The sequence below is a fragment of the Rousettus aegyptiacus genome, unplaced genomic scaffold, assembly GCF_014176215.1.
Source record: "Rousettus aegyptiacus isolate mRouAeg1 unplaced genomic scaffold, mRouAeg1.p scaffold_m13_p_16, whole genome shotgun sequence".
Taxonomy (NCBI): Eukaryota; Metazoa; Chordata; class Mammalia; order Chiroptera; family Pteropodidae; genus Rousettus; species Rousettus aegyptiacus.
Genome location: NW_023416291.1, coordinates 52,925,226 through 53,166,734, shown reverse-complemented (window position 1 = coordinate 53,166,734; position 241,509 = coordinate 52,925,226). Strand labels below are relative to the sequence as shown.

General features: G+C 62.5%; 12 protein-coding genes, 3 long non-coding RNA genes and 2 pseudogenes across 36 annotated transcripts; 7 read left to right on the top strand and 10 right to left on the bottom strand.

The window, feature by feature from the left end:
• The first annotated feature begins 34,892 nt into the window (after positions 1–34,892).
• Positions 34,893–91,216, top strand: NFIC (nuclear factor I C). 5 transcript variants are annotated; one of them, XM_016163489.2, is made up of 11 exons: positions 34,893–35,025; positions 49,524–50,055; positions 73,198–73,269; positions 76,681–76,755; positions 77,543–77,666; positions 78,286–78,410; positions 83,117–83,242; positions 84,639–84,823; positions 85,209–85,356; positions 87,377–87,462; positions 91,006–91,167. In XM_016163489.2, exons 1-11 carry the CDS (start codon positions 35,023–35,025, stop codon positions 91,021–91,023), a joined length of 1,494 nt encoding a protein of 497 aa, XP_016018975.1. In that variant the 5' UTR covers positions 34,893–35,022; the 3' UTR covers positions 91,024–91,167. The 5 variants fall into 5 exon arrangements, with proteins under 5 accessions (XP_016018975.1, XP_016018974.1, XP_036090010.1 ...); XM_016163488.2 differs by lacking the exon at positions 34,893–35,025 and adding an exon at positions 40,943–41,046; XM_036234117.1 differs by lacking the exons at positions 34,893–35,025; positions 87,377–87,462 and adding an exon at positions 40,943–41,046 and having other exon boundaries at positions 91,006–91,216.
• A 5,608-nt stretch (positions 91,217–96,824) lies between these two features.
• LOC107520078 lies at positions 96,825–100,551 on the bottom strand. The gene is given in 2 exon segments (XM_016163449.2): positions 96,825–98,991; positions 99,818–100,551. Coding segments are annotated over 2 exon segments (642 nt in total). The 5' UTR covers positions 100,336–100,551; the 3' UTR covers positions 96,825–98,867.
• A 728-nt stretch (positions 100,552–101,279) lies between these two features.
• On the bottom strand, positions 101,280–104,120 carry SMIM24 (small integral membrane protein 24). The gene is made up of 4 exons (XM_036234119.1): positions 103,709–104,120; positions 103,148–103,258; positions 102,899–102,949; positions 101,280–101,817 (listed from the first exon to the last, which is right to left on the bottom strand). The coding sequence occupies exons 1-4, from the start codon at positions 104,070–104,072 to the stop codon at positions 101,660–101,662; spliced, it is 684 nt and encodes a 227-aa protein (XP_036090012.1). The 5' UTR covers positions 104,073–104,120; the 3' UTR covers positions 101,280–101,659.
• A 4,727-nt stretch (positions 104,121–108,847) lies between these two features.
• Positions 108,848–113,781, bottom strand: DOHH (deoxyhypusine hydroxylase). 6 transcript variants are annotated; one of them, XM_036234112.1, is made up of 6 exons: positions 113,631–113,781; positions 110,961–111,278; positions 110,424–110,500; positions 110,167–110,202; positions 109,723–109,975; positions 108,848–109,419 (listed from the first exon to the last, which is right to left on the bottom strand). In XM_036234112.1, exons 2-6 carry the CDS (start codon positions 111,232–111,234, stop codon positions 109,076–109,078), a joined length of 984 nt encoding a protein of 327 aa, XP_036090005.1. In that variant the 5' UTR covers positions 111,235–111,278; positions 113,631–113,781; the 3' UTR covers positions 108,848–109,075. The 6 variants fall into 6 exon arrangements, with proteins under 6 accessions (XP_036090005.1, XP_036090008.1, XP_036090006.1 ...); XM_036234115.1 differs by having other exon boundaries at positions 109,738–109,975; XM_036234113.1 differs by lacking the exon at positions 113,631–113,781 and adding an exon at positions 113,514–113,615.
• Positions 113,782–121,370: 7,589 nt separating this feature from the next.
• On the top strand, positions 121,371–139,180 carry FZR1 (fizzy and cell division cycle 20 related 1). The gene is made up of 14 exons (XM_016163509.2): positions 121,371–121,558; positions 131,678–131,813; positions 132,899–133,024; positions 133,129–133,192; positions 133,285–133,412; positions 133,825–133,907; positions 134,314–134,497; positions 135,249–135,314; positions 135,915–136,017; positions 136,119–136,303; positions 136,472–136,705; positions 137,033–137,137; positions 137,648–137,740; positions 138,044–139,180. The coding sequence occupies exons 2-14, from the start codon at positions 131,745–131,747 to the stop codon at positions 138,083–138,085; spliced, it is 1,482 nt and encodes a 493-aa protein (XP_016018995.1). The 5' UTR covers positions 121,371–121,558; positions 131,678–131,744; the 3' UTR covers positions 138,086–139,180.
• A 1,496-nt stretch (positions 139,181–140,676) lies between these two features.
• Positions 140,677–153,442, bottom strand: MFSD12 (major facilitator superfamily domain containing 12). Of its 2 annotated transcripts, XM_016163510.2 has the most exons (10): positions 153,013–153,440; positions 149,223–149,433; positions 147,408–147,546; positions 147,141–147,323; positions 146,846–146,938; positions 146,666–146,758; positions 146,020–146,190; positions 145,842–145,936; positions 144,782–144,912; positions 140,677–144,676 (listed from the first exon to the last, which is right to left on the bottom strand). In XM_016163510.2, the coding sequence occupies exons 1-10, from the start codon at positions 153,308–153,310 to the stop codon at positions 144,654–144,656; spliced, it is 1,437 nt and encodes a 478-aa protein (XP_016018996.2). In that variant the 5' UTR covers positions 153,311–153,440; the 3' UTR covers positions 140,677–144,653. The 2 variants fall into 2 exon arrangements, with proteins under 2 accessions (XP_016018996.2, XP_036090004.1); XM_036234111.1 differs by lacking the exon at positions 144,782–144,912 and having other exon boundaries at positions 153,013–153,442.
• CUNH19orf71 (chromosome unknown C19orf71 homolog) lies at positions 141,155–144,187 on the top strand. The gene is made up of 4 exons (XM_016163513.2): positions 141,155–141,486; positions 143,435–143,673; positions 143,761–143,886; positions 143,973–144,187. The coding sequence occupies exons 1-4, from the start codon at positions 141,182–141,184 to the stop codon at positions 144,149–144,151; spliced, it is 849 nt and encodes a 282-aa protein (XP_016018999.2). The 5' UTR covers positions 141,155–141,181; the 3' UTR covers positions 144,152–144,187.
• Positions 150,411–150,536, bottom strand: LOC118612738 (annotated as a pseudogene).
• A 150-nt stretch (positions 153,443–153,592) lies between the features above and the next one.
• On the top strand, positions 153,593–158,221 carry LOC107520113. Its single transcript, XR_004954991.1, has 2 exons — positions 153,593–153,881; positions 155,714–158,221. It is a non-coding gene; the product is annotated as an uncharacterized LOC107520113 (long non-coding RNA).
• Positions 158,222–158,728: 507 nt separating this feature from the next.
• LOC118612478 lies at positions 158,729–160,488 on the bottom strand. The gene is made up of 2 exons (XR_004954990.1): positions 160,348–160,488; positions 158,729–159,824 (listed from the first exon to the last, which is right to left on the bottom strand). It is a non-coding gene; the product is annotated as an uncharacterized LOC118612478 (long non-coding RNA).
• Positions 160,414–165,772, top strand: HMG20B (high mobility group 20B). The gene is made up of 10 exons (XM_016163558.2): positions 160,414–160,481; positions 160,765–160,820; positions 161,131–161,239; positions 161,738–161,941; positions 162,527–162,647; positions 162,854–162,900; positions 163,141–163,213; positions 163,492–163,707; positions 164,491–164,623; positions 165,124–165,772. The coding sequence occupies exons 2-10, from the start codon at positions 160,783–160,785 to the stop codon at positions 165,134–165,136; spliced, it is 954 nt and encodes a 317-aa protein (XP_016019044.2). The 5' UTR covers positions 160,414–160,481; positions 160,765–160,782; the 3' UTR covers positions 165,137–165,772.
• Positions 165,773–166,952: 1,180 nt separating this feature from the next.
• On the bottom strand, positions 166,953–167,071 carry LOC118612637 (annotated as a pseudogene).
• Positions 167,072–168,427: 1,356 nt separating this feature from the next.
• GIPC3 (GIPC PDZ domain containing family member 3) lies at positions 168,428–174,151 on the top strand. Of its 5 annotated transcripts, none has more exons than XM_016163547.2 (6): positions 168,428–168,668; positions 169,449–169,634; positions 169,761–169,941; positions 170,746–170,858; positions 171,117–171,198; positions 171,324–171,590. In XM_016163547.2, exons 1-6 carry the CDS (start codon positions 168,444–168,446, stop codon positions 171,473–171,475), a joined length of 939 nt encoding a protein of 312 aa, XP_016019033.1. In that variant the 5' UTR covers positions 168,428–168,443; the 3' UTR covers positions 171,476–171,590. The 5 variants fall into 5 exon arrangements, with proteins under 5 accessions (XP_016019033.1, XP_016019032.2, XP_016019031.2 ...); XM_016163546.2 differs by having other exon boundaries at positions 168,531–168,668; positions 171,117–171,211; positions 171,324–174,148; XM_016163545.2 differs by having other exon boundaries at positions 168,531–168,668; positions 169,449–169,941; positions 171,117–171,211; positions 171,324–174,150.
• Positions 174,152–174,236: 85 nt separating this feature from the next.
• On the bottom strand, positions 174,237–181,499 carry TBXA2R (thromboxane A2 receptor). The gene is made up of 3 exons (XM_036234110.1): positions 181,150–181,499; positions 176,431–177,303; positions 174,237–175,397 (listed from the first exon to the last, which is right to left on the bottom strand). Exons 2-3 carry the CDS (start codon positions 177,217–177,219, stop codon positions 175,152–175,154), a joined length of 1,035 nt encoding a protein of 344 aa, XP_036090003.1. The 5' UTR covers positions 177,220–177,303; positions 181,150–181,499; the 3' UTR covers positions 174,237–175,151.
• On the top strand, positions 179,453–180,261 carry LOC118612477. Its single transcript, XR_004954989.1, has 2 exons — positions 179,453–179,566; positions 179,954–180,261. It is a non-coding gene; the product is annotated as an uncharacterized LOC118612477 (long non-coding RNA).
• Positions 181,500–184,967: 3,468 nt separating the features above from the next.
• CACTIN (cactin, spliceosome C complex subunit) lies at positions 184,968–198,641 on the bottom strand. Its single transcript, XM_016163535.2, has 10 exons — positions 198,421–198,641; positions 195,826–196,303; positions 193,144–193,239; positions 192,556–192,701; positions 191,713–191,875; positions 191,504–191,618; positions 188,290–188,482; positions 187,462–187,584; positions 187,067–187,356; positions 184,968–186,512 (listed from the first exon to the last, which is right to left on the bottom strand). Exons 1-10 carry the CDS (start codon positions 198,591–198,593, stop codon positions 186,022–186,024), a joined length of 2,268 nt encoding a protein of 755 aa, XP_016019021.2. The 5' UTR covers positions 198,594–198,641; the 3' UTR covers positions 184,968–186,021.
• A 1,282-nt stretch (positions 198,642–199,923) lies between these two features.
• Positions 199,924–237,887, bottom strand: PIP5K1C (phosphatidylinositol-4-phosphate 5-kinase type 1 gamma). Of its 8 annotated transcripts, none has more exons than XM_036234105.1 (19): positions 237,702–237,887; positions 222,432–222,463; positions 220,958–221,050; positions 219,139–219,269; positions 218,179–218,296; positions 217,642–217,794; positions 216,436–216,735; positions 215,523–215,728; positions 213,780–213,863; positions 213,208–213,256; positions 211,706–211,790; positions 210,115–210,276; positions 209,288–209,426; positions 209,155–209,187; positions 208,083–208,187; positions 206,612–206,735; positions 205,172–205,249; positions 203,083–203,166; positions 199,924–202,812 (listed from the first exon to the last, which is right to left on the bottom strand). In XM_036234105.1, the coding sequence occupies exons 1-19, from the start codon at positions 237,793–237,795 to the stop codon at positions 202,810–202,812; spliced, it is 2,073 nt and encodes a 690-aa protein (XP_036089998.1). In that variant the 5' UTR covers positions 237,796–237,887; the 3' UTR covers positions 199,924–202,809. The 8 variants fall into 8 exon arrangements, with proteins under 8 accessions (XP_036089998.1, XP_036089996.1, XP_036090000.1 ...); XM_036234103.1 differs by lacking the exon at positions 237,702–237,887 and adding an exon at positions 222,563–227,520; XM_036234107.1 differs by lacking the exon at positions 205,172–205,249.
• Between the last annotated feature and the right edge of the window lie 3,622 nt (positions 237,888–241,509).

Here is a 241,509-nt window from a genome sequence, read left to right as displayed (position 1 = left end):
ACTAAGTCTGGCCCACAGTCACACACGGGCTTGAATGCCAGGAGGCGGGACGTTTGGGGCCACCTGCGAGGCGCCCGCCGCAGGGAGCATTCCCGCTGCGGAGCACCACGTGGCTGTTAGAGGATAAAATCGTGTCCTGGTCACATTGTCAGATGTAAGTGAAAGATGCAGGAAAGCGGCAGGAAATATCCCAGTGTGTGTGTGTGTGTAGGGGGGGGGTTCTTTCCGGGTCACGTGTATGATTGTGAGAATGAGAAGGAAGGACCGGAAGTGTGCTCTCCGGCGTGAAGAAGGGAGAGGCTTTGGCGGCAGGGCACGGGAGGGCAGGGTCAAGCAGAGTCGAGCCTTAGCTGCAATCTTTACAGGGCGAATATATCCAGGTATTACTTAGGAAATTAAGGATTCATTTAAAATACATTTTTAAAAGATGAATGGAAAAAGCCGGCCAACAGCCAGCCAGGACCCAAGCCTTGCCAGTGACCACGCGAGCTTGGAAGCAGCCGTTCGCCAGTCGGGCCTTCAGATGACACTCCAGCCCGGCTGACGCCTCGGTCGCAGCCTGTGGGAAACCCTGAAGTAGAGACACCAGCTGGGCACTCCCAGATTCCCGACCCACAGGCGCCGGGAGATAGCAAATGTTTTAAGCCACTAAGCTGAAAGGTAGTGCATTATGCAGCAAAGATGACTCGCACATCAGCAAAACCACATCAACTGCAGTGACAAAACACCGGGAACAAACCTCAGGAAAACCTGGAGAAAACATGGTAATATTTTCCTGACAGACATAAAAGACGAAGCCGGGCAAATGGCGAGCTGGGTGGCCGTGGTGCCCAGGGCAACTCGCGGCTCCACGAGTTCTCTCCCACTTGAACCTTGAGTTTCTGCACAGTTCAGATCCCCACAGTCGTTTCCGTGGAACTGGACAGACTGATCCTCAGATTCACGTGGATAATTGGATCGTAGGGGAAGCCAGAGGAATGGCTGTTTCCTGAGCACCTCGTATGTGCCGGACGCAGTTCCCAGGGCTTTATTAGTATTATCTCGTTTAACCACCACCGCAGCCCTAGGAGATAGGATTTGGTGTAGATGAGGACGTGTGACAGGTCGGCCGGCTGGCGGCGGGGCCTGCCCACCGGGCCTCTGCGCCATGCCACCGCGGGAAACACTGGGGCGCGTTACGAGGCCGTAGTAACCGGAGCGGCGCGTGGTCACTGCCCGCTGTTTTATTTCCTCTTCTGCTCCCCAGCGCCGGGCACGTAGCAGCTGCTTCTGTGAACTGTCTGCGGCTCGGTTCCCCTCCCTATGGAAGGGTAAGCCACGGGGCACTCGCCTGAGGCTGCTCGTGGGAATGAACGAGTTAATATTTATAAGGCCCCGGGTCAGCGCTGCAGAAGTGTCAGAATAACCCCTCGAAAAGCAAAATATATATATATATACTTTCCGGAGGCGTGCCCCTGGCCACCGGCTGGGGGCAGCAGAGACCCACACCTTCCTCCAGCGCGGGCGCCCTGCTTTGAACCGCCCCACGCACTCACCCCGCGTCGGATGCGTGCCGCACGCCGCGCGGCGGGCGAGGTGCTGAGGGGACCCCCTTGCCCCCGCCCCCGGGCTGTCTCCTGGGACACGAAAGCTACCCTGTGCAAACGTCTCAGTTCGTCCTTTAGACCCTGCCCCGCCTCTCTCCTCCTCCCTCCAGGGCTGACGTAGTCGAAACACTCCCGCGCCACCCCCCACCGCACCCCGAATTCCGAGATGCTAAATGGGGATGGAGGCACACGCGATCGTCCAGGCACAGGCATCAGCGCTGGCCGGGGCGGAGAGGCAGGAATTCCCTGGGTCCCCGTGAGAGAACAGGGGGCCTTCCGCCCGGCCGGCCTCAGGGCTGCGCGGAGCCGGGGTCAGGGCTGGGGGGCGAACCGAAGCTGAGGTGCGACCTGAGGCACAGGAAGACAGGCCGCACGCGGGCCTCTGCTTTCTCAAGATTTGCCGAGCGGGTGCAGGTTCGCATGCCCTTGAGCAACCCCGTTCTGTCTCCAAGCCTCAGTTTCCTCGTCTGTAAAATGGGATTCGTGAGAGCGTGCCCTGTCCGAGTTTGTCAAAACGACCAGGGAGATTAATTAATGCACACGGACGACAGCCTGGTCGTTATTCTATAATATTATGATAAGACAAAGCAGGACCTCCTCCTAAATCAGAATTGGGACCTCTCGGACTCGCTCCCACTGGATTCGAGCAGCAGCGAGCATTTATTGAGCGCCTGCGTGTGCCAGGCGCTGTTGTGCGCCGGAGCCTGCAGGGAACAAAATGCCAAGTTCCCTCGCCCCGCCCCTTGCCCCGCCCCGCCTCCTCCTTCCCGAGCCTACAGCGGCGAAGCGAAGGTGATGGCGATCCTCACATTCATGAGACCAGCACCCGATCCACCCCCTGAAGTTGGACCGTCATCAGAGCTTGGGTCCTTGCGATGTCAGGAGTGACGCAGTCGGCGATCCTTAAAGGTGCAATAACCTTCGTTCTACAGAGAAGGGAGTTAGAGCAACATATACCTGCCTCTCTTTGGGGGGTCTGTTCAATCAAGGTCGGCACCGAAATGGCTGTGCCATCCTGGGTGAAGTCCAGAGATACGTTTTGAGCGCTCGCCCCCCACCGGCTGGGGCGCCGGGTTGCTGCGTAGAGCTGGAGGTTCAGCACCCGGGGTCGCGGACAGCTCCAGGATCTGGCCGTAGGGCCGCTGGGTGGGCGGGTGATTCCGGGGACAGGATCCAGGAGGAGCCCCAGGCCCCCAGCCCGTGCACAGCGACAAGAGCCTAACCTTTCTCCGCTGGTCCGCCGCGCATGAAAGCCTGCAGTGAGCCCACCGGACATCGAGCAGCCACTCCTCAAGCCGGAGCTGCGCCTGGTCCCCACTCCGCCCCTCCACAGCGGCTGCCTCTCAGCAGATGGCAGTCGCATCCTTTTCCGGGTTGCGCCAAGCACTTCGATGTTGTCCCTGCCACTACCCTTTCTTCCTCAACATCCAATCCATAAGCAAGTCCTCTGCCCGCAAAACTTGTCCTGAATCTGTCCCCTTTTCCCACCCCTCTGCCTCCACCCGGTGCGGCCGCGGCGTCTGCCACCTGGACCTGTGCCGTCCTCCCTGGTCCCCAGCCTCCCGCCCTCGCACCCTTGGTCTGTCCTCCTGGCAGCAGCCCCAAGAGGGCGCTTGGGAGCAACCTCCAGGGCTCCCACCTCCCTTGGGCAAGTCCTGCCCTTGGCCCTGGAGGCCTTGCACGGCCTGCCTGTCCGCTCCCTGCCCTCCCCTCCTCCCTCTCTCCCCGGCTCTCTGCTCCAGCCACCCGGGCCTCCCAGCTGTTCCTCCGCCAGGGCCTTGGCACGGGCTGCACCCTTTACCTGGAACCTTCTTCCCCCAGATACTCACCTGCAAACTTGTTCTCACCTCCTTCTCACCCACAAGAGCATCGTGGGGTGGGGAGAAGTTAGCGGAGGACTAACTATGCAGGTATCACAGGCCCCAGAGACCCCGTAGGGTTGGTCTCTATCCTAAGGGCCGTAGGGAGCCATTCTCACGGGGTGTTTCATATGAGGAGAGGTGAGGCAGTCACTTCTGCATTTTTAAGTCACTTCCTGGCTGCCCTGTGGACAGCAAGCTGTGGAGAAGACTAGGAAGGAAGAAGAGCCTGGCTCTACTTCCAGGCAAGCAAGGGTGTGGCCCAGATGAAGCCGGGGCCCCACGGAAGTCCCCCAGAATCCGTCACCTGTGTCGTTCACACATGAACGTGTGTGATTACCTAACGTTCCTCTCCCCCGGCATGGCGTGGGCTCCCCCAGGGCAGGACTGAGGTCGTCTTTGGTCCTGCTGTGCTCCCCAGAGCTCAGCATAGGACCTGGCATACAGCAGGTGCTCAGTAAAAGTCTGATGGATGAATGAAGGAGTGAATGAATGTCTCATGCTTAGAGACATCTGACATCACATTGGGACCCACACCAAAGCTACAAAGAGGGTGTCACTGGACCCATCGTACAGATGGGAAAGTTGAGACTCAAAGAGGGGAAGGGATTTGCCTGAGCAAACTCAGGCTGTCAGGAGAGAGTTCTCTGGTGGCTGTGGAAGGTTTTCAGGGGCATGCGGCATTTGGGTGGGGGTTGGACAGGTGGGGATGAAGGTCAAGGGTCAGAAGAGGTCAGCCCTCACTACAGGAAAGGCATAAGGTTGTATAATTCCAGTCGAGGATGAAACCCAGCTGGAAACCCTTTGGGCAAAATGCGTGGGGCCTGAGGGGCAGGGGCAGGGCCCTGAGCGGAGGTCTGTCTGGTGCGGAGAGGGGCGCGGCGTCCGCCCGCGCTGCCCTTGGCCCAGCCCCTCCCCACAAGGGTGGGCGGGACCTGCGACTTGCGCTAACTAATGGAATTTGGCAAAGGTGAGGATGTCACCCCTGTGGTTAGTTTACTCCGCCCGCCCCCCGCACCTTGTGTTGTTTCAATTGTGATAAAATACACGAAACTTAAATTTACCATTTTAGCCGTTTTCAGGCTTACAGATCAATGGCGTTAAAGTACATTCACGTAATTTATAATGAAAGTATGTATATTATATACCATATAAATAATATTGAATGCTAACTGTGCATTTCTATGGTATATAATATGAACAATATCACAGGCTATAATTTTTCTCCTAAGCTCTGTTTTGGCCGCATCTCACAAAGTTCAATATGTTGCATTTTCATTTTAATCGTATTAAAAGTCTTTCCCTAGGTTTCTTAAAGCTTTCCTCTTTGATCCAGGTTATTAAGAAGGATGTTGTTTAATTTCCAAATATTTGGAGAGATTTTTTCACGTACCTTTTTGTGACCGATACCTCATTTAACTTCGTTCGGGTCAGAGACCCTTAACTTGGATGGTTTGATTTTCTTAAATTTACCAGGGTTCGTTTTATGGCCTACCTCAGGGGGTATGATTAAAGAACACAGTGTGTCTTGGTACTGGTCCATGTTAACTTGAAAAGGGTGTGCACTCTACCGATGCGGGGCGGAGTCTTCTAGAAATGTCATCCCGAGTGGGTCGACGGTGCCATTCAGGCCCGTACCCTGTCTACTTCTGTCTATTTTTCCCGTCAGGCACTGAGAGAACAGGGTCAGAGTCTCCAGGTGGAACTGTAGGGTTGCCAGTTCCTCCTTTTACCCCTCTCAGGGTTGGCTCTGTGTGTTTTGATTTCGTGTTGCTGGACTGCGTGTGGATGGACGCACACTCATTCGGGGTTGGCGGCTTGACCTCTTTATCACTGTACGTCCCTTGCCGTGACGTCTGCTTTGCCTGGTTTTCATGTGTGCACTCCAGCATTTTTTAAATGAGTGTTTTCCTGGAACATTCCGCTCCCTTCCCATTAAAAAAAAAAATTATCTGTCTTTATATTTAAAGGGGGTATCTCGCCGATCATGCATTTTTCTCAGCTTTCATTTGCTGAGAAAGCCTTTGTTTCTCCACCATTTTCAGGTGACATTTGCACTAGGAGTGAAATTCCAGGTTCAGAGACTTTTCTCACCAGCACGTGGAAGACGTCGCCCCATCGTCTCCGCGCTCCCACGGTGTCAGGGAGCGGTCTGCCGTCATTCTTGTCCCCGCTCCTCTCTGTGCGATGTCTCCGCCCCCCGCCCCGCCCCCCGCCCTTGGCTGCTTTCAGGAATGTTCTCCTTCTCTTTCATTTTCTGCATGTTGAATATGATATGTCTGGCCATGTGTCTGGGGGGATATTTGCTCTGTTTGGTATTTTCTGGGCTTCTTGGATCTGCGATTTGATGTCTTTAATTTGGGAAATTTATCGGTCTTTCTGTCTTGAAACATTTCTCCGCCCTCTGCTCTTTCTCCTCCTTCCGGGATTCCACGTACACATGTGTTAGAGCGTCTGATCTTGTCCCACAGCCTCTGAGGGCTCCTAACCTGTCTGCGACACCTCTCCAATTCGTAGTACCTTTTAAACGGAGCGGGTTTCAGGCTCGATCTCTGGGTAATTTGGGATCAGATGGGGGAGGTTCTTACTGCATTCATCTTTGCATTCATCATTCAACTTGTGGCAGCCGCAGCAGTGGGCAGCATTTTTCTCTTTAAATACATCTGTCTTTTTCTACAAATGGTTCGATTGAAAGAACAATGTTCAGTAACACCTAGACATGGACGCAGTATGGAAGGTGGTCTGTGAGTGACGGAGGGTGAGAGAGGCTTTCCAATCCAGCCTCCTCACTTGGAAGCTGGGGAAACTGAGGAACAGGGTGGCCCTGAGCCCTCTGCCCTTGGCATTGGGGGATGGGAAGTGGGGAAGGAGCTGGGGGCCTCTCATGGAGAGCCAAACCCTGGTCCAGCTCAGCTGCTGCTGTGGGTTTGGGCACTGGGCTGGCCCCGAGGGGTCTCAGTTTTCTCGAGTGGAAAATGTGGCTGATAAATCAGGCTTCTTGGTTGCAGTATGACCCAGAAGCCCCACAGCCTGCCCCGTGGGACGGGTCTCTTGGCCTTGCTGGTTCTGTCTCTCTGTGTGTCTGTCCCAACGTGTCCCTCTGTCCCTCCGCGTGTGTCTTTACCGCCGTGTGCATGTCTCTGCCTCTCTCTCTGCGTATGGCCCCCCTCTTTCTCCCTCCTTCCCCCTCTCTCCCATTCTCCCTCTCTTTCTCTCTGTTTTGCTCTGTTTCTCCTTGTCTTTCTCTCTGTTTCTCTGTTTCTCTCTGTATCTCTATGCCCCTCGCTCCCTCCTCTCTCCGTTCCCCCTCCCTCCCGCTCTCTCTGTTTCTATTTCTTTCTCTCCTTGTCTCTGTCTCTCTCTGTACAGTCTCATCTCTCTCCCTCCCTTCCTTCCATCTCTCTCTCCCCTTTCCCCTCCCTCCTGCCCTCCCCCTCCCCTTCTCCCTCTCCCTCCCTTCTTTTCCATTTGAAGGCTGCCTCCCACATCTGCCTTCCGCCAAGGCCCGGGCTCTGACCCGCCATCTGAATGCCTTGCTCCAACCGCACATCTGTGGGGTAATTGTCTTCTAGACCACAAGGTACTGAGGCAAATTATAGTTACGGGGCGGGGGCCTCCATGTGGGCGAACCGCGTCCGCTGGGCTGGGCTCCGCTGGGCGAGATGGCCAGGGAGTGGCCCGCTCCGGCCATGGGAGCCATGCCCAGCCCCCCCCCGCCCCCCCACCCCTCCCCCACCAGACCAGCATCTTTTGTGCCAAGATGTAAATGCCTTTTGGGAAAGTCAGCAGGAAATGCCAGTGTTTGCAAAACCCTGGACTCATTATTCATTCATTTGTTCATTCATTCAACAGCGGCATTACTGAGCGCCTCCTCTGGGCCAGGTGCTGTTCCCAGCACTGAGGCCAAAGTGGCCAATAAGACGGACAAAGGCTGACACTTTACAGGAGGCACAGGCCGGAAATAAACAATGGCAATGAAGGAAAATAAAGCTGGAGGGGGCAAAAGGGCCAGGGAGGGGAGCGATTTTAAACAGGGGGTCAGGGTGGGCTTCCACCGGAGGAGGTGGCGTCTGAGCTGAACCTGTAGGGGATGAGGGACGGAGGGAGCTGGGGGATTTCGGCTCCCGGCATCGCAGGGGTGGGTTTACGTGCCGTGTGTCCCCAGACGGCTGACTAAACATTTCTGAGCCTCAGTTTCCCTCTGTAAAAGAGGGACAGTTGTACTGAGCTCACGCGGCTCCCGGGAGGGTTAGGTGTGATTGTGTGTCGGGCTCATAGTTGGTGGACGACCAGCAGTTGCTGCTAATAACAAGATTCAAATAACCAGGCGAATCCACGTGCTTGCCCCTGTCAGCGACCTTGGAGCCTGTCGTGTCCTGGGCGGCTGGTGGGGAGTCCCAGCAAGGGCTCAGACCCACGGCCTGTCCTGTGGGCGCACCTGTGTGCTCAGGGCTGGGGCCGGGGGCCGGGAGGGTGGGGGTCGCTGGGCATCTTTCTATCAAGGAAAATGTAGCTCTAAGCCAGGCCTCCGGGGCGGGAGCTGTGAGTGTGTGACCAGACCATGACGGGGTGTGGCCGGGCTGTCCCCCACTCTCTCTGTCCCTGTCTCTTTCTTTGTCTCTGCCTCTCTGTTTCCCTTTGTCGCTCTCTCTCTCGCCCTGGGGGTGGGTGGGGAGTGTCGGTCTGGTTTTGAGGGATGCATAAGACTCCCCAGGCAGAGGGGACGAGGGGGGAGCCGGTCCCGATCCCAGCGGGGGCCTCGACCTGGGGACACTGGGGACCGTGATGGGGACCAAGCAGGAAGGGGCCAGTCAGAGACTCATTTAGGGAGACACCCCCAGGTTGTTGGGGGACGGAGGCAGCATGCTCCCCTGTCCTCGCTCCCGGTCCCTCGGGGATCAGCCTCAGTCCAGCACCCACTGCTCGGCATCTCCCACCCTCTCTGCCCCCTCCTAACCCACAGCCCGCAGGCCACATGCTCTCCAGCCGGAGCCCGGCGTGGCCATGACGGAGCCCTCCTGCTGCCGTGTGGGGCCGGGACATCTGACCCGCCCCCAGCCGTGCCCAGCCCTCTAGCCTGGCACACACTGCACTCGGCACTGCGCACATGCAAGGTCACGATTAGATCATGACAGCGAAAGCTCCCCTCCCCCGCCCCGCCGGCTCGCCCTGGCTCAGCGGTTGGGAGAAGGAGGGGAAACTGCGAAATCGTGACCGTCGTGGACCTGCCTCTGCGGGCTTCTGCATTCCGTCTCACGGCCCCACTGTTCTCCGCGATTATCTGCCATTTTTAAGATAGAGAGTGAAGCCCAGAGAGGCGCTTTGACTTGTCCAAGGTCACGGAGCCACAGCCAACACCCAACACCCGTCTCTTTCCGAGTCCACGGCCCTTGCTCCCTACCCCGTTAGCACACTGAGAACACCTCTCTCATCTCCCAGCCCCTGTCCCACGGCTTCGGGGCCACGCCTGGAGGTAATGAGGCCTCAGGCATGTTCCCAGGCCCCTCCCTAGCCAGCATCCAGGGCAGCAGGATGGCCGCCCCGGACGCCCCCCACACACACCCACCTCCCTCAGTCCCCGAGCTTTCTTCCCCGATGGAGTTGGTGACCGGGAGGTAATGGCTAAGCCACACTCTATCCAGGGCTGGGGCGGGGTATTCCCAATCAGAGTCTCATTCACACATCCATGGCTTGGTATGCTCGTTCTGACTGCTGCCACACACGCGAGCACGCGCAAGCGCGCGCACGCGCACACACACACACACACACACAGCGCACTCGGCCTGCACAGCCTCCCTGGGCTGTGGGTGGCCACTTGCATGAGACTGGTGGCCTGCTGTGTCTCAGATTAACGTATCTCCATCCCTCCCCTCTGCCTGCCTCTCTCTCTCTCTCTCTCTCTCTCTCTCTCTCTCTCTCTCTCTCTCTCTCTCTCGTCTATGATCTCCAGCTCTGCCTGTCCCAGGCACCCTCTCCCAACTCCCCAAAGAAAGTCCCCTTGCCCGGGGCCATGGAAGCTGGAACCCTGCACCCCAGGCGGCAGGCCCAGCCCACACTCCTGTCCGAATAAGGTGGCGCGGGGCCGCCCTCGCCCTCTGTCTGAGCATGGAGGTGCCCGGGCCCCCAGTGTCCAGCAAGCCGGGAGAGACCTCAGTCAAATGGCAGCTCTGCTACGACATGACGGCCAAAATGTGGTGGATGGTGAGTGCGGAGGTGCCCACTGGCGCCCGGGTGGGGGCTCGTGCGGTCATCCAGGGGCAGGGGGACGGTGGGCAGCGAGTGGGCCGCCCAGGTGCATGGACCCTGGAGCATCGGTGCTGGGGTGTCCAGCATGGTTGGCAGCAGTGGCAACCCCAGCCTGGGCATTCGCGAAAGAGAAAAGGTGGCCAGAAGTGGGGAAACCGAGAGCCGGCAGTGGACAGGAAAGCCACTCCTGAGTCTGGTGGCGGGACGTGTGTCCGAGGCGCCCCAGGCCGAGTGTGTGAGCGTTTGGGCCGGTGCCGGGGGTGGGAGGGCGTGCGGGCGGCCGCTCTCTGGGAAGGTCGGCCGTGAGTTAGCTGGACCCGGCGGCCTTGCAATGGCGCAGCCGCGATTTGCTGTGGCCCCAGGGCCTGCGAAGCGGAGCGGTGAGTGCGTGAGGTCTCGGGGGCCGGAGGGGTGCTGGGGGGTGCCCAGGGTCCCGGGCCAGGAAGCAGGAAGCTCAGGGCCTGAGCTGCTGCAGGACCCTGGGCGTTTCTGTGCTCCCTGAGCCCCAGGAGGGAGGGGGAGCCCTGCGGCCGCCACCCCTGAGCCGAGCACCCTCCTGGAACCTGGAAGCTTCCAGGCCCCAGCCAACGGGGTGAGCAGCCAGTGCAGGGCCAGCCATGGCGCCTGGGGCTGCAAGTCCCCTGTCCGACCCTCTCGGGCTAGCACGAGGTCGCTAGGCCACCGCACTGTTGTCTGCCCCCCACCCCGTCCATCCATCCATCCAGGTCTGACCTGTCGCCCGAAGTGGAACTCCGACCCTGTCGACACGGGTCTGGACCACGCACACCTGGGCTCGAGCCTGAGTGTGCTGTGTGATCTCAGGCCGGTGGCTCACCGTCTCTGGCCCCGGACTCCCCCTCAGGGAAATGGTGTGGGGCCTGGATGTCTTGAGGCGGGTGGGGCCTCAAGAGGAGAGACAGGGCTTTACCAGCTGACCCACCGGGACCCCTCGGGCTTGGGCGTGGCAGTGGAGGTGGAGCTGTCCCCACCCCACACACACCCGGCCAGCTCAGAGGTCAGAGGACCAGCGTCCTTGAGGACAGAGATTCCCCCCTCACTTCCCGCACCGGGTTCGTTGTCCCTTCTTCATTCAGCTGCCATTTACTGGCCACCTGCTGTGTCTCCCGTTTTTCATGCTGGGGACATGGCAGCGACCTAGACACAGATCCGTGTCCTCCTGGGGCTGACGTTCCCGTGGGGGAGACGGAAAATAAAAATAGCAGCGCGCAGAGGAGGAGCTGGTGATAATCGTGTAAGGGGTTACGAGCAGGGGGGGGCTGTGAGACTAGGTGATCTCGGAGGGCTTCTCTGAGGAGGTGACATCTGATCTGAAACCTGGCAGATGACAGGATTCATTAGAAGAAAAGGGTGAAGAGGGTTGGTGCAAAGGCCCTGGGGCAGGACCGGGGCTGGCGTGTCAGAGGGACATCCAGGAGGCCCCTGTGGCCAGAGCAGAGGGAGCGAGGGGCAGAGAGGAAGGAGGGGAGGGCGGGGCGGGGCTGGGACAGGTGTGCAGGGCCCTGTGGGCCTCGGGGACTTGGGCTTCTACCCCAGGAGAGCAGCGAGCAGAGGAGGGCTGGGTTTGTTTTACAGTTTGTAGCGCTGCCTTGGGCTTTTGCAGGGAGAAGGGGTAGTCTGAGGCTGACATGGCAGCCAGAGGTGGGGGGCTGGAGATGCTAGGGGGGGACACAGACCTGCAGTGCTGGGGGCCTGGAGGTGGGCGGAAGTGGGTGGGTTTCAGATGAAGGATGGTGCGGGCTTGGCGATTCACCTGGAAACTGACAGCAGAGTGACTTGCTCAAAGCCACAGCAAGGGAAGGGCAGAGCTGACCGTGGGAGAAGAGGCCTGGGGCCAGAGGTTGGAGGTGAGGGGAGCAAATTCCCATCTCCCGTCTCCAGGGTCCTGGGAGAGTCAAGTGGAACTGGCAGTTTGAGAAAAGGCAAATGTTTCTGTGCATTCTTAGGGTCTCATCAATAGAGGTAGAAGCCCCAGTGCAGGGAAGGTTATGCACCCACGAACCAGCCAAGGGCAGATGTCAAATTGGGGTGCATTTGCAGGAGAGAAGAGGTTGGAGCTCAGCAGCCTGCAGGGAAAGACTGAGGGGCCCCCGGCCTCAGCGGAGAAGAAGATGCCTGGGAGCACACGGTTCAGCTCACCGCACCCCTCCCCCCCTTCCTCTGAACTCAGTTAGGTCCTTGGGTTTCCCCAGGGAGGGTCAGCTCCAGCCCTCCCACCCCCACAGTGAGCCCCCAGTCACAAGAGCTGGAGCAGCCAGATTCCAGATAGGTCTCAGACCTCCCCAGCAGGGCTTCCCTTGGCGCCGGAAGTTGATGAGAGTGGGGGTTGGCAGGGGGCGAGGGGGGCGGGGTTTCTCTACAACCCCAGAAATCAGAGCTCTGCCTGTGCAAGGTCAGTTCAGTTTTTGTAAGGACTTCCTCCTCCTTACTGGCTAAAGGTAGTGAGGCATCCGTTACAGGAGGCATCCAAGCCCCAATTGGTGAGAATGCCATCCTTTTAAGCAGAGTGGGCCGAGTGATTAGGAAAGGGTCCATTGATGCTCAGAGCATGGAGGATCCCCAGGGCAGTGAGGGGTCCAGCCGACGCCAGGGGGCTGGATGGGGGGCGGACAGCAGGTAAGGGTCAGAGGTTCCAGCCTCAGCCCTCCAGTCCCAGATGGACTTGACGTCTTCTGCAGCCCCGAGTTCTCCAGATTCTCGGGGCCCTCGGAAATATTTGAATTTCTTTTACAATCAGAGGAAAGCAGTGAATATGACATAATGAGCGCACAGCAGTGAATGCGGCCGAGCCCGTTCGCCCGTGTACCGCCGCGGCCCCAACAGACCATGCTCAGGAATCTTATTTTCACAGAGGGAGGCAGCTAGGTGCATTCGGTCTCTGTCATTTGCGCGCAGAGCAGGTGGTCTCACCCCTGCGCTCTGCCTCGCATTCCCCATCTGTGCAATGGGAGAGCATGAATTACGGACCCGCGCCCCCCCACACACACAGGGTCCTCGTGGGAAATCCAGTGAGTGGATGACTGTGGAGGCGTCTTGCAGGTTGAGAAGGGCCGAGCGGGGTCAGGCGCGGTGACGCCCCCGCACCTAAAGCGGGGGCGCGGGACCAGACAGCGGAACTTCCGCGGTCGCCCCATCCGTTCGGAGAGCGCCCGCTCCTTGTCTGCGGCCAGCCAGGCCGACCCAGCCCTGCCCGTCCTGGGCCCACAGCCCGGACAGCGAGAGAGAAAGTGAGTAAATGCACGATGTGCTCTCCCGTCGGGAAGAGGGGCCGCCGGGTCGCTAGCGGAGGGCGATGGGGCCGGGAGGGCGGGGAAGGCTTCTCCGAGGAGGTGCCGTTGCGGCCTAAGCGACCTCAGTGGACCGAGGGTCTAGGGGCAGAGAGAGCAGCACGTGCAAAGGCCCCGGGGCAGGAGCGAGCCCGGCGTGTCGGGGGAACCGCCAGGAGGCCCGTGTGGCCGGCGCAGAGTAAGCGCGCGGGACGGAGGGAGGGGCGCAGGGAGGGGCCGGGGCCGCCGCGCAGGGCCTTGTGGGCCTCGGGAGGACTTGGGTTTTATTCACGGAGCACTAGGGAGCCCGGGAGGACCATAAGCAGGGGCGGGCCTCCCCCATCTGCCCATGTTGGTCCCCCTGCCCGTCTGTGAATGCCACCCGCTGCCTCCCCGGCTGGGTGCCCGGCGCTGGAGTGGGGGGTCGCGGGGTGCGCAGTCTCCCTGGTCCCCGGCCTGCGCCCGCCGGGCCGCCGCCCACTCTGCCCACATCTGAGGCACCAAGGAGCCGGGCAGTCTGCTGCAAACCACGGAATGTTTCCCCGAGCGCCTGGGCCGGGAATGTCGGCGGGGAGGGGGGAAGGGCGGGGAGCCCCGAGAAAAGGGTCGGGGAGACGCAGAAAGCTGGGCCAGGGCGTGGGGCGGGCGGGCGGCACCACGCGCCCACGTGATGCCCTCCACTTTACAGATGGGGAAACCGAGGCACGGAGTGGCAGATGGATTTGTCCCCAGAGCTAGGAGGGGCAGTCCTGGGATTCAAACCCAGGCCACCCGGCTGCAGCGTTGAAGGCTTAACCGCTAACCCACGGTAAAGGCGTTAGCGCAGCTTTTTTGGTGAATAAATGAGTGGACGAATGAATGAACAGAGGGCGTAAGTGGGTGAACGAAGGCAGCCAGCACCGGCTAGCTCGGCCCCCATTTCAGCCTGACGCAAACCAGACGCCTGATGGCACCCGGCAGGCCGCCGTCCTCCAGTTCCCGCCCGTCCGCCTTCCAGAGTCTGTCCCGGTCTCCGCCTCTCCTCCATCCCTGTTTCTCCAGGGCAGATAGACATGGGGTGTTCAGACCCTCCCCTGAGGGCTTCTGAGGCTGTCCCTCCAGGAGAAGGGCAGAACCGAGCTGCTGCTCATCCTGGAAGTCGTTGGAGAAGGAAAAGCCAGGGCTCAGAGAAGGACAGCGCCTTTTCCAAGGTCACGCGGCACGGGGCTGTAACCTCACAGCCCTGAGCCGAGATCTCAGGCGGTAGCCAATAGGTTCGCAGCCCGCCGAGCCTCCCCTGTCAGATTTCGTTCCATCCTCCCAAACAAGCCTGCGGAGAGGGAACCGTTATTCTCGCCATCTTATGGATGGGGAATCTGAGGCCCAGAGAGGGGCTGTCATTACCCGAGGCCACAGGGTGACATGTGACGGCTCACAGCTCACCTGCCACATCAAAGTGAGACGAGGTACCAGCATCTGGCGTTGCCACCTGGGAATGGGTGATATTCTGGGAGGTCGCATCACCCAGGAGGTGCGTGTCGCACCCTAGTTTCACAATAAGCGCTCGTGAGCTTCATGACACGGAGCTCGCGTCCAACTTTCCACCTGGTGGCTTTGCACACCTCTGAGAGCCTGAGGGGCAGAGCCAACGGCGAGGGGGAGGCACCCGATCCTTAGAGAGGAAGTCACGAGCAGGGAGCAGGGCCTGGCCGGGGCCTTAGTGGAGACTATGGCATTTAAGCCGGGCCCGGAAGGATGCTCACCAAGGCTTTCGACCACGGAGATGGTGGGGAGAGCATTCCTGGCAGAAGGAACTGCTCAGAGTGCAGGCGGGACGGTGCTGGGTGTGGCGGCTGCGACGGAGGGAGGTGAGAGAGATGTGCCGAGTCAGACATGACACTCCTGGAATGCCAGGGGGACGGGAGGCACGGGAGGGTCGCGGGCAGACCCAAGACAGGTGCAGGGGTCAGGAGGGTATGGAAGGCGGCATCCAGATGGAAGGAAGGGAGACGTGCGCCGAGACCGGGTGGGTCGGGGAGAGGCCCGGGAGGAGAGTGGGCAGAACATGGGGGCCGACGGGCGGACGGGAATAAGGGGGAGGGAGGAGACGAAGATGACACTTGGACCCGTGCCTCAGGGGTGGGGAGCAGCTGTGGGGTGACCCTGAGATAGGGACACAGGGGAGGAAGAAGGTTCTGAATCCAGGGCCCCTGGGGGATGTTCTGTGGGTGTGCTGAGTAGGTGCGGAGAAGCCCACTGGGCTTAAAACAGTACCTGGTACCTCCTTTGGGATCAAGAACTGTCTGTCAATGGAATGGAGGGAGTAACGGGTGGACAGGTAGAGGGATGGAGGTAGGGGTGGCTGGCTAGGTGGGTGGGTGGACAGATGGATGGACAGGTGAATGAAAGGACAAATGGATGGATGGATGATGGATGGGTGGGTGGGTGGATGGGTGGGTGGATGGGTGGTGGGTGGATAGACAAATGGACAGGTGGTTGAATGGACAAATGGATGGGTGAACGGGCGGACAGATGGATGGATGATGGATGGACGGGTGGACGGATGGATGCAGGGATGAACAACTGGCCGGTTGAATGGATGGATGGGTGGGTGGAGGCTGAAGACAGAAGTACTTGCTCTGAGCATGAGGGGCAAAGGGCCCAGCACAGCCCCAGGAAGCCCCCACGCCAGGGCCAGGCAGGTCCAAGAGGTCTGAGGACCCCAGAAACCGCACCAGTTTCCCCATAGCTGTCTCTCAGTAAGGCATCCCCACCCGAGCCCTTTCCTCTGCCCTCTCTCCCCATAAACGGTGCCGGGACTCAACGTTCCTGTCCACACACACACATGGCTCAGCTCCGGGGGGCCCACCGCAGACAAATCAGTGGAAAATTAAAATAGTGCCTGTGTGCTGGTGATCGGCGGCCTCAGCTGGGCGCTTAATGACCCCTTCTGGGGATTGTTACCAGCTGGAGGTGGCTGGGGGAGGGGGCAGCACTGAGCCACCCAATTTGCAAGAGGGTGGGGGTCTGGAAACAGGGCTGCTGGGGAGAGAGAGCCATGTGGTGGTCACAGTCAGGAGGGCCACGGAAAACGGTGACCCTGGGCTCTGGGAGTGGATCCTCCTGGACCCCCGCATCCCTGAAGGTCCTCGCTCCTGCGGGGGCGTTCTTTCTCCCCCAGTTTGCCTGGGTAGGCCATCTTTTAGGTCTCATCTCCAATACCACCTCCTCCAGGAAGCTCGCCCAGTGGAGGTCAACTCCTCCAATCATTTACTCCCGGAGGCATCTGCCCCGCCCACCCAGGTCTACAGTCTTAACCTCCTGGATACGCAGAGACTGAGGGCGAGAATCCCACTGCGCCACTCGCCAGTCATGAGTCCTTGGGCAAGTCACTTCCCTCTGTGCCTCACTGTTCTCTGGCGAAAGGGAGATTAATGACCCCTGCCTCATAGGGCTGGTGGGGGGATTAAGTGAGCTGTCCGGGGCAAACCGATGTTTACTGAGCACTCAGCGTGCCAGGCATAGGACTGTCTGGTCACCAAACCGTTTAGAAATGGGGCCACCGAAGCCCCCCAAAGGTAAAGAAATTGACCTGATAGCACCGCGTGCCTGGACCAGTAAGTACAATTCCATCAGCCCTGTCCTCCGCTCCCACCCTGGTACCCGCAGTCGGTCCTCACCGCAGCAGCCAGGGGGCGCCTGTGAGCACCCGGGTCAGGTCCCGCCCCTCCTCTGCCCACAGCCCTCCAAGCGCCCCCCCTTCCTCGTCCTCTCCGCGCCCGTAAAGTCCCGCACGACCTGCCCCACTCATGAGGGCCCCACAGGAGTCAGGTTCAGAGACAAGAAGTAGCTGGTGGGAGCCGGGGGCTGGGGCGGCGCAGGGAAGTTGGTGTTTAACGCGAACGGAGCTTCAGATTGGGAGATGCGAAGACTATGCGGATGGATGGTGAGGATGGCTGCGCAACAGTGTGGATGAACGCACGCTCCGTGTGCACTTAAAATGATTGACTTTAGGTTACACATATTTAATCACAATTTAAAAATAAATAAGCCCTCCGTGCGTGCATGCAGTGGACCACTGCGGCCAGTAACAGACTTGAGTTTTAGCTGTCCGATGAGGCAAAACCACCTGTAAGATAAACCAAGCGATAAAGGCTGCAGTGCTCCCGGGTGCCGCTGGGGGGCAGCACGGGACCGGGAAACCCGCCCTCCTGCTTTGCTCTCCCGTTCGCCCGTTACTGAAGGTTTTTTTCCTCCGGCCGCTCCTTTTTGTTTTATTTACCTAAGTGTTTCTATCCTTTGTCTCTCATTACCTTTCTTCCACAGACAAATATTTCAGTGATCGATGCGCGTCGTTTTTGTAAATTCTGTCCTCAAAAAATGTTGTTTTGTTGTTGTACGTCGCTCATATTGCAACATGCCGGGAAAGGCGGGCCATGGATGGATGGATGCGGCCGTGTGCCGGTAAAACTTTATAAAATCAGGCGGTGCGCTGTGTACGGGTCGGGGTTCTCCAGAGAAGCAGGACCAACAGGGACGTGTGTGTGTGCGCGCGCGCGCGCGCGCATATAAGTTTGGCGTATGTGTGGATGGATAGATAGGCATCTAGAGAGATGGAAATATATATATAAATAGAGAAAGATGTTTGTTTTAAGGAATTCCCCATGTGATCGGGGGCGGGGCCGGCAAGTCCAAAATTCGTAGGACAGGCCAGCGCGCTGCCACCCCGCGGGAAGCAACGCGGTGGTCTTGCGAGTGAGATCCGTAGGTGGGCGGGCGGGTGCGCAGGAGACCGCGGTGGGATTCCCTCTTCACCAGGAAACCCCAGGTGTGGCTCCCAGGTCCTTTGACTGATTGGGTGCGGCCCATGCACAGCGCGGAGGGCCGCCTCCTTCACTTAAAGTCCTCGATGTGACTCCTACCTGTAAGACACCTGCGCAGCGACACCCAGATGGTGTCTGACCAAACAGCTGGGCCCCACGGCCCCGCCAGGTGGACACATAGAATCTAACCATCCCGAGCTGGATGCAGTCCAGGGGCCACAGTTTGTCGACCCCGGTGTGTCCGTTTCCTGGAGCTGCCATAGCAAAGACCACAAACCGGCAGAAACTGACTCACCGCTCTGGAGGCTGGAAGCCCAAGGTCAAGGTGTCTCTCCTCGGAGAGCGGCCGGCCATCTCCACGTTTTGGGGGTGCACCCCCGTGACCTCATTTCAGCTCGATCACCTCTGTAAAGACCCCGTCTCCAAATGCAGTCACATCCTGAGGCCCCAGGGACTCGTGACTCCCTGTTATACGTGTGGACGGTTCTTTGTCACGGCCGTATGACATTCCGTGGACTCTTCTCTTCTGTTCCGGTATGGGTGGGCGTTGAGGGTGTTTCTCGTGTGAGGGTCCCACCAGCGACGCTGCCGCACACCTTCCCTTGCCTGCCTTCTGGTGGACAGACGCGGCCTCTCCGTCGGCTGTGTACCTAGCCACGCCAACTAGTGGCCACGGACTGCGCCCCGCGGGGAACGCCACGGCCCAGACGCGCGCGCACGCACACAGGCTCCCAGGTCCACACCTGCTCACAACTCTGGGCCTCGTCTGTCTTTCTCATTTTTGCACCTCGGTCAGGTGTTACGTGACACCTCACTGCCACGTGGGGGGCAGAAATGCGGGGGGGCCCAGCGTCTCTTCCCGGGCCTGGCAGTCTTCCGGCTTCCGCCCTCTGGGTCACCTGCTCATGCACGTTGTCCACTTTGCTCCAGGGGTGCCGTCTTTTTGCAGTAGTTTTGAGGAGCAGGCTACCATACTGCACATCTCCAGGGCTAAAGTTCCCATTGGGGCTTCTTGGAACTCAACTAGACCAGAGTGAGAGCGACCCTCTCCTGTGATATGCCATATAGAGTGAGAGCGACCTACTCCAGCCGCCAGTCCCGCCGTTTCTCCTCCTATCTGGTCATCTCTCTACTCACTCTGTTCATAGTGTCCTTCATTAGACAGAAATCTGAAATGTTAAGGTCGCCAGATTCACACGTCTTTCGCCCTCTGGCCTGTGCTTGGACATTTCGCTGCAGGAGCCCTTTATGGCCCCCGGGGCCGCGAGCTCTCCTCCCACATCGTCTTCTATCATGTTCCCATTTGATCTTTCACACTTAGGTCCGGAATCCAGGCGGCATCCACCTCTCCGGGCGCTGTCGGTGGGGGGACCAGTTTGTGTTTTCTCTAGAAGGGAGCCAGTTTCCCCCAACGCCCTTGACTGAACCCCCAGCTCGTGCCGTCACCTCTAGAGACGGTCGAGGATGCCTCTCCGGGCTCGGATCTCTCCGACTGGTCTGCTCAATGGTTGTCAAGATATCGCCACGGTGGGTGCTGTTTGTGAGGTTGCCATTCTTATAACCGCCACGTGACAGGTGAGGAAACTGAGGCTCAGGGAAGCGAAGAGCACTCCCAAGTCACTGCGGGGGAGGCCGACCTACGTCGGCCGGCACACAGGAGGACGACCCGCACACAGTAGGCCCACAGAGCTGCTGACGAGCGGAGCTGCTTTCGTTCTCCGTGGGTCCGAGCCACCTCGGGGGCAAGGGGTCCCCAGAAGGTGCTACCATGTGGATTCAGCTACCGTCAGAGGGTGTGGGTTCTCGAGGCTGGGGACAGATGGCTGAGATGGGGCCAAGTGGATTGGGGGGTGGACCACACAGGTCGCCCCATGGGACGGTCTGGGGTGTCTCTGGGGCCAGGGAGCCTCTGCTGCCTGTTTCCTGCCCCCGGGGATACCGGGCACCTGCAGCGGGCAGCAGGCAGCAGGGCCGGGGCCTGGGGGCGTGGGGATTCCGGCCACTCCCATGTCCAGTCTCGCTGCCGCTGCTGGCAGAGGCCATGACCTTTCTCCCAGATCCGGAGCTGAGTAATCGTTACCAGAAAAATAACTCAGCCGGCCGGGCGGCTGCAGCGCCGCCGCCTGTGGTGGGGAGGGTCGGGCTTGGTCCCCGGCCTGGCCCTGGAGACGGGGGTGCTGCGGCCCCCGACGTGTGGCAGGGCCCAGGTTCCTCCCAGGCTCCCCTGCGCTTCCTGGCACGTTGGTCCCAGGGGGAGGAGGTGACAGCTTGGTCGGGGGCCTCGACATCAAGGAGAGCTGGGACCAGGTGTCAGCTCTGCCGCTTTCTTGCAGGGTGACCCCGAGAAGGTGACTCGCCCCCTCTCTGAGCCTCAGTGCCCTCCTCTGGACAATGGGGGTGATGCGCACCCCCTTGCTGGGCATGCGAGGCTCGCAGGCGATGCGGCCGCTCGGAGCACACAGCGTGTGCTGCAGCTCCCGCGGACAGCAGGGCGGCCCGGCGCCCGGAACCCGCAGGGCGCCCGCAGGCGCCAGGTCCTGCCCGAGGCGCTGCGGACGGACGGGCGCCCGTCCCTGCCGGGGCGGCCTTCCAGGGCGGGGGCACCCAGCGAGGGAGAAGCAGCACGCACGCGGCCAGCGGTGCCGGGCGCGCGGAAAACGGAAGCGATCGTCACACTTTATGGCCCTCGTGACGGCTGCCGCGCACGCCACCCGCGGTCCGGAGAGCCCCCACGCCCGCTCCCGACCCCTCTAGGCCTGCGGCTGCTGAGCGCTGACTGTGTACCGCGCTCTGCGTGCACGGCCCTGCCGGCCCGTTGCTCAGAGGAGAAAGCGAGGCATCGAGTTCGTCCAAGGTCGCCCGCCTTTTCAGCAGGCAGGGCCCGGGAGCCGATCTGCCAGGTGGCACTCTGCCGAGCCCCGCCCCCATCCCTGGGCAGAGCTGGCACCCTCCCAGCTGCACCCACCACCCCCCTCACTGCGACCTTCCCCAAGCAGAGGCTGGAGGGGTGAGCTGGGCCTCAGGAGGGAAGTGGCCTGGGGCATGGCAGAGAGGAAGTGGGGTGCCCGCCCCCCAGGGCTGTCTGGGGGACACCAGCGCCTAATCCTGGCTTGGGAGGACACGTTGTCCTGGAGATTATATAAACCGACCTCTCCCTGTTTGTTTGATTCGTGCGGGCTTCCCCTCATCTGTCACTCGTTAACAGGGCTGGGGGTAGGGCGCTTGGAGCCGGGCCTGCTCGAGGAGGGGGTTCTGCAGCCCGGCCCTCCCTCCGCCTGTGCCCCGGCCACCCCCTTCTCTCTCTGAGGTCCAGTGGGGCCTCTGCCCACCCTCCAGACCAGGTCCAGCTGGTGGCAGAGGCGAGTGTCTGAGAGATGGCAGCGTAAGTCCCAGGTCGGGCTCCGGCCGGCTCTGGCCCTGGGCACGACACCTTTCCGCTCTGCACCTTGGTTACCTCCTCCGGAAAATGGGGGCTGCGAAGGCCCCGCCCTCCAGGTTGTTGAGAAGGCCAGGCGAGGGATGGGCAGGGCACAGGGTGCGGGCTCAGTAGATGCAGACTGTGTGCTGTTAAGATGAACCCCGAGAGGATGTGGCGACCCTGTACGCACGGGGCACCCCGTGGGGCGCAGATCAGCCCCAGGACTGGCCTGAGACACCGCGACCCTGGTGGCCGTCACCAAGACTCGGGAGGACAACGTGCACCGTGCCCTCCGTCTAAGCCTCAGGGCGGCTCCCCACCCTGACGCCTGGGTTCATATCCCGGCTCCTCTGCCCGCCGTGCCTCAGTTTCCCGGACCGTAAGCTGCGGATCATACTAGCGCCCCTCCTCCCGGGTTCCTGAGAAGGGTCGACGCGTTCATCCCCAGAAAGCGTTTTAGACGGGTGCTGGCCCGGTGTCTGCTAAATAGGAGAAAGTCAGAACTAACAAGGGACAAGGGGCAGATGGAGGCTGGGGTCCTGTGCCCAGTCAGGGGCAGGGCGGGGAGCTGAGGAACCAAGCCGCGGCCGCCCAGCCCTCCGCCCCCGAGGCGCCCAGTGCGGGCGGGGCCTCCATCCCGATGGGCCCGGATTCAAGTCCCCGCCTGGCTGTGTCAGGCCAGCGGCCACCCTGCTCCGAAGCCTCGTTTCCCTCCTCCGCCAGACGGACCACGGCAGGTGGTAGCATCGGGGTGCCCGCCCTCCTCTCCCCGCCGCTCTGCCCCTTTGCATAACCCAGCAGCACAGCCGGAAATCACAGTGCCAACGACTCTCTCCCTCTGTAACCGACTTCCTGCCGTTACCTACCCACTTTGGGTGCCAGCCTCGGGCTCCCTGCCCCCCACCCTGGGCCCACAGGGACAGATCTCTTACCCCGAGGCTCCCACCCCAAGGAAGGCACCCCCCCCCCCATGGCGCAGCCTCCCGCATGGGTCCGTGGGCTGCCGGTGGCCTTTGCCAGCCTCCCTTCTGCCCCTTGGCTGGGAGATTGCTTCTGCCTGCCCTCTGCTTGCAGTTGGAGATGAGAAGGCAAAGGGCAAAGGGCAAAGGCCAAGAAACCCCCCTTCAGATGGAGAGACGCTGGAGAGGGGAGCAAGCCTCCTGCTCGGCAGGGCTTTGGGAGCAGCCGGCAGGGACAGAGACTGCTGAGGAACACCCCCCCCCCCCGCCCCCGACCATGGCCAGGAGGAAATGGGGGGACGTGCAGGGACATCTCTGAGGACAGTCCTCAGCCAGCAGCGCAGTCAGCAATAATCACAGCCACAGTCCTCGGGGGACTGTGCCCGTGCTGTAGGTGGGGAAGCTGAGGCGCGGATCCAGGGTGCCACCTGTCCGAGGCCACGTGGTCTGTAAGCCGCAGAGCTGGGGTCAGAGCCTGCAGAGGGCCGACTGCTCGCTCTCCCCTCATCGCCTCGGGGGCAGGGCAGGGGCCCCTGGGCCCTGTGGGCGGGAATCGCAATGCATAGAATTAGGCGTGTTTGTCCTGCAGCGACCCCTGCCGGCCACGTCGGCGGGTTCGTTTGGGACAGATGGGGAAACTGAGGCCCCGGGGACAGAAGCGGCCTGTCTGATCTGCCACACACAGTGGGGGACGCACATGTGGGAAGCACCTGAGGTGGGCGATGATGGGGTGCATGTAGGCGGTGTCCCCACCCCGTGTCTTTCGGCACCCCCTGCCTGTGAAACCCTGGCACCCTTGGGCCTCAGTTTCCCCATCTGAAGGGAGAAACTCCAGAGAGACAGGAGCAGGCCTCGGGAGGCTGGGCCTGGGCCCTGCGTGTGTAGACAGGCTCCCGAGTTCCAGGAAGGGCCGAGCCCACGCCCAGGTGCCCACGCCAGGCCCGCCGGCGAGGGGCTGGGCGGAGGCCTCCCCGTCACCCCCACAGTCTGGGCTTGACTCTGGTCACCACATGCCATGGCCTTGCTGTCCCCAGAGGTGCCAAGTTACATCCCACCTCCGGACCTCTGCCCAAAGTCACACAGCAAGTGGCAAAACCAGGATTCCATCTCAGCTCAAGACCAGCCCCGGAGTCACGGCATCTGCAGAATTCCAGAGAATTCCGAAGAGTTCCAGGGCTCCAGGCTGCCAGCCAGCCTGGAGGCCTGCTGCCCACGGGCCGGTGGCCGTAGCTTCCCAGGCTAACCCTGTCCCCACCCAAAGGGTCATCGCTCACCCGCCCTTGGCTTGCCTCCACTTCTAAGGGTGTGAAACGTGTCCACAGGGGGAGAAAAATGGGCCACATCTGTCGCACAGATATCTGAACCCGGGGAGTGCCACCAAGTGCCACCAAGTGCCACCAAGTGCCACCAAGTGCCTCGCCCCCGTCCCTCTTGCTGCTCTGCTTCTCCTCCCTGGGGGGGCCCAGCAGGGAGCGCGGAGAAGCCCTGAGCATGTCGACAGCGGTGTGTCCTCCCTTCCAGGAAGGTTGGGGTGAGGGGTGGGGGGGTCCAACGTGGCAGAAACGAGGGCGGCAGCCTCTGCGCGTGGGGCTGGGTGCCCCAAGGTGTCCGGTGCGAGTCTGAGGTGACCTGGGAACCGGTGGTTTGCATGAGGCCAGGGAGCCGTGGGGTCGATGCTCACCTCTCCAGCTTTGGCTCCCCATCTGTGAAATGGGCTCTGAGGACCCCTGCGTCGAGTGCGCACAGGGTTTAGCACAAGGTCTGGCGCCCGGCAGGCTCTCATCTATACTGGCTGTTAGCATTCGCAGCAGTAAACTAGTGAGCCTGTCTACACTGCATGCAGGGTGCCCCCCAAAGCACTTAACAACCACCAGAGCGCAGGCTGAGTGTGAGGAGAGACGCTGGGTGTGGACGCTGGGAACGGCCTCTGGATGGGTGGCCAGGCCACTCTCCGTCGTCGCAGGCGAGCACTGGGGGGCTGGGCTGCAGGAGCACCTACTGTGTGCTTTTGTCAAACCAGGGCAGCCTGTGGAGTTGGGTACAGTGGTCCCTGGGCCTAGGACGGAGAGCCTGGGGCCCGGCCGAGCCTTCGGATGGAGGCAGCCTGAGGTGGCTTTGGGCTCCACGTGTGCCCGGGGCAGGAGCCTCAGTTTGCACGTCTGTGACATGGACCAAGAAGAGATGGCGGCATTGGGGGCGGGCAAGCTGCGAGATGGACTCACGCAGCAGAGGCACCGGCAGTGCCTGACACAAAGTAGGTGCTGTCGTGTTCCCACCTCCCAGAGCCGTCAGAGAACTGCTTGCGGGGTGAATAATCATAAGCAGGCAGCCCCTCTGTAGGGCGATGTTCTCCAGTTTCCAAAACGGCTAGAGCCCTCTCCCTCGCGGCACTGCTGACATCCGGGCCTCTTCGTTCTCTTTCGGGGGCTTCCTGGACACTGCGGGGTGTCGAGCAGCATCCCTGGCGCCACCCACACCCGATGCCAGGCGCTCCTCCAGTGTGAAAACCACAGATGTCCCCAGAAGTCACCCAGTGTCCCCTGGGGGGAAGAACTGCTCCCCCAGAACCGCTGCTTTATGGCCTCCTCAGCAGAGGGGAGAATCGAGGCCCAGAGAGGAGCGTGGCAGTGCCTGGGACACACAGCGCCCCGGGCTCCCCGCTGCGCATGACCGGGCCCACGTGGGGAGGGGTGGGCAGTCGACACCCCCAGCCATGCCAGCCAGGGTTCCAGGAACTGGCAGAGGAGCCCAGGGCATTCCAGGGTTGCAACATGCGAGGGCGGCAGGCTGGCATGCCCGGGCAGTGCCACCGCCTCGGCCCCGCGGGCACCGCCAGGAAAGAGAAAGCAACTCAGAACTGGGCACCAGGACAAACCGTGGAACCCCACGCCTCGGGGTGGCCCCCGGAGAAGACGGGGCCCGGGTTGGATACCGCGCTTCGCTGCGTGGCCTACCAGGACTTGGCTGGGTATGTTCTGGCCAATGAGAGAGCCCCAGCCAGTCAGGCCACGCCCCTAGGTGAAGCCCATTGGCCCGATGAAAGGGTTGGAGGTGGGTCCCTTAGATCCCCCCCCCCCACCCCATCACGCTTGCCCTAAAGTAGGGGCTCTAAGCATTGGTTTGAGAGAGCTCCCTGCACTGATATGCGCCCCTAGGCTGTCGTTGCCCTGTCAGAGAAGAATTACGCTTAAAGGCTCTGTCAGTCATTCAGGAAACATTTATTGAGGATGTGAAGATGAACAAGGCAGATCTGAGGAAAAGCCGCATTGGAGGGAGAGCGGTCCAGGCAACGGGCACAGCCTGTGCAAAGGACCTGGGGCAGGACCGAGCCTGGTTCTTTAGAGGAGCCGGGAGGAGGCCCGCATGGCTGGAGCAGAGTGAGCGAGGAGGAGAGGGAGGAGGGGAGAGCGGGGAGGGGCTGGGGCCAGCCGTGCAGGCTTGTGGGCAGCCCGGAGCCGCGGATTTTATCCAGGGCAATGGGGAACCCTGGAGGGCTTTAGACAGTTGGAGAGGTGACGTGCCACCTAAGTACTGTGCGGTTTGGGGCAAGGCCCTTTCCCTCTCTGGGCCATAATCTGCTCATCCGTCCAATGGGAGCGTTATGATGCCTGCGTGGGAAGCTGATGCGAAGGTAAAGAAAGGGTCCAGCGACGTGGGCGCACAGGCTTCGTCTGATCCCGCCCCTGCCATCACCCACCTGCACCTACACAACCCCGGTCGCCGGCTCACACCCTCGCCCCACAGTCCATCCTCTCCGCAGTGGCTGGGGGACCTGCGAGCACCCGCGACGGGTCCCTCTCTTCCCTCCCTGCCCACCGCCCTCCGGGGCTCCCACCTCCCTCCCTCGGGGTTAAACGCCCAAGTTTCCCCAGTCCTCCTGAGACCCACAAGGCCCTGCGCAGCCTGCCCCGCCCGCCCCGCCCCCTCCGCCTCTGCCTGGCCGGGCCTGGTCCTGCCCCAGGGCCTTTGCACATGCTGCGCCCTCTGGCACACTGTCCCCCAACATGGCTCCTCTCTCGCCTCCTTCGGATCTCTGCTCCTTAAAACCGCAGCCCCAAGCCTGACCCGCGCTTCTGCTCCGTGCTCTCCCCAGCTTTGTCCTTCTCAGCCATACACCCAGCGGCCCTGGGCCGGCTTGTCATGCGGGGAGCCACCTACGTGTCCACATGATTTTCTTTCTGAATTAGAAGGCGCGTAAACGAGGCGGTGGCTGTGTTTGTGTTTGTGGGGAGGTTTCGGGGCCTGGCCAGGCCTTGCTGTGCGGTTGGCTGGGCCTCAGTCCTGACTAGCACTGGACTGCGTCGGACCCAGTTCCGGGGGGAAGGGGGGATTGAGGAGACAGGTCTGTGTACAGATGTGTGTGGGGGTCTCGACCCTCAGGGGCGCTGAGGCCCAGGCCGGCCCTCTTCCCTGCATTTCAGGCCCAGAGGCCCAGAGTCTCGCTGCCAACTGCAGCCCCAGCGCCGGGTTTTCCATGGTGAACAAACAGATGGTCTCAGGCCCGGGCAGGGGAGGGGTGCAGAGCTGAGCCCTGGAAGGGACGGTGAGGGGGTGGGTCCTGGAGCAGCCCCCTGGTCTCCCAGAGGGGAAACCGAGGCAGGGAGTGCCTCCATGCCTCCGTGCCCGGGGCAGGGAGTGCCACCCTCACAGGGTCCCCGGTTGGGCCACGTTGCGCTTGGCAGAGGACAGCGTGGGGGAGGGCGGAGGCCTGGGCCCGCTGCCATGTCAAATTCCTCCCGGCAGCAGCAGGCAGCGGTGGAGGCAGAGGGAGAGGTTTTCTGTTGTTTTTTTTTTTTCTTTTTTTTTTTTTTTCCTCCAACAGAATCAAAAGGAGAGAGAGAGAGAGAGAGCGAGAGAGAGGAACTGTTGGCAGGAAGAAGGTATTGGAGCCAAGCCTAGGCGGGCTCACTCCTGGCCCGGAGCTCGGCAGCTGGGGGTGGGGTGGGGTGGGAGAACGAGAGGCTCATCTCGCACCCGCATCCCCTCGTTTTGCAGCAAAGGGGCAGCCTCCACGAAGGGCAGCAGACGCAGCCTCCGAGGCCGCCCCGCGGTGGCCGCAGCCCCGTCTCCCGCCGGCCGCTCTGCAGGCTTCACTGCCCCAGACCTTTGCTGAGGCCGTTCCCTCCATCCTTCTCCAGGCCCCACCCCCAGGCCACCGGGCCTTCCGTCCCGGCTGGACCGACAGAGTGAACAGGAGCCAGGGTGGAACCTGAGGCCAAAAAAAAAAAAAAAAAATTAGTAGTTCTGACTTTGTCTCTATTTCAACACGATACTCCGTTTATCCTGGAATTTCTGCATTCATTTATATTCTTAAAAAGATGAGTTACGGGGGGGGGTAAAGTACAGCACAGGGAATATCGTCAATAATATTGTAACAACCACGCATGTTGCTAGGTGGGTACTAGACTTACGGGGGGGCTCACTTTGTAAAGTATACAAATGTCTGAGGACTATGCTGTGCCCCTGGAACTCACAGAAAACAACATTGAATGTCAACTGTAAACGAAAAAAAAGAAACAAGATACGTTAAAAGATTAGTTATTTTGATGAGTCAGATTTTGGTGCCCCCCCCCCTTGAAAACGTTGCACCCCCTACAATGTGTGCCTCGCTCGCCTCACCCTCGCTTTGGCCCTGGGGGTCTAGTTCGTGCCAGGGCCAATCCAGAGCCCAGGAGAGGGGACAGATACTAGGCAAGGAACAGGAAGAGGGGTCTGCCCGCCACCCCTGGAGACAGGCCCTTGGGGACGTGACCTCATAGACCTGGTCACACTGACATATCTGCTGTGTGATCCTGGGCGAGTTATTGCTCTGGGCTCAAGCCAATTACTCGTCTACCAAACAAGCGAATAAGCGTCCCTCTGGCTGCCTCCCGTGCTGTGTGCCCATCAAGTGGGGTAACAGCCCCAAATGACTGTGAGCTGTCATCAGGGCTGCGGGGCCACCCTTGGGCCTCCATTTCCTGGTCTATAAAACGGGCATAATGATGCCTGCTGCTGCTAACCACCCGGGGCTCGGGAGAAGGCGAGGGGTCACGGTGACGCTTCGCAGAGGAGACCGCATCTGAAAGCAGGGACGGCAGCTTCTGTTGGGAAGTCTGGATCCCCCTCCCCCCGCCCCAATTATAATAACACTCCCTGCAGAAACTTCGAAAAGGGGTAAAAATTGGCCAACACCTTTGTTGCAATTCTGACCTCTTTCCTCCCGGTCCATCCCTCCCCGCGCTCCTTTCATTTTCCCGCCCTTTTTCACAGCTAAGAACTGGGAGGCCCGTGATTAGGAAGCTGGGCCAGGCTGCCCGGGTTCCGGTCCCAGCTTACCACGCACTGGCTGCGTGACCTTGGGCCACTCCCTCAACCTCTCTGTGCCTCGGCTTCTTCATCCACAAACGGGAATCCGTGATGGTACTTTCCACGTGGAGCAGGGGCAAAGAGTTAACTCAGGCATCAGCAAACCAGCGGCCGGGCATTTCCATTCAGCACATGAGCTAAGAATTGTTTTTACGATTTTCAGTGATTGGAAGAAATCACCATTAATCCTTACCCTGCCCTCTTACCCACCCTCCCCCCGCCCCGCCATGGAGACTAACATTTGCGACATGTGAAAATTATGTGAAATTCACATTTTGGTGTTTGTAAATAAAGTTTTATTGGCACAGGGCCCACTCATTGACATGCCGTCCCTGGTGGCTTTTGGCTTTCCAGCTACACGGGCAGAGCTGAGTAGGTGTGACAGAGACCATCTGGCTGGCAGAGCTGCAAGTATTTACTCTCTGGCTCTCGACAGAAAAAGTATGTGACCCCAGAGTTACTTCGAACAGCACTGGGCACGGAATGAGCTTGGGCCAGGCGCGCTCGCTGTTGTTAAATGTGTGGCTCATGCAAAAGTCACATGCTAATTTCTTCCCCTGTCAACGTCACATTTCTCCCACAGCGCTGACAATTCCCCCCACTCCCGCCCCACCCCCATCCCCATCTTCACAGTCCCCGACCGTCGCTTGTCCTCGTGACTAAGGCAGAGCTGTGGCGAGCAGCCTGGCTTCTGGGTCTGCTTTCTATATAATGAACCCTTCTCCGCCACTCACTGTTCTAGGCACTTTGCAAATATCTTCCATAATCCTCACTACGGCTCTCGTGATGCCCCCATTTTAGGTGGGCAAACTGAGGCTCAGAGAATTCAGGCGGCTTGCCCAGGGTCACACGGCTGGCATTTGAACCCAGGCCCGGTGGCTCCTGTCTGTGCCTTAGGTCACTGTCCTCATTGCTTGAGGTAGAGACCTGCAAGCCGAGCCCTGATATCAGCTGGGGACAAAGAGTCAAGGACTCTAACCGCCACCACTGGACATGCGTGGAGTTCGCTCAGGGTCAACCTGGGCCTTGTGTCTATCCCCTGTTCCTCTCAGCCACCAGATGTGGGGCAGCTGGAAGCCCCAGGCTCTGCCGGCGGGCGTGTCCAACCCGGCAAGCACTTCGGAAAACAGTCCAGCAGGTTCTTAGGACCTTCGACACACACTTGTCAACACGGGGTCCAGCCTTTTAGACCTAGCTCTTCACTTGAGAGGAATGAAAGTCCACAGCCATGCGAAGCCTTTCACACGCGTGTGCCTAGCACGTGACCCATCCCGCCCGGGGGTTGCTGCTGCAAAGGCTGGTGCGAGGAGGCCGGGCCGCCTGGACGACCCGACCCGCCGCGCACACCGCGCAGGGGTCCAGCGGCAGGTGCATGACAGCCGAACCGCCACGCCCCCGGACGGTGGCGGACTAGCCGCCACACAAAGGCATGAGCTATTGGTCCACGTGACAACGCGTTCGAACAGCCAAGTAGTTCTGCCCAGTGGAAGAAGCCAGACAGGCAAGAATGTGGTTGACACGCAGCCACGCCCATCCCTTTACTCGCTGTCCACGCCTGCGTTTGTGCCGCGAAGGCCGCGTGGAGCAGGAAGTTGCTCTGGGCCTCAGTTCCTCCTGCTGCGAAATGGGGCGAGCGATCCGCCGCTTTGTGCCGCGCGGCGGTTTGAGTTCCTCCCGCGCCCGTGGCGGAGGCACGTCTCTACCATTCGGTGCTTGGGGGTTTCCTTTTTCTCCCCCTCCATAACACAGCGCCTTGGAGATTAGCTGGTATTAGTGCTGCGTTTGAAGCCTAGTATGTGTGTGCATGTGCGTATGTGTGATTTTTTAAAATATGTACGTTTAAATGTTTAATATACACATTTAATGTATACACATATATTATATAGCATATAACGTTATATAATATAAAATAATTTTATGTATATAATGTATAATACATATTGCATATCTAATATCTATACATATATACACAATACATATTTAGTAATATACATTTCACATATGTACATATAATATGCATCATTCTTAATACAGATACATTTTATCAAATACATTTTATGTATGTATATATAACATATAATACACAACATATATATTTAATACTTATATGTATACATATATGAGATTCTTTTTTACATGGGATTTATAAGGCCTCTGGTCCCTTGGAGACTTCCATTTATTTTACAAATATTAGTTGAGCACCTAGTATGTACCAGGCACTGTTTTCGGAGTCAGGGAGGCAGCCATGAACAAGACAGACTCTCCCTTGCACCCCCCAACGTGGAGCTGACAGTATTTATTTTCAGCACGTTCTAATTTTGAGTTAGTGATTTAGGTATTTAGGGGGATTTTAGATCTAGAACGAGTTTAATCCCACTCTGACTTGTGACTTGCTCTCACTGTTGTTGCATTTATTAGTAAACATCAGTTTGAGAATAAATATCCCAAAAGTCAGGGTCACCGGGATAAGCAGATCTTTAGCAATAACCTGTACCCCGAAATACTCCACCATCTTGCTCTCTGGAGTTATCTCCCTCCAAAGTTAACTATACTCCTGAATCTGGAATTTATCCTTTCCTTGCTTGAAAATAATTGTACCTCAAATATGGATCCCCCCAAAATGATGTTTCGCTTAGTCGCTGTAACTTCATAAAGAGGGCATCATGCTGTGTATCCTATTTGGAAGCTTCTTGTTCCACTCGATGTTAGTTGTTTGCTAAATCCATCCATGCTGTTTGCATGTGACTGGAACAGCACTGTGGCTGCTGGTTAATAGGCTCTTAGGTGAATTTCTCCGTTCTCTCGATGGTGGGCACTCAGGTTGTTTCTGGGTTTTCGCCTTCTTCACAGTTCAGCGATGAACATTCCTGGGGCAACAAGCAAGGTTTTCTTGTGGCTCTGTATCTGGGAGAGGGAAGACTATGTTACGCGGCACATGAACGTTCGGTGTTGGGATGAACGCTAGTTTGTTTTCCAAAGCGGTTGTAATAGGGAAGAGCCCTGTGAGTCCGCAGCTCCCCTGATGTTTGGCATTGTTGGACATTTTAAATTTGGGACAATGACATAGGGTGAGATGGGGTCTCGTCGCAGCTTAGTCATTGCATTTCCTCGATCCCAGGATAGATTGGACATCTTTCCATGCGTGTGTTGACCACCTATGCTTTATTGTTCACAATCTGCCTGTTCATGCTTTTTGCACATTTTCCTCTTAAATAGTTGTCTTTTTCTTACTGCAATTTCATTCTTGTTAAAGGACTATGTTACATTCCATTAGAAGGCTATATTGTTATTTGGAGCATGCATTCTCAACTGAGGCAAAAATCAATTCTTGGGGATGAAAAAAATGTTACCCTTTTAATGTACAAAACACAGATATACATATAGTACATAAACAAATGTGCAGTATATCTGTGATATTAAATTTTCATGAGGGGTGATCTGGAAAAAAAAAGTCTAAAACAGCTCTGGGAGAGCAATAATGAGAAAAGGCTGAGAAATACTGATATATAGCAATTTTTCACAAATAGGGGCATCAAACATCTTTAAGGGCGTATATATGCTTTCCGAAGTTTGGGTTAGACTCCTTTTAAATCGAACTGTATGGTTTGAAGTTGTCTGAGACCCCTGCCAGACTTACCAAACTGTTTTCCCAATTCGTACACACAGTTATGAAAGTAATTTATGAAAATGCCCGTTTCACTATATCCTCACCAGCACTGGGTTTTATCAATTTAAAAACCTTTACCCACTTTGGTGAGTGCCAGAGTTCGGTATGTTCTTAATTTTTTTGTTATCCTTTATTTGGTCTCTGTAAAGCCAGACATTTTTCATATGTTTGCTAATCAGTCTGTCTTGGGGGGATGTTCTAGAATCGAAGAGCTGCAGTCCGACACATCTGGAGGAAAGAGGCTCCTCCTTTAGAGAGGGGCAGAAACTTAGCTGAGTTGTGTCCTACGGCTAAATAGAAAGCAGAACTTGTAAGTAAGCGATGAACTTGGATATTCAGCAGAGGGGGATTTCCTGGTTTATTCTTGCTGCTCATAGTAAAATGTGAGGGGAAAGAGGAAGATATAGGGAAGAACTGTTGGGCAAAAAGAGCAGAATTTGATGGTTTGAGAGATTCTCAATCTGATCAGATCGCAAAAGAAGCTATAATTTGGAGATTGCTATCAGGAAAATGTTCTGTGGACCATCCTCACTCACCAGCTGGGTGACCTGGGGCAAGTGTCTAAACCTTTCTGAGCCTTAGTTTCCTCATCTGTGAAATGCAGATGGAGGTACAGACCCGCCTCACAGGGGTGTGAGGGGTACATGAGCAGGCGGGGGTAAAGCAGTGAACAGCACCCCTGCAGGCCCAAGGGTGGCCTCCTAGGGGAAATGATGAGTGAGGGAGCCGTGTCTGTGCTCCCGCTTAGTGCCCTTTGGACCCCAATCCCTCCTCCTCACTTGGCAGCTACCAGCCCACCCTTCCCTTCCCTTCCTTTCCTTTCAGGTACCTAATTCCCTGAGGCCTAGAAGGGACTGAGGATTCCAGCTGGGGATTAACAGAGGCAGATTAGAGATGCACTGAGCGGGGAGGAGGTCTCTATCCCCTTAACCCTTTCCTGGCCAGAGCCAGCGTTCTCAGCCTGCTTCCTTTGGCCTCAGGTTTGGGAGAGGGGGGAGGGGAGGCCTCTCCACTCCCGCCAGCGGAGGATCCTAAAGAAGGAGTTGTAATCAGGTTCCCTGGGCTTTTGACATGTTGGTTGATCCCCGGAAGACGGGTTTCCCTCCCTGGGCCTCACTTTTCTCTTCTGAAAAATGGGGAGAAAAATGTACGATGAAACAGAAACCCTCCGCGCGACCCAGAGTGAACGCTCCTGAGATGGTCGAGAATGGCTGGTTACACGGGCCGGTCCTTACTGAGCATCTACTGTGCAGGCAGGGCCATTGTTCCCACCATTTGCCTGAGATGTCCCAGACCCCGGGGCGCGGGGGTGGGGGGACTGGGTCAAGATTCGAGCACGGAACCTCAGAATCAACTTCTGGAAGCCCCCAAAGTCAGCCATGGCTCCAAAAGGGCGGTCCGGGGCCTGGATGTCTCCTCGTGGGGTGCTGCCTGCCCCCGCCCGCGACTCTGGCGTCCTCCGTGGGGGAGCGGGGAACCACTTCTCCAAAGGGGTCCCTGAGTTCCTGGAGGGAACTGGGGTCGCAGACTTAGGAAAATCCAGACAGAATGAAGATAATGTAACCTTCACCCCACCGGGCCGGGAAAGAACCCCTCCCATCGCCCCCCAGCTGCGCCAGACGCAGTGCCTGGGAGGGGGGAAGGGGGAGGCGCCTCCTCTGCGGCTGCGGGAGGAGCGGGGACTGCGGGAGAGCGCTTGGGGGTGGGGGTGGGGGGCGCTGCGGCACCGCGTCCCAGCCCGCAGCGGCCTGGCCGGCAGGGGTGGGGGGCGCTGACCCTCCTTGGTCTGGTCCCTCTCCCGCTGCGGGGACGTCGCCATTAATCCTTACCCGGGGAGGGGGCGCCCGCTTTCTCCGCCATCTATGGACCCGAGGAGCACCCTCCCCGTCCCCCGCCCTGCCTGAAGCCCCTGCGGGACCCCCAGGGGATGCCCGCCCCCCAGGTCTGTCGCCCTCGCCGTCCGAGTCTCTGTCTGTGTCCCCATTTGCCCCATCTCCCCGCTGTGCGTGTTTGTGACTGTGCGTATCCGGGCCACCTGCGCTCACGGCCGTGGTGGCCGGCGTGAGGGCCTGGGGCGCAGTCCTGGAAGTCGGTGTGTGGGTCAGTCCCAGGTCTCAAGTGTCTTTCTATGATTGTCGCCAGCGTGTCTGGGTGACACCCGCAGGCTGCGAGCATGTGGGTCCCCCTGTGTCTGGGTGACACCCGCAGGCTGTCAGCGTGAGTCTATGTTGGTGGCATCTTGCAGGAGGTGTGCGTCCGAGACACCCTATCGGCTGTGCTCGTGGGTCTCGCTGCGTCTGGGTGACACCCGCAGGCTGTGTGTATCCGTAGCACGCTGCAGGCGCCCAGTGTGCGGGTCTGCGCGCGTCGGTGTGCGCGGAGACCGTGTCGGAGCTGAGGAAGCCCGGGCCGCGAGTGTCCCCCGGCTGTCTGCGCGTGTGTGTGTGTGTGTGTGTGTGTGTGTGAAAGAGCGAGTGTGTGAGCGCGCGCGCGCCGCGGCGAAGGTGGATCCGCTCCGTCCTCCGCGAGCCTGACCCGGGACCCACGAGCCGCCGCCGCGGCCGCTCGCCTGGCCTCCCCTCGCGCGGGCCGGGCTGGGGATGGAGCCGCCGCAGCCGCGGCCCCGGCGCCCAGAGGCCTGAGGCACGGGCGGCGCGCGGGGCCGGGGGAGGCGGGCCGAGGGGAGGGTCCTGCGGGCCGGGGGGGCGGGCGCGGCGCGCCCCCTCCCTCGCGCGCTCGCGCCCTCCCCCGCGCGCCCTCCCTCGCCGCCTCCTCCCGCCGCCTCCGGCCCCCCCTCGCCGGGGACCGAGCGCGCTCGCTCCGGCGCCGGCCTCGCCTCCTCGCAGCAGCGCCATGGTACGTCGCCGCCCCCACTTTCGTTTTCGCCCGGGGAGTTTTTGGGGTGGTGCGTAGGCTCCCGGCGAAAGTTGCCAGGTCTGGGGGTGCTGCCCGGGGGAAGGGCTTGATGTGGGGACCCCCCTCCTGCCAGTCGCCGCTGGACCCCCGCCCGCAGATGCCTCGCTCCCCGCGGCTGGGGGCGGAGCTGGCGCGCGGGGCGCAGAGGGGGACCCCAAGTGGGGAGCCCCTCGCGGGCGCCGCGGAGTTGGCGGGGAGGGCGGGGCTCCCGGGAGAGGGTCCCCCCAACCAGGCCGGGCCCCCGCCCCCTCTTCGCCGCGCCGGAGGCGGTGGGCGCGGCTCCGGGCGCACGACCCCCGAGCGCGCAGCCCGCGGGGGAGCAGGGCCGGGGTGGGGACGCCGGGCGGGGCGGCGCGGGGGTCGCGGCGGCCCCCGGGGATACCCCGGCCCGAGCGAGCGCGGCGCGCCAGCTAGCGGAAAATGGCCGCTGCGGAGAGGGGCGGAGAGCGCGCCGCGGCCGCCGCCGGGAGCCTTGAACTTGGAGCCCGGCGGGCGGCCGCGCTCGGCGCCGCGCAGGGCCGGCCCTGGGGCCTGCGCTCCAGCCGCCCGAACCCCGCCCCCTGGCCGACCCCGGCCCCGCCGTCGCGCCCTCCGGGTCTCAGCCGGGAGGCGTCACCAGATCTCGGCCCCGCGCGCCCCAGGCCCGCGAGCGTCGGTGGCTGCACTTGAGGGTTCCGGTGTCCGGTCCGCGCGCGTCGGCGGCGTCCGCGTTCGAGGGGTGCGTTTGGGGACTCCAGGCCCCCCAAACCGGTCAGCACGGGAATCCGACCATGCGTTCGCGGGGCTATGCGTCTGGGCGGTCCCGTCCCTGTCTGTGGGCCCGTGGGTCCCGAGGCGTCGGGTCCTCTCCTTTATGTGTCTGTGTGTGTCTGCGCATCCACGTGGCTGGGTGTGTTGTGGAACGTGTGTGTTAGAGCATTGTGAGGCTCTGGGACAGTGTGTGTGTGTCTTTGGGTCACTGGGCGACCGTGCCGTGCGTCCCTGTGCTGTGAATGGCACTGCGAAGCTGTGGCTGCCTGCGTGTCCTCGGAGGCTCGATGTCCCTGGGTGACCGTATGGGGTGTCCCCGGGAGTGTGTGGCGCGGTTAGGGGGGTGCCAGTTAGTGGGGGATGGTGTCGTGTGATGTTTCCCAGGGGACACTGGGTGTCTCTGTGTGACTGGCTCTGAGTGACTGTCTTGAGGATGGGTCTACATTCCCCCCCCCCCCAGTTCCTTTATTTCTTGCAACAAACGGGTCTACTGGGTTGGGGGCGGGTGCTTCCTCTACCTCGCCGAAACTCTGACCCCCTCATCTCACCCGCCACAGGGTCCCCTAACTTCTCCCTGCGTCGGGTCCCTAATGGGCCTGACCCAGGGTGGTCCTGGCTTGAGGTTCAGGCGTGAGGTTGCGCCGCGACACGATCTCTCTGTGACTGCGAAGTCTGCCGGGGGCTGCGCGTGCGCAGGGACCTGCCCGGAGGGGGCGGGGTGGCGGGGTCCCCACACCTCTGCTGCGGAGAAGGACCTGAGGGAGGGGTGGTGACAGAAGCTCAGGGGCTAGGTCTGGCCCAGGAGGGCGCCGAGGAGACCCCCTCAGTCCCAAGACTGGGAGCTGCCCTCCAGTGCTGCCTCCCAGCACTTGTGAGGGACCAGGCCACAGGAGGGCGGGGAGGGGGAGCACAACGCGCTGTTTTCTGCCCTCCAGGGGAACCCCTGCCGCGCCCCACCCCCCACCCCCCACCCTAGGCCCTTATAGAATTTTCTATATGTGAAAGCCCAAGGCCAGTCCAAATCTCTGCTTTTTTTCTTTAAACCTGCGTCCCATCCTGGGCGGCTGTTTGGGAAGAGGAGAAGGGGTTCCACATTGTTCACAGGGTACATAGGCCGCGCTCAGGGCCACATGCTCCCATCAGCTCCCGCACCCTTAGGCCCCTCCACTTTGTCCTCACCCTGCCCTCCCTACCCTGGCCGCAGGTACGCACACACGGCCCCCTCGGCCCCCTCGGCACACTCACCTCCAACCCCGCTGGTTGCCAGGTGCCCAAGGGGACACATTCGTGTTTGCACCTCCATAAGCATACACCCAGGACACACCCCCATGGGGCAGCCGGTCACAGCCACATATGCACACACACAGGTGCACACGCAAGCACACACGGACCCACACAGACATGCACACAGACAAAAATGCACACTCAGACAGGCACCTGCATCCGTGGGAAGTGGAGGAGCCCCGGGGGGAGGGTGGATGGGGACTGCCAGGAGGGAGGGGCGGGGATGTGGCGTGCCATGTGTCATCGTGTGTGCACGCAGCATGTACACGTGCACCTGCGTGACTCCTGGGAGGGGTTCTGTTGTGGTCTGCGTGCTCGTGAGCCTGCGCTGTGTTTGGGCGTGAGTGTGTGGTTGTGGATGAGTGTGCGTGTGTTGTATGTGGGGTCACGCGTGCACTTGTGTGTGTCTGCGTGTGGGTCTGTGTGGGGGGGCTGTCTTCACGTGAATCTCTATGTCACTGTATGCCTGCCCATGTGTGACTGTGTGCGTCTGTACGCGGCATGTTGGAGCTGCGTGTCTGTATCTGGTCCGGCATGTGAAAATCTGTGTAGCTCGTTGTGTGAGTTTATGTGTCTCTGTGGTGTGTCTGTGTCTGTGACAGTTCAGGTGTCATGTCCCACCTTTGGTTCTCATGGCCTAGGACCAGAACACCCCCTTCCAGAGCCTCAGTTTCCAAAAAGTGGGGTTACGTAGGATCCCCCAGAGGGCCGAGGGGTGTGGCAGCTGTTACTTGCCCACGAGGGCTCCTGTCATCCTTGCCTGAGCTGCTCTGTGAATTCCAGTCACTTTTTCAAAGTTTGCATCTTAATTACACAAGCCATTCATGAGCATCTAAAGAGGGCAAAAATAAGAAACCACCTTTCTCATAGCCCTTGGGACCTCAGTGCAGGGAGGCCCCGTTGTCATCCAGACACATTCTTGTAAAGGATAGCTGAAGATTTTTAAAAGGATCCTGTACATTCTTTTAAAGGATACATGCATATTCTTATAATGGATATAAGGATATATTGTATAAGAATATATAATACATACAAGTATATAATATATCATATATTCTCCAGTGTATATTTTTCGTAAGGATACATGTATGTTCTCCTAAAGGATGCCTGCATGTTCTTATTATGGACACATGTATATTCTTTTTTAAAATCCCAGGCGAGATCTTCAGTCTTCTGGCTGAGTCTATAGCAGGTGTTCTCAACTGGGGGACACTGGGCAATGTCTGGGGACATTTATGGTTGTCATGACTGTGGTGCCCCTGGCATCGAGTGGGAGGTGGAATGTGGTCCAGACCTCACTCTCCCCATCTCCGTGGGGGAGCCCCTTGCTCTTTTATGGAGCTGCGTAGTGTTCCAGGCTGTGCCCACGCCGGCGATGGCTCGCACAGATGGACGTGGCGGCTGGCTCCGAGTTGTTGGCATTAGTGGTGTAGGGTGGCAGTCAACACTTCCGTGCATCTGTACCTGGGATGGTGACAGGGAAGCCTGGGAGTGATTTCCAGGGCTAATGTGCTTTGATTTTTTGACAAGGGAGCTACACTGGGCTCCAAAGTGCAGGGAGCTCGCCATGCGCCCCTCCTGGCCCTCGCACACAGGTCCAGACCTGCCGGCTGCTTCGCTGAGAAACCGCTGTGTCCAGGCCACAGCCCGGGGGTGGGGTAGGAACTACCACTGCCCTGCTTCGCAGAGGGGGAAGCCGAGGCACAGGGAGACTCAGCTATGGCTGGAGGAGATGAGACCCATGCTGCAACCCTATACCGCAGCTGGCTGGCCGTGGACCTACTGTGTGCACCAGAGAGGCCTCTCCAGCCTGGAAATGTTATAAATACACCCATGTATATTGCTTCTGGGGAACTCGCAGAAAGTTCCACTGTTCGCTTCAACCGATAACAGTGACCCGGCCCTCTCTCCCGTGATCTCAAGGACTCCGACCTCCCCAACCTTCCGAGACGTGTCCCGCTGTTGCCATTAAACAGATGTGGAGCCGAGGGTCCAAGGGGGGCAGGCTGTGGTCCCCACACTTTACCTAGGGAAGGAACCTGGACCGCCATGTGGAGGTGGCAGATGGGGTGCACGTGGGGGGCAGTCTGAGGGGGATGCTCGGAAATCCGCTTTAACTTTCAAATGTCTGTGAATTGGGGATTCTGCCCTCAGTGTGTTCACAGCATTTTTAAATAATAAAAGACTACTTTACGTTATGCTGGAATTCGGGTTCCTAGACACACCGGCCTCCCCCATTCTCCCTGGGGTTTGAAATGCCCACCACAGCTGCACAATGGGAGTTTTAGAAAACATTTATGAAGGGCTCACAATGTGCTAAGCACTGTTTGAATAACCGTCAGCCACAAGCAGCGAGGAGCACACGGGACCTGGGAGTATGCGCTGGATACGGATTCTGCCCCGTCCTGGTCCGGCCCTGGGACCCTGCGCGAGAAGCCTCTTCTCTGGGCCTCACTGTCCTCCCCTGTAACCCGGGGGGGGGGTATCGGGGTTGCTGGCATCTCCCATGCCCCTGCCTTAAGATGTTAAGAGGACTAGTCGGGCTTCCTAAGAAGGTCTCCGTGCACAGTTGACAGAGATTCCAAGCTCTGCTAAGTGACATTATCCTTATGCTGGCTGACTCCACGTGTGGGCATTTTACAGAGCAGGGCACCAAGAGCTGGAAGGAAGGGTCCAGGTCACCCTAGCCTTTGAGGTGGGAAGGAGGCAGTCACCCGGCCAGGTGCCCTAGGGGCTCGCGCTGGGTGCGGGCAGGTCTGTGCTTAGTTATTCCGGAGAGGGAATGAGGGAGATTGAGGGACGTGCGCCCTGGGGACAAATGGCCTGGTTCCAAGCCATTCCATGTGCCTCAGTTTCCGGGTTCTTGAAATGGGCACACGGCTGAGGTTGCTGGGAAGGACATGCCACCTGGGAGGAAGCTGGGAGGTTTTATCTGGCCAGCCTGGGGTGACGTCCGGACATAACCTGGGGTGCTGGGGAGACAAGTGGGGGATCCCAAAGCCATCCTGAGCTCCACTTTGGCAAGGAGGAAAGCAATCTTGGAGGCTCCTGGGTTAGCAGGGTTCCTCTGGCCAATGGGGGCGCAGTTGTAACCAATCCTCTCTGCCTGGGCACTGCAGCCCCTGTCTGGAGCTCAGGGGGGCCCAGGGGCAGAGGGTGCGGGACCCCCCCCTGCACCCCGGGATGTACATCTTTAAGGCGAAAGCCGCGCGCGCTCGCGCCGGGCCTCTGCACACGTCACTGATTCATTCTTTCCCTGCCCCCCCCCCACCCCTTGGCTCTTTTCTCCAACTTCCCGGCCAGCTTGGGGCGGTTGCGGGGGAGTCTTAAAAATCCACCTCCAGCCCCTAACTGTCCAGCAACAGTCCGCGCCCCCGCCCCACGCCTCCCCTGACTGGAGCGGATGGTCCTGGGGGACCCTCTGCGGTCGGGGTGCGCCAGGCCGCGGGCACTTATCCTTTGCGCTGGAGCGGCTCGGAATTCGTGCAAGCAATAATGGGGTTCGTGAGGCATGGGGGACAGCGGCTCTCCTTCCCAGCTCGCGCTCTTTTTTTCCCCCTCGTTTCTTTGAAAGTTGGATGTTGAGAAGTGGGAGGTTCGGGTGGGAGGGGAGGAGAGAGGGAGGAGAGACAGAGACCCAGAGACGGCGGAGGGGAGCGGGAGCGAGAAGGGGGGCGCAGGAAAAGAAGAGAGAGAGAAAGAGGGAGAGAGGAGAGAGACGGAGGGAGGCGCAGGAGAGAGGGAGGGAGCGAGGGGAGGGAGGGAGACCGAGGGAGGAGGCGGCGAGGAGCGCGCGCCGGCCGCGGCTGCGGGGGGGGGGGGGGGGGGTTGGAAAAATGACTCAGTAAGTTCAGCGCGCCCGCTCCGGCCGGCCCTGCGCCTCCCGCCGCGCCAGGGATGTATTCGTCCCCGCTCTGCCTGACCCAGGTACGCCCCCCGCCCGCGCCCCCCGGCCTCGCGGCCCCCACATCCCGGCCCCAGAGTTTGGAAGGCCGAGGAGGCGGGACGAAAAAGGCGCGCGTCCCTCCCGCCGCCCCGGCCGGGATGCCCCGACACTGGCCAAGGGCCGGTGGGTGGGGGATGGGCTGGGCCGGGGTCCCCCCCAACCTATACCCCGGGTCTTCACCCGGGACTCCCGCTCCACGGACCCCTGCGGACGCGCAGGCCCTCTGCTCCTCCCCGACTTGGGGCTCTGGCTGCAGGTTCGCTCCCCCCATGCAGGACGCGCTACCCAACCCACCCGCAAGGTCTGGGGGGGCGCCCTCAAAGACAGGGCTCTGTGCGAACCCTGCGCCCGGACCCGGGCCTGCCTCCAGGAGTAATTGAGGAGGTCACAGCTGGCCCCTGGGCTCCCCACCACTCTTGAGGAGAGGTCCGCTCTGATGTGTTTGCCGGACGCCCCCCCACCAAGGTTGCGCCCCGCCATGCCAGCCCCAGCCGCCTCCCCCCCCATTATTGGCCCACGTGTGCGTGGAGGGGGAGGGGGCGCGCGAACTTGGAGGCGCCGGCGGTGGGGGGAGGGGTGCTCGACGTCCCGTTCGGCCTCCTGCTGCCCCCCAGCCCCGCGCGCCCGCAACCCTCCCGATGTTTTCGCTGCATCGATTAGGGGATTATTGAGTCTCCGCCGCCGCCGCCGCCGGGAGGAGCCGGGAGCTGGCGCGCTGCGATCTGGCGGGCACTGCGGCGCGGCGCGCGCCCTCGCCCGGCACCTGCCCCCTCGCGTAGCCTCTCACCCCTGGCCGCGCGCCCGGGCTGCCCCGGCCAGCCCCGGCGCGGTGACCCGAGGGGGGAGCGGGAGCCCATCCCCAGGCCGCGCGGCGGGGCCGCCCCGCTCCCTCCCCGACCCCCGCAGGTTCTGCCCCTCAGCCCCACCGCAGCGTCTCCTGTCCTTGAGTCTGGCGGCCAGCGGCGTTCCAGCCTCAGTCTCCCCTGAGGTGACAAGGGGCTAAGGCAGGGTCTGGAGAGGGGCGCAGCATGGCTTACAAAGTGCCCCCCAGATGTCCTGGGGAGCACCGTATGGGTAGGACCGCAGACGGGTAGTATCTGCCATGGGTCCCCCCATTCATGATCCTGGGGTCGCCCTCATGCAGGGTAGGGTCCTTGTCACCGGCCCCCTCAGCTGCCGCTGGGGGTTTCCTGGCTCCTGGCAGAGGCAGCGAGGGCTGGTGCTGAGGGGGTGGGGGGTCTCAGGCTTGTCCTACCCAAGATCTCCTGGGTGACCTTGGGCAAGACCCTGCCCCTCTCCAGGCCTTTGTTTCCCCTTCTGAGCAACTTTTGGGGGTCCCTCAAAGCATGATCGTTGGCCCACCTCAGTTTCCCTGTCAGACTGTAGCCCCCAAACGTCCTGGGTTCTACACCAGCTGTCATGTGACCTTGGGCCTCCCAGTCTCTGGGCGTCAGAGGTGGGTGGCCTGGGTGCCCCGGGGCGCCCCGCTCCCTCTGCCCCTCCCTAGCTCCCTGGCTCCCAGAGCCACGCGGGGGCTGGGCAGAGGGAGGCAATCCCAGCGTGGAGGCTGGACTGCAGCCCTCGGCCACTGCGCCTTGGAAATCCCCCGGCGGGACATTTCGGGAGACGGCCTCTGTCCACGTTGCCGAGAGGCGGTGGCGGGGAGAACCGGAACCCTGGCGTTCCCTGGGAGCTTGGCCGCTCTTGGGTGGAAACGTAAAATCACAGAAGTCAGAGGCCGCTGGTGTGAGGGACGCAGAGACAGGGCCTGGGGGCGGCGGGCAGAGGGCCCGAGCGCTCCCGCTGGGGCGGGCAGGGGGCTGCCAACGCAGGGCGCACCCCGTGCCCCGTCCCCCCGCCCCCCGTCGCTCTCCCAGGCTCCCCTACCCTGGAGGGGAGCCCTGAAGCCCCTCTTGGGCTCTCCTACTTGCTGGCCTCAGCATAATCCCGAAGGCCTGGCAGGCCCAACGTGGTCCTGGGGGACCCAAGAGGAGCTGACTGCCCCCGCGGGACCCTCGCCCTGGCTGCTGGGCGCAGCCCCTGGACCCAGCGCCCCCTCCCCTCTCTGACCTCATCTCCTCTCTATCCCTGCCCCTCCCCGTCGTCTGTCACCCCTGTCACTCCACCTGTCTCCCCGCCTCTGCTTCTCGCCCTCTCTTTCCCTCTCCTAGTCTCTGCGTCTCTCTCTCTCCTTAACCCAGTTGTCTGTCCCTGCGTCTCTCTGTCTCTGGGTCTCTGTCTCCCCCGTTGACACGACTGTTTTTATGACCTGAGTCCAGCCTAAAATAGCTCCCTTTTAGCTGATCAGACCCCGAGTTTTTTAGGAGCCGAGACTTAGTGCATGTGGCTCCGGTGCCAGCCCACCCAGCGCCCCCAGCCCTGCCTGCTGGTTGGGGGGGGGGGCGGCAGTGGCCTGGCCCTGGAGGATGCTGGGAGCCCGGTCCCAGTTTCAATGGTGGTGACTCAAGCGCTTTTTCACTTTTACTCTTAAGAGGAACTGTGTGGAGCAGCCGTTACTTCCATAAATCCTGGCGGCGGGAAGGCCGGCCTCCCTGCTCGCCCGCTCTGGGCCTCCCTCCCCGCCTCCCGCCTGCCGCCTCGCCACGTTATAGTTATCCCGGGTTTGGGGCCAAATCCCTCTTGGCTGCAGTGCCCAGGATTCCCCGGGGCCCCCTCCCTCATTCATTCATTCTTTCCTTCATTCCTTCGCCTCCTCGGGAAGGCGTTCATTTTGCCGCCATTTCTCCAGCAGGGACACAGGCTGGGAGAGGGCCCGACTTTGGTTTGATTTACTAGGTCTTCACGAAGCTCCTTCCGTGGGCCGTGTGTGTGTGTGTGTGTGTGTGTGTGGTCGAAGGCAGAGAAGTTGGCCTGGTGTGGGCTCTGTGGGGTCAGGTCTCCCCGGCACCTCTGGGCTGGGAGAGGGGTCCAGGCCAGAGAGGGCCAGGGCCTGCCCAGGGCGGCACGGCGTGGCCGGGGGGCCGCTTTCCACCTGGCTGGTGGGCCAGCCCTAGGCAGGCGGGCTCGCCCCGCAGGCCCCTCACCGGGGTCCGACGGCCCCTATTGGGTCTCGTAAAAGACACCGCCTGGATCCACGTCCCTCTCCGAGCCCGAGCCCGAGTCTCTCTGTGTCTCCCCACTCCTCGAGTGGCGGGGGTGCCTCAGCACCACGCCGGCGCCTTGTAAATCACGAAGCTGGGATCCGGCCGAGTCAGCGTTCTCCTGCCTCTCCGCCCCTCCGCCTCCCCCCCTCCCTTCCTCCCTCTCTCCCTCTCTCTCTCTCTCCCTCTCTCTCTCTGTCTCTCTCTCTGTCTCTGTCTGTCTGTCTCTGTCTGTCTGTCTCTGCCTGAGCCCCCCTCCCTCCCTGTCTCACCCCAAGCGGATGGGAGATGCCTGCAGACCGCCAGGCCGGCCGGGGGCCCCCTGCCCGGTCCACGCTCCTGTGCCTGCGGACGGCAGCCTGCAGTGCGGGGCGCCCACGGGCTGAGCCACGCACCGCCACACACTCACGCACCGCCCCCACGACATGGCACCTATGAGGACACAGTCCCGCCCCGCGGCTGTGCCCCAGGGTGGGGGTCCGTGGAACCCTGGGGGTGGCCTCGGGCCTGCATGCAGACCTCGCCCAGGTGGCTCAGGATGGCCCCTCTCTCCAGCGTTGTGACTCTGGGCGGTGACCTGCCCCCTCCTCCCACCCTGTCCTCCCGTGAGATGACATAAGTGGGAACTCTGAAGTCCCCTGCTGCCCGAAGATTCCGGGAGGCTGGGCATCTCAGGTGCTGGGCATGGGGCAGGGCCTGGCACACAGTCGGCGCTCACACTTGTTTGCTGTGAGTGACTGGTGGGGGGCCCTGCCAGCCGAGGGAAGATGCCCGAGCCTCTGAACCTCAGGCTCTCCCCGCCGTGCCCCAGAGGGGGACGCCACCACGCCTTGCCTCGACACTCCACCCTCAGCACGTGCCTGGTATACAATGGGCACCAAATAACTGTGGCTGGCAGCGACCCCACAAAAACTGGAGCTTTGACGCCCGAGGGTTTTCTCGTTGGCCTTTCCTCCCCACCAGACCCGAGTGGGTACAAGCTGCCTTTGTCAGCCGGGGCGAGCAAATGGGGGTGACAGGCAGGGGCGAGTGCTCCTTCACTGTGCTGGGTTCTGGGGGTGCAGATCGAATCTGTCCCCCTGATGGGGCACAGTCTAGGCGAGGGGACGAGCAGGAAACGTGGCAGGCAGGACCAGGCCTCTGCTTTGGCTGGAGCAGGAGGGCGTGGTGCGTGGCCCGGGACGGAGCGGGGACAGGAGCACGTGGAATTCGGGGAGCAGACAGGGTGCGAGTGGGCACCGCTGTGGGGCCCCACGGCCGGGGCCAGATCGTGTGGTCCAGGGGCCCGGCAGAGGGGCTGAGGGGCTGGGGGTGCAGTCACGGGGAGCCGGCTCAGGTCCCGGCTTCGCTCCTCCTTGGTCGCGTGACTTTGGGACGGTGGCTTCGGTGCCCCGGTCTCTCCCTCGGAACAGTGGGCGCGAGAAATGCTCGGCCTCCCAAAGGCACTTGTGTCCCTTGAATGCAGTGGCTCAGCCCCCATCCTCCTCCTGAGACACCAAGCCACAGGGAGGGGAGTCGGGGGGCCCAGGACTGAGACCCACTGGTCAGTGTGGCAGGGGCGACACTCTCTGGTCTCGGTTTACCCAACTCCTCCCTGGGGTCCACGAGGCCCCGCGCCAGCGGCCCAGCCCCGCCTGCCCTCCAGACGGCCCCCTCCCTCTCGCCCCCCTGCGGACAACGCTGGGCACAGTCCTGCCCTGGCTCTTTGCGTGTGACGTTTGCCTGCGACGCTCCCGGGTCTCGTTCTCATGTCCTTTCCTGCGGGAGACCCTCCATGACCACCCAGCTAAAAACCAACCTCCGAGGGATTGCCCGTCCCTCCTCAAGCTCCTTGAAAAGCCCTTCGAACCTCGTTTGTTCAGCCCAACAGTGTGTTACGTATCCGTGGGCTTGTGGCATGTCCCTCCCGCCCCAGATCAGGGCCCAGGCGGGGCCGAGCCCAGGTCCCCGTGGGGTCCCCCGCGCCGTGCAGGGAGCTGGCGTGCAGCATGCATCCAGTGCGGGGCTGCGGACTCCTCTCCCTCCCTGGGCACGAGCTGAGGCGCTGAGCTGAGAGGGGGCAGCGGCCCGTGCTGCAACCCCCAGCTCTGGGGCCCGACGGGTCTGCGTCTGCGTGTGAGCTCCGCCGTCCCTCACTTTACCCTGGAGGATGGGACCTTGGACGCAGGGCTTTGAAGGGTGCATAGGAGTTTGGGATGAGCGTTTAGGTAGAGTCACAGTAATGTTTGTTGAGTGGCTCAGTGGATGAAGGAGAGAGAGTCCTTCCCAGAGCACGTTTGGGGTGGGAACTGGCGTTTTGCGTCCTGGTTTGCTGCCCGGGACGGTCAGGGTGGGAGAGCCGCAGGGCGGCCCAGGGCGCAGCTGTCACACCCACAGGGCCCCGCCAGGGCTTGGAGCCGGCGCTCACGTCCCAGCTGCTGGTGCCCTCCCTGGCCAGGAAGTCCCCGTGGGTCGAGTGGGGCTTCTGGGAAAGGCCTGTCCTTGCTCCCCCTCTCTAGAGCTTGCATCTCTGGTTACCAGGGCAAGAGACAAGCTCCCCAAGCCCCAGCAGGTGGCAGTGACCCTTTCTGCCCACTGTACCGAATGGGAAACCGAGGCCCAAAGTGGAGCAGTGATTTGTTCGTGGGTCCTACAGAAGGTGAAGACAGAAGCCGATGTCGCCCAGCCTCACTCCCTCGCAGGGTCCGCCTGGCAGTGGACGCCTCGGCCCCGGGCCTCAGGGCTGGGGGAGGGAGCAAGAGCTGCCCTCAGAGCCCCCAGCTTGTGCAGCCCAGGCTCGGCCTCGAGGAGCCCTGAGGGGGGCGGGGAAGGCTGCCTGAGGGACCACTGCAGCTAGGGCTTTGAGGGACGTGTAGGAGTTCAGGAGGGTTCTCGGCATCTAGCTTGCCTTGGCCCGCTCCTCTGCCCCGTCAGCCGGCGAGGGCGTTGGGAGGTGCCTGGCGACGAGGCCTTGGTTGTTGCAGGTCTTGTGGGACAAAGAAAGTGACGGGCCTGCCTCTCACCTGGCCTAACCTCCCCGAGAGGACGAAGGGAGACGGGGCAGCTAGTCCATGACCCAGTTACAGACTGTTTGCCTCCCTTCCTCCAGGACCAGCTGGAGTCACCGGTGACGTGGGCTCCCGCCCCTGCCCGCCTCCCTGGCTCCCTTCCCCGGAGAGGGGGGCTCAGAGAGGGGAGGAGCCGGGAGGGGACAGGGGCTCAGAGAGAAGCCGGGACCCAGGAGAGGAACTGAGGGAGAGGGGCTCAGAAGCGGAGGTGGGGAGGAGGGGGACGGTCGCCTGCCCTGCTGGCTGGCTCGGCGGCTGTCCCTTCCCAGCTCCCGCTTATCAGGGCCGGAGTGATCGCCAGCACTTGGGTGGCAGCCGCGAGCCAACGTCCCTGCCATCGCCCTGGCCCCCTGCTGTCCTGGTATCCCCTCCGTGGGGGGCAGAGGCCTGTGCCTGTCGGTTCCGCCCCCGGCCAGACAGCCCGGGCTCTGGCCCCAGCTCTGGCCCTGGCAGTGCGGCCCCGGCAGTGTGGCCCCGGGCGAGTGGCTCCGCATCTCTGGGGCTGGCGTGTCAAGTGGCATTCCGGCACAGGACTAGCAAGTCCGGGGTTGGACAGAAACTGGCAGGGGACGGGCCCCTCCGTCCTTCTTCTGCCTCAGCAGGTTAACAAGGAGCGGGGGGAAGCGGAACAGGGCCCCGAGGTCCAGCGCCTGCTGCAGCTGTTCCGGTGACTCACGCTTCGGGGGACATTGGAGTGGGGAGCCGGGCACTCAGGCCGAGCCCCGTCCTGCCCCACCCAGGCGAGGGCGGGAGGCTATTTTCAGAGCCTCAGTAATAGGTGAAATCTGAGGTCATCCCCCTCCTCCCCAGCACCCCATGGCCAGAGATGGCCCAAGGGGAGACGGAGCAGAGCAGGGAGCTTGCACCAGGCCGGGGTGTGCCCAGCCACATCCATCTCGAAGGCAAACCGAGAGCCCAGAGCAGCGGCTCCTCCTTTGTTCCCGAGACCCCAGCCCACTGGAGAGCAGGGGGCCGATGGCCTTCGTGGCGGGGCAGGTCCCTGGTTCTTATCCTTACACAGGCCCGAGACCCCGTGGGGCCTACGCCAGGTGTCTGCCCCTCTCTGAGCCTCTTTCCCCATCATAAAATGGGGAGCAGAGCCTTGGGCCTTTCCCGGCCCCCCGGAAGATTGCAAGCAATCAAAATAATCGCAACGACATCAGTAGTAATAGTAACAGCGCCAGCAGGCTTGGGGAGCTGGGCGAATAATGGGGTTCACAATCCAGGAAGAGATGTCACCCCATTCAAGAAGCCCAGGCAAGAGGGGACACCGATGTTTTTCTTCTGTCTTCCTTTCTCCGTGAGCGTCTCGCTCCGTGAGGCTGAGAAGCCGTGAGGCGGGTTCTCAGCAGACGGAGTCCCTTGCCGGAAGACGGAGAGCCTGGCACAGCCTCCCTCCCGCGTGGACAGGGCAGGGGCCTCCCGTGTGGCTCTCCGCAGGGCTGCGGCTCTCGTAGGGGAAGTCAGACGGTGTGAGGTCCGGGCCCAGCCCCTCATGACTGGGTCCCCTCTTGGGGCCTCAGTTTCCTTGTCTGTGCAATGGAATATGGGCCCAGCAATGCCGATGAGGCGTGTGTGGCGGGGGGGGGGGGCGTGTTGAAGTCACAGCTCTAGCCAGGGCTCAGCCTCCCCAGGCCTCAGTTTTTCCATCTATGGAATGAATAGGTCTGTGGGGGACAGGGCAGGGTGAGCTGGCCCCCAGGGGCCCTCTCTCCAGCTCTGAACCCCCACGGTGGAGCTCCTCTGTCTCAAGAGCATTCTGACCTCTGTTTCCTCGGGCCTCGGCCCCTGCAACGGGTCTATGCCGGGAACCCCCTTTCCATCAGCCCCTGCCGCCCGGGCGTCCCTGGTCTCCGGCCGCGGGCCTCAGCCAGTCCTGTCTGCATGTGCCATGCTTAGGGATGGCTTCTTGCGCCATGGGCCAGTAGAGGCAGCCCTGGACGCCCCTGGCTTCTCCTGCCATCGCCGAGCACCCGCTGGTGCTCACACTACGGTCCAGGGGCCCAGTGCCCGCCCTCCGTTTTTGTCAATAAAGTTTTATTGGAATACCCAGCACCACCCTTCACATCTCAGCCATGGCGAATGTTGGCCCCACGCATCCCACCTAGTCCAGGCCTCGGTTTCCCCATCTGGGCAATGGCTTCGTGCCCGGCCCCCGTCGAACTTCTGCTGGGTGCCCTCCGTTTTCCCCGCGAGGCGGGGGTGGGGGGTCTGCCTGGCCCTTCCTGCTGAGCAGGAGGCCTCGGCCTGCGGGCGCGGCGCTGGGCGCCCGGCCCCAGCTTCCCCTGACCTCTGGCCTCTGCCCTGCAGGATGAGTTCCACCCGTTCATCGAGGCGCTGCTGCCCCACGTGCGCGCCTTCGCCTACACCTGGTTCAACCTGCAGGCGCGGAAGCGCAAGTACTTCAAGAAGCACGAGAAGCGGATGTCCAAGGACGAGGAGCGCGCGGTGAAGGACGAGCTGCTGGGCGAGAAGGCCGAGGTGAAGCAGAAGTGGGCGTCGCGGCTGCTGGCCAAGCTGCGCAAGGACATCCGGCCCGAGTGCCGCGAGGACTTCGTGCTGGCCATCACCGGCAAGAAGGCGCCGGGCTGCGTGCTGTCCAACCCCGACCAGAAGGGCAAGATGCGCCGCATCGACTGCTTGCGCCAGGCCGACAAGGTGTGGCGGCTGGACCTGGTCATGGTCATCCTCTTCAAGGGCATCCCGCTGGAGAGCACCGACGGCGAGCGCCTGGTCAAGGCGGCGCAGTGCGGCCACCCCGTGCTCTGCGTGCAGCCGCACCACATCGGCGTGGCCGTCAAGGAGCTCGACCTCTACCTGGCCTACTTCGTGCGCGAGCGAGGTGAGCGGGGCGCGCGCAGGTGGCGGAGCGGGGTCTGGGGGAGACGGGGTGCACCGGCCGCAGACAAGCGCCGAGGGAGGGAGGACGCAGACCCACGGGGGTCGGGGGGCGTGGGCGGGAGGCCCCACCGGCGCCGCGGAGGGAGGAGGCAGCTCACGCGCTGTAGGCGGGAGCCGGCGCTACGCTACGGAGGGTCTAAGGGGGACAGTGGGCATGCGCTGGGGTCCCAGGGGCGGGCTCATGCGTTGCCAAGGTCTAAGCCAGGTGGTGGCCCACCTTTGTGGCACCAGGGACGGGTGCGGTGCTCCCGTGAGACTGTTAACGCCGGATTATCTGAGGCGGAGATGCTGGTGCTGGGGAGGGGGTGGGGGGGCGGCCGCGCACGCACGTGAACTTCACCTCCTGCTTTTCCGTCTGGCTCCTAACAGGCCACGGACTAGTACAGGTCTGTGGCTCAGGGCTTGGGGTCCCCTGGTCTAAGGGAAAGAGAGAGGCTTCAAGGAGAGGGGGCGGGGGAGGAGTCTGAAGGTAGAGGCAGGCCTTGACCTTGACCTTGACCTTGACGCCTGGTGGGGCTGTGAACACTGGTTGGTTGATTCTCCGACCTCCAGCAGAGGCCCGACGGGCCGCACACGTGTGCCGTGAGGCGCTGTGTGACTGTGGCTAGGTCGCCGCCCTCTCTGGTCCCCCGCCCTGGCCCTTCCAGGCGGGGGTTGCATGGTTCTGTGGTCAGGTGCCTGGGGTTAGGGCGAGCAGGGTTTGTGAGGGTGGGGAGATCCATGACAGTTCCCTGGGGCAGGAACTGCGGCTGAGCCCGTCTGCAGGATTGCTGGCCGGTGACGGGGCGGGCTGTCCCCGGAGGTAAGCAGCCTCGGTGGCGATGTGGAGGCCGGCTGCGTGGTCCAGTCTCTCGAGGTCACGGGTGCTGGTGGCGAGGGCAGGGCCACTGCTTCCTGTCTGTGTGTCTGTGTCTTGGACGTAGCCCTAGTGTGACTTTGGACATAGTGTTCTGTGCCTCAGTGTCCCCCTCCGCACAGCGGGGATAAGGACCCTGCAGACTCCCAGCGATGGCCTAAGGATTAGGTGAGATCAGGGAGCTCCGGTGGTGTGTGGTGGGAGGGAGAGTCAGCCAGAGTTTCTCAGTCTTGACCTTGATTCCTCGACCTTGACCTGATCTGCCCCCTCCCCCAGCCCCGCCAATTAGCAACAGGCCCCCTGGGGCCTGCAGCGAAGCGCTGGGGGGAGCGGAGTCAGAGGGTGGGCGAGGTGACTGTTTGCAGGGAGGCCAGGGGCAGGGGCGGCCTGAGCTCATTGCCATGCAGGTCTCCAGCTCCAGCCCAGCCCCCACCTCCTCCACGCTGAGCTGATAAAATTTTGAAGCGAGTTTTCTGCTGGCATCAGCACAATCTCCGGGCGCCTCCCCTCCCCCAGCCAGCCCTCTCCCCGCTGGGCTCAGCAGGCAGGCCAGGCCTCCAGGCCTCCCCAGACACCTTCGAGCTGTGCCTTTGCGGGCCAGTCTGGTCGGCCTCCTCAGATGAGGGCCAGGGAAGGTCAAGGCCGCACCCTCCCCTACTTCCAGCCGGCTCCATCATCCTCAGGGGATTTCTGCGCTTCTGCTCGCAGTGGCCCCAGCTGACCCAGCCCCAGCAGGCCAGGAGCGAGGGTCAGGCACGAGGGCTGGGCCTGAGCTCAGCCACCGCCTGCCGCTGCATGATCTGGGCGGGTCCCTTCACCTGTCCGCCCTGCGGCCTTGTCTGTAAAGTGGGAAGCTCAGAAACAGGCACCTGCTGGGAGGTCGGATGCTCACGGTCAGCGGTCCACAGCCCTGGCAGGGCTGGAGACGGGTGGCAGGCCCAGGGCCGGGGCCCCTGAGCTGGGCGTTGCACATCTGTATCATGCCTACGATCTTCCACCGCTGGGCCTTTGCCTTTGCTGTTCCCTCTGCCCGGAACGCCTTTCCTGTGTGGAAAGCTCTGGCTTCTGCCTCGGAGTCCCAGCTCTCAGCTCCACGTTCTCTCTGACGGGCATGTTCTTTCTGAGGTCTTAGCGATTCTGTGCCATTCCCGCGAGGCAGGAATTGGAGCCATTTCACGGATGAGAAAACAGAGGCCCAAAGAGGGGACCTGTCCTGGCCGAGGTCCCACAGTCGAGAGAGCAGAGGTGGGACTTGGGCACACGCAGGTTCTGTCACTGACCGCCTCCCCGGCCACTCCCGATGGCAGAGGGCTATGGAGGGGCATCGCGCTTTGCAGTGTGGAAAGCCAGTCGGCACGGCTCGGCCACCTCCAGGCCAGGTCTGTGTCTTAGGCTTCTACCAGCCAAAGGGTCCTCAGTCTCGAGGCCATCCCCCAGGACCGCTGCTGAGCCCTGGCTCCCCGACATTTATCCCAGGACCCCCGTCCTGATTCTGTGTTCTCAGCCAGGCAGATGTCAGTCCGATGGCAGAGAGAACTGGCCACCACCTCCCACCTCCCAGCCTGCGGGTCGCAGGGCTGGATGGGGTCCCCGCCTAGGCCAGAGCACAGCATCCACTTTACTCAGCCCTGCTGGGAGGCCGTGGAGTGGACGGGGGCTGGTGGCGGGCCTCAGTGGGCCTCTGGAGGGGTGCAGGGTGGAAGTCAGGGGGCACCTGCCGTAGAGCTTAAAGGAAGTACCACCTCCAACGTCAGGAGTGAGGCCTCGGAGCCAGCAGGGCACACACACTGAGATGCAGACAGGAGCACGGAGAGACAGAGAGATGCAGAGAGCCTCGCGGAAACCCACAGGCCTGCCCTCTGCCCCCCACCCCGTCCTGGGACGAGGCCGGCCCCGCCCCCCAAGCCTCCTGCCTTCCCACAGTGTCAGGTGGACCTGTGGGGCCGTGCCCCAGAGGGGAATCCCAGGCCTCCGTCCGTGGTTTATTCTGGGGAACGTTTGGGTGGGGACCAGCCATGAGACGGTCCCTTCGGCCTTGGGCTGCTGGAGCCCAGGCCACCTCCTGGGCTGAATTTGGCCGCCCCAGCCGCCCATCTGGCGTCCCCGAGGCCAGAGGAGCCTGGTTCCAGGGACTGGACGCAGTTCGTGCCCCAGGGCCAGGCCAGGGGGTGCCGCTGGGGGTACTGTGATGGGGGGGGTGACATGAGCTGCCTACTAAGTGCGTGCGCTTGGGGTGGCGAGGTGCCGTGTGCCCCTGAGCAGGGGACGGGGAAGCTGACAGTCCACAGTTAAATGAATAAGAACATGCTGGGAGGTAAATAAAGCGGGAAGGGTGCGGGGGGCGCGGGGCACAGGGGTGCGGGGGGGTGCGGGGCGCAGGGGTGCGGGGGGCGCAGGGCGCTCCAAACAGGGGGGGACTCTCGGAGGAGGTGACTTTTGAAGCTGGCGAGCGAGGCCCAGGCCCGGGGCCCGGGGCAGTGAGAGGGGACCAGGCAGGGGTGCAGCCAGTGCAGCCAGTGTGAGCACTCTGGGGCCTCGGTGGCCGAGAGCCCGCTGGAGAGGGCGGCGGGCGGGCCAGGGATGGGAGAGCCCCGCGCTCCTCAGCCTGCAGGGCACTTGGGAAGGAGCCTGGAGGAGAAACGGCCCAGAGAGGGAAGCCGCCCGCCCAGCCCTGAAGCCCAGCCAGGCTCCCCGCCCCCTCCGCTGGCCCGGGAAACCTGAGGCTGGCAGGCTCCGTGCCACGGCGGGGGGAGGGGCTGCCGGGCCCGCTCTCCGGGCAGCTGCCGGCCCGCCCCAGCGCCAGCCCAGCTGGTGCCCATGTGCTGACGCCGCCGCGGGCCGGCCTCCTGTGCCCGCCTTGTGCGGTGCCAACCTCCCAGCATGGCGCTGCGGGCAGGGGCCGGCTTGGGAGGCTCACAGCAGAGAGGGGCGGCCCAGGGAGGGGGGCAGGAGAAATGCGGTGTGGGAGGGTGTCCCCCAACTCCTCCTGGACGGAACGGAAAGCCATAATGACAGAGGTAATCGCCACCGTGAGCACTTACCGAGCACCCACTGTAGGCCCGGTCCTGAGCCCATCCCTCATCTGGACTGCTTGAATTCTGTCCACCGCCCCGGGAGAGAGGGACTTCTCCCATGCGTCCCGTAAGGAAACAGGCCCGGAGACAATCAGGCACTTGCCCAAGGTCACACAGCTCCCAAGAGGCCGTGTGGAATTAGAACCCACGGATTCTGAGTCCTTGAAACCCCTAAGAGGAAAAAAAAAACTAAAAAACACTCCCGTTGGTATCAAGGTGGGACGTGAGTCCCTTCCAGTGTGCGGATGATAGCAATGGGGCGCCCTGAGCGCAGAGCGGATGTACGGCTGCAGAGGGGTGAACCGTGTGAAAGGGCCTGCCATGCCCGGGCCCGGGGCCTGGGGGTCTCCACGCAGGGCACCCGGGGCTCGGGTGGCAGGAGCTCGTGCCCCAGCCTGCAGGGGGCTTGGCGCGGCCACAGTGCTGCCCCTGGCCTGCTGTGCGACTTAGGGCAAAGTCCTATCTTTGCTGGTCCGGGGTGGGGGCAGGAAGGCCGGGCCTCGTGGGCCACGGAGGAGGGCAGGCCGGCCCCGCCTGAGGGTTTCCGTCCATCTGGTGCCCCTCGTCCCGCACTGGACACTGCGCTGGGAGGCAGGGTGGACCGTGGGGTGCACGAGGGCGCCTGTTTCTTTGTACGGCAACATGGTTCACGTCCATGCTTGCGTGAGCTGTGTCCCCATCCGAGCCTCAGTTTCCCCCTCTGTAAACGGGGTGCATCTAAGCTGCGTCCGCTGCATTGAGGGGTCCTGGAGAAGCATGCAGGAGGCACTGAGTAAACGCTCTGTCCTGGCCGCAGGGGGCAGCGGGCAGACCTCGGTTCTGCTCCGAGACCCCGAGAGTCTTTCTGCCCACCCAGGGAACCCACAGGGACACCCATGACCCGGACGGGCTCCCGCTGGGGGCCAGGCCGCGTCGCCCTCCGGGTGTCCAGGTGGCGGAAGGGCGAGGGGCTCCCGGCAGCCTGATTTTCCTCGGGCTGGGCGGCCAGGTGTGCCAGCTGTCCGGCGGTGCCGCACGGGTGTGAGGCCCGGATGCCAGCTGACGCGGTATTTATAGCGATGGCGGGAAGCCTCCGTTAGCGGGCGGGAGGGACCAACAGGTGAGGGTCCTGCTTACACAGCGGGCGCAGAGCCCACCGGGGGGCTGCAAAGCAACTCGCAGTCAGGAGTGTATGAGTCGACTTAAAAACGGTTAAAACAGTAAATTTTATGGTGGTGCTTTCGTACCGCGATTTAGAGAGCTATTTTTTGTTAATAACGATGGATAAGTAGCGATGCCTCTTCCGCGTATAACATGGGGATGAGTAGTTCATGGGGCGGAATGTCAGTGATGGCCGTAGAATGGTGATCACGCTCATGGCCACTGCCACCAGCATCCCTGTGGACCCCGGCCCCGCTCCGACCCGGCCCCGCTCGGTCCTGGACCCGCTCCGACCCCGGCCCCGCTCCGACCCGTCTCTGGGCTTCTGTTTTTGTATCTGCGAGATCAGCACCCGGAGTATCCGCAGTGGGGACTCAGGCGGCATCTGTGAGAAGGGGCGGCATCTCCGCATGGCGGCGCTCAGACATGGCAGAGCCGGGTAGGTGCCCCCCACCCCGGCAGACGCCTCTGCGCCTGCGTCCGGGTTGCACGTCCGCACACAGGGCCGGGGTGCTGAGGCGGCCACGAGGGTCCCCTTGTCCCACGAGCAGGCCCGGCCCGCCGAGGAGCCAGCAGAAGCGGAAGGCAGCACACCGCACCCCGGAGTGACGGGGCTGCAGTTGGCACCCTGGCCCCGTGCCCGGGGAGCTGGGGGGTGGCCGAGGGCAGCTAGGGACATCTCCGGGCCCCCCTTCCCAGCCAGCTGCCAGGCCAGCCCCTCTCGCTCCAGCTGGGTGTGGGCAGGAAGTCACAGATGGTCGCAGTCGGTGAGGGATGAGGGAGGGGGCACTCGGCGACGGATGTCATGTCCGCGTGGGGAAACCGAGGCCCAGGGAGGGCGGCGGCACTGCCAAGGCTGCTCTTCGTCGACCCGTCTTCCATTCCAGGCCAACTTGTGGGGCACCAGCGCGGGGAAAAGGGGGCCCGCAGATCTCAGAATGAATGACTTGCAGTTTGGGAAGGGGTTCCAGGGCTGGGGCCAGGGGGTCTCTGGGGTGCCAGAGCTGAGGCGGCTGCAAATCCTCCCCGAGGGACGCGTTCTCGGATTCCCAGAGCCGGGGTCCTTGGCCGCAGGCGATTCTGGAATTCTCCGCGCTGCATCCCAGCACCGCCCGGCCCAGGACGGCGCAGTGCGAGCCGCGTGTGCAACGTTTTCCTGTATTCACACCTGCACGTGTGAACCGGCAGGGGAAATTCATTCCAGTGGCCTATTCTACTTACCCAGGACGTCCGAAACGGTGCCGTGTTGACACATCGTAACCACTAAAAGGTCGCTGAGATATTTTGCGTCCTGTTTCGTCCCAGGTCTGTGAAAGTCGGCACGTCCGGACGCTCGTGCCTCCACTCCGACCTGCCACGTTCGAGGCGCCAGCGCCACGTGTGGGCAGTGCGCGCCGCGTCAGGCGGCTCGGCTCCAGGACATCCGCGTTCTGGAGCATTCCGAGGCGGACCTCCGGCCTGCCACGTTGGGCCGTGCGAAGGCGGGGAGTGGCGTTTAGACGGTGTCACCTGGGGCTTTTGAGGGGAAGATGAGGTGTCCCCATCCGGGCGGGCCACTCCCTAGGGGGTCGTCCCGGGCTCTGTGGGGTGTGAAGCAGCATCCCTGGTCCCTCCCCTCCCCCTGCCGATTGTGACAACAAAAAATATCTCCAGACGTCACCCAGCGTCCCCGGGGAGAATCATCACCCCGCAAGAACCACTGAACTAACGTGAAGCCTTAGACCCCTTTGAACTGGGCTATTTCGGCCCCCGGGAAGCGGACCCAGAGTCCTCTGGATGGTCCTTGCTCCAGAACTCCTCAAGTGAATTCTTAACCATCGGGGAGCAGGATCCCCAGTTTCCCGAGCGGGATTTCCGGGCGTCTGGAAGCAAGGTCCAGCACTCTTTTTGTCGAGTGTTTGCTCACCCGAGGACAGGCTCCAGACGTCTGTGAGTTGGGTTCTAGAACAGCCCGGGGCGGGTTCTAGAACCCTCAGAGGCAAGGACCCAGAAAGATGGAGCCAGTGTCCGGAACCTCCGTCAGACACCAGTGACCCGGCAGCTCATCCGGCCCAGACGCCGCAGAGAGAGGAGGACGTGCGTTTCAGTTTCTCCGAGGCTCCGTCCATCTGGGGTTGGATGGCCCCCCGCCCTGTGCAGGGAGCAGTCGGCGGGGCGTACGTGGCCCTGAGACCCTGGCAGCAGGCGGGCCGGGAATAGGCATTGAGACTATTTAATCCCTGGAAAATGTCCGTGGTTTACTGGGTGTGGGATGTGGGACCCGGTTGTTTCCAGAGGCCGTTGCGGGGCTGGGGGCGCTTAGCAGGGCCTCGGTCGAAGGCGACGGCTCTCACGGGCGATGGTGACGTCTGGCAGGAGGCGAGGGGTGTCTGCCTGTGTGTCGGGGAGCCAGCAGGAGCTGCAGGCGTGTCGAGGGCTTACCGGGCTGCAGTCGGCATGGGCCACGAAGCGTTGGTAGCATTGCATGTCACCTGACTCCCACGGGGGTAGGGACGATCATTAACTGCGTTTAACAGACGGGGAACTCGAGGCCCAGAGAGGCAAAGCCACGGGCCGAGGTCGCACAGATAAGGGGCGGAGTTGGGATTCGAAGCCAGGTCCCGTGGCTCAGGGGGCCCAAGAGGGTGCCCGGGAAGGGGCCATTAGGGGTGTGTCAGTGGCCTCCCCAGAATGTCCCAGGAGCCCCACTTGGGGCCCAGAGGACGTCGGTGCTGGCGTGCGACGCCAGGTTCAGCTGGATCGAGGAGCAGCTTTGGGGGCTGCAGCCTGGTGGGGGCGGGCGGGCCGCACGCCTCAGCGCGACCGGCCGCCTCCCTTTCGGTGTCTCTGTGTCTCTGTCTCTCTCCCTGTCCCGATCTCTGCTCGGCCCACCCCTGGCCTCCCTGCCTTTGCCGGTCTGCTCCCCGCCTCTCACCCCAGGCCGGCCTGTGGGCTGCCCGGAGGTGGCAGCTGAATGGGCTCCTTGTTCCCGACCACGCCCGCCCCTCAGGGTCACCCGGGGACAAGCCCTGGCAGCCCGCTGCCTTAAAGGGCCAGCACCCAGAGGGAGGGGAGGGAGAGCCGGCCTGTGTGCCCAAGCCCCGCCCCTCGCCAAGATGGTGCATGGTGGGGGGGGAGGGCGCCATACCCAGACGCCCCAGCCCCACGTGGTCAGGGGGCAGGCCGGGGCTGGGGAGGCCGCCTGGGGGAGGGGAGAGTGCACTCATGTCGCATGTCGGGCTTGGGTTTGACCTTGGGTGTACCCCTCCCTTTCTCCGGGCCTCAGTTTCCCCATCTGTGTTCGGGGCTCCTCGTGCTCACCCCCAGGGGTTTGGGGGCAGATGGTGCAGTCTCTGGGCCGAGCCGCGGTGCCCGCCCGCCTACTCCGGGCCTCTCGCGAGCAGGCGCCCACATGCCGTGCGGACAGGGTGACCGCCCCTGCGTTTCTCCGTGCCTCGGTCTCCCCGCGGGCGGAACGAGTGAGCCAGCTCCTAGCATCGGGAGGATTTAGAGCGAGGCCCAGCGCCACGTTTCAGGCTGCGTCTCTTGAGGGCTGGCTGCACACCGGGCCTTGCTGGGAAGGGTCCTGTTTGCAGCCCTGTCTCTGGAGAGACGGAGGCTCTCGCTGGGCGGCACGGCCCGGACGTCACCCTAGCTCTGCAGCTCCAGGCTGCTCGGTGCCCTCTCTGGGCCTCAGTTTCACCTTCAGAGCAATGGGAACGCCCCCCCCCCCCCGTCCCCCGGTAGGCCAGAGGCCTTTCACTTTCTTTAGCCCAGAGGGTGCTGCTCCGGGAGTGGAGGTGTCCCCTGGGCCCGAGCTGCACCTCGTGGCCACTCGGGGCCACCGTGGAGCCCAGGCGCCCCGGGCCGGCCCCACAGACAGCCTGGGACAGGTTGCTGCCGGATGGACAGGCCTGTTCCCTACTTTCTTATGTAACCAGGTTATACAAGGGCAGCTGGCCTGCTTACATAAGGGGAGGCGGGCCAGGCCCCAGCTAGGGAGGGGGAGGCTCTTAAAGGGGCCCGCGCACCCCGAGGCTCCCCCTCGGGGCCCCTCGCCGAGCCTGCCCAGGGTCGCGCATGTCGATGCCGCTGGCGCCACCACCACCGTCGCTGACATTGTTCACTGTCACGTGGCCCTTCCCAGGGCCAGCGGGCGAGTCGAGCAGGGCCAAGCCCTGGCCTGGCCGCCCCCCCACCCCCGCCCCGGCTTCTGGTGCTCGGTCCTTCCCTCCTCTCCCTGGGCCGTTTCCCCATCTGGGCATTGGGGGGGGGGCGGGGTGTCAGTGCAGGAAGGCGGCGGCGCTCACTGCGTGACCTCAGGCAAGTGGCGTCCCTCTCTGGGCCTCGGTTTCCGTGGCCTCACGAGGCTGCTGCGCACGCAGGCTCGGCATTCGGCCGACGGGACCACGCTGCCGCCGGGGAATGTTCGTTCAGCACCTGCTGTGTGCCAGGCACTTGTCTAGGTCCTAGGGACATCACGCTGAACGAGGCGGACCAAAACCCAGCCTCGTGGGGCTCACGGTCTGTCGGGGGAACAGACAGAGAGCAAGAAATTAACGTCGGCTCGCGATGAGGGCTATTGAGAAAAAGACAGGGGGGCCAGGGGACACAGCGCGGTGGGCTGCCCGCGGGAGGTCCTCGCGAGGACTTCCCACGGAGCCGAGACCCGAGGGGCGAGGGGGAGGGACCAGGGTGGGACTGCATGAGGGAAGGGCACGCCCGGCAGAGGGCACAGCCCGGGCAAAGGCCCTGGGGCAGGACCAGGCCTGGCCTGTTGGAGGAGCAGCAGGAGGCCCGTGTGGCCTGAGCAGCGTGCGTAGGGGCAGAGAGGGAGTGGGGAGGGCGGGGAGGGGCCGGACCACAGGCCTGGGCTCTTACTCAGAGGGAGGTGAGAGCCCAGGAGGGCCGAGGGCACAGGAGGAACGCCTCACAGGTGCCCTGTGGTCGCAGCGGGGAGGACGGACTGCGGGGTGGGGGCGTGGATGGCAGTGGAGAGACCCAGGCGGAGGCCCCCGCACTGGTTCAGGTGAGCGATGATGGGGCCCTGCCAGGCAGAGGCAGAGGCGGATTCCGGAGGTGTGAGAACTTAGTGGCGATTGTCAGCCTGGGCCGCGTCGGACGGTGCAAGTCGGTCCCCCAGATCACGTGGCCACCTTCTGAGTCTGGCACTGGCCCTGCCGCGCCGCCCCCGCCCCCCACCTCCTGCCTGTAGCAGCACCTGCCTGGGAATATGCGAGGACGGGAGGGGCAAGGCGAGGGCACCAGTCTCAGACACACCCAGCGACACTCCTGGGATCGCGACGTTGTTAGCGGGCAAGTCGGGATGTGGCTCAGGTGCCCGGGCGGCCCACAGGGCTCAGGGCGGGCCGGGCGGGCACCTGCCAACCGCCCCGGCCCCGGCTGGCCTTCCCACTTTTACTCCGGATCTCGGGCCGGGACCTGCCCCGCCCCTGAGCCTCGGTGTCCTCACCGGTGAAATGAGTCTCCGGCTAGCGTCATGACTGACCGACAGTCTCTCACTGTCCAGCGGGGACGGTGAGGACCCAGCACACGGTGGGTGCCGATGCGGCGGCCAGCAGGAGGCGGGGGCTGGGGGAGCCCCCGGCACAGGAGGCCCGCAGCGGGGAACCCACAGTACTTAATGAGACGGGTGCCACTGGGTGACACACTGACTTTTCCAGAGCCCCCGATTCGTTCCTGTAAAATGGGGACAACTGCCACAAAACCCCCGTGGCACCCGGCCAGACTCCCTGCTCAGAAAGTTTGCAGCCTCAGCCCCGTGTGACAGCTGGGGAAATGGACCCAGAGAGAGCCCGGGACTGGCCAGGACCCACCCTGCCAAGCAGGGGCAGAGGGGGGCTGGAGCAGCCTTGCCACGTGGTCCTGACACCCCAGAACCAAGGAGCCCCTGGAACAAATGGTCTGGCTCCGGGCCATTCGCTGTGCCTCAGCTTCCAAACCCATGAAACAGGCCCATGGCCGGGGTTGGTAGGGATTTCCGGACACTGGGAAGAGGCGGCAAGGGTTTAAGCAGATTCCTGGGGGTCCCACGGGGAAGCTTGTCATAGCCAAGCCCCTCAGTGCAGGAATGGTGACCCCGGTCTAGCTCTGGGGGAGCAGGCCTGGCTCACCTGCTCTGTCGAAGGACTGAAACGGGCCAGTGTCCCGCCTCGGACCTTCGCTGCACACCCACTGTGCGCTGCCCCCACTGTGTGCTGCCCCCACTGTGTGCTGTCCCACTGTGTGCTGCCCCCCACTGTGCGCTGTCCCCCCACTGTGCACTCCTCCCCCTACTGCGCGCTGCCCAGCCCCTGCCAGAACCAGACACATTTAGCCAGGCAGCAGGCAGTGCAGCCATTGCTCTGTGTGGTTCGAATCCCGGCTGCGAGCGCTGAGACCAATGGCCGAACCGCACCCAGGCCCCCAGCGCACCTCTGCTAGTCTGTAGGGAGCTCCTGGGGCTGTGTCAAGCTCAGTGGAAGCTGCTGTGATTCTCACCTTTTCATACACTGTCGTCTGTCCCCACAAACCCATTCTGCGCCTGGCAAACTCCCACTCATAGACATCCATGCTCCAGCTCAAATGTCCCCTCCTCCAGGAAGCCCTCATGGCCCCCCAGGCCAGGTTCCTTCCTGTCCCTGCCTTGTCCTTTTGCCGCAGGTTCTTCCCAGAACCTGGAGCAGTTGGGAAGGGCAGCTTCTCAAATTAGATTTATGCTGATCCTCAAAGGACCACGGGGACCGAGATGGACGTTGTTTCGGTGACATTTCACACCCTGCCTGGGCTATTGTCAGAAATCCTTTGGGTTGGCACTGGTTGGCGTCTTCATCCCCTTAAACCTGTCCTTTCCTTCTGAATACCCCCTAATCTTCCCGATGTTCCTCAGATTCCTTTGTCTGACAAGCATTTATTTTGCACTTGTTGTATGCCTGGCCCTATCAGGATAATCCCACTTACTTGTTCAGTAAGCATGTACAGTGTGCCTACTGTATGCCAGGCTCTGCTGGAATAATCATTCACTTGTCTGAAAGCATCTATTGAGTGCCAACTATGTGCGAGCATTTATTGAGCACCAACTATGGGCCCGACTCCAGGAAGAGAGGCCGCACTGCCCCTGCTGGGGCCCTCTGGTTTCCAGTCTCCTCCTGCACGGAGCTAGTGGGTTAAAAATGTGGGCATCCGAACCGCAGCAGCTGGGCCAGGGACCGCCCATGAGACCTAGGGCAAGCCCGTCATCCCTGGTCCCCGATTTCCGCGCCTGTGAAATGAAGCACCCTACGATCTGCCCTGCGCACAGCGCAACACCCATTTTCTGCAGAAAGTGAAACTAAAGCATGGAGAGGGGCCACAGCGCGTCTGTTCCCTGCCCACCCTGCCCCAGGCGAAACGGGGATGGGAGCCGGTCTGCCGGCCCCGCTCCAAGGCTCGGGCGCGCTCCGCCGAGGCCCAGAGAGGGGCAGGGCTTGCCTGAAGCCACACAGTCGAGGGCTGACTCTGCCCTGCTCCTGGGGCCTCCCGTGGCCAGGCCGCCAGGCTCCGGCCTCCTGAGCCCCCTCCCGGGGCTGCTGGGTCGGTGACTCGGCCCCAGAAACATGGGAAGGAAGGGGAGCGGGAGGGGCGGCCCCCTGCGCTGCGCCCATCCTTGGCACAGAGAGTGCTGCGGCCGTCCCCGCCCCCCTCCCGGGCTCTGTCCACCATGTGGCCACAGATGGCTTCCGGGGCTGGCCCGTCGCCTGCCTGCGGCTCCGCACATGTGCGTTGGGCCCGCGGGCACATGTGGCTCCCGGGGTCCCCCCCTGGCTGGCCCGGCCTCCCCTCCACACCCCGCGGCCGAACCAGGCAGGCCTGCCAGGGAGGCGGGAGGAGGCCTTGGCTTGGCTGCTGGAGAAGCCAAGAATTTGCTCCAAATGTAAACAGCGAGTTATTTTAAGTCGCCCCCCCCTCCCCGGGGGTGTTGACACATTTGACATTGGAGGGGCCCAAGGGGGGGTCGAGGGTGCGCATGTGGGTATTTTTAACCTTGTTTTTCACGTCCTTGGTGCCACCGGAGCTCGGTAGCGCCCAGTGGCAGTGGAGGGGGCCGCGGCGGCTGGAGCCCGGAGCTGGGGTGCCGGGGTGCGGGGTGCCGGGGTGCGGGGCGCGGGCTGCAGGGTTCCGGGCCGAGCCCCCCCCCGCACGCACCGCCCTGCGGGCACCTGCGCCCTGGGCCCCGGGGCTGCGGCGGCCGCGCGTGCGCACACGCGGCGCGGGCGCCCCACGCACCCCACCCCGGGCGCCCCGGCTCGGGCCAGGCCCGCGCACAAAATGGCCGCCCAGCCGGGAGAAGCGTCTGGAAGCCGAGCGGCCGGGAAAATGGCCGCCGGGCGGTGATGTCATGCGGTGGGGTGGCCGCCAAGGGCGAGTCCCTGCCTGCGGGCCCCGCAGCGGGCCTGCGGCCTGCGGGGCCCCCGAGACGGCCGCCGGCGCCCCTCGCAGCGCCCCGCGCGCCCCGCACGGCCCGGGGCGGCCGCGGCCCGAGGCGTCCACGAGCGGCCGGGGCCGGGGCTGGGGACGGGGCCGGGGACGGGACGGGGCCGGGGCCGGGGACGGGACGGGGCCGGGGCCGGGGACGGGACCGGGCCGGGGACAGGGACAGGGACAGGAACGGGGACGGGGACGGGGCCTGGCCGGCCTGTGCAGGCGGCAGGCGGGGGTGAGGGCGCTGGGTGGGAGGAAAAAGAAACTTTTCTTTGAAAGTGATTCCGAAGCAGGTTGGCTGCGGCCCAGGCGGCCGCGGGGGAGAGGGAGATGGAAAGTGTGGCCCAGACTCGCGGCCCGCCACGGGCCGGAAGGACAGGCGGGAGCCCCGGCGGGAGCCCCTGGCCCGAGCGCAGCCCCCGCCCCTGCGCCCCGCTTCCTGTCCAGGAGGCGCAGCCCAGGCCCTGGGGGCCCCGTGGCGCCCCGGTCGCCTGGCATCTGGCCTTTCCCCTGTGACTTGGCTGGACAGCGCCCGCAGAAGGGCTGCGTGGTGTTTCCGAGCCTCTGTGTGCAGATGTCCAGGCCCAGAGAGGGACAGGGCTCTCTGTGCGGTCACACAGCACAGCGGGGACCCACAGCCACTGCTCACTGCCACTGGCCTTGGGGGCCCACGGAGTTCCTCTGTCCACAGGTCCAGGAGCGGGTATCTCCAGGGAATGCCTTGAAGCCCAGGGCAACTTGGGTTCTGGTCCCTCTGCCACACCACAGGGGAAGTCCAAGTTCAGTCTGGCCTAAGGCCTCCCTGGTGTGGCTCCAGCTCTGGCCGTCCTCAGGATGGCTGGGTGGCAACCCATGACCGGGAACCTCATGGGCAGGACTTCCCGTCTGTTCGTTTAATTCTTTGCTGCATCCCGGGAGCCTAGTACAGGGCCTGGTGCACAGTAGGCACTCGATACGTGTGACAAAAGAAAGAATCGCAGTTTCCCTCATGCGGCTTTGCACAGACACTAGTATGGGATGGGGGTGGGGGCTCAGGGACCCCAAACGGGTCGTAACAGAACTGGACGTACACGGAATCTGCCGTCACACGTCTTGGGAGGGACACGAGGAGGCGAGTTCTCAAGCTTCCCCAACGTCGAGCCCAGATCCAGCGCCTGGTCTCGTGGACACATAAACCGCATTTGAGCAGAGCCCTGAATAAGCGAGGGAGTGAGCCAGGCAGGCGTTTGCAGGAAAGACATTCCACGGACGGCGGACGGCTCGTGCAAAGGCCCGGGGGCAGGCCAGGGCCTGGCATGTTGAGCAGTGAGGAGGCCCGTGCGGCTGGAGCAGCGTGAGCGAGGGGGAGGGGCAGGAGGGGAGGGCGAGGTGGGGCGGGGACGGGGCAGGTCACGCAGGGCCGTGTGGGCCACAGGGAAGGGTTTGGCCTGTAACATATTTACAGACCCAGGCTCAGTCCACTGTCATGGGGGCTAGGACAAAGGTTCGGACGGAGGGCTAGGGGATGGTGTTCATCTGGGCTGGGAAAGATGGCGAGCGTTTGCCTGAGCAGGAGACGGGCAGGGACGGTGCCTGGCAGGAGCGTGGTGGGGACGGAGGCCGGGGTCGTGTGTGCGCGGCAGGGCCTTCCAGGGCGAGGAGAGTAGACCCTTAGCCGCTGGTGTTTAAAGACGGCTGGCAACACCAGCAGCTGGGGATTCCAGGGCCTGGCTTTGGCTCTCTCTCCAGCCGGCTGGTGCTGGGAGGCGGCCGGGGCAGGGCGGCAGGGCAGCCGGCAAAGCCGGCCAGGCGCTGAGGCTGGAAAATGAACCCGGCGAGCTCGCCGTGGTCGCTGACGCTGGTCCAGCGGACGAGCCGCTGTGCCCAGTGGGAACGGCCGGCTCTCCCGTACCCCGCCAGGTTTTAAGCACGTGTCATTATGGTTTCGGCAAGTCCTGTCCTTTCTACATCCCGAAGATGAATTGAGTATGACCCCTCTGTCCATCCCGAGGCCATCCCCCTGGGCCAGGCTGGTAGGCCTGCCGGGATGCCGGCCCATGCCTCCTCCCCCGTCCCCGCAGCCGAGTCCAGAATCCACTCAGCAGCCAGGGACTGGACGTGTGTGTGTGTGTGTGTGTGTGTGTGTGTGTGTGTGTGTGTTGTGGTAAAATAGAACTTACAGTTTGCCACCTTAACCACTGTTAAGTGCACAGTTCAGCGGCATTAAGCACAGGCACATTGCTGAGCCACTACGGTCCAGTCTCCAGGACTTTCTCAGCATCCGGAACGGATACTTTGTCCCCATTACACGCTCACTTCCCTCCCCTCCCCCAACCCCTGGCTCCACAAACTGCTTCCTGTCTCTGGATTGGACTCCTCTGGGGACCTCCTGTGAGTAGACTATACACTATTTGTCCTTCTGTGACTGGCTCGCTTCCCTGAGCACAGTGCCCGCCAGGTCCATCCGCGTAGCAGGTGTCAGAACGCCCTTCCTTTTTAAAGGCTGAATAATATTCTGTTGTCTGGGTGGACCACGTTGTGCTTGTCCGTGTCCATCCGTCCGTTGCGGACACTTGGGCGTTTCCACCCGTTGGCCGTCGCGAACGATGCCGCTGTCGGTGCGTGAAGATCTGTTTGCACCTGTGCTCTTAGTTCTTCGGGGTCCGTACCTCGGAGTGGAATCTCCGGCTCATTGGGAGAGCCTGTGTTTGACCTTGGAGCAACCCCCAAGCTGTTCTCCATGGTGGCCGCACCGTTTTACCTTCCCACCGGCGCTGCGGGAGGGCTCCGATCTCTCCACGGCCTCATTACCAGACATTTGAAAACCTAACGCAGATCGAGTCATCTCTCTCCTCGTCGTGCCTGAGGAGAACACCCAAGCTTCTCGCCGCAGCCCGCGGGGCCCCGGGTGGGCCAGCTGCCGCCCCCTTCGATCCCCTCTGCTCACCGCGTCTGACCCCCGAGGTCCGTCCCCATTCCGCACGCGGCCCTCGCTTATTCCTGCCCCAGGCCCTTTGCTCTTGCTGCGCCATCTGCCCCAGCTCTCCCCAGGGCTGCCAGCTCCTTTCCCCTCCTGAGTCCTCGTCACTAAAGTCACCTCCTCAGAGAGGTTCTGCCTGACTTCTGTGCTGAAAGTCGCCTCACTCGGTCTCATTGCCTCGGCGAAACCTGGAACCGTGTGAGATTATCTCAGGCCTCTTGTGTTTGCTTGTCTCCTGCCCGTCCCCCCGGGCTCTCTGACATCTCCCCGATGCCTGGCGAGCAGTAGGCGGTCAGCAAACGGCCGGGACACGAATGCCGGGTGGCACGGTCATCTGTCTCCTGGTTATGGGCCGCGGAAGCTCCAGCCACCTTCATCCTGGTGAAGGGAGTTGGCGGGAGCCCTTGGGGGGGTGGGTGCTCCGGGGCGGGAAGGGCGGCGCCGGAGGCCACCACGGCGCCTTTGTCATGTGCTGGGACAGGCCAAATTTGGGCTCGTGGCCACGGACAGGAAAGAACAGTCTGTACACCGCGTCAGCGAGACCCCGGTTGCGCTTCTGTTGTCGCCGTGATCACGTGTTTGTGTGAGCAGAAGGCCACAGGGGTGGCGACGTTCCAGCTCCACACGAACACCCCACGGACCTGGGAAGTCAAGAGCGCTGGTCCCCAGCCAAACCGGGGTGTCACTTCAAATACATCTGCTGTCGAGGGCCAGCGTCTCGCTTGTGGTAGCGTGCGCGCGGTTAGTCATGCTTCCTGCCCGTGTGTCTCGCTGAGATCTTTGAGGAAGAAGGTCCTGGGATAGGGGAGATGCTGAGGGAACAGTGTTCCAGGCAGAGGGCCCAGCCCGTGCGAAGGCCCTGGGGCGGGACCGTGCCCGGCATGTTAGAGGAGCAGCAAGGGGGCCGGTCGGCTGGACCGGAGCGAGTGAGGGGGGGAGAGGGAGGAGGGGAGGGCTGCGGGGAGGACTTCGGCTGTGACCAGAGGGAGGCGGGCAGAGGAGGGGCACAGAGCTCATTTCACTAATGAGTTTGGCAAAATGCTGTCCCCCGAACAGCAGACCCTCCGAGTCAGGCTACGGCTGCGGGTGTCCACTGGGCAGATGGGGAAAACCGAGGCTCGGAGGGCGGAGAGAAACGAGGAGCCCAGGGCCACACGCCGGGCCGTGCCAGGGCTGGGACTCAGACCCAGGTCCGGGGGCACGGCCGTAGCTTCCGGGACACGCCCCAAGCGCGGGCGAGTCTGGGACCTGCCACCTCTCCGCCTCTCCTCCGAGCCCTCAGTGCAGCTGCAGGCTCTGAAAGCCCCCCACGTGCCCCGAGACCCCCACGGCGACGCCGTGCTCAGGAAAGCGTGTTCGTCCTGCGAGGCCCAGCCACAGGACGCCCCCCGATCGGCCGTCGGCCTCCGGGGTCCTGCTCCCTTGTTCAGTGTGTCCGTCCGCAATTTCCTCACGCAGCGAGAACACTTTCCGAGCAGCACCAGGGACAAAGCGCGTGCCTGGCCTGGGCCGGGCTGCAGACGGGCCACGAGATCAGGAGGAAACGGGAAATGAGCCGGCCTGGTCGTCGTTACGCAAAATTCAAGGAGATGCTCATTGATGTGTTTTTAAGAGGCGGCAGACAGAGCCGGGTCGGCTTGCCCGTCCTCTCTGCTGCGTGGCCTTGGGTGATTCATCCGCCCCGTTCGGGTAACCCAGGGCCGCCGGCCTCACTGCAGGGATGTCCCCTGCGCCGGTTTCCCCTCCTGGAACGTGGGGACGATAGTTGCTCGTCTCTCCTGGGGCGGTTTCTAAGCTTAAATGAGTCAGTAGAAGTGAAACCTGCAGCCCCACATCGGCAGAGGGACGGCTCACTGGGTGTTCACTGTCGGATGTAGGGTCCTGGGCGGCGACTTCGTGCGCCAGCCCGGGGCTCCAGGCCCAGCCCGCCACAGGTCAGGGGCCGCCGCTGGCCCCTCCGGGGTGTGCGCCCCCCCACCGCCCTTGGCGTGGCCTGAAGCCGTCCCCCGGGTTTCCTTGACCGTTTGCTCGCCGCCCGTTGCTCCCCACATTCGGACGTCAGGGCCGGGGCAGGGAGTGTGTCTCGGCCACTGCTGCGTCCCCCAGTCCCTCAAGCGTTTGGCGCTCAGGAGGCACTGAGGGACCCGAGGAGGTCGGTGGCGGTACAGCTCGGCTCCGACCTGCGGGTGAGATGGGGCTCGGTGACGCGGAGGGCGTGCCCAGGGACACGCAGCGAAGGGCCTGGCGGGGCGCGGGCGGCGCCCGTCACGCGCTCCGTTCTGTTTTTAGAGTCCTTTAGAAATGTACAAGACCCTTTTTATTTTTTTGTTATCGCTTCCCCCTAAAGAACCTTTTACCCCTAATCGCTCTGCCCCCGAAGAAATTTTAACGTCAGAGGTACGTTACACACCTGTTGGTGTATGGTATCTATGTCACGCTTCATACATAGAGAGAGCGAGATCCTATAGCCTCCTCCGTCCCTCCAAGAACCATTGTCACCCCCACCCAGAACAGAGCTAGACCAGGGTCTGTCCCCCTCGGCACTGCGGACATCGGGGCCGGGTCATCCCTGAGGGCGTCCTGGGCACTGCGGGGTGCTGAGCAGCCCCCCAGCCCCACCCACACAAGGCCGGAAGCCCCCCCACCCCACCCCAGCGCGACAGCCACAGGTGCCGGCCCAGTGCCCTGCAGGGCAGAGCTGCTGTGCGAGACACACAGCGAGTTTACGTCAGCTTTGGGAAATGGAGGCTGCGAGCCGGGCCTCAGTTTACCGGCCTCGTCATCCGAGCTGGGCGGATTCGGTCAGGTGATGTCACAAAGCTCTGAAGAGCTCAGCAACCCGAGGCTGCTGCTTGGGGGCTGGCGCGCCTTGGGGTGCTGGGGATTGGCCGGCCTTTAGACATTCTCTCCTGCGGATCCACTTGTCCAGGCTGAAGGGGGGTCCGTTTTAGGGCTGGGTGCCTATGTACGTGGCTGGGGGCGGGGGGAGTTTTCTGCGCCCTTTTTTTTCCTGAGTTTTTATGGGACGTTCAGAGCAGCTTGACCCAGCAGAACTTTTGGTGACGACGGCCATGTTTGGTCACCAGGAGCCACCTGTGGCCATTGCGTTTTGAGAGGTGACCAGTGCAACTGAAGTCCTGCATATTTAATTTCAATTTAGCTCATTTAAATGCAAAATCACATGCGGCTAGTGGCTCCCATGCCACGCAGCTCTAGAAGCCGGGGAGTTTTCAGGTCAGCAGGTGGAGGAGAAATATTTTGAGGTTTTAGAGATGATTTAAAAGAAGATGGTACAGGCCGTAACATGGACAGAGCTGAGGATGTTGTGCTCAGCGAAACGAGCCAGACACAGAAGGACAAACACCGTGTGATTCCTCGCACGCGAGGTCCCCGGAGGAGCCGCGTCCACAGAGACCGAGAGGAGCCGGTGGAGCCCCGGCCGGGGGAGGGCGTGATGCAGACAGAGGTGAGGAAGTTCTGGAGACCTGGAGACGGGCGGCAGCGAATAGATTCATGCCACCGACCTGCGCGCCGAGAAATGGTTTAGCCACAATCTTACAATTCAGTTAAAATTTTTTTTTAATGAGACGGCACCTGAATACGGCATCAGATTATTTAGAAACTATATTTATTTAAATTAGAAAAAAAAAATTTTTTTTTTTCCTTGGGACTGTGGAAAACGGCGAGAACGTCTTCAGCCCAACAAAGAGATCCATAGAAACACAGCTAACATCATCCTTAGTGGGAGAGGCCAAAGGACCTCCCCGAAGATCAGAGGCAAGAGGAGGCCGCCGGCCAGGCCCCGGCCAGCGCAACAAGGCGAGGACAGGAAATCGGAACTGTACGGATTGGAAAGGAAGAACCGAAACTCCCCGTTTGCAAGCGACGGGATGCTCTACGCAGAGACCCCCAAGGAGTCTGCGAAATAGGCTCTTAGAGCTACGCGCCTCCGCGAGGCTGCGGAATCCAAGACCGGCACACAGAAGCCAGCCGCACTTCCGGTGATCGCCGCGAACCACTAGAAACAGTATCGTCTAGGACCTCTCCTCAGTCGACCGTGTACTGATGGTCCATTTGGCGGCGGCCCTTTCACGCATTTTTCTTAGCGGACTTGGTGGCTCTGGAAGGTGGGGTTTATGATCTCGGCCGTCTTACAGATGGGGAAACTGAGGCTCAGAGAGGTGGTGTGGCCGTCCTGAGGCCACAGAGTGAAAGGACAATGGGACGAGGGCTCCAGCGCGAGCCAGCCACAGCCCGGACCATCCCTTTCCGTGGATACAAAGTAACCGAGGCACAAGCAGCAACAAAGACGGCGCCCACAGTCACAGGGCCCCCTGCCGCGGTGGCTGCGGGCTGTCCTACGTACTGGCCGCAGTTTGGGGCACTTCACTGGGTGCGTGACCACCCGTCCCCCGACGGGCAGCCACCGAGGGAGGTGCCGTGGCCGTGCCCGCTTCACAGATGACGAGAGGGAGGCCCAGGGCCCTGTCTGCCGGGTTCCACAGCACCAGACCAGAGGCGGCACTCCCGAATCACCCCCCTTGGGGGAGTGTCCGAGTGGCAGCCAGGCACCGCTGCCTGCTGAGGCCGTGTGGGCACCGGCTCCCAAAGAGGGTCCCGTGCCCAAGGCTCAGAGCCCAACGGACGGCTGCCCGGGCTGGGCGCTTCCCAGCGAGGTGGCTACCTGTGCCCAGCCCAGGGCTGTCCAAGCGGGACTGGCCGACTTGGAGGGGCCGCTGGCTGCCCAGCCTGGGAACGGCCACAGGGCTCGGGGCCCAGCCGGGCACAGTCCCCCTGGCCACTGCCCAGCCCTGCCCAGCCTGGCTACCCACAGCTGGGGCTGCAAAACCAAGTCAAGCGGGGGGGGGGGGGGGCGGCCCCCACCCGCTCCCGGACGTGAAGTGGAGGCACGGGGCCTTGCACGCGCCTCTCAACCTTGGCAGCCAGAAGGTGCGCGACACACAGTGTGTGCGAAGCCACCAGCACCGCGCCAGGCAGACAGCGAGGGCTCATGACTGTTTTAGGAAGTGTCATCCTTATTATCCCCATGACAACCCCGAGGGAACCGAGGCCCCCAGAGAGGAAGTGACCTCCCCATGACCACACGTCCTCCGAGGCTCCCCTCCGGCTGGAAGCTCGGGCGTCGATCCCAGAAGCCCGACGGCTCCGCACGTGCCGAGGCTGGAGGTGCAGCTGCCCGCACGGAACACAGCCCCCACACCCGCCCCCCCCCAACGTGGGTCTGGACTTTGCGGGTCCGCCTACATGTGGATTTTTTTTTTTTTTCAGTAAACATCGGAACTATATTTTCTCTTGTGATTTTCTGATCAACCTTTTTCTTCTCTAGCTTACCGTATTGCAAGGATGCAGGACACACTCCAGATAATGGACAGAATACGGATTAATTAGCTGTCCGTGTTGATCAGTAAGGCCTCCGGTCAGCAGCCGTCGGTTAAGTTGTGGGGAGTCAGATCGTTGAAGGACTTTTGATGGCACGGGGCGTCGGCCCTACTAAGCCCCTGGCGTGGGGTGGCACCTTTCGTCAGTCTGACCCTCGGTCTCCCTCGCCTATAAAATCGGGTCAGTGACGATGCCAGCCTCGTGGCTGTCCGAAGGATGTAAGGGGACCCCTGAAAGGGCACAGGAAAGCGCCCCATTTGCAGCCATCTCAGAAGTTTGAAAATGACGCTAACGGGATCCGGGGACAGACGTGCCACGTGCGCCCGATGCGGTTCGCAGGCATCACGCCCCCCCCCCCGCCCCCGCCCCGGGCCTGGCCGATGCGCCGCCCCCTTGAGAGGGGAGGAAGCTGCAGCTCAGCACAGCGAAGTGCCCTGCGCGATGCCGCCCAGCCATGCCCCCGGCGTGGGGGTGCAGCCGGGGGGGGCCTGGTCTCTCTCTCTGGCGTTTGACGGTGATCGATCGCCACCACCTTCCTCTTTGACCCGAGAGACAGATGGCTGGGTCCGGGGGTGCTGCCAGGCTGGGCTCAGCCCTGTGCGCCCCTCAGCCCCCCGTCGGAGTGTCTGTGGGCACTGCAGAGAGCTGGCGCGATGGCCCCCCGGCCAGGCCGCCAGAGCCGGTAACGCTGAGCTCAGCGTCTGTCTGCTGTGTCCGTCTGCCAAGGAGCCTGATTATTTTTAGATAAGATGCAGGGGCGGGCGCCGGGGCGAGAGGGAGCCCCCAAGTCAGGCAGGGGGACACCCATCAGCATCGGCCCCCTCTTTGGGTGCCCTTCGTGGCAGCCTGAGACCAAAGGCTGAACCCTCGGACTTCGAGGCAGAGCCCTAGGGGAGCGGCCCAAGGGCTCAAGGACTCGTCTCCAGCCCTCAGTGTCCCCGTCTGTGAGGTGGGCGCGGTGGCACCGCCTCCGAGAGTGGAGGCAGGATTAAATAAGCTGCGCTGTTTCGCAGATAAGGAAACTGAGGCTCAGCGGGGAGGGGGAAGAGCTCGGCCCCACGGCCGAGGCAGCCCCTGCGTGTCCATGACCTTCTGGGGCAGCACCCAAGGGAGGGGGCCAAGCAGAGACCCGGGGCCCGGCACGTTCGGGAGCCGTCCTCTCCCCCGGGCAGGGGTGCCTGTGGAGTTACCACCTCCTCCTCTCTGTCTTTGCAGACACGGAGCAGAGCGGCAGTCCCCGGGCGGGGATGGGCTCCGACCAGGAGGACAGCAAGCCCATCACGCTGGGTGAGTCTGGGCACGGTGTGGGGTGGAGGCCACGGCCCTGTCCCCCGTTTCCGTGCACCCCCCTTGTGGCCCGTGTGGCCCTCTGTGCACACTTCACACACACGAGCAGTTCATCCCTCACAGCCGTGCTAGGGGGTAGGTGCTGGGTGGTTCCATTTCGCAGATGGGGACACTGAGGCTCAGAGAGGTTAAGGGGTCTGCCCAGGGCGTCCAGGGAGCTGGGGCTGGAACCCACAACTGAGCTCCCAGTGGCTGGGCTCCTAGGGACTCGGCCCACAGGCGAGGCCCCGGAGGGCCCCACAGTCTCATGCGACATTCAAGGAGCAGGATAAGTCAGCTCTGTGAGTGTGTGGCAGGGGCGGGGGGGGGGGGCGGGCGTAGAAAGCGCGAGAGTTTGCCTGAAGCAGGGCTGGGAGCGGAGCCCCAGAACACAGAAAGAATTGGGAAGCTGGTTCTGCCCCGATCCCCCCTGGATCCCAACCCCCCAACATCTGTCCTCCTGAAGTGGCCAGAGAGCTCCCGTGAGCAGCCGAGTCGGGTCTGGCCCTTCCTCTGCCCACCGCCCTCCAGGGCGCCCGCCTCCCTCGGGGCAAAAGCCCAAGTCCTCCCCAGGACCCACGACCTACTACGAGGCCCTGGGTGACCTGCTCCGCCCCCTCCCTGCCCACCCCCCTCTCCCCCCCCCCCGCCACTCCGCTCCAGCCACACGGGGCTCCTGTTCCTCCGACAGGCCAGGCTCGGTCCCGCCCCAGGGCCTTTGCACAGGCCCTGCCCTCTGCCTGGACGGCCCCCTGCCCTCCCTCTCTGGATCTCCCAGGTCTTAGCTCAGACGCCCCCCTCTCGGAGTTTCCCAGAGCCCCCGGGCTGGAGCCGCCGCGGCCACTCTCCATTGATCACCGGCCTGTTTATTTCCCTGCAGTTCCTGCTCTCATGCCTGTTTGCTTATCTCTCCCGATGGAATGTCACCTCAAGGGCAGAGGCTTTTCTAACTGCCTCCATCCCTGTGTCCTCAGTGCCTAGAGTAGGACCTGGTACACACAGTCAGTGCTCAGTAAAGATTTGTAGAGATAAAGGAGGGAGGAATGAAGCAGAAAAAGAGGAACCGGAGAGATGATAGGCGAGGGGGAGGAAGGAGGAGAGATGGGAGGGGAGGAAGGAAGGACGGCGGGTGTGTGAGGGCATCCGTTGGATGGGCCGGCGCAGCCGTGCCCGGGGAGGCCAGCTGGTTCCGGAAGGTTCACAGGCCCCCAGACCGCGCGTCACTAGCCGCCTGTGACCCCGCGTGTTCCTCCGTGGTCTCCTGAGATCCCCGGACGCCTCCGTCCAAGCCAGATGTTGAGGGCTGGTGGGGGGGCATTGCTGGCCTGGCCCCGCGGGGAGCTCCAGCGTCTGCTGCAGGAAATCACTTCCTCCCCGCCCGCCAGGGAGTCCCCTGGAGATGGAGCTGGGCTAGCGCCGCACAAACAGGAAACCCCGGTGGGGGCAGGGCGGGGGGCGTGCTGACACCAGCTGGCCAGCTGGGTCGGCAGGAAGCGGCCACGGCCACTTCCCCTGGACACTGGGGGGGCCACCGCCCTGTCCTCCCGGGATGTTGTGGCCCTGAGCCTCCTAGCATAAGCCCGGGCAGATAGCACGTGCTCAGTAAATGGTGGGCACGAAGCCCGTACCCAGGGAGGCTAGGGTTCTGGGACTGTCCAGGGTCTCAGACAGCTGGCCGCCTGAGCGAGGCCTTGAGCGCCCTGTGGCCCGTGCTGCCCCCTGGGGGCCGAGAGAAGGAGTGCTCCCAGCACGCACCGTCCCCAAAGCCCAGAGATGCCTGCCTGCCTGTCCCCCCACCTCTCACCACTGTCCCTGGCTCCTTCCGCCCCAGCCCTGTGGGCCTCCAACCCGCCAAGTGTGTTCCCCAGCCTCGGCCTCTGCACAGGCCACTTGCCGCTGGGAGCTTCGCGGCTCCCCGGGAGGTGGCAAACGTCACGCGTAAGATCGTCCTGACCAGAGCAGCCCAAGCGGCGCCACGCTGGCACGTGCCACATTTTAACGCACATATTCCCAGTGGCCCCTGGTTCCCTGAGGTCTCAGTAAAGTGTTCCCCTCAGCGAAGGCTTCTCTGTGTAAGAGAGGCCCCCTGCCCCCCAGGCTCCCCACACTCTGCTTGCCTCACCCCTGCCTGACACACCTCACATTAGCCTTAAGAATATTTAAAGGTTTTCGTATGATAAAATACACATAAGGTAAAATTTATCATTTTAACCATATTAAAATGTAAAATTCAGTGACATTTAAGTACACGCATGGTGTTGTGCAACCATCACCACTAATTCCAGAACATTCCGTCACCCCCACAGAAACTCCATGCAACGCAGCAGTCATTCCCCAGCCCATTCCCCATTCCCCTCCCCAGCCCCTGGCAACCACAAACCCACTCTCCGTCTCTGTGGACGTCCCTGTTCTGGACATGTCACCTAAGTGGGATCGCAGCCGTGTGGCCTCTCGTGTCTGGCTTCGCTCGCCGAGCATCATGCATCCAGGGTCTGTTCACACTGTAATGAGGGTCAGGGATTCACTCCTTTTCACGGCTGACTAGTCAGCCTGTGGATGGACCACGTTGTGTGAATCTGTTCACCCACTGATGGACACACGCGCTGTTTGTGAATCGTGCCGCTGTGAACATTCGTGTACAAACCACCCCAGGCTAAAAGGGAGGGTCCCTCTCTCTCTGACATTAGGTAGGAGTGGCTCTGAGGGCACAAGACTTTGACTTCTGCCTGCAGAGCCTCCATCCCGCCCGTGGTTCTGAGCCTGTGGCCAGGCCCTGGTCTAGGCGCAGGGACACGGCTGAGCCTAGGCAGAGACATCCCTGCCTCCACGGAGCGGCCAGGCCGGAGGGAGCCCGATACAAAACGCCTGCATTGCCTGGGGTGATGAGTACTGCGCAGGAAGCAAGCCCGCCCCTCCCAGGGAGTTTGCTTCATGTCACAAACTGCCCAGGCGACAGGGCATATGATCCCCATTTTAGAGATTAGGGACCATCGAGGCTCAAGGAAGGGAAGGGATTTGCCCAAGATCACAGCCGAGTGGTCAGTCAAGCCAAGATTTGAAACCAGGTCCAGCCCGATTGCAGCCTGCTGCAGCATGGGAATGCCTGGGTGAAGGCGAGGCTAGATATGGGGCCCACCTAGCCCCAGAGAAGGGAGACTGGGTGAGGATGCTAAGGACTCCGCTCCTGCTGTGTGAGGGTGTAGGGACTCCCTCAGTGGACCAGAGGGCGTAGTGGCCAGTCCCCTGCTGCAGGGCTGCAGGGTGTAGACAGGGTCACTGCCCAGGCTGGGTCCAACCCCCCGGGTCTGGGCAGCTCCAGGGTGTCGAGGAGGGACGACAGATCCGCTGACCCCCATTCTCTCCTCGTTCCAGACACGACTGACTTCCAGGAGAGCTTTGTCACCTCTGGTGTGTTCAGCGTCACCGAGCTCATCCAAGTGTCCCGGAGTAAGTGTCCCCACCTGCCCTGGGCCGGGACCCAGAGTGGGGCGGGGCTCATACAGGCGAAAGGCCACTGGAGAGGAGAGAGGCTTCAGGATAGAGGTTCCAAGAAGGAGGTGCCCCAGAGAGAGGAGAGGGACTGGGGGAGGAGGGAGGAACTCATCACCCCCTCCCGCCGGTCCCCTCCAGCCACCTCCCGTCACCAAACCAAGGTTCCTAGAAAGGGAAGTATCCTAGGAGCAGCACAAGGTCAGGGTGACATGCTCCTCCCTAGGAAACAGACTCCAGATGCTGGGTGGAGGGGCTGAAGCACCTCTGCTCAGCACCCCTCCTTCCTGGGGCTTCCCCCACCCTGTTCCAGGAGGGGACCCCAGAGGGCCCTACTTACCCTGCCCACTTTGCTTCTTGTCCACTTGCCTTCCCTTTGAACCTACTGGGGACCCACCCCACTCCCTCAGACACCGCCCCCACCACGTATACCCCGCCCCAGGGAGTTCTGCTTAACCCTGACCATCGCCTTCCCATCAGAACCTGGCCTCGGGAGTACTGGGAAGCTCGGCCTCCAGCTCTGGCCCCGCCTCTGCCTCATAGCGTGACCTCGGCCTATCCTGATGGCCTTGGTCTTCTGATCCACAGAATAAAGCTAGTTTTAGCCAAATTAGGAAGCAGGCCAATTCGGGAAGGGGTTCTCCGTACAACCACCTGCCCCCAGACAGCTCCCCCCCCCTTCGGGGCAAACGGCCACCCTGAACCTTGCCCTCTCCTTCATTCTCCTCTCTGTCACCCTCTACAGCACCCGTGGTGACAGGAACAGGACCTAACTTCTCCCTGGGGGAGCTGCAGGGGCATCTGGCATATGACCTGAATCCAGCCAGCACCGGCATGCGAAGAACGCTACCCAGTACTTCCTCCAGTGGGTACGTGGCCGGGCCCCACCTCTGGGCCTTTCGTGACCCCTCGCCCACCTCCTTCTGGCCCCAGCTGATTCATTCCTCTTCCTGGAATGCCAGTTTTCACAGTCCATTTAGGAAACCTCTACTCATCCTTCAAAACCCAGCCCCAAGTGCCTCTTTCCCCTGCCCTGACACCCACTCTGGGCTCGAGTCCCACAGGCCCAGCCCTGGAGACTCCATGGGAATGAAGACACTGGTTCTTGCTGGTGTGCACTGTGTGACCTTCAGCTGGTCACGTTGTGTTTGCCTCGGTTCTCTCGCCAGTGAAATGGGGTCGTAATCCTACCGGGGTGCTCTGAGGATTACAGTAGCCAAGTGACCAGCCAGGCCTTCGGGGCTTTAGTCTGCACCCTGTGTGACCTGGGCTGCGCCCCGCCCCGCCTCTGGTCCCAGGAGTCCCATCCTAGCAATGGCCAGGTTGAAACAGGTGTCAACAGAACTGGCTGAAAGAACGGGGCTTCCTGACGTCTCGCGAGAGCACCCTCCTCGCCCCGCCCCCCGGGACCGGAAGTCAGCACAGCCCGCCGCCACGGCCTGCGTCTCCGTGGTAACTGGCCTGCGCTTTTCTCCCCTCGCCCCTTAGGAGCAAGCGGCACAAATCGGGCTCGATGGAGGAAGACGTGGACACGAGCCCCGGCGGCGATTACTACACCTCCCCCAGCTCTCCCACGAGTAGCAACCGAAACTGGACGGAGGACATGGAAGGAGGTAGGGCTGGCGGCGGGGGCGGAGCCGGCCTTCCGGTCGGGGTCGCGGCAGCGGGGACTACGATTTCCGGCAGGCACTGCGCGGGCGCTGGGGCGCGGGATGCGGGGCTGGAGCCGCGAGGCTCCCTGGGAGTTGTGGTCTCGCGGGATGCGCGCGGTTGGAAGTCAAGTCCGGGCTCGCGTTCCCGGAGCTATTTGGTTCCGCTCCGGCCGGGGAGGGCGGGCTCTCTGCCCGGCCCGACTTCCCCGCCTCCTCCTATTAGGGGCCCGTCTCGGTGGGTGGGGTGGGATGGGGGGGATCCCGATCTATAGAATCCCTGCTTACTGTGGTCCTCCTTAGAGTTCATTATTTTCCGTGGGATCTTAACCTCGTGCGGCTCCAGTTCCGTGGGAGCCCCGTGTCTTTCTCACAGGGCCCTGACCGGGAGGATTTTGGTTTGTTGCTTTTGGTTCACAGGGGGTTCTCTCGGGATTCTGTAATGTCAGCATTTCCGTAGGGTCTGTGTCTTGTTGAGCGCTACCTCCTAGGGATTCTTCGTCTTCCCAGAGGCTTTCTCCAAAGGTTTCTCCTCTTAGGGGTCTTCATCTCCACCTTGGTTCTGGTCTCTAGCAGGCTGGCATCTGTGACTCTACGGAAATGGTGTGTGGCCCAAAGGCTTAAGTTACACTGGGGAGGGTGTTCCCGTTCTTCCCCAGATTCTCGGTAGGGACTGTGCCCCCGGATTTTAGGAGCATCGTTTTATCTAATCCCTTATCCCTTGTTAAGGGTTCACCCCACAGAATAACCTCCTGGTTACAAATGCGGACTCGAGTCCACCAGCCCTTAGAGCTTCCTGGTGACTCTCCCTCTCTGAGCCTGTTTTCTCATCTGTGAAATGGGGATGTTAATATCCGCAGTTCGCACCTCAGGAGTTGTTGTGGGGATTAAGTTAATTAATACACCGGATGTCCCTAAAGCAGGTCTGGTGCGTAATGAGCACCCAGTACACCTTAGGATTTGTTTCCTCCTCCCCTTCTCTCTCTCTCCTTCCTATGCCTGTAAGAGCCTGCTTTCTTTTAAAGATCTGTCTGCACAAAGTGCCATGCCTGCAGGGTTCTAGAAAAGCGACTAAACGTTACAATGAGGAGGGCAGGTTCAAGCATCAGAGAGACCTGGGTTTGAATGCCAGCTCTGCCCTTGGCTCACTGTGTGGGCTGTGTAATCTTTGGCAGCTGACGTAACTTCTCTGACCCTTGGTTTTCTCATCTCTAAAATGGGAGTGATGAGATAACTCTTCCTTCAGAAAGTCAGAAGGAGGAAATGATAGAACGTGCAGAAAGCAACAGTCTGGATCACGTAAGTGCCCCAGGAAACGGGAGAGTTTATCGTTGCTCACGTCTATAAAATTCCCATCTCTGAATCGGTGTCTAGCACATCTGGTGTGACAGTTGATGTCCCCAGGGTCCTCCCTCTTGTGTGGTGTGGCTTCCAGAACAGGTACCTAACTCTGGGAGGACCTGTCTCTGTATTTATTAGGCTCTAATTTATGGGTCAGGGTGTCTCTGTGGCTCTGTCTTTGTGGGCTCCTCATCTCTGTCAGGTTTGTCTCTATCAAGACCCTGTATTCAGTAAAGTTTAAGTTTGATTGTGAGAAAAAGACAACCCAAAAGGACAGTACATTTCTCTCACCAGTAAACGGCCAGCCTCAGCAGCCCTGGGCAGGTGTGTGATGCGAGGGACTTAGGCTCCCGCCTTGTGCTCCACCGAATGTGGTTTTCATTCCCACCTAATGGTCCAACCATCACGTCTGCGTTCCAGCCAGCAAGAAAGAAAGGTCAAATCTGGGCATGTCCTCTCCCTTTAAGAATAATTTTCAGAAGACGCACTTACCTGTTCTGCTTATCTCTGTGTCCCTGAGTTAGTAATGTGGCCATACTGTGTGCTGCACACTGGGAACTGTAGTTTTACTTGGGGCAGGTATGTGTACCTCTCAAATTTACGGGTTTTGCTGCTAAAGAATAGAGTGGATGTTGGGAGACATCTGCTCTCTCATTTACTGATTGGGAACTCAGAAGCACATCCTGCTGACTATGACTGAGGAGGCTGCCTGCATGTAAAGTGTATACCACTTAGAGCCGAAAGGCAGCCTCCGAGATGTAGCCGCAGCGTCCCTGAGCGGGACAATTATAGCCCTAAGTCTATCGATTAGGAAAAAAGTTGGAAATAAAAAACCAAGCTTTCAATTCAGGAAGCCCAAAAAAGAAAAACAAATTTTTACAAGGAAGAAGAGGTTAGAGCGAGCCGCTGGGGTGGCGGGGACTTGGTATGACCTGCCCGCCCTGAACGGCGGTGATGAGTGGACAAGGAGGAAGCCGCTCAGAGCCGGAAGGCAGTGTCACAGGGAGTGTGTCGCCCGCTGTCTGGTATCGGTCGCCTCCACCGATGACAAACTCACCCTCCTCTGGGAGCCTCAGTAAACCGCAGTGAAGGCTGCCCCTGCCCCACAGGTGCGAGGAGCGAGGAGCGTAGGGGAGATGGATTCTTGTCTCCTCCTCCCCACCCCCAACTGCTCCCGGCCTCCCCCAGCTTCCTGTCTAGACAGCCCCCAATTAGCTGCTCATTAAGGGGGTTAAGCTGATTAGAGCACTCTCTCCCTTCCTCTGTACTGGCTCCTGTGGGCAGCGCTTAGTTACCCCCCACCCCACCACCACACTGCCAGCCCCGCCGGGCCAGACCCCCGCAGCCACCCCTCTCAGGCCCCTGAGCCAGCTTCCAGGCCTTCGCCCGCTCCGCACCCTTTTTCCTCCTGCCCACCTCCTCTGGAGGCCTTCCCAGATTGCCCATCCAAGCAGGGCAGAAGGGGGGCACCATCTGTTTAGCTCCCGGGGTGCTTTGCTCCTGCGGCTCTCCTGCCAGGGATGTGCGCCCCACGCGTAGACAGGGGTCACCTGGGTGAAGCAGGCATCCCCGTCTCCCTTCTCTGCCCCCCGGGGCTCCCCCTTCTCTGAACTTGCAGGCCGGACAGGGCGGCAGACCATGGGCTGCAGAGTCAGAGCCGGGTCTGAATCCCCGCCCACCGCTTGTTGGCTGTGGCCTCCGGCAGGTGACTTCCTTCATCTGGCCTCAGTCTCCACATCTGTGAAACGCGGTGGCTCCCGTAAGCCCTGCATCGGGTGGGCGGGTGTGAGGATGTGTGGGAGCAGGCTCCGAGCGCTCTGCCCACAACCTTGAAGGGGTCTTCAGTGGGGACCATGGGGCCATGTCTGGGAACATCGCTGGTTGTCATGATGGGGGGCTCCTGGCATCGAGGGGCGGGGCAGGAATGCTGCCCCACGGGAGTGACCAAGCCCGGTGTCCACAACGCGGAGGGGAGGCCCTACCGCAGAGTGGGTGCCGGTCTCAGTAGGACCAAACCCCCGCCCGTTCACCACACAGTCACCTTGACCCCGCGCTCTGGGGCCCCGGAGACCCGGCGGTCAGCGAGAGCCGACCGCAGCCCCATGGAGCCGGCATGCCAGTGGGCGACGGCCTTGTTCGTGTGGTGGTCGCTCAGATGGGAGGTACACAGGCGGGCCGGGTCATTGAAGAGCGTGTGCTCCGTCCGGCGGGGGCCGACAGGCATGGTGTTTGTGACAGGCACACTGCCTGTCAGTCACGAGCACTGTGCCTCAGAGGACGGCAGGGTTTGTAACTGGGGCGACTCCGCCCGGAAGGGACACGGCCACATCTGGGGACGTCTGTGGGTGTCAGGGGGTCTCCTGGCATCGAGTAGGTGGGAGCCAAGGGTGCCACTCAGCCCCGCACGATGCCCAGGGCGGCCGTGCTGGAGGAGCCCCCAGAGCAAGGGACCGCGTGCTGGGCTGCAGGAAACTCAGACCCCTCGCCATGGTCTCAGTGGGTGCGCTTCACCCTAAAACAAATTTAAAAATAGTTTCTAAGCACGTCCCCCTCTGGCTCAACCTCCCTGAGGTTCCCGCTCCAGCCGTGGGGCTGGGCCCCGGGCTCCGCATTTTTGGGGCCCCGCCACCATCCGCAGCTCTCCATCCAGACGGCGCCAGAAGTGGGGGTGCAGGCGGAGGGCGGGGGGCGCCCGGCACCGGCGTGGTCCGTCCTCGTGTCGCGACGGTCGTTCCTGAGCCGGCGTCTGCTCTGCGCCGGGCTCTCTGCAGATTCCGTGGGCGCTCGCTTTTCACCCCTCACCCTCTCGTTCATCGAGAGAAAGGGGCGAGGGGCTGAGCCGGGAGGGCTCCCCTCGGCCCGGGGAGTGACAGTTAGCAAGCGGTTCCAGTGGGCGGCCGTGCGCCAGGCCCTGGGCTGCTGGCTCCGCGCCTCGCAGCTCACGTAGGCCTTGCGCGGGTCCCGGTGGGCGGGCCCCTCCCCGGCGGGGACCAGGGACGCTCTCGCCCCAGCTCAGGGGCCGTGGCGTCCTCTCAGCTCGCCAGGGCCCGGCGCTCCCCCTGCTCGCCCTTCTGCCTTCTCCGGGGCTCTGCCGTGTCCCCAGGGAGGCTTCTCTGGGAGGAGAGAAGGTGAGGGGCTGGGTTGGGACACCAGGGCCGCGGCCCCGAGCAGCCCCCCTCACTGCGCTGAGCCTCAGTTTGCTCCGTCTGGAAAGTGGGCCCCCAGCCCCTCGCCCACGGGCCCCTGGAGGGAAGAGGGGCGAGGAGGCGGGGGTCCTGGGAGCGGAGCTGCCGTGCCGAGCCCTGCAGCCGCCCGCACTTCCCACGCAGGCATCTCGTCCCCGGTGAAGAAGACGGAGATGGACAAGTCGCCTTTCAACAGCCCGTCGCCCCAGGACTCGCCGCGCCTCTCCAGCTTCACCCAGCACCACCGGCCGGTCATCGCCGTGCACAGTGGTGAGCGCCGGGCGGGGGGCGGGCGGCCGGGGCGGCCCGCGCCTGCCTCTGTCTCTCTGGGCCTCAGTTTCCCCTTGGCATGAGAAGGAGGCGCAGCCTGTGGCTTTCATGCCACACTCGAGCAGCCCTCAGTCGACGGTGTCAGGCAGTCACAGAAGGAGGCGGCCATGCCCGGCGCGTGGCCAGACGCACACAGGCCACGCGGGTGACGCGAGGGTGCTCCCGGCCACACGGCCAGGCGGTGTCACGCTCACTGCGCAGGGAGACAGACTCCGGCCACCACGCATGTGAGCCCCGCTGGTCACTCCGTGCCTGGCCCTCCCTTTGCTCGTCCGTCAGTGGGGGCTCTGCCCCCGCCACCAGGGCTGACCGTAAGACTGAACGAGTTAAGTCCTGGCAAGCTCTGGAGTATCGCCTGCTCCCCCACTGTCGTGACGATGACGACTTAGTTCCATGCAAGGGCAGGCGCAGACCGGGCGACGGGCAGAAACCACCGCGTGGTCTAGACCAGCGGGCGGCAACCCGGGGCCCCCAGCGCCTGACCCACTGCCACGCCTTCATCTGCGTGTCATCGGTGGCCTTGATCAGGCCAGGGTGGCAGAGTCCAGTAGCTGCCACAGAGACCACAGGGCCCCCCAAAACCCAAAACGTTTCCTCTCTGGCCAGGGGCTGGAGGGAGAGAGGGAGGGGCCCCCGGTGGCACAAGGCTTCTTTTCAAGGTGATAAAAGTGTTCTGGAATTAGAGAGCGGATATGATAAAAGTCACCGAATCGTTTAGAAAAAGAAGAAAAAGCAAATACGATGAAGCATCGCCGGCCGTGGAAGGGAACGAGGCGCAGCAGTGCGGACGGGCCGCGCACACACGGCTCCCCGGGGCAGCCGGACGCTCCAGGGTGTCCAGAGCAGGCGCGTCCACGGGGGCGCAGTGGCTCCGCGGGTGCCAGGGGCTGGGGAAGGGGTCGGGAGTCACGGCCGATGGGGACGGGGATTCTCTTCCAGAAGAGATCGTAGGGCTGGTTGCACAGTCTGTGAATGTGCTGAACACCATCGAATTACACACTCTAAATAGGTGAATTTTGTAGTATGCAAATTATATCTCAATTTAAAAAACACATTGGCTACCCTGTCCTTTACAGAAGGGGCTAGCCGAGCCCACGGTTAGGCGGGGCCAGGTGAAGGTGACGGGGGCTGGGCCCCTGCCGCGTGGCCTGGGGCAGAGGCATGACCTCCGAGAACCACCACGTCGTTCTGTCAAAAGGTTTTCAAAAGCGGCGATGACGCAGGAGCCTGGAGGGTCTTCCCTGACAGCCCCCAGTTGGGCGTGCGAAAGGCGAGGCCTGGCCCAGCGGCGCGAGCTGGCCGGCGCCCACGGTGACCGCCCGCCCCCTCTCCACAGGGATCGCCCGGAGCCCCCACCCGTCCTCCGCCCTGCACTTCCCCACGACCTCCATCCTGCCGCAGACGGCCTCCACCTACTTCCCACACACGGCCATCCGCTACCCGCCGCACCTCAACCCGCAGGACCCGCTCAAAGATCTCGTGTCGCTGGCCTGCGACCCAGCCAGCCAGCAGCCCGGACCGGTGAGTGCGGGCGGGCGCCCCGGCCCTGCTCGGGCGCGAGCGCGGTCGCGTGCGCTCCGCACGGTCCCGTGCGGTCAGGCGCGGCCGCGCCAGGCCGGCGCTGGCCCGGCGTCGCACCGAGCGTCCAGTGGCCAGAGCCCCTCCGGTTTGGGAGCCGTGAGCGTGGCGGCGATGGTAGGTCCTGGTGATGAGTGAGGAGCTGCACGCGGCCGCGAGGCAGCTTGAGGAGAGGGAGGGCGCGCGGGCCCCGGACGCCGAGGCCTGCGGACCCACCAAACTCGTCCGGCCACGCCAGCCTTGTCCCCCGCCCGGCAGGGCCGAGGACGGCAGCCCGAGGCGGAGGGGGTGCCGCCGCCTTAACCACCTGTCTCTCTGTTCCCCCCAGTTAAATGGAAGTGGTCAGCTCAAAATGTCCAGTCACTGCCTTTCTGCTCAGATGCTGGCACCCCCGCCCCCCGGGCTGCCGAGGCTGGCGCTCCCCCCTGTCACCAAACCCACCTCCGAGGGAGGAAGCACGTCGCCGACCTCGCCCTGTAAGCACTCGGGGAAGCGGTGCCCGTGGCAGGGCGGGCGTCCCCGAGGGCCCCCCACTCCCCTCCCCGGCTGCTGGGACCTGGCGGATGCCGGCGAGTTTGGTGTGTCCGCAGACAGGCCCGGCGGTGCCCAGGGCCAGGCCCGCACGGGGTCAGGGCAGCCTTAGGGAGCAGCAGGGGCAAGTCTGCGATCTGCCCCCTCGGCCAAGTGGCGCGGAGTCGCCGTGTGCCCGCTCTGGGCCCCGAGCCCTCCTCCCTCCCGGGAGCGGCGGGCACAGCAGGCGAAGGTCTCCACCGGGGCCCAAAGGCCAGACCCCCGGGTGCCCTGTGTGGAAGGCAAGAGTCTGTTGTTGCCGTGTTGAAATCGAGACGTTTCACCCGAAAATTCCAGAGTTCTCAGTTCTTGGGCAGAAGCTGCCACAACAGGTCCTGTTCTTGCCAGTGACCTGGCCCTGTCGATGGGTCAGTCCTCATCTGCCTGACTCCAGAAGGCCTGGGTTGTCTCCTTGCCTCCCAGAACCTCCCAGGCTCTGGATGTAGCTCCAAAATACAGCTCGCTGCCCCCCGCACACCCCTGCCCGGGGCTGCTCCCGGGCCCCCATCCTGGGGTCTCCCCCATCAGCACGGGCTCTGCGCCCAGCCTCTCCCTGGACCCCGGAGCAGGCTTTGCGGGCTGCTCGGCCCTCACCAGGCCGCGTCCCTCAAGGGCCACAGAGCCTGCCGTCCTCCCCGCACCCCGCACCCAGCGCCTGGCGCGCCCCCCCCTCACCGCCTCCTCCCAGGCTGGGCCGCCCCAGCGGGGGGCCCTGGGCAGACTCTCAGGGTGCTCCCCGCCACCTTGTTCCGCCCCGACTGCCTTTTTGAGTGTCTCTCCTTTGCTTCCCAAATGAGGTCCCTGACCCGCCCCCCCGAGCGGGAGTGGCCAGCAGTTCCACCCGGGCCATGGGCCTTCTTCCCTGCACGGGCACCCCCACCCCCCGACATTGCCTCCCTCAAGCCTCGGGCATCCCTGCCGAGACCCAGGGCTGCTCCAGGTACCGGCGGACGGGTTCCATCCTAACGCAGACGAGTGCGGGGTGCCGAGTGTGGATCCGGCCTCTGCAGCTCGCTGCCTGTGTGACCTTGGGCAAATGTCCTCCCCTCTCTGAGCCTGTTCTCTGAGCCAGAAAAATGGGACAGTCACAGCGCCAGACGCATAGAGCGGCAACGTAGGTTGGGGATCGCGTTTGGGGAGGCGTCGGGCGCAGTGCTGGGGGCCGCAGACCACCTGCCTTCCCCGCGAGATGGGGGAGGAGTTAGCCGGCTTGGCTGAGGCCACCAGGGGCTGAGCGGGATGATGCCCGCGCGCGTTCTCAGGAGATGCGGAATCAACGCGGCTCCCTCCCTCCGCGCGCCCGGTTGTTAACTGCACGTCCAGCCTGCGCCCCCGACCCCAGAGCCCCCAAGTCTTCACTGCCTCTCACTTCTCCTCGCCCTGGGTGAGACCCGTGGGCACCCTCCCACCAGCCCAGGCCCAGCCTGTCTGCGGCCCCCGACCCCCGGCGTCACGGCCCAGCTGTAAGTTAGTCACTCACCAACGAAACGTAATCGGTGAAGTTAAAATATAAGTTTACGTGTGCGTGTGGCCGCAGACGCCCAGCCTTCCACGCGCCTCTCTGGGAGGAGAGTTAACCAATGACACGGCCTCAGTGATTGGTGGTACCCTTCCTTTGGGGTGCAGGCTGTGCGGGGTGCGGGCCGAGCGGGGCGCAGGCCGCAGGCGCAGGGCGGGCCAGGTGGGGCACCGCCCTGGACAGTGCACAGGCGGTTTCTGAGTCACGAGCCTCGCGCCCTGTGGCGTCCTTGCTCCGGCAGACGCCCCTTCCACACGACCCCGGCCCGTGGCTAGGCTTTTCTGGGGGCCCGGGTCGGCCGGGGGAGGGCTCTGGGCACTCTGTGGCCCTGGGCAGCGGCCACCCTCTCTGGGTGCTCCCGCGCGGCCCCCCTGCTAACGGGCTCTCGGTCTCTCTCCTCCCCGCAGCCTACTCTACGCCCGGCACGTCCCCTGCAAACCGTTCCTTTGTGGGATTAGGACCAAGGGATCCAGCGGGCATTTATCAGGCACAGGTAGGGGCCGAGAGGCCGGCTGGCGCGGGGGAGGGAGGGCCAGGCACAGGCGCCCGCCCGGGCGCACAGGGAGAGGCCGGCCTGCTGGGTCCCCCACCGCCGTACCCCCAACCAGCCCCCCACACCCTTCTAGGGCCCAAAGCTGCCTGCAGCTTCCCACGGGGGACCCTTGGGGCCGTTGCCACCCTGGGCCCATTTGTCCAGCTGGGGAGACTGAGGCTTGCAGAGGCGAGGGATTTGCCCAGGATCACACAGGAGCCGCCCGAGCTTGTAAGCCCCTGGTCTCCACGCCTTCCATGCCGCCAGCAGAGGGACCGCGGGCAAGGAGGGTGGGCGCTGGCGGAGGGGGCTCCAGGAGGCCAGGGCAGGGGTGAAACTGAGGCAGCCTGTGGCAGGGGCTGGGGCCTCGTAGCAGGGCACGTGCCCCCACCACCGCGGGCTCCAGCCTGCCAGGTGGGAAGGGGCCGGCCGAGGACAAGACCAGGGGACTCCGAGCAGGGGAGCGAGTTGTCCGAGGCCGCAGAGCCGTGAGGACAGAGCCCGATGGGTCCAGAACTGAGACTCTGGCTCCTGGCTTCTGGAGGAGTGGCGGGGAGGGGGCGTCTGCCACCGACCTCAGGTCAGGGGTCGTGCTGTGCTGGCTACAGGCCTGTGGCTGGTGGCAGACGGTGTCCGGGGCGGCGGCTGGACCCCAGAGCCCCCTCTGCCCTGTGGTGTTGGGAGGTGGTTGCTGAGGGCAAAGTGGCCCAAGGACAGCACCAGCCCCACAGGCCCCCGAGGCCCAGGCCCACAAGGCCCAGGCCCACAGACGCTCTAGCGTGCGAGCCGCTCCGGTCACCAGAACCACAGAGCGTGCGTGAGGCTTCGCGGGGCCCTAGGGGCTGTGTGGCCACTTCAGCCGCTGTGGGTGGGCCCTCCGCAGGGCCGCCACACCTCCCACCTCGGCTGAGACCAGAGGCCGCCGCTAGCCACAGCCTAGCCTCTCGGGGACCCTCCAGGGCTGCCTGGTCACAGCTCGAGAGGCTCTGACCATCTCCCTCCATCCCCAACCCGCCCTTGAGCCCCAGCCAGGGTCAGGGTCGCCCAGGAGCTGGGGCGGCCGCAGGGCTTTCTGCTTTGGGCTTTGGGGCCCCCGCAGCCAGCCCTGAGTCCCAGCTGTGTGGACGTCCCCCCACTTAGTGCTCAGAGAGCCGGTTGTTTACTCTCCCCCCCACGCCACATCTCACCCCGGGGTGGCTGGGGGCGCCCTGCCCCCTCAGCCCTTCCTCAGGCCCCTCCACCTCGCCTCTGCGGGGCGTTGGGGGGTTGGGGGGGAGGGCGCCCCAGGCGGTAGCTGGAGGGAGGGGGGCGCCTTCGCTTCTGTGCTTCTCGTCGCCCCCTCCTGCCCAGGGGGTGGCCGGGGACCAGAGGGGGTGGGCCTGCAGGCTGCTGCCTGCGTGGGGAGCGGGCGGACCCAGTGGCCAAGGCAGAGAAGGACGAGAGTGTCCCGGCAGGGGCTCGGCGGTGACGCAGGGTGACGCCGGCTGGAGGCGATGGAGAGAACCTCACGCTCGGGCTTTGGCGGGGGCCACGGGGGGCCACGGAAGGGCTCGAGCGGGTTGGGGGCTCAGCGAGGTCTGAGAGTCAGAAAGAACTTTCTGGGGCTGGTATTGGGGGGGCATGGAAGGGAGGGGACAGGCTGAGGAGGGACTCACGAGGTCGCCTAGGCTATGGGGGAGGCGAGGCCTTCAGTGTGGGTGAGCTGGGAGGGCGGGTCTGCTGGGGACCTGCGTGGGCCGGACCCGGGTCACCCTAGTCCCTCTCTGCAGAAGGGAAGGAAGGGGGAGCAGGAACCCCTGGGACCCTGCTCCCCATTGGGGATCCTGCTCCTCATTGGAGCCCCTGCCCCTGCCCAAAGGCCTCAGGGCATAGAAGCCTCTTCTCTGGCCCAGACATGGCTTTTGGGGGTGGCCAGCGTGGGGTGTGCTTTCCTCTTGCCCCCCGCCCCTGCCCAGCCCGCAGCAGCTTTTCCCCCTCACCACAAGCTCCTCCGCCTGCCGACCCCGCCTGCGACCCCACTCGGTGCCTCCCTGGTCGGCGTCCCCCTGATCAGTCACCACGCCCCCCCTTCATCTTTCACCATCAGCCCCTCGGTCCTGACACAGCTGTCCCTCTGGCCTCCAGAGGGGGTTCCGGGGGCTCTGACACCCCGCCCCTCCCCCACGCGATGGGGTCCCCCCGGCCGAGCAGGTCACACCACTCTTTCTGCTCAGGCCCGTCCAGCCTGCACTCAGCAGACGAGTGAACGAGGGTGCGGAGGGGTTAGGCCACCACGCGCCCAGGGTCACACGCGGCCAGAGCCTGGACCTCCCTGGCCCGGCCCTGCCTCAGTCTCCCCCTCAGACGAGGGAGAGGGCGTTGAGTTGAGGGTGCCCCCCCATCACTGGGGCCAGAGCCTGGCAGCCGGGCCTGGGGACAGAGGAAGGAGGGAGGAAGGGCCGAGGGGGGGCCGCCGCCACTGGGCAGGGCCACGCCCAGCGTCTGTCTGGTTGCCAGAGGAAACCAGACATGAGGTAATGGCCAGGACGAACTTGAACTTGGCTGGAGGTGGGGGCTGGGAGCCGTGGCGCCAGTCCGGTGGGGCAGCCCGCAGCTGCAGGCAGCCTGGCTGGACGCCTGGGTGGTGGGGTACGGCCTGTTCGCAGCACCGCCGAGCTCGGTGAAGGGGGTGGTCCTAGGGCGCACCCCGGGCCGGCAGGCCACGTGCGTTTCCAGGGGCAGGTTCTGTACTGCAGCTTCCCCGTGGACAGAGGCCGAAGCTGGCCCTGCCTTTCCCTCGGGAGTGTAGGGGCCGTGACTCCCTGGAGGGCCAGGCCAGGGGTCAGCCTGGGAGGGGGCGGAGCCAAGACTGGAACCTCCCAGCCCCTTGTCAGCGGGCTCTGCCCCTCCCACGAGGGTGGCCTCAGGAAATGACTTCCCTGAGCCCAGTTTTCTCCACCGTGAAACAGAGAGTCCCTCCTTCACTGGGGTTCTGGGGGGTCATTAAATGTTTCTTTTAAAGAAAAGAAGCAACTGACTGTGGTCCCAGTGGCTGGACAGGGTGGGGCCATAGGGTGCCCTTGGAGGCACAGTGAAGCCACATCCCCTCCCCCCATTTACCCTCTGAGCCGTGAGGCTCACGGTTCCCCTCGCCAGATTCAGCAAACAACAGAACACTCAGGTGGATTCGAATTCCAGAAAAGGGAGGATTAACCTCTCCTCCCAAAAAAATTATTATTTTTTTGGTATGAGTATATCCCAAAACTTGCAAGGGGGATACTCAGACCACAAGGTGTGTAGGGAGTTCGAATTTCACCAAGCATCCCATGGTTTACCTGGCAGCCCATTCAGGGGTAAAGCCACTTGCCCAGGGTCACTCAGCGGGTGATGATAGCTCTGGGATGGGGGAGACAGTGGCCCCGGGTCACAGGGAGGCGGGTGGGCTGAGCCGGGCGTGGGCAGCGCTGAGCCTGACCGCGCGCTCTCTCTCTCTCCCTGCCCCCGCTCTGCGTCGCCGTGGGCCAGTCCTGGTACCTGGGGTAAGAAGGATTTCTCCCCACGCCCTGCTCCTTCGTCCCGGGGGGCGCCGCGCAGCCGACCCCTGGCCCGCGTTTTCGGTGGAAAGTTAAGAGCAAGCAAGAACACCCCGCCGACCCCCAGCCCGGCCGAAAAGACAAAACACAGACACATCTACGCAAGAGGAAAAAAGGAAAAAAAGGCAAAAAAAAAAAAGAAACGGGAAAAAAGAATCATAAAAATAAACCCACCCACGCAAGAAGACAAAAGGTAAAGACGGCGAAGCTTCAGACTCTCGGGCGCTGCGGCCGGACCTGCCACCCCTCGGGAGAGGGCGCGGCGCCGTGAGGACAGGCCGACAGCTGCGACGGGGTCTCCCTAAGTTATTCATCTCTCGCTGCCGCTCTGAAAGGTGAGCGCAGCCTGGCGCCCGAGCCCAGGCCCCGCGGGGCAGGACACCCAGCAAGGCCACCTCTCCCCGCCCCCACCGGCGCCGCCTCCTTGGGGCCGGGGTGTGCAGGGCCGGGGCCAAGGCAGAAGAGGGTGTGGGGGACGCCGGCGTCACCGGGGACGAGGACACATGGCAGATGCCTGCCCAGGAGTGTCCTGCGGGCGGGCGGTCGTCGGGCAGGCGTTGGGTGGGCGTCGGGCGGGCGTCGGGCGCGGGATCTCCGCCTGCCCCAGAGCGTGTGCTGCCCTGGCTCGGGACTCGGTCTTTCCGCCCCACACCTGCCTGCTTGGGAGGAGAAGTCTATGCAATTGCCCCCCAGCCCCACCCCGCGGCACAGGAGGCTCCCCGACCGCCCCCCGCCCCCGCCCGCCAGCTCCACACCCCTGGGAGGGATCCACGTTGCACACACTGTAAGAAATGCACTTTCCGAGGGAGGGGCGGGAGGGGTGGAGTGGAGAGACCCAGAGCCCCCCAAGAAAGGGTACGGCCTGGAGTCTCCGTCCACCCAGCCCTGGGAGGGGCGCACCCGCCACCAGCTTAGCCGGGGAGGTGGGAGGTGGGAGGTGAGAGCGAGTGGATTAAAGTGCCTGACTCCCGCCCCGCCCCCGCCCGGCTGAGCCGCCGGGCCGCCACCCACGCCCCTCCCCCACAACCTGGCCACCTCCAGTCGCCTCCAGTCGCCGACCCCTCATTGCTATGCTCCCCTCAGAGCTAGAGAGATGTGACCCCTCCCCGTGGGCCCAAGGGGCAGAGCGGGGCGTCCCCTGAGCGGCCCGCCGTGCTGGGGCGTGGGCGTGGTGTCTGGGGAAGCCCGTGTGCCCCCCACGCCGCCTCTGCCAGTGCCTTACATCCTGGAGCGACAGCCCCTCCCTGGTGCCTCTCAGCCCAAAGGGGGACCACGGTTTGCACTTTTATCTCCCCCCAGAGTGGGGCACAGCCCGGGGGGCGCGTCGCAGCTGGGCCCCCAGAAGGAGTGCAGTCCTTGCAGCCCGGGACAGGTGGGGGTCCTGGCGGGAGGTGGCCACGTGGGGACCTCCTGTCTGCGAAGCGTTTCCGTTGAGCCGCTCCAAAACACTAAGCTGGGGACACCGGGTGCACCCCAACCCGGCGCCCTGGCCCCACCCCCGCCCCACCCCGGACAGCCATCTTGGGTGGGTGGACTGGAGGGGGGTATTCTAGGGTCACTAGACCCAGACACGGAGCCCCACCCCAGCCCGTCTACCCGAGCCCCCACCGGCCACCTCCATGCCTGGCGCTGGGGACCGTCTCCCCCACCACGACCCCACCCCGGCCTCGGCCAAAGCCATGGCCCTGGGCAGGGCCTCCACCTGCCTCATCTGCTCCCAGCCCACCCCCGCACCCACCGTACCCCCAGGCCTGGCCAGCCTCCCCCCACCTCCAGAAACCAGACTCTCCTCCCAGACCAGCCCAAGGGGCTTGGTGAACCCACTTGATCATAAAGAGAAAGACCCAAGACCCTTCCCCACTGCCCCCCTCCTGTTGTCCAGAGGGGTTCAAGGACCCTCGGTTCTCCTGTCTGTCCCCAGGGCCCCTCCACCAGGTGGCCGTTGGGGACCGAAGCATGGGCCGCTCTTTGGGAGGGCAGGAGGGGTGGGTTTTGCAGCTGGGGTGTGCAGAAGCTTCCCAGCCGGGAACCGCAGGGTGCGGGCAGGCGGGGAGGGAGGGGGCGCCCGCAGCCCCCGGCGACCTAACTTTGCATGGTGCTTCGTCGAGGCCCCCTGTGACCTGGCTCCTGCCGGCAGCTCGTGGCGCCCGACACTGCATGGCAAACGATTCCTGGCTCCGCCCCCGCCCCCAGACCCCGGCCCCGCCACGCCCCCTCCTCTTTGAAAAAAGGATACAAAAAACCTTAAAAAAAGTCCATGTTTCCTAATTTGCACGAAATTTTCTACCACATGATGTGCCTTGCCTTCCGAAAATAAGTATTACCTTTAACAATATCAGCGCAAAGGTAGCTAGCTGCATGCCCTGCTCGTGTAGTTAAAAAGAAAAAGAAACAGTGACATGAAATAAAACGTAAAAACGGAAAAGGGATTATTTCTATTTGTAAAAAAAAAATAAGAATTTTTAAGAAAAGGAAACTCACACGCTAAAAAGGCAGCCCCCAGAGCAGTTGCCCCCCGTCCCGCCTGCGTCCGCTGCCCTGGGCTCTGTCGCCCCAGCGCATGCTGCATTGGGGGTGCTCCCTGGTGCTCCGCCACCCCAGCCCCACCCCCGGGCTCCTCGGGGTCATTTCCGAAGCCCCCGCCCGCAGCAGCCGACAGACCTCAGGGGTGCGCCCCGGCCCCTGGGCCACAGGCCAGCCCCCCGACCCCCGACGCCACGCATGCGCGCGAGACCCCAGGCAGCCCCCCCGCCCCGTGGGGTGGCCACCCTGCCGACAGCCAGACACCCCCGTTCCACCTCACGCAGGCTGGCGTCCCTCTGGCTCAGGGTCAGTTGCTCTGCCACCCTCTCTTCTGTGCACCCCCCTTCTTGCCAAAGCACCCACTTGTCCCCCGACCCTGGAGACCGGCCCCGGGCGGCAGCTCCTCCCGCCCCCTCCTCGCCCCCGGCACCCAGTTCTATGTCTTCCAGCTGTGACTGTGGTGGTATCTGGTGTGAAACCAACAAACCAAACTCGATATATGCAATACCTGTCTGTCTGTAGGTCCAGCCCAGCCATCGGAGGCCCAGTGAGGGAGGCCCGTGGGGCGGGGGCGGTCAGCGGTCACCCCGTCCCGCGCCTCTGTCCTGGCGGCTGGCCATGCCGTTGTCTTTTCCTTGTTTTTTTCTTTTCTCTTTCTTTTTTCTCTCTTTAAAAGTCTAATTTCCTCTGCCTTTAACTCAACCAAAGGTGAGACGGCAGCAGACGGGGAGCGGGGTGCCCCTGTGGGGAGGACCGAGGCGCCCTCAGCCCGCGGCCCCCGCCCCGGGCCGCAGGCATCTCCTGTGGGGGCACAGGAGGTCCCCTCAGACTTCAGCACGGTCCCCGGAGCAGGCGGGACCCTGCAGGGAGGCTCCGGCTCACGTGGCCATTGTACACGCTCATCCATGTTTGCTTCCCGAGAGACACTCCGGCAGGCCCCAGGGGACAGGGAGAGTCCAGACCCGGGTTTCATCCGGCCGTGACACGGCCCTCAGGAGCTGCCCCTTGGCCGGAGCCTGAGGCCCCGTGTGTCTGTTCCTGGGCCCCCTCCAGGGGCGTGGGAGCAGCTGGTGGTGGGGGGCTTCCCTACCAGGACCCCTCCCAGGGGCTTTGCTGGGACCATCGTAACCCTCCATGACCCGCACCCACCACCGCCCTTCCTGGCCCCCGGCTGCGTGCCCGCACCCTTGGCACCCCGCTGAGAGCTGGGGGCAGGTCCTTCCCAGCCAGCATGGCGTCCTGCGGTCGCCCCCTTTTCTTGGAAAAGCTGCTGGACGCCCACTGGGCAGAGTTCCCAGGCCCCTGCTGCAGGCAGAATAAGGCAGGAACACCAGGAGCCAGACCCCGCCAAGCCGGCCGCGCTCCTGCCCGCCGTGGGGGCGAGAGGCCGTTGGGTGTTTCGGGGTTTTTTTGTTCCCGTGGGGTTTTTTTACATGTAGGAAAGTGACATCTCACACCCCTCCCCCTCCCAAGCCTGCCGTCACCCCCCACTCGTCATCCATCCGCACCCACGTGAAGCCCCCCCAGCTTGACCCTGGGGTCCAGCTCATGCTGTGGAAAGAATAGGGAGGCCCCCAAATCTGTGCAGATTGCCCGCTCCTCTCCTGGACGAGGGCACTGGACACGGACCAGGGCGGAGAGGCGGGTGGGAGGAGACTCGGCCGCACCTGAATGGGGAGCCGCACCCCCACGTGTGGAACCCAGGCTCTGGCCGAGTCTGATCCCCACCCTGAGCTAGACAATCAGACCAGAAAAGAACCCCAAAGGAGACTCACGGGGCTGCTGCTGCTCCCCGAGCAGCAGATGATTCCAGCCTCAGCCGCATGAACCCTGCTCCCTGCTTCTGTGTGCCCCCCGGAGACAGCAGTGTTCCAGGGCCGGGCAGACTTGCCGGCGGCCAGTTAGGACCCTGGGGCCAGGAGCAGCTGTCCAGCACCCCATGAGAGACGGCACACAGACACCCCGCTCCGGCTTCTCCAATGGTACTCTGACCTGCAGTGTAGGGCTATACTATACATATACATATATATATATAATTTTGGATTTTTTTTCTTGTAACAGATTATACAGTGGCTGCTCTTTATTTTGGCCTGGATTCTCTCTCTGAGACCCCCCAACTTGTACTGTCTTTGTGGAAGGTGTTGGGGTTCCAGACCCATCCTCCCTTCTTTCCCCATTTCTGCACCTGGAGAGCCCCACCTCCACACTGACACAGCCTGCCCCCACCCATCCATCCTTCAGCGTCTCAGAGTGCGTGGGGGCCGAGCTGGCCCGGAGGCCCACCCCCCACCCCAGCGAGGCAGGGAGACAGAGGGACCCAAAGCCACACCAGCAGGACTTGTCGCCAGCGATACCAAAACATACTTTTCCCAAGCAGTGCCTCACATGTCTGCTGGTGTGGCTTTGGGGTGCTCCCCAACCCCGCTCCCCAGGGCCCCCCCCTAAGGCCTCAGGAAAGAGGAGGTGAGATCCAACAGGAATAAGGGCTCTGGGAGGGTAAGGAAGTGACATACCCCCAAAGCTATTGCCCTCCCCGCCGCAGCCCTCCATCCACACCTCCTGGCTGGAAGGGGACCCCTGGGAAAGGGACAGGAACTTCCCCTGCTCCCCTCCAGGTGGGACTCCCCGAAGCCCACTCCCAAGATGCATCGACACGTCTAGCTGTTGACCTTCCCATCCTGGGTCCCAGTTAGGCCCCCTGAAACCAAAGCCCCATCCAAGTCCAGGGGCCCTGGCCCCTGCCCCAGCTCCCTGCCCCCCCACCCCCCAGGACCCCATGTGGGAGGAGGACAAGCAGAGCGCTGGAGGGGCAGAGCGCACAGCACGGGGGCGGGGGGGGGGGGGGGGGGGGGGGGCAGGGAGGGGAGAGGCCCGTTTTCCTCTGAATCCCCTCCCTCCCTCCCTCCCTCCCAGGTTTTGGTGGTGTTGCTGTTCATTTTCTTCCGAGATATTTTTTTTTTTGAGGTTTTTTTTTTTTCCCTCTCATTTTGTATTTTACTGATATTACCAGGATAGTTTACTGTTTCTCGCTTTCCGCTTGCCTCACACACCGGGTAACAAAGACACACACATACACCCCACGCTCCTGAACCCGAGTTCAGAGAAGGTTCGGGCTGGGTCCACCGCCCACCCAGTCCTCCTGCCCCTTCCCAGTGCGGGGACGCGATGGGGACCAGGGGACACCTGGGCAGGCCGGGGCCCGGCCACCCCCTCTCCCAGCTCGCTCGCCCTGCCCCTGCACATCATAACCTGTATATTACGCAATCATTTCGGTTTTTGCAGACGCATCTAAGTACCATTTACAGAAAGTGACTCTGGCTGTTATTATTTTGTTTGTTTGTTTCCCTATGCAAAAAAAGAAAAAAAAAAGGAAAAAAGGGGGGGTTCCATAAAAGATTCAATAAAAGGCAAAAAAAAAAAAGAAAAAATGTATAAAAATTAAACAAGCTATGCTTCGACTCCTCCTGGCTGTCTGGGTCCTTTCTGTGCCCGCGGCGGGCTGTTCCGCGTTCCGTGCCAAGGTGAAGGGAAGAGGCTGGCGTGGGGGACAGGCGGGGCATGCGGCTGCAGGGCCGGGGACCCCAACACTCTGCGCGAGCCGGCAGGTTTCCTAAGGCCTGTAGATCAGATGTCCCCAGGGGACATTCACCAACGTCTGGGGACATCTGTAGTGGTTATAACTGGGGGAAGAAGCTACTGGCGTGGCGTGGGGGGTGATGCCGCTCGACGCCCCAGTGCCCAGACGGCCCCGCACAGAGCACAGCCCCCCAGGTTAGCACCTGCTCTGGGTGGTGCCCGAGGCCGCTGGGTCCCGGGGTCCGCGGCAGCGCCCCCGCTGGCCGCAACCCTCTCCCCACCCCTCTGCGGGCCTTTGCTCCTGCGCTGAGCAGCGAGGTCCTGGCGCCCCGCGGTGGGCGGGCTCAGGACCTGGACCCAGAAATGAGGCTCCGGGCGGAGGGATCCGCAGGCAGCCGCAGTCCCCTCTGCCCCTTACTCACGGTCCCGCCCCTCCCGGCAGCGGGGAAGGGGGGCACTGGCAGGACACTGAGCGTGGGGACCCAGCTTGGGCCGCGGCTCGACCGGCGTGGGGGACTCAATCTGGCCTTTGATCTCAAGGAAAGCCTCAATGTTTTTCAGCTTTTAATCTCTAGGCTGAAGCAATTCTTTGCCTTTGGGGTGCTGTTACAGTGTCGCAGGCTGTTTGCCATCCCTGGGTCCCCACTAAATGCCTTAAAAGGGGGCAGGCTGTGACAACGCCAAAAATCGTGTCCCCTAAAATTTCCAGACGCCCCCGAGTAAGGAAGTCCCGCCCCCTGCGGAAAATGAGAACAGACCACCCGACCCCTCCCTTCCTTCCCTCCGCGCCCCAGCCCCAGGGAGCGCAGACGGACGGCACAGAAGAGGCTGGTGGCAGAGAACTCCTGCGCGTCTGAAGACGCACTCTGTGCCCCTCGGATCCCCCTCAGTCCGGAGACGCCTCCTGCGGCCCCGTCACCATGCCAGCGTGACACCCCGCACGCCAGCTCCTGCGTGTGGCAGCTCCCGGGACAGGGCCCCGGAACCCAGCACACAGAGCAATGGGCCCTCGTTCCCCAGGAGACAGCCACGTGCAGAGCATGTTCCAAGTTCGGTCAGGAAGAATGCAGGAGGTGGGCTGGCCATGCCCTGGGTCCCGCAAGGACCAGCAGGCCCATCTGCACGGTTTCTCCCCATCTTCCCTTTTGCCTGTGAAAAGAGGGGGCTTGAGCAGGATGTGCTGGGGGTTCCCCCAAGCTCCCACGTGGCAGAGACGAAAATGGAGGCCAGGCGAGGGGCCGGGAGCCACGTGCTTCCTGTGCACTGGGGCAGGCCAGTGAAAGACCTTGAGACAGGAGGGGGACCTGGATTTACAGGGCAAATTGAAAAGCAGCAGAAATGAGGTGGAGGGAAAAAAATCAGGCAGTAGGTGAAAAATATGCCTGCGATGCAGATGAGGCAGAGACACGAAATGGGAACGGGGCCGGCGCCTTGGTCCAGGGGTGCCCTCGAGCCAGAGAAAGACCAGGCCGAAACCAAGCTTGGGAACGGTGTGCGCAATGCCCAGGCAATGTACTGAAACCCTCCCGGGGGGGGGGGGGCGGGGTATGGGGCAGGTCCTGGGCCCTCTCCGGCAGGGACATTCCCCTAGCAGAGTCATTTTGCTGGCCCCAGAACCAGGCCTTTGCTTAGAGGGTGCGGAGCAGGCCCTAGAGCACCCCTGGGGGCTGCCTGGAGGAGGTGAGCGGGAAGCCTTCATGGGGAGGCACTCGCCACTTGCGCGTGGTTTGAAGGCTCCTCTTTCTCCTCCAGCTCCAGGCCCCAGTCGCTCTCTCCTTCCTCCTCCTTTCTTACAGTCTCCTCCGCCGTCCTGTTACTGCTGTGGAGACAAGTAGGACCCAGATACCCCAGTTTTACGAAGGCTTCCCCGTGTTGCAGCCCTCTTACGGTTCTCCCGAGAACCCGAGTCCTCTGCTCTTGTCGTTCCCATGGGACGCTGAGACTCAGGCAGGTGAGGACACAGGAAGAAGGTGCTGGAGCCCAGGCTTGAGCTGCACGAGCCCAAACGATGCTCTTAATGTCCGGCCCTCTGGCTCCCCAAACTGTTGGCAGCTGGATAGGCAGGAGCGGTGGGGCGGGGCGGACCAGCTGGTGGGAGCGTGGGCGAATAAGGGGAGGCGTGGACAGATGAGCAGGTGCACGTGTGGATGGGAGGTGGGAAGGTGGATGGATGGGCGGGTGGATGGATGGGTGGGTGGGTGGATGGATGATGGAGGTTGGGAAGAGGGAAGGAGGAAGAGAGGGATGATGGCTGGCTGGAAAGAGAGAGGGTTGGATGGGTAGTTGGGTAAATGGATGGACGGATAAGTGGATGCGAATAGGTGGGTGGATAGACGGACGGGGGTAAGGGGAGAGGTGACTAGGACTTTCCAGAACCCATGGGAAGCACTGTAGGGACGAGGTCCTCTGAGAGGAAACCACCTCCTTTGGCAGGTCGACAGTCAGTAGCGAAGTCATCGAGATTCTGTGAGCACCCCCCCCCATCAATTCTGAACCAAAAAATTGCCCCAGAGCCCAGGCTCCTCAGAGGAGAGGGGACTAGATTAGAGATGGGCGGGGCCAGTGGAGAGAGGGGCTCCGGAAGGGGCGGAGCTTAGAGAGGGCGGGGCACAGAGGGGAGAGGCTCTGAGAGGGTTCGGGCCCACCTGTCGCGAGACTCGCTGCACCCGAGGGCATAGACCACCGTGAGGGCAAAGACGAGGAAGAGCAGGGCCAGCACGGCCCCCAGCGCCACCAGCCACGGCTTCCTCCGGGCCACTGAGGGCGGGAGCAGCGCAGGGTCAGCGGCCTGGCCGCCGGGCTGGGGCTCTCCTCCACTTCCCCCGCTCCCTGCCCCCCAAGGCCTTGCGGGGTTGGGCCCGAACCGGCTGCGAGACCAGAACCGCCAGAAGGGAGAGTTGGCTGGGGGTTGTCCAGAATCTGTCCATCCTGCTCCGTCTGTCCTCGCCCCTGCCCAGCAGGTTCTGGGGTGCAGCCCCCACCGGAGGAGGAAGTGGGCTGGCTGCCCAGGGCACCCCAGGGCAGGGTGTGGCCGGGGCCCGCAGGAAGCGGGAGGGTGGGGCTCCCTTCCCTGGGTTCCGGGCTCCCTGGGGTGGGGGGCATAGTCTAAAGCATCCTAGCACCCTGTCTCCCTGAAGGTCACGCTGATCCCCTCACGCTCCATAGCCAGAGCCGGGGGAGAGGGACGCCCCGGAAAGGTGGGGAGCTCATTTCCTGAGCACCGAGTATGTGCCAGGCCTGGCTGTGGCCCTTCAGCCCGGAGCCGCCTCCCTGGGGCCACACAGCACTGCGGAGGAGCAGAGTTCTCCCAGGTGAAGAAGGGATACCCTCCACCCCATCATCCTGCCCCATCCTGCCCCATCCTCCTACAGCCTTCACATCTGACCTTCGCCACAGCCTGCAAACGCTCCCCGTTTGGAGGCAGCCGGGACGTCCCCCCCCCCCCCCCGGCTCTGCCAGCAACAGCCAGGGAGGCCTGCCCAGTGGCTGCCCTCTTTCTAAGGCTCAGTATCTCCAGCTGGGAAATTGGACTAATTAGGTACTGGCTAAGACAGGATAACGATGCCAAGCCTTCAGCGGGAGCCTCTGTCAGGGCTTTTATTGCGTTCGTTCTGTTTAATGGGTTTCCGCCCCCTGGTGGACGATCCTGGAAGTGTTCCGGGACAGAAGCCCAGCTGCGGGTCCCCAGAACGGAATCCCAAATGCCATACTTCGTCGAAGTCCTCATTAAGGGAATTTAACTTGTTAAGAAATAGTCCACATCCAGGGCAGAGCCCAGGGCCCGGAGAAAGTGAGGAGAAGGGGGAAACAGGAGAAAGTGCTTGTTTCTTCCTAAGAAAATGCAGGGCCCTGGGGCCCTCCATTCTCCAATACCAGGTTCTCCAAAACGGTGTCACGTGACCCAAAACCCCAGGGAGGAGGGAACAAGGATGTCCCTGGAGACTGCGGGGGCTCCGAGTCTAGGGTTCCTTAGCAAAATCAGGCTCTGGGGGTGGGGGGTGGGGAGGTGGTTACTTTGTCCTGGGCATCTGTGCAGCTGGGTCTTCCGCGGCACCCCCCAAACCAAGAGCTGCCTCTCGCGGGGGCAACGGTCCCGAGACACGACAGGAGCCCTGGTGAAGGACTCTGATCACTTTAATGCAGGACCCCAGGCGGCAGACCCCTGCCTCTTATTAGTCCTGAGGCTTTGACCAGGAGATGTCAGGCAGAGGGAAAAGAGACCGGGAAGGGGGGGGGGGCGGCGGCAGTTGGGAGCCATGAGGTCGCCGGGGCTTGGGGGGGCGTCTCTCCTTAACCAAGTGCAAGAGTCACCAGGCGGGGCAAATCGGGAAGAAAGGCCCGTGGATCCCCGGAGGGGGCGGAGCAGACCCCAGGCCTCTTCACTGGGGCACTGTGTTTCGGTGGCTCCAGGGCGAGGTCATGGGTGGTAGGGTGTGGAAGGGACATCTGGGGGGCGGGGTCTGCCCGGAGGGGTCGGCAGTCAGTCTTCACATGTCTGTGGTCTTGGTTTTCTCCTGGTCTGCCGGCTTCTCGTCCTCCAGTTCCACACCCAAGTTGCTCTCTCCTTCCTCGGCCTTTTTCTCCTCTTTTTCCTCCTTCTCTTTTTCCTCCTTCTCTTTCTTCTTCTCTTTCTTCTCCTTCTCTTTTTTCTGCTTCTTGCCTTCTTTGCTGTAGGGACACAAAGGCCCCAGACCACAATAAGAAACAGAATCGCTCCCATTTAGTGGGCACATACTGTGCAAGGCCTTGTGACTGACGAGCGTTTTATGGGAAGTATCTTCATCGACTCCTAACGAGGCAGCCTTGTTTCCACTTCGCAAAGGCAGAAACTAAGGCTCGGCCATCCCGCGCACAGCAGGTGGGTGACTGTGAGTGGCCAGAGGGCTGGGTCTACGGGTAGCTAAATGGACGGAAGATGGCATGGAGGAATTAATAGATAAACGAATGGGTAGATTGATCAGAGGAAAGAGAGAATAATGGGTCAGCGAATGGACAGATAGAAATGTAGATGGGTAAATGGGTGGACAGATCGGCGGGCTGATGGGTGGGTGAGTAGGTGGGTGCAGGTGAGAATGGGTGGCTGGGGGGTTGGACGGATGGAGAGTTAGGTGATAGATGAGTAGTTAGGTGAGTAGTCGGGTGAGCGGATAGCTGCATGGAAGGATGAATAAATGAATGGACGGAAGGAAGAAGTGATAGATCCATGGATGGGAGTGTACATGGGGGGATGGGTGAGGAGGGCGAAGGCGGGGAGGAAACCGTGTGGGTCCGGGGGAGACCGGGCCCCTCCACACATCCCGGGAGCAGGACGCTCATCTCACTGAGCCTGAGCTGCTCACAGACACAGCAAGTGGTCGCGGCCACACCTCTCGGGCACATCCTGGGCTCAGCTGAGAAGCTGGGCTGGTCTCCTCCCAGCCCCTGCTCTCCTGTCCCCAAGCCCAGTCTGGACATAGTGTCAGGAAGGCTGGAGGCCCAGGTGGGCTTCTGTGAGGAGGGGACATCCGAGCGGGGCCCGAGGGGAAAGAGCTGGCAAAGGAGTCCAATCGCCTCGGACCATGGACCATAATTGTGAAGGCCCTGGGGCAGGAATGTGCTTGTGGCATTCAAGGACTGAAAGAGGTCACCCGTGCACACCCGTCCCCCCTCCGAGGGGCTTCCCGCAGGGCCCCTGAGCCCCCGCACACGCCACAGCAGCCGCTCACACAGGCAGTACCTCAGGTCCGGGTCCTGCTGCGGGTCGCTCTCCATTCTGATCATGGATTCGTCGTCATTAGCTCTGCAAGAGAGACAGGGACAGGGTGGTGAGGGCGGGCGAAGGGCAGGAAGTGGGGGTGCCTCACCCCAGTCTCTCCCGGCAGGGGTCACGAACTCCAGGAAGCAAGGCAGGGCGGGCCGTGAGATGGGGGTCTGAGGCCCGCCAGGGCCATAGGGAGGTGGGAGGGGCCGGAGAGGGTCAGGAAGTCAGGGGGCACCCCACCTCTTTCGGGAGCACCAGATGCGATGGGCCAGCATGAGGACAAAGACAACGAACAGAAACACCACGACGACCGTCAGGCCCACCAGCCATGGCTTCAGGCGACGTCCTGTGGGTGCGGGAAGGTGCGGTTCAGAGGTGGGGGACGGGAGGGCCTCCCGAAGGTGACGGGGAGAAGGGGTCTGGGGCTGCTCCGACAGGGGGGGCCTGGGGAAGGCTGGCCGTCAGGTGGGTTTTAGAGAAGGGATCAGGGCTCAGCCTGGGGACGGGGCTCGGCCTCATGTTGGGTCTCGGCCTGTGGACAGGACTTAGCCTAGGGTTGGAATTCAGCCTGGGATAGGGGCTCGGCCTTATGTTGGGGTTCATCCTGTGGATGGAGCTCAGCCTGGGGTCGGGGCTCAGCCTGGGGTTGGGGTCCAACCTGGGAACGGTCACAGGAGCGAAGTGACCCCCTTTCCTCCTCCCCCTGCCCCTTCTCAGTGGCCTCAGGTTCTCATGGAAAATGGGGAGGTGGAGAGCCCGTCCCTCCACCCCACCGCCCCAGAGGGGGGTGCCCTACCGTTCTGGGCCTCGGCGGGCAGGAGGAGCAGGGCGCTGAGCACGAGAGCGGTCTCCAGGGCCCTCATGGCGGGAGCAGCGAGCAGCAGAGTGTGCGGTCCGGGTGGATGCAGCGCTGTCTGGGTGAGGCCCTGTCCAGCTGATAAGCCGTGGGCAGGTCTGGGGCAGGGCAGGCCCCCTCCCCTCCTCCGGTGGGCGCCCCTCCCCACAGGAGGGCAGACTCTGGACCCGGCGTAAAGATTAAACCGGGAGCTGGGCCCGTGCGCAGGCTCAGTGCCCTGGTGGCACGGCGTCTCCGTCCCAGAGCAGCCCACGCATTGCCGCCTCCGGTGTGACGCGTGAGGAGCGTGGAGCCCCAAGGCCATGCAGAAAGAGCCAGGGCTGGAATCGGACCCTGGTCTCCCGCACCGCCAGCTCATGTGACCTCGTCCTGGTTCCCAGGCCCCTGGGGACCCACGGCCAAGGAGGGGAGGAGCATGGGGGCTGGACGGGCAGGGCCACACGCCTGCCTGCCACCTCCAGACCCGGCCGCTCCCGCGCAGCCGGAGAATGTTGCACCCCGGGCCGCTGATGACTCAGGTTCCATGCCCTCCTGCTGGCCAACCTTGGTCCCCACTTGATTAGATAGGGAGCCCTGCCTGTGCAAAGGGGAACCCCACCCCAGCTGCCACAGGACGGGCACGTGGCAGGAAAGCCAGGGTGCGGGGGCCTGTGCGACCCCCGCAGGGCCCTTGGGGGCTGAGGGTGGCCAGCATCACTGCGTACGTGTTTGTGGGGTGCCACCCGGACGCCGGGGCCTCCTTCTCTCCTGTCTGGTTATGACCACTGCCCAGATGGGCCACTCACGTGCTGGAGCTCAGGCGGCACGGCCCGAGGACAGGCCCACTGCGCCCTGCCAGGCAGGCGTGCGCGCAGCTCCTGCTCTCTGCCCTGGCCCGAGCAAAGCTCGGAAGGGAGGGACGCCCCGCGCTCTGCCCCCCGCCAGCACGCGAGTCAGGGCGCAAGGAGTCCAGGGCGGAGGGCAAGAGGACGACGTGGGGGCGGGAGGGCCCCGCGGAGGGGGCGGCGGCCGAGCCCCGACCAGGTCGCCTCCCGCCTGTGTGCCTCCGTTTCCCCGTTTGGGCTGGGTGAGGCGGCCCGTGGGGAGGGCTTACCCAGCACCATGGCAGGCACTTTGCAAATCTCAGGTTTTTGGTTTACAGATTGGCCAGTTGCTCGGCGGAGGCCGGGTGGGGTTAGGCTCCGGGCGTTTGGGGGAGCAAAAGTGTGGAAACAGGCGGCGTCCGGCCACCTGAGCCTGCCGGCCAGAGCGAGACCACCTCTGCCACGACAGGGCACGTCGGCGGAGCAAGGGCGGCGGGCGCGGTGCCCGGCTCAGTCCAGCCTCCGGGAGGAGCTTCCGCCCGGCACGTCCTGGAAGGAGATGGAGGGGCGGCGGGGCGCCGGGGCAGGGGCTCCCGCGGGGGTGCCCTCGCCACCCCCGCCAGCGTCCTCGTCACCCCGCCAGGCCAGGGCCAGCTGCAGGTCCAGCTCCTCTAGATCCTCGCCCTCCACGCTTGGGCACAGCTCCCGGGGGGCATCCCCCTGGTCTGGCTTTGGGCCGAAGGCCCAGTCTGCGGGGTGGGGGGTATGCAGACTGGTGAGGGCCCTCCCCGGGCCCTCTGTCTGCCCTCTGCGCATGCACTGGCCTCCACAGGCGCCCCGCCCACCCCTACCCTCCCTGACCGGATAGGGGGGCGCGGCTCGGAATCCCCCACAAGGCCCCCGCACGTGCCCAGGGCACGCTCGCGATTGGGGTTGGGGCTCACCCGCCAGGTCATGGGCAAGGTCCTTGATGAGGTGCCCGACGATGGCATAGGCCACGACCACCACCAGGAATGCAGCCAGCAGCAGGTACAGCACGTATCTGGGCAGGCGGATGGCGTCCAGTGGCGGCGGCCGGTACTCCTCGTACAGCGGCGGGGCCTGGCTCCAGCCCTCGGCCCCCTCCTCGTCCGCCAGCCCCGGCATGGTGGCCGCCGAGACCAGGAGAGGCCCGGAGGTGACCCGTGCAGCGGAAGTATTAAAGGGCTTTAAGTAAGAAGATTGGGCCTCCCCCACGGCTACCATCTGCCTGGATGAATCACTTCGCAAATCACTCTGCCCGCTGGCCCCATCCCTCACTCAGCTCCGGCCACAGCAGCTGCTACTCCGCACGTCCGCCCCACCTCAGGGCCTTTGCACGGGCTGTTCCCGCTCCTGGGAAAACCCTGCCCTCGTGGAGCCGCCATTCAGGATGCAGACGTGGGCTGAGAAAAACGCAACCTTAGAGGAAATGACGTGTTGGGTCAGAAAGTGAAGAGTATCGGGGAGGGGCAGAGACTGTGGTCGAAGGCAAGGGTCCCCAACTTAACCGCCACCCCACCCCGTGGGCCACGGACTGTGCCTGGTCCGTGGCCTGTTAGCAACTGGGCAGCACCGCAGGGGGTGAGCGGCGGGTGGGCCAGCGAAGCTCCGTCTGCATCCGCAGCCGCTCCCAGCGCCGGCGTCACCGCCTCAGCTCCGCCTCGGGTCCTCAGGCGTTAGATTCTCATGGGAGTGCCAGTCCCTGGTGCCACAAAAGTTGGGGACCACTGGTCTAAAGGGCTGGCACTGCGAGAAGAGAAGTTAAAGTTTTAAAAAAGGTTCCAAGGCCATACTTTGGTGACATTTTAGCCAGACCTAGAGAAAGAAGGGAAACAGGCAGGGGAGTACCTCAGGTGACAGAGGGCACCGCCTGTGAAAGCCCTGAGGCCAGGCACGTCTGAGGAACAGCAAAGAAGCCCTGGGTGGTGGAGCAGGGTGCTTAGGGGGAGAGATGGAGGGGGCGAGCAGGGAGGGGGGCGGGTCCCCAGGGCCCGTGTGCATGGGGAGGACATGGGCTTTGAGCAAGAGGAAGGTGTGAGCCCTGGAGGGCTGTGGGCCGAGGAGGGGCCGGACCTGACTGGACGCCCTCTGGTGGCTGCTGCAGGAAGGACAGATCAGGGCGGAGGGGGCTGAGCTGGTACGCTGGGCAACGGCGGGCCCCCCGCCAGGAGGCAGAGGGGAGAAGTGGGTGTATCTGGGATAGAGTTTAAGCTGGTCACACCTGGATGTTGTTAGGCTGCACCTGGATGACGGCGTTCCCATTTCCTGTGGGAGGAGCAACTTCGGAGGTCGCATGAGGAATTAAGGACGTGCTGGGTTTGGGGTGCCTCATCAGTATCAAAGTGGAGATGTCGAGAGGCAGCTGGGCCCCCGAGTCTGGAGCTCGGGCGAGCCCTGGGATGGAGCCCTGGGATGGGGACAGGACTGTGAGTGTCGTCAGCGCATAGACGGGTTGGAGCCCCTCGAGTGGAACGGCCGCCTGGAGGGGGGCGGGGCGGGAGGAGACCCTGGGACCCAGCCGCGGGCAGCGAGGGGCACTGAGGAGTCCGGGAGAGGTGGGAGGGTCAGTTCCTGGGAGGATGGGGGACCGGGCAGGTCGGACGCGGCTGAGGGCGGGGGGGGGGGGGCGGTGGTGGAAGGGAGGACAGAGACTGAGATGGGACCGCCAGATCTGGGCGCTAGGAGGTCACCTGCCGGCAAGGACGGCCCTGGGGACGGGAAGGGCAGGGCCTGGCTGGGGCAGGTGTATGAGAGGACGAGCATGGGAGCCGCTGAGGGTTCGATCACGCTTCCTCGGGCGACGGTGGGGGCAGAAGGGGTGGTGGGTTTTTCCCCTCGTTTCTAAGAAATTACCTCCTGTCTATGCAAATGGATAAAGAGGGAAAGCGGATGAGGGAAGGGGAACAGGCCGCAGTGGCCGGGTTGGCGACGGGCTGGGCTCCGGTGCATCCATGGAGGAAGGATCGGGGAGCGGCCGAAGGGCGCCACGGAGAATAAGAAGCGCATCTGCGGTCTTCGCCCCGGTTCCTGGAACCGAGCTTCTAAAACCCCGTCGTCTCCTGGGCGTTGAGGGCCCCTTCGTGCTCCCAAATTCACCCCCCCACCGCACCCGAGCGTATGCTAATGAAGGTGGTCTGGGGGCGGGAACTTTCGGCCCGACCCCGCCCCGGGAGGGCAGGGCAGGGCTGGGCTTATCGCTCACCCGCCCCCCAACAATGACTTAATCAACAAGCCTGCGTGATGGGCCCGCCATAAAGAAGGGACTTGGGGAGATTCCGCGTGCCAAGGAGGCCACGCGCCCCAGCGCCACGTGGACAGGAGCTCCTGCACGCGGGCCCCTCGGGACCTCGCCCCGTGTGCCTTTTCCTCTGTGTCCTTTACAGCAAACAGGTAGGTAAAATGCCTTCTTCAGTCCCCTGATACCTTCTAGCAAAGCCTCAAACGTGAGGTGGGGTGGCGGGGACCCCAGGCGGTCGGAAGCACAAGCACGGGAGGCGCAGGGCCAGACGGGCTCTGACACGGGGGCGGTCCTGGGGGCCGCGCTAAGCCCGGATCCCTAGCGTCAGGACTGAACTGAATTGTGGGGCACCAGGCTGGCGTCCGCATGGAAATAGAATTGCTGCGTGTGGAAAACCCACCCACTGGGTGTCAGAGGGCTGAGAGCAGAAGAGACGGTGGTGGCAGAGGCAGGTCGCGGACCCGCCTCCTGGCACCTGCGCCTCAGGGAGCCCCCTCCGCCTGCATCAGGGACACTGTCGACCCACAGGAAGGAAAGATCCAGTTAGGTCGTCATTAGGCTGGCCTTGTACAGGGGTAAGTGGGCTGCTGCCCCTGGAGGAGGGGGGCTGGGCTGGGTCCCATAGCCCGGGCTCTTAGCCACACCACCAAACCCCTTCCCCTGTGCTCCCAAAAGGGTCTGGGAAAGACCAGGCTGGAGGGCTTGTTTCCCAGACCCCCTTGAAGCTGCCCACAACTTTCCCCTGGGGACAGTGAGGGAGCTGGATGGGCTTGTCTGGCACAGGGCAGGCGAGGAGCTAACACCCCGCCCCCCATCCACCCAAGGGACGCTCGCTGAGAACAGCCAGCCCACCCCTGCAGCCACCCAACACACTCAGTCACCATTTGGCAAAAATAATTTATTCCACTTAAGCAGTGCCCTGGGGCCTGCTTTTCCCTCCCCAGCATGAGCCCCTAGCCCAGTCCACGCCTTGCCCTGCGGCCCCTCATTCCCCAACCTCCCCCCCCCCCCCCCCCCGCGCACAGTCCCCCCCCTGCACCCCCTCAGACCCTCACCCCATGCTGACATCTGGCCTGAGGCCTGCAGCCCTGTGCTAGGCCCCTCAGTGGGGGGATTGCAGAGACGTCAGCCAGACCCCCCCGGGGGGGGGGCTCGAGATGAAAAGGCGCTGGGGTCCCAAGTGGACGGGCAGGAAGCAAGCCCAGATTCGCTGGAGCGAGCGCGATCCGGAGGGGAGCAGAGGGGTCAGGGATCGGCAGGGGAGAGGCTCTGGCCTGGGGGCAGGCGCAGCCGCTCCAGCCCGTCAGCATACTGGAAGGCCGGCCCCGCCTCGTACTCGTACATGTCCAGGGCCACCTCGCAGCTCTCCCGCACCACGCGCTCGGGGTCAGCCGCGTGGGCGCGCAGGGCGGCCAGGCAGGCGGGCCGGGCGATGGCGCCCAGGGCCTCGGCACACTCGTGCCGCACCATGGGGTTCTCGGCGCCCCGGGCCAGGGCCGCCACCAGCTGGGGCACGGCGGCCTCGTGCTGCAGCTGTCCTAGGACGTAGCCGATCTCATGGCGGAAGAGGGCGCTCCCACAGCGCAGGCCTGTGGGGGGGAGGGGGCGGGGTCACTGCTGGGCAGTGCCGTCCGGGGGCGCCCTACGGGCTGAGACAATAATAACAGGGTGCTGGAGCTAGGCTGTCCAGGGTCCACCTCCAGGGCTGCAGCTGACAGGCTGTGTGACCTCAGGCAAGTCCCCCTGCCTGGGGGGCCTGTTTACCCCACCATGGGGATGAGGGACAATAAGAGCACTCGCCACCGCCCGGAGGAGGAGTTAACTCCTGTAAAGGCCGCGGGAAAGTGCGGGAGGCGGGGCCGGGGCACCTCCCCCGCAGACACGCTGCTCACCAGGGCCCTCCTCACCCTCGGCCAGGGCCAGGGCGGCCTCCTTGCCGCCAGCATCACGCAGGGCAAACATGGCTCGGTAGCGGTCGAAGAGCGGCAGCGCCTCGTCCAGCAGCGCAGCCCGCAGCCGGCCCAGGTCACGCTCCTCGGCGGGCGGGGCCGGGTCCACGGACAAGTAGGGCCCAGCGGCCGGCTCCCCGCTGTGCTGCTGCAGCCACTCCAGCCGCCTGACGGCCAGCTGGCAGGTTTCGGCCACCTACAGAGAGAGGGGTGACCGGTGGCCACTGGGGATGTGGGGGTGGGCCTGACGGGACCCCTTCCGCATCTGCCGGGAGTGACGGGGGAGACAGGGCCAGGGAGGGGCTCCACGTGGAGGTGAGTGAAAACCCAGTGCAAGGGCCGGGAGGCGGGGCCTGCCAGACCCACCGGTGCTCAGAAGAGACTTACAGACTGCAGGTCACAGTGGGGACATGGGATTTGATCCTAGAGGTGATGAGAAGCCATGGGATGGATGGATGGAGAGATGAGAGCTCAGGGCCCAGGACAGACTGGCCAAGCAGGGCGGGTTTTGGTGGGGAGAAGGGTTCGGTTGTGCCCTGCAGGGCAGTGGGCTGCACCCACCCAGACCGCCACCCCTCCCCAGAATCTCTGGCCAAGCAGTTGCCCTGGCAAACAGACCCAGGGGCGGGGCTCAGCTGCCTTACCTCTGGCACAGGGTCGGTGGAGTGCTGCTTCAGGATCCCCATAACTTCTGGGTCCCCAATGGCCCCCAGGGCCTCCCCTAAGAGCCAGGCAGAGAGCTCAGGTCACTCGGCAGGTGGGGACAGGCCCTGGGACCCTCAGAGAACACTCGGGATGTGCTCAAAACAATGACTGACCAATGACCGACGAATGAAATGAATGGATGAAACAGGCATCAGGGGCTGGCAGCTACAGCCCAAACCTGTTTTATGTGCGAAAAATGTTTCTAATGGTTCAAAAAAATATATTTTAATCAAAGGGATACTTTTCCACAATAGGTGAAAATTATGTGAAATATAAATTGCAGAGTCCATAAATATTTACTGGCACATGACCCTGCCTATCTGTTGACTGGCTCATGGTGGCTTTTTGCTGCGATGGCAGCGTGGAGTTGTGGTGACAGGCCCTGTGGAGCAGGCTGCGGAGCCCAGGTTCGGGTCACGGGAGTGCATGTACGCCAGAGGCAGAGGGGCACCCACGCCCACAGCCCCGCCACTCACCTGCCTCGTGACGCACCATGGGCTCCTGGCAGGTGTCGCGCAGCACGTCCACCAGCACGGGGATGGCCCGGCGGTCCTGCATCTGGCCCAGGCAGTAGGCCAGCTCGTGCTTGAGCAGCGCAGAGTCATCAGTGAAGGCCCGGCTGATCCAGGCGATGGCGCCCGGGCCGCCGAGTCCTCTGAGTGTGAAGAGCGCCCGGAAGCGGGCCTGCAAGGGCTGCTGGGGGTCCACCAGCGTCTGCCCAATGGCCTCGACCTCCTGCTCCGTCACCATGGCAGCCACCTTTTCCTTCTGTGACTCTCCTCAGGCACAAGAACCTATGATGGAAAACCGAAAGGCCAGGTTACAGGTGTCCTTCTCCGGCTCAGTGACTTGTTTGTTTATGTTGGGACCTGGCGGTGGCTTCCTGCTGCTGTCCGGCCTGACATCTAGGGTGAAAGTCTGGCTCTGGCCACGCCTATTTGCTGTGTGGGTTCCATCATTTACTTCCCTCTCTGGGCCATCAGCAGTGACTTCGCTGGTCTGTTCTCCACACCATAGCCAGAGGGACTGGTAGCTGGTCCTCAAGGTGGCCCCCCGTAACACCCCCATCCTAGTATCCATGCCCGGTGTGGCCCCCTCTCAAAATGAATAGGAGTGACCTGTGTGAACAATGGAATGTGGAAGAAATGGCAGTGTGACTTGAGGACGGTTTGTAAGAAACACTGGATAATTTGTTACCCAGCATAGGTAACGGATACAGGAATCCTTTCAGCATATAAACCGGGCCATGTGACTCCCCTGCAAAATACCATGGTGCCTCATTACTCCAAACTCCTTGACAGTCTCAGAGGCCCCATGTGACCTGACCCTGTCCCCTCCCCGCTCTCATTTCCTTTCTCTCGTCCCTTGTTCACTGCACTTCAGCAGACCGGCCTCCTCACTGAACCCCAACACGCCAGGCACAGTCCTGCCCCAGGGCCTTTGCATGGGCTGTTCTTGTCCTAAGGTACGCTCTTCCCAAAATGCCCCCCACGCTCGCTCACTCGCTTCCTTGAGTCTCTGATGTCACCTCTTCAGGAAAGTCTTCCCTGATCACTTCTTCAGTGTTCCTCCTCCATCTCTTTTCCCTTGTTCTTTCTTTGGAGCGCGTACCACCGTGAGACACCATACTGGGTATTTATTGGTTTAGCCTCTTGTGGTCAGTCTGGTCCCTCGCTAGACTCTGAAGGCAGGGACCGCATCTCTCAGTCCCTGCTGCACACTCAGCACACAGAAGGGCCTCGGGAGGAACAATAACCCTCACGGTAACAGCGGCTGACACTTACAGAGCACGTGCTATGCGCCAGGCGCCTCTCCTGGGCCCTTTACAGTCACGAGCTCGTTAATCTTCACCACGACCCGATGAGACAGGCACTAGGACTGTCGTCATTTTACAGGAGAGGAAACAGAAGCGCTGGCAGGGTAATGACTTGCTTAGAAACAGTGCGAAGTTATGAATCCAGGCGGCTGGGCTCTGGAGGGCAGCTCTGAACCAATGATGCTGTGTTGACTGGATGAAATAAGATGAAACAACACAGCTGAGACTGGGAGGAGGGCTCCCCCTCTGTCCTCTGGGCCAATGAGGACCTGGTGGCCGCTTTGGAAATATAACAAGCAGGTCGCAGCATGTGGCCATCCCTCTGGCTCCCAGCGGCATCAGCAGGGCCACTTGGTTTGAGGAGGGAGGTGCAGCTGCAGGAGCACAGGTGACCATCAAAGAAGGTGACACCGCAAAAAGGGATCATCAGAATCCACTGAAGCCAGGAGTGAGCCCACGCAGCAAATCAAGGGCAGACGAGACCCAGGCCTCCTGACGGGCCTTCCGTAAATATCTGATGAATGAACTGAACACCTACTGCCCGGCAGGCACGCTCCTGGTCACTTTATACACAGTATAAAATCAGGATCATCCAGAAAGGGGATCGGGGGCCTCACAGAGTTATCGTGAATGAAGTTACCCTTGAGTACAACCGCTGGCACCCACGACACACCTACCTAATAAAGCTGAACCACTGTTAAGGATTTCTGCAGGGAGCCCCACACCTGCCTCTGTGCTCCTGAGGACAAGGGACACTACACCTACCACCTGGAAGCTGGCAGCTCACACTTGAGGCCTATTTTTCACTGGGATGGGGGACCAGGGCGTGGGCGTGGGGTTGAGGAGATGAGCCCCCGACCAAAGCAGAATCTGCTCACACCTGGGAACGTCTTAGACACGCAAGATGAATTAAGGGAGGAAGAGACCTAGATCCAGGAAACCTTCCCCCTCCTAAAAACCTCTCTAAACCAAGAATCCTCAAAAAGGTCTCCAGTAGCTGGATAGGCGCCCCGAGAAGGGTCGCCCCACACGGGACCCCTCAGGGCTGCTCGCAAGACCCCTTTCCTTGGGATGGACTCCTAAGAACCGGTCGCCTCAGGATCTGTCTACACTGACCCTCGACTACTCGTCCTCCCAGAACCCCGAGAAAGAAATCGCACGGCATGGAACTCCCACACACGCTGGGACCCCAGAACCTGGGGGAAGAGCTCACCGGCACTGGAGACTCCTCGTGAGGAGGCCCCTCCAACCGCCAGCCAATGAATCCCAGAGCCGGAAACCCCACTGAGGTGTCCACCCCGTGCCCGCCCGCCAGGTCTGCGCCCCGCACCGTGCTCCCCGCCGCCGGAACGCCCGAGCGAACGCCCGAGACGCAGGACCGCCGGGCTGGTCCGCTGCCGCCGCTTCACCAACTGCGACGCTCACAGCGCGCTCTGGAGGCCGCCATCTTGGCGCCCACGTGACGTAGCCGGACGGCACCAAAGCAGCGTGCCGGGGGGGAGATGCAGTCAAAGGCTGCGCTGCGGGAGGAGACCCGGATGCGCGCGTCGGCACTGCTCCCATAGTTAACACTCCCACACCAGACGGCGTCTAAGGAAATCCCTCAGGGAAGGGAGGGCAACGTCCCGCCTTCCCCTGGAAGAGATTCTCTGAGGCCGCACCACCGGTACGACTTGTGGAAATGGTTTATGCCGATTAGGCCCGTCGTGGGGGGGTGGATAGCGACGGAGCATGCGCAGCGTCCCTGGGCGTGGCCAATGAACGTGGCTAGACCAGAGAGAAGACGGGATTAAAAAGACATGATTGAATCATTCATTCATTTATTCACTTGCCGAATTGTTCATGGGCGCTGAGGACGGGACAGCCTGCAGGTTTACCCTTTAGAAGCCACTGGAGGTGTTAAGGGGAGCATTTAGGCTGGTACGTAGAGCAAACAGGATTCGCGAATGGATTGGGTATAGAATTTGGGAGAAAGAGTTGGGTCTTTTTTATGGTGACATTGATTAACGAAATCCGATAATACGTTTCAGTACATCTTAACAGTAAGGCATATATATTTTTATATTGTGTGTTCACCCCTCATAGTTAGATTTCTTTCCGTCACCACATATTTGACCCCTTTTACCCCTTCTACCTTCCACCCTCCCCCGAGAGTCTTTATCTGTTAAGATAGGTACAGGAGTAACTGGAGGTGGGGAGGCATTAACCATCAGCCTTCTCCTCACGTCCAGCCTTGGTCTTGTGGACTCTACCTCTGTAAGAGTCTGAATCACCTTTACTGTCCCCATGAGAGTCCAGGCCACCACTGGCTGTCACCAGGATGCTGTTTGCACAAGAAAAAGAGTTTTTAAGGGACTGTATCAAAGCAGAATGATGGTTCCCCAAACAGCTTCACATAGAACTACCCTAGGTACACACCCAAGAGAAATGAAAGCAGGGGCTCAGGCAATTGTACACTCATGTTCATGGCGACATTATTCACAGTGGCCACAGGCCTGTTAACATGTTATATTTTTTCTGTCTCTATGAAGTCAGTTCCTCTAGGGGACTCATAAAGTGGAATCACACAGTATGTGTCCTTTTGTGTCTGGCTTATTTCACTGAGCATAATGTCCTCAGGGTTCATCCCCCTTGTTACGTGTATCTGAATTTCCTTCCTTTTCAAGGAGGAATAAATATTCTATTGCATTTGGATGGACCACATTTTATCTTTTCATCTGTTGATAGACACGTATCGTTCCCGCCTTTTGGCTGTTGCAAATCATGCTGCTGTGAACGTGGGTGTGCAGGTTGTATTTGATTCCCCTGGGGGGATACATACCCAGGAGAGGAATTACTGGATCATATGGTAACTCTATGTTTAACTTTCGAGAACTCCCAAACTGTTTTCCACAGCGGCTGCTCCAATTTACATTCCCACCAACAGTGCACAAGGGTTCCAGGTTCTCCACATTCTCATCGACATTTGTTATTTTCCACTTTTGATAGCAGACATCCTAATAAGTATACAACTTATTTTGAGATGCATAAAAAAATTGATATATTGATGGGTAGATAGAAGGGTGGATAGATATGTCATAGAGAAAACATAGCAAAATGGTAACTGGAGAAAGTGGGTGGTGGGCATATGACAATTCGATGTAAAATTCTTTTAACTTTTGTGTTCATTTGAAGGTTTTTATAATAAACCAGTGGAAAATAGTTGGCAGGGAAAAAGAGGGCTACTTCTAGTCTTGGCGTTCGAATATTTTCAAGTTAAACATTTGAAAAGTGTTTTAACTTTTCAACCTTTGGCGTCTGCACATCCGTTTTGACGAATTTATCTGGCAGCAATATAAACAAAGTAAAAAGCACTCGTTGCAACATTATTTGAAATGAGAAAAAAAAAAATGGAAAAGGACTAACAGCACCGCCTCTGCCTTTCCTGGGTTCAGCCCGCATCATCACTTAACCTGGACCAGCGTGCAGTTCGCTCCATATCGGACAGCCCCCCACACCCGGCTTGCCCGCTCCTCCCCCTCAGTCTGTCCTCCCCACAGCAACCACAAGAGGGCACCCGTGAGCGCCCGAGTCAGGCCCCTCCTCTGCCCCACCGCCCTCTAGGGTTCCCACCGACCCTCTGGGTAAAAGCCAAGCCCTTCCCGCCCCCTCCCCCGAAGCCCTGCTCTACCTGCCTGTGCCCTCCCCGCCCTCCCCTCCTCCCTCATCCCGTATCTCATCCCGTATCTCATTCCGCTCCAACCAGCCAGGCAAGGGCCAGCCTCAGGGCCTTTGCACATGCTGTTCTCCTAGACTACCTTTCTCTTCCAAATATCTCTGTTCACTCCCTCACTAAAATTAGAACCTCACCCCCAGCATTCCTTTATCCAGTTCCCTGCTTTATTTTTTCCCATAGCATCTATATTTTACTGTTTGTTTTCCTCATTATTTTGTTTACTGCCCGTCTTCCTCACTAGAATTTAAGCACCATGAGAGCAGGGATTTTCCCCTGCTTCGTTCTCCGTCATATGACACAATGTGGAACAGAGCCGGGGAATAGAGCCTCGAGCAGTCCACCGCATGAAATCCCGGACAGTGCCTCCAGCAAGTCAGTACCCCCGGGGCCAGCACACCACTGAGTGGACCCCCGGCGCCCGCTCCACGCCGGGCACACGGGAGATGCTGAATAAGTATTCGACAAAGGAATAAATGAACTGTCCATCGATAGGGAGACTGACCAAGAAATGCATTAAATATGCCATGCATGGCGACAGAGTCACCTCGATAGGCCACGTAAGAGTTTAAGATATTCAGTCGTTCATTTCACAGATATTGATTGGGTACCTACTGTGTGGCAGGCACTGTCCCAGGCATAGAGGACATACAATGAAACAGTGTCTGGCTTCATGGAGCCACCATTCTGATTATTATTATTACTTTACTGTCTTCATCTGTGTTTGAAAGCTGATCCAGATATCTGGGTGTGCGGCCCACCTTGGCTGGCTTGCAAGGACGCCATCTTTGCCGTGTTTTGTGACCCCGGATGACATTCTGACAGTGTTTTATGATTCTGGGTGACGTTCACGTGGGGCTTCCCTTGGGCCAGGCACTGTGTTGACTCTGGACGGCTACAGGGCAGCGTGCCAGGTGTGATCTGCAGAGGCAGGCCTGTGGGGAGGAGATAGGCCCAGGGCTCCAGGAAGCAGATATGGAGGCCACACCCAAAGGCAAGGCCCTGTGTGTCAGGGACCTTGGAATCCTGGCCCTGCAGAGCCCTGAGTCCCTGATAGCAGCCTCTGCTATGCTCGAGCGAGGCAGTGGAGGCCAGGAGCCCCCTGAAGGCTCGGGGGAGGGTCCTTCCTGCCGCTTCCAGCTTCTGGTGGTGGCCGGCAGTCCTCGGCTGTGTCCCTGTGTCTGAGTCCAGATTTCCCTCGTCCTGTAAGGACAGCAGTCACTGGATTGGGGGCCCACCCTACTCCAGTGTGACCTCATCTTAACTTGATTCCCTCTGCAAAGACCCAATTTCCAAATAAGCTCTCACTCCTGGGAACCGAGGGGGAGGCAGGGTGCAAACGTGCTATTTTGAAGGGCACAGTTGAACCCGCCACACTTACTTGTATTTCTGATCTCAGCGTGGCCATCCGGCCTGGCCTCCGGCACCGACCCAGGCAGAGTGACCTGCCCCGGGTTCTGGCCCCCTGTTCAATCTTGGCACCCAGAGCAGAGACAGACATCATTTATTGACTGCGTATGGGGCTGGACTTGTGGTTTGTCAAACATGAGCCTCTGCTAAAGAAGGGCGAAATAAATAGGAGTCGAATGATTTCTCCACGAATGGAACCGGAGGGAGGAGAGTTTTCAGCGGTGGGGGATGGTGGGAGGGGAGGGGTGAGCATGGAACGAAGGGGGTGCAAAGAACTCGGCAAATGCAATCAGTATTTTAAGGTGATTTTTTGTCTTTTCAAAATTGACATTTATATTCAGGTCGTTGTAGAGTCACAAGCAGTTGTAAGAAATACTACGAAAGATGCAGCCCCCCCTCCGCCCCCCTGCCCTGCCGTGGTAAGTGGGCGCAAAGCACAGGCAAACCGCTAATACAACACTGTGACCCGGCTGTCGACATTGACACGACACACAGAATCTTGTCAGATTTCTCCAGTTTTCCTTGGGCTCGTTATGTGCGTGCATAAGTTTGTGTGTGCACACCTCTGTGATGATACAAAACAGTGCCACCACCACAAACGTGGCGGGCTGAGTAGTGACCCCTCCCCAAGGAGGTCCATCCCCACATCCCCAGAGCCTCTGAACATGTTGTTTTACATGGTATAAAAGGGACTTTGCAGGTGGGGTGGAGTCGAGGCCCCTGAGAGGGGCGACTCTGGATTTCCGGGGGCCCAGTGTCCTCACAGGGTCCTCATAAGAGGGAAGCAGGAGGCTCAGAGTCAGAGACATGGACGAGACCGCGCTGCTGGCTGTGACGGGGGGGGGGGGGCAGTGAGCCAAGGACGCGGTGCCTCTGGAAGCTGGGACAGTCCTCCTGAAGCCTCAGGATGGCCCGGCCCTACCCCTCCTGGGTGCAGCCTGAGAGGCCCACGTGGGACCCCCAACCTCCAGAGCATACGATAATAAACTGGTGTCCTTTGAAGCCGCTGGGTCGGTCGTGATTGGTTATGGCAGCAGCTGGAAACTAATGCACAGTGATCTCCCGTGTTGCCCTTTGATGACACCTCCCTCCTTCATTAATGCAGTGTTTAAAAAATCCAAAATTAATGCAAAAAAATCTAAACTCTTAAATGAAGACAGACCCACCTCGGCCTGTGCACGACTCACATCCCAGCCCTGTCGGGTGCTGTCTTTGAAATAAAACAACTGAGCCGGATGGCAGAGGCGGAATTCTGAAAATTTGCTTTCTTTTGCTTCCTGGCTGTGCATCGAGTTCTGTTTGAAACAAAAGAAGGAAGTATTATGGATGTGGACAGTTTTTCATCACTATCATAATTTTTTAAAGAGGCATAGTGCATCCAACTCATTCTGTTTAGCTCTATGTGTCACGTTTCAGCTGGAATGGTGATAATCTTGGTTTGGGGCGAGTCACGTAAACGTTAGACACATGTTTATTGCCTCTGGTGCTGGGCCTGAGGAAAGAGATAAATCAGACCTGGTCTGGAGGGGCAGATACTGAAGAAGTGTCTTCATTCAACATTCACTGATCTCCTACTCTGTGCTGGGCGCTGCCCTGGACCTTCCTTGTCCAACAGACATTCACAAATCAGCACCATCCAATATGGCAGCTACTAGCCAGATGTGGCTGCGGAGTATTGGAAATGTGGCCACTTACAGAACTGAATTTTTAACTTTAAAAAAAAACTAACTAAATGGACATGGAAAGATCTGATATTTGATTCAGTAATTGAGAAGCGCAAACATGCTTGGAACGCCTGGGGCCTATGAATCTACTTTTTCACTGTAAAATTGTATGAAACATAGAGATCAACTATTTCCAGTGCAAATTGGCACCCGAGTCAATATGGGCTGTAAATATACAATACACACCAGATTTTAAGACAGTATGAGAAAAATGACATAAAATAGCTCATTGATAATTATCGATTTTGATTGCATGTTAGAATGTAAAATATTTTTGACATATCAAGTTGATAAACTATGTTATTAAAATTAGTCACACTAGTTTCTTTGTAATTTTTTAATGCTACTAGAACATTCTAAGTTATTTATGTGGCTCATGTTATGTTTCTATTGGATGGTGCTGCTGTAAACCCTCCCGTGGTTGTGGAGGTCACTGAAATCAGATAAACGTGAATTTATGTGACACCATTTTATACCAAATGAGCAAACAAACAGAAGTCATGTACCACGGTGCGCTATTTTCTTTTTTATCTTTGCCCAAATGTCACCATTGCAGTGGCACCTTCCTCGATCACGGATCTGAGACTGTAACCACTCACTCTCCGCTTTCTTTTTTTTGTTGTTATTCTCCATAATTCAGCTCCAGGCAGACAAACTTTTTTACAGCAGCTTCATTGAGGTACAAGTCACATGCTGTAAAATTTACTCATTTAAAGTGTATAATTCAATGGGGTTTCGTATATTCAGGGTTGTCCAACCACCACCACATCACCTTAGAACATTTTCATCACCCTAGGGATAAAGTCCCTAGAAGTTACTCCCTGCTCCTTCCCCGAGCCCCTGGCAACCGCGGACCCACTTCCTGTCTCTGAGGATGTGCCTGTTCTGGATGGTTCACATAAATGGGATGGCGCCCTGTGTCTGTGCCTTTGTGTCTGGCTTCTCTCAGTGAGGTCATCTACGTCGCAGCGAGCGTCGGAGCTTCACTTTTTGCTGCTGAATACTACGCCGTGATGTGGATGTATCCCGTTGTTTATCCATTCATCTGTCCGTTCGTTGATGGGTTGTTTGCAGCTTTTGGCTATTATATATAATGTTGCTATGAACAATCGTATACACATATTTATGTGGACATGTCTTTAATTCTCTTGGTGTGTACCTAGGAGTGGAATTACTGAGCCATAATGTGACTCTGTTTAACATTTCCAGCGGCCGCATCATTTTCCATTCCCGCCAGCTTGAGGGGTCCAGTTGCTCCACGTCTTGGCCAACACTTGTTATATTGGCGCGGGTGGGGGGGAGCCTTTTTCCTTTTTCCATTGCCATTCTAGTATCATGCTGTGGGTATTTTATTTTACTTTAGATTCAGGTGTAAAACACAATGGTTATTTATATAATTTACAAAGAGATCCCATTAGTCTGGCCCCACCTGGCACTAGATAGTTATTACAATATTATTGACTGTATTCCCTATACTGTACTTTACATCCTAGCGACTGTTTTGCATCTACCAAGTTGTACGTCTTAATCTCCTCACCCCCAAACCCCCTCCCGTCTGTCAATCACCAGTTTGTTCTCTGTATGGGAGTCTGTTTTCCTTTTGTTTGTTCCTTTAGTTTGTTCCTTAGATTGCACGTGTAAGTGAAATCCTGTGTATTTGTCTATCACACTGTGGTTTCGATTTCCCTAATGGCTGATGGTGGCCAGCACCTTTTCACGTGCTCATTGCCCATTCGTTTGTTTTCTTTGGAGAATTGCCTCTCTGGGGTCCTTTGCCCGCTTTTGGAGCAGAGATTTTTATGATTTGTTCCCTGCTTGGCGGGCGGGGAGAAGCACTCGGTCTGGGGGCGGTGGGGTTTGCCACATGCACCTGTCCGCAGCCGCCCACCCGGTCGTATAGACTGCCTCACTACTGGGTGGGTCTGGCTTCCATCCACCCTATTGCAGGTCGGCCCTTGGGGTGTCTGTTTCTGCGACCATCCCCTAAGAGCCACGCCCCATAGTCCGGGGAGCCGCGGATCCTCTTCCGGCCGCAGTTGCCCTTGGCAACGCGGGGCGCCGCGCTTCCTGTGTTGATTCGAATCGTGGTTCCAGCACGGCCTCCCGAGATGCTCGAGGCGCGCAGGCGCAGCCCGTGGGGTGGGCGGGGCCGGGCGCGCGGGGGGCGTGGCGGAAGCACGCAGCGCGCCAGCGCGGGGGCGTGGCCGGGCCGCGGGAGCGCGCGCGGCGGCGGAGGAGGGCGCCGGAGGCCGCGGAGCCGCGATCGTCGCCATATTAAGGAGCACGGATCCCGGAATCCCGTCAGCGGCCTCCGTATCCGGACCCGGCAGAGCTGCGGGCAGCGGCGGCGACGCGGCGCGGCGCCGGAAGAGGCGGGGCCGGCGGAGCCAGCGGGCGACGGGAGCGAGCCAGGTGAGGTGTCCCGGGTCTGGGGACCCGCCCCCCGGGCCCGAGCCGCGACCCCCGAGCCGGGCCTGGAGGCGGCGCGGACCAACGCAGAGGTCCCCCGGAACCGAGTCGACCGGCCGGGCTGCGACCCGCACGCTGGGGCCCCTCCAGGAGCCGTCCGGACCGCCGGACGCCGCCCCCCAAGCTGCGCTCGGCCGGGGGTGACTTCAGCATCCCGCTTCCGTCTTAACCCACAAATCCGAGCCTCTCCCCCCAACCTGGTTCTGATTCCCCCCAACCCAGGCGACCTGCAGCCTACGACCTCCCTTCGCAGTCTTCGTCCACAAACGTGGGGCCAAGCTCTGTCCCCCGCAATACCGGGGGACCCCCGACCCCCAGAACACAGCAGGCAAACGCCCTAACCTGTGTTCTTCACCTCTGGGTTGTCAAACTAGAGTCTTCCAGAGTAATCCCAACGCAAGCCCTGCCCAAATTTAAAGCTCCCCCATAGCTCTCGAGACTCAGCCAGGCTCGAACCAGGCCCCGCCCCAACAAAATAAAGCTCGAGCCTTGTGGACCCGCAATCCAGTAGACCGAGGTGTGGCGACTCTGCCTGTCTGGGCTCCTCGTTGTGTTCACCAGTCCCCTGTCGGCTCCTGGCACACAGAAGCACTTAGGCAGCGTGTTTCGAATGCATAAGTGGCCCCCTCGCACCCACCCCTCTGCTCTCCGCTCTCCACTCTCTCAGCTGACCCGTTCCAGCCGCCAGCCACCCAGAAACATGCTCCCATTTTGCCAAAATCTGAGGCAGCCTGTCTGTGCCCAGCCATTCGCATCCAGGACCTCTCTGTCTGTCCCTGCAAGCACAGGCCCCGCCACCCAGTCCAAAATAAGCCTTTTTCTCCTGCTAAAAACTACCCCATGCCCCTGCATTGCCGTACATGGTCTAGACCTGCGCCCAGTCCAGAGCCCGAGACTCGCCACTGTATGTGTCCAGTCTAAACCTGGTTCTCCCTGTTCTCTGCCCAAAGCACCCCCTTGTTCACTGTGCCTCCCAGGCTGGTAACTAGATCCCCTCACCCCAGTCCACCAGGCGATGACCTCATGCCTCTCGCTGGTCAGGCTGGACCCATTCTCCACCACGCCCCATCTTGCCATCATGTTTTTTCAATTATAGTTGACGTACAATATCCATTTCAGGTGTACAACATGGTTAGATGTTTACGTACCTTACTAAGTGATCACCCCCAAATCCGAGCCTCCCCCACACCTGGCCGTACGTGACCTCCCCAGCCCAGGCCACCTGCAACCTGCAACCCCCACCCCTTGCAGTCAGTGTCTACAACCCTCTTGTAAATAGGCTGCGCTCTGCCCCACAAATGCAGGGGATTCCCTCTCAGAACACCCCAACCTGTGCCGTTAAGAACTGGCCAGTTCTGGTACCCATCTGGCACCCTCCGTAGCTATTAAAATGTCATTGATTGTATTCTCTATGCTGTACATTAATTTCTGTGATTATGTCAGTGGCAGTTTGTACTTAATCCCTTCCTTTTCTTACCACACTTTAAATGAGGATCCTTTACCTAAAGAAAAACCGACCGCCCACAGTTTACATAGCCGACTCCCCTGGATTGGAGACAGGTGGGAGGGACTTAGAAATGAAGGAGATTGGATGGTCTCCCTTGGATGTGTGGGCAGGATTTGCACACCGGAAGCTGATGAGATCCTCTGGGGACAGTCCCCAGAGTGGTGCGTTGTCCCTAGAATGCATCCTAAGCTGTTGGCAGAATTTCTCGTGGGCCACCCTGGCCTTTGATGTCGAGAGCCCCTTCTGTTTTGGCGTTGACGTGGTGGCGTTTCCTTCTGAACCAAGAGTGGAAGCTGGCACTCAGTGTAACAGGCGAGGTCGGATTGCTCTGGGGGGTTTTGTTAAGGATGTGGGCCCCCTCCTCCTAAAACCAAGGCTCCAGTGCTTGGACAGTTGCTTTGCCGTCGTGGGGGGCAGTGTCTCAGTGCCGGCCAGCTTGCCCCAGGACTGTTTCCCGGGAAAATCTCCGAGTGCGCCGTGGCCAGTGGAGGTGGCTGTTGGCAGTTCCTGGAAGCAGCCAGCCAGAGCCGACGCGTCTTTTTGAGTGGGCCTGCACTGAGCGCGCCCCACTGTCTGTTTCTGCAGAAATCACCCGCTGGCGCTATGTATCGGGGCCTCTGGCCGGGCGAATTTTGTACACTTGAGAGTCTTGAGTTTGGGGAGGTCCAGCACGGAGTTGGTTGGGGGGAGGTTTTTGCTCAGTGTCACTGAGAGGGACTGGGATGCAAAGTCATTCTGTCTGGAGGAGCCACTGGGGCTCCTGGCTGGCATCAAGATCAAGGGATGTGGTCTGTTAGGAACCAGCCAAATCTCCGTCCCTGGAATCGTTCTCTTCTCAAGCAGACGTTCGCAACCAGGAGCGTCTGTATTTGTCACACTGGGGACGAGGCGCTCCTGGAATCGAGCGGCTGGGGCCGGGGATGCTGCTCAACACCCCACGGTCTCCGGGAGGCCCCCACAGGGAGTGACCCGGCTTCGATGTCAGCACTGCTGAAGGGGGAGGCCCTGAGCGAGTCTAGATTGCGAACCGTGTGAGGGCAGGGCCTGTCCCCAGAGCCTGCGCCGTGCCCCGCCGAGGCTGGAGCTGGAGCGCGCTGGCCGGGCGGGTGCGGAGGCCGGCCCGTCTGGGGGTTGGCGCAGGGAGCCCGCGGAGCCGGCCGCCCCTCTTTTGCCCCGACAACTCCTCGTGGTCCAGTTTCTGCCCCATCACAGGCCCCGAAGGCCTCCTGCTTGTCTGCTCCACAGGTCACCGCCCTGCCCGCCTCTCCCCTCGCTCGACCTCTCCAAGGCCCTGGTCTGCGCGGGGCCCGCTCGCGCGTGTGCACGGACGCCGGGCGCAGCGCCTCCCTGCTGTGACAGATGTCCGTTGAGCTCTGGGAGTCAGGACACGACCAGAGCCCCCCCCCACGTGCCACACATTCACGTGTCCTTGGGGAGTGACTGCTTTCTCCTGTTTTCGTTTCCTCCCGTGCCAGTGAAGTGACAGTACGCACCGCGTCCTCTCCAGCCTCGCTTCGTCACTCGGCCGCGGCACGCGGCGAGCGCGGCCCTCCCGAGCGAAGGGTGGGCCGCAGGGCGCGCTCCGTGTTCCCAGCGCGCCGTCTGCTTCCCTGGCCCTGCTTCTCATCATCCTACCTACTAATTTCTGTCGGTAACGGCTTCGTTCAGAGTGATTCTCACAGCGTAGAAGCCACCCGTTTCAAGTGTGCGATTCGGTAGTTTTCAGTGTACTCACGAGCTTGTGTATCTGTCATCGCTGTCTAGTTCCAGAACATTCTCGTCACTCCAAAAAGAAACTATCCCTCTCAGCAGTCACTACCCAGCCCCCGCCCAGCCCCTGGTGCCCACGGGCCCACCCTCTGTGCGCGCGCTTGGTTCTGGACGCGTCACAGAAACGGACTCGCACACTGCGGCCCTTGGCGCCCGCCTTTCCGCACCGCGCCTCATGCGTCAAAGCTATAACGTGTGTCCGTGTTTCGCCCCTTTTCGCGGCTGAATGACGTTCCAGTGTGTGGATGTGGCACGTTTCGTCATCGTTCACCGGCTGGTGGCCAGTGGAGCTGCCTCTTCCCGGTCGTGAGCAGAGCTGCCACAGCCAGGGACAGGCTGTGCGGCGGCCCTTCTTATTCACAGGGGCTCAGACGCCTCCTCGCGCCTTCGCACACGCGCCTTGGTGGCCTGTCCCTCGCCCTCGGCTTCCTGTCCTCCTCTGCTGCTGGGGCCCAGAGCTGACTCCTGAACTCCCGGCCTGGGCGGCGGCCAGGTCTCTGCCCTGGGTGTCCTGTCGTCTCTCCCGTGCACCTCCAGCGGGGTGTCCAGGAGAGGCCGCTGTTTCCTCAGACCTGCCCCCCCCCCCCGCGTCCTTCTCGCAGGGTGGGGGGGGGATGCTTCCCCACCTGCTCCGCAGCACCTGCTGCGTGGGCCCCGCCCCCCGCACCACTGCCAGCCCACAGACCCGGCTCCGATCGCACCCCCTTCGGCTCCCGGTCCCTTCCCCACCTCCCCGCCACCGAGACCTGCCCTTCTGGCCTCACGCCTTTCCCTCCTCCTGCCCCAGGCGCTCCACACCGCTGCGGTCCAGTCCTTCCGAACCCTGGGCCTTTTCATGGACAGGGAACCACTGCTTGTGACTCAGAGGGTCTCATCCAGTCCCTACAGGGCATGACAGCCACGGCAGGGAGGGCAGACTTGTGTTTGTGTTTCTCCCACAAAAAGCAGAGGCCGGCGGGGTGGAGGGTGTCTGTCTGTCTGTCCTCTTGGAAGGGCTGAGAGAGGTTAGCGCTGGTCTGTGGAGCCCGGGGAAGCAACATTTTCCTAAGGATTCCCGATTCCCTGAGACCAGGAGTCTCCACTGGGGGCGATGTCTGGGGGCGATGTCTGGGGACGTCTGTGGCTGTCACGACTGGTGTCGAGTGGGTGGGGCCAGAGATGCTGCCCAACACTCCACAGTGCCCCAGACGGCCCGTGTCAGTGCTGGGGCGGGTAGGGGAGGTACCCCACCCTGAACATACTCGGCTTTTTTTCCTGCCACTCCCACCTCAGACCCATGGGTGGGCATGGCATTGAGACAGACTGAGGAAGCACTTCCTGACGTTCAGGCTGCCTCTTAGGGGGTGAGCTCCCTGTCCTTGCAGGTGTGCAAGCTGATGCGGAGTTGAGAGGGCTCCGGGTACCCGCTCGGGCTTCCTCTGGTCCCCTTTAAGGCCCTGTCTGGCCTTGAGAGCCGGCTGTCTGGTGTCAGTCACAGTTAGGGTCACATAAATGACCGTAAAGCTTGTGGTTTCCAAGTCGCTCTTCCTCGTGTGGGGTTTGGGGTCTCGGCCGCTGCAGACCCAGGGTCTTTGGATCTGGGCGTCTCACCGGGTCAGTTGAAGGGTGGGCGCCCTGTGGTGGGAAGGGTAGGGGCTCACCTCCCTTTGGGCATCGTTTCTGGGACTTAGAGTGGCAGTTCTCACCAGGGAGTCTCTGCTTTACAGCTCCTCGAGTGGCTCCTGGGGCCACCTGCACGTAGCAGGAGGGAGTAAGCATCCGCTGAATGAACGAATGAATGAATGAACAAACGAATGAACGAGCGAACACACGCACACTGCTCAGGGGCCTCCTCCACAGGCCCTCTCAGAATAACTTGCCTGCGTCGATTCGCGTTGGCCACCCAGGGAAGGTACGCCGGCTCCCCACGTGCCTTTGCTTTCGATAGAGGTCAGGGGCCGTGAGCTTGTCATGTTCCCTCTGCAGGCTGGGCCACTCCCCCCAAAGGTCCTGGTCTGCGCCGCCTCTGTCACGAAGCAGGTTCCAGTCCAGAGCCCCGCGTCTGAGACCACGCCAGCCCTCCAGCCAGGCCGCTCTGTTCCTCCCGTGTCTTTGACTGAGGACAGACTCCGGGGAAGGCGTGTCCGTTTCACCTGCGTGGGCAGCGTGGGGAAGGACAGGGCCCCGCCTGCATCAGTGGCCAGGAGGTTATTGAGGTGGCAGCCATGGGCCCCAGGAAGCCGGTGCATCTGGGACCTGCAGTGCACGCGTCGTGGGGCCCCTGAGCACGCCCTCCACTTCCCAGCATCCTGTGTGGGTCAGACACTGCTCGCTGCCTCACAGGAGTTGCGTCCAGCTGCGCAGCAGTATAGGCAGCGGCGTCGCCTCATTCTCACTTTCTAGATGAAGAGAGGGAGGTTCAGAGAGGAGACGTTGCTCACCCCAAACAATGGAGCCAGTAAGGCTTGGAGGCAGGACTCCAGGCCAGGTCTGTCCCTCTGCAAAGCCCGCTTTCTCTGCTACGCGGTGCATAACCGGCTGTGGCCGGGGAAGGGGGCCTGGAGGGCTGGTCACAGATTGGGCCCAGGCAAAGAGTAAAAGCCACAGAGCCCTCTCAGCTCCCCAGGCCCTGTGCGAGCGGAGACTTGACCCGCCCTGTTCCCGGCTGGGTCTTTCTCATGTAGAGCTTCTCTCCCAACTCCTTAGAGAACAGCTGGGAGCAAGGCCATGGCTCCTGGCATGCCCTCCCCAACTGCCTTTCCCAGGAGGGCGGGCCTAGTTCAAAGCCTGCAAGTAGTCTAGGCCCACCCAGAGCCACTTCCGGGCCTCCCAGGTCCTCCACCTGTGTGCCTGTCAGACAGGAGCACTTTCCTCCAGAGGTTTCCGGCCCCGTGAAAGGCTGTCCCAGAAGCCCCCAGCCATTTGTCACCATGACCCCTCATTGAATGGTTCCCACAGGAAGTACCAGGGGGGATTCACACGTGCCGTAGTGAGCCATCCGGCGCAGGCTTTCAAGTACGAGGCTGCTGGCGTGCTCTGTGCTGAGCCTGCCGACCCTCACCCGTGGGAGTATCGTGACCCGAGTGGCTGCTGCAGGCGGGGTTCAAGCCCCCGCTCTGCCACCCGTCGTCACCCGTCAGCTGCCCATGCCCTGAGTTCCCAGGTTGAAATGGAGATAGGATCGTGCCTGAGGACCAAATCGAATAAAGCATGTCAAGTATTTTGATCTGTGCTGGCTCATGGAGAGGCACGGGTGGGATTCACCACTGTCATTGTCATTCGTGTTCTGATGGTCTCCCCACAGGGCCAGAAGCAGGGTCCGGCTCACTGTGCCTGTCACCGGACCTGCAGTGCCCCGTGAGACCCTGCCTCCCCCTCAGGATGTGACACGGGGTGCGCACAGGCTCCTGCTGGCTGGCTCCCCTCTGCCTTCTCCTCCACACCCCCTGCGGGTGGCAGGTGCCACCTCAGCCCCCTCGCTGTTGGCTGTCGGGACTGCCTCCCGGGGGACGCTGGCGATGTGTGGGACATCTGTGGTGTCACAGCTGCGGGGCGTGCCCCTGGCCTCGACTGGGTGGGGCTGGGGGTGCTGCTCAGCCCCCACCGTGCCCGCGATGGCCCCCCCTTGAGAGCGACTGGGCCCGGTGTCAGCAGCGTCCGAGTGAGAGCCTGGCGTCTGCCACTTCCTAGGTAGCACAGCCCGACCAGGCCGCCTCAAAGCCCTGAGTCATGAAGACGTGCGGCGGGGATGCCTCACGTCCGTTGGCTCTTCTAAGCCTTATAAAACGTGAGAACAGTGGCGACCAGTTTTTCGAGATGAGCAAGACCTCGAAACTGGGCTTCTGGAAGCAGACTGCTCTGCTCCTGAGGGCCTGGGAGGCTTGTGGCTGTGGCCCCCAGGCAGGCAGGAGGCCCCGCCCCCTGTGACTCCGCCCTCCACGGCCGCGCCCCGCCCCCGCCCCAGGAAGCCTGGAGAGCAGTCCTGAGGTGCCGCCCGCCCGCTGTGCATCTGCTGCCCAAACAGGCCCCTTCGCCCCGTTTCCTCACTTGATGTGGGGGAGGGGTGGCACCTGCCCACCCTTGGGAGCCGGTGGGTGGCTGGGGACTGAACTTGTTCCCATCGTTCCTCACGTGGGCCCCCGGGCCCTGCGGGCTCCCATGGGAGGGCCCACAGGGGTCGGCTCGGGGGTGTCTTCAGGCCCCTCGGCCCTGCGGGAACAGGTGTCGTCGTCTTCGCAGGCAGTCGCTGTGGCCTGGGCCCAGCCCGGTCTCTCAGCACCACCGACCCAGATCACTCTGTGGGGGGCCGTCCTGGGCGCTGCGGGGGGTCGAGCAGCATCCCTGGCCCCGCCCACTCAGTGCCAGGAGCACTCGCCCTCATGACCACAGGTGCCGCCAGATGTTGCCCAGTGCCCCTTGGGGCAGAGTCGCCCCGGCCAGAACCACGGGGTTACACTTTGAGCTGTCTTTGCTGAGTATCTGGCAAGCAGGAATCACGTGAGCCCTACAGGACAGGTTGGCTAGCCAGGGGTGGCAGGGACAGCCTCCCCAGGAGGGTGCAGCGGGCCACCGGACAGCCAGGTCGAAAGCCAGGGGCAGCCCCGGGTGGTTGTGAGTGGTCATGCCGGCCCTCGCCGTACGGACCTCATCACTTTCAGGTACTGGGGATGTTCCCAGTTCCCAGGGGAGCAGGTTGAGGCTTGTCTGAGGCAGTGGCAGAAAGTGAGCTTCCTGTCTCATTCCGGGAGCCACTGGGGAGGAGAGGAGGCCCTCTTCAGGGCTGGGTCAGTGGCGGGTGAGGCCTCCAGTGACAGTACCCTGCAGAAGGGACAGTGGCAGTGGGAAGCCAGGCAGCCAGGGCCCTGGCCACCTGGCTGGACTATGGTCACCAGCCTGCAAGTGGCGCCCCTTGGGCAGAGCCTCCTGGGGCAGCGTTCTTGCCCTCGCGTCGCGGGGCCAGTCATGGCTTCTGTCCCACATCGTCGTGAGCGTTGGCCCGAAGCTTCCTGCGGCTTGGGGGAGCCTTTCCGCGAGGGCCTTGCAGCTCGCCGGTGCTCAGTGGGCTCGTTAACAGAGAAATGACTGCTTTTTCTCTCCAGCGTTTTATTAGGAAACTTCTCAGACGTCCAGCAAAGGCTGCAGGATGTTCCGGGCACAGCCAGCTGTGCCCCCGCCACCGAGACCCTACTGCTCACGTCCTGGGCTTACGTGGTCCCCTCTCTCCCCAGCTGTTTGTTTTTTTAAATAACTTAACTTGTGCCCATGACACACAAGGGCAGTGTGACGTGTGGCGGGAAGCAAGGTGTCCTCCTCCTCCTGACCCCCGTCCTCCGGGTCCCCGCCGCAGAGCCCACCTGTGCTTCGGGTTTCCTCCGCCTTCCAGACATCACGTGTCCGCACAGTGCTGTTCTCTGGGGCACGGGTCCCTACTTCAGTGTCTCCCGAGGGGGAAGAAGGCCCCGCAGGGCAGCAGTTAGGCCGTTGGTCACCTTCCCTTCGCGAGCTGTCTGCACAGTACCTTCGTGCACCGGGTTTTGCTCGCAGGCGCCCAGAGTCGCTGTGGGCAGATTCCTAGAAGGAGAAACGCTGCGTCGAAAAGGACGTGCATGCTTAGGTTTTGAAAGCAGTTGCCAAACGATCTTCCTTAGAAGTCCTGCCAGCGTCAGCTCCTGCCAGCAGGGCGGGCGAGCGTCTGCCAGCTCCCCGCCTGCGGCCGGCGCGCACGTCGCCTCAGCACCAGGCTGGTGGCTGGAGGGGGCACCGCCTGCGCCCGCTGCACACGGGGCGAGCATCGGTTCCAGGAACGGCGGCTCACGCCCTGTGCCGCTGTGGTCTGTCCTCAGGGTGGCAGAGGTTTTCCCAGCTTTCTTAAGGGGTGTTTGCCTTGCAGACACTTTGCGTTTCTCCGGTGATAAAGTGACCGGCGTTTTCTCCTACGGTTTTGGGGTTTTTTGTTCTTCAGTACAGTAAACAGCAGTCTTAGAAATGGCAGGTGGGGGTCCCCACGTCTTCTACAGGCAGCTGGAGGTGTGGCCGGGGGCCCGGTTTGTCCCCGTCCCCACAGTAGAGGACGTCCCTTCTCCCTGAGGCTGCCACTCGCTTCTGCCCCATCCGAGAACACGCGCAGCCCTTCCCTGCCTCAGCTTTGCTCTTGCTTCTCAAGAATGTTCTTCTCCGGCCTCCTCTTGCTGGCATGCTCTCGCTCTTCCCCAGAGTGAGTGGGAGCTGGAGGCCGATGTCCCTGGGCCAAGACCTCGTCGGCCCGGCCCAGGAGCCCCCGTGCCAGCACAGGGCCCGGTGCCCAGCCAGGCCTGGCACACTCCCTGGAGCTCACCGATCCCCACCTGTTTTATGCATCAGGCCACACGGGGAATCCTCGTGGGGACTCCTCTCTGGGACCACCCCAACCCTTGCCCAGCCCCCTGCTTCCCTCTCGGGGCCAATGAGAAGGGCCGTGGCCCCTTGAATGGCTCCTGGCCTCAGAGGGTCTGAAGCAGGAAGAGATGGGGGGCCTAGGTTGGGGGAGCGGGGTGGGGGTCATCCCCTGACAAAGGCAAAGGGGCCCGGGGAAAGGGCCCTGCAGAGCAAGTGGGGAGGAGCCCCGTCTGCCTCTGTCTTGTCTCTGCCTTCCAGGACCTGCGGGGTGCAGCAAAGCCTGTGCCCTGGGCTCTTGGGAGGGAGGACCCCACCACATGATCCACATGATGGGGGGAGTCAGCTATTCCCGAGGTCTGCCTTGTGGGCACCAGGTGCTGGTGAGGAGGGCTGCCCATTGGTGCTGACCTCTCCTGCCCTTCCTGCCCCAGGCTGACCTTGGCTGGCTGAACTTGGCGGCTGACCTTGGCCGGCAGGCCGTGCCTGCCCTGCCTCGTCATGGACCAGGACTACGAGCGGCGCCTCCTCCGGCAGATCGTCATCCAGAATGAGAACACAATGCCGTGTGTGAGTGCCAGCCCCGCCTGCCCTGGCCGGGGGGAGCTGGTGGGGAGACGGGGTGTGGGCGTAGTCGTCCCTGGGCTTCAGCCGTTAGCGAACAGATGTGCTGGGCAGGTGACGTCCTCCCGCAGGGCTCCCCCAGGCCCTCCCAGTGGCCTTGCGACGGCCACACTTCAGCTGTGACTCATCACCCAGGGCTTCTGTGCATCTCCTCCTGCTCCTGGAGGTCCCTTATTCTCACAGGGCCTGGGGCCTTCGCCTTTTAGTCTGCAGGGGTGCCAGCCCTTCCCGGGGGGCCGTTGTCGGGACCAACAGGGAACAAAGGAATGTGAGCCGCCTTCCCATTTCCAGATGGGGTGGCAAAGGACCCACCACCCAGCCCCACAACCCGTGCAGGGAGCTGGCTCGGGGGTGGCCAGACCTCCGCGGGAGGGGTCAGTGCTGGGACAAGGGAGCACGTGGGGTGGGCGGCCAGGGCCGAGAGGCACCGGGAGGGTCCTTCCTGCCCCCCGCAGCTCCTACGATCCTTGACCTTTGGACCCATCGCCCGGTCTCGGCCTGGTTTTCGCGTCACATTCTCTGTCGGCTTTTCTCTCTCTGATGAGACCGTCGTCGAGGTCCCACCCTGCTCCACTGTGACCACAGCACATGCTCTCGGGGGACACGGTTCAGCCCACAGCAGGTCCCTTAAACATTGAGGACGTTCCTGGGGCAGTCAAGTGGGGTTGGCGCCCGCGTCACGCGTGGTGCAGGCGGCCGGGTCGCGGCTCTGGGAGGACAGCCTGGTCGGTGAGAGGTTGTGGCCACGCGGCAGCAGGTGTCCAGGGAATAAACGTTCTTCGTTCCATGCTTTCTGTCCATCATGGTCGCTGTGCGCCAGTGTCTCGGGCTCTTCCTGCTTCACGGAGCCACCGGCAGGGTCCAGCACATGAGCTGCTTACCGTGTTCTACTCCTGCCCCTCGGGTTTCCAAGGTCGAGCCCCTCGTTCAGTGGCCAGTGGCCAAGTGCAGCCGGCAGGGTGGGCCGGACTGGCCTCGGCATGCCTCTGGGAGGCTCCGAGGCACCCAGCCCCAGCCTGCCGTCCTTCCAGGTTGCAGAGATGCGGCGGACCCTGACACCTGCCAACTCCCCCGTGTCCTCCCCCAGCAAGCACGGGGACCGCTTCATCCCCTCGAGAGCCGGTGCCAACTGGAGCGTGAATTTCCACAGGATCAACGTGAGGGCTCCGGAGGGCAGAGGGCAGGGGGGTCGGAGGGAAGGACCGCCGAGCCTGCAGCCTGGGGCGGGGCCGGGCCGTTCCAGCTCACCTCTGCCCCGCAGGAAAATGAGAAGTCTCCCAGCCAGAACCGGAAAGCCAAGGACGCCACCTCGGATAATGGCAAAGGTCAGGAATCAGAGCCCCAGACCCCCCCTTTCACCCCCACCCCGTGCCTCGTCCAGCCCCGCCCCAGCCTCTTCCATGCCCGGTGCCCGCAGACGGCCTGGCTTACTCGGCCCTGCTGAAGAACGAGCTGCTGGGCGCCGGCATCGAGAAGGTGCAGGACCCGCAGACGGAGGACCGCAGGCTGCAGCCGTCCACCCCCGAGAAGAAGGGCCTCTTCACGGTGAGCCTGCCGGCCGCGCCCCCACTGTCTGCTGGTCCCTGCGGGGACAGCCTGTTGCTCTCTTGGACACTTGCTGAGACGAAAGTGACCGCAGGGCAGGTGCTCTGCGACTGACGGGCAGCCAGATGCTGGGGGCAGGGGCGGCAGCCTCAGCAGACCCACAGGGAATGTCCCAGCTCGTGGGGCCCTGGCAGTGTCAGAAAGAGTCTGGCCTGGGTCACGCTGGCAGTCGCTGCGGGGAAGGTGCCAGGAAGAGGCCTCGTTTGCCGCTCCCGAGTTCCTGGAGCCTGGGACGCCCCCCGTCAGACCCCCTCCTGGGGCGGGCCCCACTTTGCCGACCAGCCACACAGCACGCAGGTCAGCCGAGCTGTGGGCCGGGGCCCACTCAGCAGGTGTGCACCCCCCACCCCAGTATTCCCTCAGCACCAAGCGCTCGAGCCCAGACGACGGCAACGACGTGTCTCCCTACTCCTTGTCCCCCGTCAGCAACAAAAGGTGAGTCTGGGCCTGCGAGGCGGGATGGGCAGCTGGGCGGTGCATGGAGCTACAAGCGGTCCTCTACACTGCACAGAGAGCAGAGGGAGCCCGAGAGACCCCCCCCCCCCACTGGGGACACTTGGCCTAGAGACATTGACCTCCAACGGGGGGTGGCGGAGTCAGGAAAGGCTCTCCGGAGGAGGTGCCGGTGTGGCAGTTGAGGCCTAGGGTGGCCAGACACCCCGGGCAAAGGCCTTGTGTCCATGGGGTCATCGACAGTTCTGGGCTCTTGCGGGCAGAGGGGCAGGATGAGCGGGTGCAGATACGCCAGTGGCTCACGCAAACCGGGGATAGCGTCAGCCAGGAGTCACGGTGACCGTGTGGCTGATTAGCACAGAATCACCGTCTGGGGCTCTCCCTACAGCCAGAAGTTGCTGCGGTCGCCACGGAAACCCACCCGCAAGATCTCCAAGATCCCCTTTAAGGTCCTCGATGCGCCCGAGCTGCAGGACGACTTCTACCTGAACCTGGTGGACTGGTCATCTCTCAACGTGCTCAGCGTGGGGCTGGGCACCTGCGTGTACCTGTGGAGCGCCTGCACCAGCCAGGTGGGTGCTGCAGGGCCTGTGGGCGCGCACACGCGTGTGTGCCACGGGGCTGAGGGGCGGCTGCTTCCGGCAGCTGAGCCCAGCCGAGCCCAGCCGAGCCCACGAGGGACGGGAGTGTGGCCGGGTGCTCCGGAGCCCAGGGCAGCTCTGCCCTCAGCGTGCAGACTGGGACCCAGGGTCAGTCACCAGGTTGAGTGGAGGCCCCAGTGCCCCGCCCGCTGTGGGCTGGCTCCCGTGACGACGCAGTCCTTGGTCCAGGCCTGGGTGTGAGCTTTATCCACATCTGCCCCAGAGGGGACACGGGAGTTAGGGCCCAGCTGAGCCTGGGGCTGCCCACCCCCACCCCTAGCAGCAACCGAGCAGCTGCCAGGCCCACTGTGGGCTCAGGCGCCGCCCTGCAGGGTGGGAGGTTTTCAGAGAGAGAACCAAACGCAAGCAGGCTCAGAAGGTGAGCGGCGGCCCCCGGAGAGGACTGGCGCCCGCTGTCAGCCCCGCCTCTGCACGGCGCCCTTGTTATCGGAGCACCCCGCCCAGGCGCTCATCCCTGGGCCGGCATGTGTCCCCTTGCGGCCTGCAGCCTCCTGGGCACCCCAGCTTCCTTATCCCGGGCCCCAGCACTGGCACTGGGCCCCGTAGGCCTGAGGTGTGACTGAGTGAATGAATGAACAGATAAATGGACGAACTGACGGTGGGCTTTGAAGGACCAGCAGGCAGCAAGTCACCTCAACAGCGCCCATTCTCCTTCCCCCAGGTGACCCGACTCTGCGACCTCTCAGTGGAAGGGGACTCAGTGACCTCCGTGGGCTGGTCTGAACGGGTCAGTGCATGGGCCCATTCCCTGGTTGGGCGGGGCCGGCAGTGGGGTTTCAGTGGGCCTCGCTGCAGGGGCCTCCGTGGTGTGTGAGGGCCCGGGAGAACCCGAGGAGTGGAACCCCACCTGGTGGCCTTGTCCAAGCCCCAGGACGGGGTCTGTCCCCAGCGTGTCACCAGCCTGGTAGAGGTGACGTGACAGGGCTACCTGCAGCGCCCCCAGAGCCCCACCCCGCACCTCAGCCCACGGGCAGCCCAGGCTCGGGCAGGCGGCACCACGCATCGAAGGATGTGGGTCTGCGTGTTGTTTGGGTTGTGACAAACCCACATGTCACGTAACCATCTTCTTAGGAAGTTCTAAGGGGCGCTGTCACCTTGATTCAAAGCGACGTGTGTTAAAAGATTTTTAAAGAAATGGCCCCAAGGGCATTTCATACCTTGGTTCTTTGGTAAATGTCATCTTTTTGGGCTCAAATAAACTCATAAAAAGTCTCAAAAAAAGTGGGGTTCCTAAGGCCCTGCAGTAAGGAGGGGGAGGGAGAGCTCAGGGAGGTCAGGTCTGCACCCCAGGGTCTGACGCCTGCTCTTCTCTTGTCCCCGCTCCTAGGGGAACTTGGTGGCCGTTGGCACACACAAGGGCTTCGTGCAGATCTGGGATGCGGCCGCGGGGAAGAAGCTGTCTATGCTGGAAGGCCACACGGCGCGCGTCGGTGGGGAGCCCAGGGTCCCAGCGGGCGGGCGTGGTCCCCAGCACCCTCTGGCCCCCAGGGGCCAGGCGTCAGCCTTATCCCACCCTCTGCCCGGCCTTCAGGGGCACTGGCCTGGAACGCGGAGCAGCTGTCTTCTGGGAGCCGGGACCGCATGATCCTGCAGAGGGACAGCCGCGCCCCCCCTGTGCAGTCCGAGCGGCGGCTGCAGGGCCACCGGCAGGAGGTGTGTGGGCTCAAGTGGTCCACGGACCACCAGCTCCTCGCCTCCGGGGGCAACGACAACAAGGTAGGCCTCGGAGGGTCCCACCTACCCAACCAGCCCCGTCCAGAGAGTGAGGGGACGGGGGTGCACCCCAAGGGAGGACAGTGGCAGGCTGGGGTGAGGCCATTCGTCGTTCCCCGCGGGGGCCACAGCTGCCCAGAGCCTCACAGCCACTGCCGCCCGCACCCCCAGCTGCTGGTCTGGAACCACTCGAGCCTGAGCCCCGTGCAGCAGTACACGGAGCACCTGGCGGCCGTGAAGGCCATCGCCTGGTCCCCGCACCAGCACGGGCTGCTGGCGTCCGGCGGCGGCACAGCCGACCGCTGCATCCGCTTCTGGAACACGCTCACGGGGCAGCCGCTGCAGTGCATCGACACAGGCTCCCAGGTGTGCAACCTGGCCTGGTCCAAGCACGCCAACGAGCTGGTGAGTGCGGGGCGCGGCCCCCGGGAGACCTCCAGTGTCCTGGGGTGGAGCCAAGCCCCTGCCACGCAGGTCACAGAATCACATCTCGGTCTGGGAGTCCCCGCTGACCACCAGCAGGGGCTGGCAGAGCTCGGGGTGCAGTGTGGTTCCCCGTCATCCGCGAGTCATCAGCCAGAGTGTGGGGACAGGAGCCAGGTCGCTCTAGGACGCGGAGCAGGCCTAGCTGCCCTTGCTTCTTGGCGGGCATCTGGGGGAGTCGGCAGCTTTCATCCGAATCGGGGGCTGTGGGAGGGGCCCCCGGTTCCGACAGCCCCTGTGCATCCCCAGGTGAGCACGCACGGCTACTCGCAGAACCAGATCCTGGTCTGGAAGTACCCATCGCTGACCCAGGTGGCCAAGCTGACCGGGCACTCGTACCGGGTCCTGTACCTGGTGAGTCTGCACTCCTGGGAGGGCGGGGTGCAGACCCGACCACGGCCCCCCGACCAGGGCCTGGGCGGTCATCCGGGCCCGCTCCCGGCCCGCAGGGTGGACACGTGCTGCTTTTAAGCTGGCGGTGTCATCACTGTGAGAGTGCTTTCCCGAAGTCCCCAGCCCCACAAGGGTCTCCGCGCGCGTGTCTTTACCCAAACACGTCCCCCACACACACGGGAAGCAGCCACAGCTCACCCCCACCCCTCCCAACCACCCAGAGTCTCCGAGGCCAGAGACGCGCTTGCACCTTCCTGGGGCCCCACCCCAGACACACTCCTTCCAGTATTTTTGTTTCTTTCTAGAAACTGTTTTGTGTGTACACAGTTGTGTACTCTGCTGGAGGGCGGAGACTAGAGGGACCCCCCCCAGGGCGGGGTGTCCTCAGCCTTCAGCTTTGGTGGGGACCCTCTCCCCGCCCCCCATCATCAGCTTCAGGACCCAAGGATGATGGGGGCCTCTCTCCCGCAGGCCATGTCCCCTGATGGAGAGGCCATTGTCACTGGTGCTGGAGACGAAACCCTGAGGTTCTGGAATGTCTTTAGCAAAACCCGTTCAACAAAGGTAAGTGGGTGGGTGGGTGTCGGCGCCGGTGCAGCCCCTGCGCATTCGTCAGCTCGTCTCGGGGCGTCGGCACCCGGTACCGCCCCAGCAGCCTCTTCACCAGGCTCTGCCGTAACTTCCCCTGGGGGTCCCCACATCCCCCCTCTGCTGCTGCATCACTGGCATCCCAGCCAGGGCGCCCAGGGCACTGCGCCCCCGCGTGTGTCGGGGCGCTGGGGACAAACGGTGCCCGCGTGGGCCCCACCAGCCCGCAGCCTGGGTTTCTGCACCGCGGCTCAGCGGCCCCTCCTGTGTGCCCCACAGGAGTCCGTGTCCGTCCTCAACCTCTTCACCAGGATCCGGTAAACCTCGGGCCACGCCACCCAGGCAGAGGCCGCCGTCCTCAGCGCACGGACCCCCCTCCCCGCACACGTCCTCGAGGAGGAGCCGGGGTGGGCGGGGAGCCGGGCCTGGAGGGGCCCTGAGGATTCTCATTAAAGCCTGATTGCGAACGCTGTCCGGTGTTTGGGGCGGGGACGCGGTCGGGCCAGCAGCTCGGGGCTCCGGCTGCCTCCGCACCGCGCCACGGCTCCAGCGGTCTGCGCTCCGAGCGCGATGGACGCCTCCCTGGACCCCTGCCCGCTGCCCTTTGTGCTCGTCTCCGCCCCGCGGGGCTGCATGCTCTCCTGGAAGCACGCTCACCGCTGCCGCCACCGCGCACGCCCGCGACAGGACGGACAGCCGGACGCCAGGCCGGTCAGCCGGGGGAGGGCCCCGCAGGAGGGCGGTTCAAGCCAGCCCAGGATCGGAGGGACACTCCGGCCCGATAGGTCCCGTTCGCGCTGCCTCTGCTGTCCCTGTGCCGGCAGCCATCTGGCGGTTCCGGCGGCCGGGTGTCAGGAGCAGCCCCTCCAGGCAGGCCGCTCGCTGGAGGGCATCTCGAGATGGACTTGTGCAAGGAAGACTGAAGTTGGGTCTGCTCGCTGTCACGTACTTGCCCTGAGCCCACACCATCCTTGTCACTGACAGTGTCACAGCCAAGCCCTGGCCCCGGGCAGGACTGGTTTCCCAGCTCGCCAGGCGCGCGGGCCCAAGAGCGGCGCCGCAGCCTCTTCCGCAGCCTCTCGCGCACCGGGCCGTGGTTTTGTCTCGTCCGTCTGCACCCATGGCCGCGGGAAGCCAGCAGGGAGAGCAAGGGGGGTGCGCCCAGGGGTCGTCCTGGCGGCTTCTCGGGCTGACCCTGACCCCACCCTGTCCTCTGCCCTGGCCCCGAGCTGCATCTGGGCATCACCCCCTCCGGCCTCAGCTCGGGACCTGGAGAAATTGGAGGGGGTCACGGGGTTCTGGGTGCAGATGGGGCAGAGCAGGGCTGGCCAGGGTGGGGGTTACCCCGGCTGTGCTCGGAGGCCCCACTCCAGTCGGCCACATGTGTGCATGTGTATATATGTATCTGTGACATTTTTTTTGAGTTTGTTTCGTGTTTTTGTGGAGGGGCCCCAGAAATGTTTCAGGCCAGCTGGGGAAGGGCATGGCCTGCCCCGCGCCTGGGGGACACAAGTCACAGCTCCTGAAGCCCTCACATAGGAGGAGCAGTCAGCGGACCCTGCTTGGGTGCGGGCCCTGCCCCCGGCCCATCCCATCATCTGCCCGCCGCTGGGACAGCCGAGGCCAGTGTACGTAGATGTGTGTATTTCAGTTAAGTGAGATCATCGAGCCTTTTTAATAAGAGTGGTCCGTCTCTACCTTACCTTTGCCCTGTACAGCTGCCAAAGAGCCTGGGCGCGGGCTCTGCACAGGTGGGATCTGAGCCTAGGGGTTTGGAGAACAGGGGCGCGAGATGCACGTCCCTCACCTGCGCGTTGGGCAGGGAGGGCGCCTGGAGCAGAGCGAGCCTCGTTCCTGCGGCACGCGGTGGTGTGTGTCGTGCACGGCTGGGGCTGGCCAGCCATCCGTCTCTGGTCCCTGGCTGGGGTGGCTGACAGCTGGAGTCACACTCGAGGCCCTGAGTCAGTTGAACGTCACAAACCGGAGGTGGGCAGCCGTCTTTGAGGGACCCCACTGTCCCTGGATTCATGAGAGGGCAGGGCGAGGAGGATGTTCGTGCCAGTCTGGGGTGGCGGAGGCCTCCGCGTGCAGTAAGGGGGGACGGGGAGTTCTCAGGCAGGGCAGGTGCACGGCCACCTACACCTGATGGGGCCAGGGCGGCCGTGGGGCATTGCCCACCCAGCACTCGCATTCGGGCAAGGCTGAGGCTGGGCGGGGTGGGCAGGTCTGTCTTGGGTGTCTGCTGATCAAGTGTTGCTTTCGTGGGAACAGAGAAACAGTGGGTGAGGCAGAGGCCGGGGGACCTTGCAGCTGCCCATGGCTGGTGAAGCACCCAGCGGGCCCTCCCCCGAGGTCAAGGTCCCAGTCCTGGGCACTGGGGGCAACAAAACACCGGATCCCCAGCCCTGTGCTCGTGGAGCTTCTGTTGTGAGAGGGACGTGTGTGCTGTCACAGGGGTCGGTGGCTTTGGGAAAGGAAAGCTTTGAATCCGGGACTCGCTGCAAACCTGACATTTGGGCAAGGCCCCGAAGAAGAGCAGGAGACACCTGGGCAGGTGGCTTTCCGGGCGGAGGGCGCAGCCCACGCCGAGGCCCTGGGGCGGGACCGCGCCTGGCGTGCTGCGAGAGCTGGGCGGGGCGGGGGGACAGGCAGGTCGTGCGGGGCCTTGTGGGCCAAGGCGGGAGCCCCGGTGTGCCGAGCTGGGAAGGGATGTGTGGAGACCTGCTGGAGCAGGGGCGGAGAGGCCCCCGAGGAGGCTCTGCCGGCTGGGTGATGGCGTGACTGTGGCCAGGACCACATGGAGGTGGAGAAAGGGGCAAATCCTGGACTATCACTTTAAATTTGTGGTAAATACATATAACTTACAGTTTACCCCCTTAAAATGCACAATTCAGTGGGATGAGATGCATTCGCAGTGTTGTGCACCTATATTTAATTCCAGAACACTCCACCCCGAGAAAGAAACCCCATCCCCGTCCGCTGCACCCCCCCAGCCCCTGACAGCCATGAGCCCCCTTCCTGTCTCTGTATGTGCCCCTTCCGGACACGCCGCACAAACGGAACCGCACGCTGTCTGGCGTCTCACTGAGCGTCGAGTTCGACGTGTCCGCGTGGCGGCGGCGCGTCACGCCTTTCACGGCGAGCGGCATTCCCGCGTGGGGGGGCCACGCCGTGCTCGTTCGGTCGACGGCCCTTTCGGCGGTTTCCAGTTTAGTTGTGAATCACGCTGCTGTGAACATCTGTGTGGAGGGTTTTGCTCCGAGGTGTTTGGAAAGTAGATGAAGGCTGGATGAGTGCGGGGTGCGGAGGCAGGGACTGGAGCCCGGGGCAGCCCCGGCCTGAGCACCCGGAGAGGTAAGGCCGTGGGTGCGGGAGTGAGATTCAGAAGCTCCCTGTGATTCGGGGACCCCTGTGGGGATGGGAGGGGCGGAGGAGCAGTGGGAGCCTGAGCCTGACCGGCCACGCAGGCCCCGCCCCAGCTCCGCCCTCAGCCCCTCCTGCTGGGGCAGGCGGGCGTGGCCTGGACAGGGGCCAGGGCCCCCAGCGCCGTTGCCAGGACACCACGAGGTGGCCTTTGTTGCTGTTAACAGTGGCCACACAGCCCTCCCAGGCAAGAGCAGCCAGGAGCCCAGAGGCAACATGCAGACCCTGAGGCGGGAGGCCACCCGGTCCTGCGTCCCCCAGGGGACCCTCGAGGTGGACTTCCCGGCGTCTCTCTACAAGTGAGTAGTGCCCGTCCTGCCCCCAGACTCGGCCTCTGGGTCTGGGGTGTGACGGGGTTTGGTGTGGCTTCTCCCAGTGTCGCGGATTCTTCCCGAAAGGGGCGCTGCCTGGTTCTGGCTGCTGCTCCCTCGCCTCTCGCCGGCGTCAGCGCGTGGTGCAGGGCGGGGGGCAGTCGCTGGTGCTCGCTGCTGTGTGCACAGCGGCTCATGGCACGCTGAGGCACTGGGGCCCAGGAGTGTCCTGGGACGCCTGTGGCAAAGCCCCCGAGGCCAGGCAGCTCAGACACCTAACGTTATTCCTTCCCAGTTCTGGAGGGTCCAGGCTAATTCCTCCCAAGGCCTCCAGGGAGAACCCGCTCCGTGTTCTCCCAGGTTCCGACGACCCACTGGCAGGCCTTGGTGTCCCTGGTCTTGTAGACACACCGCCCCGTCTCTGCCTCTGTCACCCCATGACCTCCCATGTGTGTCCAGAGTCCCCTCTCCCTACAGGGTCACCAGGGCCACCCTAACGCACTGTGGCCTCAACAGCTGCCCGCTAAGACCCCGTTACCACATCAGGCCACGTTCTGAGGTTCCCGGTGGATGTGAATTGGGGGGAGGGGACACCCAGCCCAGTAGAGCACCATTAACCAGCGACTCGCAGCCAGTCATGGCGCATGCTCCGCAGCGGCGAGAACGAAGCAGGCGTGTGAGTGACCTTCGCGCCGCTCCGTTGCCAAGAAAATTTTAAAAAGGGCAGCAGGCGCCCCCGTTTCCTTCCCGGAGGGCACAGGCTCTGGCCACTCTGGAAGGCCGCAGGGGTGACCGGGGCAGTCCAGGCTGGCGGCTGGGGCAGGCAGAGCACGGAACATTCATAGCATGAGACACCCCAGGCGATCTTGATCTGGCCCTTTGGGTGGCAAACCCAGTCTGTGTCAGGTCCCCAAGGCTGGTGTTCAGAACCGACCCGGCTTGTCCCCCCTTTGCTGAGCCACGCGCGTTTCTGGTCTTGATGCCGAGTGAGGACTGAGCTGGGCTGCGCGGCAGAGACGAAGGCGTCTAGTCTGTGGCCTGCTGGGGCCGTCCTGGGGACGGCCAGCCCCACCCCGGGCGAGTCCCAGGACCGAGCTCGCGGGGGAGGGCACGCGCCCGTCTGGACGCCCTCCGGGGGGACGTTCTGCGGGAGCAGGTGTCCCTGCAACCTCGCCGTCGGGGCCTTCCGCTTTTCCTCGTGTTTAGTTTCACTGGTAACTCACTGAGGTTCGATTTTGCCATCATCGTGTCTTCACTAACCTGTCTGCACTGTGGCCTCTCTGTCCCTTACACCGCCCTCTGCTGCCTCTGGGGGTGTGCACGTCCATCTCCACCTGGAGTGGGCCACCCCTCCTTGGGGAAGCCCAGGCGCTCACCGCCTAGGACAGGCTCTGGCCCCAGAGGCCCCTGGAACAGGCACAGATGTGCAGCCCCACAGTTTGTCCTTTAACTGAGCTCGTCCTCACCCCCGGCTGGTCCGCAGTGACTGGCCGGATGATGACACGACGCCCCCGTGGTCTCCTCAAGCCACTCGCTCAGCCACAACTGCGTCTTCCCGGTGTGCCTCCGGGCCGGGGGCGGGGGAAGCTTCCCGGAGGAAGGGGCCTGTGCGTCTAAGAGGCTGGACAAGGACTTTAGGAGCCCAGGATCGCCACAGCTTTTGTACCCCATTCCCTGAAGTCCCTTGGGGGAGAGTCAAGGAAAGCTGAAGCGCTGAGCGGATCCTGGGAGGACGCGACAGGAGGGGCCTCCCACTCGGCCGGCCCAGGCGGGGCGGCCAGCGCCGGAGGACTCGCAGCCGAGATGGAGAAGGCCCCACAGGGCAGGCCAGGCCTTCGCCCCTGATGCCACGACGTGGCAAAGGGGTAAAAGGCCCATCCTAGAGACGGGCAGAGGACAGCCTCAGGCTCAGCCTGTCCTCTCCCCTGGCCCTCAGTGATGACTACCTGTCCCTGGCGGGGCCCCGCTGGACGCCGGCCATCAGACAGGCAGTGCGCTGGAAGTACACGCCCATGGGACGGGACGCGGCCGGCCAGTCGTGGTACACGGGCCTAACCAACTCGGACTCCCGCGAAGCCTGGTACACGCTCCCCAGGTCCCTGGACAGCCCCTACCGTGAGGCTTACGCCCACTGGCAAGGATGCTACGGCCACCGGGAGCGCAGCATGCCCTCGGGTGAGTGCCGGGCCCGCCTGCCCTGACCCGGGCCAGCCCCAGGGACAGCAAGGGCCAGAGACGACCTCCCTCCCACTCTCCCCGCAGCCTACACCCAGCACCTCCGGGAGACCGCCTGGCACGACCCCATCGTGCCCGCCCAGCACAGGGCCCCCAGCACGCGGTGGGGGACCGTGCTGTGGACGGACAGACCCATCCGGGGCAAGGAATATGGTGAGGCCAGGGTCGCGGGCACTGGGGGTGACACTGCCTGGGCCAGGAAGCTGGGGCCAGGAGCTGACCCCGGTCCTGCCCCACAGCGGTCAACAGGCACCGGTACGGGGTGGAGCCACCGGGCAGGGTGTCCGACTACGTGCCCGACCTGTCAGCGCAGCAGCGCCCACGCTACACCACCCAGAGCTACCGGCAGTGGGACCTGGAACCCTACTGCCCGGCCATCGGCCAGCGGCCCCCCGCTGTGCACACGCCCACCCTCTGATAAAGACCGTCCCTCTGCGGGGACGCCGCGCCTCTCCCTGGGCTGCTGTCCACATCCGGGGCCCAGGGCGCTGGGCGGCCAGGTAAAGGGAGTCTCTAGCAAGTCCCCAGGCAGACAGCTAAGGCCAGTCCTCGCCGTGGGCAGCTCTTTATTCACCGTCAGCGCCATCCTGGGAGCGGGGGGCTGGGCTGGGCTCCCCAGACCAGGCTCCAGAACGGCTCAGCGATGACGCTGTCCCTGAGTGGAGACCCCAGCTGGGCTCCAGGACCTACACACCCCACCTCATGCAGCATGGTACCCCTAGTCATCCATTAGGCTGGGGAACCCCTAAACTGTGGACCCCTGGATACCAGAGGGCCTAGCCAGCTATCGCCCCAGCCGGGATCCTGCCCTCACCCGCTGACCACAGCTGGGCCAGGAAGGAGGGGTGGGGACCTGAGGAGCAGGGCGTGGAATGTGTGGTCGCAGTCCTTTGCACTGGGCAGGAGGCCTTGAGGGGACGTCAGGGCTGGGCTCCAGGGGCCCCTGCAAGAGAGGGGTGGGTCGGTGAGCATGGGGCCTGCCCTGGCCCCAACCCTCCCCGCATGGCCAGGTCGGGGTCTGGGGGTTGGAGGGGAGCCTGCAACTCACAGCTCCGCAGGCGCAAGGGCCAGACGAGGAGGCTGCTCAGACAGAGGGTGGCGGCCACGCCCACGCCGCCCGTCACGGCCACCATCACCCAGTGGTAGAAGCCCACGCAGGCCTTGCAGCAGAGCTCCGAGCTGGGGTGGGGGGACAGCGCAGGTGAGCAGACACTTGGCCTCCTCCAGCCGGGACTTCCCACACACAGCCAGGTCACCCCACTTGAGCTGCGGGCAGCGCCTTTCCCAGCACTCAGGTCAGAACCTGGGGGTCGCCCTCGACCCCCTTCTCTCCTCCCACGCCCGATCCTTCAACCAGGTCTCCTTCTGCCTGGTCTCCAAGCGCCAGCCCTCACTTCAGCCACCAAGGGCACCTGTGAGCACCCAAGTCAGGCCCTGCCCCTCCTCGGCCCATAGCCCTCCACCAGGCCCTGCCCGGCCTGCCCTGTCCCCTCCCCATGCTCACGGGCCTCCTCTGTTTCTCCAGCATGCCAGGCACGGGCCTGCCCCAGGGCCTTTGCACTGGTTATTCCTCCCACCACTGATAACCACCAGGTCTCAGGACCAATGCCATCGCCTCCAAGAAGCCCTCCCTGACCTGTTGCCCCAGCAGGGCCTTTGCAGGTGGTGTCCTTCATGCCCCTGGCCACTGGTCTGGACCACATGTTGTGTGACTAACTTGGCTGGCATTGCCCCCGGCTCCACGAGGATAGAGACCCAGGCCAGCTCTGGTTCCCAGATCCTGGCCTTCCACAAGGCGAGCACGTGGTGATCTAGAACCATCAGTCTGGAAGCCCAGGTTCTGCGGGACGTGGATTCTGGCTTCCCCATAGCCCTGTCCACTCACGTTCCAGTACAGCTGTAGGCGGCTGCTCGTAGCGATCCGGGGTTTGTTGACTAGTGAAGTGTCCGAGGTCACAGGGCCAGGGGTCCCTGGCCTGCGGCCCCCACCAGGTGGGATCTCTCGTCCACACCAAACACCCAGACCTGGAGCGGCACCTGCCACACAGCACACGCTCAGTACACTCTTGTTGAATGAATGAATGAATGAATGAATGAGTCGCACTCACGAGCAGGGGTGCAGACCCTGGATGACCATGACTGCCAGCCCGTTGGCCACCTTATCCGAGAAGCTCATGGCACCATACACGAAGGCTCCACTGTGCTGAGGGGACACAGGCAGAGAGGTCAGCACTGTGGCCTGGGCCCCGGGCCCCGGTCCCCACCGGCCCTGCCCAGCAGCCCTACCGTGTGGGGGCCAATGAGGTCGGCCGTCATGGCCAAGGAGGTGACGAGGATGGTGGCACAGCCCATGCCCAGCAGCACAGCCACCATGTACACAGCCACACCCAGCCTGTCTGCCAGCGCCACCCAGGCCGCGAAGGCCAGGATCAGCAGGAGGCCCGTGAAGTAGGTCATCTGCAGAGGAGACGGGCGTCAGGCCTGCCTCGCTGGGCGGCTCGCGAGCCCAGTGCCTGCCCTCCGGCCTCCGTCCACTGCCCCCCAACCCCAGAGAGAGAGCGCGTCAAGCTGGACCGTCCCTAAGGAGCCCCCAGCTCTGACCGCACCGGGGAGCTGACGTCCTAGTGACAGGTGCCTTTATGTCTAAGTGCAAATTAAGTAAAATTAGACAAAATGGGGCATTCAGTTCCTTGGTCACGCTAGCCACATCTCGGGTACTCAAAAGGCACCATGGCTGGCACACTGGTCAGCACAGAAAGTTCTAGAGCTCCACAGGCCCGAGACACTCAGAAGCCAGGATTCTAGAACTCGGGTCCCAGACACAAGACCTCTACGAGGTGCGGGTGCCGTGGGCTGGAATCGCCAGGCTTCTGAGCGTCGGAGGGAGCTCCTGTGTGGGACCCCCGCTGTCCCCGCCGGCCCGCGTACTCACGTGCCGCCCGATCCACTTGTTGACCGGCTTCATGAGGAAGGAGGAGAAGAAACCACTGAGGTACATCACCAGCGGGATGGTGGCGATGAACTTCTGTCGGGCGGAGCGGGCGCGGGCGCGTCAGGAGGGCCGCTCAGGCTGGCGCTGCTGCCCCGCCCCACCCCGCCCCGCCCCGCTCACCTTGGGCAGGTTGAGGGAGTAGGTGAGGTACATGGCCATGTACGTCTGGGACAGGTTCACAATGAGCCGCGTGCTCATGTACAGCAGGCCCACCTGTGGGCAAAGGGACGGTGCAGGTGTCAGACGGACCCTGCACTCCCGCCAGCAGGGGCTGCGGGGGCCTGGCTGCAGCGGGCACCTGACCCACTGGCGGCGGCTGCTGGTCAGGGAGAAGACGGCGGTGACGGACCAGCGACGCCGGCGCGGCCGCCCCCGCCTGCAGCCCCGCGTGCAGCCCCGCGCCCGCACACGGTACCTGGTAAAAGGCCGGCTCCCGAAGCCAGTGTTTCCAGAGCAGCAGGGGCCGGGCCGCGGCGGGGGCCAGCAGCGGGGTGTGTTCGTCCTGCTCCGCCACCTGCTGCCGGCGCCCCTCCCTGGTGCCCAGGTGGAACAGCAGTGAGAAGACGGCGCCGATGCCCACCACCAGCAGGGCGAGGTTCTGGGGGCCGGGCAGGAGCGGGGTCAGAGGTGGCTGTCACAGCCCAGGCCCCACGTTCAGGGTCTGCCCCCAGCCCCCGCTCACCCGAAACACAGGCACGTCCTGGACCCCCAGCTGGTCGCTGACATCCTGGACGGGCCCCACGTGTGGAGACGCCTGCAGGTGGAGCAGGAGCCAGGCGGCGCCGTAGACGGTGATGTTGGCCACCACGGTGAAGGCGTACCTGGCGGGGACAGGCAGGCCTCGGCATGGCAGCCCAGGAAGCCACACGGCCACTTCCTCCCCACGGCAGCTGCATGGTCAGAGCTGTTTGTGGCCGATGGGTGATTTCAGCCACTAAACCTTGGGTGGCCCCAAGGAAGTCCTGCTGGCCTCAGTTCTCCCAGCCTGCACATCACCTAGTGATGACAACTCTGACCTGAGACCGCCGGGACAGGGAGCGGGGGTGCAGAAGCAGGACAGGCCTAGTCAGGGCTGCAGCCCAAGTCTGAAAGCTCCACGTGCTTAGAAGCCAGGATTCCGGGATTCTCGGTACCCAGGTCCCGAGCTTTGGCAGGGCAGGGCCCCATGGCCTAGAATCATCTGGGCTGGCTCCTGCCTGCAGCCCCAGAGCAATGTCCCTCCAGGGGCTCAACTGTGGTACCCCAGCTGGGGCAGGGCAGGGTGTGGGGAGCCTCTGGATCTCAGCACGACTCAGTTTCCTTTTCTGAAAGAGAACAGTTCTTTCCCCCAAGATCATAGCGAAGATGCCACAAGGTTGGCCATAAAGCACTATCCCCTGTCAGCTGGGGCCCTTGGGGGCCCGGGCATTGAGCAACCCCGTCGTTAGTGCCTGCAGCTCTCGGCAATAATGGGGAACTCAGAGGCGGGTGGGGAGGAAAACGATGGGGGCCAGCCAGGCTGAGGTAGAGACGGGCAGGACCCTCGACAAAGGCGCTGTCCTGACCGGAGGGACACGCACTAATGGCACCGACGGCCGGACAGGCTGGGCCCTCCTCCAAGCTCCCACCTCGGCGGCCGGCCCCGCACATGCTGTCCCTGCTGGCTGGAGCCGCCATCTCCTGTACCTTTCTCTTACTGCACATGTCCCACAGGCACCTCACTCTGGCCTTGGGCACATGACAACCTGGGCTTCTCATGAGGGTCAAAGAAGGTAATTCACATGAAGCGCGTAGAACTGTGCCTGGCATACAGCAAGCGTTCCATAAATGCTCCGATGGTCACCGAATCCAGAATAACCTCCTCTAGCACCTCAAGCAAGTGGATGGATAAGCCGGGCACCAACTGTGTCCACGTGCGGCAGGCAGGGTTCTAAAGCGGTCCTGGTCCTGGCCTCGGTCCTACCTAACTCCCTCCCCTTGGGGATGGGCCTTAGGGGCATGATGGGACGTCACTCCCATGTTTACGCAGCATTCTGTGGCACAGGTGAAGGGATTTGCAGATGTAATTAAGGGAGGTGATCCTCGGTGGGCCTGACCTAATCAGGCCATTAGAGAAAAAGACAAGCCATCTCTCAGCTCTGACTCTCCTGCGGGTCTCAGAAGAGTCAGCGAGCCACCATGAGCTCTACAGCCGCAAGAAAATTAATTCTGCCACCAACTGCGTGAGCAGGGCAGAGGGACCCCAGGCCTCAGACTGGACACCAGCCCTAGCTGACGCCTTGATTGACGCCTCGGACAGTGAAGAAAACCCAGCTGAGCAACAGACTCTTAGCCACAGGGACTGTGACATGATATTTTGCCTTTGTTAGGCCAGCAGCTGACCAGTTCATTGTTACAGGTGTATGAGCTGCAGCTGTGAGGCCCAGAGCCACCCAGCCTGGCAGGGCCGCACAGAAAGGGCGCCCCGGGCGGCCCCGCCTCACCTGTTCTGCATGTACCCGCCCCGCGCAGGCCATACCTGAGAGCGGTGAGCTCCACCTTCTCGTGGTCGTTGGTGACAAGCTCAGGGATGAGGCTGAGGTGGGCGATCTGCGTGGCGGCCCAGCCGAACTGGAAGATGACGATGAAGGGTGCATAGTAGAGGAGGGCGGCCCACTCGGGCGTGGTCGCCCCGCAGCCCAGGCAGGGGCTGAAGATGAAGGGGAAGGACAGCAGGACGGAGATGGTGCCTGTGGGGAGGCGGAGCAGGGACGTCACATCACGAGGCCTCCCCACAGTGGCCCAGGGCTCCCCAGGTGTGACCGCGGAGGGACCAAACAGAGACACAAAAACAGCGAGAGACCCTCCCGAAGTCACACAGCGGGGTGTGTGGGATCAGCGAGACGGGGCGTCCCAGGTTTATGGCCCCCGTGATAAATGGGGAAACTGAGGCAGAGAGCTGGGGTTCCTGAGAGGTCACGCAGCAGGCTGAAAGTGCGCTATGGGGAGCCCTGGAGAACTGCCCACCACAGACACACCACTGACACCCACAACTTGCCCACCCCACTCCGCAGCTCCTATCAGGGGTCCTGTGGGATCACGTGACCAAGGATGCTGGACTCCGCCCTCCCCAAGCCCCAGTGTCCCCGTCAGCTCCTCAGAGGACCTCTCCCTGGAAAACTAATAGCCCTGAACAAGGCTGAGTCCTTCCCGCGGCCCCGCAGCCCCCCAGTCCTGCACCACCCGCCCCCGTCCCCCCACCCCCGCACCTCCCCCTGCTCTCCCCGCACTCTGCTCCAGCCACACAGGCCTCCCCCCGCATGCAGGGCATAGTCCTGCCTCAGGATCTTTGCACATGCTGTGCCCTCCGCCTGAGACGCCCTGCCCCTCACACTTTCGCAAGGGGTCTCCATTTCATCCCTCGGCACTCAAATCCCGTGTCCTCAGAGAGGTCCTCCCTGACCAGCTCGGTCACCAGCAGTCCCCTCCCTGCCCCAACACACTCTATGTGGACCCTGCTTGCTTTTCTTCACACCCCTCAGCCCGCACAGGAATCCTGTGTCTGCTTCCTGCCTGCCTCCCCCACCGGGCTGTGGATGCTGGGGGTGGGAACCAGGTGTCTCCAAGTCACTGCTGTGTCCCAGGGACCCAGCATGGAGCCCGGCACATCAATATCTCTTGAATGATTAAATTATTTTCTTTTCTTTTTATTTTATTTGTTTTTTCATGCCTACAGCACCTGGTCTTCCTGGGTGGTCTCCCATCCAAGTACTCACCAGGCCTGACCCTGCTTAGCTTCCCAGATCCCAGATCAGACAAGATCGGGCACGTTCAGGGCGGCGTGGCTGTAGACTTGAACGAGTGAATAATAACAGCCTCTATTACAGCCCAAAGAGGTGGCTGTTACTGATGTCATTATCCTCATTTTTCAGATGAGGAAACTGAGGTCTACTGAGTGGGCCGCAGAGCTGAGCATCCAGCTTGCGGGACTCTGAGCCCAGCTCCCTCCCTCCAGCCTTGCGCCCTTCTCCTCCCCTCCCTAAGCCTAGAGGGAGCCAGGCAGCTGACCTACCGACCCCCTCCCAGCTCTGAAGGTGACCTCATCCCCAGACCCTGGGCCCGCCCTGCAGTCCTGGAACCAGGAAATGAAACCAAAACCAGCCCCAATCTTTCTCTGGAACTGGGAGGGGCATCCGGGGCAGATGGCTGGGGGCTGGAGGCACCCCGGGGCCAGGCACCCTTAGCAGACTTTGGTCAGAGGGCTGGGCTGCCCAGGCCGGACTCCAACCCGCTGCTTCCCCGGCCAGGTTAACCATTGTCAGTGCCAGGCTGCCTGGCTGAGGGACCTTGGGCATGTGACTTTGCCTCTCGGGGCTTCAGTTTCCAAGAAACGGAGATGATGGGAATATCTGCTTCCTGACCAGCTGTGGGGAGCGAGCACGGGCCGTGTGGAAGCTTGGAGGCCCTGCTACTGTGGACCACGTCCCGTTCAAAGCCAAAATACGTGCACCCTTGCGCAGGTGCCTTCAACTGTGTGGAACGTGCCCCCTACACACACTCCTATCCGCCCTTCAAAACCCAAAGCCGATGTCCCATCCTCCAGAGCTCCGCTGCTCTCTCATGAAGGCCAGTCCACGCGCCCGCCCCAGCCTGGGCCCCACAGGAGCGCCGCCCCCCACCCCCAATGTCTGGCTCCGAGGATCCTCTGGGCTAGGTGGGAGGCAGAGATCTCACTAAGGGAAAGACTGAGTCCATCGCCACCCACAGACTCGGGCAAATAGAGAAGTGGGCACTGGTGCCTGGGTGACCTTTGCTTAAGTCACCTTATCAGGCATCACGAGGGGCTACCCTGGCTTCCTCTCCCCAACAGACCCTCTACCCAGAGAGGGGAAGGGGTGCAGGTGGAGGCCTTGGTGTCTGGTCGGGGCACCCATCCTCCAGGCTTGCATAAACATAAACCCTTCGGTTATTTACAAAATGCTTCCAGCCCCTCCCCCAACCCCTACTTCTGTAGGTTCTTCCTGGGATCAGGTGGGACCCTCACTGAATCGCAGGCCTCCCATCGATGAAGGGGCAGAGTCAGGCCTGGGGGCTCTGAGCTGGGAACAGGTCCCACCTCGGGGCCTTCGCACATGCAGGGCCTGCTGCCAGGGCCACCCTTCCATGCTGGCTCCGTCTCCCCAGCTGGGGTTTCCCCTGCCCCCCCCGACGGAGCCCTTCTCACATACCCCCCATCACCCTGCTCATCTCTCTGGTCCACTTGGTTTGCATGTCAGTGAGTCGACCTACAACTATAAACAAAACTGCCTTTGAGACTCTGGGGTCAGCTCTCCAAGCGAACCCAACATCAGCGCACAGAGGGACACCTCTGGTCTGAGACTCCTACAGTCTGGAGTGGCCCAGGCACGGCCTTAGTGTCCTGGCCTGTCAGACCTGAAATCCAGCCCCAGGCTGTGGCCACAGCGATTCTAGCCACCCCGGGCTATGTGGAGATCTGTCACCCACTACCTCCCCCAGCTCATTGTTCCCAAGGGCAAGAAGACACCAGCCTGGCCCCTCCTGCCTTCTAGAAAGCTGCCGCCCAGAATTCCCCAAGTGGCCAGATTCCTGGCCCTGCCTCCTGAAAAGACCCAAGCACCCTCGAGGCCAGGATGCAGCCAGCGCTCCTGCTGAGGGCCGGTCAGCAGCGAGAGTGGCGGGGGCCAGTCTCAAAGCTCAGGGCCTGGGCGGGCAGAGAAAGGATGCCAGACACACAGGCCTTATCACTGGTGTGCATTGGTCAGGCACCCCACGGGCGGGGAGGGGGCGCCTCCTCACATCCCCAACAGCCCCCCTGGCTGGCAACACCCCCAGGCCAGAGGGTGACCTGCAGTCTGCAGACCTGATCCCGGTCAGTCACACACTGACTTCTAACTCAACGCCGGAAAAACACCCAAGCGACAGGTTGCCCGAGATTGGGGCGGGGATGGATGGAGCGCGTTGGGAAAACGGAGAGCTGAGACTCTAGGCAGGCTGACTCTCACTCAGGCTGAGTTGTCCCGGTGGTCGCCCCGATGGACAGATGGAGAGGTCAGGCCGGACCAGACAGACTGACAGAAGAGGCGCTGGACAGTAAGACCCAACCCAAAGAGACTTCAGGGGGCCCCCAGGGGTCAGACAGAAAGAGAAGCGGCACTGAAGGGTCACACCAACAGTCGCATGCAGGGGTCTTCCCAGGGCAGACAGCAGCCGTGGGGCAGACGGAGGGGAAGGACTCAGGCACCGGGCAGAGATGAAAGGGGGACTGGGCAGCCGAGCGGCCGGATGGCGGAGGCTCGGCGGGGACTTACCGACCAGGTGCCAGGCCTTGCGCGGCCCGCAGCGGGCGCAGCGGCCGGCGGCGCGGTCGGCCTCGTAGCCCACGAGGGGCGTGCAGAGCCCGTCGGCCACCTGGCCGAGCAGCAGCAGCAGCCCCGCGCCGCGCGAGCTGTAGGCGCGCACCGAGTGCAGGTAAAGCAGCAGGTAGGTGAACCACATGGACGCGCACAGGTCGTTGAGGAAGTGGCCCACGGCGTAGCTCAATCGCGCCGCCAGGGTCATCGGCCGCGGGGTCGCCCCCGCTGCGGCCACCGGGGGCCCCGGGCCCATGGCGGCGATCCGGGCTTGGGCCGGACCGGCCAGCACTTAGCAAACGGGACCCGGCCCCAGCCGTGTGCGGCCCGCTCTCCCCGCCGCCGCCCGCGTCCGCGCCGTCCCGCCTCCCGCGGAGAGCGCCTGCGGCGGCGGAGCCGGAGGACCCCAGACTGAGGCCGGGCGGGGCGGGGCGGAGCATCCCGGGAATAGCGGCCTTTTTCACCAATCGGGGCCGCGCGCCGGGGCCCGACAGCCAATCACCGGGGAGATAGGCGTGTTTCCTGGGTTAGCCTGGCCTTTTCACCCTGCGCCGACGGTGCCGCGCGGTCCTAGCGCCCGACGGTGACCCGGGTTTGGGGGACCACTCCTTACAGAAGTTAGGGGCTACGCAATGAACTCTCCCACCCAGACTCCTGCCGCCAGGCCCCCGCCACCCCAGCCTGCCTGCAGCTTTATGAGGCCTGATGTGGGCCGGGGAGAACGGGGTGGGCTGGGGCATAGGTCGCCGGGGAGCCCGAGCCTGAGCTCGCCTCTCCGCGGAGTCCGGTGACTTCTCGGCCGGGTGAGACACAATCGGACGCGCAGAGTACGTATTAGTTCTAATTAATTAGTCATTACGGATAATAATGGGGATAATCATCTTAACACCAGCCGGCATTTAATGAGCGCCGACTGTGCCAAGCGCCCCACTTGGGTTTTCTCACCCCAGCTGGGCGAGAGGCGGAGCAAGCCTCTCCCATTTCACAGGCCGGGACACACGCCCAGAGAGGGGAGAGGGTGCTGAGGGACGCACAGGGCTCACCTGACGGTGAGTCAGGTGCGTGCATTCCGACGGCCAGAGCTCTCGCCAGTGTCCTCCAACGGCCCACCCACGACTGGGTCACCACAAGTTCCTACAAGCCTTGGATGCAGGTCCCCTCAGGCGTCCAGGCCTCCTCCAGCGGTAGTGTCAAAGTGCGTGGCCAGAATCACGGGTTCCCGACCAGCCCCCCCCCTCCCGCACTCCCCGAGGTGTTCCCACTGGGACAAGTGCCTTAGTTTTGTGGGGCCTCAGTCTCCGTGGCTCTAGAGTGGGTACGATGTGTGTTAAAAGTGTAGAAGTGCCATCTCAATATTCTCGGCCAGAAGGCTTCCGAGCACCCCCTGGTCCGCTGTCAGTGATCACTCTAGGCTCGCACAGTGCCCTGAGCTGCCCTCGTTACAGCCTAATACCTGCTCTACCCTCTCCCAGCTGTACCCATCTGTCTGCCCCACTGGACTGCGATCCCCTCGGAGGCAGGGACCGGGACAGTCTTAGTCACCGCATCGTCCCAAGCAGTGCCCGGCACATAGTAGGAGCTCAAGAAATATCTGTCGAGGCCACAGAATGGTGGTTACCAGAGGGGGAAGGGAGTGACGGGGGGCGGGGGGACAAAGGGGGGTCATGGTGACGGAAGGAGACTATACTTTGAGCCATGAGCACTCAATGGAGTACACAGGCGCTGTATTATAAAGTCATACACTTGATATATATATAACGTTATTAACCAGTGTCACCTCCAATACATTTAATTAAAATGAAAAATAAATATCCATCAAATAACCGGATGGTGGACATATGGGCAGAGAATCAGAAATGCACACAGATATTGGGAAACGGACGGGAACCCTCTTATGAACTTGAGGCTCGGGCGGCCCAAGGGCGCCCAGCCCAGCCCCAGCACTAATGCAGACCACCCACTGCACCACACACTTGTACGAAAAGGAGTCTGAACCATGGGTGTGGGTGGGGTCCGCGGCTGGAGAGAGGGAACCTCGCAGGGGAAGAGGGGCGATAAGGATTGACCAATGCGGAGGAGATGAAAGGATAAGGAAAGATAAGAACCTCGATTCTTTCCTTCCTGTAGGTTAAGCTCCCTTTAGATTTCTTCAAGAGACATGAAAGACTTCTAAAAGTTATTTCTAAAAATGAAAGACTATTGCAAAATACCAGTTTATTTTTATTTTTATTTCCATTCCCCGCCTCCTGTCATCCCATGACGCCCCTAGGAGATTTTACACCGATTCACGTCCGTTTTCCAGACTGGCATTCCCAGCCGGAGGGCTGGCCAGAGGGCTGAGCGACATGCACCTCCCATGGCTCTGAGTTCTTCGTTCCCTGACAGGGGAGGGTCCAGCCGAAGGCAAAATGCTGGCTCTGTGTCCAGTCTCCTATCAGCTTTCCGTGTGGGGCAGGCGCTCAGGCAGCCCCCTGTGGCAGGCCCTGCACGGGCGGGGGGCGGGGGGAGCCCCAGCACATCTCGGGGCCTGGTCCCGTTGGTGCCATCTATTTCCTGGCCCTGACTCTGTGGGGAAGGCGGACGAGGCTGCCCCTGACTCTGGGGCCGACCAGGGAGGCGTCTCTGAGTCAGGTCATTCATTCATTTATTGTTTTCACAGACTCATTTGTTCAATGGATCTGGCTTCGTGCTAAGCAATGTTGGAGCCCTCGAGATTTGAAACCTTTAGTCTGAGGAAGTGGGACAGAGCTGGACGCTCCACGTCCCCCACGGTCAGAGCTGTGGCTGGAGGAACAAGACCCAGAAGGGTGACCGAATGGCAGATGAGGAGTCAGGACCTTACCCCCAGGTCAACAAGGAGCTGAGGCGGGATTTTGAGAAAGGGTGGGAGAGGGGTCAGATAAAAAGTCCTGTGGGGTGGGATGGGTGGCTTATTCCCAAGCGGGCCTCAGCTGTGGGCAGCATACCCGCCCCAAGTAAGAGCAGGGGCGGATTTGCCAGGCGGATCAGAGAACGCCCTGCTGGAGGGACGGAGATCTGGAAGGAGAGATGAGTGCCCAGCCCTGGGACAGGACATACTGATAGACAGATGGGCCTGGGACCAGGAGCGATCCATACAGCCGTTGCTATCCCCACAGCGTCCCCAGCTGCCCCCTGACGCCGGACCCGCGTCCCCTCCTTCTCTGGCCAGAGATCAGATGTCCTGGTGGCCCAGGTCCAGCCTTCAGTGTTGGGGGAGGGGAGTGAGAGTGGGGGTGCTTCGCCTTCCCTCTGACCCAGGCCTGGGATGAGCAGAGGTGGGGGAGCAGGAGGCGGAAGTGGAGGAAAGCAGGGGAAGGGCTTCGAGGCTCAGCACCAAAGTTCTAAGATCACGGGGTGGCTGAGGGGGCGGCGGAGCGCGGGGCAGGCAGCTGTCCTGGGCATCACAGCATCCCGCCCTCCCCCCGCTCGGTGCCAGCTGCATCCCTCCTCCGGCATCAGGACAAACGAAAACGTCTCTAGACATCGCCCAGTATTCCCTGGGGGGCTGAATCACCCCCGGATTGAAACCCCTGCACTAGAAAATTCTCTGCAACAGGGGTTTGATTCTTGGTGGACGAGAGTAGCTAACGCTTTACGCAGCATGGACTAGCCAGGCCCAGCTCTGAGCGCCAAGTGTGAATTAAACTCAGTAAATCCTTTCGGCAGCCTCGTGAAGGTAGTTACTGTCCCACTTCAAAGAAGGGCCAACTGAGACAGTTCTGATGAGTTTCTCAAGTCACACAGCTGGGGTTTGGTGCCGCCTCCCTGAGCGTCTGAGGGTCCAGCCACAGCAGCAGCGGCGGGGTGCACCCTCCTCAGAGGCCTGAGAACCCTGTCCCCACACCCCTTCATTCCAGCAGCTGCTACCCCTGTACTCCCCTTTCCCCCCGTTGTCGGCCTTTCAACACCAGTTAAAACAATCCCCTGTATTAAATTCACTCTGTGAAAAAAGCCCCAGGAGGTCTGAGGCATCCTGGGAAAATGGCCCACACGCACGCCCTGGGGATCGAGAAGAGTTGAACCCCCACGTTGGCAAATAAGCCAAATAAGCATTAAAAATGTAAATGGGAAGGGCCACGGCCCATTAAGTTCATGACTTCCTACCTACTCTGAGAAAGCAGTCCATGGGTCACAGATAGCAGAGAGGGGACATTCGTCTGCCTTTCCCACAGAGTCAGGACTATTTTCTTAGCTGGCGCCAACAATAGCCAGGGCTGTGACACTGGAAAGGACCCCACTGTGTATCAGTCAGGACTCGCTGAACAGGCGGTGGTCCAGTCCCGCTGAGGAATGTCACCCAGCGTCAGAGGGTCCGAAGCACTGCTCCACACCTGACATATAAGGGCACTAGGAGAAAGGTTACAGCGTGAGGAGAGAGTTCAGGTTGATGTTTCCAGCGAGAGAGGAGAATGATCGCAAAAGCAAGATCCGACCTCGTATTTTTCAGAGGCATTTGCATGTGTACATGTGTGTGCATATGATCAGCTTTGCCTGGTGTCCCACAAAATTCATAGGAGGTAGTTCTAACCCCCAGGATCTCAGAACATGACCTTATTTGGGGACAGGGTGGTTGCAGATGCAACAAGTTGAGTCACACTGGAGTAGGCTGGGCCCCAGTAATAGCATGACTGGTGTCTTACGCAAAGCGGAAATTTGGACCCAGACTCACGCACAGGGAGAACGTCATGTGGTGACTGAGGCAGAGATGAGACGATGATTCTACAAGCCGAGGAATGCCAGCGATTGCCAGTAAACCGCCAGCAGCTGGGGGACGGCACGGAACAACTCCTCTCTCACAACTCTCAGTAGGAACCAACCCTGATCTAGTCCTGATCTTAGAATTCCAGCTCCCAGAACTGTGAGACAATAAATTTCATTTGTATTTTGAATGGATCTCGGATTTCTAGGGCAATAAATTGGGACACTCCTCCTGGTTTCATAGTAAAAAAACAAAAAACAAAAAACTTCCAAACGAAGCACAGACATGATTGCAAAGAAACTAACAAAATTATACATCTTCAGACTGCTTCATGTTGACAAGAAAAACCAATTTATAATTTGGGGGCAAAAAGGATACTCTTTTCGATAAATGTATGAAGGATCTAAGTAGAATTGCATAAACGCTGCTCGTTGGGGGGTCTGTGTATGGATCACATGAATTGGAATGAATACACTTTTATTTTTCCTAGAAAACACCCATGTAGCAAGGCATTTTTCTTGGTGCCAAGGAGCTATAAACTGCTTTCAAAATCAGCCTCAAAACCCTTCATTTATTTCTGATGTGAAGAAAGAATCCTGAATTCCTTTTGTAGTACCTCGAGAGTGGAAAAATGGTTTCTATAGCAACACCAAATCTGTCAATCAAGCAAAAGAGGCAGGGCTCTGAAGGATGTCTTTCCTGACTTCCAGCTTGGAGACCTCCCCAGGATTGTTTTTAATCCAGCAGAGAGAGAGAGGCAAGGGAGGCAGGGGAGATCACACAGCCAACGAAGCAACAGAGCAGGATCTGGATCCTGGATCCATCAAGATTCCAGGGCATAGTCATCCTCTTAGCCAGATTTAACGCGTGTACCATATAAGGCCTCCCTTCAAAGTCTACAACTATGTGCTTTTTTTGTAGGTTTACAGAGTTACACAAACCATCACCACAGTCTATTTTTAGAACATTTTAATCACCCGAAAATAAACTTCACCTTATAAGCAGTCACTCCCCATCCCCATTCCACTAATTCTTTATGCCCAGACGACCAGGAATACACTCTCTGTCTCTTTCGATTTGCCTGTTCTGGATGTTATATATATGGAATCTTACACCGTGTGGCTTCTGTGACTGGCATCTTTTACTGAGCATCATGTTTCAAGGTTCACAGCTGTTTTAGCATAAATCAGAAATTTATTCATTTTTATGGCCATACTATTCCATTGGGCCACATTTTGTTTGTCTATTAATCAACTGATGGGCATTTGGGTTGCTTCTATATTTTGGCTGTTGCGAATCTCGCAGCTGTGAACATTCTTGGACAGGTTTTTGTGTGGATAAGTGTTTTCAATTCTCTTGGGTGGATAGCTAGGAGTGAAACTGCTGGATTGCATGGTGGCTCCATGTTTATTTAACCCTTTGAGGAGCTGCCAGACTGTTTTACAAAGCAGCCACACCTGCCTGTTTAGAAATGGAAAGGATTCATTCATTCATTTATCCAACGAATAAGTATGTATTGAGCAGCTCCTGTGGGAACTGTTCTAGGTGCTGGGGATGGAGGAAACGGATATATGGAGAAAAAATAAGACAGGGTGCATGACGTGGGGTACGAGCCTGGGAAAGCCGCACCCAGAGGTGATATTGGAGCAAAGACTTGAGGAGGTCAAGCGGTGAGCCAGGCATATCTGGGGGATGCACACCCCAGGAGGCAGGAACGGCGAGTGGAAAGGCCCAGAGGTGGGAATGAACGAAATGGAAATATTCGAGGAATATGGAGGAGGGGGAGAGTGGAGGGAGATGAGGTGATCTTGGCAGATTGTTTAAAATCTAATGGTCTAGCGTGAGGACCCAGTGACCGCTGCTGGCGTTCTGGGAGCAGCGGCAGCCGCAGCCCAGGCCATGAGAAGACCAGGCTGATGCGGGGGTCACCGAGATCCGAGCGCAGAGCTTCCTGCTCTTCTGTCTTCGTGAGGTCCTAGCAGCCTTCCTGTCCCACCACCTTTTTCCAGCTCCTGATCCTCCTCCTGGTCCTGGACATCCTGCAATGTCCCTGTTGCACAAGAGGAAAAGCAATTCCTGCCTTCAGAAGCCCCCGGCTCATGGCAGGGCCAGGCACAGCAGGGCATTGAGGACCCTAAGTCCAGTCAATAAATAGGAAATTTCCCTGACTGGTTCTCAGGGTGCTAAGAACAGGTTCTACCTCTCCCCGGAGCAGGCAGCTCCCCTGAAGGTCCTTAACACCTTCCCTAGCAACCTGCCGCCGTCCCCATGGCAACTAGAGAGGGGCCTAATCCGGCCACAGTAGGTTCCGGGATCCGGCAGGAGCCGTGAGTCCCGCCTTCAGCAGAGAGGAGGAGGCCGCGCCGCACCTACGGGCCTTTTAAGAGGCCCCGCCCAACGAGGCCTCAAAGCGTTCTGATTGGTTCCGAGAGTGGCCGAGCACAGCCGAACTTGACGCACCGCCCGCAGCCTTTTCTAGCCACCTCCCACGCGGCTCAGCGGCTGCCACAGCCAATCGCTGGCCGGCGCGCCGACCTTCATCTGCATGGCCACGCCCCCAGAAAAGGGCGTACCCAATCCGATCGCTAGCGGAGGCCGCATTAGCATGCCGGGGGCGGGTCGGGGCGGGGCAGGCGGCAGGGGCGGGCTCCCTGCGGTTGGTTGGAGCGTCGCAGCAGCCGAGAGGTCCGGGAAAGTTTCTGTGGAGGTGAAAACAGCCGCGGAACTCCGGGCCCGGCGAGGGGGCGGGGGCTCGGGGGTCCCGGGGCCGGGGCAGGGCCCCTCCCAGGCTAGGGCGGGGAGGCCCAGGGCCTCCCGGGGGCCGTTCTCCCAACAAAGGATTCCTGGGGCGCCGGCCCTGGAGGCCTTCCCAGAGCCTGGACTCGCCCCCGCCCCGAGCGCTCCGGGCCCCGGCATTCCGGGGCTTCCCAGCCGGGCCCCGCTGTCGGCGGCGCGGGCGCCCCTCACTCGGTCACGCCTCTGCGTTCCAGGTTCGGCCGGGAGCGGCCATGTCCCACGGCTCCAAGCAGCCCGGCTCGGCCGCCGCGTGAGTGCGACATCCCCTCCCCCCAGCCTACTCGGGGCTTGAACTCAGCTCCCGCTCATCTCGTCGGAGCTCCCCGCCCCCCCGCCCCACCAGGGTCTCGATTCCCTGCCACCGGGCAGGCCCTCCCCTAGGCCCCCACGGGCTTCTACCCTCCACCCCAGGCTCCAGTCCCTCCCCGGCGTCCCTACTGGCTCCTTAAGTTCTCCTGATCCGATCCCGGGACCCTGACCCCCTGAAACCCCTGCTCCCAGGATTCAGCTCCGCCGTCGGGGTGGGGGGGGGTAGTGACCCTGGCGTCCTGTGGCTCCAGGCCGGCTGGCAGCAAGGCTCCTGGACAACATGGGGGCTTCGTGGTGGCTGTCAAGCAAGAGCGCGGTGAGGGCCCGCGGGCTGGCGAGAAGGGGTCCCAGGAGGAGGAGGTGAGTCCCTGCACCGCGGTAAGAGAGGCCTCGGTTCTCGGCCTTGAAGCCCCGCCTTGGACTACATTTGAATTCTCCGTGGCCCCGCCCACAGTCCAGATTTGTCTCCTGAGATCCCACCCCGAGGCATGTGCCACGCCCCCAGAGGCTTACTGCCGTTCCAAGCTCACGATGCCAGCTCCTGCCACTGCTCACCTCCTTGAGGAAGATGCTTTCCCCTGGGCCTGTGGTCCCTTTCTCCAGCGCAAACCACGCCCATATTACAAAAGCCACACCCACAACAAGCCAGCCGAAAACCCCTGTCCAGGGTTTCCCGAAGCCCGGTCGCAATCCTAGCCCTTGACCCAGCGGTACCTTAAGGCCTTTTAGGTTCTACCTCCTTGCTGGGCCCTGCCTGCTTCTAGCCCCACCCACGTCTTCCAAAGCCGCGCCCCTGCCCCTTCGGGTCTCTCCCCAGCCCACCAGGCCCCTTCCAATTCGCGTGGTCCGGTTCTGCAGCCAGTGAAGAAGCGTGGCTGGCCCAAGGGCAAGAAGCGGAAGAAGATCCTGCCAAATGGTCCCAAAGCACCGGTCACCGGCTACGTGCGCTTCCTGAACGAGCGGCGCGAGCAGATCCGCACGCGCCACCCAGACCTGCCCTTTCCAGAGATCACCAAGATGCTGGGCGCCGAGTGGAGCAAACTGCAGCCGGCTGAGAAGCAGGTGGGCGGCGGATGGGGCCTGCCTGGTACCACTGACCCACCCCATTCATTAGGACACCCCTGCCGTCACATCCCCTAAAGGACCGGGTGTGGGGGGTCCTTCTTCCTGGAGAACTAACCACCTGTGAGGCCACCCCAGCTTGTTGAGGAGAGAGTGGAAATAGGCAAGAATATATCTAAAACTTAACTAGTATGGTTAAAGTAGTAGGTGTGGGGGCTGGGTTTTTATGTGAAACCTTTCGATGTTCAAAACCTTGTCATTTAAAAATTTTTTTAAATCAAGGGAAGGTAACAAAAACCGCCACCGGTTTGCATTCATAATTGGGAATCAACAGGCAAAATGGGTGTGAGAGAGCAGCCTGGAGGTGGGAGCCACCAGTGGGTGGCTTATAAAGGCCAGAGTTGGGGTGGGGAGCTGGGAGGTGCCCTGAGCAGCAGACTGGGGGTGGGGGGGAGTTTGTCTGGAGAGTAGTAGGAAGCTCTGGGAAGGTGGAACCCAGTGCGCTGAGTGTCGGAGGTGGGGGCCCGGCCTTGGAGGCCCGGCCTGCGCCCACGCTGGGCCAGCCCTCCTCTTGCTGCCTGCCAGCGGTACCTGGACGAGGCCGAGCGGGAGAAGCAGCAGTACATGAAGGAGCTGCGGGCTTACCAGCAGTCAGAAGCCTACAAGATGTGCACGGAGAAGATCCAGGAAAAGAAGATCAAGAAAGGTGGGAAGGGCCCCGCCCCCAGGCAGCCAGTGCCTGCTCCTGGATGGGTGGCTCTGGCCAAGCGATCCCCCACCGCGGGGCTCACATTGTGGGGGCGGGGAGGAGGCTGTTCCAGGCAGGGGGAACACCACATGACCACATGCAGAGCCGGGCCCTGTCAGAGGAGGCCTGGGAGGCTGACCTTGCCCTCCTTGCTCCCTCGCCAGAGGACTCCGGCTCCGGGCTCACGAACACCCTCTTGAACGGACACAAGGTAGGCGCCCCTCCTCCAAGGAGAGCATCTGGGGGTCGCCAGACCCTGGGTGAACCGGGGCCAGTGCTCATGGGAGGAAATAAGCCCCCTCCTCCATCGTGGGCAAACAGAGGCAGGGCAGCCACGCCGTGGGGATGTCGTTAAATGGACTCAGAACCCCCCAAGCTTGGAGATGCCCCAGAGGGCGTTTGGCTCCCCCCTACCCCCTCAAAAAAGACATTGCCATTTGTCTTGTCCCAGGGTGGAGACTGCGATGGCTTCTCCACCTTCGATGTCCCCATTTTCACTGAAGAGTTTTTGGACCAAAACAAAGGTGAGCGCCGACTAGGGCTTCTCAGGGGAAGCAGGTGTCAGGGGAGAGGGTGGGCCATAAGGGCTCCGGGGCAGCGGCAGGAGGTGGGGGGGAATTTACCCTTGACAGCCTAATCCTCTTCCTTGCCCGCCCGCCCTGTGGCTCCGGGAGCTACAGGATGTGGCTTAGAAGCCGAGCAGTGACCGAAGGCCCAGGGGCGGGGGGCACAGTTCGGGCAACGGCCCCGCAGACGGAAGGGGAGGAAGCGCCAGGCCCTGACCCGGCTCCCCCCGCTGCAGCGCGGGAGGCGGAGCTGCGGCGCCTGCGGAAGATGAACGTGGCCTTCGAGGAGCAGAACGCGGTGCTGCAGCGGCACACGCAGAACATGAGCAGCGCGCGCGAGCGCCTGGAGCAGGAGCTGGCGCTGGAGGAGCAGCGGACGCTGGCGCTGCAGCAGCAGCTCCAGGCGGTGCGCCAGGCGCTCACCGCCAGCTTCGCCTCGCTGCCCGTGCCGGGTGCGGAATCCCCGTCCCCGCGCGCCGAGTCCCGCCCCCGCCAACCCCGCCTTCTCGCCCCGCTAACTCCGCCCTCGATCGCCTGGAGCCCCGCTCCGACCGCGGGAGCGGCCTGCCTGGCCTGCCGCTGCTGACTCCTCCAGCCGCGCCGGCGGACGGAGCGAGTTCCGCCCCTACGGCCCCGCCCCGGAGCTCCTACTCTGCTGGCTCCGACCGCCTCACTAACCCGGTCCCTGATACCAGAACCCTGCTCCATAAGACCCCCTACCTCCCCCGTGTTTCCCACGAGCCTCCGTCCCCCGGCGGCCCCGCCCCCGAGCACGCAGGCCCCTCTGCGCCACCGCTTGCCCGACCGCCCCCAGCTCCTGTCGGCCGAGCTGGCCCGCCCTCAGTGACCTTCGGCCCCGCCCGCTGCAGCGCCCCCCTCCCCGCCTTTCCTCACCTGTCTTCTGCAGACCTTGGCTGACTCCTCCTTCACGAGACACCTGTATCCCCTCTCCTCTCCTTTCCCTCCCCTCCCCCGCTCCCCGCACCGATCTTGCCCCGGCTAACTAACGTCTGACCCCCGCCCAAAGCTGACGCTAGCTTTCTCGGGTCCAAACGTCCTTGACCCCTCACCCGACCAACTGATATGCGCCAGGGGCCTCCTCCCCAGGACCCTGCCTTTAGAGACCCCGACCCTCTGACCTGTGCTCCTGTGGAGCCCAGACCGCGGGGACACCCCTCCTACCCGTTGGGTTCGTTGGGTTCGGCTCATCAGTACCCCCGCCCTGCGGTCTCCAGGCACGGGCGAGACTCCCACGCTCAGCACGCTGGACTTCTACATGGCCAGGCTGCATGGCGCCATCGAGCGCGACCCTGCCCAGCACGAGAAGCTCATCGTCCGCATCAAGGAGATCCTGGCCCAGGTCGCCAGGTGTGTTCTGGGGCTGTTCTGCTCCAGCCTGTGCAGTCCAGATGGGGCGGCCTTGCACGCGGGGCTGCCACAGGCTGGACCTGCCTTGGTGGGCCTGGGCGGAAATGCCTGTATTTTGCTCTCCAGTGGGGTTCCCGGGGTCTGCGGGCGCTAAGGAGTGGGATCCAGCACCTAGACCTTGCAAGGGCTCTGCTTATGCAGTATTTACCACGCGGGGCTTATTTGATGCACGTGGCTAAGGGCAGGACCATTGGGGGCTGCTGATCAGCCGGGAACTGTATTAATGCTTCTGGGAGGGAACTGCCAGCCCCGCCTCTTGGCTGGTTATCCTGGGTGACTTCTGGCTGCCCAGGTTAGGTAGAATCAACTCCAGGCCCCCCACCCTGACATCTGTTTGGATGAGCTGAGAGTGGGTGGCCTCTGGGAGACTCAATATGGGAGTGGGAACTGAGAGGTGATGGGGTCCCCCATCATGACTCCCCTCCTCTCTCCTGTCACAGTGAGCACCTATGAGGGTGTTGGCCACGCCCCTGATCCACAGAAGACCACGCTCTGGTCATGGTCCCACCCCCACCCCATGGAGGAGGGGTGGGGGTCCACCCTTCGGGGCCAGGCCTGATCCTGCACCTTGGGGGCTTCAATGCCCCCCCCTAAAATTTCTATAGCAGCCCTCTAGCTTTCGATGTCCCCAGCACCCGGAACCTAGAAGTCGCCTGCCATGCACAATGAACGGAGAACTCCATGGCCTCAGAAAGGCATGTCACACTACGTGGACGTGGGAGCACCACACATGGGCAGCATAGCCCAGGACACAAGAGGGCCCATAGCAGCTCACCCGGTGTGGGGTGGGTGGCAGGCTACACTGGCCCAGGACTTGGGGCAGAGGAAACCCCCGCATGACACACCGGGAGGGTCCCCCGAAGGCCATGACCACGGGTGCCCCACACAGGCAGGTGCTCTGCAGGACACACTCTCACACTCGGGTGGGACCCTCTGCTTATAGCCCTTGAATTCTTGCACCCCAGAATGGGGGGGTGGTGTTGGCACTGACCACCCTGCCCCCCGTCCTGCCGAGAGACACTCGTGGAGGCAGCCCCTTTGCCACTGCTTAATCTGGAATTTTTAAATAAAGTAGCATTTGAATTTCAACCTTGTGTATGTTTTTATGGTGGCATGGACCAGAAGATGTGCCTAGGATCCCCCAAACGCCCCTGCTGGGGGTTCGAGGCCTGCCCGCCCCCCCAGCCCCTGGTAACCACGAATCCACTTTCTCTGTGGACGTGCCTGTTCTGAACATTTCTCACGTTTGCATTCAGTGTTGTGTCACGTGTCAGCACTTCACTCCTTTTCACGGCCGAGTAATAGTCCCACGTGGGGATGGACCACCTTGTCTTTATCCGTTCGCATATCCACGATGAACATCGGGTTGTTTCCACCTCGTGGCCGTTTTGGATTGCGCTGCTGTGAACACGCGCACACAGGCTTTCACGTGATCACCTGTTTTCGGTTCTCTTGGATCCACCCCGGGAGTGGAATTGCTGGGTCATATGGTAATTCTATGCTTAACTCGTTGAGGCATCCTCTCTGAGACTCCTGCCTTCAATGGGATATTTAAGACACCCTAAAACCTTTGAAGAATAATTTGACCAACACCTGTGTTACAGGTTGGATCATGTTGCCTCAAAAAACGTGTTGAAGTCTTAGTCCCCGGAACCTCAGAATGGGACTTTGTTTGGAAATAGGGTCACTGCAGATGTAGTGAGTCGAGGCGAGGTCATCCAAGGGTAGGGTGGCCCCTAATCCAGTACGACGTGTCCTTATAAGAAGATGAAGATTTGGGCACAGAGAGGAGACAGCTGTGTGATGACGAAGGCAGATAGAGGAGGAATGCCAGCTGCCAAGGAACACCGACGACGGCCAGCTGCCATCAGAAGCCAGGAGACGCGAGGCGGGGTCCCTCACGGGTCGCGGGGGGTGTGGTCTTGCTGACGCCTGAGTTCAGACTTCCGGCCTTCAGAACTGTGAGACAAACCTGAGTCCCAGCTCCTCCCGGGCACAGGCACCCCCATCCCAACTCTGGAGTTTCCCATTCCTAGGCAGCGCTTTACGTATTTTTTGCACGTGAGTATGCCTCCCTAAAATAGTACTCATTTGACCATTTCGGATTTTCAGTTCATTTTTTGAAGGGTTTATTATGTTTTTTTTTTTTAATTTACATTTTAGGCAAGGCAACCCTTGGTTGACCTCACAGATTGCAAGGACCTTGTTAGCTTACAATCCCTTATTTATTATTATTATTATTATTATTATTATTTTATTATTATTTTTACACCTACAGCACTTGGTCTTCCTAGGTGGTCTCTTATCCAAGTACTAATCAGGCCCGACCCTGCTTAGCTTCCGAGATCAGACGGGATTGGGCTTGTTCAGGGTGGCATGGCCATAGACTTTTTGAAGGCTTTAAAGTGTACAATTCTGTGCTTTCTGGTGTACTCACAGAGTTGTGCAACCATTGGCACAACCTAATTCCAGAACATTTCATCACCCCAAAAAGAAACCCCGGCCCCTTTAGCAGTCACCCCCATCCCCCTCTCCACTAACCCACCTTCCGTCTCTGAGGACGTGCCTGTTGTGAACATTTCACGTAAACAGAATCACACATTATGTGGCCACTGCGTCTGGCTTCTCTTGCTGAGCACCGTGCGCTCATGGCTCGTCCATTGCACTGTGTCACATTTTGCAAGTTTTTAAACTTAAAATACATTTTCTTCCATCATCCAAACCTTCTGTGACTTGACTTTTTCCCCCCATGTCTGGTTTCTCTCTCCCCGGGGGGGGGGGGGGCCCTCTCTGATGCTGCCACACGGGATTCCACTTCTGCTTTTGCTTATTGAGCCCAAATTCCTGATATCTAGTGTTCTGTTCCCAGGAGATTCTCACAGACCCCTTCCGGTTTGACAGCTAGGGGACCATTCATTCACAAACACCCCCACCCCCAGGCACTGGGCAGCAGGATACGGCAGAGGAACCAGAGACCAGAAGCCCTGCCCTTCTGGAGCTGACGTTCCAGTTGGGGAGACAGATAGGACACGAGGTTAGTAAGTAAAATGCACGTGATGCTCAAAGCTAGGGGGAAACGGCAGCTGGGAAGAGGGCTTGGTGGTGGTGAGAGGAGGTGACATTTGCTCGAAGAGCTGAGGGAAGTGAGGGATGAACCACGTGGAGGTCTGGGAGGTGTTCCAGGCGGGGGTGCAGCACATGCAAAGGCCCTGGGGCAGGACCATGCTGGCTGTCTGAGTGGCAGGGAGGAGGCAGAGTGAGGCAGGTGGGGGGAGGGAGGAGGAGAGGGCAGGGAGGGGAGGGCAGCGAGTCATACAGGACCTGTGGGCCCCGGAGGGCTGCGGGCTCAGATGGGCCAGGATGTATCTCGGGTCATACCGGGGCAACCATCGTGCCACCTCCTGGGGCTGCTGCAAGCATTAAGTGAGCGCCTTGCAGACAGTGAGCACCCGGCAGTGCTCAGCCGCCTGCGCCCATGTTTGTGATCCACGTTTTTCCCACGCCACAGGTCAGAGCCCAGCGGACCGGCCAACATCCCCAGGGAGCACGCAGCTGGCCCCGGCAGGGCCCAGACACCTGAGGCCCGCCCTCCCCCCTGCATCCCGCGGTGTCACCTTCCCGGGAGGCTCGGGTTCCTGGATCCCCTTACGTGGGCAGCTCGGCTGTCGCCGCTGTCGCGCCCTGGGCCGGGGGAGGGGAGGCTGCAGGAAGCGACGGATCCGGCAGTGGCGGTGGCCCGGGTGGCCGAGCTCCTCCGGCCATGGAGAGCGCAGCGGCCCGCGAGGCCCCAGGGGCCGAGGCCCCACGCCCGCCCGCGCCCCCGCCCTCGCCCTCCGAGCCCCCGGCTGCGCCCCGCGCCCGCCCGCGCCTCGTCTTCCGTACGCAGCTGGCACATGGCAGCCCCACGGGCAAGATCGAGGGCTTCACCAACGTCCGCGAGCTCTACGCTAAGATCGCCGAGGCCTTCGGGATCGCGCCCACTGAGGTGAGGACCCCGGACCCCCAGCGCCCGAGATTCACCAGGCTGACCCAGGGTGGGGGTGGAGCCTGGACCCCTGGACTGAGGGCCTCGGATCCCCCATCGCCGTTTTGGGGGCTCCAATCTCCAGATATCAGAGACGCACCTCTCAGAGCCAGAGGTGCCCATCCGCCGGCGACACCCGCTTTGTGCGTCCTGCACAAACCGTGAGCAAGTCTCAGGCTTAGTGGGCCCCTAGATCGCCCGGGGAACCCACTCTACCCACCCAGCTAGGGCGGGGCCCGGCGCTCAGGAAAGCACGTCTGTGGGTCCTGGGCGCGGCTGGCGGTTGGGGGCAGGGCTGGGAGCTGGGGGCTGCGGTTTAGGCAGCCCCCTTCCAGGTGGGACTTCGCAAGCCGCCAGGCTCAGGGACTGGGCTGCATATATATGCACCTCGCAGCCCCCAGGGGGCGCCAGTAGATTCAGAAAGACCTGAAAAAGGAAGGTCCCAGGGTTAGGGCCCAAGAGAGTTAAAATTGGAAGGGGGGGAGCCGTGAGAAAGGGTTTTCGTTCTGCCCACAGATCCTCACCCTGCTCCCCATTCTAGGGGTCCCAGTCTCTCTCCCCACACCCCATTCCGAGGGTCCCCAAGGCTGGGATCCTGGTGGCCGGGTGACTGGGCCAGTGTCACGCTTCTTTGCGCCTGGGCCTCCCTATCAGGCCCCTGAGGCCATGGGCGGGTGGTTCTGCGCAGACAGTGGGGGACGAGCAGTCATTGACCCTGGACTCCCCCTCCCCCGGGGACAGATCTTATTCTGCACCCTAAACAGCCACAAGGTGGACATGCAGAAACTTCTGGGCGGCCAGATAGGGCTGGAGGACTTTATCTTTGCACACGTGCGCGGCGAGACCAAGGAGGTGGAGGTCACCAAGACGGAGGACGCCCTGGGGTTGACCATCACGGACAACGGGGCTGGCTACGCTTTCATCAAGGTGCCCGCGGTGGGGTCGGGACTTCCGGTGCTCGGCGACCTGGGGCGATCCGCTGTCCCCCTCCGGTCAGGTGGGCTTCGGGAACCTGGGGGTGGTGGCTCCTCGAGTGACTCTGGGTCCCTGCAGAGGATCAAGGAGGGCAGCATCATCAACAGAATCGAGGCTGTGTGCGTGGGTGACAGCATCGAGGCCATCAACGACCAGTCCATCGTGGGCTGCCGCCACTACGAGGTCGCCAAGATGCTCCGCGAGCTGCCCAAGTCCCAGCCCTTCACCCTGCGGCTGGTGCGGCCCAAGCGAGCCTTCGGTGAGGGCCACCTGGGGCCCAGGGCAGGTGGGGGGGAGGAGCTTGTCCTGAACAGCTTCTCTGGATGCCCGGGACAGCGGAAGGTGGGGGGATGGGACGGGATGGAAGGTTCCGGATGTCTCTGACGGCAGGACAGGGAGCTTCTGGCTCTGTGTCGGGAACAGGTAAGTAGTTTATTGTCGTAGTTCGTCTGACGATGGGGAAAAGTTCGGCAGGACCAGGAAAGGATGAGGAGGTGTCCAGACCTATTTTGTCACCTGGCCGGGCGCTCTTCCAGGCCTGGTGTGAGGCTACAGCGCTTTCGAGGATGGTTTGCAGCGGGAGTTGTAGGACGGCACTTTTCAAAGAGCAGGTGGTACGGCCTTCTCCCCTCGTCGCCGACTGGCGCCTAGCGCAGCACTCTGCAGAACCAGGGGTTCCAGAAGCATCCCGGCGCCTCTGGAGCCCGCTCCCAGGGAGAGTGGGACAGGATGCGCTTCTCCATCTACCCTGTTTCGTAGCAGGGGACTCGGGAGGCCACGTCAAAAAGTTAGGAACAGCCCGCCCTAGAGCAAGACTTGTCAGCATGAACCCTCTGGCCACAGGAGGGTCCTAAGCGTCCTTTCTAGAGAGTCACTTTAAGATGAGGAGAGAGATTTGGAGGAAGAAAGGGTTCCAAGAGAAGGCTCTGAAGATACACCCATGGGCGTAGGAAGGCCTTTGAAGGATAAGAAGGTTCTGGAAAGTCTCAGCTGGTGGCTTCCCAGTGTTTACAGAGTGGACTGACCTGGCACATGTGCCCTTCCCCCACCCTGTCCCCTCCAGATATGATTGGCCAGAGGAGCCGGAGCAGCAAGTGCCCCATGGACGCAAAAGTGACCAGCGGGAGGGAGACGCTGCGGCTCCGTTCTGGGGGGGCTGCCACAGTAGAGGAGGTGGTGAGTGAGGGGGGCTTCGGGGGCTCTCGCACCTGCAGCTCTGCTGCTGAGTCAGCGTCGCCTTGGGTAGACCTGCTTCGCCTCGGTTTCCCCATCTGCCAACTGAGTCCCCGTGGTGAGGCGGGGCGATAGTGTTCCTGCAGGAGCATTGACATGTGAGGTCCCGGCTTGCCTCGCCCAAGGGGCGGGGTCCAGGAGGAGACTGGGCTAGAGGGATCCGAGGTTCTGACCCTCCGCTTTGTCCCCCTACGCCTCCAGCCCAGTGAATTTGAGGAGGAGGCGTCTCGGAGGGTGGATGACCTGCTGGAGAGTTACATGGGCATCCGGGACCCAGAGCTGGGTAAGGGGCCAGGGTAAGCCAGGTGGACCCTGGGGGGAGGCTAGCCCGTGGGAGGAGGCAGGGGCCTCAAGGGGATGCTGGGGATCCAGGGGCACCCTCACCCACTTTCTCTCCCACTCCGGCAGCGTCCACCATGGTGGAGACGTCCAAGAAGACGGTGAGCGTTCAGGAGTTTGCACGCCATTTAGACTCCGTCTTGGGCGAGTTTGCCTTCCCCGACGAGTTTGTGGTGGAGGTGTGGGCCGCCATCGGAGAGGCCAGGGAGGCCTGTGGCTAGTCTGCCCCGGGGCTGAGCGCAGCCCCAGCCCAGAGCCCAGCCCCCAGCCCTGCCGGCTGGTTTCCGAAGCCCCACGCTGCTCCAGAGCCCAGCCCAGGTCCGACACCCGGCCCCCCTCTAGAGCCCAGGCCAGCTCTGAGCCTGAGGTCACCTCTAGAGCCCATGCCAGCTCTGAGGCCAAGTTCATCTCTGGAACCTCATCTGGTTCCGAGACCCAACCCAGTTTTAAATCTCAGCCTGCCTCTAGAACCCAGGCTAGCTCTGAGACCAAGTTCACTTCTAGACCCCAGCTCAGTTCTGAGACCAAGCCCTGTTCTAGACCCCAGGCTACTCCTGGGACTAAGTTCATCTCTAGAACACAAGGTAGTTCTGAGATCCAACCCAGTTCTAAAACCCAGACCTCCTCGAGAACCCAGGACGACCCTGAGGCCAAGCCACGCACTAGCATCAAGTCAAATTCTGGAACCCAGACAAGTTTTAAGGCCCAGCCCAGCTCCGACAGCAGCCCCGGTTCTGGAAGTCAGCCCAGCTCCACAACCAAGCCCTGCCATAAAACTCGACCCGACTCTGGAACTCAAGACAGCCCCACGACACAGCCACACCCGGACACCCGCCCTAGCTCGGGAGCACCAGTTAGCTGTGATACCCAGGTGGGACTCGAGAGGCAGGCCAGCCCGGGACTCAGAGACAGCTCCGAAACTCAGCCCTGTTCACGAACGCAGACCGGCTCGGGAAGCCAGACTTGTGGAACTGCTTGGTCTGGATCCAGACCCCAGCCCGGCTCTCAGACCCTGCTACACTCAAGTGCCCACCCCTGTTCTGGGGCCAGGGCCAGCTCTAGCAATGAGTCCAGCTCGGACACAGGGCCCAGTTCCAGATCCCAGCCTAGGGCTATGATCAGGGCCGTCCCTGGGACCCAGACGTGCTCCGGAGCACCTTCTGCCCCCCAGGCTCGGCTTGGCACAGACTCCCGCTCTCCCTGCAGTGCACCGACCGGCCCTCAGATGCCACCCGACTCTGCGGCCCAGACCGACCGCGAGGCCTGGCCTGTTTCCAGAGCTCGGCCCGGCTCAGGCACCCCACCTAGCTCCAGAACTCAGCTCAGTTCCGGAGCACGGCCTGGCTCTGAAATCCCACCTGGCTCCAAAACACAGTCAGTTACTGAGACCCAGCTGAGTTCTGGAACCCAGTCCAGTCCCCGGACCCAGACCCACGCAGCGACAGCCTTGAGCTCCGCAACACTGTCGGGCTCTGGGAGCAGGCCCAGCTCCACCGCCCCGCCCCGCCCTGCCCCGCTGGCCTCTGGGCCTTGGCCCATCTCAGAAACCCTGCCGGGCCCTAGGTACCGGCTCCAGGCCACAGCCCGAGGCGGTTCTGGTGCCGAGCTGGACCGTGGCAAGCAGCCTAGCTCTGGAGTCCAGCTTGGCTCTGAGACCCAGGCCAGCCCCCAGCCTCAGGTCAGCTCTGAGGCTCAACTCTCCTCGGAAACCCAGACCAGGATAGGAACACGGCCCAGCTCTGGAAGCCACCTCGGTTCTAGCACCCAGACTGTTTCTGGAACCCAGCCCAGCTTCAGAACCCAAACCAGCTCAGGAGCCCAGCTCGGCTCTGAGACCCAGCCCAGTTCCAGAACGCGGCCCAGCCCCAGAACCCACCTCAGTTTCAGCACTCAGACCGGTCTTGGAACCCAGCTCGGCTCCAGGACCCAGCCCAGCGCCAGGATCCGGTTCAGCTCTGAGGCCCAGCCCGGTTCTCAAACTCAGACAAGTTCCAGAGCTGAGCCCAGCTCCAGAGTTCAGTGCAGTTTCAGAACGCAGCCCGGTTCTGAAACCCAATCCAACTCAAGAACACAGACCAGCTCAAGAATCCAGCTGAGCATTAGAAACAAGCTTTGCCCACAGACCCCTGGCCTTGACCCTAGAACCCAGCCCGACCCCACTGCCCCAGCCCGACCTCAGGCCCCAGACCCACCACCCGGAGCCCTGACTCTGGTTCCCAGCGAAGTCCATCAGCCTCCACCTCCGCCCCATGATCTGGTACATGGAACCCAGGCCCACCCCGGCCTGGCCCCACTGCCTCAGGCCCCTTCCGTGCCCCAGAAGCCAGCGCTTTCCCCCAAGCCCCAGCTGGGACCTCATAGGTCCACCCCGCCCACTTCATCCCTCATCCCTAGATCTGCCTCCAGGGTGGCCCTCCGGCAGTCCTGGCCCCGGGAACCCTCTGCTCCAGGGCCTGGCCTCTCCCCCTCACTCAAGGATTTGGGAACTGCTTCGGTGGGGGTCCGAGGCCCTGCCCCAGCACGGTAGGCTGTAGCTTGGGGGTGTGGCCCCAACGGACCGCATCCCCTCTCCTGCCTCTCTCAGACCAAGTTCCCCCAGCAGCAGCAGGTGACCTTGCTCCCCACAGGCAGGGGGAGGGAGAATGGAAACGGGCTTCAGTTTCACTGGCTTCGGCAGGTTGTAAGCAGATCTCGGGTCTGCGCGGGGGGGGAAAGGAGGCGGGGCTTGCTCTTTATGTACACCGAGGGCTCCTGGGGAATAAAGGCACCTCCCCCTCGTGCAATGCAGCCAGGTGTGTTGTTTTGGAGGGTATTTGAGGGACAGCGGAGGAACGGGCAGGCGCGAGGGCCCTGGGTGGGGGGGCTGTGACGGCCCCGCAGCTGCTCGGCACCCACTGCGTGCCAGGCGCTTTGTAAGTCCTCCCTGTGCGTGCGTGGGTGTGCGTGCGCGGACACGGCGCCCCTCAAAGGCTCAGTCGTTCACCCATTTAATTGATCTTTATTGAGCACCTACTACGGGCCAGGTGTTGTTTGTTCAAGGCACTGGGAGTCTGGGTGCTGCGCGGAGAACAGCTGAACATAAAGCTTAGGAGGGAGTGACTCCGTCCGACGCGGAGGCAGCAGGTGTCAGTCACTCCCGGGTCAGCATGCGTCGCTCCCTCTCTTTGCCTCATCTGCAGAATGGATGGGATACCCGCACCCCTTCTGGGGGCTATAGGGAGGATCCCGGAAGATCGCCCTGTAGAGTGCTTAATAAAGACTCAGTAAGGGAGGTGGGGAGGGGAGCCAGAACCCACCTCCGCCTCTCTGCCCTTCCCCCAACGCCCGCCCAGCGGTTCAACCCTCCCCGCCCACAGGCCACGTGCTCGCATAGCAACCCGATGCCCCCAAAAGCCGCCCAAGACTCAGAGGAAAACACAGCCCAGCGGAGATATATTTTGGCAAGAGAGGGGGTGGCCTACTCGTTCACATTCAATCCTTCTAGACAGAGCCTTCTCGGGATGGGGCGTCAGAGGGATCAACGGTACCTCAGAGAGTAGGTCATATTCAGGGGTCACAATCCCCCTGGAGGACTTCTGGAAGGGAGCTTAGCAGTCTAATTGCCTCTAGAGACCTTCCCTACCCCAGTCACCCTTCCTGGGGTTGAGGGGGGCTGAGCGAGGAAGAAAGGGCTTGGAAAGGGGGATCAGGGAAGAGTTGGGGGGGTACCCAGGGCTGATGGAAGACACTTCACAATCCCGCCACTCGAACTCTGTGTCCGTTCTACTCTCCCGGCCCCTGGACTTCAGAACGGGCAGATGTGACCGTCAGGGAGGACTGAGGTTAGATAGGGGACATGCTGGCAGGGTGCTCTGTCCGGCTGCCTTTCAGAGCCGCCACCGATGTCCACCCCTGGCCCTACGCCATGGTGGGGCTCTGGGGGAGCTGGGGCTGCAGGGAGAGCGACCTGGGCCTGGCACTTAGGCGAGGGTAGAGGCGCTGGATCACGGCCCGGCGGAACAGGATGTACACCCAGGGGTCCAGGATCTGGTTCCAGGTGGCTACGCGCAGGAAAATGAGCAGCTGTTGCTCCGTGGCTCGGGACAGCTGCCCAGTGGGGCTCATGGCTGGCGGGCTCCGAAGCACGGTCTGGGCGATGAAGACCTGCAGAGAGCCAGAGCGGTTAGCGGGGGGCAGGCCGCGGCAGCCCGGCCCCTCCACCAGCACCTGTGGTACCCCGAGACCCAGGCCAGTTCTGTCGCTGCTTCGCTGACCTCGGGAGAGCTGCCTGACCTCTCTGAGCTTCCGTCGGTGAGGCCGCAAAATAGCCTACTTTTCCTGAACCCCTCCCGGGCACGATTAAATATGGTGGCAAAGAAGACTAGCAGGTGCGAACAGTTGGAATTACTGTTGTGGCTGGTGTTATTCTATTAGACATGTTATATTTTAAAATTTACTACAAAACTATGGAAAATGGTATATGAAATAATTTAATTTTCCTATTATATTTTAAAGGGTTTATATTATAATAAATTTATATAAAATTTTTATGACAAATAATTTTGTTAAAAAATTTAGATTAAATTCTTAGATGAAGTTATTTTAATATATTGTATTAAATGTTGGAGTTTATATTTACTATTGTGTAATATGTAATATAATATTAGTTATTAAATCATATAATTATCTAAAAATTAATATATTGATATATTTTTATACATAGTTCTATATTACATAGTATTTAACTGTTATATGTGAATCACATAATATATAATTATATAACTGTGCTATATAATACTAACAATTCAGAATTAATATATAATTAGTTATATATTACATAGCATTTAACAATGATATATATTATATAAAAATCGATATAATTAAGTATTCATTAAAATACGATATAATCACTAATTATGTGTAGTCTATTTTATAATTAAAGTCTATATTATGTTAAAGATAATTATAATTCACATTGTAGTAAATGTATTATATTAAAATTCTATTGTGTTAAAATAAACGATTCCCTTGAAACGCTATGGACACGGTTTTCTGAGCTCTCTCGTGGGCCGGGGGCTCGGTGTGGGGATTTGCTGTGTCTCGCTCGAGGACACAGAGGACCCCTGTGCCCTGTGGATGGGGCGCGGCCGGTCCCGGTCCCCGCGCGCGGAGGGCTCCCGGCGCGCCCGCCACTCACCAGCAGCGGCGCCCAGCAGACGCTGGCCACGACCATGATGCCCGTGAGCTGGGCCATCATCTCCACCTCGCAGTCGCGCGGGCGCTGCTCGGCGGCGGCCTGGCGGCCGTGGTACACGCGGCACAGCGTGGCCACGCTCACGGTGTTGAGCAGGAAGGACAGCGCCACCGAGAGGCCGCCGAGCAGCGCGAAGAGCAGGCCGAAGGCCACGTCGCCGCGCTCGGCGCCCAGCGTGAGGAAGCACCAGGAGCCGGGGTACTGCACGGTGTAGCGGCCGAGGCCCAGCAGGGGCAGCAGGCCGAGCGCCAGCGCCGCGGCCCACACCAGCGCCACGGTGGCCCAGGCGCGGCGCGGCGAGGCGGCGGCCGGCCGCGAGAAGGGCCGCGTGATGCCCACGAAGCGCTCCGAGGCCATGGCGGCCCCCAGCAGCAGCGGGCTCAGGCCGAAGAAGACCATGATGACGCCGAAGAAGCGGCAGAAGCGGCAGCCGGGGTCCGCGGCGCGCCAGTCGAAGAGCGCGGCGTGCCGCGCCACCACCACGGCGCCCGTGCTCAGCAGCCCCATGAGGTCGGTGAGCACCAGGCCGCAGAGGAAGGTGAGGAAGGACGAGCGCGCGTGCGGGCCGCCCCGCCGCGCGCCCGCCAGCACGCGCAGCGCCAGCAGGTTGGACGCCAGGCCCACGGCGCAGAAGGAGGCGGCGAACCAGGGCGACGCGATCAGCCTTCGCTCCTCCAGCGTGATGTTCATCGGCCGGAAGCAGGGCCCCGGGGAGCTGCCGTTGGGCCACATGGCACCGGCGCGGGGCGGGGCGCGTCACCGCCCCATCGACTGAGGCCGCAGGCCGGGCGGCGGCGGGCGCTGGCGCAGGCTCACCTGTGGGGGCCAGAGAGAACACGCGCCGGTTATTGACCGCACGCCTGTATCTGAACGGCCTTGGCGGACCGTCAAGGCCCCGACGCACACACCGCCTCCTTCAGGAAGGCTTCCCGGATTCACCTCCCTTCCCGCTCATCAGCCTTCCTGTCGGTGCCGCCCAGAGCCAGGGACGCTCAAGGCCAGGTCTAGTGCCGTCACGGGGGAGGACCCGTGAGTTTCCGCTGGGTCACAGAGAAGGGCTTGAACTCCGGCCGGGCGCCCACTGTGTCTGTCGCCCTGAGCCAGGGTTTCTTCCCTCCGAGCTTCCGTTTCCTTGCTGGTCTCCCCTCGACGCCCTGGGCGGGCCACGGCAGCCGGGACAGACCTCGGCCAGTCCTCGCGCAGGCCCCGAGGTGGGCCTTGTGGGTCACGACTTCTCCTGAACGGGTGAGGGCGGGCCGGCCCGCTGGCGTTTGGGGTCGATTCCTCCGCACACATGCTGAAATCATGTGCCCTCCTTCCCCCTCATCATCACGTTGTCATGAGACGTCAATCCAGACACTCAGTTTCATTCCCGGAACAAAAAACCTCAGCCCGTTTGGAATGACAGGTTCCCTAGGGACAAGCTATAAACGGCAGCAGGAGGGACCTGTTACCCCACCAGGGGCAGTGGGGGGGGACTGGAGACATCTGGGCCTGGCTGACGCAAGTGTGGTCACAAAGGCCAGATGTGAGGATGAAATGAGACTATTCAACAAACAGCTCCCAGATCTGCCAAGGGACACACCAAGGAGGACATAAGGCCACCCCGGGGACCGGGGCTAGCACCCGGGGCCCCAGCCTTCCACACTGGGCACACATCACAGGACGTCCTTGCGTTGGCAGGACCCTGGGTGAGGGTGCACCCGGTGGAACCATCAGGGTGGTCGGAGGTGGGGAGGCGGGACCATGGGAGGGATGCAGGAGCCAGGAAGTCAGAGCTCACAAAGGCCCTATGATGATCTGCCTTGTGCAGAGGGGGCGGAGCGAAGCACAGAGAGGTTAACTAGCTCATCCAAGGTCACACAGCCTGCCTGGGGCAGATCTGAGATTTACGGAGATGTGAAGGTGGTTCAAAAGTCTGCCCATCAAGCGGAGGCTGGGCCAGGTGGGGGTAGGGCTTCGCGATCACTGCTACGTTCTCTAAGTGGGTATTGAATTTTCAAAAATGTTGGTCGGCCCAGATTCGCATGCTAGCATTGGCGTGAGCCCTCTCACTGACCTTGGGCTCTTCACATCCCCTCTCTGAGTCTGTTTCCCTCCCTATAAAATGGGGCTCATGGTGGGAATGAGTTCGCCCGGGTACAGGGCGTAGCACATTGCGGGCGCCTGATTCATGCTCAAGCGCCCATGGGGTAGCTGCCGGCCCTCACTCCCCATCTCAGTACTTGGTGTCCTGGCCCGGCCCTGGGCTCCGTGACTCCTTATCGAGTCTCATAAATTATCCAGCTCCCGAAAGCTGTCCTGAGCTTCCCTCTCAGGCTGAGAGCCAAGGCCACCACCACTTCCGTGGGGGTGGGGCCTCGAGTGGGGAAACTGAGGCCCGGGGAAGTGGGGCGGGCAGACGGGTGCTTTCTGCGGTGACTGGCGACCTTGACCCGCTCCGGGCCGGGCGTGTGCTCTTTGCCATCTCGGATGTGTCCCGCACTTGACTTCCTCCTGTGACAATGCGCTCCCTCCCTTGAGAACTGGTATGCGCCAGCTTCAGGACATTCCTGGGGACTTGGGCTGTGCCTGCGGCCACTGCCCAGGCGCTGCCTGCAGTGACCGCCAGGCCCTCTTGGTCTCGTGGTCCCCTTGTCCCTACCCTCCTGCGGGAGCTGCTGCACCCCTTACTCATCTGGGGACACCCCCATCCCTGAGGCTACTGCACAACTCCCACGTCTGGGAGCAAACCTGTAACCCAGAGCTTTGGCCTGGGGGAGGCTGGAAACTGGCCCGACTCCCTCTGGCTGCGGCCTTTGGTTTCCAGTCCCCCGCCCTCCTCCAGGGTTCAGCTGATACTAGCCATCTTAAGCAATTCGTGCAAGCGGGCCAATAGGGTCCCCTGGCCCTCCCTTCTTCTCTTGCATTGGCTGGGAGGGCTGGCAAGGCCCCTCCCCTGCAGGGGACCACATAGGCCGGGCTGTGTGGCTCCTGAGGACTCCATCTCTCTCTCTGTGCCTCATGGGAGGCATGGACTCCAGTGTCCTACCCAGATCTACCGGACAAGCCCAGGATCCCATGGCCCTAGAGCAGAGAGGTGTGGACTCAGAGGGTCTGGGATTCTGGAATTCGAATGAGTTCCCAGTCTGGAACCTGGAAGTCCTCCAGAGTCAGGAATTTCAGGGGGCTGTGGTTCCAGAATTTTGGCGGGAGTTTGGCTGGGTCTTGCCTTCCAGAAATCTCTGTCTTGGAAACTGGCTCCTTACCGGAGGCTGGACGATCTGTTTTCTCTCAGCTCACCTCAGTGAGACTGGGGGCGGGGGATGGTGGGACGGCGGGGTCCATCCGCCTGTCCCAGGGGCCTGGATGCTGGCACCCAGCAGGGCTCTCCCCACGCCCAGCCTGGTGGAATGTTCCCAAGCGCCAGGCCCCTCCTCTGTCTGCTCATCCATCACTGCCTGTCCCACTCTCTTCCTCCTTTTAGCGAGACATCCATCTCTCAACGACTCCAGCCCTGGCCTGCCCAGCCTGCCTGTCCCCATGCCCCGGGCCCACCCAGCCTGCCCCGGGGGGTTGCTGACTGCAGACAGGCTCGGACCGGAGTCCCTGATGTGCCACTGTCAAGCCAGGGAACAGCCTTGCCGAGCCTCAGTTTTCCCCTCCACGAAATGGGGATGATGAGGACTCCGGCTCGCCTTCCAGAGCTCTGGCCGGACCTCTCGGGCCTGACGTGCCCCAGTCCCCTGTGGCGGGGCCTTTGCCTCGGCTGTGCCCCTTACTTGGGGCACGCTTCCTGTTCCTGGCCCTGCTCACGGGTCGTCTGCAGGAGGGACTCCATGCGTGACCTGCCCGGCTTGGCCCTGCCCCCCGTCTGTTTCCCACAGGAAATGTCCTTTATCATGAAGGTGCAGGGCCCAGGCCAGTCCCTGCCTCGGTCAGTCCCAGCCCAAGCCTGGGGCCTCCCACAGCCCACAGCCCCCACGCCCTGTGAGCACGAGCACCCACACAGACACGTGCAAACGCGCGGGGCCACCCGCATTCTCCGGGCCCATCCCGCCTCCCCTCACTGCAGGCTCGGTTTCCGGGAACTTTTCCTGTTTATGACACCAACCAGGCCCCCACCCCGGAAAGAGCAGAGTGGGGGCCCCTCGGTGAGCCTGACTAGCACGAGGCTGAGCCGGGGCCCCGGCTCATGTGGTCCCTCTGAGCCTCTGATGGGTGTCCGCACAGTGCTCGCCACCCAGGGCTGCCGGGGGCACACGAGAGGGTGGGTGCGAGCCGAGGGGAGAGGCCCCGGCCCCCCGGCCGGTGGCTCATGATGCACATGAGGGTTACCGTGAATATACAGACCGCTGCGGGTACACACGCTCACGCACACTCGCTCCTGGCCACACCCAGGCCTTGGCACCCTCCCTGTGGCACCTCAGCGCCCTGAGTGGCCCGCACGGCCCGGGGGAGCCCACATTCTCAGCGTACAGGGACACAGCCGCACAGTCAGACATGGCCCGGGACAGGCAGCAGAAGCGGTGTTCCACCCGCACTCCGGGGCGCCCCCCAGCACCTGGCTACTGCCGCTGCCCAGGGCGACACGCCCCCAGCAGGGCAGGTCGCCCGCGAACACCCCGGCCACAACCGCTCACTCAGGCCCCGCCTCTGATCTGGCTGGTCGTGTCCTCTCACCTGGCGCTGGTGACTGGCTGGCTGGGCCGCGCGCGTGTCACACGGCTGTCCAGAGCGGAAGGCCGCGCAGACGTGCGGGTGCGGGTCCGGGCCCGGGAGCGGGCGGAGCGGGCTGGCCCGCCCTCCCGGGGCTTCTGGGGAAACCGAGTCACGGAGAGGGTGGGGCCACAGGGGACCCCAGGACTGCCGCTTCCCCGGTGGCACAGGACGCCCTAGTGCCCGGGGTCCTGGCGGCGGGAGGCTAAAAATAGCCGGGACCGGGGCCCCGCTTCGCAGCCCGCGCCTTGTGGGGCTCTAACCGCGTCTTTCGAGGTCTCTCTCTTTCAGTCTTTCTGTCTCTCATCAGCCCCGCCCCCCTGCGCTGGCCACGCCCCTAAGGCCCCGGCCTGGCTGACAAGGGTCAGCGGGAGACCCCCAGCGGACCGGGGAGACTGCGCGGACTTCTAGGGGAGGGACGCCCGAGGGACCCCAGACCGGAGGGGCAGAGGTGCGGTGACCGGGCCGGCCGGCGGTCTCCGGGAGCCTCCCCCAGCCGCCCCGGCCAGGGCCCCTCCAGGCGCTCCTGCCGCCTTATTCACCGTCCGCACAGCACCCGAGGACGGCAGGGGGCAGGGCAGGGGCCGGGCTCGGCAGAGTCAGCTCCCGAGGGTGCCCAGACCCCCGCCCGGGGTCTTGCGGCTGCGGGCTGGTGAGCCCGCTAGGGATTGGCCTGGCACGCAGTAGGTGCCTAATCACTGTAAGGTCGATTTGAGTGCCCCGCCAGGGCTGGGGAGTGGGGCGCAGGGTATTTGAGGCGACCAGACTCCCCAGCCAGCAGCTCGGTTGGCAGCCTCCTGAGCTGCCTTCCTGCCGCAGGTGAGCCGGGAGGGCTGTGCACAATGAGACAAAGGCTGGGGCACGGCACGGGCCCAGGGATGGTGGGAAAGACCCTGGCGGAGCCAGCTGCAGTTGGGCGGGGGGAGTCGGTCCTCCCCCGCAGCCACCTCCGACCTCCGGTGCAGTGTGGGTAAGGAGGCTTGGCGCCTGTGTATAGAAATGATTCAGAGGATGAGGCCAGGCTGCGGGAACCCGGCCCTGAAATGGGTTCCCCCAGCGGTGGCAGCAGAGGCTGCCTTGAGGGCCCTCAGACATTCTCAGAGCTCTGGGCCAGGGTCTCTTCAGCCCAGAGCCCAGAGCCCAGAGCCGTGACCGCGAGAGTGGGTGGGCTGGGCGCTGCCAGGGCAAGGGCCTGGAGGCTGTGCCGTGCTGAGGAGCTGCTGGAAGGCCCGGGGCCTCAGGTGGGTGAGGGGGTCCGCAGGCCTGGGCAGGGAGGGGTGACTTTGGCCTTCCGAGTGGGCCAGGATTAGCTGGCTTGGCCTTGACCCCACCCCGCTCAGTCTTTGTGGACCGGAGGGGCACAGGAGTGCAGACTCTGAGTGAAGTTAGACTCTAGCCCTGGACTCCCTTGGGCTGTGCCTGGAAGCCCCTACTCTGGCCTCCCCACCCACCATCCTTTGCTCACAGCCTCCAACCCTCTAGATAGCCCCTCCCCTGTTCCATCCCATTGTCGAGTCCCTGAGCCATTTAACCCTAACTTCTCTTCCTTGGCAAGGAGTCTCGCCGACTCTCATGCATCCAGGCCAGCCCTGGCTCCCAGGGTCCGCCGCTCTGTAAAGCCTTGATTGCTCAGACAGGCTTGTCCTCTCACCTCTCATCAAGGGCACCTCTGGGTCTGGCCCATGTGGTGGGACAGTTCTGAGCCCAGGTAGGACTAGACACCAGACCTGCATTCAAGGAGCACCAGGAGGGAGACAGAGCTGGTCACAGACAGCCCCAGCCCCCTGCGGTCAGGCTGGGCCCGAGGAAGTGGTGGGCACAGCGGAGCCCAGAGGAACCCTGGGGGCAGAGGGCGTAAGAACTGGGCCTTCGTGGGATGGGTAGGGGTTCCCCAGGTCCAAGGGACATGGCGGAAATCACAGGTGGAAAACTGTGGGGGTGAGAGCAGGCACGAGGCTTTGGGGACCGCGGGGAGGGAAGATATGGTGGGAGGATATGGGGCTGGGGCCCCAGATGGCGAGGGCGGGGCGGGGGGGACAGAGGGAGACATTCTAGTCCCACTTCCTCTGCCGGCAGATAAGAGGACAGAGCTCTTTCTGGGGAACGGGCAGGGCGGGGATCAGAGAAGCGCCCTTGATCCAAATGCATTCTTGGGTCTCACCAGTTCTGCAAGGCAGGGGTTAAAGACACTCATGTTACAGATGGGGAAACTGACACCTTGTGGAGGAAATGACACAGCCAAGGTCACGCGTAGGTGGGATGTGAACTTGAACTCTGGACTTCTTCCAGCCCCAGGGCTGATGGCTGCAAGTCTGCTGGCCTCTGTCTACCCCTGCTCAGCTCAATGGGCATACGAAAGGCTTGGGAGACTTTGAGGTGGCCCGGGGGGCCGCACGGTGGGAACAGAGGCTAAGGATGTGTCTCCCGTGGCTGTGGTTTCCGGTGGGAGCCAGGCAGGGAGTGTCTATTTTCAGTTATGGACAAAGTTAAGGGCAGGAAGAGCCTGCGGTGGGGGCTGGGGGCAGCCTCGGGGACACCGGTGGACCTCGAGCCAGGGTGGGGACAGTGGGGCAGCTGGATGGGTGCAGTGCCTCCAGTGTGCCTCAGGGGTCTCCCTGACAGTGTGCTTGTGGCCCTGCCCAACTCACTCACCAGGTGTGACTCCCTAGTGTACTGGGCTGAGTCTGGCTCCCGGGCTGGCACTGAGCCCTGCTGCGTCCCCCTGCACCTGCCGCCTCGCCCCTGCCCAGCAACGCTCCTCTGAGGAGCCTTCAGTGCTCCTTCTGGGGTGCTCCAGACCCAGTGCTTTGCCCCGAGCCCCAGTCTGGCTCCTTGGGCTGCTGGTATCTGGACCCAGTTCCCATCCTTCCAGACCAGGAGATCCTGGCTAAACACACCCAGCAAGTTGTGGCCAGGGCACAGCCGCCGTGTGCCCTTGCCACCTGGTATAGCCGCCTCCCTTGGGGCTGGCATACTGCCCAGACTGCAGGGGGCACTTGAGGAGAAAGTGGGGTGCTGAGGCTGGGACGTGGGTGGTAGCCTGGAGGGGCTGGGGCTCTCCGAGTTGGAGAAACCAGGTTTGAGCCCTGACTGCCACTTACTAGACTTGAAAACATGGGCCCCTGGGAGCCTGCTTCCTCAAGCGGGTGTAAGCCCTGTCTTGTAGGGATGGTGAGGTCTGGGCTGGGCCCATGCCGTGAGAACCTTCCAGCCCAGCCCTCGAGGTGCACAAGTGCCCTCCGGGAATGCCCTGCACAACCGGCCCCCAGGGCCTGTCCTGCACGTGCATGGTGGGCAGGCCCTGGATTAACGGGAAGTGGCTGCTGGCTGCCTGGAGGATGCGCAGGGGATTCTAACGGCCCTGGCGACCAGTGGCTGATCAGTGGTGTCTGCCCAGGGCCCGGCAGGGACAGCAATGTCCCTGTGCTGCCCTGTGCTCCAGGCTGGTGGGCCGGCAGGGCCCACTACAGAGGGGATGCCCTGGACCAGCTGCACTTGCGCAAGCCCCTGGCCGAGGCGAGCAGCTACTGCACTCGAGCAGCCGCGGTCCAGGTGAGCGTGCACGAGGGCCCCTGCTCATGGGAGGCAGATGGCGGCCGCTCGCGGAAAGCAGCAGCCTAAGGAACCACTGCCGACTGTTTTTAGGTGCCGTGATTGTTTTACAAGGTCTTCTTGGCCGGGTTTTCATGCCTTAGCTGTGACAAATGCGTCACGGTTACATGAGACACGACGGGGCTGGCTGGGCGTGGTAACTGTGGGCTCTCCAGCATTCCCGAAAATCTAAATTATTCTAAAATAAAGCGTTTATTAGAAAACCATGCACTCTCCTGAGTTGACAATTTAAACGAAAATAAACAAGATTTCCCCCCCAACACCTGAAAAAGCCTTTTTAGGAAACAACTTAAAATATTTCCAGATGAAACTGAGTATTGGGTGGGGCTGTCTCTGGGCCGGGAGGTGACGCTCCGGGGTCTGGGTCTGGGCCCTGTCCTCCCACTGGAGGCTGAAAGCATCTGTAATAAACTGTTAAAATGTTCCTGGGGTCGGCCTGCCTGGGGTTCTGCTGACAATCTGGCCGTAGGGGAGTGACTGTCCCTGTCAGACACGGGACAAGGCAAGCGGCTCTGTGGTGGCTGGGAGGCGACCTTGAAGAACACCGCTGTCCCGAGCGGAGAGGACACCAGCGAGATGGGGGCACAGCGGAGGCCGGGCTCCGGGGGCTTCTTCGCTTAGCAGCTGAGCGAGGACGTTCCCCGTGGCCCTTGGTTCCTGAATCTGATGGTGGACAATGTCCTTCACGCCCGCCTGGGGGGTAAATGACCCCACGGCCAGCACCAGGGGTGACGTGGGGGGACTGCGGGACTTGGAAACCCCTCTGACGGTCTCTGGAAAGTGCACGGCAAGGCTCCGGCCTCTGCTGCTGTGGGCTCCACGGGAGCCTGGCTGACGGAGGAGCGGGGCCGTGGGTCCTGCAGCCACCGGCCGAGCGCAGGGCCAGCCAACGCTGGCCTCTGGTTTCCTGCGCCCCGTGTCCAGGCCCCACACTGCAGGGCCTGTCACAGAGTGGGGCTCGGGCCTAGTCCGCCCATGTGGACGGCGAGTTTGGTCGGCACCTGCTGGGTCCCCAGGGCTCCAAGAACCGCCAGCGACCGCTCCTGCCCGTCGGAACCCTGGCCCAGCCTGTCCTGGTCATCCCCCCAGCTCTCCAAGGCAGTTCCACTGCGTCCACACTGAGAAAGTGGGGCCAGGGAGGGGCAGGCCCAGCCCGAGGGGGCTGTGGACGGGCCGGGGGAAGCTGCTGGCCCCGCCGCCCCCGCCGCCGCCAGCAGGCGGCCGTCACCGCCGGTAGCGGTAGCGCTTGAAGTGGAACCAGAGCTGGAAGATGCCGTTGGCGAACTGGCAGCGGAAGCCGTGGCGGTGCGAGTACTCCCACTCGCGGTTGACGATCTTGAAGGCGATGTCCTCGTAGGGCGGCCCCGCGTGGAAGCGCAGGGTGGCGAAGTCCTTGTTGTCGGGGCAGGCCTCCAGGAAGTACTCGGGCGTGGAGCGCTTGTCGATGAGGTCGGGGTAGAAGATGTTGAACTTGTAGCCCTGCACGATCTTGGGCGGTGGGTTGTCGAAGTCGTAGTGCGTCTGGTTGTACTTGTTCCACTCGAAGCCCGTGTGCACGCGGTTGAAGAAGCGCGGCTTGCGCGGCCGGTACTTGTCGGCCCACAGGTAGGCCTTGCCGGTCAGCGGCATCTCCACGCTGAACTGGGCCTCGTCCTGGCCCATGCCCTCCTTGGCCCGCCGGAAGAAGATGTCCTCCGCGCTCTCGCTTGCGTCGCCTGCGGACAGGGTGGGCGTCCCCGGGACGGAGGCACCACTGAGCCTCAGTCTCCCCACCTGTCCTGCCCACCAGGCCACTCACAAGAGCTGGGGCCCAGGGGCAAGGTGCCAGGAGGGGAGGCCCCAGCCTCCACGTGCCACCTGCCCTGGCCGTCTGTGGTCACTGTGCTCCTTGGGCACCAGGCACCATGTACCCCCCGCTGAGTGGCTAGGCAGCCAGGAGATTAGAGACCCGCAGGGGGACCCCAGGCCAGGGCCTTTCTGAGGCCACTTCTGCAGACCCAGGATGATGGGCCCAAGGAGGCCGAGGCGCCCGCTGGTGAGCAGCAGAATGAGCTCACAGCAGGGCTGGACACGGGCAGTAACGCCACCACCCTGTCCTTCAGGAAGCAGGTCGCTGTGCCCAAATGAATGGTTAAATGAGTCCCCCATCAGCACCCGGGGGCTGACCCCCGCCCCGCCTCCCCACCACTACGCGCATACCCCTGGCACGGTGTGCCCCGCCCCTCACGCTGGCCCCGCCCTCCACGGCCGCGCCCACCGCTGTACGCACCGGTGACCTGGAGCTGCTGCCTGGAGAGATGCAGGCGCTGCAGGTCCTCGTCAGGTTCCAGCACGTGCGCGTCCAGCGGCAGCTCGTGCGCGGAGAGCAGCCGGGGGCTGTACTTGCCGGCGTCGTAGTCGTCCAGGCTCTGCTGTATCAGGTCCTCCTCCATGAGCACGGCCTCCCCCTCGGCCTCTGCCTCCCCTTCCGCTGGAGCGGCCCCGTCCCCCTCAGGCTCGGGGGAGCCGCCCTCGGAGGAGGGCCCGGGCGGGGTCGGCGCTGGGTCCTCGGCCTCCAAGCTGCAGGAGAGAGGGCTGCGCTGGGCGGGTGGCCTGCAGCTGTCCCTGCCCTCCAAAGGTGGGTGGGCCCCCCAGTGGGGAAGGGGACTTCCGGGCTAGGCCCACCTGTGGCCAGGAGACGGGGGCTCCTGCTTGAGGATGGGGAACAGCGGCTCGCTCTCCACACCCTGCTCCTGCTTCAGCTTGTAGAGCTTCTGCCGCAGCACGTCCTGGTGCCGCTCGCGGAGCCTGGAAAGCAGGCCTGGTGGTCACCCCAACTGGGGGAGGGCCCTGCCCCCCTTGGGCTTCCTCATGACCCCCACCCCCCACCTTTTAGAGTGCTAAATGGGTACACAAGTTGGGACCCCAGCCCAGTGTATGACAGTCCAGATTAAAGGCTTTGGCCATGAGGAAAATGGGGGATTCGGGGTCACAGACCCTGGAGAACTGTCCCCTTGCCAGGAGGGCTTGGTCCTTGTACCAGGACATTCACAGGCAGTGTGACCTCATGGCCAGGCTGAGTGGACCTGGCCACGGAGCAGGCAGGGAGAGCCAGGCGAGGATGCAGCCGGCGCAGACAGGCGCCGTGTTTACAGGCCGAGTATCCGCACACAGGGCTGGCGGAAGGCAGGGACAGGCAGCCTGAGAGCTTCCTGTGACGCCTGCTGACCCCACAGGAGACAAAAACCAGACAGGCCAAAGAGCAGGAAGGCCGCTGTGGGAGGCCCTGCCCAACTCCCAGGGCCGCTAACCCCAGATGGGGGGGGGGGCACGGGAGCACGGCGGGGGCCTCCTGGCTGGAGCCCTGGCCTGTGGCCCCCACTGTTATTTATAGCCAGTCCCGCCCATTGGACCCGGTGGAGATGGCTCCTGTCCCCTGGGCAAGATCCTGAGAAGGATGAGGTGTGCACAGGACAGTGCCCGGTTGAGTGACCAAGGCGCACACCCACTCACCGGGCACGCGCCATGTGGGCACGCAGCTGCTGCAGCAGGCTCTCCCAGTAGCCCATGTCCAGGTTGGGGCCCCCAGCCCGAATCTTGCCCTCGATGCCCTGGAAGATGACCTGCAGCTGGCTGTACGTCTTCCCCTTGAAGACGGACTGCACGTCGGAGCTGACCGAGGCGTTGACGCCCTCTCGCCGCTCGCCTGCAAAAGGGAGAGTGTGTGTGCACATGACCCGGGGCTGGGGCCACCTACCTGCCCACTGCTGCCTGCCCCGCATGGCGTGCAGGGGCCAGGAGGGTTCCCCTGGCAGACAGACTGCTGGAATTCAGATGCCGCTCTGCTAGTCCCAGCTGTGTGGCCTTGGGCAACTGGCCTGCCCTCTCTGGGCCTCGGGTTTCCCTCCTGTGGCCCAACGAGACCATGGGTGTGAGCACTGGGCTCTGCCTGGCGTGGAGGGCGTTCACGGCAGGAGGGCTGCTGGTTTCCCAAGTGCCACGTGAAGTCCTGACCCCGTGCTGAGACGAGCGGGCCCCTCCGTCCCGCAGGGAAGTCTGTTCCAGCACCTGACGTAGGCTGGGGGTGCAGGCACATGTCCGTCTCCTCCAGACTGAGAGGCCACCGAGGACGGGCCGACGCTGCCTCACACTCTGTGCTTGAGCACAGGAGCCTCGTCACTCCTCACGGCGCCCCGCCCCGCCCCAGGGCCTTTGCACGTGCGCTGCTCGCCAGCAGCAGCTCCCATGCTCGGCGCTCAGCGAGAACGGCCCTTCTCCCGTTCCCAGCCTCCCTGACACCCAGGTTGCTCCCCTGGCTGCCCACCTGTGTCGCTCTCTCTAGGGCAGGCCCTCCCTGGGCTTCTGGCTGCTGTACCCTCAGCACAGGGCTGGGTCCAGATAGAGACCACGCACAGCTGCTGGGTGGGTGACCAGCCTGCACTCCGTGCTAGAGAGTGGGTTTCAAGGACCCGTGCTACCAGACATATGGTCACAGCTGATCAGACAGGGTCGAGAGGGGCCCGAGTCCCTGCAGCCAACCAACCTGAGACCTTGGCATCTAGAGCCTCAGGCTCTTGCTGGGCACCTGAGTGGCCCCAGGCAACACTGGGCACAGTGGCCAACCCACAGGCCAGCAGCCTGGACCCAATCTGTGACAGGTGCAGAAACATTGCAGGACCAAAACCAAATTCTGCGACAACTCACACACCAGGCCAAGTGGGGCCATGCCGTGTGCTCACGCGCAGATGGAGCCACTGGTGAGAGCACGCGACTCAGCCACCCGCTGGCGCCTCCCCCAGACACTGGCACTGCCAGGGCACGTGTAGAGGGAGCCGGGTCCCTGGCCTGGATGCCGCCAAACGGCCTCTGGGCCTCTGACAGGGCCTGCTAGACCGTGCGGGGGACAGAGTCTGTCCGTCACACTGAGCAGAACACTCTAGGGCAGCAGACAGCGCTGTGGGAAGAGGGGCCACTGGGGAGAGCGCAGGGGGGTCTGGGCACCCCCTTCCTCCTGCACGTGCTGTGGACAATCAGAACTTCCCAGTGGCAGGGAAGGAGGGAGCGAGGTGGGAAGGGGCCCAGCAGAATGAACACGACAGCGCCCGGCAGGTCTCCAGGAACGGTGCGGCCCAGGGCCCTCCACGCCCTTCTCCTGGAGATGCTGCAGAAATAGCGCTCGGCTCCAAGGGCACCGGGAGCCACTCAGAACCGCCGCCGTAGCACGTGAGGGGGATCGGCAGACAGAGGAGGGCCGCTAGAGAGGGCTGGGCACTTGGCGCCCAGTGGCTCAGGAGGCGGGCAGGGATGTCCCCTCAGCCAGGGGGCCTGGGGTCTCTGCCTCTAAAGGACATACCCAGCCTCGCTGCCACCAGCCAGAGGGAAAGCAGCATTTCCCAGCAGGCAGGACGTTGAAGAACTTTCTGCGTTTCTTCAGGATGTGCCCCACCAAGACAAGGGCACAAACCAAAAAAAGGGAGACGCAGAGGCCTAGAGAGGGGCACTCCCTCACCGGAATGAGTAGAGGGAGCCTCGGGAGGTGGCAGAGACGGGGCCTGGGGACACGGGAAAGGCGGCCTGGTGGCTTCCTGACGTGTCTGAGCACCTCCGAGGCTCAGCTGAAGGCTGGGACTGGGGGTGGACCGTCACCGTCACACGCACAGGCGCTGTTTCAAGTGTTTGACACTATTCACCCATTCCTTTTCACCCAGTTCTCCTGGCACAATTTTATCATCCTCACGTGACAAAAGGGACAGCTAGGCTCCCAGGAGGCAGCCGACCAGCCGAAGTCACTGAGCTGTTTGGCAGCCTGGATTTGCCCCCAGAGTCAGGCTAGTGAGGGACACTCTTCACGTCGGCCCGCAGTGCCCTTCTCAACAGTTCTATACTCAGCCCCACGGCCACCAAAAGGGACTCTGGGACACACATTTCCGATGACAGAGTTTCCCTTCCTGTCTCCGGAAGCTACTGCAGGGCGCGCCTTGCTGAGAATAGAGCAGCCAAACTCCATTTACAGAAGTACAGGATATTCATCGTTTCTGTAAGAGGAAGGAAACCATTCTGACCCACACCTGAGCAGCGCACATCGCACAGGCCAGGGGGAAAGAAGGCATGTGTCCTTGGCCTCCAGAAGTGGCGATGAAAGACGGAGCTTAGCGACAGGGACTCGACACCGCAGGGGGGCCTGCTGCAGCCGGTCATGAGCTTTTAGGGCAGGGCTTCTCCACCAGGACGATTCTGCCCCGCGGGCACTGGGCCCTGTCTGGCGACAGCTGCCTGTCATACGGGGGTGCTCCCGGCATCGAGTGGGTGGGAGCGGGGACACTGCTCAGGGGCGCAGAGCTCAGGGCGACCCACAAGCGTGACCTGGCCCAGTGCCCGCGGTGCCGCGCTTGAGAAGTCTAGCTCTGGAGCTCACCTCCCCCATGCAGAGCCTCGGGAGGAAACTTGCAGCCGGAACAGAACAGCCCCGCAGCACCCTGAGCTGCTGAGCCCCCACTATAGGAAGCCCTGCCCCCTGCGGAGAGCCCCAGGCCCAGGACCTGCTGCCCGGCACTGCCCCCTGGTGGCTCTCGGGGGCCTCCGGAGAGCTGTGGGGAGCCCAGAGGGGGAAACTGAGGCCTGCAGAGCTGCTGAGGCTTCCCGTGGAACCAGTGACCCAAACATGCATCCCCAAGAGCACACCCTGCGTCTTTCTGGTCACTGGCCTGGGGGCGGAGCCCGCTGTTACCTGGCCCCTTGCCCGAGGCCTCCAGCTTGCGGAGCTTGGCGATCTCGTCCTCCGTGATGATGGTCATGTCGCGCCAGAAGTCCACGTTCTTGCCCTGCTCGAGCTCCATGTACACCTGGGGGCCGGGGTGCAGAGGGGTGGGGTGACGGGACGTCCGGGGACATGATGTCCTGGTGGGGCTGGTGGGGTGGCAGCAGGGCGGGCAGTACCTGGATGTCCTCCAGCAGGTCCTCCATGTCGGCCACCGTGAGGCCGTTGAGGAACGTGTAGGGCTCGTGCATCTCCACGGCCAGGTCGTCGTCCTCGGCGCTGATGTACTTGGCCAACAGGTCGATAGGCTTAGCCCGCCCGTCCCGGATGCGGATCTTGGAGCTGCAAGGAGAGAGCGGTGGTGTCAGAGCCAAGGGTGTGCCCGCCCTCCTGACCCTGCCCACGGGGGATACTGGCGTGGGAGCCTGGCGAGGAGTGGCCTGAAGGGGAGCTGGTAAGGGAGCCTTTCGGAAGAGGCGTCGGGTGGGGCAGGCCGGGTCAGCCGGCTGAGAGGCCCCGGCAGGGGCAGGGACAAGAGTGAGTGTGGGCTCGGCTCTCGGCTCTCGGCTCTAAGAAGCCGCGAGAGCACAGCCAGAGGGTGGGGCCGAGGGCCAGAGGACCACCTCCTGGTGGGGTGGGCGGCCCAGGCTACCAGATGCGGAGCCTCAGTGCTGTGCCCTTGGGGACACGCAACACAAAGCCGACCCCAGTATGATCCGAGAGCGCCTCCAGACTAGGCAGGTCTGAACCCTGGGCCGGGACAGGCACGGCCGGCGGGCAAGAGACAGGGGGGTGCACCAGTGACAGCTGTGCACACAGCGCCGGGGTTGGTGCCAGAGAGGGGGTCGAGGAGGGTCCTCCCGCGGAGGCGGCAGGCAGAGACTCAAAGGGCAAAGGGCAGCAGCCGGGACAGCGGGTTCCAGGGAGCGCGAACAGCAAGTGCGAAGGCCCTGCGGCAGGCCCGGGCTCCAGGGGCGTGGGTCCAGGGGCAGGCTGGAAGTGCCCCCTACTCGCCCGCGCACCGCAGCTTGGCCTGCTGGAGGTGGAAATTGTCCTCCTGCTCTTCCCAGGTCTTGAAGTGCTCGGCCTCCTTCTCCCGCTGCAGCATCTCCAGCTCCTGCTCACGCATGGCCTTCTCTCGCTCTCGCTCCAGCCGCAGCTGCTTCACCTGGGGGCGCAGGAGGAGGACAGGATGAAGGAGGACAGCTGGACGACAAGGGTCCCCTGGAGTCGGGGGTGGGACTATAACCCAGGCTTGGCCGCAGCACGCCAGTCCTGGACACAGGATTGGTCCAGGGCTGCCTGATGTTTTGGACGGACCGCAGGCAGAAGAAACCTTCTTTCTACCGGAGACCCAGCAGCCTGGAGTTGGAGGGACCATTTCTACTCTGAGAGAAACACCTGGGAGTGAAGCCCAGAGGCCGGCAGAACCGAAGTGGAGAGGAACAGCTCGCTGGAGACACTGCCTGAGCCCCTGGATCCAGTCAGGCTCCCTGGAACTTCCCCCCTAAGCCAATCGGGGCCTGTTTGGTTCAAGCCGGGGTGAACCAGCCCTGGAGCCCAACGAGGGAAGGCCTCCCGCCCGCGTGAGGGCGGCCCGGGCGCCCCACCTTCTGCAGCTCCAGCCGGTTGTCCTCCTGGATCCTCTTGTTCCGCTCCTTCAGCTCCTTCTCCTCCAGGTGGCTGATCCCCTTCTTCTCCAGGGCCTGCAAGTCAACCACGCGCCTGCTGAGGCCGCCTCCCCCTGCCGCCCGTCCCGGCGACACCCAGCAGGGAGATGTGGCGCACTAGCGTGCTGGGGGGATGACCAGGCCGCCGCATCTGCTTTGCTGGCGAGAGGCCCCGCCACACCTCACCGCCTCCCACTGGAAGATGTGGCCCCCCACGCCTACAGAACCGACTCGACGTGCCCCAGCTTGCGCAGCCCCCTCTACCCTGAGTGAGACGCGCCCCGAGAGAGGCCGCAGCCCTCTCCGCAGGGCTCACGGGAGCCTCGGTTGGGACCCAATGGCTCTCCTCACACAGAAGCCTGGCCACACTGTTTGCGTGGTGGCCTTGCCCTCAGCAGCTCAGAGCCCGGCTGCCTGGGGGTGGGGCGAGGGGGACAGAAACGGCGACTGAGCAAGAGGGAGACTGCTGGCACGCTTGTCCAGGGTCGCCACAGTGGCGGTGATGGTCCTGAGCTCACAGACCCTCGCAGAGCCATTAGCTCAGTGAGAGGCTCTTCCCTGTGTCCTCACCTGAGCCCGGGACCCCTCAGACCTTCTGACATCACCGCACGCTTGTGGCCTGAGTTGGGCACCAGGCCCTCATGCCCTGGCTGTCACCTCCCCTGGACTCCGAGGCGTGCTCAAGGACCCCCCAGTACCTGGAAGAACGCGCCTCCTGGCGCGGGGCCACCGCTTGACACCCGTGCTACTCCTTGGCCTCCCCAGCCTGGCCGGGGTCACGGCCACACGATCATGGGTGACTGCATTTCCCACCTCTAGGGCCGCACAGAACAACAGCTGGAGGCACGGGTGGGGAGCTGCTTCAAGCCCCAGCCACGCCGTTCACAAGAAGGGTGACCTCGGGCAGCAGCTCAGGGGCCCGGCACTGACGAGGCTGCGGCGAGCGCCTGCCAGCATTCGACGCGACTGCCCACCCTGCCAGCCCCGCTGCCCCGAGGACGGGGACAAGATGCGTGATGCCTCCCGCACTGCTGGCCCGTCTAGTGCCCTCCCTGGACTAGAGAGGCCTCAGAGGCCGACCTGGGGTCCGCCCCCCACCAGTTTACCACAGTGGGGGGCCGATGAAGCCCTCTGGTGCGGTGACTCCCTGAGGCTGGTCAGGGACACGGCTGAACGCGCGTGTGCACACACCACAAGCTACGGAAGCTCATGCACGCGCGTTCCCGGAGCGCCCGCCGTGCACCAGGCCCCGGAATCGGCTTGCCTGTGGGGCTCACGGTCTGGCAGGACCAACGTGGTGTCAGGTGGGTGGGTGCTCAGTCTCCCCTTTGCGAGGCGACCATTTGGGCCTGCTTACAGAACTGCGACCGCGCCGCAACCCGACACCAAGCGCCTTCTCCTCGCCATCTCGACTTCACTAATGCGTTTACGGTCTGCCCACCCCTCGAGACTGCTGGCCCTCACAGCAGGGGTCTGTCTCTCTCGCTCGTGGGTGCGTGCCGGGGCCCACGCGGTACCTGGCGCCCGGCCAGCATGCGATACGCATTTGTAAAGTGCTGGGAAGAGAGGCAGGGCCCTGATGAAGAACACCAGAGGGCCCGCGTGGACCAAGGGGACAGAAGTGCCTGTCAGAAGGGGGAAGACATCAGCTGAGATCTGAAGGAGAAAAAGCCAGCCATGGGGGATGGGAGGGGCTTGTGAATGCAAAGGCCCCGAGGTGAGCGGGCTGGGTGTGCTCTAGACAAAGGCAAGAAAGCGAGCCTGGAGTGTGCGACGAGCAGCAGATGCCCCGGCCTCCGACTGCCCGCCTGCCTTCAGCCTCCCCCACTGCCGACAGACGCCGTGTCGGGTTGCACTCTGTCCCCTAAAAGTTACGACCATGTAACAACACCCAGAACTCGTGGAGGGAAATAGGGTCTCTGCAGATAGCACTGACTAAATGAGGTCACATGAGATTAAGCTTGGCCCGAATCCAACGACGGTGTCCTTACAGGGAGGACATTCAGACAGACAGAGAGAAAAGACGGCCATGTGCCAACGGAGGCAAAGGCTGGAGAGATGCAGCCCCGAGCTCAGGTTGTCGGCACCATCAGAAGCTGGACAGGCAGGAAGGCAGGAAGGACCCTCCCCCAGGGTCCCCAGAGGAAGCGCAGCCCTCCCGACACCCCAATTTCAGACTTCCAGCCTCCAGAACTGCAAGAGAAATTCTGCTGTTTTCTTCCGCGTGCCCAAGGCCATGGCGGTGCGCAAGTGATCGAAGTGTGATTTCCATCTCAAGGAAGATGGCAGTCTGAGCAGAAGGAGCATCTCTACGGAGCATCTCTAACTGTGGGACCCCGCCCTGGGTGTGTGCCGCTGAGAACCCGTTTTCCAGTCACGCTGACCTTAGGCTGGTCAGGGGGCAAAGCGAGCCTGAAGTGGTGTGTGTGTGCATGTGCGTGTAAGATAAACTCTTTGTGGCAAAGTGCAGTCTGCAAACGTGTGCCCTGAGTGCTGAATGTCTCTTGAAACCAAGATTATAGAAAGCACATGAAACGGAAACGAAGAGAAAGGCAGGAAGGATCTGCGAAGGGCACAAACGAAGACCAAGCGGCAGGTGCTGCGCAGCTGAGACGGGCTCACCTTGTTCCAGATGAAGGTGCCCAGGAGGTTGTTGTCGCCGAAGGGGTTGTCCGTGTTGGTGTAGCCCATGTACTCTTCGCCCCAGCCCATCTTCTCCCGCTTCTTCCGCTCCTTGGCCTCCTTCTTCGCCAGCCGCCGCGCCCGCTTCTCCTCGGGCGTCTCGAAGGCCTTCATCAGCTCTTCCTGCTGCTTCCGCTCCTCACGCAGCCGCAGCCGCTCCTGCAAGCTCTGCTGGCTCAGGGCCTCGGCCACCTCTCGCGAGTTCTGGGAGGGGTCTGCTGACGCCGAGCTGGACGTGGAGGAGCCTGGGGACCAAGAGCGTGTCCACCGCCGGCGGGCCCGATGGGCCCACTGGCCCCGCTGCTGCTCATTCCCCGAGTCGGACTGAGAGGAACGGTCCCGGGAGCGCCATCGGGGTGGTCGGGGGCTCCGGCTCTGCCGCCTCCGCCGCTGCCACTGGCTCTCCTCCGAATCGGACCTGAGGTCGGAATCACAAAGAACTGCTTGCTGCCAGCTGGTTGGTCAGACGCTTAGTGAGTGTCTGCTTTGTGCCAGGTCCTGCTCTAAGTTCTGGGGGTACAGCAGTGACCAAACCAGTGATAGTCCCTGCCTTAGTGGGGCTCACATCAACAAGGAAACACAGTGCGGTACTAGATAGTGCTTTGAGCCACAAAGAATAGTGACGTGGCATTAGGGGAGAGAGAGTCAGAGTCTCCCCGAGGCAGTGGAGAAGGGAGCTATGGGGCGATCTGGAGGGAGGGTGATCCAGGCACGGGGCATAGCAAGAGCAAAGGCCCTGGGGCAGGAATTTACTTGACTTGTTTGAAGAACAGTGAGGAGGCCCGTGTGGCTGGAACAGAGACAGCAAGGGGCGGGGCTGAGGGCAGGGAGGTGTGCTGGGGCAGGCTGGTGCAGGAGCTATGCGCTGTGAACCAGAGAAGCTGACCTGTCCAAGGCGTCAAACGAGGGCTTACAAGGGAAGGCGGTGTTTCAACTGGTCCTACAGCATGGGCAGGAGTGAACGAGAGTAAAACCCACCGCGATAAAGAGCCAGGTAAGGGCACTGGGAGCAAAGAAGGGAAAGAGAGAGCCCCTGGGGATGGATTCTTCGGTGTCTGGAGACTTTTGAATGTGGAGAAGACCAACCAAATCTGTCTGTAGTTTGTTAAATGTTCCACCTGTTAAGCTCAAGTCAAAAAATCTAAGCTATGAAAATCAATTATTTTGGATCTCTTGAACATGAACTACAAAATTGATCAAATTTTCATAAATGTTAATTACACATCCAGGGTAGCTGATCCTTGTGAATAATTCAAATGCTAGAAAACAGCAAATAAAAAAGTACAAAGATGACGATATTGTTATATGTGAGCCAAAGCTAAAATGTCAACACTGGGGCTTTAATCCTGGGTCAGCAAACTTTTTCTGTGAAAAAAACAGCTCTCCCACTACAGTGCAAAAGCCGCTGTGGACGACCAGTACGTAAACAAATAGGTGTGTGTGGCTGTGTTCAAATACAATTTTATTTGTGGACACCAAAAGTTGAAGTTCGTATAATTGCTACACATTATAAAAAATTCTTTTGGTTCTTTTTTTCTTTTTGTTTCAAAATGTAAAAACTATTCCTGGTCACTGGCTACAGTTGGTTAAGCCCTAGTTTAAACCACCTCTTCATTATTTCTGTTCTGCTACTTAGTATCTTCCTGAAATTCCTGGATGGCAACAATCTTACCAGACTCAAAAGAAAAAGCCACCTTCTCAGCCTCCAGGGCAAGTAGCTGTGTCTGACTAGATGCTCTGGCCACGATGTGAACAGGCTGGAGGGATGGGAGACAATGCACCTCTGGAGAGGCCCGATGAAATCTTGAGGACACAGATGAGGCAACTTGGGTCACAGTGGCACAGAGACTGGCTTGAGCATCACAGCCTGTTTGTCGGCCGTGGGACCCAGCACTGAGCCAGCACTGGGACCCAGGTCTGGGAATCAGTCCCCATCACGGTGCTGGTTCCTTTGTGCTGGCCAAGTGCACCCTCTCCATAAGAAAAGGACTGTGGCCATGGGGAAGCTGAGACCCAGGTCCTAAGAGTCAACTGAGTCCAGCCGCCTGTACTCAACAGTTCTTCCCTCTTACACGCGCCTCCAATAACAAGTGTTGTCACCTCTACTTCCTGAAATCTCACTCGAATCGACCCACTCTCCCACTGTGCCTCCCCTACAGCCTCCCTGTCGTGTAGGCCACCACCGTCTGTTGCCTTGGACAACTGTAACATCCGTCTCCTCCCTGGTGTCACTTGCGCCTACCGCTTTTCCACGCAAAAGCCAGAGGAAGTTCTGCAACGTCAGTCGACTCATGTCCTTCCGAATAATGGCCGAACCCTTCGCCACCGTACAGAACACTACACGACCTGGTCTGCCGCCACCCCTCCCACCTCCTCTCCTACTCCCCTCCGCCTCGCTGTCCGTCCAACTACCAGGTGCCCCGCTCGGAGTGCTCTCGCTTTCCTTTCGCGGCCTGGCGCCCCCTTTTCCAGGAAGCCCTCCCTGACTAAGTCGGGGGTCTCCCAGCTCCCCGAAGGCAGGAGTCGAGTCCGCACCTGCGCTCCCGGCTCCGCCGCCTTCGCCTGCGCCGCCCCTCGTCATCCCGGCGCCGGCGGCTTCGCCGCCCATGGCTCCCGCTCCGACTCCGGCTCCGGCTTCGGCTCCGGCTCCGCTGTCTGTGGCCCTTGCGACCCGCCGACCGCGAGCGCGAGCGTGTGCCGCGACCCATCGGCTGGGACGGTGGCGACGGCGCCGACACGAATATCCGGGGCCTGCGCCGGGGGCCTTCGTCGGCCGTGGCGCGCGCCGGCCTGTCCCATCCGCGCCTGAGCCGGGAGCTGGGAACCCAGCCCGCCTCCCCGCCCCGCGGGGGCTCGGGCGTCCCGTAACCCCCCGCGTCCTGCAGACGTGGGCCGCATGATGGACTCCAAGCCGGACCGTGGTCCCTAGGGTTGGGGATCCCCTTTCAGGCAGTTCCAAGGGCAGCGCCATATGGGTCCTCGTGCCTCAGGAGATCCGAGTGGCCGTGGGCGGAGCAAGGACGAACCAGGAACTGCGAGAGGGGCGGGGCCTGAGGAGGAGGGGCCAAGGAAGAGGCGGGGACAGCATGGGCGGGGAAAGGGGCGGGGCCTGGGGCCTGGGCGGGACCGAGGCGGGGCCGAGGGGCGGCCGGTGTGAGCGGGGAAGCCCTGAGATTGAGATGGTAGGTTCAAGCATAAGTATTTCAGGGGTTAAGCTTTTTTTTTTTTTTTTAACTTGCATGATTCCCTGAGTTCCCCATCAACCCATTTCATAGATGGCGAAACTGAGGCTCAGAGAGAGAAAGTCATTTTAACACTCGCCTCCCCTGACCTCGAAGACGCAGAGTAGAGCAGCGATGGAGCTTTGTTCCCCCTAGTGCTGGATGCTGGCTTTATACGCCCTGCTTCCGCTTGGTGCCAAGGCGCGGAGTTGGGGTGGGGGGCAGAGGGAGTCTTTCAACGAACACCATCTCCTCACACCCTGATGTCAACCCTGCTTATCGTGGGATATGAGCCGTCCCAGGGATGGGATGGCCCTACCTGTGAACCGGACCTGGCCCAGGGATCTTCTGAATGCAGATGCCTTCGTGAGCGTCTCTGGGTATTAATCTTTGTTCAAAGGAAGCTCCGCCCAGACCATTATAAGAGAGCCCTGCCGTTCTGCATCTCCATCTGTGATTACAACTGGGTTGCCAAGGGTCAAGATCTGACTTTCAGAAACACAGGGTTTCTAAACTTGGGAGTCTGGAGGAAATATTTTCCCCTTAAAAGGGGTCCATGCATTACTCAATTTGAGCCACACTTGGCAGAATACAAACTTTGGGGAGTGTTTGTCCCTTTGAGTTGGGCCGCACTGAGGTCAGAAGCTTTTAAAAGCTTCTCATGCTGAACTAGAACCCAAAGGAGGCCGTGGCTATTAAGGCATTTGGGTCCTGTTTTCACTTTTAAGTCTCATGAAGGTTTCATTTTGTTTTCGTGTGAAGCCGGGCCTCGAACTCCTAACCAGACCAGAGAAGCAAAGACAGGCAAAGAGGAGGCTGAGTTTATTACCCGATTTATTAGAGATCTCTCCAACGTAAAAAGGGAGGAGTGGGGATGGGGTCCAGGTCTGCATACAAGTGTTATGGGGCCAGCAGTGGCTGCACGGTTATAGAGGCGCCCACAGGAGGCTGCGCTCCAGATTGTCACACACCAGACCTCGGGGGCTGAGCACTCGGGACCTCCCGGTGAGAATTAAGACACACAAGGTTTGCAGTTTTCATTGTTTCGAAATCAGTTCGGCCATAAAAACGAGGTTGGGGTGGGGACCGAGGGGCTGCGGCAACAGTACCATGGCAAGGGACCCCACCAGGGACGGGAGTATTGCACTGAGCCAGGTGGTGGAGGGGGACGGGTGAGAGGAGGCTGGCAGGGGACTCGCGGAAGAGTCCACCTTGTCAGTCTCAGGAAATGCCTTTTGTTTTTACAGTACAGCAAGTCAGACGCTATCCACGTTTTCAGTGATAGCGGCCATCAGAGATGAGCCAGGAGGGAAATGGGGCAATTTACAGATTTCCATCCTGGGGGGACAGGGTGACAGCTGGGTGGGTCCAGGGCCTTCTTGGCCGGGGGTTTGGGGAAGGCCATGAGTCCACTATACATCATAAATAAGGTCTTGCCTCCCACCCCCGCCCCCCTGGAAAAAAATAAACAAGTGCCTCACGCTGGCAATGGTCCTGGGGCCACTTCAGCATTGAGGTGACCACTCTCTGAAAGGGCACAAAGACTGCAACACAAACTGGGTCTCCAAAGGGGTCTTCGTGACTTAACACAAAAACAGAAACGTCACATCCAGGAGGTTTGCGAATTTCTCCTTCAGCATCTGCCTGGCGCACTTGTTCCGTGATTCACCCTGGAGAGCCTGAGGGGCCCAGCGGGGACTGAGGACCTGCCGGGGCCATGCGGGTGGCCCCCCTCCTCGCTGCTACCGCGCCAGGTGGCCAAGGGTGCCCTGGACACAGTGCCCACTGCTCCAAAGCTGCCTGCTGCTCTGGTCATCCCTACTGAGGCTCACGATATCTCTGGCCTCTGGGGGCCTGAGTAGAAATCCCTACGCTGGCATTTGAGTGACACAGCTGTCCCCATTAATCCTTGAGGTCCAAAACATACCTTCAGAGCTCTGTCTTTGCAGCCTGCCTGCCCCCTGGTGGGATAGGTCAGGGGCTGACCGGTGACTTGTGGCACGTGGCCAGGGTGCCTGCAGTCGTCTGAATTCCAGGTGTGTTTACTCGCCAGGCAGGAGGACGAGGACGCTGTCTTGCCTCTCACTGGGGACACCCGCAGGCTCGTTCCAATGGCTGCTTTGAGGGTCTCCTTCCCTAGGCCGCGTGGAGTGTCCCCAGAGACCCTGCTCAGAACTGGGGTGCTGCTCCCGTGCTGACAGTGAGGGGAGGGCCCCCAGGGCACAGCCTGGCTCTCCAAAGAGGAGCTGACAACAGCCAGGCCGACAGATTCCTTCCGGCAGGCCGTGCGAGCAGGGACGAGGAGGGAGCCGGCCGCGTCCCAGGAAGGAGCCATAGCGTGTGCGGCTTGCGACGGACTCGGAAAGTGCGATCCCTGGACGGGTGGCTCTCCGGCTGTCCTGGGCTTCACCAGGGGGTCAGGGCTGGGGGAAAAGTCCTCCAGGAGGTACGGCGTCCACTCTGAGCTGGCTCCCAGGTCCTCCCTCGGGGGGCTGAACTGCTGGGGTCTGCAGAGCAGGCAGCGGGCGGCCTCACCGACATTCCGGCTCTCAGGAGGCGGGAGCGAGTCTGTGAGGGTGGGAGAGCCCCTGTGAAGCTGCCGGCTCCGGCAGTCCCCTCCGGACACAGCAGGGTCCCCTGGCAGTGGCTCTGTGGGGCTCTGGGACCAGGAGTGGCTGCCCTGCTGAAGGTGACAAATCAAAGAAAGTCTGTCATGATCTTCTTCCCTGTCCTGTAACCGGCATGGGCATCACCGTCATTTAACAGCAGAAGAGGCAGCCGGTCCCAGCCGGGGGAGCGTTGCCTGGACAGGGCCTGTCCCTCCGGGCCGTGTGGCCTGCCCATGGTGGGCTGGGAGTCCCGTGTCTGAAGGACTGGACACCTGCCGTCAGAGTCAGACGTTTTTGAGAAAGCCTGCTTTGAAGCGGGGGTCCCCCATTATTTGGGCCCTGTCTTCTCAACACTGAGGGGTCCTTGTGGAGGAGAAAGATGGCCATAGCCCTGAGCTCTGCTGAGAGGGGTGTCCGCATTCGGGTCATTGCCTGGGAGGCGGGGCCAGTGGGGCGGGGGCTGGGAAACAGACAGCGAGAGACGAGGGGTCAGCAAGGTGGAGAGCCGCCCCCAGGCCACTGGTCAGCCTCGCACGAGGACAGGTGTCTGGTGCATGGCCCAAAAGCCTGAGCCCAGAGCGGCTGCAGGTGTGGGGAGCCGGGGGCCCTTCCCTCTGAGCCGCTCCGTCCACGATGGAGGGAGGCGGGCTGGGGTGGCTGGGGTGCAGGTCCCCAGAGCCAGCGGGCCTCATCCCCTCAGCAGGACACATGCGAGCACAGCGAAGAACCAGAAAGTGCGCGGGAAGGAGCCGCTGCTTTCTCCACTGCGTTTTTTTTTTTTTTCCATTTTCTTTTTCTAAAAAAGCACACGTGAGCTGCTCTCTGTGCAAAGAGGAAGGACCCAAAATAAAGACATGATTGGACACTCAGGAAGGTTCACAGTATTGAAGGCGCAGGTCGTCGACGGCGCTGGGGCCGTCACTCTGCCGCCCACCGGAGCACCAGCGACCGTCAGGGGAGGGCGTGGGCATGCGAGGTCCAGCGCGGCCGGGCGGCGCCTCCCGTGTCCCGGGCCGAGCTGGGCGGGCGGCGCCTCCAGGAAGTGGCCAGGGTGGCAGCGGGCGCCGCGCTCAGGGTGGGTGACCGCACGGCGATTACTGCGGAAGGCAAGAGGGTGGGTGAGGGTGCGACGGGCAGGGGCCAGCCAGCCCTCTCCCCGCCAGAGCCTCCACGGCAGCGCCTGGCCCCACGGCTAATGCCCCGGGCCCGGGACCCTGAGTGCTGTGAGGGCTGGGCGCAGGCCCGAAGACTCCCCGTGGGCCACCCCGCGGGGGGGGCCGGGCCTGCCCTCCCGCCCCAGACGGCGTCTCCCCATCTGTCCTCGGGGCGTCTGCAGGGCCGGGCTGGCGGGCCGTGGGCACACTTACTGTGTCGCTCTCGCCGTCGGAGGCTGGGGGGGCCTGCGTGCTATAGTGGAGCGGGGAGTACACCCAGCTCCTCTCGTCGGCGGGCTGGAGGGCGGGCAGGTGGCACGTGCAGGAGGGCGCAGAAGAGCAGGGCGCGAGGCGGCACGAGAGAGGGAGAGGAGGAAGGAAGACACAGAAATAAAAGAGGCGGACGCCGACCGGGACGCCGAGCAGGCAGCGCGGCCCGCTGCCCTCTCCCTGGCAGGGGCCTGTCCCCAGCCTGGGGGGCCCGGGCCGGGGTGGGGGTGCTGAGTGGCTGCAGCGGTGGGGAGGGCAGCAGGAAGCGGTGAGGGGCGAGGGCAGCAGGTGGCCAGGCGCAGCAGGAGGGGAAGGAGGGAGGCGGGGCTCGGTGTGCTCTGCCTCCTCTGCCCCCCGTGGAGCCGGAGCCCCGTCTGGGGCCAGCAGCACCCCCATCTTGGATCCTGCCTGCCACATGGGCTCCAGGGGGTGCAGGCTGGTGGTGGCGGGAAGCTGGTCTTCTTCCAGCTGTCTGGGGAGGGGTCCCTACTGTGTCCGGCTGTGGGGCAAGTCACACATCCCTGCCAGGTCTGCTGCCACCCTGAGACCTTCTCTGGGCCCTGAGACCCCGTCAGGGCTCCGTGGCCGCCGTGCCTCCTCCTCTCTCCCGGAGGCCCCGCTCTCTGGCCTGAGGGCGTCTGTCCCGCTTGGTTTCGGCTGGGAGCAACAGGCCTGAGCAGGCACCTGCCTGACCATGTCCGCCCGGGTGTCCCAGGGCCCCTAAACCCATCACAGCCACAGACAAAAGCCACGAGACCCGAACCTTCTGCCCTCAGTGTCTGCCAGGGCCCACCTGCTGCTTCCGCCCACCTGTGCCTGTTCAAGCCCTGCAGCGAGCTGGGCCTGGAGGAGGAAGAGACCCAGAAACTGGCAGCGACCCCGCTAAGTCAGCTGAAGGCACGTCCTCCCACGGGCTGGCCTGCGGGTCCCTCCCGCTGCCGGTCCAGCTGTCCTCTCCTCCCACCCAGCCCCCACGCTTCTGTTTCCGCTGCACCCCTGCCAAGGAGCCCTTTCCTCTTCCTCTGCACACCCCACACGTCTTTCGAAGTCTGGGTTAACCCTCTCCAAGACCCTGTGCAACCTGCTGCCCCGGGGGCTCCAGCTGCTGGATCGTAGACCACCTTGGGAAGACAGAGGGTGGCGAGGGGCCCGGGGACATGGTTTCCACTCCTCGGGGTGGCTCGGCAGTGCCCAGCACGCAGTGACCTGCAGAGGGCCCTGCTGGGGCCGGGGGCGAGCCTCCAAGGGCCGCCCTCAGAGAGCGGGAACTCCTGCCTCAGCTCAGCGCCTCGCCGGGCCTGCAGTCCGTGCTGTGTGGCTTTGGGCGGGTCGCTTGCTCTCTCTGGGCTCCTCGTTTATGAGTCATGACAATGACAGCACTGATGGGGCCGTCACTGCGTGACATCCGCGTGGCATCCCAAGCATGCCGAGGGGACGAGTGCTTACTACGCACGGCCGCCTGGGGGTCTGGATGTAGAGCCCATGGGAGCGGCTGAGGCAATCAACCATGTGCTCCCATGGGCTCCCCGGGGAGCCCAGGCCTCAGCCGCTCCATCTCTGAAGTGGGTAGACAGCAGCTTCTCTCTCCTGCAGCTAACAACCCAGCCTTGCAGTCCCTCACTGACCTGTGTGACCATCCCCATGAGAGGGGCACATGCCCCTTGGGGAGCCGTTAGCAGCAAAGTCTGAATGAGTGAGAAGTGCCTGCCCAACTGGTCCTTGGCCCGGGAGGGCTGGGATGAGGGGCAGAGGTAGCCTGGGGCCAGGGGTCAGATGCAGACCCCGCCATGGCCAGGCCCCTTCGGCCTGGGCAGCGCACCTGCGGGCCGCTGAGGCCCACCCCCCGGGGGATGAAGTAACCGCACTGCGGGACACACGGCATGGTGACCTGCCCAGCTGCCCTCGGCCGCCGCGATCATTCTCCCCAGGTCCCTTCTCAGAGGAAGACGGACGGCCAGGCCCTGAGGCACCCGCCTGTCCCAGGTGGCGGGGCGGGGGCTGGGCTCCCTGGAGGCCTGCTGCGGTCACTTACAGTCCCCGAGGAGCTCAGCGTCACGGCCCGCAGTCGGCGATGCCGGGGGGAGTAAATCCAGTACCTCCCATCCGTGAACTGGGCGGGCCGGGCGGGCGGAGGAGGCAAAGAGAGGACAGGATGAGGCGACAGGAACCCCGGGAGCTCAGGCCAGGCAGGGCGGGGGGGGGGGGGGAGGTGCCGGGGTGGTGCGCTGGCGGCCGAGCGGGAGGCGGGTCTGGGGTGGCGGGGTCCCACCGTGGCCGCTGCCTTCTCTGCGGCGCGTGTGGCATGGCCGCCTCGCACACTGACTCCGAGGACAGAACCTAAACCAAGCCCCCAGGAACGGGGCGACGACGGCGGGCGGCCGGACGCACGGGGTTTGCCGGCTCTGGGCCCGGTGGGGACCCGCGGCCCGGCAGCACAGGCTCAGGACAGCGGGTGGTCGCCGTGGAGGGGCAGGCTCGCCCGAACGGCCCCGAGGCCTGGGGGCTTGGCGGCCGGCGCCAGGACCAGGGTGGTGGGCAGGCCCCAGCTCACAATCCCCACGGGGCAGAGGCAGATGAAGGTCTGGGAATGGGGTGGCACCTGGGCTGCGGCGTCTGGCCCTCCTGTGCAACTGGGGCCATTTGACCCCTGACCCACTGTCGGGGTCCCTGGACTGAACCTGGCAGGATCCCTGGCCGCCCAGCACCCAGCTCACCCAGGCTCCTGGCTCGTCCAGCCCATCCACCTGTGGGAGACACAGGAGGGCAGGCAGCCTCTGGCGCCGGGAGAAACCCCGGGCCCGAGGACAGGGCCCTTCCCGCTCTGATGGACCCTGCCTTGTCCAGCAGCAGCATGTCTCCGTGGCCAGTGAAGGTGGCTGCATGCGGCTCACCTGCCTCTTGCTGCAGGCCCCTGGCCCCCGGAGAACGGAACCCACCGGCCACACCCACCGCGCAACAGGAAAGGACCCCCTGCATTTCCAGCCAACCTGGCCTGCCCGGCACTGCCCAAGGACCTGGGGGTCCAGTGGGGCTGAGCTCCTGAGGACTTAGATGTTTCCTAGGGGGACGGGGCGGCACGGCGGGCCTTGGCTTGTGCTCGACGGTGGGGCAGCCACACGGCCTGCAGAGGAGGGTCGGGGCCTTCCACGTCCCCTGACCTTGGAATGGTCGGGCCTGGGTGGCGCTGGGCAGGGCAGTCACACACCATATGAGCGTGTACACGTCTGAGAGCATGCATGGGAGTGTGAGTGTGCAAGAATGTGTGCATGCTGAGGCGAGCACAAGTGCCGAGTACGTGAGCACGTGCCAGTGTGTGCAAGCCTTCCAAGTGCGAAGGTGCGACATCTGTGAGTGTCCGCATGTGTGTGAGCACGTGTACTCGTGTGTGCGATGTGTCAGCAGGAGGGTCTGTGCCGCGTGAGCGTGTGTCTGGTCAGGACCCCGCAAGAGGAGTCAGGCCCGGGTGACTTACAAAGTAGAGGTCGGCAGCAGGCGCGTCCTCCTCGTCCGAGGCCTGGCTGGCGGGCTCCGAGGCCTGGCTGGTGGTTTCCACTTCTCCAACGGCAGCCGAAGCACAGGCCGGGGAAGCCTCCGCCCTGCGGGCGGGAGACACAGGAGTCCTGGGGCGGGGCTCCAGGCAGCCCCAGCCTTCCCCCCACCCCCGCCGGCCCCCTCTGGCCTCATCAATGTATGGCCACAGAGACGAGAGTCTCAGGAAGCCAAACAAAAGCGAACCCCCCTCTACTGCTGGGGCCCAGGTGATGCCAGCTACTTGGGCCGCTCCCCGCGACCCCTCAGGCACACGCGCCATCCTGGCCTCCCCGCTCACTCACTGTGCGACCACAGAGCGCACAGTCCTTCCCTGAGCCTCGGTTTCCTCATCTGTAAAGTGGGGACACAGCACTGCCTCTCTGTGCTGGGCCCACTCGAGAGCCTTGTGTCGGTGAAGCCACCGACGCCCCTCGGGGGGGGGTGCCGCTGTCCCACGCCACAGAGGGGGACCGAGGCTCAGAGAGACGGTGAGGCTCATGCCCAGGCCTCGGCCGGTGGCTCTGTGACAGCCACGGATTTTTGTTTCGTGAATAAAACGACAAGCTCTGGGGTGACGGAGCACCTCTCACTGTGGCGAAGTTGCTCCCCCGTCACGTTTGAGGTTTGGTTGTTTCTCTGGGCAAAGACCGAGACACGTGTCACACTGCAAAGCTCGGGTTATCGGCACAAAAGTGGGCGGTGGCAGAGATAGGTGAGTGTGAGCATGCGCACACACGTGTGTGTAAAACAGACTCTTCATGGCCAAGCGCAGCCTGGGAACGTGTGCCAGGCACGCTTAGCAAGGCCTTCGGAAACAGAATGGAATCCTAAGTTGTAGAATTAACCAAACAGATGAGAAACAAGCAAGGACATAAACTGAATGGAGCCATCAGTACCTTGGACAGTGCAGGCTCACAGGGGACGCCCTACCCCACCAGGCACCTCTCCATCCCCACGGGGGCTCCCCATCCCGCCAGGGACCTCCCCATGGGGGACTCCCCATGCCCAAGGAGAATACACATTTCCCTCTCACGCCCACAGATGTGAAAAACGACTGTGGCTCTTCGCCAGAAAGACTTTGTGTGCTAAAAAAAATTAGCACAGATTTTTTCAGGCCACTTTCTTTAATCTAAAACCTAATAAAATTAGAAGTAAGTACTAAAAGGGTGAAAAAAAAATCTTTAAGCGCCCAGAAGTGGAGAGTATCACGTGCAGCTCTGCGAGTGAATCTGAGGTTCCCAACACCCCAATGACTGAAGCCCCATTCTCAGCTCCTGCTCCCCAGAATGCAGACTATAGTTCCCAGCCTGCCTTGCGGCCGGCTGTCACGTGACCACGCTTGGCTAGCGGGATTGCAGCAGACGTGAGCACAGGAACCAGATGACTGATAAGCAGACTAGGTGACCACTCACCCCTCGTCCTCCTCCCTGGGGACCACTATCTCCACGCTGCACGCGGGCTCCACCTGCACCGTGATCTGCTGCAGGTCCTCTTCTGCGTGCACTTCCTCCTGGGGCCTAGAGGCGACGGGAAGCCCCGCTCAGCCCTCCGGAGCGCCCGCCGCGCTTGCCCGGCCAGCTCGCCCCTGGTCCCTCTGGGGGACGTGAGGGGCAGCGACTGGTCTTTTCCTGGGGCCATCCTGTTGACTGTGGCACCAGCAGGGGCAGAACGAGTGAGTGGGGACCTGGATTAGGGACGGGCGGGATTCAGGGAGCCCCCAGAAGCCAAGGCCTCTGAGGTAGGTGGGTCACACCTTCCCACAGCCAGGCGGAAAGGCCACTGCTGTCCGCGGGCAGCTGGACGAAGGGAGAAGTACTTCCCACCGAACACGCTTGTACCACGACTTCGTTTTCAACCAGCAGGAATTATCTCCCAAAAAAACCAATTGCAGAAGGCAACCCCTAGTCACTGCAGTGGTGTGACAATATCAAACAACAGAACAACCCAAGTGTCCGCCAAGGGCACAGTCCCACATGCTCACAGTGGGGGCCGACATCTGGACCGACGTCTGGAAAGTGACAAAGCAAGGCGGGGGGCGGGGAGGGGGCAGAGCCACTGCGCATGTAAAAACAAAAAGGAAAAACAGGCCGGAGCGCACGTCTGTCTGCTCGTGCAGTCAGACAGCTACGTCCAGAAACAGACAAGAAGCCCCACCCGGGGCATGCTGCCAGGGAGGGGACCCGCTGCGGCAGGGGCTGGCGATGCGCTATGTTTCCTCTTGCATTTTTTAGAGTAAAAAAAAAACAAGGACCAATAGGTGCGGGGGAGAGGGGTGGTGTCTGGGTCCTCAGGTGGAAGACACAGAAGCTGACTCCAGATTCTGTGCAGTTCTAGAGCCTGAGGCTCTAGAACCGTACCGAGGAGGGTGGAGGGAGGGGCTCCGGGCGGAACTGTGGAGGGGGCTGTGCCGGGAGGAGCTGGGGAGACAAGGGGATGGGAGAGGCAGAGGCGACAGGAGGGGAGCGGGCTGGGGTCTCATCTCACCTGCCTTCCGGTCCAGAGGACTGTGTGCGCCGCCTGCAGATACGCAAAACAGGTGGCACAGGTGGGCGAGGCCTCGCGCCTGCCCGCCCCGGCCCCGCCCCTGAGCCTCAGAGACACGCCCCCTTCTGCTCACCTGTACCGCGGCTGCTCCGAGGTCTCAGAGGGGGACCGCTCTGGGATGGAGAGGGACGTGGAAGACAGGGTTGTGGCGATGGAGGCGGTGGTGGCCTCCTCAAAGGAAGGCGGTGTGCAGGGCAGGAGGTCAGGCCGGCCTGCAGGGACAAGGCGGTGGGCACCTTTGGGAGCCAGGCCCCCGGGGCTGCCCTGCAGCTCCCACTGTCCCCCATGCTCTGTTCTTCCCCCACAAGGGCCTCCAGCAGCTTCTCAAGGCTCTCAGAACCCCAAACCGCCTCCCAGCGGTCCTGCCGGGCCCACCCCCCTGGCATTATCCCTGCCGGTCCCCCCCCCCACCTCCTTCCTACCCCCAACTCTGCTCCAGCCACATGGAGCTCCTCACTGTCCCTCCTACAGGCCAGGCCCCTTGCAGCTGCAGGGACTTGGCACAGGCAACTCCTGCCTCCCTTGGGCCATTCCCCACCCTCCCTGCCTGGAATCCTGGACCCTGGATGCCACGAGGGACCTTCCAGGACATCAGGCCCAACCCCACCCAGCCACTGGTGATCTGAAGAGAGACCGTCACCTCCCGGGTGGCGCCTTCTCCGATGAGCTCTCCCCGAGGCCCAGTCACAGCTGCTCCCCACTCCCCACTCCCCAGATGGCTGCAGATCTTGGATTGGAGGAGGGGGTGCCTGTTACCCAAGTCCCTCCCTCCGGGCTTGGCCCAGCTTCAGGGGGCCGGTCCTGGAGGTACATGGCTGCTGCTCCCCTCTCGCCCCAGGGACCGCAGCCTCCCTGCCCCCCCTCCCCCGCCACTGTGCGCCCGATCCTGCAGCCGGTCACCTTCGTCCTCCAGTGTCGGGTAGCTGCGCGCCCCCCGCAGGTCGTACTGCGCGTCCTCCCGCTCGCTGGGGATCTGGCTGGCCGAGAAGGCGGCCGTGGGCCCCAGGGGCTTGACGGCCAGCAAGGCACCGCGGCCCTTCTTGGACGGTGACGACTTCAAGGCTGCACAGGGCGGGAGGTTGGAGTTCCAGGGGCAGCAAGGACAGGGCAGGGCCCCGCCGAGCCTTCCCTCCCCTGCACTGGGCCGGTGGGCGCTCCGCCTCCAGCCTGACCCTCCAGCCCCGAGACCCTGGCAAGAACCCACTTCCCAGAGAAAGCCCCGCCCCGCTGCCTGCCTGGCTCTGGCACCCCCTCCCTGGGCCCCCAGAAGCAGCAGCCCAGTCAGCCGCTGCCAGCCTTTACTGAGCATTTTGGGGTCTCGTCCCCTTTGTCACAGCCTACCCCAGCTGTAGCCCAACATTCAGACAGGAAATGGAAGGCGCTGGGCAGAGCGCGGCTCGGGGCTCGGTGCAAGGGGCTGGCCCCAAGCCAGGCTGCATGGCCTCGTGGCCCCCACCCCGCATCCTCGCCTGCAACAGGGTTGAGCGAGGCGCCCTCTGCACGGCCTGGCCCATCAGCACCTGCCGCCCTCTTATCCTCACGCCTCCTCGTGACCTCTGCCCCCACAGCTCCCGGCACACAGCAGGCACTCGGTTTTCCCTGTGCACAGCCACGCGGTCCCAAAGGCCAGCAAACTCCTCTGGACCAGTGGGAATGCCACCTCGAGAAGGTTCCGGGGGGTGGCGTGCTGGTACGGTTAACCGACTCTGGGGACAAAGCCGGGTTCGCGGTGCTTGCCAGCTCCCAGGGTGCCGCTGTTCCCAGCACGGCCGATCTCAGGCTACTGCCCACGTGTCACAGGACACGCAGCCGCCTTGCTCTGCGGGCCCCGCGTGTGAGGCGCCCCGTGCGTCTCCAAGCAGGACAGTTACTGAGCAACTACTGTGTGCCAGGCCCCCGGCTGGACACGGACACAGTGACCAAGGCCAACAAGCACTTTGATTTTGGGGGGCAGATGACAGATACATGGGGACCAAAACCCTTCCAGCGGCATGTGGGACCCCAGCCTGGGAGGGTCCCCAGGTCTGGGACTCCCGAGGCCCGGCACAGATGTGGGATCCCCCGGAGCCACCCCGGAGTTCACCCTGTGGGCTCCCCGACAATGCCCGGTGAGACCCAGGACCAGCCTCCCTGGTGCCCACCAAGGTCACGTATCCTTGGCGACGGCGCGAGGCTGAGGGCCAAGGCCACCTGTCACGTGTGTAGGCACGTGCAGCGTCCACAGCTCTGTACAGCCGGCGACACAGGCCTGTGACCACCGGCGACTCGAGGACACACAGGCAGGGCGAGGTGTAGCCAGGGCTCCGATTCGAACAGCGGCACCAGGCCCGGCGCTGTCCCTTGAGGGGCGGCTGCCTGACTACCCTGCCGTCAGGGCCAGGGCCCTGACAGACACCCAAGGCTGACCAAGTGGCGGGACAAGGCACCTGGCCCCCGCCTTCCCTTCTCCGAGCCCCAGGTCCCTGCTGCCCACAGGGCCAGGGCGACTCACAGGAGTTCTTCCGAAAGACCGTGTTGCTCATGAACTTGAAGAAGCGCTCGGCATAGAAGCTGGGCCGGTGGACGGAGACCGTGTCCTGGGAAGAGAGGCGGGAGCCCGAGGGCCAGCAGGGGTGTGAGGCAGGATGGCCAGGACAGACCTGTGCAGGGTGGGGCCATGGCACGGCGCTTCCTGGAGGGGACCCAGGGACCAGGCGCGGTGGCAGGGAGAGGGGCAGGAGGGAGGTTTTTCACGTTATCGACCCATCTGTACTTTGAATTTTTGACCCACGTGTCTCTTGCTCAGGCCCGCTTCCATGTCTGGAAGTGTACTTTCCCTTCTAATAAAGCTTTTTTCTACTGTAAAAGAACATTTAGTTAATTAATTAATATCAAAAGAACTAGCGGAATTCTCTAGATCAGGGTCTGTGGAGCCCGATGCCTGTTTTGTAACTAAAGTTTTATTGGCACACAGCCAGGAGCACCCCAAGGGCAGAGGTGATCGGCTGTGCCGGGTGCACGCTGTGCTCCCCGGACCCCCTCAGGGTGGGCAGCGGGGCCAGCCCCCGGGCCAGGGGCCAAGGGCAAAGCCTCGGGGTGCATGGCAACGCAGCAGGCGCCGGGCGCCTGGCAACCGGGAGCCGCCACCCCGCAGGGTCACTGCGATTGACAGCTGGGGCCCCCCGAGCTGACCCGGTCTCTGTTTGGGGGGTTACAGCCAGGCGCAGCAGCGCCTGACAGACAGCCCTCCCGTCCGCTGTGGCTTCGTAACACCGCCGAAGAGTCTCCTGCTATCTGACTACCACCTGGACTTTCTCAATGTACATTCTAGAAGCTCCTGCCTAGACCGTGCACGCGCTCTCTGAGGGGTGTGGGGGTTGTTGGGATCTCAGATTTTACAGACTGGAGGCACGTGGACAGCCTTTCACACGTTAGTAAAAACGAATCTGCCAGGCTGGCTGTTGGCGCGGCCGGACCGGGCGTGCGAGGGCTGCCTGGAGCCTGCGGGGGGCTCCGTCTGGCCTCTGGGGATCGGGCCTCACGGCCTTTCACGTTTAGGAAAGACCCTCCGCCAGTGCTGGCATGCTGGTGGTGCTCGGGAGGAAGTGCTCCGCGAGCTTTCCCCGAGGCGTCCCGGGTCACGCGCCCATGTGGCCACAGGGGTCGGAGCCATGTGGTGCTGGCCCAAGACGCCCTCGACAGCGCGTTTCCAGAGTTTTCTTTGTCCTGCTGGCCCCTGACCCTCCAGGTCAGGCTGTCCTCGGGAGCCCTTCCAACTTGCTGGGGTGCTGTCTCCTCCGGGAAGCCTCCCCGTGCCCCTCGCGGAGGGTTTGAACCCCGACCCTGTGGCCTGTGGCTGTCCAGCCAAGGGGACGCCCCCACTGGACATGACTCCTGGGAGGGTGGACACGTCCCTTGGCTTCGGCGCCTGTGCCTGGCCCAGGGAGCCGGTCGCTCCGCCTGTGGACTGGCAGACGGAACGAGTGCAGGGGTGAACAAAGGCATAGCGCTCACCCCGTCGTGGACGAGGGCCTTCCAGGTGTGCTCCAGCTTCTTGATGAACCTGCAGAGAGACAATGCCCCACACGTCAGCCGGGTCCGAGCTCGGGGGGCGGCTCCTCCAGGCAGCGCCACGCGCGCATCCGCGGCCAGACCACGGGCGCGAGCTCTTCCTGTCGCAGGAGCTTTTCAGAGACGGCGGCTTCACAGACACAGGGCGTTTCGTCTTGCTCATTGCCCCACGCCTGGCACACAGTAGGTGCTCGACAGACAGGGCTGGGCGGATGATCAGCTGGTGGCACCCCCTGCCCCGTGCCAGCCTGGCCCTGTCTCCGCCTCTGCTGAGCTCCGACGGCGGACCCTGGCGGTGGAATCTCCGGGTGAGGGACCCGGAGGGCGGCCAAGCAGGCGCCTTCGGAGGCACAAGGAGCCTCAGGAGGAGGCAGCGCCGGCGGCCGGGCGAGCACGGCGGGGGCCGGGCACCCACCTGTAGGACTGCAGGATGTCGGGCGAGCACGGCGGGGGCCGGGCACCCACCTGTAGGACTGCAGGATGTCGGGCGAGCACGGCGGGGGCCGGGCACCCACCTGTAGGACTGCAGGATGTCGATGATGCCGACGTGCAGCAGCAGACGCTCCCCTCGGCCGTTCACGGCGGGGATCCCGCCCATCCTGGGGACAGAGCCCGGAGTGTCGTCAGCATCCGCGGGGACGGGCGGGGGGCAGTGGGCTGGGGCACGGGGGGAGGAGGTAGAGGGGGGAGCGGGCAGGACGGAAGGGTCCTGGCTCGAGAATCCACGAGCCCTGCAGGGGCCACGTGACTGGACACTCAGAGGAGGTCCCAGCACCTGGGGACCCATCCTGGCAGGGGGCCGAGCAGCTCTCCCAGCCAGCTCACAGGTTCAAAGCTGGGGGCCGAGGCCGCCGCGGTGCGTGCACGTGCGCACACACGCACGTGCACGCACGGGAAGGCACGCACCCGAAGAACGCACTCACATGCACACGTGCGATCTGCACACACATGCGTGCATGCGCGCACACAAGGACACTCACAGTGCACTCCCGCACACACGTGCGTACACACTTGCACACACACCACACATATGCGCACACGCACTCCCAAGCAGAGCCTCGAGGGCCCTGGGGTGCAACCTGGGAAGTCGGTCGCCTCGCGTGGCCCCAGACCTGCAGGCGCGCGGGCCCGTGGGCCTGGCGAGGCCGCACGGGGCAGCAGTGGTCCCACAGGCGCCACGACCCAGACCCGCCAGGCCCAGGCTCTGCGCACTGCACTCCATGCACCGCCGAGCTCACCTGCACGCCCCGCCATCCCCTGCCAGGCCCTGCGCAGACCCTACAAACGCCGGGTTAGTCTGAGGTCAGGGCCAGCCGCGCGGGGCCTTTGCACGTGCCCAGACGCCCCACCTCGCCTCAGGTGCAGCCCTGCACCTGGCTCTCCCTCGGTCCTCGGCAGCGGGCAACCCAGTGCAGCAGCTGGGCCGGAGTCGAGCCTTGGCCCCACCCCCAGCGGGCTGTGCACCCAGATAGCTCCCTCCACCCAGCCTCTGAGCTACTGTTTTGCCAGCTGGAAATGGGGTGCCACCCTCTCCAGGTGCCCACGAGGACAGAACAGAGCAACGGAGGTGGAGAGTCCAGCCGGTCCCTGGTGTGGTCAGCGCATGGTTACGAGAGGCAGTGGAACATGTTTGGGGACACGTCTGGTTGTCACGACTAGGGGTGCTCCTGGCATTGACTGCATGGGGCCAGGGATGCTGCTCAACACCCCACAGCACCCAGGACGGCCCCCACGAAGAATGACGCAGCCCGTGACTGTCTCCCCGAGTCCCCAGGGCAGGACCAGGTTGGGCGGCTGAGGCTGAGTGGGGGACACGCTCCTCTCTGAGCCCCATGAGCTTGCTGTCGGGTGTGGCAGCCTCTCATCTCTGGGGACGCAGTGCTGTCGACCCACCCCTGGCGTTCTGGGTGCGCGCCCTGACATCGAGGGGCTCCCTCAGCCCGTCGGCTCCGCCTTCCAATGCCCGTCTAGGGGCGCTTCGTACAGCGGGGTCCAGCAAGAGGAAGGGGACATCTGTGTTTCCCACAGGGACGGCCAACGGCCTCGACCCACCGCGTGGGTCAGAACACCGGGCCACAGCTGAGCGCCGCCTGTCAGACTCTCGCGGGGCCCCGGGGGCGGACACTGCTGTCCCCGTGTGCGACCAGAGACTGGCCGCACACGGGCTTCTGGCCTCGTCCGCTCTGTCATCTCGCCCCCGAGCCGACTCCCCCCGGCCCCGCGCTGGGAGCCCCGCCGGCCGCCGCCCGGCCACCTACGTGTCGTCCGTCTCGATGGCCTCCCCGCGCGCGGCGCCGCCCTGGATGGACTCCATGGCTGTGGAGTACAGCGCCTTCTGGCCCAGCGGCCGCTTCTCGTCCGCCGTGCTCTGGGCGCCCTCGGCCTGCCGCTGCCGCTCCTGCTGGTCGATGTTGTGCACGCCCAGCAGCAGGCTGTAGTCCATGATCTTGAAGCTCTCCAGCACCTGCCGGCGGGGCGGGGTCAGGACGCGCGGCTGCCCCCTCGACCCGTAGCGACGCCGGGCCGCACCCTGTGTGCACCCGGTCCCGGCACGCGGGGACCGCCGCCATCCCAGCCCCAGAGACCAAGGGACCGAGGCGTGTGGGGTAGATGGTGAGAGCTGGGACCGGCCCGTGGGGTGGCCTGGGGCTCCGCGTGTGGCCAGGACAGTCTCCTCCCACAGAGCAGCCAGCTCTGCACCCTGGGGGCCGGGTGCTGTGCACGCCGCCTGCTCCGGGCCCGGGGGGAGCCCAGGCACCGCACATGTGCACCTGAGCTCAGGACTCAGTCCCGGGAGCTGCAAGGCCCCGAAACACTGGGGTGGTTTTCTGGGGACTTTGTGTCAAGTTTCGAAGGGGTCGGGACCCGAAGTGTGGAGCAGAGGGCCACAGAGGACGCAGCCGGCCCTGACAAGCCGGTGCCCGGGGGAGGGGCCGTCAAGAGGGTGAGGGCTGGTGAAGAGCCCCGCAGGACAGTCTCTGTCCCTAAGGAGCAGCCGGCTGTGGGCGGGCAGCGCAGAGCCAGCAGCCACGCAGCTGGCGCACACCTCGGCGGCCGGGCGGGGGCGGGAGGGCCCGGGCGCTGCCGGCCTGGGCTGGCTCCCAGCGGCTTCCGCCAGCGCCCCGGCCCACGCCCCGCGCCCCGCTCCGGCCGCGGCGCCCCCGGGCTCACCAGGCAGTCGCGCTGCAGCGTCTTGACCAGCGCGGAGAAGGTGTCGGCGTCCAGCAGGAGCCCCTCGGGCATGTCCTGGATGAAGTCCAGGTCCTTGAAGGTGGGCGCGCTCTTCTCGCGCTCCTTCTTGCTGGCCCGCCGCTTGTACGTGGAGCCCTTGAGGTCGAACTTGAGGTGCATGTGCACCGCGCGCGGCAGCACGTTGTTCATGACGGCCACGCGGATGTTCTTCCCGCCCGACTGCACGCAGTACAGCCCGTAGAACTTGGGCAGCAGCGTCCGAGGGTTCTGGTTCAGGTTCTGGGTGTGGGGCGGGCGGGCCAGTGGGCAGCGGTTGGGGGGCCCCTGGTGCCGCACAGCCGCTCAGCAGGGAGCTGGCCCCACCTGGCCACCAGCTCTCAGGCCAAAGGCCGCCTCCTCAGGAAGCCCGCCCTGCCCGCCTCCCTGCCCAGCACCCCAACTCTCTGTGGGTCACACCCGGGATTTAATTCTCTGTCTTCCCACACAGCTAGAAGCTCCAGGAGGGTCTGTTTCTACAGAGCCAGGAACAGCGAGATGACCTTTCAATAAAGGACCCCGTGGGACACTACCCAGCTGTCTGGATCTAGCTTCCCGCCAGGCCAGACCCGGTTTACAGCCCACCCTGGTTGGGCCTAGCAGGGCGGTCGGCACTCAGGCGGAGCCCACCTGATATCAGGACCCCTCTCCCACCCCACCCAGGGGCCTGACGTACACTTCTGGGTCCTGAGCCACACAAGGACACGGGTGCCTGAGCAGCTGGTCCCTTGTAAGGAGCCAGCTGGTGGCCCAGCCCCTCCTCCCTGAGCCTCTGAGTCACCGGATGCTGAGACACACGGCCCACGAGCCAGTTTCTGGACCCACGATTCAGGGGTGTCAGTGGGGAGAGGATGGGGAGCGAGGCGGGGCTAGTACCTACTCCCTGCTCTGCTGGCGACAGTTGCCAGGGCCTAAATTTCAATGCCTGCTCACAAGTATGGGGGGATCCCCTGAAGGGTCCCCCAGGGTGAGGCTCAGGGACCCCGGGAAGGCTTCTTGTGGTCCAGTGGGTGGGTACACGGGGCCTTGGAGCCTCTGCTCCTGCACATGCGCAGACAGGAGCTGGGGGCGGGGCGGAAGCACTGCGCGTGAGGCTGGGGGCGGGGCCGGGGCCTGGAGGGAAGCCCGGGAGCCCACGCCCGCCCCTACCATGTAGTAGCCGGGCAGCAGCTTCTGCAGGAACTCGGCCTCCTTGTGCATCACCGTCTTGATGATAAACTCATCGTCGCTGGTGACGTAGAAGAGGGAGCCGCTGGCGCCGGGGTTGGACAGCTCGATCAGCGGCTCGTTGCACAGCGAGTACTGGAAGGGGGCGGGGCGTGGGTGAGGCGCACCGCCCCCCCCCCCCCCCCCCCCCCCCCCCCGTGAGGAGCTACCAGGAGCTGGTCACGTCCACTTAGCTGACAGGCTCTCTCCCTCCCCCCGTGTGGAGGGAGCAAAGCGCCCCGTTCACGGCCAGCAGGGAGCTGAGTCCCACCAGTGACGACAGCGGACCCTTCCCCAATCCAGTCTTACGTGAGACCCCGGTCGCCAACCCTCCCTTGATCACGACCCTGAGCAGAGAACCCGGCTGAGCTACACCCAATTCCTGACCCGCAGAAACGGCGAAGTGACAGGCAGGTGACATTTCGAGCCACTGCGTCTGCAAGAGCTTGTCACGCAGCAACAGCTGACCAACGCGCTTACCAAGTAGTCGTCCGGCCGGATCCCGAAGAGCTCCCGAAAGTAGCGAAAGGCGACGGGCGCGTAGGTCTTAAACCTGAAGTCCTGGAAGTGGTGGGCGGGGGTGAGGTTGCTGCCCTCGCTGCGGAAGGAAATGGGGGGGCCTGTGAGAAGTGGTCTAGCCGCAGAGCTCCCCGGCTTTCCCAAGTCACCAATCCAAAAGGCGACTCGGGGCTCCCGATGGGACCAAGGGTGGCGGCCAGCCACAGGCTGCCCCCGCCCCGTATCCAGTCTCCCTTCCTTTGTTAGCGACAGAACCCACAACGGTGGCTGGGACATGGCCAAGTGGAATGAGCCCCCTGCCCGGCCTCTCTTGCAGCTAGGTGTGGTCACGTGACTGCTTGGCCCAGGAGCTGTGAGCAGAGCAGGAATGACACGTGTCATTTCCCGGTCGGGTCCCTTCTGCTCCTTCCTACTGCTGGAACGGAACGCAAAAGTGACAGCCGAAGCCCGGGCAGCCAGCTGGGACCGCTGGTTAGAAGAGCTGCACGCGGGACGGCAGAGCGACCAGAAGGAGCCCGGGGCGCACTGACCGGCCCCGGTTGCCTGTCCGGCTTGAAGTGTGTGTGAGAGACCGAAAAATAACCTTGTACCTTTTGTGTCCCTATTCGAAAGAACAGTAGCGCTGCAGGCTCCCTCTGATTCAGCAGCGAGCGCGTACCCCAACGCTGCGGTCCCCGCCCTTTCGGGAACCTGTGCTCCTGAGGCTCTAACGCCTGCCGCCTGCCTCTGAGGCGGGGCTGAGGCGGTGATGCCGGCGCTGGGAGCTGCTGGCTCACCCGCCGCTCACCTCCTGCCGTACGGCCCCGGTCCTGACAGGCTACGGACCTGGGGACCCCTGCCCTGACGAATCCCGAGTCGGACCTTGAAGCCGAGGAGACACAGGGTGGGAGTGGGTGTCCGGAGGGTGTGTGGCGGGCCCACCTGGGGAAGAAGATGCTCTCGACAACGTAGAAGTCCTGCATGAGCACGTCGCGCTCCGGCTTGGAGCTCAGGTTGCCCACGGTGTAGCCGATGCCCAGCTGGATCGCGCCCTTCAGGGTGGAGGATGTGGTCTGCGGAGACACGGCCACGTCAGGACCCCTGGGCCGGCCCCTGCCCCACGCCTGGGCCACAGGTGCCTGAGGAGCACCTGTCGCGGACCGAGGGCCGAGGGCCAGTTGCTCAGTCCACACGAACGCATGGCAAGGAGGTGGCCTGGCAGAGGCTCCCAAACCGCCTCGCGTGGCCCTAAGGCCCATTCTCAATCAAGGTTCTAGAACAGTCCAACATCTTACAACTGCCCTGACCCAGCAGGGGTCTAGCCACCATGGGGCTTTTCTTTTTTGGGGGGATACGACGTAGTGTGATGCCCAAACGTCACTTCCAGAGACCCGGGCTCCTTCCAACCCCCTTCCTCGGTGATTCCACCTGGCGGGACGAGGGGGCGACGCGGCCTCGCTGGGCCTCGGTTTCCCCACCCGCAGCCGGGACGGGCGTGACAGCGCATCAGCCCACGCACGCAGCCTGGGCCAAAGGCCGCCCGCCCTGAGCAGCACCTGCCACCCGCGTGGCCTAGCTCTCACCACTGCGCTCTAAATGCCATGTGTGACGCTGAGGGGGGACCGACTCGGGCCCGCAGCACCCGCGCCCCGAGCAAGCGGCAGGGAGCACGGGCGGGGGCGGCTTCTGCTGCGCGGCCTGCAGACGCCTCTCCCGAACCCTGTCCTCTGCACTCGGCCCCCGCCAGGTGCCGGTGACAGCACCTCGCTCCTCCAGGGCAGATATGCCACGGCCAAGGGGCGCCGGCAAGATGCAAACCACAGCCGCGGTGAGGGAGCGCTTCCCACGCACGAGGCCGGGCGCGACCAGGACAGACGAGGGCTGGCGAGGATGCGGAGGAGCCAGAAACCGAGGCACGGCTGGCGGGGGCAGAGAATGGGGCAGCCGCGGGGGGACGGAGCGGCAGTGCCTCCGAGGGCTGAGGTGTGCGCACGACCCGGCGTGCCCCTGGTAGGCGCGAGCCCCAGAGAGGTGCAAGCGACGTCCGCGCAGCTCGGCTCGCCGCGGCCCCCGCGCAGCAGCTGGCGAGTGGACAGACGCCACGCGGTCCACCCACTGAGGAGCGTCACTCGGCCACGGGAAAGAGCGAAGCTCAGGCACTCGCTACGACACGGACAGACCCTGAACACGGACGGCCACGCGGCATGCGCACCGGGGGCGCTGGTGTCGGGGGCTGGGGAGCGGGGCGGGGGCGACTCGGGGGGCAGGGCGTCATCCTGGGAGGCTGGAAACGCTCCGACACGGACCACGGCGATGGTGGCACACCCCTGAGGTTCCCTGGAACCCCCCAACCCGGCCTGCACCCTGGGAATGGGGACCCCGCAGTGCGTGCTGTCAGCATGGCTGGCGCATGGGGGTCACACCGAGGCAGGGAGCCTAGCGGCGTGGGGTCTGGGCCCCCTGCGTGCCCCCAGGCTGGGCCTGGCTCGCGGGTCCCCATCGCTGCCTCCCCTCAGCACCGCTTCCTGAGGGGCAGGGAGAGAGGAGGGGGGAGAGGGGAGAGGAGAGGGGGGAGCTGTGATTCCCACCCCCTAGGTGAGCCAGAGGGCTGGGAGCCGAGGGCTCGCCCTGGGGACTCGCCAGGCCTGTGCCCTGAGCGTGGCCATGGCACGTGCCCAGCCTTCGGGGGCCTGGCATGTGCCCCGGGGGCGGACGGGCCGCCCCTCGCCCCGCCCCGGCCGGCTACTGGCGGGGCAGCGACCTTCTTGTAGGTGGTCTCGCCGGAGGCGTCCACGCCCCGATGGCCCAGCTTCCTCCCGGGGCCGGGGCCCGGCTGTCCGGTCATTGGCGGGGCCTAGGAGAGGAGAAACGGGCAGCGTTAAGTCAGCGAGGAGGCACCGCCGGGGCCGCACGCTCCAGGAGTCCTGGCGAGAGGCGGCCTGGTCGCCGCGGGCAGCTGGGGCCCCGGGCTGAACCCCCGTGGCAGTGCCTCGTCCGAAGGGCCCCGTCCAGACCAGGATCACAGGGGCAGCCTCGTTCTCTGGGGCCGTCCCGGGCACTGTGGGGGCTGAGCAGCACCCCCGGCCCCACCCACTCCATGCCAGATGCGCCCCCAGTGTGACAACCACAGGCGTCCCCAGACGTCCCGCGGCGTCCCCTGTGGGCAGTCACGCCTGGCGGGACCCTCTGGGCTGCAAGGATTCTGAGGAGCGTGCAGCCCCGAGAGGCGCGGCCCCGCCGGCCCGCGGGCAGGCCCAGCTCGGGCACGACATGGCCGTCCCAGCCGGCCTGTGTGGAAGCCGCTGGCCCTCGTGTGCGACGTCGCAGGGAAGGGCGGGGGAGAGGGCCACGGGGGCCTGGACAGACACAGAGGCCAGCTCAGAGCAGGGGGCTGAGGCCCACCCACAGACGGGAACCGGGTGTCCCTCTGGCGGCTCCAGCTGTCGCTGACTAGAGAAGCACCCACTGTGCACCTGCCACCATGCAGTGCAGCCGGGCCTGAGCTGCCCCTCGCTCCCGGCTCCCGGCTCCCGGCGGCCCTGGAAGCACCGTCCCCTGCGCTCTGCACACCGGCCACCGGGGGGCGGGCTCCCGTCAGCTCCGCGGTCACAGCCCCCATCCGCACCCCTCTCTGGCTCCCCACTGGCCTGCCAGCGCCTGGGCCTGCCCGGCTCCCTCCCACTGGCCCGCAGCAGTGGACAAAGCCCTCCTTGGAGGGTGGCCCCCGGGGAGAGACTGGGCTCCAAGGGGACCCGGACGCCCAGCCAGGACGGGTGCTGAGGCAGGTGCGGACACCCCCCCCCAGACTGCCTTCGGGAGTGACCCTGACCAGGGACAGTGCCCACCCCACCCACACTGCCAGAGCTGGGACAGGCAGCAGGGACCCGCAGGGCAGCGGCCATCACGGGGGGCGCTCTCCGGGAGCTCAGCTAGGTGGCGAAGACGGCAGGCGTGGAGACGGGGGGCCCGTGCTCCCGCGAGGGCTGCGGGGGCAGCTGTGCTGGAGCGGGCGGGCACTGGCACTGCCCCCCGGCGAGAACCCGCTCCTCGGACCCCGCGCCCCTGGGGTCACCCTCCCCGGCCTCCCCCGCATTGGCCCAGGGCCCTGCCCCACCCGCACCCATCCCTGAGACCCAAAGCTCTGGCGGGCCAGGCGGGGTTTTCGCCGCCTGACATTTGCCAAGCAAGCTGCCCGGGCCACGGAGCAGGACCGGGGGAGGGCTGAGGACACTCACCTCGGCCGGGCCTGTCTTTTTCTGGGCCAGACCTGAGGAACAGAAGGGAGAGACTTCAGACTGCCAGCCCGGCCGCCCGGATGGGGCCCGCGGGCCACGGCCGCTGTCCTCACCCTCCCTGTCACACGCACCTGTGATCTCACTCCGCAGTGACAGGACCCGGAGGCAGGCCTGGCAGGAGGACTGGATGCTGGGCACCCCCCCCCCCAGCTGGGAGCAGCAGGGAGGGACCGCCCCCCAACCCTGACCCACCATTCACCCGAGGACACCAGGCCCCTGGTGGCAGTGGGCGGAGCGACTCTGAACCAACAAAGTGCCGTCCTCCCCTGCTGGCAGGAGCAGGGCCTAACCAGGGGACAGTTGGGTCCCGGAAATCAGGTGACCCCAAGGGGCGAGGTCGAGGGGGAGTCGTGGGGGAGTGTAGGGCCCTGGGGGGTCTGAGGTCAGCGGGCAGGGGCCAGGGACCCCGGCTGGAGCTCCCCTGGCCTTCTCGAGGGAGCTGGTGCCTGAAAGCCAGCCGAGGACGGGCCGCTGTCACCACAGCCTGGGGACAGGCGAGAAGCCAGGCCACTCCCTCCAGCCCCGGCCCCCGAGGGAGGCCTCAGGCCCCCACTGGCCGCACCGGAAAGCGGCTTCTCCTGAGGGGAATCTGCTGCGTGAGGGTGGTGGGCAGACGGCCCCCACCCCCGCCCCCGCCGTCCGCCTCTGTAGAAGGGATGGAGTCAAGGCCCCTGAGGGGACGAGCCTGGGTCCCTGGGGGCCCAGTGTCCTCACAGGGTCCTCATAAGAGGCGGCGGGAGGGTCACGGAGAGACGGAGGAGGCCGCCTGCCGGCCGTGACAAAGGGGCAGGGGCTGTGAGCCAGGGGCGGGAGCCTCGGGACAGCCCTGCCCTGCCCGGGTGCACCCCGCGAGGCCTGTGTGGGACCCCCGGCCGCAGGGCTGTGAGAACCAATGCGTGTGGTCTGACGCCAAGTTTGCAGTGACATGTTTCAGCTGCAACGGAAAACTCATTCTCTGGGTGTTGAGCAGGCGTCAGCCTTGGGGGAAGCCAGTGACGACCAGGACAGACCTGGCCCCCGCCCTCAAGGGCCCGCAGCAGGGAGCAGGGGGAGCCAGGAGGACACTGGGGTGACAGGTAGGGGGTGCAGGTCAGCACCCCAAGGGACGACTTGGGCTTGTAGCGGGAGGGAGGGGAGCAGACACCACGCGGGTGCTCCCGGGCGCCCCCTCGTGGCTCTTTCAGGGATGACAGGTTAGGGCAGGGTCGGGCAAGGGCCGGGCTGGAACGGGGTGACAGGGTTGCGGGGGCCAGGTGCGCGCTAACCGGGTGGACCAGGACCAGGACCGGGGCTCTGAGGGCAGGGCCTGGGAAGACCTAGTCAGGGCAGGCAGGCCGCACCCCTGCAGTGACGGGAAGAACAGCCGTGGGCACGACCCAGGATTCCCACTGGGGCCGGGCAGCTCTGGGGCCACTCTGGCACAGCGTGGCCGTGTTGGGCGTGAGACCCCCAGGAGTCCCTCCATGGAGATGCCGAGGGGCAGCTGGACCCCGAGTCTGGAGAAGGGCCGTGGGCAGTGTCAGGTGCAGACGGACGGGGCCCCCGAGGGAGCCAGGCTGTCTGGGAGGGGTGCAGCCCGGGGAAGGAGAGAGGGAGACAGGGTGGCAGGCCCAGGTGAGGGTCAGGGGCGACCTCACCCCAGCAGAGGGGCCTATTTGAATTGGCGGTGACAGCTGCACATTGTGAAAATAAGAAAAATGCTGAACTATGCTTAAAACTGTGAATTTTATGGTATATGAATTATCTCTCAATAAAAAAAAAAAACCGGTCTGCAGGACAAAGCCAACGGACTGAGGCTGAGAACCCACTCAAGGTCCCCAGAAGGCGGCCAGCCATGTGGGGGTTCTGGCGGGCCCTGGACACCACCCGCACCCGTACAGGGGCTCCCCGCCCCGGCATCCTGGTCACAGGGAGGAGCCTGGGCTCTGGCAGAACCGGGGGCCAGAAGGTACTGGAAGCTGACGTAACATTTTCATTGGCCGCGCAACAGCAGAACAATTCACGGTTTCTTGTCTGGGGTGTGGAGGAAGGAAGAGAAGGCAGGGAGCCGGCGGTGGACAGGGCGGAATAGTCCAGACCTGGTGTGGGGGCCGTGGAGCCCCCCCTCTCAGCACACCTGGGGGCCCTGGGCCTGGCACCCACCCCGCGGTGCCCGCCTGCACCCTCCACAGCTCCAGCCCTTCACCCCAGGGCTCCTGCCCCGGCGGGTCCTGGCCTCCCCCACGAGCCGCCGCCCCCCTGCATCCTCCCGCTCTCACGGGCCTGCGTGGCCGCTCCAGCACCCGCATCTGCCCGCCCCGGGAAATGGCCACGGCCCTCCGGATGCAGCTGCGCTGACCACCAGACAGCTCAGGGACAGCTCGCTGCGTGCCTGGGGCCTCTGCCTGCAGCGAGCTCCTGGCCCCACTGCCTCTCCCTCCCCACCTCTCCGCCCAGAACGTCTGGGCACGCAATGCCAGGAGGCGCTGGCCTGCGCTGGCCCAGGGTCACAGGGCAGGGGGGACAAGGGCAGTGTTTGCGATGGGGCATGTGGCTGGAGCTGAGTGAGCAGGAGGAGGTGAGCGGCAGGCAGCTGGGGCGAGTCCACAGCTGGTGGCCTGGGGGATGGGCACAAGCACACCTCAGGGCCTTGGCACATGCCACCCCCCTGCCTGGAACACCCCACCCCTGGTCTCCCCCTGGCCTTCAGGTCTCAGCCCAGCTTCTCGACGGGGCCTCCCTGCCCTGCCCCTCAGCCCCATCCCCCAGTCCAGCTGTCGGCATGCCCCCCGCACTCTGAATCTCCCCTTTCACCCCCGCTGTCTGACCCACAACCGTGCGAAGCCTGTGAGGGCGGCGACCCCGTCACTCCCGCCCAAACCTGGGTCCCTGGCCTTGTGGATCTTCATAGGAGGGGCGGCTGCTCAGGGGGCATCTGCCCAAGGTCACTCAGCTGCAGGGGGCGGCAGGCGTCCCCACCCACAGGGCCAGGCTAGGGAACGAGAGACCCCACCAAGATATGCCGAGATGAGCCCTTCCCTGCCTAAGACGTGACCAATTATCTTCTGAATGAGCCAGCCGGTTTTTGAAGAAATTGAGTTTTAAAATAGCCCGGGGGAGGGGCGCGCCTGCCAGCAGAGGGGCACAGCTGTGGTGCCTGTGGGGCGTGCCCGCCTCGGGCCCGGCAGCGCCCCCGCGTGACGGCCGGCGGGGGTGCGCGGCCTCTGCCCTCTGCAAACTACGAGCCTGCAAAGGACTGTGGGCCCTCAGGGCCCAGAGAGGCCGCAGCACACGCCCTTCAGCCAACGCACTCGGCTCTACCCTCGGTCTTCCCAGAGCCGCCACTGCTCCCTGCCCTGCTTGCCCCGTCGGGACCCACCTGGACCACCAACCAGCACCGCCCTCTGCCCCGGCCCTCTCTGCGCCTGTCCTCCCCGCAGCCGCCACCAGAGGGCGCCCGTGAGCGCCCGCGTCAGGTCCCTCCTCTGCCCACAGTCCTCCAGGCTGCCCACCTTGCTCTGGGTAAAAGCCCAAGTCCTCCCCGCCCTGGGCCGTGCACCACCACCCGGTCCCCTCCCTCTCCCTCCCTTGCTCGCGCATCCCCAGCCGCACAGGCCTCCTCGCTGCTTGTCCAACACGCCAGGCACAGTCCTGCCCCAGGGCCTTTGCACGGGCTGGGCCCCCCCACGCCTGAATCGCCCTTCCCAAGACCCTCGCAGGCGCTGCCTGCACCGCCGCCTCCCCACCTGCCCTCTGCTTGGTGGAGGCTCCCCAACGCCCGTCCTGGGACCCGGACGGTCCCAGCTCTGCTCTCTCCTGGCCTCCTGGGCCTCCCCCTCAGACACGCCATGCCGCCATCCCACCTCTGGTGGTCGCCTGGCCCTCTGAGAGCTCCACGGGGCAGGGCCCCCTCCCTGTGCCCTTGGTGACCCCCGCACCAGCCCGGTGCGGGGTGCGAGCATCGCTGAGCGGGAAACCTGGAGGGCTGCGTGGAGGCGGCGGGGGGGGGGCCTCACACATCCCCTCAGGCTGAAGGTCCATCCAAGGGCGGAACACCCCATAAGGCCATAGCCCGCGGCGCCCCCTGCCTGGCCAGTCCCAAGCGATGCCTGTCTCCTCGCTCACAGGGCTGAGGGCTCCCCCACAGGCGCCTGGTGAGGACCACGCGCTGTCTCGGGGCCCAGGTGCCAGGTTCCTTGGCCCAGTTTTCCTCCCACGTGAGTTCCCCATTTCAAGATTCACCGCAAAGCTACGGTCACTGAGATGGCCTGGCGCCAGAAGACAGGCCTGGGGAGCGACGGAAAAGCCCGGAACGGCAGCTGAGAACCCAGAGCCAAAGCTGCACACTCAGTCAGCTGACTTGGACCGGGCAGGACGACCCGGGGGGAGCAGATCGCGGTGCTGGGACGCCAGGTCCCCGCGGCCGCGAGGGGCTGTGCCGCACCCCGCCCCAGGCGCAGCAGCACCTCGAAGCGCATCGTGGGCCCACGGGACCTCCGGGGCCGGGCACGCGACAGTGGGTGCAAATGCTCGTGACAATGCTGAGCATTTGGTGTCTCCGACCAGTGCTACCGCGGTCACAAAACACATCGCAAATCTAAACAAACGTAAAAACCGACACTACACGACTCGGGAGAAAACGGGTAAATCGTCACGACCTTGGGCCAGGCTGTGGTTTCTCAGATATGACAACTGGAGCACGAGCTACCACGGAAAAAATAAGGCAAACTGGACGCCATCAAAATTAAAAATGTCTCTGTGTCAAAGGCCCCAGCAAGAAAAACAGCAGAGAACTCATGAGCAGGAAAACATCTGCGAATCACGATCCAGCACGGGCCTCGTGTCTCGAAGGCTCACAACCCAATACGGAAAACAGCCCCAGCGGACCGCGAGCACAGGTGCTAAACGGCCGTTTCTCCAGAGGAAACGCGAAGGGCCAAGCGGCCCGGACCCTGAGAAGACGCTGAGCCCCGCGGACCGTCGGGACCATCGGGGAGATGCGCGGCAGGGCGCGGCGAGAACGGCTCAGACAGCAGCGGGCGCCGGTCGGGCGCCAGTGCGGACGCGGACACGTCGGAGCCTCGCGCCCAGCCTGGGGCACAGGCCTGGGGCACAGCGCCCCGGTGCCGCCAAGGGGGTCGGGCTGGCCGCTCCTCAAGCGGCAGAACCGCAACCCAACGCGACCCGCGCTGCGCAAGCACGGAACACCCCGGGCGCGCGTCGGCTGGTGCCCGCTCCGCCACGCACGGCGCGAAGCCCTGACGCCCGCTGCGCTGGGCGCCCCGAACACGCCCGCGCGGTGAGACGCCGGACACAGGGGCCATGCAGCCTGCCGTTCCCCTGGTGACAGGTCCAGAACAGGCGCGTCCACGAGACAGGAAGCGCGTGAGTAAATTGCCGGGGGGCGGGGGGGGGGGAGGTGGGCTGTGACCGCTGATGGGGACAGGTGCTGAACGAGATAAGCCAGTCGCGAAAGGACAAAGACTGTGTATTCCGCTCACCTGAGGCCCCTGGAGGAGTCAGATTCACGGAGACAGAAGGCACATGGTGGACGCCAGGGGCTGGGGGAGGGCAGGGGAGGGACCCTGATGGGGAGGGGACGTCCTCTGGGGCGGGTAAGAATGTTTTAAAACTGACTGTGGTGACCGGTGCCCAACGCTGTGCACATCGTGAAAGCCAAGGACCTGCACACGTTAGGTAAAGCGTGTGCCGAGTAAATTACCTCTCGATTAAGCCGGCACCCCAGGTGTTTACGGGGTCAGCGTGCAGGACAAGGGGTGTTTTGCACACGTGCTGAGAGGCGCTCTGTGACCAAGGCACTTGCGCATGGCTGAGCACCTCACAAGGGGACAGAGAAGTTGGCCCTGGAGGTGCCTGGGGGCGGGGCCAGGCCTCATTTTGTCATGAACACGTGACACCTTTCCAAAGGGAAGAGAGAAATCACAAGGGAGCACTAACTTGCACACGGGGGGGGGGGGGGGGGGGGAGGGTGCGCGAGGGGCCCTGTGGTGACAGGACAGGACGCTCTCCAGCACAGCAAAGGGGGTGCAGCTGGGGGGCTGGAATGGAGCAGGGGCCGTCCGGGGGCAGAGCCCCAACAGCAGCCCCTGGCCGTCCTCCCCCACGCTGAGACCGGCCCCTACTCCTTCTGCCCCCTGCTCCCCGCCCCTCATCTGCCTGCACAGGGCGAATGTGCTTCCAGACCGGTAAACAGGAAGTGGACAGTTAAGCCGGAACTCCACAGGCTCTGACCACTGGACAGTTTTCCAAAGCCCTGCTGTTCAAGAGAAAGACAAAGAAGGTTCCAGAACCTTCACTGCTCATTCCACAGACACGGCTGCGTACCTGTCTGTGCCCAGCACAGGTCCTGCTGACAAAGTCCAGGACCCGAGGTGCTGGGCAAAGCCAGCCCATGCGGCAGTGGACAACTGTCACATCTGGTCCCGTGAGGCTGAGGGAAGGGCTAAGTGGGGCGACCCTGGCCAGGGGAGGCTTCCTGGAGGTGAGCTGGGGAGCCAGGGCTGTGCAGGGTGGAGGCGGGACGAGGTGCGAAGGCAGCTCGTTCTCGGAGGGTCCACATCTGGGAGGGTTCAGGCCGTGGGGTCAAGATCCACAGAGGAGCCGTCAGCCCAGGAAGGAAGCCTGTCCAGTGTCAGGCCCTCGGGTACCCCCACCGTCCCCGGGTCTCCAAATGCTGTGTGACCCTGGACCGAACCCCAGCGGGAGCGAACCGTTCCCGCACGGGACAATTCCAGATCAGATGCTGCAACCAAGCGCGACTGCAGACCGGCCCGTGTCACGTTCCCAAACCTCGGCCGAGCGCCGAGCTGACTGAGCACCTGCGTTTCCAGGGACGCCGTCTACGCTCGCTGGTCCCGAATTCCACAGCCCAGGGACAAAGGGGCGTCGTGTCTGCAACTGACTCCAATGTCCAGGCAAAGTCACACACGTGCACGCGCCAAGGCAATGAGGTGGAACGGTGACGGCGGGGACCTCGGGGACCTCGGGGACGGGTGACGGCGGGGACCTCGGGGACCTCGGGGACGGGTGACGGGTGGAGACCTCAGGGACGGGCAATGGTGGGGACCTCGGGGACCTCGGGGACGGGCGGCGGTGGTCACCTTCACGTTCTCACGACTTTTCTGCAGGCTTGAAAGGTTTCAGAATAAAATGCTAAAAAAGGAGTAATCCGTACGGAGACAAGTATGAGTGGGCACAGAATCAAGTCTGGAGCGCCGGTCGCTGCCTCCCTCGAGCGGGGAGGGACAGAAGGCCGCTCCCTGCTGCCTGCGGCTCTGGCTGCCGCTCTCCCAGGAAGCGCGTCATCGCTGCAGACCAAGACGTCCCCGCTGCGCGAGGCGCAGGCAGGGAAATGGCACAGAATAGAAAGCCCAGGAATAGACCAGCCACACACAGGAATTTGGTCTGTAATCAAGGCGGCATCTCAAATCAGTGAGGGCAGCAGATTATGCAGGAAAGTGGGGCTGAGACAACTCGGGGCCACCTGGGGAAGCTGGGATCCGCTAAGCCCTCAGGCCTGCGCCAGGATGAGATCCAAACACAGCAGGAATTTAAATGTTAAAAAAAAAAAAAGTGAAATTACAAGCAGTACTAGAAGAATTTAACCTCAGAACAGGCCAGGCTTTTCCATCTGTGACACCGAACGCGGAAACCATACAAGGGGAGACTGACAAATCTGACCACATGCAGACAGAAACGCCCGCCCGGCACTAAGGAGCATCGTTAAGAGAAGATGAGAAACTACTTGCACTTGCATCACAGGTTAACAGAAAACCTTCCTTAATATATAAAGAGCGCCTACAAATCAATAAAGACTGATAGCGCCACTGAATATGGGAAAGATGTCGCTACCCGGTTCCCAGAAGATGAAGTAGGAGTTCTGAGGTGTGTGCAGGCGGGGTCAGGGACCGTGGAACCGAGACAGACGGAGCGGGACCCTCAGCACCCGCCCGAGCAAAGGCCACGAGGAGACTGCCTCTGTGTGGCCCTCACTCCCTAGGGGGTGACGCTCCATTTCCCAGCGCTGACAAAAATACAGAAAAGACTGTCGGGGTGACAGGGCAGGTGAGCGCCCCCGCTAGTCCTGCCGCCATCCCCGTGTGGGCTGGGCGGGCAGGTCACGACCTCAGGCTCGTCTCTGCTCCCTTTGCTGGAATAGGTTTTCAGTGAAACAGATGAAACACTGAAAGGAAGAGCTACACGAAGGGCTCTCACTCCTGCGCAAGGTCCGCCCAAACTGCGGCGACGCCCAGACGTCACGGTGCGCCCGAGAGCCCAGCGCAGGGCTGAGGGGGAGGACGCAGCCACCACTGGAGGGCACGGGCGGGCCGCGGGTTTGTCCGCGTGCGCCGTGTGTTAACCGTCTGTACTCCACGATACTCTGACACCTCGGGCCTCCCGGACCCGGGGGGCTGGCCCTCCTCGCACTGGCCACGAACAACGGCGAGGGCACCCACGATGCGCAGACCGAGCGACCCTCGGCCCGCACCCACCTCCTTCCCCTCACGCAGGAGCCCGTGTCCCCTGCCCTGTCACCAGGGCCAGGCACCGAGACCGCCCCTACCATGCAGCGTCCGCTGAAATGATTCACACGAGTGGCCCTGAGCGGACTCGGCACGCCCCTGCTGTCCGTTCCGTCCTCGCAGAACCCCGATAAAGGCCAACCCGCCACGCGGTGCGACGCGTGCCCTTCCTCGCCCACCCTCTTGGGACCTGTGAGCAACAATCTCTTTTCGATGGTGGCCGCCTCATCTGTGGGGCTCCTCGTGCCCGGTTAAGACACAGCCCAGCAGCACTGACGAGCCAGCCAGGCAGCTCGGGCGCCGGGGCGCAGCCTGCAGCATTCACCGCCCCCAACACATGTCAGGCGGGCCACCAGCAACCATCAGCGGCTGCCGGGGCCCTCAGAACCGACCGCCCAAGCTGGGCTCCTCTGAGTGATGAGGGGCCCTGCTAATGACACTGGAACCGCGACGGTGGCCCGGGACCTGCGTGCGCACCTCTGTAGGTGACCAGGAGCATTTGGGGTGACAGCAGCCCCGTCACCAGGTCTCTGGATGATTACAACGAGCACAACTCCCTGCTGCTCCTCCAAGGACACCTGGCACACACAGGAACGGGCCTCGGGGACGGGCTGCGGAGGGGCGGGGAAGCCTGTCACAGGGCAGGCCCTGCGCTGGGCTGACTGGCACAGGCCAGGGCCGCCCCCGACAGACGGGGCCGGGGCACGCGGCCGGGATCAGGGCCAGGTGGGCTCGCGACGGGCCGGCAGGTCGGGCACACGGTGCCTTCGCGCCCCATGCGTGTGCCACTCGCCCGGCCCTGCTGAGCGCTTCGTGGGCGCCGACTCAGCCTCACGCGAACCACGGGGGGAGGCGGATCTGTGACCCCCGCTTTGCCAGTGAGGAGACCGAGGCACAGGGTGGCTGAAGGACGTGCCCCGTGGCTGCTGGGACGCCACTGCCCACTCTCCTCGCTCGTCCACTACACCAGCCCCTCGGGCCCCTCACCTGGCCACACGTGGTAAGCGCCCTCTCTCACCAGGGGCGCCCGCTGCACCGCCAGCCACCATGGCTCCCCGGACGGGGCTGCATGAGGCCCACGACACAGAGGAGACACCGCCCCCAAACAGGACCAGGCCGTCAACACCTCCGACAGCGACCCCACAGCCCGTCCAGGAGAAAGGTCACAAACGTGCACGCCGCACGTGCAGGAGAGGGGCCGACGTGACAGAGGCCAGGCTCCTTTCTCCAGCCAAAGCCAGAGGCCCGAGGCCTCTTCCATCCCACGGGCTCAGGCGCTCAGGGCCCCTCAGGTGGACCCCAAGTGCGGCCTGGTGGGGCAGGCGGGGCAGGGCCCTGGGGCTAATCCCCTCGGTCAGCAATCCCCAGGGGGTGGGGGTGCAGTCCCCCGGCTCAGGCTGCAAGTCCAGCTGGCAGCGGCAGGAAAATCCCCAGCGGGGTCTGGACCTGCCCGGTCACGTGTGCTGACACGTGGCTAGTCACAGAGGCAGGATCTGGGAGCAGGAAGGCCTGGGGGCCCAAGACCCCTTGGAACCCGGGCCCCTCCCTCTGTAAATGCCAAGGTCACACGGCTGTCATTTCATGAGTGCCGCCGGGGGCCGTAGGCCTCATTACTCCTGTCCCCCCAGAATCCTTGGGACCCCACTGCTCTCGTCTTCAGAGGAGAAACCAAGGCAGAGGGCAGGGAGCTCAGCTGCTCAGAGGCCCAGTGCCCAAGCCCCAGGCCACCCTGGCCAGGTCTGTGGGGCGCCCCTGCCCTGCAGGCCCCCGCCAGCCCCGGGGCCCCGCTCCTCCCATAGCAGCTCAAGCCTGCCAGAGCCCAGCCCCCCAGACCTGCTCCTTCCTGGGCTCTGCTCACACCCCCCAACCCCAGGGTGCAGGCCAAACCCTCCACCCTGTCTCCCTCGCCAGGGGTTCCTCATCTCCCTCACCTCCCTCTACCCCCCCACCCCACCCACCCTGGCCCAAGCCCCCCGCAGCCCCTTCCCCACGGAACAGCCAGGGCACTCTGCGAACTGAGCCCGGGTTCAATGCCCTGCTCCGACCATCAACTGAACTCAGAGCCAACCAAGGCGGGGCCGGAGCCTGCTGGCCCCGCCCCATCGCCTCAGCCCCGCCCCCAGGCCGGCCCCGCCCACCTCAGGCCCCGACTCCGCCTTAGCCTCGGCCCACTGGAGCCTCAGGGCCTTTGCATGTCCCTTGGCCTGAAAGCCTCCGCTGTCGCCTCCTCTCTGACCACGCACCACGGCAGGCCCTGGTCACCGAATCACCAGGACACCTGATTCACTTCCCTCTCTGTGCTCACCGCTGTCCGGGTTTTATTCAGAGAGCAGCAAACATTTTCCATGAAGGACCAGATAGTGAATATATTCCACTTTGCAGGCCATGAGGTCCCTGTCCCAAGACTCGGCTCTGCCACTGTGGCGTGGAAGCCGCCCGGAGCAGCATGAGGGAATGGGCTCGGCACCACGACGAAAGCGTTCCCGCCAAAAACCTGTGGTGACAGGACGGAGGCACAGACTGCTGCCCCCGCTGTTCCCTGTTCACTCGTCGGCCACCCGCATCCTGACCCCCGCCAGCTGGGGGCCCCACGGGGGCAGCGAGGGAACCCCTGGGTCCTGTTGGGACCTAGCACCCGCCCGGAACCCCACGTGGCCCACAGAAGGTGCCTAATAAGTGTTCAGTATGTTCAGTAAACATTGCTCAAGGACTAGGAGGCGACTGCACCCTGGGTCCCACAGCCGCCCCCAGCTTGTGCCCAGCTCCACGCGACACCCGTGGGCCTGATGAGGGAAACCCCACTCGGGGTGGGGCACGTGCCACGCCGGGGAACCCGCTAGGGGCCCTGCACGACGCTCCCCTCCGCCGCTCCCCTCCACCACCTGCGTGGTCGCACGCCCGCTTCACAGGCGGAGACCCTGGGGCAGAGCGCCCCCAGCTGGTGAAGGTGGTCCGGTCCGGCCCCCAGGGCCCCTGCACGGAGAGCATCGGAGAGCAACGAGGCTGCGGGTCGAAGCGCCTCATGTCGCACCGCTAGAGAGTGGCCGGGGTGGAGTTCGAACTGGGAGTTTTCTGCCCGCTCAGGCCAGCGCCGACTCGCGGTGAGGGGAGAAGGGCGCCGCGGTTCCCAGCCACCCTGCGCCCACGGCTGCGGAGGAGGCCTCCAGCGATGACACCACCCAGCGGTGCTGGCCCCTGGCTGCTGGCCGGGGCTCTCTCTTCCCGCCCCTCTCTCAGGCCTCCCTCAGATGTCAGGGGAAGCCTCGCCGAGGAGACATTTCAGCAAAAGCTTGAATGAGCTAACGAAGCAAACGACACATATGGGAGCCGAGCGTTCCAGGCAGAGGGCACAGCCCGTGCCAAGGCCCTGGGGCAGGACAGGAGTGTGCATGGTGTGCTGGAGGAAAGGCGAGCAGGCCCCCGTGGCTGGAGCAGAGAGAGTGTGGGGTGGAGGAAGGGGGGCGGGGAGGAGGGAAAGGGAGGAGGGGGGGCCCAGCAGGTCATGCAGGGCCCTGTGGGCCTCCAGGGGCACTTGGGATTTCTACCCAGGACGCGGCCAGCCCTGGAGGCTGCGGGCAGAGGGAGGACGGGGCCTGAGGCAGTCTCTAGTGGGAGGCTTCTGGAAGGAGCTGCAGGGAGCACAGGAAGGCGCGGGCCCGAGCCAGCGATGATGACGGCGCTGGACCAGGTGGAGGCAGAGGAGGGGGAGAAGGCGGATGCCAGGTCGGCTGTGAAGGCAGAGCTGACATAATTTGCCACCAGATTAGATGTGGGAGTGGCTGGGGGTCTGGGAAGAAGCAACTGTTGAGATATCACAGAAACGGGAAGGACAGGAGGAGGTCGGCTCAGAAACAGACCGCAGCTCAGGCCAAAAGCCCACAGGCAGCTCTCGGGCCCACGGCCGGCCCCGTGAACGCGTCCGAACCCCTGGACCAAGGCGCCCCCGTGCAGCCCCCAAAAGCCAAAGGAGAACTGGTCAGGCCTTCGCTGGACCAGGCCTTGGGAGCCTGTATTTAAAATAACCAGATTCTAAATACCAACGAGATCAGTTTCATCACCCATCAGATTGGCCCAAACAACCGGGGTGATAATGGCCTGAGCTGGCAGCGCTGCAGGGCGGTTCGGCCCGCCAGACCTTCCTGAAAAGCCATCGGGCATCTGTCGGTCAGTGTTCGACCCGCGTGCCCCCGACCCCGCCATTCCAAGGCAGGACTCCAACTGCCAGGACCCAAAGTGCCCAGGGACAGGCCGCGCTCAGTTGAGACGGTCACAGCCTTAACAGCGGGAGGCAACTCCAGAAACGGCCTGCGTCCCCAGCGGGGTCCGGTGAGTCAGTAAAGGCTCCTGCCTGCAGCGGCTGCTGCTAACCATCCGGCACCCTCACCCCATTGCACAGACGAGGACATGAGGGTCTGGAGAGGTCAAGGCATTTGCCCTTTGAGGTCACAAAGCAAAGGAGGGACCCGGACAGCGTAACACTGGGGTTCCCACCCCCTTAACCACGAAACCATATCCTCTCTGAAAAAAATGACTGGTACCGACATGGGGGGGAATCCAGACGTGGATGAAGAGTAAGCAGGTTACCGACTAGTCGAGTACCGCGGCTCGCCCCAGGTGACTGTGCCTCCGGGGGACACTGGGCCTTGCCTGGGACGTCGGGAGCTGTCACAACTGCGGAGATGCCCAAGCATCGAGTGAGTGTGGGCCACGGTGCTGCTCAACACCCCTGAGGGCGCAGGAGGGCCCTCCAGAACAGTGCATTCCGGCCCGAACACCACTAGCGCTGGCACGTTGCTTGAGCCGTCCTGGTGAAGAGCGCGCGGGGCCGGCTGCGGGTGCCTGCACTGGCGGGGCAGCTCGGGAAGCAGGGGCAGCGATCGCCCACACCACGCAGAACCCCGGGCAGGAGAGACGGGTTTGGAGCGGGAGGGGCAGTGCCGAACTTTGAGTAAAATAAATGACTCGCTGAGGGAGTCAGATTTCTGTGGATTTTGGCGACAAGCAGACCTTCCAGGTCCCACAGCTGGGGCCCGAGACTTTATCTGTCCCCAGCGGCTCTCCCAGCCCGATAAGACAAATGTTTGCTCTGCGGCTTTCCCGTGGTCACTGAGCCTGGGACTATGTTGTCTCTGACCTGCCCAGGCCAGAGGGCTGACGGCGGGAAGTCAGGGGGCTGAGGAATGACCTCTCTGGGGGCCTCTGCCACGTGTGGCGCCGGCCAGGCCAAGGCAGCAGCCGCCGCGAAGAACAAGGATGAGGCCACTGGATGGCTGGGAGGAACTGTCATCCACCGGACGGTTCCAGAAGCAGCCGGCGAGGAGGCGGTGGGAGTCTTCTAAGCCCAGCGCCGCTCCCTCCAGACACCTCTCCCAACTCCCAGGCAGCTCAGCATCCTCCCGCTGGCCAAGGAAGCTTCGGGAGGCCGAGGGAGGAGGAGTAAGGATGCCCGTGTGGGTGTCTGCAGGCCTGTGCCTGAGAGCCGCCTGTGCGGAGCAGACGGTTCTGTGGTTCAGGAAACTTCCTATTTGGGAGCGTGTGACCTCACCGGGAGAAGGAAGCAGTCCTCTGGGCAGCGGCTGGGTTCTGCTCACCGCCCCAGAGAAAGGCGGGTGGGAGCCGCGGGGCTGGGTGAGGCCGCCATGCCCCCCACACCTGCTCTGCTGAAGGCCAGGGCGGCAGGCCAAGGAGAGGGGCACCAGGCCTTCCATGGCTACAAGCAGCCCTCAAATCCAGGGAGGTCTGGGGGGGACTTCCTCCTCCCCCATCTGCTTGCAGAGCCCCAGCACTCGTAGTGCCTCTAGGCATCAGGCCCTTAGCTGTAGCCCCTTCCTGTGATAAGGAGGTACACCGAGCCCTAGAAAGAGAGGAAATGGCTAGCGCACCAGAACCGGGTCTGGTGACTTCCAGAGGGAGCAACGAGATAGTCAGGAGGCTGACCCAGATGGCCGCAGACACCCTCTCCCCTCCACCCCAGCTCCCCTGGCCTTCAGGCCGATAAGATGCGCCCATCCGGCTGACACCTTGTGGGGGGAGGGAGTGAGGCCCGGAAGCTGAAACCATCAAGGTGGGCGGCCCGGAGGAGCGGATCCGGGCAGGGGCAGGAGGGGACATGTGGGGCAGTGTCACCCGCCTGCCTGCCGTGCCCCGCCTTAGAGACAGGGCCCCCACCAGAACCGGGGGTGCTCCACCACGGCACACGGTCAGAACCAGCCCCTGCCAACAAGGCTGGGGCGATGTCGTCCCCAGCGCCCTCAGCCGGAGCCAGTGCAGTCACCCCCCACGCGCCCTAAATAGGGGTGTTATCCCCTCAGGGTTGAGGACCGGTCTTCCCCGCACGCCTCCAAAAGGGGGCTGCTCCACCCACGGGCTCCCAGAATGGGGGCCTGCACCCGCCCGCGCCCCAAGCCCGCGCGGCCCCTCCCCCAGGGACCCCCGGCACGGGCGGCGCCACCGCAGCCTTCCCGGCGGGGCGTTCCATCCTCCCGGGGACCCCGCGCGGCGCGTCCCGGGCTCGGGCGCCCCCATCCCGCCCTTCCCCGCGGGGCGCCCGCGAGCGGCAGGCTCCGGGCTCCCCGCAGCGGGTCGCGGCGCCCCTCTGGCGCTCGGACGGCTCCACTAGGCCCGGCGGGGGAAGAGGCCCGGCGGGTCCATTCCGGGAGCGGGGAGACGCGCGGTCCGGGACCGTTACCTGCCGCCGCGCCGCTCTCCGCGGCCCAGGCCGCCTCCGCGGTCACGGCCCCCGCCTCGGCGCTCTCTGCCTCGTCCGGCACCTCCAGCTCCATGGCCGCGCGCACGGACCGGCCGGCGGACGCGCGGCCGAGAGCTGCTGCGAGCGGAGCTGCGGCGGCCGCCGCTGAACAACAACCGCCGCCGGCAGCAGGGCGGAGGGGGGGCCGGGCCCGGAAGGCGGGGGGCGGGCCGGGGGCGGGGCCATGGGCGGGACCAGGCGCGCCGCGGGCGGGACTGGCGGGGTGGGCGGGGCGGCGGCGGGAGGGGCGCCCGGGGCGGGGCCAGGGACGCGCCACCGCGTTCCGCGCCCGCTGTCAGTCCGGGCTCGGGGCGGGGCCTGCGTGCGTCCCGGGCTCAGGAGCGCCTCGAGCGCCCCCTCGCGCCCAGGGTGTGCAAGGGCAGCGCAATTCCTGTCCCTTGGCACTGCAATGGTAACAGCGTTATATATGATAAACATAAGTAGTTAAGACTTACAATTAACAAATTACTTAGCACGATACTAAAGTAACACTTATAAAAAGTTAAAATAAAATAAAATGACATTTATATTATTTATGTTGCGTGTTTTAGTGTAAGTGGTGATTATATGATAAAGTAATTTTTATGCATAATATGTAAATCATACGTAATATGATAGACATTAATATTATCATTAAATAAAAGCTGATGCATTACCACATAAGTAATCTTAACATATAATGTACAAATATCATACATAACATTATTTATAACATAATGGTAAATACATTATACAAAGTAATAACGTTGTTAAATGCTAGGCTTGGTGCTGAAGACTTTGCACACAACGTCTTCGTACATCAGGGACCTGCTTTTGTTTGCCTTTTTTTTTTACAGCTGATATGTTCCCAGTACCTAACACATAACCTTACACCTAGAACACAATAAATATTTGATGATATCGATCAACCAAATGAAAACTATTATCTCCATATTACACACAAGAAAACAGGAACTCAGAGAGCTGAAGCCACTTGCTCTGAATCACACAACTGTGTGATTCACAGAACTGTGCTGTAAATCAGAATGTTTCTGTATTAAAAATGGTTGTGTTAATATTGTTATTAAAGTCTAATGGTGAATTTGTTAACGATAGGGCTAGGTGGTTATTAATTGTGAGGTCATGATTTGGAGGGTAATAAGTGTCGTTACCATTAGTAGTTTTATTCATTACTAATGATTTATGCTGTGGGGAGTGGTGCCCGGCACCCTGCTAGTGAGGGCCAGAGCTGAGATGTTTTCACCCAGGCCAGTCTGGAGACGTGTTCCTTCATCACTGCCTGGGGTGCTGGCAAGGTCGGCAGGAGGCTGATGGGGCTGGGCTTTGAGGTGCTTGGCGATGGGATGACAGGGGATCGGGAAGATGGAGCAGTTCACAGTCAGACCCAAGGCTTAGAAAACTGCTCCTGAAGTGTTCTTCACAGCAAGGAGGCAGATCAAGAAAAAGGAAGACGTGATGAACAGGACCCAGGCTGGGGCAAAGGGAACCCCCGGGTTGCTGTGCCCTCTTAGACGCGAGCTGAGCCGGAGGGGAGGGGGTCAGAGGGCCCAGGGAATGGACAGACGATAGGTGACCACAGCATGGTCCAACCAGACAGTGGAGTATTATTCAGCCTTAAAAAGGACAGACGCCTGCTACATTCCGACATCTGCTACCACATAAATGGACCTTGAGGACATTATGCTCAGTGAAAGAAGCCAGACACAGAAGGGCAAATACCGTGTGATTCACTCCCCTAGAGGAGTCATGTCCATAGAGACAGGAAGTAGATGGTGGAGCCAGGGCCTGGGGGAGGGGAGGGGAGTGCACGTTTCATGGGGACAGAGTTTCAGTTTGAGAAGAGGAGAAAGTTCTGGAGATGGATGGTGGAACAGCAATGTGTGTGTGTGTGTGTGTGTGCACGCGCGCACGTGCTTAATGCCGCTGAGCTTTGCATCTAAAACTGGTTGAGATGGTAAATTTCGTTATGTGTATTTTACCACCATTGAAAACAAAACAAAGGCTCCAGGAAGAGTTCTTTGCACACATGCCATAAATAGAACTGATTCCTCTTGAATCCATCTGGGAGAGAGATTTAGACCAGCGGTTCTCAAAGCATCACCCAGGAGTTGGGTAGAAATGCAGAATCTGGAGCCCAACCCAGACCTCCTGCCTCAGAAATGCGAGGGGCGGGCATAACCTGGGTTTCAGGGAGCCCCCTAAGGCAATTCGAATGTCCAGTAGAGTTTGAAAGGCACTGGCTCAGAGAATAGGAGACGGGCTGGGGGGTTGGATCAGTGATAAGGATCACGAAAATGAGGCGAATTTTTAAAAATCAACAACTCGATTCTGAACCTCTCCTGGCAGGAAGTGAAAACTAAAACTGAAAAATCAAGAAGTGGCAGAACAGGCATTATTGAGAGACGGGGAAGTGAAGGTCAACATAATTTAGCTTAAAAGAAGCTATAGGGACCGCGCCTGGAAGGAGAAACTCACTCTGCTAATTTTAACAAACCTGCGAGTGGGAATTCCACTCTTTAAAGCGCATGCACGCATAAACCTGAATTTTTTTTTTAAAAGAAAAGTGGCGCCAGAGTTGGTGGGGAAGGGGACAGGAGTGGACAGGCAGAGGAGGGAGAGGAGGGCCCCGGATCCGGGCGGGCGCCGCTCTTGGTGCCCTCGACTCGCCCTCCCACTCACATCCCTGTTTCCTCGTTCCCGTTTTACAGGGTGGAACACTGAGGCTGCCGGGCCGTGGCCGGTCGCATGGTTTACGGCGCCCCCTGGCGGCCTGAGTGGCTGTTACCATCAGCGCTAGGTACCGGGTAGGAGGGGCCCGAGCTCTCCCATCCCCCTCCCCCATATTCCATTCATTCATTCATGCCACAAATATTTATTGAGCACCTACTGTGTACCAGGCAGTGTTGTAGGCCACGGGGATACCGGAATGAGCAAGGCAAAATCCCTGACCTCTCCGTAAGGTGACATTCTAGAAGAAGAGACAGATAGAAAAGCACGAGACGGAAGGCAGTTTCGGCTACGTTGAAAACAGCGCGGATGAGAGAGACATCACGGCGACAAAACGCGACCCAAAACGATGGGTTCGACAGCTAACACTCATTAAGCGCTTATTCCAACCCCGTCCAAGAGAACGGAGCAAGCCAACTTAAATTTAAAATCTTACACCTTAAATTTTCCCATAGCCACGACTGAAAAAGTTAAAAAGAAACGGGTGAGATTAATTTTAACGATACATTTTGTTTCACCCAACACATCTAAAATATTATCATTTCAACACGGAGTCGCTATTAAAAGTAACATGCTATTTTACATTCTTTTTCTGGGTACCACGTCTTCCGAATCAGGTGTGTATTATACACCTAACTGCATCTCATTCATTCTGGCCAGCCGCCTGTGGGTGGCGGCTGCGAGGTGCGGACCTACTGTGTGCCTGTCCGATTCTAGGCGCTGTACGGACATCCGTTCATTTGTTCGCCCTCCGAAACTGCCCCAAGAGGCAGGTGGTAGTGCTTTTCCGTATTTTAGGTGAGGAAACTGGAAAGACCCAAAGCTACCCATTTGGGAAGTGACCCCAGACACTTGGCACAGGAATCTGGCCGGTGGCTTTGCAGAGCAGAAGCAGGGTTTGCTCTCAGATCGGCGGGCTGGGGAGGGCCCGCCATGGCTCACCTTTGTGTCGGGACGGCGCGCCTGGTGGAAGGCAGAGCAAGCGCGAAGGCTTGGCAGCTCCAGCGGCGGGGCAGGGGGC

Excerpts from the sequence above, each read along its gene's own strand:
- NFIC (XM_036234117.1), top strand. The coding sequence starts at position 41,017 with ATGTATTCGTCCCCGCTCTGCCTGACCCAG. Across the intron at positions 50,056-73,197 it reads CTACTTCGTGCGCGAGCGAG|ACACGGAGCAGAGCGGCAGT; the intron begins GTGAGCGGGGCG and ends CTGTCTTTGCAG. Across the intron at positions 84,824-85,208 it reads CCAGCCAGCAGCCCGGACCG|TTAAATGGAAGTGGTCAGCT; the intron begins GTGAGTGCGGGC and ends TGTTCCCCCCAG.
- SMIM24 (XM_036234119.1), bottom strand. The coding sequence starts at position 104,072 with ATGGCCTTGGGGCTCCACGCTCCTCACGCGTCACACCGGAGGCGGCAA. Across the intron at positions 102,950-103,147 it reads GTGCTCCCGAAAGAGGTGGG|CTAATGACGACGAATCCATG; the intron begins GTGCCCCCTGAC and ends TCTCTTGCAGAG. Across the intron at positions 101,818-102,898 it reads GAGCGACCCGCAGCAGGACC|AAGAGAAGGAGAAGAAAGAG; the intron begins CGGACCTGAGGT and ends AGAAGCAGAAAA.
- DOHH (XM_036234112.1), bottom strand. The coding sequence starts at position 111,234 with ATGGTGACGGAGCAGGAGGTCGAGGCCATTGGGCAGACGCTGGTGGAC. Across the intron at positions 110,203-110,423 it reads CCACCGACCCTGTGCCAGAG|GATCAAATCCCATGTCCCCA; the intron begins GTAAGGCAGCTG and ends CATCACCTCTAG. Across the intron at positions 109,420-109,722 it reads CGAGGGTGAGGAGGGCCCTG|GCCTGCGCTGTGGGAGCGCC; the intron begins GTGAGCAGCGTG and ends TCCCCCCCACAG.
- FZR1 (XM_016163509.2), top strand. The coding sequence starts at position 131,745 with ATGGACCAGGACTACGAGCGGCGCCTCCTCCGGCAGATCGTCATCCAG. Across the intron at positions 131,814-132,898 it reads ATGAGAACACAATGCCGTGT|GTTGCAGAGATGCGGCGGAC; the intron begins GTGAGTGCCAGC and ends CCGTCCTTCCAG. Across the intron at positions 133,193-133,284 it reads CACCTCGGATAATGGCAAAG|ACGGCCTGGCTTACTCGGCC; the intron begins GTCAGGAATCAG and ends CGGTGCCCGCAG.
- CUNH19orf71 (XM_016163513.2), top strand. The coding sequence starts at position 141,182 with ATGGGAGGGGCGGAGGAGCAGTGGGAGCCTGAGCCTGACCGGCCACGC. Across the intron at positions 141,487-143,434 it reads TTCCCGGCGTCTCTCTACAA|TGATGACTACCTGTCCCTGG; the intron begins GTGAGTAGTGCC and ends CCTGGCCCTCAG. Across the intron at positions 143,674-143,760 it reads GGAGCGCAGCATGCCCTCGG|CCTACACCCAGCACCTCCGG; the intron begins GTGAGTGCCGGG and ends CTCTCCCCGCAG.
- MFSD12 (XM_016163510.2), bottom strand. The coding sequence starts at position 153,310 with ATGGGCCCGGGGCCCCCGGTGGCCGCAGCGGGGGCGACCCCGCGGCCG. Across the intron at positions 145,937-146,019 it reads ACCTCATTGGCCCCCACACG|CACAGTGGAGCCTTCGTGTA; the intron begins GTAGGGCTGCTG and ends GTGTCCCCTCAG. Across the intron at positions 144,677-144,781 it reads GCCCTTGCGCCTGCGGAGCT|GGGCCCCTGGAGCCCAGCCC; the intron begins GTGAGTTGCAGG and ends CCTCTCTTGCAG.
- HMG20B (XM_016163558.2), top strand. The coding sequence starts at position 160,783 with ATGTCCCACGGCTCCAAGCAGCCCGGCTCGGCCGCCGC. Across the intron at positions 160,821-161,130 it reads CAGCCCGGCTCGGCCGCCGC|GCCGGCTGGCAGCAAGGCTC; the intron begins GTGAGTGCGACA and ends CTGTGGCTCCAG. Across the intron at positions 163,214-163,491 it reads GTTTTTGGACCAAAACAAAG|CGCGGGAGGCGGAGCTGCGG; the intron begins GTGAGCGCCGAC and ends CCCCCGCTGCAG.
- GIPC3 (XM_016163543.2), top strand. The coding sequence starts at position 169,374 with ATGGGCGGGTGGTTCTGCGCAGACAGTGGGGGACGAGCAGTCATTGAC. Across the intron at positions 170,859-171,116 it reads CTGCCACAGTAGAGGAGGTG|CCCAGTGAATTTGAGGAGGA; the intron begins GTGAGTGAGGGG and ends CTACGCCTCCAG. Across the intron at positions 171,212-171,323 it reads GAGCTGGGTAAGGGGCCAGG|CGTCCACCATGGTGGAGACG; the intron begins GTAAGCCAGGTG and ends CCACTCCGGCAG.
- TBXA2R (XM_036234110.1), bottom strand. The coding sequence starts at position 177,219 with ATGTGGCCCAACGGCAGCTCCCCGGGGCCCTGCTTCCGGCCGATGAAC. Across the intron at positions 175,398-176,430 it reads TCTGCTGGGCGCCGCTGCTG|GTCTTCATCGCCCAGACCGT; the intron begins GTGAGTGGCGGG and ends GGCTCTCTGCAG.
- CACTIN (XM_016163535.2), bottom strand. The coding sequence starts at position 198,593 with ATGGGTCGCGGCACACGCTCGCGCTCGCGGTCGGCGGGTCGCAAGGGC. Across the intron at positions 187,585-188,289 it reads GCCCACATGGCGCGTGCCCG|GCTCCGCGAGCGGCACCAGG; the intron begins GTGAGTGGGTGT and ends CCTGCTTTCCAG. Across the intron at positions 186,513-187,066 it reads GCAGCAGCTCCAGGTCACCG|GCGACGCAAGCGAGAGCGCG; the intron begins GTGCGTACAGCG and ends CCCTGTCCGCAG.
- PIP5K1C (XM_036234102.1), bottom strand. The coding sequence starts at position 222,686 with ATGGTGGGTCAGGGTTGGGGGGCGGTCCCTCCCTGCTGCTCCCAGCTG. Across the intron at positions 222,464-222,562 it reads ACTGCGGAGTGAGATCACAG|GTCTGGCCCAGAAAAAGACA; the intron begins GTGCGTGTGACA and ends TCTGTTCCTCAG. Across the intron at positions 217,795-218,178 it reads TCCGGCCGGACGACTACTTG|TACTCGCTGTGCAACGAGCC; the intron begins GTAAGCGCGTTG and ends GCCCCCTTCCAG.